Here is a 248,030-nt window from a genome sequence, read left to right on the forward strand (position 1 = left end):
CGAGACCCATTTCTGTTAAAATCCTATATAATTTGTATAAGCAAAAGCTGAGACACAACCCGCATGGGGATGCCACCAATGGGGCCACGGCTGAACGGCCCCTTCGTTCTTCCGCACGAAGTACTACGCGGTCATGAGAAGGGAAGAAGGGCAGTGTCTGCACACGGCTCTGGAGTGATCGCAGAGATCTCTGTGAACGGAGCAAGACGGAGGAAAGCGTGAGATGTGCATTACTGTTTATCCAGGACCGGCCGGAAATGGAAACCAGCCAGCTATCTAGCAGCTGTCCATCTATGAGCTATTTGTCTATCAACTATCTATCATCTCTTAATCTGCTCCTATTTTAAAATTAAGCAGCGAGAGAATAATCCATAAGCATTTCTGAAGGATACCCATAGGGGATGGTGAGTGGCAGGGCGTGGGACGGACACACAACCCCATTGCGCGCATTCTCGTCTTAGAGACTGGACTTCGGAACCACACGCTTATGAAACCAAATTAACCTTTAAAAAGCAAAACGACATCAAATATGTCAAAAACGTATCAAAGTATATCAAAAGTAGTGTAAGGTGAACCCCGGGTATATCCATGTGGTGACCTGACCCACTGCTCCCAGTGGATTGACAAGGTGGAGATTAGAAAGTTCTTCCAGGGGCGAAAAAAAAAAAACAAACGTGACAAGGACAAAAGAACAACCTTGGACCTGTGGGCGTTATCACACCGGGACTGGTACGTGTGTTGAGGGAAGAAGCAAACGTGACGCCCAAATTCTGTCATCGCCTGTGTCACGGCGGATGGAGATCTTCGGTGTGAGAGGTTTGGGGGTCAGGAGCCCTGAATTTGCAAGGGAAATGTCAGCACAGGATAATAAGCAAAATTAATGAACACTGATTTCATCGGGGGGGGGTGTTTCTCTGGACAGCACTGTTTCTCCTCCTCAGCACCGCCTGCCGACGAATTTCAGATAAACGGGAAACTCCCGTGTCTACCAAAATGAGGTGCGCCGTGTTTATGGCAGTGAACCTTCCAAGAACAAAAGGGGAATGAGATTATCCAGAGTTCACTTCCCCCTTCTCCCCACCTGCTCAGGGACTCCTACCCGTCGGCAACGGTGAGACTTTCGTATTTTATTTTTCACTATTAATTTCAGAGGTCAGAGGAACACATTCACTTTTCTACAGTAATCTGTCACTTACAGGTCAGGAAACAACAGCGGGCCCAAGTTACACGTGCCGCGACGCAAAATGGGCTCCTCTGAAACCATGGTTGGCATGCTTTCCGGAACCGATTCCCGTTCTGACTCCTGACCCAAAGGTCTGGACGGCACGGGTGGTAAAACCACACCCAGCCTGGCCGAGACGGGTCCCGAGACGGGTCCCGAGACGTTCCCACCTGCCCTCTCACGTAAGCGTGCGGGTTCTACAGCTGGAGGGGACTCGGATGAAAACGACTTTAGTTATGTGATCTTCAAATTATTTCCAAACCCAGCCCGGCTTTAGGACGACTGGTTTCCTGCGTGCTTTAAAGCTTTAACAGATGGCACATTATTTAAATGCTCATTTTCAATTTGTTGAGAGAAAAGGCAACGCTGATTTTTCGAGAATGTGGCTCAAATGTAAAGCCTATCTAGTGGGAAGCAGGAAGAGATCCCGGGAACGGCTTTTGAATACACGAAAAAATGACTAACTTTTACAAAACTTTATCTGTAGATGGCTTCCCTCCTAAGGTCAGACGGACTTTTCTTTACCCCGTGCATATGCATGAGTGCATGTGTATACACGTGTATGCGTGCACGTGTGTGCACCTGTATGCATGTGTGTATGCAAGTGTGTGCATGTGTGCGCATATGAGAGTGTGTGCATGTTGTGTAGGAGTGTGTGCGCGTGTGTGTGTGCATATGAGTGTGTGCATGTATGCGCATGCACGCACCTGAGCCAGACTCTCCCCATCGGGTGCACAGACCCCCAGCCCAGAACACAGGCGGGAGAATCCCCACACCCACCGCCCACCACACCTAAGCCCCGAATGTTCTACACGGCATCTGGGGGCGGCCTGGGGAGTGATTGCGGAACTCATGGGTCCGCTGGCTTACCTGTCCCCAAAGAAGCTTCAGGACTGCCAGGGATTTGGGGAGCGCCTCCAGCGCGAGAGGAAGGAAACGATCGGGGAAGTGGAAAATGGAAGACGCAGACAATGCGGAGGTGAGGCTGGAGGGACGGGGGTTCCGAGTACAACAGACGTGTGACCTCGGAGGAGGGGCTGTCCCACCTGTGAGGTTAGAACAGAGCGGTGGGAAGACAGAGGACTCGAAAACCAGAAAGAACTTTTATTATTTTTAAGTTTATTTATTTATTTTGAGAGAGAGAGTGTGTGTGTGTGTGAGCCGGGGAGGGGCAGAGAGAAAGAGAGAGAGAAAGAGAGAGAGAGCACGCACGAGGCGTGCAGAAGCATGGGGGAGGGAGAGAGAGGGAATCCCAAGCAGGCTCCGCTCTGCCAGCACAGGGCCCAACACGGGGCTCGAACTCGCAAACCGTGAGATCATGGCCCGAGCTGAAACCAAGAGTCAGACACCCAGCCGAGTCCCCAGAAAGAACTTTCGGAAATTGATACGCGACAGTGAAAACTAAAAAACACGTTTAAAGCCAAGAGATTAGAATCCAGAGATGCAAGAGGCAAAGAGGTAGGACGTGGAAGGAAATGCAGAGATCCACAGAAGTCCAGCATCAACTAAGAGGAGCTCCCGGGGTGGGAGGTGGGGAGAACAGATGGGGGGCAGGAGAGGAGCTCCAGAAAGGCGGGGAGAGCAGATGGGGGGCAGGAATTATCAGGGCAGAGCACTAGGCGTTTCCCGGCTGACGGTGGCAGGAGGGACCGAGCCCTCTGGGACCCGCGGTGTGCAGACCGTGTCCACAAAGGGAGAGTCGGTAAGAGGAAGTAGAGAACACAAGGCAGCGCGGCGCCCCTCCCCCCCACGCCCTCACTTCCCACCCGCCCTGGGGCACCCACCTTCAGGCCCCCCCATGATGTGCTCTCATCCCCCCTGGGCAAACACGTAGCCGTGGCCCTCAACTGCAGGGGACATGGGTGTATGTGTCACCTAAAGACACTGACGAACAGTCGCGGGAGCACAGCCTTCCTGATCTCCCACTGAGGCTGGCACACACGTGGTCATACGCACACGTGTTTATATACACACACACCCCACAAATGCATGCCCACACGTACATGCGTATACATACATGTGTGTGCACGTGTAACACATATACATACACACACGTGCGTGTATATATAAAATAATTGCCTTTAAAAAAATTAATAAGACTATTTTCAGAGCGGTTTTAGATTTGGGGTTTTATGTTTTAGAAAAATCACACAGAAAGCACAGAATTCCCATGCACCCTCTCTCCCTGCGTCCGTAATCCTACGCCCCCCGGTTTCCTGTCTTATTGGCCTCTTGCATTAGTGTGATACTTTGTTATGACTGATCAAGCAATGTCAGCAAATGATTGTTAACTACTAATTTTAGTTAACATCTGAATTAGCTAACTATTTTAACTATGCACGTGACTTTTTAAAAGGCTCTCATTTTCCATACTTTTAGAACAATGTTTTAAAAACTTCCACTTTCTGCGGAGAGATTTTTTTTTTTTCCTGCAACGAAGCCGAATTTTCCTGCAACTTCCGTGCAAGTGTGGGAAAGGGCAGAGGCGTGCACGGGAGAGGGAGCCCTGGTAAACACCGCCAGGGCGGACGCCTGGGGAGCTGGGCGGGGAGGTGGCCCGGGAGCTAGGACGCGGCCCCGAGGGAGAGGCCCAGGACACGAGCCCGGTCCTCAGGCCCTCCTCGGAGATTCTTGGGACTCTGTTGCATAAAACACCACCTATGTACCTTCCTGCAAGACAGGAAGAAGCTTCTCACTACAGTTAAGTACGTGACACGTCCCGGGTGGACGTTTTTCATCCTCGCCGCTGGTGTTTCCTGCTTTCCGGTGACCCTGTCCTCTGACCTGCCCTTGATCACAGAAACCGCAACTGCAGGGCCATTCATCTCAGAGAGGAGCCACACAAACCACGTGGCACGGTGGGCAACGTGCTCGGATGACTGAGGAGAAAGAAATCCGTAGAACCACGAAAACAGCCCAGTTCTTATAATTCCAGATTTCGACTCCTGGATTTGCAAGCAACCCCCGTGAAATGTGTATTACTTATTAACGAGTGTACTTCAGCGTCGAAGGTTTGTAGAGTAACGGCCACTGTCTTGAAGAAACGTAGATACATACCGTTTCCGGTTGACTGCAGCAACTTACAGACTACTTGTGGCATATTTGAAGGCAGTCGTCGTAAATATTTTCACCTATAGTCCAACGGGGCTTGTCTTTCCAGGACTGTCTCTTCAGCAGCACGCAGGGGTGAGTGCAGTGGCCCCTCGGGCATGGGTTCCTGCCGCGGGGGAGTAAGGGAAGCAGAATTGGAGGGGCTCTCTGGGCGGGTCACGGCCAAAGGGAGAACGGACACCCACACAGCAGACGGGCACAAAAAAGTTGCAAACGGCCACTGGGCAGACGTAGGAATTGAAAGAGAGAAAGAGTAACTACTGTGTAAACCATACATTGGTTTTTTTAAGTTTATTTATTTATTTTGAGAGAGACAGAGAGAGGGAGAGAAGAGAGGGGCATATAGAGAAGGAGAGAGAATCCCACGCAGGCTCCGTGCCATCAGTGGGGAGCCCGACACGGGGCCGGAACCCACGAACCGTGAGGTCATGGCCTGAGCCAAAATCAAGAGTTGGACACTCAACCGACTGAGCCACCCGGGCGCCCCAACCATACGTTTTTCAATGCCACACTGTTGAACGCCAGATCACAGGTCACGTGCCAAGGATGGAAAGCACCACAAAGCCCCCCGTTACAGGGAAATTCAGGACCTCTCCAGAGTGGACCTACTCTCGTCGGATAGTGACGGGTCTTACTGTACGGAAGTCTAAAAATCTCCACAAAGTCATCCGTGCTTCTAGGAAAAGTACAAAGAACCCTGTCTTACTTGCGTTCGGTCCCGGATCCTCGGAATTCCTTCGCCGGCCAAGTCTTTGCTGCAAGACTCACGTAAAGATGCTCTAAAATTGATCCTGAACTCACCACTAAAGTATAATTTAATAAAAGATTCTAGAAGGATATAACTCATATTTTCCCCCCCAAATCTACATGAGACAGAAGTGTCAGTGAGGCCCATTTTCTAGCACAGATAGAAATAATTTAAGTAACGTTTCAGGGGCTCCTGGCTGGCTCAATTGGTGGGCGGTTCGACTCTTGATCTCGGGGTCATGCGTTTTAGCCCCATGCTGTGCGTGGAGACTAGTTAAATAAGTAAATAAACTCTAAAAAATAACCATAATAATAACTAAGCCAACAAATTTAGACTAGCATAAAAAAACAAATTACAATACAAAATTACAATTAAAAATTTGCTTGAATATAAAATTGCAATTAAGGGGCGCCTGGGTGGCTCAGTCACCCAGGTTGAGCGTCCGACTCTCGATTTCTGCTCAGGTCATGGTCCCAGGGTCTTGAGTTCGAGCCCCGCGTCAGGCTCCATGCTGAGCATAGAGCCTGCTTAAGATTCTCTCTCTCCCTCTGCCCCTCTCCCCCACTCAACGCTCTCTCTCTCTCTCTCTCTCTCTCTAAAACAATAACAGAAAAAACTGCAATAAGAAATCAGCAAATCTAAATATTTCAGAAGACATTTCTACCTATACTCTAATTTACTCATGCTTAACACTCATTTGCAAAAGACAAACTAAATGTGTATTTAAAAATCTATTCTAGGGGCGCCTGGGGGCTCAGTTGGTTAAGCATCTGACTTCGGCTCAGGTCATGATCTCATGGCTCGTGAGTTCAAGCCCCACGTCAGGCTCTGTGCTGACAGCTCAGAGCCTGGAGCCTGCTTCGGATTCTGTCTCCGTCTCTCTCTCTGCCCCTCCCCCACTCACACTCCGTCTTTTTCTCAAAAATAAATAAACATTTAAAGCAAAAATTTTTTAAATCTATTCTAAAATGCTAACCGAGGGACACCTGGCTGGCTCAGTCCATGTAGCATGGGACGCTTGATCTCTGGGTCATGAGTTCAAGCCCCACATTGGGCCTAAAGATTACATAAATAAAATGAAATGAAATGAAATGAAATGAAATGAAATGAAATAAATAAAATAAAATTAAATGAAATAAAATAAAGTAAAATGAAATAAAATAAAATAAAATTTGAAAAAAATGCTAACCAAATATCTTGGAACTTGAGTTGAATTTGTGAACGTGTGTGTGTGCTTTGAGAGAATGTATGAAAGAAAATATTTTATTTCCACTGACATGTCCCATGAGAAAAGCTTCTGTGAACAGGACCTCGAATTTGGAAAGCATCATGAGACCAACAGCAGATTTTATCATGGGTCACGTGAGCCCAGCCATCCACTGCCTGGTCTTAAAACATGCTGACGTGCACGCTTCCCATTCGCAGGTGGAGTCATCAAGGACCTTCTGGCCCGTTCGAATTCATCAGAGATGCTCAGGACCTAAGCGAACGAGGCAGGGGTCTCCAGCTCCCCCACGTCAGTGTAAAATTAGGGAGGTTCTAAGAGGAAGGAAGCTAAGTTCTTCCTTAGCTGCTCTACCTGGACAGCCCAGGGTCGCCCTGGTTCCTTACACAGTTTGAGGCTACCCCAAAGTTGTCAAGCCGAAAAAAAAAGCCTGTGTCACCCCAAGTTGTCAGGTGTGAAGAAAAATACCTTTGAAGGCACTTTAGATTTTTGGTAAACGGCTCTCTTTAACCTTACATCCAGGAACAGTTCTGCGGTAACATGAAGATATCAAGGAACCTCTAAGCGAGGACGAAGCTATTCGTTGGATGGGTATCCAAAACGAGACGCATTTGACTGCTGGACAAAATAAAAACGAAGCAAAAAAGACTGGTTGCTTTAAATGAATGCAGACGATAACTATAATAAAATATGCCGTTCTCTTTGAACCATTCTAAGCCTTTCTAAGACCTCCAATTTCTGAGTTCTGTTCTGTCAACCCCCATCTTACCAGTAAGTCATGCACTTTCTAGGCCTTTCTGAAGAAGACTTCAAATCGAAATATAATTAACGTGAAAAAGAACTCCTACCAAACCTTCATGCAGTGTTTCCCCAGTGGCAGCTGTGGGTGTAGGGGGGGTGGGGGTGGGGGGAGCCGGGCTGTGAGCGTGAATGTGGCCCGTGGGGGAGAGGGCAGCAGCCCCCCTCCCCAGCCCTTCCGACACTGGTGCTCGCCCTGTAGTCTGACACTTCCCTGTAGAACAATGACTCGTGATGCTGATGTCACCGTCTTGCCAGCTCAGCTCTGGAAGAAGTTACCCAAGGCCCCACTGCACGGCCACGATTAATTAGGAACGACTGCCAATGTGCCCAGAACAGCTGTGCGTCCTGTATACACAGTCACCCCTTGCCTTCAGATTCAAAAGGAAGTACCAATTTAAAGCATAGCACTGTGGTTCAGAAACCTTCAAAACCGCATACTTTGAACGTCCTAATTAAATCCGGACCACGGGGAAAAAAAAAAAATATATATATATATATATTTTGCAGGGGTATTTCATTGGTCAACTAGAAAAAAAAAAGCAATTGACTTACGGTGTTCTGGAAACTATTGTTTCTCGAGATCAAAAACTTAACCATTTTGGAGAACATTCCTGGACAAGAAGGACAAGCCAGAACGTTTTCCTGAGGGTGTGTTCCCCACCCTGTGGGCATGTGTTGTGGATAATAAAAAGGGCTCCTTCAACTGGGTGATGATATCCTGGCTGTGATTAAGGTACCATTACTCTTTGTAAGGCGTTCTAAAAAGTGAAAGAAAGATTATGTGCTTAAGCAACATTTACAGCCTTTGTCTAGTGGAGCCTTCCGTGTACGTCATACGCCAAGGTCAAAGGGAAGACAAGTCTAAAGCGTCTGTGCAATAGAGCGCGACATAAGCTACAGAAGCCGGAGAGCTTCATTTCCCATCCGGTCCCGATGGGACAGTAATGAACTTGAATATCTTTACAAGCTTGCTACCTGAAGTTTGTGAAACACACTCAGATTCGATGTAACCACGATGCTTTGGATGCTGCATTGGCCAAACGTTTAAATATCCCCGGAAAACTGATCGCCAAAGAAACGCAAAGTTGTTTGGAGTAACGTGCCGGCATAGAAGATAAAACCGCACAAATGCACAGTGAGGAACCGTTTCTTTGCAAGAGCGAGAGACGGTGTTCAGGCTGCATAAAAACGAGCTTATTCTTCATGTATGTTAAAAAATAGAACCTATGATGAGCAACGGGTAGTCTCCCCTCAGCTTTGCCATTACATCTGGTATTAAGGCGCGGGCAAGGACTCGTCTGAGCGATGTTCTTTGTACAGATGCTTCAGGGGACGTCCTGCACCAAACTCATGCCCCCACAGTGGTTCACGCACGTCCAGTCTCCCTTTGTCAGATCGCAGGGAGCTGGTGCAGACTCATTCTTATTTTGTCACTCCCGGGAAAAGTGAGGATTTTAAAAACATCACCTCGGGGATGACCCGTGAGCTTTATTGCCAAAGACAGGACAACAGTCAATAAATTCTAGAGACTCTCTGTGCACTTGTCACGTTTAACGTAAGTGAAACGATTCAGAGTCTCTAAGTCACCGGACTTTCCACAACACGCCCAGCCCTTAATTAGAGCAAGACCCTTAATTAGAATAAGCAGAATAACCATTTAGAGTCTACAGTCAACATTTGGAACCCCTGAAGGTTCGGAGGAGAGTCAGAGCAGAGAACACATTTGGGGAAAATGCATCAGGACGAGGGCTGGTTAAGGAGTCAGTTGGTGGGTTTACAAAGTGGGAGGTTAGGAGCCACGGGCTATAATTCAGCTCCCCTTGACCTTTAGCACGGACAGAACAAGAAGAAACACCTCGAAGTACCCGGCGTGAGGATGCTTTGGGACGGGAGCACTCACACGATGGTGCGACATTGTGAAATCTTCCCCTTGCTTCATTAATAAAATAAATCACGTCCCGGGTAGTTTAGCCACATTTCTGTTCTCGGTTTCAAATAATGGTGCCAGATTGCAGCTAAGGGCTGTAAAACCTGAGCTGGTCCCAAGGTGAAGAAAAAGACGCCCAGCTCAGCCCTGAGTCACTGGAGCTGTCCACCCAATAGAAGTTCTCACAGCAATTTACTTTGTAAACTAGAGGTGGGGGCAAGCCCTAGAGAGTCAGAAGTCTGGCTGTGGCTGGTGAAGAATCAGTTGAAATATTTAGGCTTTGACTTCACTCGGAGGCAGGGGTGACGTGGGAGGTTAATTATAGCCACAGTGAGCCAGCTCGCTTATGGGAGCCATGTATGACCAACAGAAGCCAGGAAAGTCATTTAATTTTTTTTGTTGTAGCCTTTTAAATTAAAAGAGAGGGGAAAAAATCGGTCTCTAGTTAAAAAAAAAAAAAAGTCTCTGTATTATTAGGTGTCCTATGCAGATGCTGGTTATTTCAGGAACGTTCTGATCAGTCCCGGTGGGATACTCTTAATCAGGAGCCGAAGAATGTCAGCCTAGTGGGGGCTGTCTACAAAACATTGTTCTTTTAAAAGGAATTATCTGGCGCAAGTAGGGGGCTAGCCGCTTCTCAAAATACAAGGTCTCCGAAAGTACTGACATCGTTCTAAATACGAGGGAAGAAACCCAGTGCCACAAATCAGACATTACAGACACATTAAGAAAACGTTCTAATGATGTTTTACTGGCAAGGAGGTATATTTTCGTTGAGAAACCCCACATCTCATGAGATGACCGCCATCTCAGAACGTCATGGGAGGGGGAGGGGGGAATTAACTGAGCTAATAATGTTAATAGAGTCCCTGCTCAGGGGCACCTGGGTGGCTCAGTCGGTTAAGTGTCCCACTTCAACTCAGGTCACGATCTCGCGGTCCGTGAGTTCGAGCCCTGCATCAGGCTCTGGGCTGATGGCTCAGAGCCTGGAGCCTGCTTCAGATTCTGTGTCTCCCTCTCTCTCTGCCCCTCCCCCGTTCATGCCCTGTCTCTCTCTGTCTCAAAAATAAATAAACGTTAAAAAAAAATTAAAAAAAAAAAAGAGTCCTTGCCCAAACAGGAGTCAGTACAATAGGCTGTTACTTTTCTTGTCCTAAACTGATATGCTGGATGTTTAAATACAATTCATTTCATATTTTTACTGATGCTTACAAGATGTACATAAACCCTAAAAATCTAGTGACACACATTTCACCTCTCTGTTTGTAAAGGAGTAGAAAAATCAGCGCCTAGCCTTCCAAAGAGACAACAGAAAGACACCAAGAGACTAAGAACATGAGGTATGGGTATTTTTTTTTCACTGTGGTATTTATTGGAAACTTCTATTATTCTTTCATTTTCCCCATCAAGAGTCTCCAATAGCCCGTTCCAGGGAGGATACTAGAAAGCTGTAGAGCAGTGATTGGGGTGTGGGAGGCAGTCCAGAGAATATAATGTTTTGAAACCAAATAGGGTACGGTAATATTTCTCCAGTTGGTATATTTGAACACTGATATGTACCTCAGGGTTTTCAGAAATGTACTGCAACTTGAGGTGCCTCGGCGGCTCGTTGGTTAAGTGTCCAATTTCAGCTCGGCTCGTGATCTCGCGGTTCATGAGTTCAAGTCCCGCATCAGGCTCTGTGCTGACAGCTCGAGGCCTGGAGCCTGCTTTGGATTCTGTCTCCATCGCTCTGCCCCTCCCTGCTCATGCTCTGTCTCTCTCTTTCTCTGTCAAATATAAAATAAAGCCCAAAAAATTATTTAAAAAATGTACTGCGACTTTAGGCGTAAGACTTACTTGATTGTGTCACATAAATTTCTTTTCCGTTTGCATTTCCGTTAAGTGGTCATTTAACATAATGAAGATTTCTTGTCCCCTGGTGTCTTCCTGCTGCCTGAAGGGCTTCCTTTAGGATTGCTGTCGTGCCGTGGTGCCTAGTTCTTGCAGCCTCTCTGTGTTTGAAAAAGTCTTTCTTCAGCCACCTTTTTTTTAGGAAGATACTTTTGCTGGGTATAGAATTTATGTTGACTGTTTCCTTCAATACTTCAAGGATGCGTCTTCCCAGCTGCTGGCTGGCGCCATGTGGATGAGTTGTCTGTCAACATTGTCTTTGTTCCCCTGTATGCCTTGTGTCTTTTTCCCCTGGATGCTCTTAGCTCCTTTTCCTTGCCACTGTTTTTAAGCAATCTGGTTATCATATGCCTTGATGTGGTTTTCTTCATAGTCTTGTGCTTGGGACTCATTGAACTTCTTGAATATGTAGGTTTATCGTTTTCCTCCAAGCTGGAAGAATTAGGATCATGATTTCTTCAGATATCTTTTCAGTCTCTCCTCTTCCCCCTCTGAGGACTCTTCAAGGACTCGAATACCACATACATAAGGCTGCTTGAAGTTGTCCCACAGCTCACTGATGCTTTGTTCAGTTTTTCCTCTCAGGTGCCTTTTCTGCACATTTCATTTCAGATAGATTTTATTGCTGTAAATTCACTGATGCTTTCTTCTGCTGAATCTGGCCTTCTGTTAATACTATCCAATGTATTTTTCATGTCATCACTGAAGCTTCACCTGTAGGACTTCAATTAGATCTGTTTTAAAAAACACACCTTCCATGGGGTGCCTGGGTGGCTCGGTCGGTTGAGCATCTGACTCTGGATTTCGGCTCAGGTCAGGATCCCAACATTGTGGGATCCAGCCCCATGTGCTATCCCAATCCAGCTTGGATTCTCTCTCTCCCTCAACCCCTCTCCCCCTGCTCCTGCTCTAAAATAAATTTTAAAGATGAAAAAAAACCACCCAAAACCTCACATCTTCTGTGCCTCTAACACGATCAGACTCCCTCTGGCTTTTTGAACATACGGAAAACAGTTAAATTCACTCTTTTAATGCCCCTGTCTAGTAATTCTATCATTTCTGAGCTGGGTTTTATTAGTTAACTTTGCTTCTCATTGCGGGTCATGTTTTCCTGATTCTTCAAGGCCTGGTAACTTTTGATCAGCTGCCCTCATGAATGTTACACTGCTGGTGGCTGGATATTTTTGTGTTCCTATAAAACAGGCTTCAGCTTTGTTCTGGGAGTCAGTCAAGGATCTTGGAAACAGTTGATCCTTTCATGTTTTATTTTTAAGCTTTGTTAGATGGGACCAGGGCTGAGCTTAGGGCTGACTTCCCATGACATTGACACACAATGTTTCTGAGAACTCTGCGCCACGTTCCCCAAATAATGAGGTTTCTCATTCTACGTGGTGGTAGATGCTGTGCTGTCAGTGCTCAGCTAAAGATGCACAAGGGAGGCTCTGCTGGTCCCTGGAGGTTTCTCTCTGTACAGCTCCCGGACCCACAGGTCCACCTCATCAATTCAGAGACAGCTGTCCTCTGCCTGGGCCCCAGGCTGCACACGGGGCAACAGCTAGACTTGCCTTGCTGGTTTTTGGTCCCTCGGGACCACTGTCCTTCACTCTGGTGCCAAGGCTTCAGTACCCTTGTGTCATGTGCTTCCTTGGCTTTCTTATTTCCATATTGGAGGGTAAACCCATCCCTAGCCCCCCTTGGCCAGAAGCAGGAGTGTCAGATCAGAGAATTGCAGGTGTGACACTCTCCAGGGTTCTTCTTTCCCTTTGCCATGACAACCAGCGACACAGGGGATTGGGGGGGGGGCGGGGTGTCCTCTGGTGCCAGAGGAAGGAGCCTGCAGGACCCACACAGCTTTAGCAGCAAGGAGATTCGCTGTTTTAGCCGCTAAGACTTTAGGTTTGTTACTACAGCAGAAAACAGCCCATTCTGACCACATGGGGTTTCCTAAGTGTTACACGAGACAGAGTCTCATCATCTATGAGAACATCGTACTTGAAGAGAACATACAGAAGCGCTCGGTCCACAGCAAAGAGACCACACAAACCACACGTTAGACGACACTGGCCAGGGACAACTGTGACTCCACGGCTGTGATTAATCCTGATTGTGCACCAGGCTTCACTGTGCTGGGTGCACTCAGGGGAAATGGACAGAATGATGAAGAAAACAGCACAGCCCCTCCTTCTGGAGCTCACCGAATAGCGACAAAGAAGCTCCCTAGTGAATATCCGATGTCATTACCGACTGATGAGTGCTGTGCCGAAAGCATGCAGCTTGCTACCAGCGTGGGGAATGCTAGCTTCTGGAGGATTCGGGAAGGCTTCTTTGAGGAAGTGACATTTGAGCCACGATCTGAAGCACACGCAGGCATGAACCAGGTGCAGAGAACCCCCGGAGGGGAGAGGCTGGACCGAGGCAGGACAGGCCCCTGCAGGCCTCGAGCCACAGAAAGGATCCGGTTGGGGGCGCCAGGGTGTCTCAGTCAGTTAGGCGTCTGACTCCGGCTCAGGTCATGATCTCACAGTTCGTAGGTTCGAGCCCCACAACGGGCTCTGTGCTGACAGCTCGGAGGCTGGAGCCTGCTTCAGATTGTCTCCCCCTCTCTCTGCCTCTCCCCTGCTCATGCTCTGTGTCTCTCTCTCTCAAAAATAAATAAACATTAAAAAAAATTAGGGGTGCCTGGGTGGCTCAGTTAAGTGTCCGACTTTGGCTCGGGTCATGATCTTGCGGTTCGTGGGTTCAAGCCCCACGTCAGGCTCTGTGCTCTTGTGCGGATAGCTCAGAACCCAGGGCCTGCTTTGGATTCTGTCTCTGCCCCTCTCCCAGTTGCGCTCTTTCTCAGAAATAAACATTAAAAATAATTAAAAAAAAAAAAAAAAAAGGATCAGGTTGTGTCCAGACAGCACTTAGAACCGCTGGAGGACCCTGGACTTGGTGCACGGATGACACAATGGAAAAGCACCCTTACAAGGGCCATTGAGGTGGCGTGGAGAATGGACTCCTGGGAACGGGGGTGGGGTGGAGGGGCTGGGCGGCCCCTAGAGGGTTGTCAGCTGGAGAGCTGGAGTGGGGAACAGTCTCAGATATGGCGAATCCTGACAGGTCCCTAACCGCTCAGATGTAAACGTGGGACGCAGGGACACGTCCAGGTTGGCTCTGGCAGATTCAATGGACAGGGCTGTCAGCTGTGAGTGGGCACGGTGGGAGAAGGCCAGCTTTGGGGCTGGGGGGGGGGTCACAAACCCCACGGGTTGGACGAGCTGGGACATCCAGGTGGATAAGCTGGGGCGCTTTGTTTCAGCAAAGGATGCAGCCAGCAACCACCCCCCCCCACCTCCCACCCCTGCCAGCATCGTGTGGGATAAGCAGTCAGCCTCGCTGATCTAGACAGTCCCCCCCCCCTTCCCCCACTATGCTGTGGCTCCGTTTTGTGGCTCACACTCAGGAGAGGAGGGGAGCTGGGGGCTTCCGGCCAAGTTCTGGACTGTCACGCAAGTGGGGAGGTACCAGCCCTCGGGAGGGGAGCACCCCATCGTGCAACAGGCAGTATTCGGCAGGCCCCTCCTCTCTCTTCCCCGGCTAGCGTGCTGGGCTGGGCTCCCTGTAAAGACACACGCTGGGTCTATGTCCCACCGATGGGACCCCTTCCCCCGTGGGGCTCCCTCCTCACGGAAGGAGAAACCCCGTCAATGGGGAAGGAGCAGGCTGCTTGGTTCGAAGGCAGCACGATGTGGACCTCCGTGCTCTGGCGGGGGTTGTCTGCAAAGGTCACCTGCCCGCACCCGGGGACCGTGGGGAGCAGGGCTGGTCCCGGCTCTTCGTCCGAGCCGCCTAGGGCCACTTCTGGATTATTCTGCCCACGGCACCACCGCACGTACAAGCATTCATCCCTGTCATTCCAGAACCGGGATCCCTTTGGTGTCGGTGCCCTCGAGTCCCCCCTTTCTGTGGGAATTTGTTTTCAGGGCGCGTGGAGGGACTATTCACAGATCGATGCTGTTGGTTTCCAGCACATCATGTGGCCGTTAGCAGAGCAAATCGCTTCTCAGTGTCCCCACGTCACAAAGCAGCACAGGAGCGGTGATGAGCCAGATGGGTCTGCCCAGCAACGAACCCGCCTCCGCTGAAGTGTGCCGAAAGGCTGCCTTTGTGTGGAAGAGAACCGTGTAGGTCCGGCCCCTACAGGAAGGTCAAGTGAACCAACTCTATTCACTGGCAGAATTAGCTGCTACCGGAAACGACCTAAAATTGGACAACAGTATCTAAGACAGGCTCTCGTAGTTCAATCCCTAAGGACTGGATGGGACTTAAGGTGTTTTATAACTTTAAAATGACGATCCTAACAGACGGGAACATATAATTTAATGTTTGACCAATGAAATAAGGGACCGTTCCGGGCCACCTGTCCAAAGAAAAGCCTTAAGTTTTCCCCTCTCTGGCTACTTCTCTTTTTCACATCCATCTTCTCCCGATCTAAGCTTTGCCAAAGATACGACACACACCTTCTTCGCTGTTTTTCAGATCCCCGTGAAAGCTTCTGATACACCTCAGTGTCTCCGACAATGTGTCAAATGGCCTAGACATCAAGTGGGTTTGGGGCTGGACAGGAATCAAGACGCGGTCGACGGCAGGAACTACGACTATTCTCCAAAGACGCCGTGGGTGGGGGGCCGCCCGGAACGGGTGGTCGGAGAGGAGGGCCAGCGATGGAAAAACACAGGTCACCGCACCTTTTATTTGTTATTATACAAACCGATGGGACACGACAATTACTCGACTCCTCAAAACAGTCTTCGTGCCTTTCAAAATCCAACGGGAAGTCGCGGAGGCCACCTGGCCCTGAGAAGCCTCGAGCTTCGCGCATTCGGATGATGCCGTGGCTGGAAAGGCCGCGTAAGGTCTGTGACCCTCCCTCCCGCACCCGGGATTCTCCGAGGCGATTTCCTGTCGGACCGAGTGAGGTGGCACCTGGCGCAGGGGGCACGTCCACGGAAGTGCCGTTCCGGGGGCCCAGACTCTTCCTCGCCACAGAGCACGCAATTCACGGGGAGCGGCGGCGGCCTGGGATCCAGCTCTGCGAGAGTCACGCCGTGAACGTGGCACAGGACCCCACACCCTTACAAATCCACGGGTCCAAGGTAAGTTCTCGCGACTGCTTAATCTAGGACACCCAGCACGGACTCACGGAGCTGGGCGGCCACAACGGCCTGATCTAATGTCCTCCCATGAACACAGCTGCGCACCTGGCGTCAGTTAAAACATGAAATACTTCCCGTCAGTAAACAGCGATGCACGCGCAGAACAATCTATGGTCGGGGACTCTTTTGGTTGAGTGGTTTTTGTTTTGTTTTGTTTTTCTGCTCCCCAGCTCTTGCAAACGCAAATTCACAGCAACTGTTTTAAGACAACACGAACCTATCTGGCCTCAGGTAGTGACCCTAGTAAGACTAAAAGTGAGTAAGACCAAGCGTGTCTACAGGAAACTCAGGAGTGGCGCTGATTTTTATCTGGAGTTCTAACTGATTATCACACAGGGGATCGTCCCACATCTGTGTGTGTAAATGAACAACGAGCGGGCACCGGGGCCACGTGGCCCACACTGGGATCTTGCGGAGCATCTGATGCGTCCTTACTCGAGGCACAAAAACAACGTCTTTTAAAAAAATAAAACTGTGATTTAAAAGGCCTTTATTTCATAGGGAAGCGGAACAGGAGATCAAGGCTAAAAGAGGTTTCATCCTGTTTGTATTTTCACTTGGTCAAAAAAAAAAAAAAACTGTCAGTGATTTTTTTTTTTTCTTTTTTTTTTTAAATACATTAGGAACCTCGGTTCTCTTGATGACCCCATGGGACCCGGACCGCTTACATTTGGAGGATGAGGACAGGATTTGAGAAAATATATCACTCCTAGCCCAAGTTCGTTTGATGGAATTATTGTGTATAAAGCAGTTAATTATATACATAAATAACATAAAAATAATTATCATAAATTAAAGAGTCAAATAATCTCCCACTATTAATTCAACTGCAGGCAGGAGACGGGAGTGTGACCGAGCTGTGTCCACGGTGCGGACTCTGGGGACGCTCTTACGTGCCGCGTGGGTGACGGGAGGTCCTTAGTTCTGAAGACAGGTATTGCACGATACGAATTCGAGCCCCGTCCTCAAGATCTCACGACTCGGAATCAAGGGAAATGCTGAGGACGCTGCATTTTGCAGAAGGAGTGGCCCTCGGCCTCCCTGGCGGCCCTAGACACCTCCCGCCTCACGGGTCCACTACCGACGTGTCACTCGTTCTTCCAGGTGGTCTCCCAAATGACACGAGATGCGTGACAAAGAGCGATCAAGGCCGCAGCAAGGCAGACGTATCATTTCATTTTGGACAGCATTAAGAAGTCTCAGGAGGCTACAACCTGCGCCTCTGGTTCCCCGGCTGAGCAGCGGGCTCGCGTGAGCCTGGCCCACCACCTCTGACACACCGGGGACGCGGCGTGTGACAGCGTGTGCGCCGGGGACGCGGGGATGGCGCTTACTCGGCACGTGCGAGCACGAAGGCCATTAACGCTCCTACTGACGAACGGACCGCCTCTGCTCTCACGACCGCCCGGCAGCAAAGGGCCGTATCTGTGTGCTTCAGAAAAACCTACACTTTTCCACCGTAAAGAGCCAAACCTCCTGCAATATTTTTATCGGAAGTTGGTCCTGAAGCAGATCAACCTTTGGACTGAAGTTGCCACAGAAAGAAAACGTGACTTTCCTCCCTGCTCTTCGGTGGCTCTGGCTAAGCCTCAGCCGTAAAAAACATGTTTGGGTGGCGGCGGATCCCGACACGGCTCTGCGGGAGCCACCAGAGGGGACGGCACGGGGCCGACTCGTCCCACCCAGTGGGGTGTCCCCTGTGTTCGGGCACCGGCGCAGAACTGGACGTGGACCGACACTCCTACAGTGCAAACGACTTTAGCGTGTCAAAATCAAGAACGACGTGGCCACGACGGCGTCCCGGATAAGTAATATGTGCTTGAGATAAAGTTAAAAAAAAAACACGAAAGCTGAGACTAAAAGAGAATCCACGCGTTATGTTACAAAGAGGCCTTCCGGGCCCGAGTCAGTGACCTCCGGGGACCCCTCACCCATCGTAAGGCCAGAGGGGGGTCGTCCGCAGCCACGGAACACCTCCTCACGGGTCTTCGGCCCAAAGTTGCGTGCATCGAGTTGGACTCAACTCAGATCTCCAAGAAGAAAACAAACGTTACTTTAACTTCTATCTGCTCGTTCGCCAGAAACAGCCGGAAGGGAGGAGAAAATGGCGTTTCCTTGCAGCCGGTGGCCCCGTGGGAACCCGTTCTCTGTGCTGACGCAGCGAGTGAGGCCCGAAAGGACACCAGCGGGCCACTCCGCTCCTCGTAACGTATCACTCACCTCTTGGCCCCTGCTCGCCTCGCTGGCCCGGACCCCGTGTCCACCAACCAAGTTCTGTTAGGGGAGGCGGGTGACACGCGGCCTTGCCGGGCACAGGCTGAGCCACTCACACATGCTGCCACCTGCCAGGAGTCACCCCCTAGGCACGCTATCAGATGGCAGTGCTAGCCGGGGAGGGGGGAGAGGGGTCTGGAGACAATTCCGCAAAGCTGAGTCAACCTCACTTACACCTCGAGGACGATGTTTTTCTCTCGGTTTGGTATCCAGCAGACAAATCTCAAAAATAAGCAAGAGCACCTGTGGGCAGGGCTCCTCGTGAGTTCTTGGCGCTTTGACTCAGTAGCTGTACATGTGCTGCTGGGGCTCGGCCGGCACCTGGGGCTGGGGCGCGGGCGGCTGGGGCGCGGGCGGCTGGGGCGCGGGCAGGACGTCCGTCTGGGGCACCGCCCGCCACGTGAGCGGGTGCTGGTCGCTGAGCTGGTTCCCCAGGGGCGTGATGGAGTTGACCAGGGTAGTCAGGTTGATGAAGTGCGCCACGGACTGCGGGTTCGAAGCTTCCGGCTGCGGGTGGATCTGGATGTCGTTCTGGCGGTTGTGCAACATGGCAGAGCCGCTCACGGTGTCAAAGGTCACGGTCAGGATCGAGTTGTCCAGCTGTAGCTGGCGCTCCGGGGTGGTCAGGTGCCCGACAGCCACGGGCTGGAGGTTGGTAAACTGAGTCCCGGCTGCAGTGGTGATGGGGGTCACGGTGATGTTGGTCAAGCCGACGGAGCTCGATGGAGTGGTCACGTTTGGGTCCCCCAGCGTCACTACCACCTGCAAGAGTCACGCACGACACAAAGGCATCAGTAGCGTCTGCAAAACGGACAACCGCCAAACTTTATGTCGCGCTTTAGACGGGAGCCATCTCAGCACGTGGGGTGACCCCACATCCGGCCCAGACGAAGAGGAAACACCGGGCGGTGGAAGATTAAACCGAGTTAATCTTGTCCCAGAAAAAGAATTCTAGTGACAAAGGGCAGTAAGACACAGACACAAACGATGTCCCAGGCTGGAGAAGATCGGGGCGAAGAGGTAACGAAAAAGACAGACGTGCGCCCCGCCTCTCCCATTCTCTCCAGCCCCGCGCCTGGCTGCTGGTTAACGGAAATGCCAACCCCGAAGCACCGTACAGATGTGCGGCCCAGGAGCGCACCAGTTCAAGAGAAAGGACAGGAATGAGCTGCCAAAGAAACTCAAGAAACGTTGTGCGACTGCGATTAGTATCCAAGACTGAGGACCAGCACACGTTGATGACAGATTTGGGAGCCAGATTTGGGAGAACCAAAGTGCTGATGTTGAGCAAACTGGAGACGCCCACGGACAGCAGCACACAGGCCAGCCCCGAGCATCCCTCCCGGAGCTGGGGGGTCCCTGCATCCCTCCCCCGGGGCTGGGGGGTCCCTGCATCCCTCCCCCGGGGCTGGGGGGGTCCCTGCATCCCTCCCCCGGGGCTGGGGGGTCCCTGCATCCCTCCCCCGGGGCTGGGGGGTCCCTGCATCCCTCCCCCGGGGCTGGGGGGTCCCTGCATCCCTCCCCCGGGGCTGGGGGTCCCTGCATCCCTCCCGGGGCTGGGGGGTCCCTGCATCCCTCCCCCGGGGCTGGGGGGTCCCTGCATCCCTCCCCCGGGGCTGGGGGGTCCCTGCATCCCTCCCCCGGGGCTGGGGGGTCCCTGCATCCCTCCCCCGGGGCTGGGGGGTCCCTGCATCCCTCCCCCGGGGCTGGGGGGTCCCTGCATCCCTCCCCCGGGGCTGGGGGGTCCCTGCATCCCTCCCCCGGGGCTGGGGGGTCCCTGCATCCCTCCCCCGGGGCTGGGGGGTCCCTGCATCCCTCCCCCGGGGCTGGGGGGTCCCTGCATCCCTCCCGGGGCTGGGGGTCCCTGCACCCCTCCCGGGGCTGGGGGTCGGCCCACTTCCGTGACGAAGGAACACACGGAGGCCACTTCTAACCTCCGAGAAACAACCCGATCCCCAACCAGGTGGGGCTGGCTGTCCCTCGCGCACTCTACGGTCACACCACTGTTCACGACGACAGGCGCGACGTCTGGCTCTGAGCTGGGACTCGCGCAGCCGGCACGAGCTCCCGGGATTAAGGCCACGTGGGCCGCGGGCCACCCAGGGGCCGCCCCCGAGTCAGGCGTGCGCGCAGGAACACGTGCGGCACGCGGCGGAAAGGGGGCCACCTGCTGGATGCTCTGCACCGCAGAGTCGGTCTCGTCACCCACGCCGGACAGCACGGGCTCCTTCTCCGAGTACTCGCTGAAGGCGGCCTCCTCGGGCACCGGGGCGCCGGCCGCCTCCGCCTCCGGCTTCTGCTTCCTCTTGTGGGCCCTCCTGGCAGCTTTCGCGTGCTTGCCCTCGGCCAGCTCCTCCTGCTCCAGACTCAGCTCGGGCTGCGGGGACAGAAGGCTCATCAACGTCAGGGTCACGGGGGCGTGTCCCCAGAGTGGCCACGGGGCTCCCAGCACCGTCCCGGCCACCTCCCCAGGCCACCACGCTGCTGCAGGGAACAGTGACCGCGGTGTGCCTGCTCCTTTGCGCCTCCAGGGGTCGGGGCGTGTTCCTGCCGGGTTCACTTTCTTTTCAGTGAAGAAAATCACACAGAAGTCGTACTTCTAAGGGCCGCATCTCGCGCTGGCACGCGGACCAGCGTTTCGGCCTGGTGAGCTCGGCCCGAGGCTGCAATGCCTCTCGTGTCCACAATTCCACCCCCAGGCTGAAGCGAATGCACGAGACAAACGATCCTGGATCGTCAGGATGGCTCTGACCCCAAGAACTTTACGGTCACCTCCTCTGGGGACAGCAATGGTGGCCAGCCATAATGGCGACCCCAGAGAGGTGCCCTGCGCACTTCTCTGGGCCCGTCCAGGGCGCGCTGCCGCACTGTGGCCGACCTCCTGAACCCGGCTGACGCCACGACTGAGCTCAGCATCGCAGAGGCCACCGGGCAGCGGTGGCCGGCAAGGCTCTCCAGACTAGTCCCCGACCACGCCTCCTGGGCCCCTGATGCCATCCCAGGTGACAGGATCCCACCCAGTGACAGACCCAGAGGAAGCCTGCCAGGGCCAGGCCATCGTGGGGCTGCCCTCACAGGGGCTGGACGCGGGTCGTGGGCCCCTGGTGCACCCCAGGCCTTCCCCTGCTCACTCACGACGGCCCAGGACCTGAGCACTGTGCTCAAAGCACCGTTTCCAGTACAGGGATGTGAACGTGATTTTAAAGGAATCAGGAGCATGGCATATTCCCTTTACAAGAAAAAACCATTTTTATGAAGACATTGGCTAAAAGTTCATCTAATAAAGTTATTTTGGTTACCATAATCTAATTACGCTAAGCCTTTATGGAAACCGTGATAGTTAATTTTATGCGTCACGGAGGCTGGGCTAGGGCACCTGGGTGTTTGGTTGCCCAGCAAAGGTGCTGTGAAGGTGTTTTTTAGAGGAGCTTGACATTAAATCAGTGGACTCCCAGTAAAGCAGATGACCCCCTATGGTACGGGTGGGCCTCACCCAATCAGTCGAAGGCCTTAAGAGGAAAATCTGAGGTCCCTGGGGAAGAGGGACCTGTCCCTGGAGGAGCCATCAGACTCCAGCTACAGCGTGAACTCTTACCTGGGTCTCAGCCCGCCCACCCGCCCTGCAGATTTAGGACTTACCAGCTTCCACGATCACATAAGCCAATTCCTTAAAATAAACCTAACTTTGTCTCTACACCCACACCCCCTACCGCTTCTCCAGGGAGCTTGAAGATTACTGTCTATTCTCTAAAATGAGACACCTCAGTATTGAAAACGACTGAAGTTCTGGAAACGTTACAGAAACTAGGAGACGTTCCAAAAGGCCTTGGGAGAGAGAACCTACTAGAAAACGAGAGATGCCGGTGAAAGGAAGGGACTTGGGGGCCCTGCCCAAAGGCCCCTCGCAGCACCCGTCTGGGCCCCTCCGCCCCACCCTGCGGGCCTGCTCAGTGCGCACCTGGACAATGCCAATGGAGGAGGCATCGATGGTGGTGGTCTCCGGGAGGTGGTCCAGATCATCGATCCTCACGGCCAGGACCTGCGAGCGAGCACGGGTGGTGAGCCAGGGGACGCCGCGCCGGCAGCCGATTCGGTCATTCTGACCCAGCCCGGCTCGGCGCCGTCTGGCCCCGGCCCTTCCTTCCCTCACCCCCGTCTCCCCGCGTTTCAAGTTTCTGTGATGCTCTTACACATGGGGTGGGGGGAGAGGGGTGCACCTCTTTTCTGCCTTTTTTTTTTTTGCCTCACACTATATGCCTCCCGTAGATAGATTTTCTGTGACTCCTCTGTTAGTTCATACGATAAGCAGGGCAGGATCGGATACAAACAGCAAACCTGTCCCATGAAGAATCACCAAAAATGAAACGGTTCTACTTGAAACGCTACTTTTCAACTGGACACAGGTACGGGAACTTACTCTCGTCAATTCGGTGGTGAGGTGACCCCTCGCCCCCGCCTTCCCTCCATGAGTCACACTGCGGACCCTCACGCTGTCACGCGCTCCCCTGGGGGCCACCAGCCCTCCCATGGCTCAGGGGTGTCCTGCCCCTGATTCTCACCCACAAGCCAGTTCACGTGCTGCTGTGCCGATTAAGGGAATTAAATCCTAAGTGGGACAGTGCAGCGTGAGTGCAGAGAGAAGGGGCCCCCAGGAAGGCACGGTACAGGTGAGCCCTAAGAAAAGGGAACGCGCGTGGAAAGCCTACGTGAGATCGGGGGGGAAACCGTAGGTCTGTCTGCGAGGGTTCTTCACCCGGACAGCTTTGCAAGCGCCTTTACGCTTTTGCCCAACTAAAGCAGGCGGAGAATCGTGGACTAGACGCGGTAGGTGCGGCTTCCGTCTCCGTCACCAGCCGCCTCCCTGCTGACACACACACCCTCGTACAGCCTGGTGTCAGCGGCAGCACAAACAGCCACAGCAGAGCTCGCCCGGGCGTCCCCAGGACCCCGCCACGTTCTCCGCCGCCTGGGGTCACCTCCTCCGCGTGCTGTGCTTCCCGCGGCGGCTCTACCTCTCGTCCACCTCCTGCTCTTCCCTCGGTCTCCCACCCTAGACGGCCAAGTCCAGGAGGGGGAGACACATCCTGCCCGGCTGGCTTCCCGGGGCTCACCAGCAGCGGCTCACGCGTGTGTGACCGACACAGAACGAAACACAGGAATGGCCCACGGAGACCAGGCCGAAGCCTCGGGGAACAGAAGAGGTGGGAACAGAAGGGCCACCACGGCACTCTCGCTGCCCTTGGACGGTCGGTCTCCCCTCCCGGGACGCTCGTTTTGCTCAGGGCGGGTGTGTTCAGGCAGGCTACACAGAACACTGCCCCCCTCTGAGAAGCAGGCACAAGAAGGCGACCTTGCACAGCGATCAGTTAAGTAGGAAGCGATCTTTAGCCCCGGCAAAAGGACTCGCTGGACAGAAGCGCTCGCCGAGCACCCCCCTGTTAACCAAGGCCTCTCTCTGCACCCAGCGACCCATGTCACCCACCCGGTCCGTGAAAACCGACCTGCACGCTCTTCGTGAACCCCCGTAACTACAGACGCTCCCGCGACAGAGCACAGGCTCCAGACTCATCGTGTGCCGCTGGGGAGGGTGCAGCGCCCACCCCGGGCCCCGAGACCTGGACGTCACTGTGGCCGACAGGGGTCGGCCGAGGGGACGCTGACACTCGGGCTCCCGCACCCGGCTGCTCTGCAAGGTGAAAACCCTGGCTGGCTGTTCGCGAAGAGGGAATTAAGAGGAGCTCAGCTGGGGGAGTCCCAACTACACAGGCTCAGCTCAGAACGGCTCCGGGCACGCGGGGGGGGGGGGGGGGGCGACACAGGGCTCCAGAAGGAAAAGAAACACCCACCGTCCCCACATTATGGCAGACAGTGCTTTTATGATGGCAAAAGTAATCCCTGTTCGTTAAAAGAAATTCTTACAGATGGAGAAAATATGAAAACAAGAAATTACCCACAACTTCAACACCAGGAGACCACAGGGCAACACGGTCTTCTCTTCTTTCTGTGCTGACCACTTATTTTATTTTTTTTTAATTTATTTTATTTGAGAGAAAGAGAGTGAGAGAGAGCACGGTCGGGGAGGGGCAGAGAGAGGGAGAGAGAATCCCAAGCAGGCTCGTGCCGTCAGCGTGGAGCCCGACGAGGGGCTTGATCCCACGAACAGTGAGATCGTGACCTGATTGAAACCAAGAGTCAGACGCTTAACCGACTGAGCCACCCAGGCGCCCTGATCAACCTATTTTGCACAGGTGAGCACCATGTACCCACAAATAGCACATAGGACACGCGGGACGCATAGCGCGTATACACGTACATCATGCACCCGCTGCAGCCACCTTCTTTACGACGGCCGTTTACAACTGTATCTAGAATTCTCTGTGAAACGTGTTCACAGAGCCAAGCACATTGCTACACTGTCATGAGTTTAACCACATTTCTCCTGCTGGAAACCAAGAGGTCCAAGCCATCATTTACAAAGCACTGGGACAATACCGTCCTGCCGTGTCCCAGGAGGACATCCACTGGCCAGAGTGCTGGACGCGTGCCAGCCAGCACGGTCATTTTTAATCTAGAATTCTCCTGCTAATCCAACACACGGCGGATAGCAGCTTCAGCTAACGTTTGCATTTCCGGGATTTGGCGGGGTGGAACGTTCCTTTCTGGGTTTGAACCTTATAGATTTCCTTTCTGCGCGTGTGCTCATTCTTATGTCTTCTCGTTGAATGGCTATCAGCTTTAATATCGGCGACTTACACCTGCTAGTGACAGGAATATCTTGCACGTATTTCCAGTCTGCCCTCTGCTTACCCTTTTGGACCACGGAAGTTCTAACTGGTACGCTGTTCAGAGAGTCAAATCTACAGATGTTTTTGCTTGTGACTTTTCCCGCTGATTTTACACTTGGCAAGTCTTCCCCCGAAGTGATCTGATGTCTGTTTACCTGCATTTCTTTTCTAGTTTTGTTTTTCAGTTAATTCTCAACAAGATGCTAGCAAATTGAATCCAACAGTACATTAAAAGAATTATTCACCATGACCAAGTGGGATTTACTCCTGGGCTGTAGGGGTGGTTCGATATTTGCAAATCAGCCAACATGACAGGCCACGGTTGATAAAACCATATGATCTGTAAGAACTGTATGATCCTCTCAATAGATGCAGAGAAAGCATCTTTTCTTGATAAAAACCCTCAAGAAAGTAGTGACAGATGAAATATACCTCAACATCATAAAGGCCATATAGAAAAGACCCACAGCTAATACCCTTAATGGGGAAAAATTGAGAGTCTTTCCCCTACGATCAGGAACGAGACAAGGATGTCTGCTCTCACCATTAACTATTTAACGCGGTACTGGAAGTCCTAGCCTCAGCAATCAGACCACAAAAAGAAATAAAAGGCGTCCAAATTGGCAATGAAGAAATCAAACTTTCACTACTTGCACACAACATAATACTCTATGGAGAAAACCCAAAAGACTCTACCAAAAAATTGCTAGAACACATAAATTCAGCAAAGCAGCAGCATATAAAATCAATACACAGAAATCCGTTGCATTTCAATACACCAATAACAAAGCAGCAGAAAAAGAAATCAAGGAATCGATCCCACTTACGGTTGTACCCAAAACAATAAGATACCTAGGAATAAGTCAAACCAAAGAGATAAAAGATCTCTACTCTGAAAACCGTAGAAAGCTTATGAAAGAAATTGAAGAAGACACAAAAAAAAAAAATGGAAAAAGGTTCCACGCTCCTGGACAGGAAGAACAAATATTGTTAAAATGTCAATACTATATGAAGCAATCTCTACATTTAATGCAATCCCTATCAAAATACCACCAGAATTTTTTCACAGGGCTAGAACAAACAGTCCTAAAATTTGCATGGAACCACAAAAGACCCGGAATAGCCAAAGCAATCCTGAAAAAGAAAACCAAGGCTGGGGGCGTCACCATTCTGGACTTCAAGCTGTAATCATCAAGACAGTATGGTACCGGCACAAAAAACAGATATGTAGATCAATGCAAGAGAATAGAGAACCCAGAAATGAACCCACAACTATATGGTCAACTAACGTTGGACAAAGCAGAAAAGAATATCGAATGGAAAAAAGACAGGCTCTTCAGCAAAAGGTGCTGGGAGAACTGGACAGCGACATGCAGAACAATGAACCTGGACCACTTTCTTACACCAGACACAAAAATAAACTCAAAATGGATGAAAGACCTAAATGTGAGACAGGAAACCATCAAAATCCTAGAGAAGAAAACAGGTAGCAACCTCGCTGACCTCGGCCAGAGCAACTTCTTACTAGACATGTCCCTGGAGGCAAGGGAAACAAAAGCAAAAATGAACTACTGGGACCTCATCAAGACGAAAAGCTTTTGCACAAAGAAGGAAACAGTCAACGCCACTAAAAGGCAACCGACAGAAGGGGAGAGGATATTTGCTAACGATGTTACCCATTAAAGGGTTAGTATCCAAAATCTATGAAGAACTTCTCAAACTCAACACCCAAAAAACAAAAGACCCAGTTAAGAAACGGACAGAAGACGCTTTCCCAAAGACGTCCAGATGGCCAACAGACACATGAAAAGATGCTCGACATCACCACCTCACACCTACCAGAATGGCTAAAATTAACAGCTCAGGAAACAACAGGTTTTGGTGAAGATGCAGAGAAAGGGGAACCTTCGTGCACTGTTGGTGGGAATGCAAACTGGTACAGTCACTGTGGAAAACACCATGGAGGTTCCTCAAAAAGTTAAAACTAGAACTTCCCTATGGCCCAGTAATTCCACCATAGGTATTTACGCAAAGGGTACGAAAATACAGATTTAGGGGTGCACGTGCACCCCAATGTTTACAGCAGCACTGCCAACAGTAGCCAAACTATGGAAAGAAACGCAACGTCCACCAACTGATGAATGGATAAGAAAGATGCGGTACGTATATACAACGTCGTATAACTCAGCCACCAAAAGGGATGAAAACTTGCCATTTGCCACGACGTGGATGGAGCCAGAATGTATTACGCTAAGTGAAAGAAGTCAGAGAAAGACACAGACTGTATGATTTCACTCATATGTGGAATTTAACAAAACAGATGACCATACGGGAAGAGGGCGGGAAAACAGAGAGGGAAACACCTCTAAGAGAGTATGACAGAGAACAAGCTGAGGGTTGATGGAAGGAAGGGGGTGGGGGATGGGACTTAGGAGGGCACTGGTCGTGCTGAGCACTGGGTGTCGTACGTAAGGGAGGAATCGTTAATTCTGCTCCTAAAAACACTATTATGCTGTATGCTAACTAGAATTTAAATAAAAATCTGAAAAAAAAACTTAGGTGAATTATGGAAATGCCCCAGATCTTCCTTTGGAACAAGCGCCCAGGCCATCCAGGGTGTGCTTGCCCCTCTACAACTGCTCCCTCCAGTCAGCACCCTGCTCGGCCCCCACGCCATGTGGAGACTCCCCGTTCTGCACTCTGGATTAGCCGCTCTGGAGGGAGGAACAGAGGAAGGGAATCAGCGTCGTGCTCCTGTCCTGCTGGAATTCCAACGAGAACATACTCTATAACCTTACGCCGGGGCGCCTGGGTGACCCAGGCGTTTGAACATCCGACTCTGGATTTCAGCTCAAGTCACGATCTCACGGTTGTCGTGGGACCGAGACCCATGCTGCGCTCTGTGCTGACAGCTCGGAGCCTGCTTGGGATTCTCTTTCCCTCTCTTTCTGCCCTTCCCCCGCCTGCTATCTCTCAAAATAAATAAACAAACACACTTTAAAAATCTAGAATGTTAGCAAAAAATATGTTTGAGGCTATTCATTCATTCACTGCTTCCCAGGTGCAGGGGCTGCAAGTCAGAGGGGAAGGTAAGACCCAGGCCCTGCCTTAAGAACTGTGGGTCTACGGAGGGAGACGGGTCTGTGAGTCAGCACCGGGGGGGTCTCAGCACTGGTGGGCAGTGCGCACCAGACAGACGGGCAGAGTAGTGGGGGGGGGGGGTCTCTGAGCAGGGGCAACATGCACCAGAGAGGGGGCGGGGAGAAGGAAGCACGGGAGTGGGGTCTGGGGGGGGGGGGTCTCTGAGCAGGGGCAGAAGAGAGGAGATAGAGGGGCGGGGTGGGGGGTCTCTGAGCAGGGGCAACATGCACCAGACAGGGGGCGGGGAGAAGGAAGCACGGGGGTGGGGTCTGGGGAGGGTCTCTGAGCACCAGACAGAGGGGCAGGGGGCAGGGCGAAGTCAGCACTATGGGGTCTCCGAGTAGGTTCTGCATACAACAGACAGAGGGGTGGGGGGCGGGGAGAAGGAAGCGTGGGGGTGGAGGGGGTCTCGGAGCAGGGGCAGGGCACACCGGACAGGGGGGCGAGGAGAAGGAAGCACAGGGGTGGGGGGTCTCCGAGCAGGGGCAGCGCGCACCCTCCGGGTGGGCGGGCGGGGAGAAGGACGCGCGGCCCGCCCCCGGCTCACCTCTGGGTGCTTGCGCCGCATGTGTCTGCTCATGGACGCCCTGGTGGACACCTTGGTCCCGCACAGCTGGCAGCTCTGCGCCTCCACCTTGTCGTGGGTGAGCTGCACGTGCTTCTGCAGCATGTACTCGGTGACGTACTTCTTGTCGCACACGGAACACGTCCACTGCTTGCCCACTTCTCGCGCACGCGGGGAGGAGACAAGCCCAAGGTCGTGAGTGGGGTCGTGCCACGGCCCCCAGGGCGGGCGAGGGGGGTGCCTCGCGCCCTGCACGTGCTGCCGGGGTCACCTGCCGGGCGAGGCAGGGGACGGGCGGGCCGGCGGCCTCTCCGTCGCGGCGCACGGCGGCGCGACGCTGCTCCCACATCTGAGAGTCCGACAGTGGGTGCGTGGGAGTGCTGGAGGGCTGATTTTTAAGGGGCAGGGGCCGCCTGCGGAGGCAGCACACCGAATCGTCTGCACACGCCGGCCCCCGCCGCCCCGCTTACCCGTGTGGATGAGCTTGTGGGTCTCCATCGTGTTCCTCTCGCTGAAGGTCTTCCCGCACAGCTCGCACATGAAATCTTTGATCCCTGCGGAAGAGGGCGCGCTAACATCGGGGGGTGGGGGGGCTCAACTCCACTCCCCGCCCGAGGGTCCCCGTGGGTGCCCAGGACGCGGGGGGGGGGGGGAGGGAAACTGCAGGAGACCCCAGAGCAAACGCTGACCCCACGATAAAGCCGGGGCAGCTCAGCGAGCGCCTCCCTCCTTGGGGGGTGGCGTCGCCGCCCGGCTGGGACCCGCGGGACCGCCGTCCACCCCCAACGGGCGGAGCCCACACGGTGGGCCGTGCTGGGCATCAGCTCCCGGTGAGGGAGGCCAGACACCGCACCGCAGAAGCTTCCCAGGGCCCCACCCCCGCCGTCCCCCGCCCCGGGAGCTCAGTCTGCGGGGATCGGCCTGGCGAGCACGGGTAGAGCCCTCAGACCGCGGCACCCGACGCGGACAAGAAGGTGGACCCTCAGCACTTCTCCTAAACGGGGTTTTCCCCGGAAACGGAAACAAGGAAAGCGATTTTAGAGACCCGATTGCTCGGTCCTGGGGGTCTGTGCCGAGTCCCTGCGTGTGCGGGGCCCCGAGCTCGCTGAGGGGCAGGCAGGCACAGAGGCAACTATGTCCTGGTGGCCAATGTGCCTGCGGAGCGAGACAGAACCCAAGGAGGCGCGTGGCCCAGTCCCCGGCAGTGACACAGCTCCCCAGAAAAGGCACAGAGAGTCTCCGATGGGCTCCCCGGGGAAACGAGGGCCCCCGTAATCTCCCAGGGACGCAGGGCCAGTGGCCAGGTGGTGGCCTGGACCGCTGTGGGGGCAGTGAGCGAGGGGGGCACGTGGGTGGGCGGGGCTGGACAGTGCGGGCCTCAAAACCCAGGTGAGGGAGGACACGGGCACACGGAGAGGTTTCCCTGGAAGTTTCATGCACAGACGCACCTGGTCCCCTGGGGGACCTCTGAGCTCCCACGCCCCCTGGTTCTCACACAGCGTTTATCCACACGTAACGTTTTGTAATGAAGGAACTCATGCCTGTTGCTACAGAGGCTGTTTCTTCCCGGTCCTATCACAGACCTCTACGTAAATTAATATCGCTTTTAACGGGCGCCCTGTCCTCTGTGGACGCACAGACACGGAGGCGCTCCGGGGCCTCCCGCCCCAGACGAAACCGTGGCCAGCGGGCCCTTGTCCGATCACGTCTCAGGCCCACGCTCGGGCAGGGAAACGGCCGGCGCGAGGCAAGAACGCTAAGGATCGGCAGGTGGCACCGAGACCCGGTGGCGAGCCGTGCAGGGACCCGGGCTCCCGTGTGTTGGGGACGGGGACGCGCCGGCCGGGCGCCTGGAGGAGGGGACGGCCTCTGACACCTGAGGCCGCCTGCCCACGGCTCCGAGGACGGCACTCGCAGAACCGAGAAGCCGCGCTCGCTGGGAGCCGCAGATCGGGGGATACGACGCGTCCCACCGGGCCCACCGGAGCGCAGGCGCTCCGCGGACTCACCCGTGTGCCGCTTGTAGTGCTTCAGCATGTTGACCTTCTGCGCGAACTTGCGGTGGCACTCCTTGCACTCGTACTCCTTGATGCCCTTGTGCAGCTTCATGTGGTGGCGCAGCGCGTGCTTGGTCTTCATGCCTGCCGGCGGGGGAGGGGGGAGGCAGGGGGGACACTCACACTCAGCCAGCCCGCCTCTCCCGCCTCCAGAGCTGCCCTGCACCTGCCCTGTGTTCCCCAGGACCCTGCGCTGCCACAGCGCCCGCACCGGGGACCCTCCACCACTGTGCCCGCACCCGGGACCCTTCCCTGCCGTAGCGCCCCTGCTGGGGACCCTCCACCGCTGTGCCCGCACCCCTGCCGTGCCCCGCACATGGGACTCTCCATGACAGCATTTGCACCACACCCTGGACCGTCCACTGTGCCTGGGACCTGGGCCCTCCACTGCAGCGTCCGCACCCGGGACCCTTCACAGTGCCTGTACCCCCACCCTGGGCCAAGACACCCGTCCCAGTGCCCACACCACACCCCACAGCTAGACCCCCCCCAATGCCCATGCCCAACCTGCAATAGTTTCCACTCCTCCCCGTGCCCAGAGCCCCTCACAGTGCTTGTGCCCTACCCAGTGCCAAGATCCCTTCCCCCTCCCCCCCCCCACCCCGCCACGGTGCCTACACCACAGCCTAGACCTTCCACACTGCCTGGGATCTGGGTCCTCGGGCAGGCACAGGTCTTGGTGAGCGTGCAACAAGAGAAGAGGTCGGGACTTGGGGGGTAAATCTCCCCAAGGACCCCCTCCACCAGTGCAGATGGGCAGTTATGCCCTCAGAGGTCCAGACACGTCTGGACACCTCATGTGATCAGGGGCCTGCCCAGACCTGAGGGTCGGTGCTCAAAGCAACCACTGTGACACAACGGAGTCACCCGCTGAGAGCCGTGCAAGCCCGCCACAGAGTTCCTGTTGGTCCTGAGGACGCTAATGTTAACCGAGATGAGAATTCAGTTTTCTGGACATTAGAACTGTGTGGTATACGCACGGACTTTCGGTCTACCTTTAATTAAGTGTAACGAAGCCAGTCTTGGCTAAAGGAGATGAGATAAAGTACAACCTAACTTGGGCGTCGAAAAGGGACGACCCTGGTAGAGGGTGTGAGTGAGTGGTGGGGGGGTCCTGGAACAGGGTGTGAACCAGCAGCACAGGGGGAGGAGGGTCCTGGAACAGGGTGTGAACCAGCAGCAGGTGGGGGTCCTAGTACACGGTGTGAATCAGTGGGGGGGGGGGTTCCTGGCACAGGGTGTGCATCAGAAGTGGGGGTCTTGGTTCAGTGGACAGTCTGAACGAAAAGGCCGGGGCCACAGAAGCCGTGGGCAAAAACCACTGCAGAGCAGGTGGGTGGGGGCTCACAAGCGCAAGGCCGATGCGTCCAGTCCTGCTGGCTGCAGACCTAACCGGTCAAGGGGCCCTGGACAGGCCACGGCTGTCACTGCCACACAGAACAGGACCTGGAGGGACTACGGGGTGGGGCAGAGTCCGACCACCGCCGGCACTGCCCTCGGTGACGGCAGTGAAGCGACGGCCGCGTCTGGCCACGGTCCCCGCCGGGTCACCTGGGAAACCCCGTCCTGGCGAGTGCGGAGGGGAGGCTCAGCCGGCTCTGGCTACTGGACCCCAGGCCTCCACAAACCCTACGCGGGCGCGAACCCAGCCTGGCCGGGCTGGGCCTGCACAAACATGGGCCTGCCTCCACGCCAGACCCGCACGAACCCGGGCCCGGCTGAGCTGTGAGACGCCTCGAGAGCCGGCCTGTCTGAGCCAGCAGAGGGAGCCGGAGTCTCGCAAGTGCCGGTCCGCCAGAAAAGGCTTCTGAGGCGACAGGAAGCGCAAACGCGTGAGCCTAGCACTGACTTCGGAAGAGCGTTTGCCCCTCGATAAGCGGGTTTCAGTTTCTCAGTCGAAACCATCACACGCGCTCACAGTGAAAAGCTCCAGGCGACAAGAGGTTAGCCCCGAGGACGCGGCCCAGCAGCCCTGCCAGGTCACCCCGGCCCCCGGGACACCGCTGAACCCATTCTGGCCACGCGGAACAGACCCTCTGCCGCGCGGTCACTTCTGTCGGCGCCACGTGAACCCGCCCCGCACAGCGCGGACAGCGCAAACCCACCATCACGTTGCTTTCAGCCGTGAACACGACTCGCGGCCCGTTAACATGCCTGCCACGCCGGCACCTGCCACGGGACCAGCTCCACTGCAGGCGCGAGACTGAGCAGTGAGCCAAGCCACGCCCCGGCCACACAGGGAGAGGGCCACGTGGGAAGGGACGAAGAAAAGCAGGATAAAGCGGGGACAGGGGGAGAGGGAACAGAAGGGGCTCGGGTGCCGGCTCATCACGGGGGACGTCGGGGGGATCCTCTCAGAGGACGGGGCTGAAAAAGTGATCTGGAGGAAGTGGGGGAGGGGCCAGGAGCTGCATGGGGGAACAGCATTCCCGGATGGAGGGAACAGTGAGTGCAAAAGCCCTGAGGCCAATGTAAACAGTCCCTCAGTGTCTCAAGCTGTTCTCGGTCACAACAGTGCTGCAGCAGAAGCTCGTCTTTATGCTGCAAACAGATCTTTGTGCTTTTCGTTAACAAGAAACTTTTCTAGCGGCAGCTAACAGTGTCCAACGGCCCACCCTGTGTAGCAATTTACACGCCCCCCCCCCCCGAAGTCTACTGCCTCCTTCCCTTCGCCAGTGCTGGCCGCTCCCCAGGCTGTGACGGGCACAACAGCACCTTGGCTCTGACCCTTGAGGGGGCCACCACCGAGATGAACGGAAGAGAACCAGTCCCTCCTGGCTTGCCCCACACCTGCGCCTCCCTCCTCCCCACCCCCCCCCCCACCGCAGCTAAAATGAACAGATCCTAAGTCACAAAGTAACTGCGTGTCATAGGCACAGAAGGAGAGTCACGACAAAGCTCTCCCCCCTGCCCCCACCGCCATTCCGACCTCCCACCGCGGCCTCGCGAAAGTACTCAGAATTCAAGAAGAAATCACAAAACTAAACATTAACCACACTTCTAATATGAGTATGTATGACACATGGCAAGATGTGGCTCTGACCTCACTGTCCTCCCTGGGCACCTGTCCCTCCCCCGCCAGGCCCTCCAAGGGACCCAGGCGTGGCTTCTCCCTGCCCCCTGGAGGGAACCACTCTAGCAGCTACACCTCTGACCCTCCCCGTCTCTCTCCTGCTCCACACTGTCCCCTCCAGCCAGGGGACAGGTGGCAGTAAGTGGGGGAAGGGCTGGGAAAGCTTCAACATCACTAAGACGGGCACAGAAACTTCTAGAATGTTCCTACAAAACAGAGACAGAGGTTCTCTTGAAGAGCGTAATGGGTCCGAGGCAGAAGCAACAACTTTACCTCGTGTGCCAGTTTGTGTTACCGTCAGAAAAGTAAAATTAGGTGCCTGCCTTGCTTTTGCAATGAAGGAGGCTGCGTGCTGCCCTTGCACAAGGTGACTTTGGAGGACAAACAAGAACTTGTCACCTCCAGGGAGACAGATGGGGGGGGAGGGCGCAGGCAGGAGAAGGGGAAATGATCACGTCTTGCTTTCTCTGAAGTTCATTCTTTCTAAGCTTTTACACGTAATCTTATTTCAAGTGTGCTTAACGGGTTATCCGGTGAGGGGAATTATGAGACATCTGTGTTTTCTTCGTACTTTTCTGTTTAACTTAAAAAACAAATAAAGGAGGGGCACGCGGGTGGGTCAGTTACATGACTGGCTTTTGATTTGGGCTCAGATCATGATTTCAGAGTTTGTGGGTTCCAGCCCCTACATCGGGCTCTGTGCTGACAGCCAGCGTCCTGCTGGGGCGCTCTCCCCTCCCTCTTTCTCTGCCCCTCCCCTGCTCATGCTCCCTCACTTTCTCAAACCAAGTAAACAAAATAAATAATGAATAAATAAGAACCCAATAAAGGAAAAAAAAACCTTTATAGAATACAAAATGCTTAAAAGAGGTAAAGGCAAAGCCAAGAGCCTGATGTGCCCGGGTCTGAACGGGGCCGAGGTGACGCTGTCCGCTGCAGACAGCGCCTTCGCCGCGGCCCCAGAGGCTCTTGTGTTTTGGAACAGAAACGGGCTAAAAATTTGCCATGTCCTGGGATGACCTACCCCCCCCCCCCATTTTACTTACAGAAGGGAGATCTTTTGCTCATAGGTTTATTATTCCAGTAATTTCACCCGAAAGCCGGGGACCCAGGCTCACTGGTCACAGCCAACCCGTCCCACGTGGAAGGTTCGGCTCAGCCGCAGGGAGGGGCCACGCACTTGGCCGCACGCGAGGAGCGCACGGCGGGTCTTCCGGTTTCTCAGCCCCCGGCTGCTCGCTCGCCCCTCTTTTCAGGTGGCTCACTTGTGCCTCGAGTCCATCGCGGATGCCCTGCGCTGCCTGTGTCCCGGCCCGGCGACGCCGCGCCCCCCGCCCCCGCCGGCGCCCGCGTACCTTTCCCGCACTCGGCGCACAGGTACTCGCGGATGTTGTCGTGCACGCGCATGTGCTCCTTCAACATGTCCTTCCGCGCGAAGGACTTCCCGCACTGCTCGCAGGCGTGGCTCTTCACCCCTGCACGACAAGCGCACCAGCGCTTCAGCACCCGTGGACCCTCCCAGCCGCGTCCCCCGCCACGAAGGCGGCGACGGAGAAGCGCGGTGCGACACAGCTCGCGGTGCGACACAGCTCACGGCCTCCACGGAACCTCCGCTCTGGCTCCTCGGCCGCGAGAGGGGCCCCAGGGGCCGCCGGGGCCACAGGGCAGGGGCCCGCGCTGGGGACGGAAGCGGTGGTGAGGACGCAGGGACAGGAGAGGCCAGAGAGAGAGCGCGCGGAGGCGGGGGGTGGTGGGGCGGCGAGACTGCCAGAGCAGGGAGCGTGGGGACAGGCCCTCCAAGCGGGGCGCCACGACACCCCGGTCCGTCCCGGTCCCGCGGCAGCGCGCTACCTGTGTGGATGAGCTTGTGCCGCTCCAAGTTCCCGATGCTGTTGAAGATGCGCCCGCAGATCTCGCACGGGTGGATGTACCTGCGAGGAGACGCGAGCCTCAGGGCGGGCGGCAACAGCAGAGCGCTTGCCCCGAGCCCCTTCCTCACGCAGGGGTCGCAGAAAACAGGCTAGTGGAGGCCGCCGGACACGAACACTGCAGCCTCCAATACGGGCTGAACCGTGCGCCCCTCAAAGTCCACAGGCTGGAGTCCTGACTCCGGGCCTTCAAAAGGTGACAGCATTTGGAAACAGGGTCTTCACAGAGGAGTGAAACATCAGGTCACCAGGGTGGCCCCACTCCAGTATGGCTGATGTCCTCGCCGGAAGGAGGAACTGGGACACAGACGCGCACGGGGGAGGACCACGTGAGCACACGGCCAGGGCCGCGGATAGGAGCCGAGCCGGGAAGCCCCGGCCTCCAGGGGAAGCAGCCCTGCCCACCCCTGAACTCAGACCTCCCGGCTCCAGGCCTGACATCGCACGTTCCCACCGTGCAGGCTGCCCAGCCGCCCCGTTACCGCAGCCCAAGCTGGCTACGGCGGCCTCCACACAGGGCGGCCGCTGGCTCGCCCCGGCACACGGCACTGACCATGGCTACGGCATCCAGGGAACCTAATCACGGTGGGGAAACGGGGTTACCGGCGGTTCCGTAGGCAGGCCGAGAACCACACTATCCGTCTGTGGTGCGGTCGACTTGCGCTGCGGGGCCAGGAGGGCGAGGGAGGCGGGACCCCCCACGTGCGGGATAAAGGAGGTAAGCGTGCTTCCCTCAAGACCCAGCCACAGGGCTCCCGGGGGGGGGGTGGGGGGGGGACAGACCCGCCCGCCGAGCACCTGCCTCCCCGCAGGGAACGCGCCCCCTCTGGCATCGTGCCAGGCCCTGGAAGCCCAGCCCCAGGAGGCCTCACTTCTGCACGTTGGGGTCCGGCAGGTTCTCCCGGTGGATGACCATGTGGGCGTGGTAGGTGGCCTTCAGGGCGAAGCGGCGGTTGCAGATGCTGCAGCCGTAGCCCTTCTCCTTGTGCACCTCCATGATGTGCTTCAGGTACTCCTTCCCGCGGCCGAAGGTGAGCTGCCGACAGGTGCACCGTTCACGCCCGCGCACGGCCTCCCGCCCTCCAGCTGACGATGGCACCGCTGGGCGCCGAGGCCCCGGTGACGGCCCGCCGCCCGGGCCGGACAGAGGGGACTCCCAAGGGCGGGGCCGGCGCCAGGAAACTGCAGAGCGGGGGGAGCGGGGGAGGCGGGCGCCAGCTGCCCCCCGCTGCAGACCGGCCTGCCCCTGCACCCTCTCCTGCTCCCCACCCACCCCACCTCCCGGACGGCCGCATGGCCGGGTGACTGACGCAGGCACAGCCGCACGGGAACCCATACTAGGTAGGGAGCGAACTGCGTCTCCGCGGAGCAGCGAAGCCTAACGCGGGGACCACCGCGCATGCCGCGAGCGGATCACCAGCCGCTGCACGGCCTCCAGAGATGGGTTCCCCACCCCAACCCGGGTCCCCGCGCGGCCGCACACACACCAGCCACGAGACGGCTCTGAAACTGCGGTCCGTGTGAAGAGGGAGAGCCACCACCCACCATCTCTCTGCCGGAATTGCCTCCTTCCCGCCAGCTTGGGCACGAAGGCCCGTGGCGAGTACCTGGCACCGCTTGCAGCTGTACTTGTGAGGCTCGGAGTCCGCGCTGGCGTCCGAATTGTCATCGTTCTCCTCCGAGGAGATGCCGATCTTGCCGATAAACTCCTCCCTCTGGTGGTCGTCCATCAGCGCAATGTCCTGGAAAACGCAGTCGCGAGGTCCGGCTTCCCGCACGGGCACAGAAGCGCTGACGGGTCCCTCGCCCCCCAGCAGTGCCGGGCCGGCCCACGTGGAGAAGGCAGTGGGTCCCACCCGGGGCCGCCTGCCGTGTCCCCTGCGGCCCCCTCGGGCCCGCGCACACCCCCGCTCAGTGCGCAGCGAGCTGGCGGCCGGGCGTGGGGTGCCTGCGTGGGGCTGGGCTCCCCGTCTTAGCTGCTCGCCCCAAGGCTGCGGCGGACCTGGGCTCCATGCTCCCGGGCGCGGCCCATTTCCTGCCAGAGGCCGCCAGGGGTGCGCAGCACTGGCCAGCTTTCGTTTTTCAGCAAAACTTAGGATTCTGGGAAGGGTGGACAGGCTTCCTTCGGAAAGTTCGCTGTCGCGTCTAGGAGGTTTTCACGGGGGCCTAGGCTCTATTTCTTACTCAAGTTCAATTCCCGCTTTTCCATTAACACACACACAGCAACACCGTCTGAAGGAGCTGTGGGAGGAGAAGCACCTGACCAGAGCCACGCAGCCACAGGCGCGCACCCGGGCCGGGCCCGTCACCTGCGCTGGGCCTGACTGAATCCTCAGGAAGCCATGTTTTCATGGCAGGAGAGAAGTGGACGCGGAGGAGGCGGCAGACTAGCATCCCAGGTCCCAGTGAAGCCTAAGTGCCCCTCACCCCTCCGACTAAAGCTCCCGGACGCTCCTGGGTCCGTCCTCCCACCCCAGCTCAGTCCACGTGGCCCAGCACCTGCCCTGGGGATCCCCTCACACTCATGCTCGCCCCCCGCCTTTGACTCACACCTTCTCAGCGAAACCCCAACCCGTGCCCGAGGCCGGGACTGCCAGGAAACAGGTCCTGTGCTGCAGGCAGGCGGACAGACGGCTCCAAGAGCCCGACGAGGGCTCACCGTCCTCACCGGACTTGAGCACCACCTACCATTTCCTCGTTTGCCTCCTGGGTCGGCACTTCTGCCCTTAAAGACGACCCCGTCCTCGCTGCCCACCCCGCCGACCCACTCCCTGGGAAACACCTAGAACGGAGGGACTGCTTGTGAGCCCTGCCCCGTCCTCGCTGCCCCCCCCCACCCCCTCCCTGGGAAACATCTAGAACGGAGGGACTGCTTGTGAGCCCTGCCCCGTCCTCGCTGCCCCCCCCACCCCCTCCCTGGGAAACACCTAGAACGGAGGGACTGCTTGTGAGCCCTGCCCCGTCCTCACTGCCCCCCCCCACCCCCTCCCTGGGAAACACCTAGAACGGAGGGACTGCTTGTGAGCCCTGCCCCGTCCTCGCTGCCCCCCCCCACCCCCTCCCTGGGAAACACCTAGAACGGAGGGACTGCTTGTGAGCCCTGCCCCGTCCTCACTGCCCCCCCACCCCCTTCCCAGGAAACACCTAGAACGGAGGGACTGCTTGTGAGCCCTGCCCCGTCCTCGCTGCCCCTCCCACCCCCTCCCTGGGAAACACCTAGAACGGAGGGACTGCTTGTGAGCCCTGCCCCGTCCTCGCTGCCCCCCCCACCCCCTCCCTGGGAAACACCTAGAACGGAGGGACTGCTTGTGAGCCCTGCCCCGTCCTCACTGCCCCTCCCACCCCCTCCCTGGGAAACACCTAGAACGGAGGGACTGCTTGTAAGCCCTGCCCCGTCCTCGCTGCCCCCCCCACCCCCTTCCCAGGAAACACCTAGAACGGAGGGACTGCTTGTGAGCCCTGCCCCGTCCTCGCTGCCCCCCCCCCACCCCCTCCCTGGGAAACACCTAGAACGGAGGGACTGCTTGTGAGCCCTGCCCCGTCCTCACTGCCCCCCCACCCCCTTCCCAGGAAACACCTAGAACGGAGGGACTGCTTGTGAGCCCTGCCCCGTCCTCGCTGCCCACCCCCCCGACCCACTCCCTGGGAAACACCTAGAACGGAGGGACTGCTTGTGAGCCCTGCCCCGTCCTCGCTGCCCCCCCCACCCCCTTCCCAGGAAACACCTAGAACGGAGGGACTGCTTGTGAGCCCTGCCCCGTCCTCGCTGCCCCTCCCACCCCCTCCCTGGGAAACACCTAGAACGGAGGGACTGCTTGTGAGCCCTGCAGATGGGGCTCCGGATGGATGCAGCAAAGGGTCACAGACGCCCAGCTGAAGAGAGGCAGTGGGGCCAAGCTGACCACGAGGGCCCGCCACGCGTCCACGTGAGCCACCCAGGAGAGGGTGGTGCTGGCACCTTGAAGTGGACGTGGATGTGGTCCCTGAGCACGTCCACGCGGAAGAACTTGCGGCCGCAGATCTCGCAGGTGTACTTCTTGTCGCCGTGGGTCAGCAGGTGCTTGTTCATGTTGCTTCTGCAGGAGAACACCTGCGGGCGGAGGAGCGGGGCCTGACCAGCCACACCAGGCACGAGGACGCGGTACGTGTCCCCGGTACCCTTCCCAGGTGCTAGAGTCACGAGCGGACAGGAGCGAACGGTCGTCCAAGTACGAGCCCACATTACCCCGGAGACCTAACCGTCCTCTGGTCTCCACTACCAGCGGGATTCTGCTCAACTTTACTAGCTCACTTAACTACAGCACTAGGATGGGGCCTGGGAAGAAGCCAGTAAACACAGAAAGAGCCTCAGTTTTCTGAAACTTGGCATCAGAGAAGAATTCCATCCTCTGTGCACCGGGTGTCAGCACAAGTCACGTCCACTGCCCACGTCCACGGCTGTTTCCAGCTGTGATGGGGGTGGAGACACAGGTACTGCCCTCTCCTCGGCCGCTGGGGCCGGGCTGGGATGCGGGGGCCCCGCGGCCTCCGTCACGTTAGCTCAGGGGACAAACCAGCAGCAGAAGCCACCTGCGGGGCCCCGCTGGCCTGAGAGTCTCCGTCTGGACGGCCAGTCCTGGGGGCCACGTAAACCCAGAGCTCAGGTGTCCTGAGCCCTTCTGACCCCACCCACTCCAGGAGGAGAACACGAGAGGTGAGTGAAGGGAAGCGATTCACAAGGAACAGGAGGCTACTATTTTCATGGTGACCCGGGCCAGCCACCCCGTGACCACACCCGGGGTGCTGGGTGGGAAGCTGACTCAACAGGAGGGGAAGATAGGCTCCTGGGGAGGGGCAGGGGCAGTGGGTCAAGGCAGACAGGGGTGAAAACAAGAAGTCGTCAGAAGCAGCAAAGAAGCCAGTGTTAGAAATATCTGAGCCTCACCTTGCCACACACGGGGCATCCCGAGGGCTCCTTCTTGTAGCGGACTAGGTTCTCGCCGCCGGCGTCCAGGTCCTCCCTCTTTACCCGCCGCACTCCTGCAATGCCCGCCCACCCAAGCAGGAGAGTGAGTACACACGGCGCGTGCGTGCCGGGCACCTGCCACTAGGCCAGTGTGGCCGCCTGGGCGGTGGGGGCAGGGTCAGCGGCACCAGCGAGCGCGTGAGTGGCGCCCAGCACAGGACGCGGCCGCGCTAACCACGGCTCCTCCCGGCTCCAGGGAAGGAACGGCTGCGTGTGCCCATGGGAACCAGGGACGCGGTTCGTGCATCTGAAGCGTTGGGAAACACAAGGGCAGCGTGGGTTTGGAGTTCTACAGTGTGGAAGGGCGAGCCGGTGCTGACACCAAAGAAAGGGCTTTCCCTCCATTCAAAGGCTCAAGGCAGAGGTCGCATCCTTAGGCGTGACATTTTTTCTTAAAAAGACACCAATATTCATCCTTGCAAGTTAAATCGGTTGATCAGGGAGAGGACACCTAATGACGATAAGCTCCTTGGGGTTTTAAGACGTAACTGTTCGTAACTGGGATCACCACAGCTTTTTAGAAGTTTGCACGAAACAGGTAATCTTTGAGTAAAAGACAGAAGTTCGCTCTCATCGTTTCTTTCTACACAGCTGACCCCTTCTGGAACCTTCCCGCATCCCATGGTGTGAATGCAGAGGTGAACTTAAGAACACCCAGCAAGCTGGACATGAATACATCATTCTCCAGAAGGCTCCCAGTGGCATAAAACGCATCAGATCTGAAGCAGTGGTTTGGACGATGAGCCAACGGAAAAGGAAAAACCGTGAATGCGTTAGTTCGTTCCTGCGGAAAACGATCTGACTGGTGCGTCAGTTGTAAAATGCGGTAGAATCAAGCCCGGGCACCTGTCTGTCAGGGAACGCTGAGGGCGGCGTTGACGGTGACGGGCTTTACCGGGAGGGTCTGCCTCAGCCACCCACCAGCCTACAGGGTCGGGCAGGAAGCCTATCTCTGCTGCACAGGTGAGGAAACTGAGGCCCAGTGGCTTGCCCAGGGCCATCCACTCACTAAGTGGGCACCGGGTTTGGCTGGAGAGGCCCAAGGGCACCACCCACGGGTCCCAGAGGGAAAGAGATCTCCTGAAGCCACAGGAACGACAGCCAGGTCAAAAAGTGGAGTGCGAAAATTATATAGAATGTGCCTCGTCTTATTTCGAAGAGGCATAATGACGGGAGTACGCACATCTTTGTGCGGAACAGTTCCAGTTCCGTGAGACTCCGCTTTCTTTTTCGGCAAGCCTGTACCTCATCCGCAATTCTTTTCAGACTTTCTCATAAAGGTGCTCTGGTCAGTGTCACTTACTGAGGGCTGGTCAGCAAGAGACAAGGGGCTTCTAGAGGAAAAGCCAGGATTATCACAACTAGAAAGCCAATTTAAAGAGGGTCTGTCTGGGGCGCCTGGGTGGCTCAGTCGGTTGAGCGTCGGACTTCGGCTCAGGTCATGATCTTACAGTTTGTGAGTTCAAGCCCCGTGTCAGGCTCTGTGCTGACAGCTCAGAGCCTGGAGCCTGCCTCGGATTCTGTGTCTCCCTCTCTCTCTGACCCTCCCCTGTTCATGCTGTCTCAAAAACAAATAAACATTTTTAAAAAAAATTAAGGAGGGTCTGCCTGAGCCGGCTCTGACACCAAGTCTGGGTGTCACCCGCAGCCCGGGTGCGTCCCCGCGACTGCTGTCTGCGCCTTCCCACTCGGGGATCCTGTCTGCGCGGCTCCGAGCCTGCCCTGTGGGGCCACCCCACTCCTCACTTCCATCGTCTCTCACTCCCCGTCCCACCCTGGAACCAACCCCCCTGCCATCCGTCTTCCTCTTGTACCTGGCTTCCCGTGAACCCACCACATTGGAGCAGTCCCCCGGCTCCCCTGCTACAAACAGCCTGGGCCATCTGGGGCCCGCAGGGAGGATGAGGAATGAGGGAGAAACTACTATGGCCCCAGCCAGCAGCATCTGCCCAGAACATTCTGCTCCGTGCACAAGACTGGAAGCACACCCCATACACAATTTCATATGCTGTTTTTTCCTGTCATAGTGAAAGCAGTAAATGCTTTATTAGGTGCAGAGTATTCAATCCTATAAAAAATCCATTTTTTGGGGCGCCTGGGTGGCTCAGTCTGTTAAGCATCCGACTTTGGCTCAGGTCATGATCTCACGGTTCGTGAGTTCGAGCCCCACGTCGGGCTCTGTGCTGACAGCTCGGAGCCTGGAGCCTGCTTCCGATTCTGTGTCTCTCTCTCTCTCTCTCTCTGTGCCCCTCCCCTGCTCATGCTCTGTCTCTCTCAAAAATAAGTAATTAAAAACAAAAAAACCCAGTTATTTTTTTTTTTTAGACTCCTTCCCCATCGCAGAACATTTAGGATGTTTCCAAGAGTTCCCACGGACACACAGCACTGTTAAGGCCCCGAGGTACCTCTCTGTGCCTGGGGATGAGGACCTGACGGTGGGCGGGGCCAAACCGCGCAGGGGAGGCGCCCGCCCCACCCCATCCCAGGAGCTCGCACCCAGAGCAGGCAGGCTCACCTTCCAGGTGCCTCCGCTGGTGGTCGAGCATGACGTCCTTGCGGTAGAACATTTTGTTGCAGACCTCACAAGCAAACTTCTTGTCCCCGTGCTTCTTCTTGTGCTTGGAGAGGTTACTGTTGGTGGAGAAGAATCTGAAACACATCTCACATTGGAACGTCTTGTCATCTGTCCAGAGAGCAAGCAGACACACGGCAACTTTTAGGCAAATGACACCGACTGCAGGATCGGCATCCCGGCCGTGAGAATGGCAAGGAGGCCCCGGTGACAGGCAGAGGAGCACGAGGGCCACACGGCCACGCAAAGCCATCGTCTGCGCTGCGGGAGCCCAGGGCTGAACCAGCTGCTCCTCGCCGGGGAAGACAGACACCAGCTCCTCTCTGTCACCGCCACCACACCCACAGGCCCCCTCCCCTCCCCAACCACCTGCCTCCGGTCATCCGGGTGTGATTCTGCAGTAGAGAGGGCTGGCCCGCCACTGGCTTGGCCCTCACCCTCCACCCACCTCGACTGCAGCCCCCACCCCCGACCTGCATCCTTCCCGCCCCAACGCTGAGCCCCCACCTGCTCCTCTGCAGCCCACCTGTCACCTGCCCTTCTCTGCCACCTTCCCACCCCCCCACACACAAATGCCCGATTTCCGCCACCGCTCGCAGGCCTGTCTTGTTCTAGATGCCTCTTTAGCAGGCACCCCCCCCCACTCCCCACCCCACCCCCACACCACTTCTGGGCTGGGACTAAGCAGCACAGCTGAGCCTCCCTCCCAGGCAGGTGGCCCGAGTCCTGGGGTCTGAGAGCCGCAGAAGGCGCAGCACTGTCCCCGGGGGTCAGCTTTCTCTGTCACAAGTGCCACCCGGTGCCTGCACTCCTAACTGTTCTCGACGGCTCAGCTGACCGGGACCAGGCTGCCACAGTGCAGGTGGCTTTTCCTGCCGGGGCACACACAGGTCACCAGTGCAGGAGTCCAGACGGGCACCTGGTCCCAACGGCCACTTTCTGCCACCAAGTCTGCATTTATGTTTCAACAAAATGCAGCAACTAAGAGCAAATGCCTGCTACTTGGGACCTGGTGCACCGGGACACGGGATGGTGGGTTTCTGGGACAGCTGCGCTGCACGGGGTGGGGCACTTGGATGTGAACCCACACTGTTCTCTAAGTCTACACGTCCATAAGCTTCTCCCCATTCGTAGAACTCCTTGGTTTAACGGTCTATGGAAGACACATTTTCCTAACTTGGATGATGGAGAAGAGTGGACGGTATGCAAATGACCTATGACACAAATGAGCTAGTCTCCAAGTTGTTCTTTGTTTTCTTTTTAAAAATTTTTTTAATGTTTATTTTTGAGAGAGACAGAGCGAGTGAGCAAGCAGGGGAGGGGCAGAAAGAGAGGGAGACACAGAATCCGAAGCAGGCTCCAGGCCCCCGACGCAGGGCTCGAACCCACGAACCGCGAGATCATGACCTGAGCCGAAGTGGGACGCTTAACCGACTGAGCCACCTGGGGCCCTGTTATTCTTTGGTTTCCATCGGAAACTTCTAACTTTGGAGATTAGAGAGAAGATGCACCTTAATTCACTGCTGCGGTTAGTTCTATATAATGAAAAGAAAAAAACGCCTGGTTTAACAGGCCCTTTATCTGACATGTACCGATAGCTGTTCTGACTCCTTTTATTACTTTGTTTCATTTGTCAGATAAAAAGAGGCCAACTTGTCCCCCTGTCTTGAGGCTACCCCACCAGACACCGGAGGGCATGGGGACATCGCTCCGCACTCCTGCAGAGCCGCAGGTGGCCACATGGGGTGCCATCCTGACTCTGGCCACGAACGCAGCTTAGGCTCCTGACAGGCACTGCATCCGTCGAAAAAGCTTGGGGTGGGGGTGCCCCAGATTTGAGGGCACTCCTGGGGTGCACAGCTCAGAATGCATGTGCGCCTGGAAGCTTCCGGGGCCACCACTTCATGCCGTGGACGGTGCGGAGCAGGTGGAGCTCAGGAAAAACGAGACTCGCGTGCCCTCGGAAAAGCCCCGTCACAGGAGCAGGTGGCCACACGGGGCGCCGTGGACAAACAAGCCAGGGCTCCAGGCCCGAGCACAGGACGGGACCCAGCAGATGCCTGGGAGCAGGAGCTGCCCCGTGGGACAGGCGGTGGAGGCTTACCTAAAGCTGCTTAAAGGGTCTGAGATGGGACCTGAGAACCAGCCCACAGGTACAAGGGGTGCACGGAGGGGCCAACAGGAAAGGGGTTCGGAACCAAAGGCCAAGGTAGCAGGTGTCTGAGCCGCCTGCTGCTGGGCACCCCTTCTTGGCTGTGCTGGGACGCCCCATCAGCCCCCTTCTCGGCTGTGCTGCGACTCGCCCGTCACCCCCCTTCTGGGCTGTGCTGGGACGCCCCCTGTCAGCCCCCTTCTTGGCTGTGCTGGGACTCGCCCGTCACCCCCCTTCTCAGCTGTGCTGGGACGCCCCGCTGTCTGTCACCCCCGCTGTCACCCACCCAGTGCTCTGTCTACTCCCTTCTGGTGGGAGCCTGAGCTCAGCCAGGGCCTGAGACGCGCGCCCAGGCCCACAGAGGCCCCCCCGCCTCGAGGCCTGGGCAAGCGTGCGACACACACGAGTGAGTGAGGGAGTCCTGCGCTTTCAGGACCCGCGGACAGAACGGGCTCGGAGCAGAACAGGGCAATGCACGGCGGCACCACGGTCCCGGAGGCCGGCAGCCTCGGCGGGTAACGGAGGGTGGCCAGCGGAGGGAGGGCCTTCCAGCCAGTGAGGCGGAGCCCCCGTCCTGACGCTGTCGCCGCCCCCCCCACGCCTCCAGGAATGTCTCACGCGGTCCGGGAGCACCCCGCGCCTCTCGGCCCACCTCCCACCTTTCTCAGGACAGCCTGGGGGTGGGGGTGGGGGAGGGGGCAGGCACAGCCTCTCCCGGAGGCCAAGAGGCCGTTTCCACCGAGGCTCCTTCAGAATCAGTAACGACCGCCTAGAGGGGCGGCGAACGGAGGGAGGGGCCGCAAGTGCACCGTCTGGTTCCTAAGCGCCCGGCTTCCGTCCAGCCGGTGAGAAGCGCTGCGAGGGGGCGCCCGCTCACCTGTCCTGCAGTTGTGGAACTCGAGGGCGCTCTCGATGCGGAACGTCTTCTCGCAGGTGCCGCAGCGGTACCTGTACTCACTGTCCACCTGGCGACAGGGGAGCGCTGTTGAGGGGCAGGGGCAGGGAGCAGCTCCACCTGAGGACGCGCCCCCGACCTGCCTCTCGCCACGTCCCGGTGGGTAAGGTCTCCGTCCCCGCCCTGGTCTACTTTGCCGTCCTGTCTCTGTCGTAAGCCTGCTCTATGTCACCCTCCTGGTCCCCATTCCTGTCCTGCTCTATGTCATTGCCCTGGTCTACGTCACCGTCCTGCTCTACGTCCCTGCCCACTACTCTCCTACAAGATTTAGGAACACGAGCAAGCTCTTATCCTCACCGTCCAATTGCCCTGGAAGAATCCCCGTTCGGGTACCGCAGGGCGAACGCCAGCCCAGGGGCCCCTCCCTGCTCCTCCCGCCCCCCCCCCCACCCCGCTGCCCCTCCTTCCCCTCCCCGGGGACCCCGTCTCCCTTCCCAGCAGCCCGTCCTGCCGATCGCCCGCTGCACCTCCACAACCAGCACGAGAGCCCGGGCCCCACGCACCTCGTTCCTGCTGTGCTTGTAGGACACGTGCTGCTTCAGACTCTCCTTGCGGCTGAACAACTTGGCACATTCCTCACATTTAAACAGCTTGTCACCTAGGAGCCAACCGACGAAACGCTACTTCACGGCTCCGGGCATTACCGGGGCTGCGCCCGCACCCCCCCCCCCCCAACCGGGTCCACGGCCACCTCTCCCCCGGCCCGGGCGTCCCGCGGGGACTCACCGTGCGAGCGCACGTGCCTGCTCAGGTTGCTGCTGTTCTGGAAGATCTTGCTGCAGACGCCGCACTGGTAGACCCGCCTGTGCTCCCCCAGCTGCCTGACGAGCTTCCTGCGGATGCCGTGCCGGCTCGACAGGATGAGACTCCTCTTGAGGGTGATGGCGGCGCTCGGATGATGCGGGAACCTGCCAGGTCAGACAGACGCCTGGTGAGACAGGGGGCACACTGCGTCGTTGGGGAGGAAGCGCGAGGTCACCGCCATCTCGGGAAGGGCTCTTCCAAACCTTCCTAGCTCGCCGCGAGGGAGGAGGGAAGGCACTCGGGCACCACCCCGGCGTCAGGGGAATCTGCACGGGAGACACCGCTTGATCATCCAGCATGGCCACGCTCCTGACTGCATTTTCACTCTGGCCACCAGGAAGCTCTCAGATGATGCCCCGGGAAGATCCCCGTTTCTCTCGCCTGGCCTGGCCTCTGCTCTGTTCTGTACTTTCTCTGACCCTGACTTTTAAAAATTTCTTGTCCCTTTTAAACGTCTTTCTGACGGCAAGCCACAGAAGTCCTCTGGGCAGTCAGACACGGTAGGTTAACGAACAGGTGGCCCCGTTTCCGACAGCACGCCGGCCCCGGTCTGCACGGGCTCCGGGATCAAACGGGGCCAGGCACATCGTGAGAACGTTAAGAGGCACTCCAAAAAAGCCCGAAAAGAAATCAGCATCAGCTTATTCCACGTCAGAGCAAAGATTTATCCAGGAATGACAACTAGAATACAAAATATTTTCCTTGTTCACGAAAAGAAAAGAAGAGAAGAGAAGAGAAGAGAAGAGAAGAGAAGAGAAAAAAAAGAAAAGAAAAAAGAAGAGAAGAGAAAAGAAAAGAAAAGAGAAGAGAAGAGAAGAGAAAAGAAAAAAGAAAAGAAAAGAAAAAAGAAAAGAAGAGAAGAGAAAAGAAAAGAAAAAAAAAAGAAAAGAAAAGAAAAAAGAAAAGAAGAGAAGAGAAGAGAAAAAAAAGAAAAGAAAAGAAAAAAGAAAAGAAGAGAAGAGAAGAGAAGAGAAAAGAAAAGAAAAAAGAAAAGAGAAGAGAAAAGAAAAAAAGAAAAAAGAAAAGAAAAGAAAAAAGAAAAGAAGAGAAGAGAAAAGAAAAGAAGAGAAAAGAGAAAAGAAAAGAAAAGAAAAGAAAAGAAAAGAAACGAAACGAAACAAGGTGTTACATGTACAGAAACTTCTGTGACAGCAGCACTGTTCCCAACAGCCGAACGGTGGGAGGAGCCCAGGTGCCCACTGATGGAGGAATCTGTCTATGGGATGGGATGGAAGGACAATCTGACACCTGCTGGATGAGCCTCGAGCACGGCATGTGGAGCGCCACGGGCCCGTCACAAAAGGGCCGGCATCGCATGCCAGCGCCCAGGCTGGGACCTCACACAAGGTACGTCCGTCTTCACGGAGATAGGGACGGGAGGGGGTGCCGGGGTGGGGGGAGAGGGACATGGGGAGTTAGCGTTCCATGAGGACAGAGTTTCTGTCCGGGAGGATGGAAAGTTCCAGAGACGGACGCGGCTGGAGGCTGCACAGAGCACGGGTGCACTTAATGGCACCGAACTGTGCACTCAGGAGAGGTTCAGATGGTCAACCGTCCGCGACGTACAGCTCACCACACACACACACACAACCGCTTTTAACTGTCTTCACAGCGGACATGGCATCACGCTCCCGAGTTCTGGCAGGATCCTGCCGTTCCCCAAGGACACCCGTTTCTTTCCCCCAGGAGGGGCGCCTCCCCGCCCCGGGAGCACCTCAGCAGGACTCACTTTGGCACTGAAGCGGCGTCACCGGTGGTGGTGGCCAGCTTCCCCAGAACCAGCTCCATGATCCGCTCGTCCGGTGCCGCCGTCGCTGGCTCATCCGGAGGGACCTCGGTGACGATCTCCGCCACTTGCTCTGCGTGAAGGGGACGCGACAGCCGTGTCATCGCCGGGGCGGGGGACGGGACACGGCCAAACCAGGAAAACGCACCCGAGCGGACCGCAGCCAGGCCCACGTCGTAGACACGCGTTGCGAGACGCACGCAGGAGGAAGAAAGGAAAGAAGACTAGCAACGTGGCGGGATCCACGTAGTTACCGGTTTCGAAAGAGCAAAACGTTACTCTCAGCTCGAAACTGAAGTTATAATTTGTGATCTTTTCTAAAAGCAGAGCGGTTAGGCCACGATCTCAGTCCCTTTCACACCAACCCCAAACAAAACATCATGATACCTAACGGGATCTTTCAACTTACTTAGTCCTAACGGAGATTCGGAAACATTGACTTTTAAAACCAGACCGGCCACCCTGAGTATGTTCAAAAGCGGACCATCGTGTTCTACGAGGGCCAAAGGCCAAATGATTACGGTAACAGGTGTCCTGGCCCGAACCTCCGGACAATGAACGACGGGAAGGTAACACAGTGGCTTCTGCCACTTTACCTGCTACACGTCTTCCTAACGCAACTAATAATGAGGGAAAGAACCACTTAGAGCTCTCAGCTCCCCTCTCGTCTTCTCCACCTGTTTAGGGAGAGACAGAGACACTGCGCAGGGGAAGTCGAAGCCGCCTGCCCATCTCTCAGTTCCGACCGGAACACGGACCGAGAGCTGGCTGCAGAAGACGGTGAGCCCGTATTGGGTGAAGGCTGCTCTCTGAATTCTTTTTCATTCTGGGAAAGAAGCAGCGTTTCCTTTCATTCTCAGGAAAGAAAACCAGGGCTCTACCAGACAGCAAAGGAAAGCTCTCAGCGGTCGGCACGAAGGCAGCGAGGGGACCCAGCCCCAGCGTCACAGCTCGTCCTTACGTGTGAGACCCCCCCAGGGGTCTGCTGGCACCAGGCCGTGCTGGCAGAGGTCATGAGAGGACCGAGGGGGCACAGGCCCTGCGCACCCCAGAGAGTGGGTCAGAGTCCCTCCAAACCCAACCGGGGATACCATCACAGAGAACGGGAGCAGGCCTCAGGCCCAGGCGACAGGGGAGTGGACGGCCGGGCTTTCACACAGTGAACCCACGCCAGAAACCCAGCGTGGGTGGGTCTCACTCCACACGTCGCACGTAAGACGCTGGGCACAGAAAGAGGGATTCACGTGAAATCCCAGGACGGACAAGGCTAAGTCACGCAGACAAGGAAGAAAGTCTGGGAGATGGTAAGGTTCTCTGTCCTGATGGGGCACTCGTGACACAGGCGGGCCCCTTGTCAACATTCACAACCTGCACACTTTGCAGTGGTTAACATGTTTATACAGGAATTGTGCTCTAAAAGAACTGATTTAGAGGGAAAGGGAAAGGCCAGGTTCCCCTCTGTGTGCCTTGTGTATCCTAAGTTTTCCCACCTGCTGGTTCCCCCTCCCAGGGCCACCCCCGCCTGCTGGCTCCCCCTCCCAGGGCCACCCCCGCCTGCTGGCTCCCCTCCCAGGGCCACCCCCGCCTGCTGGCTCCCCCTCCCAGGGCCACCCCCGCCTGCTGGCTCCCCTTCCTAGGCCCAGCCCTCACCTGCTGGCTCTTTGCCTTCTATAATGTCTAGTGGCTGCTCAGGTTTTGATGCTTTGGGTTTTCTCCCTCTTCGAGGCTTTTTCTTCTGCTCTTTGGTGGCACTGACACTCTTGGGCACTGCAGGAGGCTCCCCCCGGGGCACGTCTGCTTCCTTCTCGGGAGCGGCTTCGTGCTGGCCGGCCGGGGGAAGGCTTTTGGCTTGTTCCAGGTGACCCAGCAGATGCTCTGCGGGAGAGGGGAGCACATGCACGCGGACACTGAGGCAGCCGGTGGTGTGCCCACTTCCCCCCCCCCCCACCCCGTTCTGTCTGTCTGGTTTTAACTTCATTTGCTGACCGTGTGTCCTCTTATAGGCAAATTAACTATTTCCACTGCTCTTGCAAATAAAAGCATTTTCACTGCGCCAAACATGACTACTATTTAAAAAGCAAATTAGGTGGTAAAAAGAGGGCCAGTTCAGCACGCGCCCACGCACACGGCTTTATGAAACACACAGGCATGCGAGCACACGCCCGTGCAAGCAAGTGCTGTGCAAGGGTGCACCGACGTGGTAACGTGGCTGCCTCTGGACGGTGACATTCCAGGCAGGGCTGTTCCCTTTCCTCTTTACACTCACTTACGTTCTTTAACTTACATGGTGAATTCGTGATACAATTACTCAAAAACGCGGCCTCTGAAGGGAAATAATTCCACGCGTGACAAACTAAATGGTCTTTAAAAACCCTTTTGCTCTCCTCTCAACTGAGGAAAGCCCCCCGAGACCTCCCAAGAAGAGAGAACGACGAAACCACAGGGAACAGGCAGGCAGGGGTGGCTACGGAGCTCAAGAACAGACAGGGCCTAACCACGGAGGTAAGCACGGCGCAGGCCGGCCGGACGGCGGGGCAGCAGCAGGGAGGGGGAGGGGCGGCCCACCAGGCACAAGGGGGCGGACGGCCCAGGGGCCGAGGGTGCCTGGGCCCACGGCTGGGCCAGGGGCGATTCCCCCCGCTGTGATCTCAACGGGCTCAGCACAGGCCTCCGGCGCAAAGCGGTCGTCACTTCCCTGTGCCGTATTTAGGGCCACTTGTGCCGGGGGAGTGCCCCCAAGGAGCTGGGTCGTGGGAGGGAAAGAAAATTAAAAAGCAAACACAGCAAGTAACGTGACGCGTGCTACAGGAAGGGCCTGGCACCTGGGCCACGCGGCGGAACTAGGTGGCCATGAGCCCACCTGGCTGGGGACACCTGGAAAGCCTGGATGACACACAGACCCCAAGTGACCCCAGGCGCGCAGCGGGGAGGTCGAGGATAAGTGTCACAGCAGGTGCGGAGGAGGCCCCGCGGGGAGGGCCTGGGGGGCTGACGCGTGTGGCTCTGGGCACGCGGCTGGGGTCCACGCGGCCGCTCACATCCGGCCGGCCGCGCGTCGCCACGTGTGCACAGGGACGGCGTGGACGTGCCAGCACAGGGGTCGCCCCACCCCGGGGCGCGCGCGCCGGGCTTACCGTTCAGGAGCTGCAGCTCCAGGAAGGTGGAAGAACACACCTTGCACGCCCACTGGCTGGGCTCCCGCTCCGCCGTGGCGCCGCCTCCGGGGCTGCCTGCAGCTTCGAGAGAGCAGGGGCAAGGGTGACCCACAGCAGCTCGCGCCCCCAGGGCCCAGGGCCGCGGGGGACGGGCCTGTCCGCACACCCCCCTCCACCACGGCTCGGCGCGTTCGGCGTTCCAGCTGCCGTTCCCGGAGCCCCGCGTGCGTGGACGCCTTCGGTCCCCACGGGGGTGCCCATTTCACGGGGGAGGAAACCGAGCACAGAGAGGGGGGGCCGGAGCGGCCCGACGAGGGATCCGTCACGGGTCACAGACACGGGACCTCCTCCGAGAAGCCAGACCGGTGGGACCACACGCATCCCTTACAAGACCGAGGGGGTAAAAAAAAAAAAAAAAAAAAACGCACCCTGCAGATTAAACGGAACTCCTCAACCTCTTCCTGGCTCCCACGAGAGACGGCAGAGCCCGAAACAGGCCGTCACTGTGGCCCCGGCCCGTGTGGCCGCACCTCCCACTGGAGGTGGGCCAACACAACTTTCTGTGATGACACCAGGGCTCTGAAATCACGGCGCGTCTGGGGTGCCGGCCACGTGTGGCTACTGCCCCCGTGGATTCGAGTGTTTAGTTTTGTTTACTTTGCACTAGAATTTCAACGGCTACTACCCAGGGCAGGTGGCCACCGAGCAGCCCCCGTGGTCCCTCTTCCTCACACGCCAAAGAAATCTGGGGATGGTTCACGGCACAGGGGAGGCCCTGCCTGTGAAGAGGGGAACTGGGGCCTCCTTTTAAAAACATTACTGACGCTCCCGTGGGACCTCAAAGAAGGGGATGCTCTAAGCGAGCCTCCGTTCGTGGTGCCATCGGGCAGCCGCCGGGGCTGGTCTGGGGCCGCGAGCCCTCGCCACCGGCGCCACTCGGCCACTGCACCGCACGACCTATCGCGTCACCCCAAGGGCCACGCGTGCAGCAAACTCCTGGGTTCTTGGAAAAAATCACCCAGAGCTGCCATTGCACGTGCATTCGGCCCCAGGACAACGCACGCCGCTCTCCGTAGCAAAAATGTGCAACAAGCTTCCAAAGAAGAACGAAAGCGAAAGACCGCAGCAGGCCACTGCTACAACCGCTGGTGTGTATTCTGCGCGTCCTCCTAAAGTAACAAGGAGGGAAAATGTCGCACTGAAACGGCCCGAGCTCCCCAGGGCGGATGCTGGGGCAGCAGGGTGGGGATGGGCCAGCCAGCCCCCTCTGTTCTCCCTCTTGCCTGTGAGTCCCCCGAGTGAAGACGGGCAGGACGAGACCGCGAATGAACGGGCGCCAGAGCTGAATTCCCGCTCCTTGCTCACCCTCCCAAACACACGTGGCTCTACGGAGGCGAAGGAGACGCGGGTATGTGGTGGCTTCAGGAAGGGATGCCGAAGGGTCAGCTGGAAGGGCACCCGGAGTCGAGGCCTTTTCTTCTGGTCCCAGTGAGCCGCCATCCCCAGTGGGACGGTCCCCACCCCCGTGATGGGGATTCAAATGAACCTGACACGAGAACATGCCTGGCTGATAGTCAACAGGACGAACTAGGAGAACGAGTCACGGCCGCTGTCCCCTCGTCTGGGGAAGAACTCGGTTTCCAAAAACTCTCCCTAAAAGATCACAATTTTTAAGAACAAAACTCAGCCAACAATCAAGAAGGCAGCTCTCGATTGCCCGTCCCTTAAATATCCAACAAAAAAGCATCGAGGCAACAGTGACACCTCACGGCCACAAATACCACGAATATGCCACAGACGAGCGATAGAGAAAACGCCTGAGAGGGGCTGGGCGGGGGGCGCCTGGGGCCTCGGTCCGTTAGGTGTCCCACTCTCGATCTCGGCTCAGGTCATGCTCTCTCGGTTCATGGGTTCAAGCCCTGCGTCCAGCTCTGTGCTGGGCATAGAGCTTGCGTGGGATTCTCTCTCTCTCTTTCTGTCTCTCTCTCGGTCCCTCTCCTGCACTCTCTCTCTCTCAAAATAAATAAACATTTTTTAAAAAAGACAAGGGGCGTCTGGGTGGCTCAGTCAGTTAGGCGTCTGACTTTGGCTCAGGTCATGATCTTGTGGTTCGTGAGTTCGAGCCCGTGTCAGGCTCACTGCTGTCAGTGCAGAGCCTGCTTCGGATCCTCTCTCTCCCTCTTTCTGCCCCTCTTCCGCGCTCGCTCTCTCTCTCTCAAAATAAACATTAAAAAGAGGAGACAGGGGGCTCCTGGGTGGCTCAGTTTGTTGAGCGTCCAGCTTCAGCTCGGGTCCTGATCTCACTCGCGGTTCATGAGTTCAATGCCCGCGTTGGGGACTCACTGCCACCAGCCTGTGGGCGCGGAGCCCGCTTTGGATCCTCTGTCCCCCGCTCTCTGCCCCTCCCCTATTTGTGTCCTCCCCGAAATGAACAAACATTTAAAAAAAGAAGAAGAAGGCCTGGTGAGTTACAAGCCCACAGGGCAACGAAAGCAAGCGACAGAACGCCACGCACAGTAGGACCTCGCCTGTGTGAGAACGCAGGGCCTTTCTGAGGAGCAGAAGACACGGACAGGGGCAGGGGCAGGGTCATCCTGCTGGTGGCCAGGGCCCCAGCGCAGAGCCGCAGGGGTGATAAGGATGCTCTCTATCTCAACGGTGGCACGGCTCACACAACTGCACGCCTCTGTCGAAACGCTGAGCTGCGCACCGAAAACTGCTGTTTGAATGTAGGTAAACCATACGTGAGCCATGCTGATTTTTCTCACGTACCATAAGATGACAGCAAAAATGCCAGGGTCATTAAAATGGTGACTTGAAAGTTCCCCAAATGTGATTAAGCGTGTTTATACTCGACCTTGTTCATTACAAGAGCAGTTCTGAAAAATCTGCTGACAACATCCGGTGACGAGAGCCGACCTGAGCCCCTCGCGCCCACCCATTTACACCCACATGCTTCCCGGGCCTCCGTCAACGGTCCCCAGGCCCAGTTGGTGCACAGAAAAGAAATCAACCGTACTGCGAGCTCAAGAAAAAATGAGAAAAGGGGGCGCCTGGGTGGCTCAGTCGGTTAAGCGTCCGACTTCCGCTCAGGTCATGATCTCGCGGTCCGTGAGTGTGAGCCCCGCGTCGGGCTCTGGGCTGACGGCTCAGAGCCTGGAGCCTGCTTCCGATTCTGTGTCTCCCCCTCTCTCTCTCTGCCCCTCCCCCGTTCATGCTCTGTCTCTGTCTCAAAAATAAATAAACATTAAAAAAAAAAGAAAAGAAAAAATGAGAAAAGAAAATTTACTACCAGGAAGAAAAAATAGTAAAAGTTGGTTTGTTTGTTTTTTAAAAAGAGTGTGTCTGCTCCTCCGACTTTGCTGTGTTTGGACCACGGCTGTGCCATCTACAAAACTGGCTGATTTCTACAACAAAGATACATTTTGAAGCAAATCTGAAAGAGACAGAATGAAACCGGTGTGTCTTAGCAGTTCTGATGCTCACAGAGAAAGATTCTGAATAACTTCTGGGCAGACAGCTCCTCGTGCCCTGGCCCCCAGCACGATTCTTCTAGAACATACCATGGTCCCTCAGGCCCATTCACCTTGCGTGGCTCCACTGCCACTGGCCCCAAGGTACAGTGATGGCCACAAAAGGCCCTTTCCCTCCCCTGCACTGCAGTGGTCTCAAGGGTGTGCAGACCAGAAGCCTCTGTGGTGGGAGGAGAGGTTAAGCCCTCTCCCTACCTGTCGGACCTGGCCAATCAGAATCACGCAGAGGCCAGCTTCCTGTACGTTCCAGGCCCCTCTCCACAGGTCTCGGCACCCACACTAGAGTCTGAGAATCGGGCAGTGGTGGGCTCCCAACATATGGCTTCAACCAGGTGAGGCGTCCAGAACTCGCACCCGAGACCGCCCGGGGCCCCAGGCACTCAGGGCGGGCAGCGCCGGACCAGGGTTCTAGAAGCTCCGTTGTGCCAGGAGGGGTTCCTGGGGAAGGGGCTGGTGGGAGGCCTGAGTGGTGGCCCTGTCACCGACCGACCACAGGCACCACGCACAACAGCAGACGTTACGCGTCCTCTGGGGAGCTCCCAGCACTGCCTGAGTGAAGTCGTCGTCCAACAGGTGTAAGAAATAAGGACCCCAACTAACCAACCCCTTAACAGCGGTCAAGAACTTTCAGGACATTTCTAGGAAATACCTGCTTGTCATTCCTCCCAAAACGAAGACTGAAAGACCATCAAAGGTATTTCTGGAATTTCCGAGTGCCTGAGTTGGTTATCTGCTTGCCCGAATCAAATACTCCTTTAGGGGGACCGTGCCCGCCACTGATGCTGACATGATTACAGTCGTGTCCCGGGCTCTCAGAAGGAACGCACGGAGGACGACCACAGTCAACTCAGGATTCCCCAGGGAGGGCGGCTGGGACAAAACGAGGAGGGAGCTGTCTGGTTGGGCTCATTTCATTCAACTGCACCTTCTCAATGTCAGCTCCAGATGAGAGACTTCTCCCGCGGGGAAAAGCAAACGGCACTGCAACTCCGGCAGGAGGGCAGCCACCTTGCTCTGACTTTGACCTGGAGACTCGTGAGGGGTGAGACATCAGGCAGGACAGGACTGACAAGGTCAGCCTCTGGTACAACAAACCCCGATGTGCGGGCTTGGCTGGCCCAGGGGCACAAGGCCGTAAGGAAACCTGAACACGAGAAAACCAGACCGGGAAGACCCCGGTCACCTTGCACAGCACCGACGGGCCCGGCCACGTCGTGCCCGGAAGCGAAGCCCAGCCCGGCCGGGCACCTCAGTCCTCCCTGGGGCCAGGCCAGGCACCCGGCTGGTTCCAGCAAATCCTAGCGGACGGCTTAGGAGCAGCTGGGTGAAAAGCTGTGGGTGTCTCCAAGTTCCTCCTGCCCCCTTCACTATCGACAGAACACCCCGTAAATATCTCTGTGAAGGCGACAAGCCTCTTACTGCCGACGGAGCCAGAGTGCAGGCCATCTGGCCGAGTGGCCCCCACAGACTGTCCCCGAGGACGTCCTCAGTGGCTCCCACTCCACCACCCCCAGCCCGTGGTGGGTGGAAGGGTGGCCCTCCAAAATTCACATGCTCCCGCAGGCTTTGGATAGGGGCTCTGCAGGTGCAATTAAGGGCAGATGAGGTCACCCTGGAGCAGGGCAGACCCTAAGCCCAGCGAGCGGTGTCCCTATAAGAGAGAACACAGAGGCACGGGGGAGAGAGGTCCATGTGAGGACACAGGCAGGGACCAGGGTGATGCATCGACGAGCCGAGGAACGCCAAGGGCCGCTAGCAGCACCAGAAGCCGGGAGAAGCCTCTAGAAGGATCCAGTCTTGCCAACACCTGCTCCTGGACTTCAGGCTCCAGGGCTGAGAGGCGACCCATTTCTGCTGCTTACGGTCTGCGGTGCCTGGTGTGGGCAGTCGTCCGGACTCGTCTCCTCACAGGCTGCTGGCACAGGGACGGCCAGAATGGCTCCACCGGGGGGAGGGGGGGAACCTCAACCACACGGCACAGACCAGAACCTCACTTAGGTGAAGACTCTTACTCTACAGAGCTGCTTCGTGTCACGACGGGCTCGTGATCAGGAAACCATTTTGTCAGAATCCTGTGCTGTGGGGGGTCAGAAGCAAAGAGGGTTGTTTCTCCCCCCCAGCAAGTAACTGTGGCAACAACGGGCGCGTCCGCCCTTGGAGGCTCAGGTGAGGCTATGATCCGCTGAGCTCACAGGCCAAACGTGCCGCACTGGCGGTGGCCTCGCGTGGTCTCAGGCTGCACTGCGAGGACTCACTATTGGGCAGGACAGACGGAAGTTCCATGGGCCGCCTTCACGAAGTGGTGGTACCCCCTACCCTGGGTCAGCAGGGTACACACTTTGGGAATGCCGGATTTGGGCAAATCACACACATGACCTTCGCTAGGTCCCTCCTGGAACACACGGGCGCGTACTCGCACACGGACACACACACGTGAGCACACACCCCAAGGAGGAGGCTGCCGCGAGGAGGCCAGCACCGGCCCCGGAACCAGATCCGGGTCTGAATCCTGACTCCACCTCCCACAGTGCAGCTCAAGGCAGGTTCCCTAACCTCTCTGTGCTGCGTTCCGCTGCCCCAAACAGAGACAGTCGCCCCAGCTAGCAGGACGGTGGGGATGATCTCCGCCCCTCGTGCCCTAGCGCCCAGATCTCCCAGGGAGGACGTTCCACCCGCCGGTGTCCGGCTGAGGGGCAGGCCCAGACATCTGACAAGCAGAACAGGAGCCCCAACCGCGTGGGGTCAAGAGCAGCCCCCTCTGTTCCCCACACGCTGCCCGCACGGCTCCCCCTCGACCACAAGGTGCCTGTGGGCAGCCAGGGGCCCGGGTCCCGACAGCGAGGCCTGGCGGGAGGCGGACGCGGGACGGGGGGACGGGGGGGGCGGGGCACGTACCATGGGCGCCGGAGCAGGCCTGCTTCAGCATGGGCTTGTCCATCTTCTTGGCGTAAAAGGCCGCGTACCACACGCGCAGCTCAGCGCCGGGGGGGATGTCCCTGGAGGTGGTGAAGTAGACATCGTCGCCGTGCTGGTAGGCGGTCAGGTTCTGGTGCTCGGGCCCCGCCGCCGGTCGCACCAGCATCATCCAGTTGCAGTCATCCTCGCTGGACGTGTCGAAGCACACGGGGTGCCCGTCCTTCTGGAACACCTGAGGGTGGGCACGGCCGCCAAGGGGCCGGGAAAGGAACTGGTTATCCGCCCGTCTGCATGTCAGCGTGCGTGGGTGCGTGTGTGTGCGTGTGTGTGTGTGTGTGTGTGCGCGTGTGGGTGCGTGTGTGTGCGCGTGTGGGCGTGTGTGTGCGTGTGTGGGTGCGTGTGCGCGCGTGTGCGTGTGCGCGTGTGGGTGCGTGTGCGCGTGTGGGTGCGTGTGTGCGCGCGTGCGTGTGCGTGTGGGTGCGTGTGCGTGTGTGCGCGTGTGTGTGCGTGTGTGTGCGTGTGCGTGTGGGGAGGCGGGAGTGTGCTGGGCAGCCAATCCCGACAGTGCTGCACCGAGGCCAGATCGGGCTCCGCACAGAACCTGCTTTTGGGAGTCACCGGGGACCTGAGAACCATAAACGGCCAGGTGGGAACTGGGACACGCCGGGGCTACTCAAGGTCCAGGAGCAGCGGCTGGACACCCAAGTTCTAATCGGTTTCCAAGGGGCCATAACGACGTAGGAGTCGTATTCCCAGTCCAGGTGGCATCGGGATGATGGAGCTCTCGTCCTTGACCGAATATCATCAGGGCACCTGAGATCTACTCCTGGCCCAGACATCACTGGGACACCTGAGCACTCCACCTGCTCTGGGTGACACGCAGGCTCTGCACCTGGTCCCGGGGTCATCCGGACACCGGAAATCTGCATGTGGCCCAGTTGGAAAGGGGAATGCGTACGTCCTGGGTGGGCACCAGGACACCTGAGTTCCTCCCCGGCTCTGTTACAAGCGTGTCCGGTAACGTCCGTCAGTCCTATAAGCTGCACCCGCACCTGTAACAGCACAGATACTGGTGGATGGGAACAGGGGGAGAGACTCAAACATTCCGAGGCTCCAAGTAACCACACGTGGAGAAAAGGGTCTTGCTTCCGTCTTTTCTGATGCAACCACTGCCTCCTTGCTGTAGGAACCTCTCTCTCCCTCTCCTGGGCTTTTCCTGTGGGCGCTCCCCACTGCTAACGGGGTGAAGGCCCCCTGCGAGGACGGAGCCCTCGGAAGCAGAGGGGGCCACCAGGTGCCTGGAACCCCTGGCTGGTGTGGGGTAGGCTCTCGGGGAGCCTCCACCCGCCCCACACCCCCGGCCGCACCCGTGCTCGATGCTGATGCGGCAGTGGAAACAACTCGATGTCAGACAGACCTCGACAACCGGGTCACTGAAAGAAGCCAAAGCAAGCACAGAGGACTTTTCCTAAGGGGCCTCAGCCCGACCACATGCCCACAGCGACTGTGTGCGTCCATGAGCCCCGGGTCCGGAGAAGGACACAGTCAGTGCTCTCCGGGGCCTGTCCTCAGGCTTCTCACGTAACCACCTTGCTTTCTTTCCTTTGGTTTGCAAACAAATCAAACAGCTTTCCGTGCTCTCCATTCTGCTGCAATCTGCCCAGTGAGCTCAACTCTTCCAAGAACTGCCTAGAACCTGAGGCCATCTGTCTCCTGTGTGTCCTGAGACCCACGTCCCAGTGACGGGCCTCCAGCAGGAGTCTGCCGCTGCGGGCAATCGCGAAGGACCGGCACCCTGGTCCTCACTGTTGGTGCCACAGACGCTTCTGGAGGCACATGCCAGGGGCGGGGACAGAACAAGGGTCCCGTGGCCTCGTGACCGTCCACCTGTCTTCCTTCAAGAGGTCTAAGTCCTCCCTGCAACTTGCAGCCAGTCTGTTTTTCCCAATTTCACAGAAAAGCTGCCTTTTCTCAGTCTGATGGGCTTTTTAGAGCTGCCAAACTTTGCTCCAGTGTCTTATCGCTGCCTGAACAGAACCCCCTCCCTTCGAAAGCGCTGTGCAAAGTGCCACTCGAGGTGTGCAGGTGTGGAAGTGCCTGGGCTGCCCAGGCCCTGCCAGGGACCTCCCGACGGCCGCGAGGCAGCCCAGGTCGTGAGGGAAGGAAGGGCAGTGTTCGGGCTCTACTCTCGCACACATTTCAAACGACGCTCTCTTCGACGTTTGGCAAGGTTGGAAATTACAAAAGGCTAGCTTAACTCTGATGCTTTGAGGACGTAAAAACAAACTAAAATAGGGACGCCTGGGTGGCTCAGTTGGTTAAGCGTCCGCCTTCAGCTCAGGTGACGATCTATCTCACGGTTCATGGGTTTGAGCCCCGCGTTGGGCTCTGTGCTGACAGTGGCATGGAGCCTGCTGGGCCTTCTCCCTCCCTCTCTCCCCGCCCCTTCTCCCCTTCAAAAACAAACCTTTGAAAACGAAACAAACTAGCGTGAAAAGAGAAAACGGTGTCTTGGAAGTAAGCGGGACGATGATCTTTAAAGCTGTCTGAAGACACTTCCCGATCCCTGAACTCGCGGATCCCCCGACGCGGCCAGCAGGTGCCGCCCGCTCCCAGCCCCCACCGGCCCCGGCCTTACCTTCAGCGGAAACGCAGATTCCTTCTCCCACTTGGCAACTCTCCTCGACTCAAATGGACCAAACTGCGTTCGCTTGACGAGCTGAGTTACAGCAAACACTCCCTCAGCCCCGTCCTCTAGTCGCCGGATCTCCAGGTTGGAGGGAAGGGATGATCTGGAAATGGAACAGGAGGCCCTCAGTCCCAGAGCGCTGCCGGCTGAGGACAGCCACTCGCACCGGGGACAGGCGGTCAAGAGGGCCCAAAGCTCACTCTTGCTGGAATACCGTCCTCAAGGCTGATAAAGAGCCTACCATGGACAGAGGCGGGGAAGGCCGCCCCACTCTTTAAAAGCCTAAGCCATTGGAGAGCAACCCCAGAGCCCTGGCAAGACCCACCCAGAGCACACATGGGGCGGGGGTGGGGGGTGGGGCATTCACTAAGGGAGGTGTTTGAAATCCCCACCCGAGAGACAAGCCACTACGACTACGGCACCAGTTGGGCTGTGATGGGCCAACGGAGATGAAGGGCACCAGCTCTCGCTGCCCGCGCCCCCCCCCCCACCACAGCCCGACGGCAGGGCGGGGGAGCTCCATGCTGAGACACCACAAGAAAAGGAAAAGTGCCACAGCATTCCGAGGACCAGAAAAGCGTTTCCATTGGGTTGAACGGGCCAGTGGCACTGAGGATGTTTTCGCCTAAACTGAGAGTGTCAAGAATGGGGTGCGGGAAGAGGAAGGCCTGTGGGCTGGGACCCCAGCACAAGCCAAGGCCTGGGTAAGCCCGACTCCCATCCAGGAGCGGGCCAGACACCAGGGCGCTTGGAGAGCAGCCCCCTCGCAGGACCACGCAGAAGGCCGGGCTGCAGGGCAGGAGGCCCCCACAGAGGACACCCACTGTGGGACCGGTAGTTGCTGCCACAGTTTCACGGGCAACAGGCAACGAGTGCAAGTTTTCGGGGAGAGCCGGCAGGGTCCCCGCTTCAGGCAAAACTAGTCCTCTGTTTTGAGAAGCCAAGTCACAGTGAGAAAAAGTAAATAAAGATGCCAGGAAAACCAGTTGGGAAGCTTCTAGAAACAGCAGCGAGATAATAATGGCACCTCCGTGTGCCAGGCACCGTACCTACAATCCCGACCACACGTCTGCAGCGGGTACCGTTACTCTGTCCACTCTGCAGATGAGGCCACCGAGGTACGGAAAAGAGAAGGCCTCGTCCCAGTTCAACCAGCTGCAGACCCGGGCTGTGAACGGGCGGTCCCTCAGAGCCCTTGCTCCGGCCCCCCCGGGCGACACGGCCCCCACGCGGAAACGTGGAACAGCCGAGCCACTGGGCCTCCTCCCTCCACCTGCAGCGTTCTTCCAGAAGCGCTGATGGCTTCGCCTTGTTACCTGCCCTCACCGCCCGGGCCCCACCGCAGCCCACCCTGCCCACGGCGGGCATCGGCAGATGGCAGACCGAGATTCGGGCCGCGGGGAAACCTGCAGCCTCGGCCCGCGGGCTCTTCCCCGGCCACCACGCTGTGTCTCGGCCAGCTTGGCCCCTGGGAGCACGGAACTAGAACAAGACATTCCCTCGGAAGCCTTCGAAACACGCCTGGGTGGGTGAACAGGTGGAGGGGCGCGGTGAGTGGTGCCGGGGCTGGGGGGGCGGGGAAGCTCCAGGCCCTCTCCGGGGGCCTCACCCTGCACATCTCTTCATCTGGCTGTTCACTCATCCCGCTTATCACATCCTTTAATAACCCGGAAACGGTAAGGGTTTCCCAGAGTTCTGTGCGCCACGCTAACGATGTAGAAGCCTCCGAGGAGGAGGCCGCTGGAGCCTCCGGTCTGCAGCGTGGTTGTCACAAGGACAGAGGACAGCCTGGGGCTCGCGGCTGGCGTCTGGAGAGGGGGGGCGGGGCGGCCCTGTGGGGCTGAGCCCTGAGCCTGGGGGGCCCCCTGCTGTCTCCTCCCAGCAGGTGTCAGAGCTGAACCCCCGCTGGTGCCCGAGAACTGCCTGGTCCTGTGCGGGGACCCCCACGCAGGACTTGGGTCCGGGAACCCTCCAAGAGCTCTCCTTTCTGCAGATGCAGAGACGGCATTCAGACAACCCTGACAGGAAGCGCTGTAAAAACAGCCCGAGGTAGCACTCACCTTGCCCTGCTTAACACAAAGGAGTCTTTGACCATGACCACGGGGCCCAGCTCAGGACATTCGGAGTCGTGGTACTGGCTACAGTCCTCACACCCTGCAACAGACACTGAGTGTCAGGGGGACAGGGAGCCGACAGGGGACACCTGGGGGACATCGCAGGCCCCCTGCCCGAGGGGGGCAACTTACAGCGCTTCGCCCCCCCCCCCCATGTGAACACGGTGCAAACTCAGGATGTGGCCCCCAAGGAAAAGGCCTTGCTCTGTGGCACATTTCAAAGTGTGCGGTCACCTCTCTGGTGACAAAGAACAAGATCTACCAAGGAGGGAGAATAAGTGAAAATTCACCAACGTAACCTGCTTACTAGAAACCTCACGTGTCACGAATCCGTGGCTTCCTTTTCTGAATCAAGTGCCGCCCCCCGCAAAGTGCCCTTGGCCCAAAGTTCTGAGAAAGATGATCCTTTTAAAACCACACACCCCTGCGGGGGCGTTTCCCACGCAATCAACTGTGTTCCATAAAGCGAGCAAAGTCATGTCCACTCAAACAGCGGCAGCTTTTCTGTACTGTGGAAACGAAACGTGGACGTGGCTTTGTCCAGACGGCCCACTGCAACCACGGACAGGCCACGGACTACTTACAGATGAACATGATCTCCTCACTCCCGTCTTCGGCCATTTCTGACACCTGTCGGGGAAACAAAGGCCAGGTTGTTAACGATGAGCTTTTTTGCCAAAGCAAGTTTTGAAGACCAACCCTGTCAAAGGTTCCTCGAACTTGTGCGCGGACCTTACGTTGGGCTTTAAAGGCACCAAGCAGCGAGATCCCCTCTACTGTAATGAGGCTGGGGGCTTTGAGAGGTTTCCTCCCCTAAAATAATGTTTTTTAATACAAGCGATTGATTGTAATGGCCTCTAGATTAGGAAGTCTTTCTGAACTCGGACTTTCCATCTTTTTTATATTAGCCACTGGTTTCCATTTGTAAAGTACAAGGATCACCATTTTTAAGAGCTGGTTTCACACTGTCACCTCCATTTCTCTTTCCTCCTTCACTGGACTGTGAATTCCTCAAGGGCAGTCAAGTCTAGTACAACCTCTGTCTTCCTTCAGCCGCTAACGGGTGCCTGACAGCCAGGCACACCCATGAGCAACACACAGCACAGAGGACGAGAATGTTCCAGACTTCCAGCAGACCAGTCACTTCTTCTGTCTTCTGTTAGGCGTGTGAGGTCAGGCAGCGGAGGCGAGGCCCCCCACTTATTTGAGGGATGATCTGGACACGTTAATTCTAGGGCCCAGATCCTCTGACCTATAAAATGGAAATAAAAGTGTTCCCCACATTGAAAGACCTGCACTCTGGAAACCACAAACCGTGGATGAGAGAAACTGGAGAGGTCACAAATGGGAAGACCTTCCTCACGAGCCACAAGAACAAACACTGTCGAAACGTCTACACAGCCCGAAGCAGTCGGGCATTCCTATGCAATCCTGTCAAAATACCACCAGCATTTTTCACCGAGCTAGAGCAAACAATCGTAAACTGTGTAGGGAACCACAAACCCCCACCCCCCCCCCCAACAGCCAGAGCAACCTTGAAAAAGGAAAAGTAAGCTGCAGGTACCATAATCCCAGATTTCAAGACATACTACGGAGCTGTGGTGATCAGAACCGTATGGCGATGGCACAAAAGGAGACATGCACAGATCAACGGACCGGAAGAGAAGGCCCACAAATAAACCCACAATTATAGGGTCAACTAATCTTCAACAAAGCAGGAGAGAATATCCAATGGGAAAAAGACAGTCTCTTCAAGAAAGGGCACTGGGCAACCTGGACAGCAACATGCAAAAGAATGAAACTGGACGACCTTCCCACACCACACACAAAAATGAACTCAAAATGGATGAGAGACCTGAAGCCATAAACGTCTAGAAAAGAGCACAGGCCGTAATGTCGCTGACACTGGCCACAGCAACACTTTTCTAGATGTGTCTCCTGAGGCAAGGGAAACAAAAGCAAAAAGAAACCCCTGGGACTACATCAAAATAAAAAGCTTCTACGACGGCAAAGGAAACAGGCAACAAAACTAAAAGGCGACCTACAGAACGGGAGAAGATATCCAGTAACAGGTTAGTGTCCAAAATATATAAAGAACTGACATAACTCAACACTCAAAAAACCAAATAATCCAGTTAAAAAATGCACAGATTATATAAACAGATACGTCTCCAAAGATATGTCTCCAGATGGCCAACAGACCCATAAAAAGATGCTCGAAATCACTCATCAGGGACATGCAAATCAAAACCACAGTGGGCTGTCGCCTCACACCTGTCAGAAGGGCTAAAGTAAAAAACGCAGGAAACAACAAGTGTTGGTGAGGATGTGGAGAAAAAGGAACCCTCGTGCACTGCTGGCGGGAATGCAAACTGGTCTCCAGAACAGTCTGGAAGTGCCTCAAAAAATTAAAAATAGAATTACCATATGATCCAGTAATTCCACTACTGGGTATTTATCCAAAGAATATGAAAATACTAACTTGAAGGAATACGCATCCCTATGTTAACTGCGGGATTATTTATAATAATCAAGGCACAGAAGAAACCCAAATGTCCATCGGCTGATGTGGTGTTTGTGTATACGTGCATATATATTTATATGCATATACGTACATACATAGATATATACATATGCAATGGAATATTAGCCATAAAAAGAATGAAATGTTGCTATGTGCAATGACATGGGTGGACCTAGAGAGTATATATAACGCTAAGTGAAACAAGTCAGAGAAAAACAAATGCCGTTTGATTTTACTCGTACATGGAATTTAAGAAACAAAACGAACAAAGAAAAAAAGACAAACCAAAGCACAGATTCCTAATGACAGAGGACAAACTGATGGTCAGCGCGGGGGGGGGGGGGGGCGGGTGGTGGTGGTGACAAACGGGATGGGGATTGAGGGTACGCTTAGATGCCTAGCACTGAGTAACGGATAGAACTGTGGAATCACTATACTCTACAGCTGAAACTAATACAACACTGTATGTTAACTATACTGGAATGAAAATAAAATTTTTTTTTTCAATGTTTCAATCAGAGTTCAAGGAAAACATCTCTGTTTTAAAAACTGTTTATGGGGGAGGGGAAGGGGGGAAAAAGGGAGGGAGGCAAACCATAAGAGACTTAAAAACTGAGAATAAACTGAGGGTTGATGGGGGGTGGGAGGGAGGGGAGGGTGGGTGATGGGCAGGGAGGAGGGCACCTGTTGGGATGAGCACTGGGTGTTGTACGGAAACCAATTTGACAATAAATTCCGTACTTATTTTTTTTAAATAAATTTCGTATTAAAAAATGTTTATTTATTTATTTAGAGGGGGGTAGGCAGGGAAAGAGGGAGAGAGAGGATCCCAAGCAGGCTCTGCGCCATCAGCAGAGAGCCTGACGTGGGGCTTGGACCCACGAACCGTGTGATCATGACCTGAGCCGACATTAGGAGTCGGATGCTCAAATGACTGAGCCAGCCAGACGCCCCTAAAATAAATGTGTTCTAAAAGAAATGCACACCTCGTGCAGTTTTGGGGGGAGCAAAAAGTACGATACCCCCAGCACGCACCACACACACAAATTCCTCTCCTCTCCCGCTTCCTCCAACCCCCATTAAGCCAACCCAGCACACCCTTCCTGCGCCCCCACCTCTTGTGCGGGCCCCTCTGTGCTGCTAGGTTCCCTCTTGGGAAAGCGTGCCTCCCGGATGCCCATTTCACGTGGCCTCTGCCCCATTTCTATCCCCAGCAGCTTGAAGAATGAAAATGCAACACCCACATGGGAACTCACATTCACCAAACACACGTTTACTTGAGCTGAGACGAGAATTTCAAACTTCACTGTAGAAGAGTGAGTCAGCGACGAGGAAACAAGGCAGGGACACGGGATTTCCAACTTGCCTTTAAAGGGCCAAGGATTGGGGCGCCTGGGTGGCGCAGTCGGTTGAGCGTCCGACTTCAGCCAGGTCACGATCTCGCGGTCTGGGAGTTCGAGCCCCGCGTCAGGCTCTGGGCTGATGGCTCAGAGCCTGGAGCCTGTTTCCGATTCTGTGTCTCCCTCTCTCTCTGCTCCTCCCCCGTTCATGCTCTGTCTCTCTCTGTCCCAAAAATAAATAAACGTTGAAAAAAAAAAATTTAAAAAAAAAAAAAAAAAATAAAGGGCCAAGGATCAATACCCAGGGCGTTTATTTTTTCCAAATCTGTATTTTCTCCTCCCGGGAGCACCCATTTAAGGGAAAAAAAGGTGTCTCCCATGGCCCTGGCAAGTGTAACTCAGGGCTTCCTGGCTGACGGGTACCGTGGGTGTGGTCGGGGGCCGATCTGGAACGGGGGCGGCAGCTGGTCACCGAGCAGAAGGGGAAGAGGGACGAAGAGGCAGAGGAAACGCGTGGAAATCTGCCTTAACGAGTTCCTGGAGCGCCCCTAGGAGCCTCACAGCCCGTCTGCCTGCAGGCTCTGTCACAACCCGAGAAGGTCCCGCAAAGGCAAGGGCAGGCTCTGAAGAAGCTGCTCGAAGCTGCAGGATCGCGGCAGGCAGAACACGGGGTCCCCACAGAACGTGTCAGAATCGGGGCGCCCAGGCCAGGGTGCCTCCCTCGGGCTAGGTCCACCGAGCCCCGGGGGGCTGCCTGTCCCCTGGCAGCACCCCTCTCTGTTCTGCTCCCCTCAAGGGAGGCGAAGCAGACTGTCTCCTGTCCAGAGTGTCCCCAAAGAAGCGGCCCCTCCAAGCACACCTGCTGGGAGAGAAACCCAGCCGACTCGGTTTTAGCAACAGCCGCAGGGAGAAAATGAGAGCGGGCAGGAAACAACGGGAGGTTTTAGCTTTTTATTACACTGGGTCTTCGTACACCCAAATGTTCGAGGCCCTGGAAAGAACATCCTTGATGAGTAGCATCTGATTCCTGAAACACAGCCTCTAAAATGGTTCCTTAAAGCCAAGAGAATAGGTCACGGCCACCCTGGACAGCAAGTCAGGCCTGAAGCAAGGGGGCCCCTTGCAGCCTGCGCTCTCTTCCCAAAACCCCCTCAGTGCTCGGAACGTTCCTTTGTACCTTGTCCCAGCCAAGCCCAATCTCCGGACGTCCACGGCATGTGAGAAACCCCAGACCGAGGATTTGTAGATAGCGTTTCAGGGAAAATGACCAAAGACGCTAAGTGTGAGATCTGGCCACTGTAACCACCAATCCTGGGAAAACGGACCTCACGTCACTGATTCTCCAAGTGTGGTCCCCTGGACCGGCAAACCGCAGCACTGGCAGCAGCTGGGAATTTCTGAGAAACGCAAATCCTCGGGGCCCATCCCCAGACCTGCTGAAGCAGACCGTCGGGGACGGGTCCTCGCACGCCGTGCACACGAACCTCCAGGTTATTCTGACGCACCTCAAGTCTGAGCGCCTCAAATCTCTCTAGCACATACACGACCCCTACTGCATGAACCGACGGACCACGGCTGCGGTCACCGGGAGACCACAGTAATAGCAGCAGGAAACCAAATTTATCACGAACGTCAGTTGGGCTCAGACCAGGATTACCTGCATGTAAGGGGCGGGGCCGGGGGGGGGTAGGTGATCTCGGACCAATGTTCTCTGTGGTAACTGGAGTTCACAGGCGGGCCCCAGTGATGCCGGCTGTTAAAAGCAGCCTTGAATGCAGAGAAAGAGGATCTCTTTTGCATTGTTGGTGGGAACGCAAGCTGGTGCAGCCACTCTGGGAAACAGTACGGAGGTGCTTCAAAAAACCAAAAATAGAACCACCTTACGACCCAGCAATGGCACTACTAGGCATTTATCCCCAGGATACAGGTGTGCTGTTTCGAAGGGACACATGCACCCCCATGTTTATAGCAGTGCTATTGACAATAGCCAAAGTATGGAAAGAGCCCAAATGTCCATCAATGGATGAATGGATAAAGGAGATGCGGTATATATATACAATGGTGTATTACTCAGCAATCAAAAAGAAGGAAATCTTGCCATTTGCAACGATGTGGATGGAACTGGAGGGTATTATGCTAAATGAAATTAGTCAAAAAAAGACAAATATCATAGGACTTCACTCATATGAGGACTTTAAGAGACAAAACAGACGAACATAAGGAAAGGGAAGCAAAAACAATATAAAAACAGGGAGGGGGACAAAACAGAAGAGACTCTTAAATATGGAGAACAAACAGAAGGTTACTGGAGGGGGTGTGAGAGGGGGGATGGGCTAGATGGGGGAGGGGCATTAAGGAATCTACTCCACGGGGCGCCTGGGTGGCTCAGTCGGTTGAGTGTCCGACTGCGGTTCAGGTCATGATCTCGCGGTCCGTGGGTTCGAGTCCCGTGTCGGGCTCTGTGCTGACAGCTCGGAGCCTGAAGCCTGTTTCGGATTCTGTGTCTCCCTCTCTCTCTGACCCTCCCCTGTCCATGCTGTCTCTGTCTGTCTCAAAAATAAGTAAACGTTAAAAAAAAAAAATTTAAAAAAAAAAAAAAAAAGGAATCTACTCCTGAAATCATTGTTGCACTATATGCTGGCTAACGTGGATGTAAACTTAAAAAAATAAAAAATTTAAAAAACAATCTAAAAAGAAAAAAGAAAGCAGCCTTGAGGAAGAAGACTCAAGTTAGGACCCGGCATACCCCCGTCTCAAGCTGAATCCTAAGCTACAGTAAAGAGAATGCTGGTACTGGGGAAGGGACAGACCCACAAGCCAACGGAAATCGAGAAACACACCCGCACAAATGTGTCCAACTGGTTTTTGACGAACCCGTAAAAGCAATTCACGAAGGAAGGACAGCCTTCCCAGCAAGTGCGCGTGGCGGTGGGGGAGGCAATGAACTTCACTGTCACACCTTACACAAGAATTAAGTCATAATGGGTCCCAGACTGAACACATAGAGTTGTAAATGTTTTAGAAAAACACGGGAGGAAATCGTTGAGATCTAGGGTAGGCAGTTTTTAGACTTGTCACCAAAAGAGTAGTCTATAAAAAGAGAACTAATTGGACTGTATCAAATTTGAAGTTCTGCTCTAGAAAAGACAGTGCGAAGAGGGTAACAAGACCAGCTAAAGACTGAGCGGCAGCGTCACAAACCCCACGTCCCTACCCGGGACGCGCAAAGTACTCTCAAAACCCAACGGTAAGATGCGAGCCATCCAATCAGTAAATGGGCAACAGACAGGAAAAGACACTTGACCGAAGAACACGTATAAACCACAAACGAGCACAGGAAGAGATGCCCAACCCCGTGCCAGGGACACGCGGGTCAACACGTCACCAAGAGGGGCGGAAATGCTGCAGGACGAGGGAAGCCTGGGCGCCCTGTGCGGCTGGCGGGGGCGGGGAAAGCCTTCCGCCCGTGACCCAGCCCGTGGGCTCCTGTCCCAGAGAAATGAAGAGTCCCCGCCCCCCCGCCCCGCCACAAACCCTGCACACGACCGTCCACAGCACAGACTGGAAGTGAGCCCCGTGGCCCTCAGCAGGGGACCGATCTGTGGTCCACCCACACCCTACACCCATCTGCCCCGAAAAGGACTCAAGTACGGACACGCACAACAGGTGCTGGAGGGCTCTCCAGAACGGCGCTGGGGGGGGGGACACGCCAATCCCAAAAGGTCACGTGCTGCGTGACCTCGTTTATTTAACCTCCCTGAGATGACGAAATACACAGATGGGGACCAGAGTGGTGGCCGGTGGGTGGAGGGACAGCGGTGGGGGAGGGGGCTGGAAGGGGACGGCAGGGGGACCCTGGGGGAATGGAGGGCCGGTACCCACGCAGTGAGACCGGCACCACCCTGGACGTGACCCCGCACTGAGTTCCACAAGGGGTCACCGCTGGGGATCTGGGTAAAGGGCAGACTTTCTCACGACTGCATGGGAACCTACAATTATCACAAAAGTTCAGTTAGAAAACGACAGGAAGGGAGGGGCGCCTGGGTGGCTCAGCCGGTTGAGCAGCTAGCTCTTGATTTTAGCTCAGGTCATGGTCCCAAGGTCGTGGGATCGAGCCCCGGGCCGGGCTCCGCGCTGAGCCCGGAGTCTGCTTAAGAGTCTCTCTCTTCCCCTCCGCCCCTCCCCTCACTTGACTGGCTGCCTGGGACGCGGCCAAACACAGTCCTCTCTCGCCCTCCCTGAGCTGCTCTGCCCGGGGATTTTCCTACAGACCATCCACGTCTTGGCTCTCCAGGGTCCCAGCCCCCCACCCCTTCTCACCTCTCCTCTGGCAAGACCCCTCCCCAGGCAGCCGCACCCACTTCCGGGGCCCACGTGAATACCACGTGCGTGTGGGTAACTCCTGGGAGACCCGCGCGGATTTCCAGCTGCCCCCCCCCAACATCTTCACGTGGAGGCCACGAGCAGCCGAATGTGCTGGAAATGAGCCTGGCACCATTCCTGGCTTCCGTGCCCAACGTGGCCCTCCTGTACCGCCCGAATCTCAGAACATGGTTGTCGGACACCTGGTCTCACCATCCCCCACCCCCGCGGTCCCCCTGCCCCAGGGCCAATGGTTCAGGGACCCCACCTGCAGCCTCCACCCCCTCCCTTGGCCACGTCCTACCTTCTCCCTCGTGGAGGGCACAAGGGCCTCCGGAAGGCCCTTCCTGCTCCTTCCTGGCCAGCAAAACCATTGTCCACACTGCAGAGGGGGACTCTAGAACTTGAACCCGGTCATGTAACTTGCCAGCCTGAAAGCCGATGGCTTCCCACCGCCCCCGGGACAAAACCCAAGCCCAGCAGCCTCCTCTGCCCACCTCGCCCTCGTTGACCCTCTCGGGCCACAGTGGCCTCCATTTAGTTCCCAGAAACACCAAGCTGCTTGCTGCCTCCAGGCCTCCCGCATGCTGTTCCCTGTGCCTGGGGACAGCTTAGCTTAACGGGCACGTCTTTGGGGAGGGTTTTCCTGGTCCACCTGTCCAGATTGGGCCTTGTGACACTTTCTAAAAAAAAAGCACCCTGCAATTTTCCTTCACCACACTTTTGACCACTGAGATCACCTGGGTTATTTATCTGCTGGCAAGAGCCACCAGCCTCACTCAGCCCCACACAGGCCCGGCACGGGGTGGGATGACAACCGCTACCAGAATCGGCCGCTTCTCCGGGGCGTCCCCGTGCCCCCCGCCCCCAGCTGTGGACCCAGGTCCCCTCCTGGGGCGTGGCCTGCCTCTTCGTTTGCGTCCTCTGAGCCACCCGCCCAGCACAGGCCCTGCCCTTCCAAGATGGAGCCCAGGCTCCCCTTCCAGACACCTTCCTCCCCGTCAACCACTCTCCCGAAATCCCGAAATGAAGTTGGCCCTGCCTTCGAAACCATCACGTGAAGCTGTCACAAATCAGGGACGATGTCTGGGTATCTTTTTTAAACTCGATTTACCCGCTCCCTTTTCTTATGTACCATGTACACCATTCGCCTCGAGACCAGCAGAGCCTCGAGAGCTTCTGGCCGGGTTCCTCGGTGCCTCTCGGTAGTTAAGAGTTGTTTGGAAAGGGTCAAATGCTTCGTTTGTAAGACTTGTGCCAGGAAGCTCGGAAGTCTGGGGAGAGCAGCGATGAGAGGTGGAAGAGATTCCCCACCTTCCAATCAAAAGTGACTCTAAGTGCTCACCTCACTTGCTCAGTATTGACAGAGCACCTGCTCCGACGCCCCCCTCGGCCAGGACTCCGGGCCCACCCGCTCCGTCTTGCCCCCGCGCAGCCCAGGCCCAGAGAGGTCCTCCTCTGGGGGAGGCCCCCAGGGCTGGCCTGTCTCTGCTCTCACAGGGCTCCCGCCCTCCCTCCCTCGGACTCTGAGCCGATTGAAGGGTTTCCAGCTTCTAAGGGGCGCCTGGGGGGGGGGGCTCAGTCGGCTGAGCGTCCGACTTTGGCTCAGGTCACGATCTCAGTTTGTGGGTTCGAGCCCCGTGTCTGGCTCTGTGCTGACAGCTGGGAGCCCGGAGCCTGCTTCTAATTCTGTGTCTCCCTCTCTCTCTGACCCTCCCCTGCTCATGCTCTGTCTGTCTAGCACTCAAAAATAAATGAACATTTGGGGAGCCTGGGTGGCTCAGTCGGTTAAGCGTCCAACTTCAGCTCAGGTCACGATCTCGCGGTCCGTGAGTTCGAGCCCCGCGTCGGGCTCTGGGGCTGACGGCTCAGAGCCTGGAGCCTGCTTCTAATTCTGTGTCTCCCTCTCTCTCTGACCCTCCCCTGCTCATGCTCTGTCTGTCTAGCACTCAAAAATAAATGAACATTTGGGGAGCCTGGGTGGCTCAGTCGGTTAAGCGTCCAACTTCAGCTCAGGTCACGATCTCGCGGTCCGTGAGTTTGAGCCCCGCGTCAGGCTCTGGGGCTGACGGCTCAGAGCCTGGAGCCTGCTTCTAATTCTGTGTCTCCCTCTCTCTCTGCTCCTCCCCTGATCTCTCTCTCCCTATCTCTCTCTCAAAAATAAATAAACATTTAAAAAAAATTTTTTTTTTTTTTTAATGATGGGTTTCCAGCTTCTTGAAAGACAGTTTAAACAGATAATCTGTGATGGTGTAGAAATCTTGCAAACCGATAATGCTGTCACAGGACACGGCAGCTTCTCAGGCAAGTGGCTAGTGCCTGTGAGGACATTTCATCAGCTCAAACAAGGCGATGTCCCTCTCTCGCCCAGGTACTCCAGGGCACCCGCGATGTAAAGGCCTGCTCTATCTGGGGCTAGTGGAACAGGTACGAGCCCTCTCCCCCTCCTCAAAATATACAGGACAGGGGCACCCCGGAGCCTGCCGGAAGGAAGCCTGGAAGGGCCGGTGTGCAGGATGCAGACCTGGCCAAACATACACACCCTCACCCTTCACTTCCGGAGACAGTGCTCGGCCCCCGGGGAAACCCTACACGCTGGCTTCTCACTACCAACGGGGGAAGGTCCGAACGGCGTGCACCAGCTTGCCCCGTGGTTTCCAGGCGGGTCTACCCCACCGTTCTGTACAGAACTCGTCTGGGTGACTTGTGCTCTTCTGCCCAGAGCCGCACACACACACAGTCGTGGGGGGCCCGGTTGGCCTGTGCTCCGAATCTGGCCTCGGGATCAGAACTGGCCCGTCTGTTCCTGACGCCAAGAGGGATTGCCTCACCTCCTTGAGCCGGACCAGGCTGGGCCCCTGGAATGCAGCCGGGAAGGAAGAGAAATCTGCAGGCGCCCAGTCTCCTAACACTGTGAGATAAGATAAGAGAAACAAAAAAACCCAGCCGGCTCAGGACTGCACTTAGGCAACTTAAGGACTAAGCACAGATCAGGCACAGGCAGCAGCATCGATGGGCCTGGAGGGAACACGTGGTTGGGAGCCTCACCTGAGGGGAGGGCGCTCCACCCAGGACCCTCGAGTGGGGACCCCAGCCCACTGCGGGCTTCCCCAGCCGGGAGGCTGGATGTCGTGAGCACCTGATCTGAGGTATGAACCCTTCTCTGCTCTTCTCTGTACTTCTCCCCTCTTGTGTTCGCTACAGCTGTTTAATTCCGCACATCCCTTTCCCTTCTAATTACTAAAGTTTTCCTCCGCGGAACCAAGTGCTGCGATCGTGAACTACTGTCATTCGGGACACCCGCCAGGGCCCATCCCAAGGCCACAAATGTGTACGGGGCCCACGCACAGCGGCAGGACAGCACCTAGCCAGCCACGTTTCTCTGACGACAGTCGCGGCTCGGCCACCGCGCCACAGCCGGGCTGCGGCCCCCGGTGGGAAGGGGACCGGTTCCACAGCTGCCAACACGCATCACCCAGGACTCTGGGATGCGGAGAAGACGTCCCCCCGCCACCCTCAGCTCGGGTCCCGAGCTGGCACAGACCACACGATTCAGGTTTCCTCTGGGAAACAGGTCCGTGCGGAGGGTCCCGCAGGTGGGAAGAAAACGGAGCAGAGCTTCTGCGTAACCTCAGGACACGTGAGCAGGCTCTCTTTAAAAAGACTCCTTATGATACGCGTTTCACTCTTCTGGGTCCCTCATACAGGGGGGCTCGCACAGTATTTGTCATTTTGTGTCTGGCTCACGTCACGTGGCATGAGGTCAAGGCTCCCCCCCAACCCAGCAGGTGTCAGGTGACCCCTTTGGGGCTGAACGCCCTTCCCTGCACGCACAGGCTGCATTTTGCTCGCCCATTCATCCGCCCGTGGACACGTGGTGTGGTCCCACCCCTCGGCCACCACGGAAGACGCTGCCGTGAATGTGGGCCCGCCAGCATCTCCTCGAGGCCCTGCTTTCCATTCTTCTGGGCGCAGACCCGGAAGCGGAGCCGCTGGATGGCAGGGGAAGTCTGCTCGATGCCCCGAGGGGCCGCCAGCCGGGGGCTGCCAGAGCGGAACGGTGCCCGAGGCTGCCGACTGCTCTACACCCTCCCAGCACCCGCTCTGCTAGTCAGAGTCGCCATCCCCGCGGACACGAGGCGGAAAAAGATGATCTTTTACTGTGCCCTGCAGAAGCACTGATGTAGAAAAAGCAACCGGCGGTGAAGCGTCGCAAGATGAAAACATCACAATCTTCAAACGCACGCAGCTAAAAATAACTCAAAGGAAGAGAGGTGTTTTCAGGGAGGTTGTTGACGTAAGCGTGCAATGGAGATGCCCTCTGGTTTGCTGGCTTGGCAGGGCCCTCCCTGTGACTCCTGGGACCATTCAGGCGACAGGGAGACGGGTACGGGAGCCAGGGGACGGCGTCCTGGGAGCCCCTTATGCTCGGGGACAACTTGCCGGAGTCATTTCAGTGTCCAGGGCAGCGCCCCCCGGGGGTAAAGAGTGAGGCGCACACAGTACCCTGGGGGCTGTTTGTGTTACGTTTTGAAATTCAATTCCAGAAACACAGGAAATTTCAAAAAGAACACAGAGGGACCCCGATTACCCTTGACTCCGCTTTCCCCAACGGCCGTATCTTACGTCACCGCGGATGACATCACAACTCTCACGTGACCACAGCACGTCATCAACCCCAGGAAGGGTTTCGCGTGCGCGAGAAGCTCGATTCGTCACAGGGGCACATCCGTGCCGCCACCCTCACAATCAAGACGCGGGAGGCCCGTTCCGTCAGACAGAAGACTTCGCAGGCGCGTACCCCGCCCCCCACAGTCACACCCCCTCTGCCCCGGCATCCCTCACCCCTGCCAGGCGCGAATCCGTTCTCCACCTCTGTAATGTTGTCACTTGAAGGGCGTAGTACAGATGGGAGTCCTACGTGACGCGACCGTTGGCGACTGGCCTTTGTCTTCACTCAGCGAAGTGCCCTCGAGGTCCATCCGGGCTGTCACGCGGATCAAGGGCATCCCTTTTTCACGGCTGCGCAATTCTCCGTGGGTGTGTGACACAGCTGGCTCAACCGCCCACTCTCCGGGTTCCCCCCACTCGGGGCTGTTACAAATCAGGCCGCTTTGAAGAATGGTGCGCAGGTTTTCTGTGGACACGAGCCGTGGCTTCTCCAGGATGAACGCCCCGGAGAGCAATGAGCCAGACTGGGTCGCCTACGGGGTGGATGCGTTGTCTGCTAAGAAGCTGCCACGGGGGCCCCGTTTCTCCGCACCCTCACCCGCGCGTGGGGCCGTCACCACGCTCATTTTAGCCGCTCTCAGCGCCGTTAAGCTGGCATCTCACCACGGTTTCAACCTGCACGTCCCCGCTGGCTAACGAGAGCGACGCCTCCTCACGGACCAGGGTGCCGTCTGTAAAGCCTCAGTAAGGCGTCCCCTCACATCCTCCGCCCGTTTTCTCGGGCCCTCTGGCTTGGCTGGTTGGTTTGTTTCTATTGTTGTGTTCTGAAGCTTCCCGGACGTCCGGATCCCGTCAGATGCACGGCTCGCGGCCCGTTCTCCCTCCCTACAGACTGCTTTTCACCCTCCCAACGGGGCGTCCGCAGAATGAAGGTTTTCAAGTGGGCCAAGAGCCACTTACTAACTCTGCCTTCTATGGATTATGCTTTGGGGTCACGTTGGACACCCGTGCGCCAAGCCCCCGGCCCCCAGATGTCCTCCTAGGTTCTTAGGAAAGTCTTACAGCCTTACGCGTTAAAGTGCATTATGCAACTTGAGTTAGTTTTTGCATCAGATGTGAGGTCAAGGTTCGTTCTGCCTTCAGACGAGCATCTGAGTCAGCACCACGGAGCTGCTCCGCACCTGTGCCCCAAACCGGCGGCCCTACGTGCGTGGGTCTGCGTCTAGGTTCTCTCTGCTGTCCCCACCGCCCTCTGCGTCCGTCCCTCGGCCACCACCGCACTCGGTGGACCGCGGTCATAACCACAGTCTGGAGCAAGTCTTACAACAGGGGAGGGCGTTTCCTCTCACGCAACTGTTCTTGAAAATTATTTAAGCCGTTCTCATTTCCTTTACTTTCTCTATACATTCTACAACAACCTTGCCTTCATCTACACGAAATCTTGCTGGGATTCATACGTGTAATTGTGGTAACGCTGTAGTTCACAGAATCTACCCAAAACATTACCGTTTCAATATGTAATTAATATAAGATTAATGAATGAATTTTTTTCACGCTAAGTCTTAGAAAGCCCGTGTGTGACTTACACGTATGTATCCGACCCGCACTTGGACCAGCCATGTCAAGTGCTCAGCCCTGGTCGAGAGGCCCAGGGGATTTTAAGCAAGAAGGACATTTTCCCACTGGGCGCACGACCCGTGAAAATATTAAAAGCAAGAAGGGAAAAGTCGCGAACAGGAAAAAGCAGACAAGTAATCGCTAGACAAACACATGCTGCGGAACGGTCCTGAAAGATGGTCTGGGGGTGGGGGTGGGGGTGGGGGTGGGGGTGGGCAGGGGAGTAGTGGGTGGGTAGAGAGGAACTTCGTGGTTAATAAATCTGTGAGACAATGCAGAGTCCCACTCTGGAGTCCTGAAACACAACGGCACATTAAAGGCCCTGAGAAGTCCTGCAATAAGAATGTGCTGGAATGTGTTTACCCCGCAGCCTCTGAACTTATTTGGGCAAGAACACTTCTACACACACTGTTTTGCACGCTAGAGAACCTCACAGAGCACAGACCGGGTGCGTCAGTACGAGGGGAGGGCCTGGTCCTGCCGTGGGGCACAGGCACCAGGGACCAGGCTGTGAGCCTGGCTCTGCCCGCACTGGATGTTAGACACCTCGTGTTCGTTATCTCCCCTCTTTGGGCCTCGGTTTCCTCATTTGCACAAGGAGTCCCCTTCCGGCCTGCACAGGTACGATCCGAAAATTCTAGCTCATCATTAGAATTCCATAAAACAGTGGCTTTCTGGCACTTTCCACAGCACAGTCCTCCCCCCCCCCCCCCGCCGCTGCCCCAGCCCCAACTATGCTTTTGCTCGGTATATACGTTCCAGAAGCAAGCCTTCAAGTGCCAGAGAGAAGCAGGAGGATGCAGCAATCACGCCTCACTGCTTAGTTCACGCTCTGGAACTTGGCACGGACAATTCTGGAAACTGGTTATAACCTCCGGTTCTCTCCCATCTTCTTCCCCACCGTCCGTGACCCTTTGCTCCGGCCCAACTCGGTGATTTCCCCAGGCCCTAGGAGCTTTCATTTCTGCACCTTCCCTGAGTCTCCCTCCCCCGCACTCCCACCAGCCGCACTGCTCACCTCCTCTCTGCCTCCTCCGGTGCCTCCCCCCTCCCCCTCCTCCCTGCCTGTGCTCCCTCTGCCCCAGCATCACGTCTACAGCCCCCGGCTGTCGCTGTTAATGCCCACGCCCTCTCGCCCTGCCTCAGTGAGCACACCATGGGGACCCAGGATGAGTGTGACAGACCACCACCCGGCCGGGCCCGGGGCTCATGGCCATCCGGGGAACATCTCATCGCTCACAGACGGACTTCCAGGAGCCACTCGATCTGCCCCGCTGGCTCCCCCTCCGGCACCTGCAGGCTGACAGTGGTCCGCGGGAGCAGACGCGGGGAGTCCAGCGCCCGTCTGCACATCTTGAAAAGGGACGGACACAGAACACGGGCCTCTGCTGCGGCCACGGGTGACCAGGTCAGTGGGCTCCCAACTTCAGGAGGGGAGCAGCTCCCCGACAGGTACGTGCTTCCAGACGTGGGCCACGGGCCGTGGGGGCAGGAGGGCACGCGAGCGGCATGGCACAGACCCACACGAGCCACAGCGTGAGAACCCACCCGGCCCAGCTCCAGCCACCTCCCAGGGCGGAGTGGAAGGATCTCTCCCGCCTGCCCCTCTCTCCTTCCCTCATCTAAGGTAACTTTTCCCCTACGAGAGGGAACAGCTACACACACACACACACACACACACACACACACACACACACACACAAACTTTTCCCCTACGAGAGGGAACAGCTACACACACACACACACACACACACACACACACACACACACAAACTTTTCCCCTATGAGAGGGAACAGCTACACACACACACACACACACACACACACACACACACAAACTTTTCCCCTATGAGAGGGAACAGCTACACACACACACACACACACACACACACACACACACACACAAACTTTTCCCCTACGAGAGGGAACAGCTACACACACACACACACACACACACACACACACACACACACACAGCGTGTGGAAGCCAGAAGGCAGCCCCTGCCCGTCCCTGCATCCCGTCGCTAGGTCACTCCTTCCACGGGGGGCCACACTGTCCTGGGGTTTCCTTGGGGTGCATGGGAGGGACGTCTTTTGTGGAGATGTGCCCTCTTTGCAGATGCCTCCTCTTGCGTCTCAGACAACAGACGACGGTTTGCCGGGACCCGGCCGTGTTCACTCCACGCAGGGAAGGTAGGACTCCACCGTCCCTCAGCGTCCGTCACGGCTGGGACGGCTGACACCTTCTTGGCCGGGCCACCTCTGCACGTGACTCGCTGCCCCCAGAAGCTTTCAGAATTTCTGTCTTACGCCACCGACCTTCACGGGGGCCCTGGCGCCCTTGCGCTTGGGCCCTCCAGCCTCTGGATTTTCTTCTGTCACTTCTTTTATAACTTCTTCTGTTTTCTCTTCCTGAGCCCCTGAGTTTCATCGAAGCCAACATCGACACTTCCGATGCTCACGTGTGCTTTTTAAGAGGATTTCTGAGCAAAGAGGGAAGACAGACGTCTGCACTCTGCCCCCCTAAAAATGGGAACTGAGGTAATATCGACTTTCTCGCGCGGATCAGAGCTCCGACGGACAGCCCTCACACGGAGACATGGGAGGGTGAGGCCTGCTTCTTAATCGTGGGCCTCGTGGGACACTCTCGAACTGGGCCCCTTGGGAGCGCTGGTGATGAGAAGAACTTCGTGCATTCTCAGGGGAAGGAGGGGAGCTCCGTGGAGAGCAAAGCGGCACAGAACCAAGTCCCGGGAAGCCCGGCGTGCCGGGGAAAGGGGGCCCCGGGGGACGTGTGGACATTGAGAACACAGAATCCACGGACAGGACTGCCGCAGCCTGGTCAGAACGAGGGTTGTGTCAACCTCTGCCCTGACGTCGTGCCAACGTTTTGCACCTGGTTTTGGCCACGATCGAAGGCAAACTTGCCATAACTAACGAGCACATGTATTTTTAAGCCACCAAAAGCCAAAGGCCTTCGGTTACGCAACACCCGGACCACTCCTCCTCTAAGACAGACTCTGCCCTGCAGGCACGGTCTCCCCTCCCCACAGACGAGCGGGAAGGGACAGTCCTGCCACATCACCCCGAGCGTTATCCCCGCAAGAATCATGATGTAAGGACGGCCGACTCACAGAGGGTTTGCCTCCAGCGACATCAAGGGCATCAATGCCGGTGCCCTGAACCTGCACGACATCCGCGCTCGCGGCCGTAACTGGGGACACGGGTCATGCTGCGGGTCGAGAACAAGCCAGACGGAGCCAGGAAGACGTGGCACAAATGAGGCAGAGATCGGCATCATCCCAGAGAGACCCAAGTCTCAGCCTTACGCAAGCTCGCGGAAATCTGACCCTGCAGGCCCAGGAAGGCGCAGGGGAGGGTCCACAGCGGGGTTCCTTTGGGCTTTATCAGGGTGAGGGGCCCCAGCAGGGCCCCCACCGTGACCCCAGCCGCCCCCGCTGTGCTTCTGCAGGGCTGCTTCACGGCCAGCTGCCCGCCACGGCGACCCCTTCTCGTTGCCCGTCCTGGAAACTCTTCCCTCCGTCTGTCAAACTCCCACCCGATCTTTCAGGCCTCCCCCTAACGGCCCCTCCCCCCCGACTCTGTCCAGCCCCACACGGGCACGCCGCACCCACTTCTCCCTGGGAGGCCCCAGGCCACCCCCACCTTCCTCACTGCACACCTCTCTCTGCGAAAGTTTACAGCCCTGCAACGTTCCCGCCGGCCTCAATCTCAGCTCACCCTCAAACGCAAACGGTCCCCCGTGACCTCTAAGGCCCCACTTCTCTTTCTACTGCAAAGCTCCCGGGAAGGACTCTGTCGGCTTCCTCGACTACCGTTCCCTCTTGAACGGGAGGATTCGCTCCCAGGGCTCCACCAAAGCCCTCCCACCAGCCCTGTCCTCGCCTTCCAGCTTGCTGAGCCCAGCCCTCCGTCAACGAGGCACCAGGCGGCAGCCGTCACACCCTCCCTCTGGAACCTACTTCGCGTCTCTCGGGGCGCCTTCCCAAGTCCCTTTCCCTTCCCGTCCCCTGTCCAAAGCCGTCTCCGTAGGGTGACCCGGGCTGCCCCCTGGTTCCCTCTCCCTCTGGACCCAGCCCCTGCCCCCACGTCTCCTCCCGGGCCCGTGTCCCCGGTCCGTTCCTCGGCCCCGACCCCACCGACCGCTTTGCTGACAACCCGGCACTTAAGCTCACACCGCTCGTCCCTAGTTTTAACAGCTGCAAGGACAGGATTTCCAGCATTTTATAAATATTGGCTTCTTAAAATAAAACCGTTAGGTCACTCCTCTAAGCACGTCTGCTGGAATCGAAGCGCGACAGCGTGATCTCCACGGCCATCCGTGTTCCACGCACGCGAACCAGCTCTCCCTGTCATAGTCCACGGCCCTTTTGCGTCTGTGACCACCGCTCCCCTCGCTGCGAGCGGGACGGGACAGCCACGGTTACGGACTCGCGCTCGGCAGGACTCCACGGGGCCACCTGCAGGTGTGCACGTGAACTCAGGCACGCAGGTCCAACCAGGCCCGCTCTTCTAGGCCCGCAGGCTGTGATCGCGTCTTCCGGGTCGGGCCGGGGCTGCGCGAATTGGAACCCCACCGACGCCGACAAAATGACAGCACGTGTTCTGACGAACAGTCATCTGGCAAAGAAGCCACGTCTGGTGAGGCGCACAGGCCTTTTCCCCAGTGGGCTGGCCCGCCACGGACAAGTGTGCAGATCCGCTCCCACTCCAGTTCTCTAAGTGTGAGTGCGGGAGCCCCGTTCCACAGGCGTGTGGCCGGCAAGGGAGAGCTCTGTTAGAGCAGCGCCTCCCGCGGCCACCATCCGGCCACCGTGAGTGCCACAGGCTCCGTCCGCGTAAGGACGCCTTCCACGTGCTGCAAGCCTGAGGTCTCTGACCCGCAGCGAGGCCACTCCCCCGACACCCCCCCCCCCATCTGTAGGGATCTCTCCCGGGCTGCGAGGGGTAGGACCGCTCTCCAGGATGCCGGTGCGTCAGGAAGGTGAGGACCCGGACCCTCCCCCGGCCCCCAGCCAGGGTCTCTCCCACCCCAGACGGAGAGGGGCAGTTGGAAGATGCCGCTGTCTCCTCCTCCTCCCGGGGCCCCCACACACCGGTCACCCGCACCTCGGTAATCGGCACCTCCTGTCACCTGCCACGCACTTCCCGACCGAACCTGCAGCGGGGCCTCCTGGCTCTAGAAATATACTTTGTCCTACTTCCTCATTTCCCTCCCGCCTCCACCCTGTTGTAATGGAATCCTGTCAGGCCTGGATTCCCCACGTGGCCGCCACAGACACAGATCTTGTCCCACCCCTGCCGAAGCCCTCTGTGGCATCCGTCTGGCACTCGGGATAAACGGAGCGGCGGACAGCCCGGGCTTTCTCCCCCCCCCCCAACACTGCCTCTCCCCCCTGGGCACGCACAGCTGGCTCCACACCGGGCCCTTTACGTGTGCCACTCATCTGCCCCCGACACGCTCACCCCCGACCTCCACGAGCACCTCACGGCACTGGTCTCAGCCCCAACGCCCCCTGCCCAGACTCCCTGAGCGTGCCCCCCCCCCACCACAGCCTCCCCCTGCTTCCTCTCCCCTACACCCTCCAACCCCAACCGCTGCCCACCTCACTGAGTGTTACTATTCGTTGTCAACACCTTCCTCCGCCCTCCGCAGCGTGGGGCGCAAGAGGCGGGGCCTTCTGGCTTGTCCAACACAACAGGCCCTGGCTGAATAAATCTGTGTCGAACGAACAGCCAAGGAGCTGAGGACACATCATGAGCTGTTTCAGGGGAGCCGGGCACGGATCACCCACACCGCACAAACGTGAAAAGCACACCGCCAAGTGCACCTGAGTCACTGCTTCACAGACTTAACCTCTGAGACCACGTGTATCAGAAACATTCCTTCAATCTCCCTTAAACGTCTGCAAAACGGGAGGCGCGTTCCCGTCCTGGCGCTCTCCCCAGAGAACGACAGCAAAAGAATGGTGATTAGAAGGGTATCTGAAGCAAACTGAGTTCTTTCTCAACTATAATTACTCCCAGAAAAGGGAATCAGCCTTGCAATTGGGGTTGACTGATTGGCTGATTGATCTTCTGGTTAAAAACATAATAAAGGTCCTTTCTGCTTCCAAAAGAGAATATAACATTATATTCTTTGTTGGCAACTTTTTTGCCAATGTAGGAATCAAAGAAATCAACAGGGGAAAAAAACTCTGTACAAAGGAAGGACTTCGCCGTTTTTCCCTTTCAAAATCCAAACTTTGCAGCTCTATTTCTGAGCCGTTCACCGCAAGGCAGTGATGTCAAGGAAATCGGAAGCCGTGTGGAGCCGTGAAAATATGGAAAACGTGCAGGTCTGAAACAAAATATCTGGTGTGCTGTGTCGGGGAGGGGCGCCTCCCCCCTCACAACACTGCCTACCTCTCCCCACTCTCTGGGAGAGTTCTTGCTGTTCCCTGTTAGGGTTCATCACAAAACCAGGGGCTCCCTTACTTTTCATCCCCAAAAATACCTTCGGGAACCAAGCTGAGTTCTCCGAATTTACCTGGTGAATCCGGATTTTAGGGAAGTGGCTTAAGCAAACGTGGTGTTGTGTTAGTGGCTTTAATCACGCAGACGGGTCCATGTGTCACTGATGTCACACTCCTACCATTTTAACGTACCCTTGGGGACGGTGGGGGCAATTTCTGAGCATTTGGGGGAGAAACCCCATCCCCTACGTGAAGAACTTAATAAAGGTAAGCCCGTTACTCTATCAGGCCTTTGGATTTTCCACAGCGAGTTTACTCCTGTCTTCTCTAACCTGACCCTCGCCGCGCACACCTGTCCCTCGCGCGGGAGGCCACATGGCCAGCGCCTCCACCTGTCCGCGCTGGGTCGAGCCGGGCCGGGCCTCACCTGTGCGGCCGGCGAGCCCCTCCCGGGCTCGGCCACCCACCCCGCGTCACCTGTCCACGGACTTCCACTCCCTTCCCTCGGCCACCCAAGGGCTTACGGAAACGGGGAGAGGGGGGAGCGGGGTGCCCTCGGGGGGGGCCTAGGGAACCCCATCGCCCGGACTCCGGGGTCTGCGCTCCTAACCTCCGGGGCGGGGGTCCGGAACCCTCCCCGAGCGCCCCCCGGGGGACCGGGCGCCAGGACGGGGGGTCCGGGGTGGGGGGTGGGGGCGGTGACATCACGCCGGGCCGTCGGCGGCGGCGAGGGCGCCCGGGGGCGGGGACCGCGGGCCGGGGCCGGGGGCGGAGGAGCCCCCGCGCCGCACCCACGGGCGAGCGCGGCCCCGCGCCCCGCGCCCCGCACCCCGCGCCGGCCGGGCCGTGGGCGGCGGGCGGCGGGCTGCGGGCCCGGAGCGCGCGGGCCGCGGGGCGGCGGGGCGGGCGGGCGGCGCGCAGGGCGATCCCGGAGCGGCTCCGGGAAATCCAGCCGGGTTTTGACTCCGATCGCCCACGGAGCCCGCAGCCGGCGAATGTAACAAAGAACAAGCGGCATGGCGGCTGGACCGGGGCGGGCGGCGGGCGGGCGGGGCCGGGGCGGCGGGCCGGGCGCGGGGCGCGGGGCGCGGGGCGCGGGCCGGGCCGGGCCGGGGCGGCGCGCGGGGGCGGCGGCGGGCGCGGGGCCCCGGGCTTTACCTGCCTGTGGAATGTGCAGAGCGGGCTCGGATCCGGACTCCGGGTTGCGATCCGCTCCGGAAACTGCGCAGCACCGGAAGCCGGGGGGCGGCGGCGGGGCATTGTGGGAGTTGTAGTTCGCGCGGGCGCCGGCGGCGCGGACGGGGGGCCGACGGAGAGCGGGCGGCGTGCGCGGGCAGCGGCGGGGCGCGGGCGGCGCGGACCCGGGGCAGCGAGCAGGTCGCGGGCGGTGTGGACGGGGAGTGGGAAAGCGGGCCGCGCGAACCGGGGGTTGTGGACCCGGGAGCGGACGGCGGGGGCTGGGCAGCAGGTCGTAAGCTGTGTGGACCGGGAGTGGGAGAGCGGATGATGTGGATTGGAGAGCAGCGAGGCGTGGATGGTGATGCGGGGGGCAAGGGCGGCGTGGACGGAGAGCGGCAGGGAGCAGGCAGTGTAGACCGGGCTTGGGAGAGTGGGTGGTGTGGCTCCCGGAGCGGGCGATGTGGATCGGGTAGTGGGAAAGCGGGCGGTGTGGAAAGGAGAGTGGCGAGGCGCCAGTGGTGATAGAGGAAAAGGGCGGCGTGGACGGAGAGCGGCAGGGGGCAGGCGGCTTAAACCCGGAGTGGGAGAGTGGGTGGCGTGGCGCCGGGAGCGGGCGGTGTGGATGGCGAGGCGGAGGGCAGGGGCGGCGTGGATCCGGACCGGCCTGGGAGAAGCGGGGCTGGCTCTGCTGCCCCTTCCCGGGAGGCGTGGCTGGTGTGACCCTGGCAGCGACGCATGACCATTGCAAATATCGATTCCACCCCTGTGCTGCACAAACCCACAGCCCACAGCTCCCGGGGCCCCTGTAAGTCTCTTCTGGTGGCTGCTGGAGCCATAATTTCTTTTGGGGGCGGGGAGACTTGGAAGAAAGGGTCGAATTTTTCTTTAAAACCTGTCTGAGATTTGCTGCCAGGTGGTAGTTCTGAAAAGAGCCAATAGTGTGCCCCAGTCCTCTTGGTCCACTCAGGGAGCCCGCCCCGGAGCGCTTACAGTGCCCCAACGAGCTGGGGAAGTACCAGGAGGGAGCGTCTGGACCCCGCAGGGTGGGCTCTTGAAATACACACCTTGACCCGTGTGATGCTGGAAGGTTTGGGAATACCACCACCCTGGCCAGGGCAACTGAGGCCAGACTGCTCCCTGACTCTCCCCACCCTGGGGGCTGGGTGGCCTGCTGACTGACCTCCATCAAAAGTGCATGCGGGCGGGCGGGCACCTGGGTAGATCAGTCGGTTAAGCCTCCGACTCTTGATTTGGGCTCAGGTCATGCCCCCCAGGGTGGTGAGATCCAGCCACACTTTGAGCTCTGTGCTGGGCTTGGAGTCTGCTTAAGATTCTCTCTCGCTCTCCTTTTGTCCCTCTCCCCCACTTGCCGGCTCGCTTGCTCTCTCTCTCAAAACAAAACCCCAAAACGTGTGGCCACAGAATGTTAGAAGGGACTAGAGGAGTCTTTTAGTCTCCGGAGCAGAGCAGTAAAACTGTCTTCTTCATTTCTGCCTGGCAGAAAGTTCCACTGATAAAGTGCAAGAAGGGACAAGCAGATGGAAAAATGATTTGAAACTGACATCAGACAGGACTCATTTGCCTCCTACACGGGAAGCTCCTAGGAATCAACAGGAAAAAGGTAAAGAACCCAATAGAAAAACGGACAGTTCCCAGTAGAGGAAATACAACGGCTCAGGGCACCTGGGCGGCTCAGTGGTTAAGCCTCCAATGTCAGCTCAGGTCGTGACGTCTCGGTCGTGGGTTCCAGCCCCGCGTCGGGCGCTGTGCTGAAAATTCGGAGCCTGGAGCCTGCTTCAGATTCTGTGTATGTGTGTGTGTGTCTCTCTCAAAAACAAACAAACATTTAAAAAGTTAAAAAAAAAAAAAAAAGCAAGCAAGCAGGCATAGTGGCTCTTAAGCAAAGCTCTTCAACTCTACTGCTACAGGAGAAAAAGCAAAGTGGCAGCACAATCGTTTTCACCTGTTACATTAGCAGATTTGGCTTTTTGTAAAGCTTAATAGCATTATTTTGAAGAGAGTGTATAAAATGAGCTGTCTCGTCCTTTCCTGGTGGGAGAATAATTTGGTATAACCCCCATGGGGGCCCTTGGTTAATATGGAAATTCTAAATGCATAGAGCCTACGGCACGGCAGTCCCACGAGCAGAAATGTGTCCTCAGCTAGACTCACTTGTATGAATGGGTATGTGTGCAAGCTTGGTGATAAGTGAGGGCCCATCGAAACGGCGTGGCAGGAGGGTAGAAGGCTGAGCGGCAGCCCAGGGAGCAAGCTGAGTGTGGCCCGCGTGCCCCGAGCTTCTGTCTCCGCCCTCCCTGACAATCTGCAGTGGCTTCCTGATGGCTTGTACCGTGGGGCTGAACCTCAGCCTGCCACACCTTTCTTGATCATCACCTCCACACCCTTCCCCTGCTCACACCCGCCCCAGCTGTGGAATCCCAACCTCGCTCCAGCCCTCTGTTCCTCAGTCACATCTTCAGGGTCTTTTGTACATATTCCCTCTACCTTGGAATGCTCTCTGGGGACTTTCCGCCGCCGTCTATCTCTTCGGCATTCGGGTCTCTGTTCGGTCCCCGAGAGCCGTAGACTGACCCCTGCAGCCTGCAGCTAACGCACACCCCTCCCCTCCCCCCGCCCCTCTAGTGAGCTCACAGTTCTCGAATGCCCAGGTGGCTGGCCGCCGAGGCCTCTGCACATCAAACACTGATAGGACAGCAGAGCGGAAACCTGTACAAGCAGAAGACCTGACCCCGTCTAAAGCCATTTCTCGTGTCAGTTTGTGCAGCACAGGGGTGGAATCGATATTTGCAATGGTCATCGCATCTTCAAAAGAATTCCCAACGGGTTCAGTATATTCCTTCCGTGAAAGGTGGAAGGAATAAAGCTGCCTTTTAAGGTAGATTTATATCCAAGTTTATTTTAGTGTTTATTTACTTGGGGTGGAGGGGCAGAGAAAGGGGAGCAGAACGCAGAATCCGAAGCAGGCTCCAGGCTCTGAGCTGTCAGCACAAGAGCCCGACGCGGGGCTCGAACCCAGGAACCGCGAGATCCTGACCTGAGCTGAAGCCCGACGCTTAACTGACTGAGCTGCCCAGGTGCCCCTATATCCAGAATTTTAAAGTGTTTTTTTAAAAAAACTTAAAAAAAAACAACAACATTGTTTCTGAAAGTGTCAAATTTTATTATTTTTTAAAACGTCTATTTATTTTGAGAGAGAGAGAGTGAGTGAGCAGGGAAAGGGGGAGGGAGAAGATCCCAAGCAGGCTCCGTGCCACCAGCTCAGAGCCTGACATGTGGCTCCAACTCCCAAAACCATGAGATCACAACCTGAGCCAAAATCAAGAGTCAGACACTTAACCAACTGAGCCACCCAAGCATCCCTCAAATTTTACTCTTAAGAACAAAACAGTGCGGAAGCCTTGCCTTAAAAAAAAAAAAAAAAAAAAAAAGAGAAGAAAAACCACGTGTGGAGATGTTCCTTGGGCAGCTTGTGGCCTCTGACTCTGGATAGCGGTATTGCATCAGCGTCCTGTTCCCCAAGCACGACAGCTACTGGGTGTGTGATGTGGAGACGCCGTCCTTCTTGGAAAATGCAGTCTGAAGAAGTCGGGGCGGAACACGATGTCTCCAGCACTCGATCAGTTGATCGCTAGCTGATAGGTAGGTAGGTAAAGCAAGTATGCAAAGTCGGTGAATCTAGTTGAAGGCTATGTGGGTTATTCTGTAGGTGTGAAATTCTGCAAGATAAGTCGGGGGAATTAAAAATAAGTAAGCAATAGAGTTTCCGTTACCCTGAGTGGATTTTCCTAGGGCATAATCACCATGCCCTGTTGTCACTCCTCCCACCGTCCCCCCCCCCCCCACCCCTGCCCCGGGCTGATGGTCTCAGCCCAGACACTGGCTGCCTCCCACGTCGACTAACTAACATGGCTCATCAGCCCTGGTTTTTTGTTAGTTGACTCCCTTCATACTAGACTTCATAAAAATAAATATCCTAAGTCACTTCTCTACACTACCTCTAGCTTTTCAGTCCGGCTAAGTGTGGCTCTCCAGAGAAAGACAGCAATCTAATCAGCAAGTGACTTAATTCTCACTGTGTGCAAAGCATCGGATGTCACTTGATGGTTTTCTCGCCCATCGCAGGGAGCTGAAAGTTTAGAAAAAGCGACATCAGTCCTTGGTCTCTGCTTTTGACACAAGGTAGCAGGGACTCTCCAGCCAGACAGCCTGGGCTCACGTTCTGTTTTCTGCCACTTACCCACTGTGGAATCTTGGGCAAGTTACTTAACCTGTCTGTGCCTCGGTTTCCTAATCTGTAAAGCTGAGGTAGGTCATAACTCACGGGGTTGTCTCAAAGAGTGTTAAGAGTCACTAACCAGCTCTGGCACATAGTAAGTGCTCAGTCAATACACTTACCACCATTGTGATTCCGAGTCTCCGTCCCGCGTCCGCGTAACATACCACGCAGCCCAAGGCACCCCAGCATCCAACTTGATAAACGCTGATATCAGCGGTTGAATGCTTGGCACACGCGGGACACGACGGGACGGTTCGCAGCGTGGAGGGGTGGTGCGGAGCCGGGGTGGGCTGCGCTGCGCGCGTGGAAGTTGGTGCCTCTGGGGCGCCGTGGGAAGGGGTCCGGCCTGGCAGCGTTCCCTTCAGCGCGGGCACCGTGCGAGGCCATCCGTCCTGGTATCCAGGCCTCTGTGGTGAGCAGCTTGCCTTTTCTTGTTTTATGAACCATTTGCTGATGCGTATGTCGGGCACTCAGTACTCGTAGGCGACCAAGGTCACAACGGCATGGTTTTGTCATAGCCGTGCCCTCCTTGGCGGGCTCTGTCCCCTGACCCTGCGCCCGGATGAGGGGGGCAGGATGGGCGTAAGCAAACCTGCCAGATGTGCTTATGTGGGGCTGGCTGCTGACCCTGGTCCTTGCCCCCTAGGTGTGCTGTCCTGAGCCCTGGGGATACGCCCAGGAGCCAGCGTAGGAGGCCGTGATCCGGGGTCAAGTGACAGGCCCTTGGAAGAGGTGCCCCGTGCTCTGCGTCATCCTTGGTGGCGGAAGCTGCTTCGCGGAGCAGGTGGGGTTTGTGTTCGGTTAGGTCATTAGAGCAGGGAGGGGTGCGTGCTGGGGACGAGGGGTGCACATTCACAGCCTACAGGTGGTTGACGTGGATTAATGTGGGCAGTGTGGACGGGATTGGTAAGAATACAGCGTGTGCCTCAAGGTGACCTGGTAAATCAGGGCAAGGCTGGCCTTCCAGCAAGCGCATCTGGTCCAGCGTCAGCACAGAAAGGGCCGTGGTCTCAGACCCCCGGACGCCTCCATCCCCAACAAGACACGTGGCCACCACCTCGCCACGAGCAGAGCTGAGAATCCGAATCCGAGCCCCGGGACGGCTGGGGCTCTGCACAGGTAGACTGTCCCCCTCGACGGCAGAGGTATCAATCGTCTGGGCCCCCACTCCGTACCCAGGAGGGCCACCCTGAGAAAAGGTCGGGGTCTGTGCACCGGTTTCCCAAATGCCGCAGCACCCGGGCACAGTGGGGAAGCAGCCCAGATGCCTGCAGGGTTCGTGTGGGATCCGTCCATCTGTCTGTGCCCGGCTCCGGCCCCCGCCCCACCCGGTAACCACCACGGGCCCCAAGCCAGTGTGACGCCATCCGTACTCTGAGCCCCACGCAGGAGCCTGCCCCACACTCTCCCGGATGGGCCTCCGCTGGGGCAGCGAGGACCACAGGAGCCGAGGGATGTATGCGAGACTGCGCCCAGAAGGCTGCGGGGCGTCCTGCAGGGTCACCTCATGCCAGCTTCCGCCCCTGGAGGACCCAGGCCGAGCCGACCCTGACGGGTAGCACCCACAACTGGCCAAGAGCAAAGCAAGGGGCGGCAGCGACGAGCGAAGGGCCCACGTCTTCTTTCACGCGGCCGACCGCGACGGGCGTGCACACAGACGGCCGAGCACCCGACGGAACGTGACCCGGGGCGCAGCAAACACAACTCGGTGTTAGTGTTCCATGTGCACGTTTATTTCTCTCAAAGACCGTTCGTGTTCCAGCCACACCTTCCGCGGTTTGGTGCAGGACAGTGACGTGTTTTTATTTTTTTTTTTAATTTTTATTTTTTTAATGTTTATTTTTGAGACAGAGAGACAGAGCATGAACGGGGGAGGGTCAGAGAGAGGGAGACACAGAATCTGAAGCAGGTCCAGGCTCTGAGCTGTCAGCACAGAGCCTGACGCGGGGCTCAAACTTACGGACCGCGAGATCATGACCTGAGCCGAAGTCGGCCGCTTAACCGACTGAGCCACCCAGGTGCCCCAGTGACGTGTTTTTAAAGTGCTACTGCGGAATACGATCGCCGTCGGGCAGAACCATCACCACGCTCGATCATCAAGCCAGACCCGGCCACGTGCCTGGAAAACCATGCGTTTTCTTGTTTTAAAAGAAAAATCTAGCTTTGATGGGACACTGGGGTGAAACACCACAAGCCTAAATCACAAACGGTACGTTCCCGACCAGCTGGGAGCGGGGTGGACTGGGCAGGGGGGCGCGTTCCGGACGCCTCCTCACGCATCCAACGGGAGTGCTGAAGAAAGGGACCCGGAGGGAACCTGAGTGCTCTGCAGGAAGTGGCAGTGTGAGTGTGCCCGTGCCACATGCTTTGGTAATCAGGCCTGAGCAGGTTTGGGACAGTGGAGACGGGGGCCTGGCATCCGGGTCTACACCAGCGCGAGACCCGTTTCCCACCCGGCAGAAACGTTCTGACTTGCAGCGACTGCCGGCTTGTGCCGCGAGGCTTCGAGACTGTGACGTGCGAGACTATTATGCGGAAACCCTCCCCCCCGCCCCAGCTGGTGGCAGCGACAGAAGTTAATCTGTCCCTTTCTGCTCCAGAAGAGAATGTGCCAGGCCTCTCCGGCAAAACCCATCAGAAATCTAGACAGGCAGCGACTGGCCAGGTAGCCACCAGCAGGAATCAAGGGCTGGTCTCCAACTTAAACTGGAGGGTCGGTTTATGTAAAGTGCTCTGTCCAAACCTCCTTCTTCACAGCAGGTTTTCAGCCGGGACAGTGAGATCGCTGCTTCTGTTCTCGCTGCGCTAATCATACGCGCGCGAGGCTTCCCTGCGTGCCTCTGCAAAGGTCACGGGCACAGCCCCAAACCGGCAGTGCCAGAACCAACGTGAGCACCCCGTTCCTGACGTACAGGTGCCCCACTCAGACCTTAGCGTCCAGAAGAAACCGCTTTGGACACGCCAGTCTGCAAAACAGCCCGGAGGCCAACAAAAAAGTCCTCCAGCCGCTAACGCACAAGGGAAGGGAGGAAGGCCTTACAAACTCGTATGTGTAGTCCTCGGTGTGTGACCTTAATCGGTGTTTAAGTTCAGTGTTCGCGTTCGCATGAATCCCTACGCGGGAAAGCGCAGGCCTGGATAAGCAGCCACGGAAGAAGCGTCCACAGGACCCGTTTTCCCACCGCCCGACCCTCACGCACGCTCCCGCCCCCTATTTTCTCTTAAACTCCCTGCTAAGTCCCTGTCCTCTGTGACTTCAGGAAGGGCCCTCGTCTGGAGAAGACGTGAGTGCGTCTTGAGGAGGGGCTTCTGGGCCTTGATCAAGTATACGGGGCTCTTGTGTGCCGGACGGACACACGGACACACGGATCTCCTGGACGCCACGCTCCCCCTTTTGTGTGACGGTCCCGCTTCACACACGGGACAGAAGCAGCCCGCCTGTCACTTGCCCGCGACCCGGGAGGGGCTTCAAGTCACCAGGAAGTGGAAAACGCAGAGCCCTTAAAAGTTAAAACGGTGAACAAAATCCTCGTGGGGTCAGTCAGGAATGGGACATTTTCTTGTTTTGAGCGAGAAAGCTCCCGTGTAAAGCTCGGAGACCATCGCGTGGCATGGAGTTGATCTGAACTGCAAAATCAGACAGAAAACCGAGGACCGGAACATCGTCTTTAAAAACAGCATATGGTGAAGAAAGCCATTTTACAGTCACTTGATTAATTCCTGGGACACGGAAAAAAATGTTTAAATATGTATTTTTAAGTAAAATTCTTAACGTAGTCTTCTAATCTCTCTCCCTCGAGAAAAAGGGGGGGAAAGTTCTATAATTTTGGTTTTCGAAGAGGTTTCTGTGTGTCAGTAGCTCTCTTACGCCTGAAATACCAGCGTCAGGAGAAACAAAAATGTTTGTAGGAAGGAGTCCCCCCAATTTCCTATCTGTGACAGAAGTCAAGGCTCCATAAATGGCCTTTTAAATCTTATTGGAACAAAGTGAATCTTACTGAACCATCAAAGCCTTCCACACAGATGACCACGGCCCTAACAAGCTCGTCCCCGCGAAGCATGCATTCCGGAGGCACCAGCCAGCGTGCAGGCCCGTGGACAGACGCACGCGCGAGGAACGTGGTCTGAAGGGCACACGGGGATACGGACACCGCGGGCCACGCTGATCTTTTCTTCCCACTGGAAATCAAAGCAGGCGTGCGTCCCCTCCAACACGCGTCAAGCACTGTTCACAGAATTCTGGAGAGCTCCCGGAAGCATGCGAGGCAAGTTTGGCCCATTTGTTACTATTCAACTTAACTTCCATCCCTAAGCCTCGCACCTGAGACCTAGAATGATTTTTCTCTTTTGTCCCGGAAGTACTTTGTTTCAGCTATTGGCAACATTTGGCAAACTAACCTTGGACTAAAGAAAAAAAAAAACCCGGTGTGGGCGGTCACCGTGCTCCGTAAGCGGTCACTTACTGCCCCGACTTCATTCCAGAGGCCCCTCCCTGCACTCCCGTGTGGCAGGTACCCCAGCAGGGCAGTGGGAAAAAAAGCCAGGAGTTGACGGCCCCATGGGAATCCTGAGCGCTTCTGAAACCACAGAGGAGACTGGCAAGACCACGTGGGAACTCACAGGCCTCCCATTTGCGAAGGAAACACAAGAGTGCACAGGAGAGACCTAGTGTTTGCATACTTTTCAAGTTATATGGCCAATATCAAAGGCAACTATGCTCCTACCTTTGTCACAGTGTCTCCATCACCACCACGATGTCTCTACTGACCCCCAATCCCGCCTCCGTCCCACCTGTCCGCACTCGGGGCCAGCCGCACTGTGTCACTCTGAGCAGCCAGTCGGGACAGGTGACCCATCCGTCCCAGTCACAGTGACAGCACAGAGGGGCACCTCCTCTTTGCGACGCGGTCCGGGCACGGACCCAAGATAACACGCGTCGGAGCACAGAGTGGGTGAGGCGGAGTCCCCCTCACCGGCCCCGTCACCGTCCATTATGGGAGGTTCTCCAGTCCGTTACGCAAGTCTCCTAACGTTTGACTTCAGCCCTTTGACCCGAGCGCAGCCCTTTGGCATCTGACTTGGGGGGTTTTCTCTGGGGAAAGCCTCCTGGCTGGAGAGCGGATCTTCGTCCCCCTTTACAGGATGGCAGGACGACCCGGCCGGACGGGGCGGCCGGCTGACAGCTTGCAGCTCTCTCGCTGCGTCCCGGGGGTGCTTAGGGGGGCGCGCGTCTTCCCGCGTCCTGGTGGGGGAGGCCGCCGGCCGCGGGGTCCGCCGGGGCCCCGTTCATGGCGTTCTTGCTTCTGTGCCTGGAGAGGAGCTTCTTGTTGAGGATCCTGGTGAGCGTCGCCCCCTTCCTCCGGGCCCCCTCCGGCTGCTGCAGGAACACGAGGTCGTTGTGCGACTGGCTCATGCCAGGGTCCTTCTGTTGGTGTCGCCGGCGGAAGAACAGCTTGGCGCCCTTCCTTAAAATCCCTCCTGGAAGAGGAAAGCAGAGGGGGGCGGTCAGGTGGGCTGAGGAGGAAACGCCGGGGCCACTAATCCGAGTGGAAAAGACAAGCAAGGAGGTTCGAACGGCTCTAATGAGCAGTTTCTTCCGTGTGCTGTCACTATCCACACGGGAGGGAAACGGCCGGAATCTGGCCCGGACCACACGTCAGAGTTTTCAGGATGAAAAGACTTGGAGGGGCGCCCGGGCGGCTCAGTCGGTAAAGCGTCTGACTCTGGATTCCGGCTCAGGTCATGATCTCACAGATTGTGAGTTCGAGCCCTGCGCTGGGCTCTGTGCCGACAGCACGGAGCCGGCTTGGGATCCTCTCTCCCTCTCCCTCTCCCTCTCTCTCTCTCTGTCTGCCCCTCCCCTGCAGCTCTGAGCTGTCCCTACCTCGGGTCCCCTGGCCACTCACTCTCCTGCATCAGGAAGGGTGTAAATGGTGAAGAAGTGCTATGTGCCCCCGAAAAGAGGGTCCCGCTATTAAAACACAAAAACGGTCTCTGAGAACAAGGGTATCCGCTGTCTTAGGAGAGTTAAGATCTCTTCTTTCAGGGAGTAAGATGTTGTTTCACTGCAGACCCCACCGTGCGTGCCTCGGGCTGTCGTGAAATGTCTGTTTCGGGCTTGTTTCTGACTCCCAAGACCTCAACTTTGTGCGGCTCGACCTGCCTGCGGGATGTCAGCTAGCGGAACACGGAATACAAAAACGGCAACGGCAAGGACTCTTCAAAGACCCAGGGCGAGCTCGCGTAGCAACGGGGCCCGGAACCCACTACACGAACTCCCTCCAGCATGCTGCTGCCCGGGGCCCCCCCAGCAGGGTCCGGGAGCCTTTCGGGCCAGCCTGTGGCGCTCCTCGCGTGTGTGTGTGTAGGCGTGGAGGGCTTCTGGAGGAGGAGCCTCGTGGCTCTTTGGCAGTCGACTATTTTCCTGACAGAGCCCGTGGATGCTTCGGTAGCCGTGACATAGACCAAAGCCACCGGTGTCTGTCCAGAGGGGACGAAGGGCGCCTGCTGGCTCTCCCACGTGAAATGCGTGTGGACGGCGGTGGAGTCTGGCCCCGCCCTGTCTGTGGACACAGCAGCACGCCCGTGACTTTAAGGGATCTTAATTGGATCTGGGGCCAAGGGAGAACTTGCCCTTGGCTCTGTCCAGGCTCAGCCGCAGAACAAGGCTCGAGAGCCCCAAGGTATAGGCTGAATGTCATCTGATCGGAGCTGCCGGAAAGATCTTTTGGTTTTTTTCCATTTTCTCTTTGGATATAGTCAAATGGCCTATTGGGAAGAATCATGGGGACGTTTCTACAACTGTCTAACGCAGAGAGGCTGCGTGGGGGGGGGTTTCCCGGACCGCGGGAAGGGGAGTACAGACGCGTGAACGGCTTCACTCCTGCCGCGAGCCTGAGGTCCCGCATCTGGGGACCACAAAGGTCCGTTCCCATAGCTGTTCAAGTCCTCCTAAGAATGCAGCGTATCGCGAGAAGTCACCAGTTAGGGCGCGTTATTGCACCAACCGCGGCCACCAACCGGACTGGACTTTGGCCAGCGGGGGGCATTACACTGGTACCTGCTGATTAATTACCCCGGCATGGTGACAGGCTCCAGCCGGAGGGTCGCAGGGGCCGAGGAAGTGTTTCTGACACGGGGACCTGCTTTAGGTTAAGCGTGGGGCCCCTGAAGGGCATATTCATGTGGGCTCTCACCTGGAACGGAGGAGGGGAAGGCGGGATCCGTTCTGTTAACTTAGAGTGCTCTGACCCCACAGCCCCCGGTCTCCCCAGGGGAATGGAAGCCCGAGGGGGGCAGGCTGGCCCCATCCCCGGGTCAGCTGGAGGCCAGCAGTAACAGGTGCTGTCCTGGAGGGCCCCGTCTCCTAAGCCCGTCCTAGGTGTCCCCGCACTGGAATTTGGTCTGGGGTCTGGAGCCAGGGTCTGAGGTGTGAGCAGGGGTGCCGTTATGGGTGGGGTCGCGTCCCTCCAAAATTCCCGCGTTGGGGTCCTAATCCCCAGCACCTCAGAATGTGGCCTTATCTTACAGACGGGGTCCTTACAGAGGTGATTAATCCACAGGGCGTCAGGGCAGGTACTACACCAGCGTGGCCGTGCCCCTACAGAAAGAAGAGATGCGGACAGGCACGCCCACGGGGAGCGTGCCAGGTGGAGAGAGGGATGGGGTGACGCTTCGATAAGCCAAGGAAGGCCAGAGACACTGCCAAACCCCAGAGGCCTGGCGAGAGCATCCTGGCCCACAGGAGCCACCAGCCCTGCCCACGCCTCGACCTGGGGCTTCTGGCCTCCAGAGCTGGGGGGACTGTCCACTGCTGAGCGCAAGGCTGTGTGGATCACAAGAGGCCAGCCCGCCCTGCGGGGCACAGCGTCTGGTTCTCGAGAAGCGTGGGTTTGCACCAGATTCCGAGGGAAACCTGAGCGCGGGGAGAGGCAAGAGGTAGGTGTTCAGATTCCCTCAAAAGGGAATCGGCACGTCGTCAAGCAACCCCTTTAAGTCGTTTCAATGAAATCGCACTTGAAATAACTGAAATTCGAATTCTTGCCATATCACGATGGCATATCAAGGACCCCCAACCTGTGAATAAAACTGGAAAAGCAAAAAGATCTGTGTGCCGTAGTCACTTTGAACGGTCCTGCCGGCCGTGGTCTGTCCCACAAGCGAAGCTCTGCTCCCGTGCGTCCCACAGATGGGGCCCGTCGCGGGGTGTTTTCTGTCCTTCCGGGCCCCAGGCAAGCTCTCAGAACAGGGCTGCTGTTTTGTTAAATAGGACTGTTCCAAATCAATACCAGAACCGATGATGTCCTGGGTCCCCTGGTAAAGTCGCTTGGGGCACTCACCAAACCTGTGTCTTCTCTAACTTGATAGGACTTGTCACGGCTTTATGGGGACAATACCTCCTGCTTGGATGGAAGGGTCATGTGAAAGGAGGGACTGAGGTTTGCAGATCTATAGGCTGGAGCCCCGCTTCTGTCTCCCAGAGACCTCTGAGAGAGATCTCCTCCCCAGCGGTGACGTACTCTGCCCCACTAAGTGGGCCCCAGTGCAGAAAGCCTGTGTTCTCACACCCGGCTCCTCTGTGCTCCTAAGGACGGTGTCTGAGCTGGCCGGGGGGGGGGGGGGGGGGGAGGGTCACACCGCCCAGCAGTGGCCAGCAGGTGTTTGGTAGAGGGCGCATCCGTGGCGGTCACCAGGGGGGCCTCCAGAGACTGAGATAAGTCTCAGCTCCCAGAGGCGTCACAGAGCACAGCCCTGCGCTCCAACGCGGGCGTGGACAGGCTTTCCGGAACCACATAGATCCCGAGAGGCGTGCTGGTAGCGTGTGTCGGGCAGGACGTTTTACGGACACACGGCCGTCTCCAGATCCACGGTTTAACTCCTCAAACGTGCGGAGTAGCCAGAGTCAGCGGAGATCATCTCCTCTGCATTTCCAAATAAAAATGCCAAAGTCTGTTGAGCCTTGAGCACACATCACAGTTACCCTCGGGGTAAATAATGACGGAGGAACAAGGCCACACGTGTGGCACTGACTCCCGCACTCCGCGGTGGCGCGAGGGGCACCGGACTCTCCCGTCAGCTGAGAAGTCACGCCGTCTGGAGCTCCCTCACCTCACCATGGCCGTGCGGCTGTGTCTTCTGTGTCAAGGTGGCCAGCGTGCCCAGGGATTCAGTCAGACCCTCATCTGTTAGGTGAATGCACTCGGCAGATGTGGGGGTAACACCTGCATTCAGCTATCCCGGACTAAAGCACATTACCCCGGATGATGTGGACGGGCCTCCTCCAATCAACTGAATGCCTTAGGAGCCAACCCCGAAGGGCTCTGGGAGAAGAAGGGATGGTCCCCTGCCCGCCGGCCCCGCCCACAGATTTCAGACTGTCAGAGCCCATAATCGCGTGAGCCAGTTCCTTGAAATGTAGAACTGATTGGTGCCGTTCCTCTAGAGAACTCTGGCTAAGACAGTAACTAAAAGTTTGGTATGTGACGCTTGCCTCTGGGCCCCCAGAACCCGTCCCCTTTGCTGATGGGGAAGCTCACAGTGCCCAGGCCAGAGGAACTGGAGAAGTCTGGATTTCATAAGCCCCTTTTTTCCAGATTAGCTCAGCCACACCAGCAGTCAGGAGGCAAAACTCAGACCTCACCCACACCTTAAAAGATCCCTTAAGGACAAAATCTGGAGAGAAGATGTGCAATGTGAAACGAATAGCCAAACGCTTAAAGGGGGGCAGAGAGGAGAAAAATCTTTCCCTGGTTCTAACAAGGTTAAAAAAAAAAAAATCACAAAAACACTGAAAAGTACATAGGAAGAAATTTGAAAATGATTATTCTAAATTATAGCTTTCCTAGAGCAAATGTTTGCAAATCTATGCTTGTCTGTCTGCACAGACCCTAACAGACACAAATAGCTCCGTGAAGAATCCATCTCAAAATCTCATACGTAGGAAAGCAATGACCAAAAGCCACCTTACACATTGTAGTTTGCTGCCCCAAGAACAGCTTCTGAGTTCGAGCTAAACCCCACATAGTCTGTTTATAAGCGACTGCTTGTTAGAACCAGAGCTCCGCTAAGGGAAGGGGCGTATGCAAATCACAGCGAGCGAGGCTGCGTGCCCCCCATCTAGGGGCACAGCGCCCGCGCCCCACCCGCGTAAAGTGCTGTACCAACCCAACCAGGCCACTTCTACGGAGGCAACTGCGAACACACACTGGAGAGGGACAGGAAAATAAAAAGGAAGGGAAGGGAAGGGGGAGGGGGTCAGCCTCCTGCTGTTACAAAATATGCTACTCTCGTGGCGAAACCGCACCTAATTTAAAAATACGTATATAAGACAAAAGTCACTTACTGTGTAGGCAATCAATTCTGGTTGGCATAGCGATCCTCTTAAGTTAGAGGGAATGAGCGCGAGGTGACGAGAAGGAAGAGGTCAGAGGTCAAAAGAAAAGTGCGCGGGAGCAAAACAAGAATGACAGACAGTGAGTTCCAAAGCGCCGTGCCCCACGTGCGGGTGAAGTGACTGGGAAGGACGTCTGGCAAGAGTCTGGGGGCTTGGATTGCTTTTTTTTTCTTTTTTTACTTTTTAATACTTATTTGTCAAAGTCTCCATCGATACTTTGGTTCTTACTCATGGGGGAATACACACGGCGTAACCTTTGCCATCTTGACCGTCTCTAAACACGCGGCCACGTTAAGTAAATTCACATCGTGCAGCACGGCCACATCGACACCGTTAAGCTAGAAACAAGCCCACGCGTGGGGATAAACTGGCTCACAAGATGGACATTTCCAACCCGCGGGGTTCCGGAACTCTAAATATGCTGGCAGGTCTTGGAAATCTGTGCAAACCCACACAGGTGGTTCTTGGGCCAGAAACTAACCTTCAGTTATTTGATGTAGAAACGAGAGGAAACCCCACAGAGCCACTCCCTGGATCCCCAGTGTTGAAAACCGGTGCAACACAAAAGCTATTTGGCATCCGTTAACACATAACTGTCCAACGTCTCACGGAGGTGCTGTGTCCAAGTCGCTGGCACTTAGGTCCCCAAGAGTGCCCTTCTTGAGGGGTGCCATCAACCTGGCCAGCGGCGGGCAAGGAGAAGGGCGGCCATGGAAGGGATCCCATGGGAAAGAACCTTCTGGAGGGAAAAGCAGAGGAAGGAGGAAGCGACGGGTGAGGGTAGGGTGGTCTCTGAATGGACTCGGGGTCGGCGAGGCGCGGCTGCCGGGGTTGACGCGGGAGGGCAGGAGGGCAGGCTGGGAGGTTGGGGCTCCGTGAGAACAGGCAGCAGACTGCTGGCCACCGGGAGAAGGAAGGGAGAGGAAGGGGCGCCCCACCCTGCACCCCCTTTGCTACCCCACCCAGCGCTCGCGGCCTTCCTCCGGTCCAGGGGGGCTCCCTCGGGCCGTGCTGGCCCCAAGGGCAGGCCAGAGGGGTGTGTATGCGCCTGGCAGACCGACAGCCCGGAACCTGGGCTGCGCCTTCTGAACAGGAGCGAGGGAGCCGCCAGAGGGCAACGCACAGGTCACCCAGGCTCAGCGCAGGGGGCACTTAGCGGCCCGGGGTCCGATCTTCATCCCGTGGCTTAGAAATCCTGTCCTCCTTCCCTCTTTCCTTCTCCTGGCTTCCAGCCGCTCCCCACGTGTGCCCACCCTGCTTCGGCAAGCAGGGGCCTCATGGGGACGCACGAGAAGCAGACGGGAGGGAGTGGGTGGGGATGAACGCAGAGGCCTCCAGCCGGGTTCTCAGCCCCGACAGCACGGACACAGGGCCACGCACCGCCACGAGGCGGCCCATCCTGCACCCCACGGGGCTCCGAGCTGCACCCCGCCCGCTGCCTGCAGCACCCCACTCCCAGCTGTCTCGGGACGCTTGCCGGTGTCCCCTGAGTGGGGGGCACAACCGCCGGGTCTGAGAACCACCGGTCCCGGCAGCAAGAACGGGGTGGGGGGGCGGGGGCAGTGGGAGACAGCCACGGAGCAGCTCACCGGGGTCCCCGACCTCAGGAGTGACTGGGACGTCTGCGTTCTCAGCGGGGCAGGACTTGGCGCTGAGGTGCACCCACGACTCCCAGCTCGGATCGGGCACCTGCTCCCATCCTGTCTCTGCACCGGGGGCCCCTTACCACTGCCTGGGGGGTGGGCCACCCTCGTGCGCCGAGGAGAAGCTGAGTGCAGGAGGCGTGACGCCTCCCGTGGAGAACGGACCTCAAGCCCCCAGACTGCGTTCGCTCAGAAGGAACCTTTACGTCACCATCGTGCCGAAGCGCTAAGTACAACTGAGCACACTGAAGACATGTACAAGTTAAAGCCCCGATTTAGGGCTAATGGAAAACAACGGATTATTCTAATGATGTGATTCCTCGGCCCTACACACACGTTAAGTTGATGGTCGTCAACTTAAAACTGACCCCAGTTTCTGGGGTATTCCTCTCGCCCTGGGCCCTAGCAGGTCCGAGTGCTGGGGTCTGCCCTGGTTTTAGCGAAGGGAAGAGATTGAGACACAATGAACAGGTGCGCATCTGCACAGCCGAGGGAAGCCGGGTCTCTGGAAGCTACGTGTGGCGTCTCTCTGGCCCCACTGTGGGATATGACCCCCTCTAAATGCTCTAGATAGTTCTACTGGGCGGGGGTGGGGGGCAGAGAGAGAGGAAGGGGGCCTCTAGGCATGACCACCAGCTGTTCCCCCCAACCCCCCCATGCGGAGAGATGGAAGGATTCTCAATGTGGCCCCTGCCCAGAGGCTTAATCGGGCCCCAACCTCCTGCACGGGGGTGCTCGCTGGGGTGGGGTGCTGAGGAGGGGGTGGGTTTGCGGGTGATGGGAACCGAAAGTCAGCTCAGAAACCGGCAGGAGAGATCGGCCGTCGGGTGGGGCGGGCGGCGGGGGGGCGGGGAGGGGTGGGCGCAGGTACCTTTATGCTTCTTGGCAGCATCCGGCTCTGAGACGCTCAGGGAGCTCTCCGACAGCTCGTCCCCATCGGGGTCCAGCGGGGCCTGGCTGTCCCACGCCGGGGCCTGTGACTCCTGGTCCAAGTCCCAGGAGCCTAGCTCGCGCTCCTGGGGCTCCGGGGCCAGCGGGGCCGGGGCCGGGGCCTCTTCCTCCTGCGGGGCAGAGACGGCGGCCGCCCCCGGAAGGGACGGGGGGTCCTCCTGGGGGGTGCCGTCCACGGAGGCCGCGTAGTCCGGCATGAGGGCGGCGGCATTGTCCTGAGATAGCGAGGTCTGTCCCGGGACAAGAGAGAAAAGCCAGCATGAGGGACGACGGCAAGGACACACGGAAGGAGGGCCGGCACGGAAAAGCCCGGAAACCTCTGTCCAAACATGCTGGGGGTGATCCCAAAGAGTCAGAAGTCGCCCGCGGCTTGTCTTCCAAGGGGGCGGCAACTGGGTTTCCAAGGGACTGGAGTGCGGTGACTATGGGTCTCCGCTCACAGCAGAGGGTCGGGGCCCCTGGTGCCAGGGGCCCTTCACACGTGGAGGGGCATCGAGGAAGCAGACACCCTTCTCCAGCCTGCGGGAGGGAGAGCACCTCCTTCTAGGGGGCGGACAGCACGCTGGAGGGGGGGGGGTCACGGGACGTGGGCCACAGATTCTGTCTTTTCACACTTATCCTACAGGATTTTGTTTTCTGCCGGCAGAAGTTGCTCAGCATACATGTCGTAGCCTGAGAATCCGGGGTGCTCCTCTCAGCCGCGGGGCTGGGTGGCTGCAGGGCGGGAAGGTGGTTGCGAGGGGCCTGGGGCGGGCCGCCGTCGGATGCCCACACCCCGCCGGCTTGCGGCGTGCCCACTGGCTCAAGATGGGACAACCTGAGCGTCCGTAAAAAATCGTAACTGCAGGGGGTTGGATATGTTAAACGTGCAGACCCTTGGGCTCCTAAAGAGCCACCGAAAGCATAGAAGACATGGTCAGGAGACCCCGTGGGTCCCTCACATCCGGCCCGGACTCAGGAGAACGCAGCCTTTGGGCCTTGGCCCTTCTGGGGACGCCGTCGCCCCCTGCTGGCTGAGGCCGGAAGTGCACTCAGGAAGCCCAGAGAGGCCCCCACCTGGGGCCTGGGGCCTCGGGGGCCGCGTCAAGGCTGCCCGGCAGGCGTGGCAGCTGGTACGTGAGCACCAGCCACCGAGGCCCCGAGTACAATGGCAACACTGGTGACGCACCTCTGGCACCTGCCACGACCCACTGCAGCACGACTTCTAGACCCGCCACACTCATGGCCTCCAAGCTCCCCCCTCCGTGTTCAGAATGTCGTCCTCCTCGTCCCCCATGACTTCCTGGTCTCCCAAACGCCCCTCCGTGGCACACGTTTTCCTGGCCCATCTGAGATGTCAAACACGAGTACGGGGCTGTAGCGTGGCTCCCTGTCCCGAGGGGCTGGCCCCTCTGTCACCCAGCAGGGCAGGAGAAGGGAGGGAGTGGAGACCGGGGTATGTTTTAGACAATCTGCGCGTCTCTCTGGCTGCAAAAGGCACAAACGCTCGCTGCGAAAAAACTTCAATGGTTTGGAGGCGTGCGACGTGGGAAGTGGACGCTCCCCGTCATCGACCAGCGACAGGGCGGAGGCTCGGTCCCAAAGGGGCCCCCCGGCCAGAGACCTTCGAGCTGCCTCATCAACGGGACAAGCTGCATCCACACGATGCCGTGAACGACGCACTCGCCGGGTCAGAAAGAGAACCTGCCATTTGCAGGCCCGGAACTTTCCGGACGTCGTCAAGAGCTCAGGCTACCTTCCCCAAGGAGGAAGCCAGCCCGCCGACAGACGCCATCTGCCCCCCCCGCCCCCCGCCAGCGCATGGCCGCACCTTGGAGATCCCTGATATGATGATGGTGCTTTTCTTCCGCGGAGACTTGACCCTCAGCTTCGAAGACTCGCTGAGCTGGCGGATGGCGACTTCTGCCACGGGGTCCGAGCCATTCAGAACCAGGAGCTCTGCGGGAGGGAAGGCAGCACTGAGCATGTGCACACACGCCCCCTGGAGACTGCCAGGCCTGACGGAAATGGTCCCCAGGCAGAGGTCGGCAGATACCTTCAGGAAGGGGCCGGAGCCTAAATGGTTTCAGGTTTGTGGGCCGGCGGGTCACCGGGTCCCGGCCACTCACCGCTGCCTCTGTAGGGTGAGAGCATCCAGAGCCCTGCCAGGCTGGGCTCTGAGGCATTTATGAGCAGAACCAGGGCCAGATTTGGCTCACAGACCACCCTCGGTCCACGGCTGCTTCTGGAAGGTTCCACGTACTCACTGACGCACGCTTACTCAGATCCCTGCGTTTTCTTACACGCCAGTCATACCTCCGCAGGGTTGACGAGAAACAAGCAGGTAGACTGACAAACAAAAACACCTCTAACCCTGTGGAAGATTTGAACTCCGGAAGGCAATGAGGCTGCCCCTTTTCCCTCCCGAGGGACTCGGCACCTAGCATTCGCGTGAGCCAGTTGGCCAAGGCAGCTCCGTCCCGTGGTTCCCACCAACCCCACCGCCGGCCGTTGTCTGTGGGATGCTTAGCACCTGGCAGGTGCGGTACAAAGGGCTCCGTGCACATTGTCTCGTACAGCCATCCCGCAAACCCCAAGAGCCAGGTGCCTTTTTGATCCCCACTGGAGACACGGGGGACCGTCAGGGAGCCAGGGAGGCGGCAGAACCGAGAGGCTCAGCAGGTCTCGGGCGCAAAGCCGGCACGCGTAACCTGACTGAAGTGGCTCCCGTGACGCCAGAGTCAAACAACGAGGCCATTAAAGGGGCAGGAACGTGTTCACAGGAACACCTGCCACCTCGGTTTCGGCTGTGGCCCGAGGACAATTCCAGAGGAAGAAGCAAAGGGCCAATGAGGCCAAGAGCGGCCTGGCCACGGACCCACAGTGAGAAGGGAGAGGGTGACAAGAAGGGGTGGGGCGAGGATCCCCCCCCCACCCCACCCCAGGAGAGAGCTTCACTGTCCCGCCCAACACCCCACGCCAAGCCCGGAGGTTCTGAGCTGTCCTCCGAAGTCCCATCAAAGTGCCAGGGGCGCCCGAGAAAGTTACTAGGGCACCTGCGGCACAGGGAGCTGACCTCGGGGCCGGCCCCACGGCCCATGCACCAGATGGGGAGCCCACCATGGAAACGTCAGCCCAGGCTCCTTTAAAAAGGGATCCCCGTGCAGGTGAAGGTGTCCCCGCGGTCACTGGAGCACACTGCCAGGGGCAGGGAAGGGGGCGTCAGGAGCGGCCAGCACGGCAGGGACACTGCGTGCGTCTAGGAAGCTGCATTGGGGGAACCCAGCGGTTTGCAGAGAACCGCGGAAACAGGGACGGGGCTGAGGGAAAACGAAGAGCTCCCTGCCCCTGTCCCCTCCTCCCTGTCCCCTCCTTGACCTCGGCAAGATCAGACACAGGACTCAGGGAATGGGGACAGGTGCCCACCTGCCCCTTCTCTGATGGCAGGTCACACCCGAGCCAAGGGAGAAAGCCTCATCCCCAGAGTTAGATCGCGCTTTGATCTAGGGAGACGGTGAAACCCACCTCTCCAAAGATGCCGATTACCTGAAAGTGACCATAAAAATGGGAAATTTGCAGGCAGGGGTCTGGGGGAAACCACTCCTAACAAACAGCTTTTCGGGGACAGCGGGAGACAAAAACAAAGCCGCCTTTAGGCTTTCGCCCCTGCGCCCTGCTTATTTTATGGTGTTCACAGCACTGGCCCACGGGGCAACAGAAAAATAATGCTCGAAAGTTTTATAAACTGGGTTTTTACGTTTATTTTGTTAAAGCACCTGCTACAACTAAATGCCACTCCTGGTCTCTGGCTGGCTTCCCTTTCCGCTTTCTCCTAGTTTTTCTCCTTTTACTGGAAAGAGCTCCTCCCAAACTCTGAAAAGGAAATGCTGACCTCGGGGCAGATGCGAAAGGCGTGAGGGAAGAGGCCAGGAGGAAGGAAAAGGCGGTGAGCACGCCCGTTACCTGTGTCCGAAGAAGAGAACGTCTTACTGACAGGGGCGCCGTGACAGGAGACGGCTTGGACAGAGATGTCCTTCTCAATGACCTTCACCTTGACAGGTGTCTTCAGGGGAGACTCTGCCAGAGGAACATCCTGGTCATAAGAGGGCCCCCAAAGCCGTCTGAACCTACAGTTTCCGGAAAGTGAAATCACATCTCTCGCGCCAACGCCGTCCGGGCGGTTGGAAACGGCCAGGGCAAACCTTCAGATCGTTGCACGATCTCATTCTTTTTTGGGGGGGTGGGGGGGGTGGGGGGGGGTGGGGGGGCTGGGGAGGGAGACCCCAGGTTTCAGTACAATTTCAGAAATTAAGCCAGAATTTCACATTCTGTTTTGTATTCACGAACGGGGCCAGGCAACCTATTCTGGGAAGATAACACATCTGTGCGAACAGACGTACAGCCCGAATAAAAGTTAGTGACCCAAGTATACAGAAGTTGTCCCTACGGCGGAGGCTGCGGGGACCGGTACAGCACCCAGCTGGACCTAAAATGATGGCACATCAGGCCTGCGAAGAAACGGCCTCGGTGGCTCAGCCGGTTAAGCATCCGACTCTCGGTTTCGGCTCAGGCCGTGATCTCACGGTTCGTGAGTTCAAGCCCCGTGTCGGGCTCTGAGCTGACAGCATGGAGCCTGCTTTTTTTTTAATTTGTAATGTTTATTTATTCTATTTTTGAGACAAAGAGAGGGAGAGACAGAGTGCGAGCAGGGGAGGGGCAGAGAGAGAGGGAGACACGGAATCCGAAGCGGGCTCCAGGCTCCGAGCTGTTGGCACAGAGCCTGCTTGGGACTCTCTCCCCCTCTCTCTCTGCCTCTCGCCCGCTCACATGCATGCACGCTCTCTCTCTCTCTCTCTCAAAAAATAAATGGATAAACTTAAAGACAAAAAAGCTAAGCAGAAGCCCTGCCGGTTCCCGCTCCTTCTGTGCCACGAGAGTGTCTTAACCTCGCTCCCTGCGGCACCCTGCTGGCCAGGGGGCCACGGCGCCCGGGGGGCAGCGTGACTCCAGGCCGGGGGCCTACTCTTCATTCTCACCCGAGCTCAGCGGGGACGCCCTCCCCGTGTCGACCCGCGGCTTGGTTTTCACGGCAGTGACAGTAGTGACCACGGTCCCACAGGGCATCACCATGCGGTCTTTTTCCACCTTCGCAGCAGGAGCGGGCGGAGCGGTCTGCCAGGGTTTCGCTTCGCCGGGCTCTACGTAAGAGAACTGCAGAGAAAGCTGGTTACGCGCTCCATACGGCACCCGGCCCGGCGCCTGGACGGGGGCGGGGGCCTGCCTTCCTCTGCCATAACCTCTGCCTTCTTCGATGAACGTCACCTAGTCTCGGAACCGTCTGACGACTGACCCGGGGTTCCCACAATGGACAGAAGGCGGTAAGACCCACGCTCAAACCCACCCACTCGCCATGCAACGACGCAACAGAGGCTGGAGAACCCAATGCAACCAAGTGGCCCTTTCCGGGGCCGGCCCACGTGACACGGCGTCGTGGACCGCTCCCCACGTGGCAGGCGACTCGACGCGACCGTGGGCGGGACGTGGCCCGTCCGAGTCTGGAAACGCACAGCGCGCAACGGGCTCTCGGGAGAGCGTCCTGCTTCGGGCAAGAGGGAGCCTGACGGGTGAAGACGTTCCTTATCTCAAGTGAGTCTCGAGCGGCTCAAGCCGGAGCGCGGCCACGGCGGGCAATGTCGTCGTACCTCTGCGGTGACCGAACCCAGCACCGAGCTGCCGAAGGAGGGGCCGCTGGTCAGCGTAAAGCTCTGTGGCCCCGCAGGCTGCTTCTTGAATAAATCTAAGGGAATGGTCGTCACCGCCGACAGAGCTAGGGAAACAGGACACAAGTAAGGAACACCGTGGGCGTGCCTCCACGGGGTGCCACGGAAGCCACCACACCCAGGACGAGTCCCCGAGGCGTCGCTCCAGACCACCGCAGGTGGAAAAGCCTGTGCGGGAGTCGAGAGTGACAGCCCTGAGGGCCAAGGGGCCCGACCTGCAAGGCTGGGATGCAGACCCACCGATGTAGAACCAGGAAGCCGAGAGCTGGGCAGCGGCCGTCAGGAGAACATCCTCATTCTCAGGAAGGACACGCCAAGGAGAGGGGGGTGAAGGGCCTGCATGTGCGTGTGTGTGCGCGTGCAGAAACAGCGTGTGCAAAACCGAGAGCCGCCACCCAGCGCGAGCACAGGTAACAGAGGCAATGGGGCAACGTGTCAAAAGCGTGTGGATGTGAGTAAAGGTTATATGGTTGTTCTTCGTTCTGTTTTGTGTTTTTCACACGGAATTCCGTAGACCCCGCGAGGCTGGACAGGACTGAACCGCCAGCAGAGCAAACGAGCCGTGCGTCAGGGGTGGGTTCGGAGGGGCTTCTCCGCAGGCGAACACCTGCCCAGTCTGGGGTCAAACCACACGCCTGCCCTTGGCACGTCGGGAGCGCCTCACTGCCTCCCCCCAAGACAACAGAATCCGGGAAGTGGGCTCCGAATTCTTGCTCATACATAGAAGCTTAAATTGCTTTTTCCTGGGTCTTGGTAACTTTAGGAGACATCCAAACGGCCCGGGTTTGTGGCAGGAGAAGCCAGGAGAGGGTCCCCCTCTCCGAGTTTGGTAAGTCTAAGGGCATCTTTAGAAACCTGATAAATATTGATACTCCTGACTCAAGCACATGCACTCACACCGGTCCGAGCTCACTGTCGTGATTTCTACCTTTAATTGTCGCTTTCTCATCTCTAAAGCATGTGCCCAGTACAAGCAGCTGTGGCTTATTTTACAAGGAAGAGCAGGTTGAAATCCACAGAGACAGAGAGTAGAATGGCGGGGGAGGGCGCCAGGGGCTGGGGGGAGGAGGGGACAGGGAGTTGTCTCAGGGGGACAGAGTCTCGGCTTGGGAAGATGGAGAAGTTCTGGAGACGGACAGCGGTGAGGGTTGCACACAGTGGGCATGTACTTAATAGCACTGAATGTTACCCTCAGAAATGGTTAAGATGGTCATTTGCATGTCACAAGCGTTTTACCACAAGTTGAAACAAGACAAAACGGGTCAATTAAGGCTAAGAAGATTGAGAAGTGCATCTCTAAACCAAGAATTACTGAATAAAAAATTTTAGATATTTGTTTTAAAAGAGAGAGAGAGAGAAAGAAAGAAAGGTAAAAACCAGCTGAGTATATTCTCTTCCAAAATGTATGACCTTGGGGGCCCCAGGTGGCTCTGTCGGTTAAGCGTCCGACTTCGGCTCAGGTCATGATCTCACGGTTCATGGGTTCGAGCCCCGCGTCGGGCTCTGTGCTGACAGCTCGGAGCCCGGAGCCTGCTTCGGATTCTGTGTCTCCCTCTCTCTCTGCCCCTCCCCTGCTCATGCTCTGTCTCTCTCTCTCTCTCAAAAAAATAAACATTTAAAAAAATGTATGACCTTGTCAAAAACTGAAATGGACTTTCGAGCCAACATCGCCTTCGGAACTCCAGCATGCTCTGTGGGGTCTCCCGCCCGCGCCTCCCAGCTTCTCCGGGTCCCCGTCAAGGCAGCTGGACCAACCCCCCCGGAGAGCAGGGCCTCCATCTACCTGCTCGACACCCACCTCCTGATGACTGTTCTTCCTCTGAAATCTCCAAGTACAGCTCCTTCGACTTGGCATTCAACTCGCTGCAGGAAAGACAAAGAATTTTTAAACAAGCTCCATTAACTTTTTGAAACGGTGTCTTTTTTTCTGGCTGTACAAAGAGATACAAATCACCATCAGTATAAAGATTATCTGCAACCTGACTATCCCCAAACGGTTGCCGTTCATATTTGGTTGCTGGTCTCCCAGAATTCTCCGCGACTTCCTGGCTGATGACAGAAACGTTGTACACAGCCGCTCTCTGATACGGGGGCCGCTGGCCACAGATGGCCACCGAGAGCTCAAGGTAAGGCCAGGGCAAACGGAGGGCCTGAACTTAACTTTGTTTAAGTTTCACTAGTTGAAATTTCAAGAGCGACATGTAGTGAGTCGTTGCTGTATCAGAAAGTGTAGCTATATGGGCACCCGGTGGCTGAGTTGGTTGAGCATGCAACTCTTGCTTTCGGCTCAAGTCATGATCTCACGGTTCGTGGGATCGAGCCCCGAGTCGGGCTCTGTGCTGACAGTGCGGAGCCCACGTGGGATCCTCTCCCTCCGCCGCTCGCACGTGCGAGCTCTCCCTTCCTCCCCAAATAAACATGTTTTTAAAAAGTGTAGCTATGGGGGCGCCTGGGTGGCTCAGTCGGTCAAGTGTCCGACTTCTGCTCAGGTCATGATCTCGCGGTCCGTGAGTTCGAGTTCCACGTCGGGCTCTGTGCTGACAGCTCAGAGCCTGGAGCCTGTTTCAGATTCTGTGTCTCCCTCTCTCTCTGACCCTCCCCCGTTCGTGCTGTGTCTCTGTCTCAAAAATAAATAAACGTTAAAAAAAAAAAAAAAAAGTGTACTATGTAATGATCTAAAGACAAAACATAGAACATGATAGACCTCTCTCTTTCTTTTTTTTTTTCAATTAAGATACGAGACGTCTTTCCACGTCAGACACTACGGAACAACGTCATTTTTACTAGATATCCAGTGCTTCACTATGTGGCCTTTTATTTTGTCCGTTCCTTAATAACCAACCCTTAATAATTGTTGGTTGTGGTCAACGTTCCGTAATTATAAACAAGCGAGGAGAAACATCCTTATCCATACATCTTTGTAAACACTGTGCGATTATTTCCTTAGGGAAACTGTAGATCCCAGCCAAAAGGTATGTGCGTTTAAGAGATTTTCTCTCCCTCTCTCTTTTTTTTTTTAATTTATTTTTAACAGAGAGAGACAGAGCATGAGCAGGGGAGGGGCAGAGAGAGGGAGACACAGAATCCGAAGCAGGCTCCAGGCTCCGAGCCGTCAGCACAGAGCCCGACGCGGGGCTCGAACTCACGGACCGCGAGATCGTGACCTGAGCTGAAGTCGGACGCTCAACCGGCTGAGCCACCCAGGCGCCCCACCTCCCTCTCTCTTTTTTATAATACGCCTGGAGGACTTCCAGAATGGCTATTCCAATCCACACTTGCACTGGCTGTTCTCACTCCCCTACTCTCTACCACCCTGTAAGGTGAAAAAATTCTCTCTTTTGTCTACACACTTGTATTGAACTACTTGTGAGAGTGAACATCTTTTCAAAAGTTTCTAGCTACCTATCGTTCTTGCTTTCATATTTCCAGCTCATTTTTCCCCCGTTTTCCAAGGGAGCGCTCCTATTTTCATTAATGATTTATAAAAGCTCTTTGTATCATACGTGGGACGTCTGCGGTCAGTACTTTTTCCTAATGGTTCATCGTGCAAGCATCAGAAAGCAATTGACTTCTGCAGAGTTAGCCTCTTGACTGGAATATTATTTATACCGGTTTCCTGATATTCTTTCTATCCTGTATCTATTGTTATTTCTAATAGTTTTAACTGATTTTCGCAAGTAGTCTAGACATGTAGCCGTATCCCCTCCAGGTAACGACTCGTGTTGTCTCTTCCTTTCCAATCCTTGAACATTATCTCCTTTCCTCATCTCGCTGTACTACCCATACTTTTCGAACCAAAACAGTGGGTATGAGCCCAGCTGGTCTGGCTGTATCATTCTTAATGTGCCGCGGGGGTGCTGCTCGACAAGACCTTGCTTGGGTTTCCTACACCGTTTCTTAGAATTTCCCTTTGTCTGCTCCCTGCCAGCCTCTGGTATCGGCCCGAAGTTTCCTCCATCCTGCTCCAGATGGCGTGTGTATTTCTTTTTTTTTTTCTTTTTCTTTTTTTTAATTTTTTAATGTTTATTTATTTTGGAGACAGAGAGAGACAGAGCATGAACGGGGGAGGGGCAGAGAGAGAGGGAGACACAGAATCCGAAACAGGCTCCAGGCTCTGAGCTGTCAGCCCAGAGCCCGACGCGGGGCTCGAACTCACGGACCGTGAGATCGTGACCTGAGCCGAAGTCGGACGCTTAACTGACTGAGCCACCCAGGCGCCCCAAAGCGTGTGTATTTCTAAAGAAAGGGGAGCCCGACCACAGTGCTCTCTGGTCACAGCAGGACGTGGGCAAGGAGGAAACCCACGCCCAGAGCCGCCTTCAGAAAGAAATCCACATTCAACCTAAAACTACCTCGGATGTTGGATACACATTTAAGCGAAATTTATTTTTTAGTTTTAGTTTTTGGCGTGAACGTTGCTGCAAACCGACTGCCGGGTTGGGCAGTCTTGGACAGGTGTGGCTGTACAAACCCCAGCCCAAGATAGCCAGGCTGTACGCACAAGGTGAATTCTTCTTCCCAGGTGAGGTCCGTAGCGTTTTTCGCGAGGGCACTGAACTTCTGAACGGGATCATTCAGCCGAACTACACACTGTGGGTTCACGTAGCCTGTAATCGAACAAAGGGGCATTTTTATTTTTTTAACCGCATTACACGTATACACATTTTGCATATAACAGGCGGAATTAAATGCCTGAGCTCTTGGCTTACCCACTTCTGGGGGGACAGTTCTTTGTTTCCTTTGCCATTAGCAAACTCTCGAAGCACCTCATTGGAGGCTTAAGATTTTCTATCCCCAACTTGGTTATCTATTGACCTTGGACAGACCCCAAGTGCCCCTGCTCCCTGCCCTGGGCGGGAGGCGGGGGGACACTCCCCAGGGGCAACATCACTACAGAAGATGCGGCCCCCACTTTTGGACAAGACTAACTGCTTGCAGAAGGCAAGTCCTCTGGAACGACCCCCGAGTGGGGGGGGGTACCCCACAGGGAAGCCATGTCCCTACTTACAAGGGGTGCCTTTTTACACCTGACTCGGCTCAGTCAGACTCCTGTCTGGGGATCACTGATCCCCGTAACGGGACATTTCACTGGTGAACAGTTGTCGTCCCACGGCATGAAGGTGTGGACACACGGCGTAGTCAGTCATCACCGGAACGCACGGACGCTTTGCCACATACCCCACGGTGCCAGGTGTTCTATCATATTATCTTACGAATCTTCACAATCACCGTGGAGGGGAGACACGGACCCAGATGTGCACCTGCTGGCAGAAGCGAGGAACGGGGACCCCAGCCCTGGCCGACTGAGTCCAGAGAGAGATGCCCCTCGGCGGCTGAACACTGCAGCCCCAGACGGCAACATCCAAGTGCTTTTACCCGAACAATCACCTAGGACGAGCTTGGCACAGACTCTCGTTTGTTAAATGCGGGCAGTCTGTGCTTTGGGGACCGGAAGGAAGTCCCTGCAGATAAACAACCCTCAGTGTGCTCGGACAATAAAGAGGAATTCATTCCTGGTCTCAGCAAACTCGGATCACAGTGGAAAGATGTGTCCTGTCCCAGACTGCTGTGCCTGTGGGGGCTCAGCAAACGTTCGGGAGCAGCTAAAAAGAATAATCTGTTTGGGGCGTCTGGGCGGCTCAGTCAGTTAAGCGTCTTGACTCCTGATCTCAGCTCAGGTCACGATCTCACGGTTTGTGAGCTCGAGCCCCACGTCGGGCTCTGTGCTGACAGTGTGGAGCCTGCTTGGGATTCTCTCTCTCGTCCCCGCTCTCTGCCCCTTCCCTGCGTGCACTCCCTCTCTCGAAATAAGTAAACTTAAAAAAAAAAAACCAGAATGGTCTGCGATACTTTTCACTCCGATAACAGCCCCTCCCAGCAGCGAAGCGTCCCCGATGGGCCAAAGCCCTTCTGACGCTCCCTAAACTGCCCCCGTGGCACCTCGGCTTCTAGAAAAGGAGAAGGTGCCTATCGCCTATCAGTCAGGGATGCTTAACATGGGTTTACACGTTCAATAGTTCAAAAAAAAAAAAAAAAAAGCATGTGCCTTCCAGACTCAAGAGAAGGACAAGGTGACACACTACACACGACCGCATTCCTTTCTGCCCTCAGCCTTCACGTATGAAAGCCGGGACCGTTTTTTAACTGCCCCTCTTTGCCGTTATGCTTCTCAGGGGCTCTTCTGCTCAAAGGCGGGGGTCACGCCGCAGACCCAACTGGAGGGTGCCACGGCGAAACCACAAATCACCCTGCGGGGCGGTCCCTTCTGGAACCAGCGGGGCTCCCTGCGCCACCTGCCTGAAGCACCAGGATCGCGCAGCAGCGAGGCCCGGATGTTATTCACCGACAGCTTGAGTTCGTGGGCCCTTGGAGGTTTGGGAGGGCAGGATTCCTGAGGGCTGGGTGCAGTGTGCTGCAGGTTCTGTGAACAGAAGCACACAGGACAGTGACCCGCGGGGAAGAAGGGGCGGCCGCCCAACACCTCGACACCTGTCACCGGGGGCGGGGGGCGTCTTCAGGACCGTCTGCACGGGGCGCCTGACCCTGGGGTCTGCTCTGCGACGATTTTTCCCTTCTCGTGGGAAGGGAGGGTCCCAATCAACCGAAACCTCTTCCCTTGCGAGGGAGCCTTTCATGCCCAAATAAAGCAGGTGCGGGGGCGCCCGGGTGGCTCGGCCGGTTCAGCATCCGACTCACGGTTCCTGAGATCGAGCCCCACGTCAGGCTCTGGGCTGATGGCACGGAGCCTGCTTGGGATTCCGTCTCTCCTCTCTGTCCCTCCCTCACTCGTGCTCTCTCCCGCTCTCAAAAATAAATAAATAAACTTCTAAAAAAGTTTGTGAACCAGGACCCTGCTGATTGTGACCTGTAAGAAGCAGTCACAAAAGTCCTTAGAATCCAAGTCCATGAGCACTGGGGCCAGAGCAATCACAGGGCTGGGATGGGGGTAAAATATTTCAATTACATATGCATGACGGTTAATTTTATGTGTCAACTTGACGGGGCCACGGGACACGCAAGTATCTGCTCATTGTCCTGGGTGTTGCTATGAGGGTATTTTTGCACGAGGTTAACATTTCAATCAAAAGACCAGGTAAAGAAGGATGCTCTCCCTAATGTGGGTGGGCCTCGTCCAATCAGTTGAAGGCCTGAACACAACAAAGGCCGACCTTCCCTGGAAAAGAGGAGGTTCCTCCAGCCTGACTGCTTTAAGCCAGGATATCAGTTTTTTTCCTGCCTTTAGACTTGAATGGAAACATTAGTTCTTCGTGTCTGCTGGCCTTCAGACGGGAAGTGCCCCCGGGGTTCTCCTGGGTCTCCGGCTCGCTGACTCACCCTGCAGATCCTGGGACTGTCGGCCTCTGTGATCACGTGAGCCCATTCCTTACAATAAGTTTTTGTGCATGTGAACAAATGTACATTTATATAAATACACAACTGGCTCATGCAGTCACGGAGGGTATCAGATAAAGCCTCCTTGCTTCGAGGGCATGTTCTCATTGCTGATTGGGTTTCCCAGGTCCCATAGTCCTGGAAGGATGAGACCCGAGACCACAGGCTCTGAGGGGACAGCCAACACAGAAGAAGCAGAGGGTCACGGCCAATTAGGGCTGGACCGTGTGGAGAGGCCCAGACACCTGTTCCTTCCATCCCACGGGGCTTTGGAACCCTGTGCCCTGAACTCGAAGCTCGTCCCTGACACGGTCAAGATCACCAGCAAGCAGCCGTCCACTCTGGCTCTCCCACGGGGGGTGGAGGGACAAGGGGAGCGCGTGCAGATTCTCCAGGAGGGGGACCCTGGTCCCAAAGGGTCGGGAAGCTCCGCCCTCCGTGGACTGACTTACCTGAACTTCCCTCACATCCACAGGCTTGGTCCTCAGAACCACCGACGGCGAGGCAGAACCAACCAGGTGCTTCAAGATATCCTTGAGGGTTTCAGACACTGCTTTCGTCTCAGCCGCCCGCTCCTGCCGGAAGAAGACAAGCCACCCAATCATTTCATAACCGTCGCCGTGCAGCCGGACGGGCAGGTGACTGCTCTCCTCACCGCATCCCCGAGGCAAAGCCCGCTGGGTGCGGCCTGGGCTCCCGGGAGGTCAGATTAGGACAGGTGACGTCTGGGAGACGGGGTCCTCCGATCTCACAGATCATCAGGCCCCTTATTTCTAAAGACGGCAAAAGTAAAGACACGTGGGATACAGAAACGTGCTGCTATTTCTGCGTAAACCCTTTCCGACAGATATGTTTTTTCTGTCTCGCGTGACATTTTTTTTTTTTTTTTAAGTTAAAAAGTATTCAAGTAAGTGAAAAGGCCCGAGGAGAAAGACAAGCTTGTAGAGGAACAAAACTGGATGATTTGTGTTACCAGGGGTCAGCTCCATAGAGCTGTAATAATTCCCACCCAACAGAAACGTGTTCCTGCGTTCCAGAATGCACACAGCACCACTGTTCATAAAGCCCCAAACTGGAAACTCCCTAAGTATCCGTCAGTCGCTAAATAGATACGTGAACTGTGGGGCAGTCACGCGCAGGGAGTGCCACACCAGCCCTCTGGTGTCCCTTGTCACCTCTGGGGTAAATGCCCTCGCTGCGGGGCTCCAGCTACCCCCACCTGCTCAGGGGACAGGACGTTTGCAGGAAAGACCTCCCCCAGGACCACAGACCCATGGAAAACCTCTGACTTGCAGGGTTGGAGGGATCTCAGGGATCGGTCTGCAGACGGCCGGCCAGGTCCCGCTCTGGCCAACTTAGTCCCAACGTGCCCATTAGTGAACATCTACTCTCTGCTAGAGACTCTAATAAGTATCAAAACAGCAAATACCCACGTCACTCTTAGGATAAGTCAGACTCGATCCTAGGAGCTTCTAGGTACTAGCTCATTTAATCTTCGCGACCACCTTGACTATCATTGTTCCCACTCGAGCGACGAGGACACTAACGCACAGAGAAGTGAATTACCACGCGTAGGGTCACCCGGCGCATGAGCGGCAGAGCCGAGAGCCCAACCCAGGCGTTAAGGCTCCGCGGCCTGTACTTAACATGTCGTCCCTTCCCTTCAACACGTCCTCCATAACACCGATTTTCTTCAAGTGAGGTGAAATCCGCAGGACATAAAATTCACCATTTTAAAGCAGACATTCCGGTAGCTTTGGGACGCTCTGCTGTGAGCATTGGGACGCTCAGTGCTGTGCAACCACCCTCACTCTGTCACCCCTACCCTGATCTCTCGCTCCCCGCGGCCACTTCCCCTCCAACCAACTGCCCCTGCCGGCCACTGCTCTGCCTTCCACGTCTACGGTTTGCCCACTGCGACAGCTCGTAAACACGTGTTTTCGTGTCGGCTTGCCTCGCTCTGCTTGACCTTTTCGAGGTTCCTCCATGTGGCAGCAGGTGTCAGAACCTCATTCCTTGTTTGCGGCTGAAAAAATACTCCATCGTGCGGATGGACGGACCTCGTTCTGCTCACGTACTTGAGTCTTTTTTTAACCCCGCCCCCAATTTCTCGTCGCTTCACAGAGGGGGAAATGGGGTGCTCAGATGCCAGAGTTCATGCCCAGATGAGCAGCTGGGTCGGGCCGGCGTCAGATTCATCCAACGCCCTGCCGCGGCCGCCCCGTTCTCTGGGACGAGGGGAGAAGCCTGCCCAGGGAGGCGCTGGTCCGAGCCTCTGCTCCCCAGATCGGGCGCTCGCGACCTGCGAGCACGTTCACACACACCGACGCGGGGGGGCGGGGATCGTAAAAACTCACGGACTGACCTCCACCGGTGCTTTGGGCTGGACGGTGACGGCCGTTTCTGGAGTGCTGACGAAGGACCACTTGATCTGGATGTCGTCTCTCTTGTCCTTCATGTGGAGCTCCAGCTACGAAGAAACACGGTTGTTGGGGAGCTGCCCTTCCCACCAAAACCCCAAGCGCATCCGTGCGCGCGTAGGTCTGTGTGTGTGTGCACGCGTGTGCGCGAGTTCATTTACGTTCTTAGACACCCGCCTGGCCTCCCCTTGCCTTCTCAAAACGGTAAGGAAAACTCTAGCACCGCCCCCCCCCCCCGGACCTCCCTGCAGCCCGGCCCCATCCCCGCCAGTGCCTTCCTCGGCCTCAACCTGCCACTCAGGGCCCTCAGCGCTGGCGGCTGAGGGCCACATGTCCCTCAACTCTGTAGTCTATCACATGAATAATTCCCTGGGCCCTGCATTTCTCCTCGGCAGTGTCACCAAGGCGCGAAGGAGAGGGAGGAACGGAAGGAAGCCAGAGCTCAGCCCAACCCCACTCCCGTGCACCCCTCACGGGCTGTGCACCTCCTCTCTTGCCTGGGCCAACACCCACCCTCTAACCGGACTCTGAGCCCTGGCAGCCATCCGTCGAACCCGCCCCATCTGTGGCGGCAGAATACTGCCCCCCCCGTAGAGATGTCCTCGCGAAGATTCTCGTGACCCGTGACTACATGGCCTGATATGGCAAAAGGGGGCTTCGCGGGAGAGACTAGGGTAAGGGCTACCCCAGCGAGCCCCGGGGAATCAGGTGAGCCCTTAGAGACGGGAGAGGAAGGCAGGAGAGCAGGCCAGCGAGGGGCCTTCACGACGGAGGGAGGATGCCAAGAGCTCGGGAATGAGGGGGCCCGTCCAAGCTGCCAACAGCCTCTAGCTGACCTCTGGCGAGGACACAGGCTCTCGGCCCTCCGGCCCTAAGGACCCGAATCACGCCGACAGCCCAGTGAGCAAGGAAACGGGTCCCCCCAGAGCTTCCAGACCGACGGGCCTCCGGAACGGGGACGTGGGACGCTGGTGGCATGCTAAGCTAAGCCTGTGGGGACTTGCTTCAGGGCTGCGAGGCCAACGCAGGCCCCCCGATGCACTTGTAACGGCCACAACAGAGCGCCCGGAGTATCTCCCGCCTTGGTCGTTAATAACCCAGCCACCTCCAGCAGCCCCCTGTGCTCCGAAGGGGAATCCACAGAGTGGATTCAAAGTGCGTTAAGAGATCAAAGATACAACTGTGCTCCTTGTGCCTGAGCTGCACGAAATGGCACGTGAACCATCTCGGAAAACGCCATTTCCTCGCCGGAGGTGGATGGGTCTGGCAGGACTCCGTCTGTTCCGGAACAGGCGGTGAACGTCGGGTAAGCGCGTCCCAGACGTTGGAGGTGTTTTCCAGTTACACTGTCCAAAATCTCGGGGGCGAGCGAGAGGGCATTAGCCTCTGACGAGTGCGTGTTGTGACGCTCACCCCCCCTCACCTCTCAGAAAGGAAGTGTTGGCGGCTGGGGCTGGGGGCGAGCAGGGGCTGGATCTCAGAAAAAGGCCATTTAGGTAGCCAGAAAATCTGGTTTGCCCTGGGTATGCAAAACCACGTCTGTGTAGGAAAAGCATGTGGAGCAGTGTCCTCCCTTGTGGCTGGGGGCGCTGGATGACTTGGGCTCATTCCCCACTTAGGCAGCCAAGCACAAGGACAGAGGAAAGGAAACCCACGGTTGCATCAGCAGGGACCCCTAGAACAGACCCAGAAATTTACAGTGCTCACACGCTGGCCGAATGGGGCGCCCGTGGACCCCCGCTTCGCGGGAGAGACACACAGTTACTGACGCTTTGGGCACCCGGAGCTTGACCAATAAGCCTCTTATAATTACTATACATGTCTCTACGTAACTTCTATACGTATCATCATTAACATTATGCAAAATATACACCAGCACACCTCACAGACACTGCAGGTTCGGTCCAGACCACGACAGAGCAGGTGTCACGAGAAAGCAAGTGAAATGAATTTGCCTGGCTTCCCCCCCCCCGGCGCATAAAAGTTACGCCAACACTCTCAGCGTGCAACAGCGTCACGTCTAACAGGTGACGGCGTACGTGCATTGACTTAATCAAAACATACTGTATTGCTAAAAATTGGTAACCATCATCTGAGCTCTCAGTGAGCTGTAATCACTGATCACAGATCCCCGTGAGAAACAGATTAAGGACAAAGTAGGACGTGTTACAGAATCACCCAACTGTGATGGAGGAACACGCAGAGGCCACCGCAAACCTTCGGTTGGTAAACGTGGTATCTATGAAGCGCAATAAAACGAGGGAGGCCTGTACGAGTCTGTAATTATCATAATAACAAGCCTGTAATCAGAAAAACTACAGGAACACTCATCTTTTAACTTGTAAAACATACTAAGAGTTCTTTTAAAGATCTTTCTCTTTTTTTTTTAAGTTTATTTATTTATTTTTGAAAGACAGAGTGCACGCATGGGAGGGGCAGAGAGACAGAAGGGGAGAGAAGATCCCAAGCAGGCTCCGTGCGGTCAGCGCAGAGCCCTACGCGGGGTCCTAGCTCACAAAGCACAAGATCGTGACCGGAGCCGAAATCAAGGGTCGGGACACTTAACCAACTGAGCCATTTTAAAGTTGAGTTTTCCATGGGGCGCCTGGGTGGTTCAGGGGGTCAAGCGTCCGACTTCGGCTCAGGTCACGATCTCGCGGTTTGTGGGTTCGAGCCCCGCGTCGGGCTCTGTGCTGACGGCTCGGAGCCTGGAGCCTGCTTCGGATTCTGGGTCTCCCCCCTCTCTGCCCCTCCCCTGCTCACTCTCTCTCGCAAACATAAACATTAATAAACAAACAAATAAATAAAGCAGACTCTTTCCGAAAGAGTCCGGCACTGGGTCCTGAAGCAGCACAGCTGTCCTCCACCTCAGATGCCACTTGCCTTGTCCTACCTGCCAACGACATCCCGGATTTGTGGACATGCCTTGAGAAATATCACATCTCCCAATTTCGGTGAATGGGCAACCTCTGAATTCATCGTGTGTGTGTGTGTGTGTGTGTGTGTACGTGTGCACATGTCTGTGTGTAGATGTGTGCGTGCACATGTACATGCGTATGTGTGCGTGTATCTTTGCACACATGTATTGTGCACGCGTGTGCACACATGTGCGCATGCCTGTGTGTACATGTGCGTGCACATACGTACGTGTGCGCGTGCCGTACATGTATGTGCACGTATGGATGTGTGCGCGCATGTCTGTGTGTAGATGTGTGTGCATGTATGTGTGTGTGCATCTGCACACGTCTTTGTGCATGCATGTATGTGTGCACATATGTGCGTGCATGTGTGTATGTGCATACGTGTGGGCATGACTGTGTGCGTGCACATGTGTGTGCACATCGTACATGTGTGTGCGCATATATGCGTGTGTGCTACGTGTGCACATATCTGTGTGTACGTGTGTGCGTGCATGTGCACGTCTTTGTGCATACACGTATGCATGTCATACGTGTGCGTGCATGTGTATGTGTGTGTGCACGTGTCTTTATGCATATGTGTATGTGTGCATGTATGTGCGTGCATGTGCACACGCGTGCACGTGTCATACGTGTGTGCGTGTGTGCGCATATACACAACACGCACGCTTTATTTCCTGCAGGTACAATATAGTACAGAAGGTCTGGAAACTATGAAATGAATGATTAATAAAATCAGGGAATCACAGCCCCACAGTCACGCTTACGCTTACCCCACAGGTTTACGAGCACTGTCTCCCCACGACTCACTCGATCTACCCACGCTTACCTGTAAATGAACTGGGGACAGCTTGACACCGTACAGCTGGCGCCCCGTGTCTCCCGGGGATGCGGGCCCCGCACTGACCAGGAACTGCATGGCCTCGCCCACCACGTGACAGGACACCACCTGGTGGAGGGACAAGGTATGACAGGAGAATTCGTTCCGTGTACCTCTTTTAGTTCATCGACTACAATACTCAGGACGTTCCAAGTTAGCAAGGACGAGAATTTAGAGTTCCAGACTTGGATAAATACCCAGATTCACATATTTTCTATTACTTAGTTTGAAAACTGGGAACAGTGTTGCAAGTCTTTTCTTCCTGATGCGTTTCTCCAGAGCTAACACTCTGTTTCGCCCAGCAGTTGTTATATTCTTTCCCCACAAGAAGTTTTCCCTTGACACTGTTCCATTTCTCCCCACCAGCCGATTTAAAATTCCCCAGATATTTCCACGTGCCTATGGAGTAAAAGCCGTTAGCCGTCTCCGCTCACTAAAAACGAGCCTCAAAACAACACAAGTGATAGATGTTGCAAGCACAACATTTAAAAATATACCCAGGACACAAGAAGCTGTTTCCATCTGAATAATTTTCAACCTATTATGGTTTTCAAAGACGCGGGGATAATTCAAAGGACATATAAAATATTAAACGCTTAGGAAATTATATGGTTCAACAAAAATAGAATCATAGAGTGAGTTCGCTGAAGGACCTACACGACAAAGACAAGTAATCACACCAGGAATAAGCCAGACCGTATCCCCGATAAAAATCACAAAGCATTTCAGAGAGAGCTGTTACCGAACAGAGAAATATCAAGTTTCTGCCACAGATTCCCGCCACGGGAGAGGATCTTCTAGAATGGAGGGTCACCCCCACCCTGGAAGACTGCCGAGCAAGCCCCTGGGGATGACTGGGACCCATCAGGAGGCCGGGCGTAAGGCAGGAGGTTACCCCCCACATTCCCAAGGGAACACCGCAGGCTGTCACTTGGGAAGGAGAAGAAAATTCTTTAACTCTCTGGTGGATTTATCAGAATCTAAAATAAAATACCAAGCGGAAAGATTATCAAAACAGTTACTCTGTCAGGCCGCTGTTTCACAAAGTTCAGGCTGGGTCATCTGCCCCCTTCCTCTTTCCCAACCCCAGCTAGCTCCTCCCTCCCCAACCCATTGCCCGCCCGCCCTTGGCCAGGGCCTCTCCACCCCGGCTCGTCTGCTCCTCCCGCAAAGACCCGACCTGGACGCTAACCCCACCCCCCCACCCCCCAGGACAGGGTCCATTTCCAGCATCCACCGCGGAAGGCCTCGATGGCACAGAATGACAAAACCTCGCCTTTTCTCAATACTGCAGGCAACCCATGGCACCCACTCCGGTGGGTCGCTCTCGGAAGCCCGGTCTACACGGAGGAGTTTACGTATCCCCAGCCTGTTTTTGCCTCTCCCGAGTTCACAAAAGGTTGGAACGAAAAAATGTTTGTGCAAGAAATGTCGTCTATTCATTTCAAAAATAAATGCTCTGTAAACAATCCCTTCTGGAGGAACATAGCTTCGTGCCAGAGGAGTTACGTGCACGGATGACATGACACGGAGAACATTCACTGTCCTTTGTCACAACAGCCCGGGCCTCTACGCGGCTTCGAGCAAAACACCGCGGGGTGAGAGCTTGACTCCTGTTACGTGTTTGGAACCGTCTCCACTAAGCTCACTGGAATGTTACCAATAAAACCCCATGGCTTCGGGCGCCTGAGTGGCTCAGTTGGTGGAGGATGTGATTCTTGATCCCAGGGTTGTGAGTTCAAGCCCCACACTGGATATAGAGATTGCCTAAAATAAAAAAAAATTTAGGGCCACCTGGGTGACTCAGTTGGTGGAGCGTCCGACTTCGGCTCAGGTCATGATCTCGCGGTCTGTGGGTTCGAGCCCCGCGTCGAGCTCTGTGCTGACAACTCAGAGCCCGGAGCCTGCTTCGGATTCTGTGTCTCCCCCTCTCCGCCCCTCCCCTGCTCGCATTCTATCTCTCTCTCTCTCTCTCTCTCTCTCTCAAAAATTAAAAAAAAAAAAAAGAACAAATAAATCAACAAGCAGATTTAAATTTAAAAAGACTTTAAAACTTCTCGAATACAAGGCTCCAACGGTCCCAATTACTATTCAAGTCACATCAAGAAAGTAAGTGCGATATTATAAACATGGGGTATCTGTAGGTCCCAAATGTCTTTGACCCAGACCAAGTGCAGTCTTGCCAGACCTATGGGTTCCGACCCCCTAAATAAAACCTGTCACACAGACAGGTGTCCCTGCCGCATTACAGGTGGAAAAGCTAACGAAAGCAACAGTCTGAACCTGCCTCAACACTTCAGCATGGCCCAACAAAACGCGACTGGAGCTGGGGCTGCTGGGAGCCCAGCTGGAGGGACAATGAGCAGGGCCAAACCCTCGTCCGGGCCAGCCTCTGCCCCTGCCACCCTGGGAATAATAATGCCCCATTTGTCAAATGGACAAGAACAAAATGGAAAGGCTTTCACAATAAGTAATCTTCTTTGAGTGCATTAAGGTGTTATCCACAATGGAGATTAAATTCTCTCAACCCCGGCGAATGGTGGCGAGCCTTCACCACCGCACAGGGGACCCCTTCCGGAGCAGCAGAAGGCAGGGTCGCCTGACCCGAGGTTCCAGAGACCCTTCCACCCGGTCAGCTTCCCAAGGGGCCAGAACGTCCAGGGTTGACATCCGCCTAAATAAGGACGAACAGGTGGAGACCCTGATCTTAACCCGCAGTCTCCCCACCCCCAAGCACACCCACGTTTACGAGGATCCCTTCGGAAGTTTCACAGTCCTCGGTGCTCGGGCTGCTCGCTGAGGTAGTCTGATATTGATGGTGGACTTACAAAGTTGAGTAGAAACTGGGGGCGCCTGGGTGGCTCAGTCAGCTAAGCGTCCGACTTTGGCTCAGGTCACGATCTCACCGTGAGTGGGTTCGAGCCCCTTGTCAGGCTCTGTGCTGACGGCTCGGAGCCTGGAGCCTGCTTCGGATCCTGTGTCTCCCTCTCTCTCTGCCCCTCCCCTGCTCGTGCTCTGTCTCTCTCTCTCCCTGTCAAAAATAAACATTAAAAAAAATTTTTTTAAATAACTAAACATTAAAAAAAAATATTTTAAGTTAGGGAGAAACAGTATCTAGTATCTGCGATGGGACCAAGCACTTCTCCGAGAACAGACATGAGCCTCCAGCCCCAGACCAGGACTCCACGAAGCCCTGATCTGGGAGCACAGGGAGGGGCTCCCTTGGACGCAGCCAGCCACCAGCCCACCTGCTTTATGCCTGAGACATTTTTTCAAAGGCAGGAGACAACTCCTCGATTACATAAACCATTTCAAAATCGCACCAACGAAGAGCTGCAGCGTGTCCCCCAGATAAACCCCCCTCTTCTGCAGGAGAGAGCGTTTATGGGGGATGGACTTCACGTAGTGAGGGTCCCAAAGGTAAAGGCCTGGTCCACTCCCATAGATCGAGGGAGAAGCCTGGGAGGGATGCATCAGGGGAACGTGAGGGCGAGCTCACATCACCGTAATCTGTTTGGACAGAACAGACTGGGCGGGGGGGGGGGGGGGGGGGAAGGGGGGGGGCTTCATTCACTTTCCTGTGCGCTCTCTCTCCAGCTTCAAGACCACGAGCTCCAACAGTCGCACGCCTCTGCAAATAGGTTCTTATCTTGAAACCGTATTCCTTTGTTTAGACTCGGGGCCAAAGGATCCCAGGCCTAGGCACCCCTGAGTTTTGCTAACGCTTGCCAGAGAAAGGCCTGTAATAGCGTCACATCTCAGGGCACTCTTTCCCCGTTCCTTTCCAATTAAGCTTCCTGTATAGCTGCCTCAGCTCCTTCTTCTCTGAGAACACTCCAGAGAACTGGAAATAATGTAATTACTTCTGTCCCCACAAGAACCGGGAACACAGCCGTGAAAACGCAACGGAAGGGCTGATGTCACTGGATCTTTCTCGCTGTGATCACGCTTTACAACAGCCTGAGGAAAGAGCTGCAAAATGAAATGCACGTAAAGCCCCTTCACCAATCGCTCGGAGCTCCCAACGCTGCTCTCCAGACTCCCCTCTGTAAATATTCTTTACGACGGCACCAGGCTGACGCGAACAATTATTTCGACCCTGGGGTAGAGACTCAATTTAAAAAGTAAAGTCCATGAGGGGCGCCTGGATGGCTCAGTTGGTTCAACGTCCGACTCGTGCTTTTGGCTCAGGTCGTGATCTCGCGGTTCATGAGATGGAGCCCCGGGTCGGGCCCTGTGCTGACGACGCGGAGCCTGCTTGGGACTCTGTCTCCCCCATCGCTGCCCTTCCCCCCACCTCAAAATACAGAAATCCACTTTAAAAAACAAAACAAAACCGAGCAAAACCCATTAGAGGTCAATATCATCAGAATATCTACGAAGTTAATCCTGTTCACCCGGGGGAAAGACGAAAGACGCTGGAAACAAGATGGCAACCCAACCCGTGGAATGCTGGGCCCATGTCCCAGTGGATCGTACTGATGGGCGTGCCCCGGGCCACACGGGCTCCGACACCCTACCCCAGGAGTACTCCCATGCCTCCTCTCGTTGGGGGACACTTTCCGATGAACGACAAGGCTTTGCAGGAAGGATACACCCCCAGGAAGTACTGTTACTACGTAACGCGGTAACCGTGGGCATTCCTTAGCTTAAAACTCTGTCCGGGAACGTGCCATTCTCTTTCATCACCCCCGTGTATTACGTGACACGTACAGGACACTCCCTTTAGAACGAAGGCAGGAGGCGGGCACCTGGGGGGCTCAGGAGGCTAAGCGTCCGACTCTCGGTTTCGGCTCAGGTCATGATCTCACCGGTTCGTGAGATCGAGCCCCGCATCAGGCCCTGCGCCGACAGTGTGGAGCCTGCTTGGGATTCTCTCTCCCTCTCTCTCTCTCCGCCTCTCCCCCACTCGTGCACGGGCTCTCTCTCTCTCTCAGAATAAATAAATCTTCTAAACAAACAAACAAATAAAATGAAGGCCGGAGGGAATCGGGTCTTTTCTCAGCTGGCTGCCGTGCTCCCTGTCTACAGCAGCCCTGCTGTCACGCCTACCCTGAACGCTGCTTCCCAGAACTCCAACACGCCAACAAAGCTGCAGCTGGTCTGCGGGTCCTTTACCCGGAACCCCTGGGCTGGCCCAGCCCGGAACTCGGTACGCGCGAACCCACGCAGGTGCAGCTCCCAGGAGGCACGGCTCCCCGTTTCCAGGGTGGCGTCCACACTGGGTCTCAGAGGGTGGGGCCTCCGCTGAGGAATCTCCATGCCTGCCTTTGGAAAGACGTCGGTTCAAAACAATTTCACAACCTGCCAGCGTTGTTGCGTGCATACGAGGCTAATGGGGAACCTGGAACTTCAAGTCACACGAAGCAAAATAATAATAATAATAATAATAATAATAATAATAATAATCAACCAGGCTTCTTGCAGCCAGGGAGAGAACCACGGACAACCCGGACCGTGCCACCCTTGCAAACCGAGGGGCCCGCTGAGGTCTGGGAAGAGCACAGGGGACCCCGGATGCTCTCAGAGTAGGTCTCAGTACACACACCGGTGACAGCCTCAGGTAGAAAGCACGGGCACGCACAGTGCACGACACACACCCCGGGCCGGCTGTGGGTTCCCCGACACGCAACGCGGAACAAGATTCTGGGGGAGAGTCCGCGCGGTTGTCTCAGTTCTGTTTGTTCTGTTTTCCAGAAGCAGAGGTGAGTTCTTGCCCTTCCCTCTCGCCCCCCCTTCGCCACCGTCTCTTTCGCGGCCGGGTGGGGGCGGGAGCAGGCGGGAAAGGACGGCAAGGATGTGCAGTCCCAGCAGGGACGATGGCGCACCGTGCTCCAGCCTGCTTCTGGAGGCTGACTGGGCTTCAACTCTAGCCTCTACTACTTCGTAGCTCAGAGTCAAGTTGGCCAAGTGATTGAGCCTCTCTGCGCCTCGGTTTCCTCCTCTGGACAACGGGCGTGATTCTTGTTCCGGCAGAGAAGTATGGTGAACACGAAGAGGCCAGGCCGGTGGCCCCGATAGCATCGGGGGCCAGGGCACAGGCTGGCCCTCGCTCGTCCCACAACCCTGCCGGGGAAGGACGCGTCCTTCGCCGACCCTACCTGCCTACGGCTCAGAGCGAGAAGGAAGCGCCCAAACGAGCCCAGATCCAGCCGGTGTCTCCCGGGCTTCTGAGCTGGGCTTTCCTCCACGCTGGGTGGGTTATTACGTCGATTCTCAACTGTAACCTACAGATGATCATTATACCATTAGAAGCCTCTATTTATTTATATACCATAAGAAGCCTCTATTTATTTACAGATGGCGCTGCAGACACGGATAATTAAGGCTTTCCACAGGACACCTGGCCTCACACCAAGAAAGCCAACGTGGCTCACAGCCTCCCAAGACGGCTTCCAGCACCAAGCGTGACCCTTGTTCTCAGCCGCAAGCCTTCCGAGCGGTTGTGTCCAAGGAGATACGCCACGCTCCCGACAGGAAATGCACGGCTCCGTCACTGGGTACCTGTCACGGCACGACTCTCAAAGCCTGACTCACACTGGAGGAGTGGCCACACGGCCCTCTTCCCTCCACGGAACCCGGCGCGGCATTTCTAAATCCACGGACACGCCGTGAAAGGGCTAGTGGGACGTCTCGCGGGGGAAGAACTCGCTCTCGGGCCACGTGCGCTGGAGAAACAAAGGCTCTCCTTTTCTGGGTCAAACGTTCTGCAGCAAAACTCTCCCAGGATGTGTGCAGAAAGAGAACGTAGGTAGAAACTCGTCGCTCTTGTGTAAGAGGGTAATTACAGTCTGGGAGAAATAAATATATTCAGTGCGTGTTGGGACTGGAAGAGAAGGCAGAGAGAGTCCCGGGAGAAAAGTTCAAAGGTGATGCCCACGGGGAACGCCTGGGTCCTGCCTCCCGCCGGGGCCAGCCGAGCCCACACGCAGGGAGCCACAGCGACAGGGATGTGACAGAAAGATGTCCCGCCAGGCGAGCACAGGCTCCCTGCAAGGACAGAATTCCTGCAGGAAACTCCACCACTCAAAACCCCCGCAGGGCTTGGTGCTTGGGATAAACGTCTGGTCTTTGTCCCCGGCTCCCGGCTCCCAAAACCACTGCAGTCTCCCAAACGATGGCGGTGTTTTGTGCGTGCCATGGAGATGACTGGTGGCGGGAGGCCCATGCGTCGCTGCGGGACGGCGGCTGGTTCCCAGCAACGCCAGCCACGATCAGGGGGTTGGAACCTTCGGCCCCACTCCTGGCCTCCAGGGAGTTCAACCGTGATTTGCTAGTGATTTACTCAATCCCGCCCGAGTCATGAAACCTGCAGAAAAACTCCAAACGGTGGGATTTGGACAGCTCTGGGTCCGCCCACACGACAGGGTGCTAGGAGGGTGGTGTGCCCGGAGAGGGGCCCCTTGCCCAGCCCTTGCCCCGTGCATCTGTCCCCTCTGGCTGGTCTCTCCCCGTGATGTGAACACTAGGAAGTAAGCTGGTTTCCCGGATGCCGTGAGTTGTGGCAGCAAATCATCAAACCCGAGGAGGAGTGGGAATCCCCGACTTTATGGCCCGGACTGGAGACTGGCATCTGAAAAGGGGGTAGTCGTGTGCGGCTGCGCCCTTCCCCTGGGGCCCCGTGTGGAATCCGGCTCAGAATGGAACCAAGCTACGAACACCCAGTTGGTTGTTGCGGGTTGGAAAAAGCCCACACCCCTGGCGTCCGGGCGCTGCAGGCGTGCGGCGCACCTGCTGAGCCGAGGCCGGCCAGGGTGAGCGTTCGGCACCCATCACGGGCTGTGCAAGACGACTCACACCTCCCTAAGCTGAGCGACACCTCACTCTCGGCGTGGGACGAGGCGGTGGGGCATTTGCTGATGAGCAAGACATCTGCCAAGGCGATTAGTTTGGGGTCTCCAGGGGTTGCAGGAAAAAGTCCAGCACCGGGCACCCTGAGAGCGGGGCAGGCCGGGTTCGGTTCCTTGGTGGCCCGCAGGGACTCAGGGCCAAACACGAGTCGGGAAGGTGCTCACAAAGGGAGACCGGAGTCCCCATTCGCATCTAGACCACCAGAGATGTGACTACACGCTCGGCCCGCTTGGTCCAGCCTGGACGTGTCCTTGTCATTAACTCAGGTGCCATCCCACAGGTCCCTCATCAGGGCTGGGTCGGGGAGATGGGAAAGATACAGGCCGATCACACAGGGCGAGCTCAGGAAGGGGAGGGTGACACCCGCGAAACCACACGTCTGTATTTCTTTCTAACCTTTGTTGGTGGGTCCCAAGTGCCGTCACAGCTTCCTCCTTCTCAAGAACCGCGCGGGGCACGGAAGATACGTAGCGAAGCTGACAGAGGCTTCGGTACATGTGAACATGTTGGGGGTTGGGGGGCGGGCAGATCCTAAGAGGAGGAGGACCCCATTGCTGTGAGCGTCCTGCCCGATGCAGCGGTCCAAGAACACAAGGTTCGAGGTCCCAGAGGGCGAGGGGACAGGCTCTGGCGTGTTCCCACCTCCCCTGGCACACAGGTGTCAAGAGACCTCCCTCCAAGGTCACAGCACAACAGAGACTCTGATGAACCTGCCTTCGTGACTTCAAACGCACCGTGGTCAGCCAGAAGGCTCGTCCGCCCGTCCGTCCGTCCATGAACGGGGAAGGCGGCGCGCAGGACCCTCGAACTGGGGGGTTTCCTACACCCAACCTCCCAGGGGCCAGGCAGATGCCAACAGGGCGCCCCCCCCCACTGGTCTGGGGGGGGTCTGGGGGCCTGACACCCGACTGGCCGGCCAGCTGGCCCGAGGACAGCACCACCCGTAGCCTTGACAAGGCAATGACAGACTCCCATTTCCTCATCTGGCCACGAACACGTGGAAGTCAAAAGCTCTAAAGAAACTCGTAAGACGAAACAAGATCCTGTATGTGCGTAAGACCCTTCAGAGAGTTCACTTGGGGCGGGGGGCAGCGGCCCCTTCCCGGGGGGAGCAGAGGAAGAGGGCTACGTGCAGGGGACAAGAGGACAGGTGTCTATATTTTTTCAACCTTTTTTTTTTTTTTTAAAAAGAGAGAGACGGAGGGCAAGCAGGGGAGGGGCAGAGAGAGGGGGAGACACAGAATCCGGAACAGGCTCCAGGCTCCGAGCCGTCAGCACAGAGCCCCACGCGGGGCTCGAACTCACGGACCGCGAGATCGTGACCCGAGCTGAAGTCGGACGCTTAGCCGACGGAGCCACCCAGGCGCCCATACACTGTTCCCAACGTTTTCGTGAGCGTGCGCCATTTCTGTCGCTGCATTAAAATAAACATGGCTTCACCATCCGCTTCCTGAGGTTGCTTTTCTAGCACTAAACGTGAAGACCTTCGAAAATGCTCGATCGCTAGGTCCACCTGTCGGTTCCCTCCTCTGCACCTCCGGGCCAGCCCTGAACTCTTCCTCCCCGACTGGGACAGCGTCACATAGCACCAAGCAGAAACTGCCACCACGAAGGGCTTCGGTCCCTATCGGCCAATGACAGGGAGGGGGCTCCCGGAGTGAACTGGCCTCAGCCCCCCAGTGTCATAAAAGCACCGGGCGCCTGCTTGCCCAGCCCCTTCAGCCCTCACGGGCCATGCTGGTCTCAGCACCCCGGCATCGTTACCACCAGCCTCCTCCTGTAACCCCAATATCTTCCAGAGACTTCCCCACCGTCGTTACAGGGAGAACGTCGCACGAGACTCCAGCACCGGCAAGGGGGAGGGGGGCGGAGAGCCCTCCTGGGCCGCCAGGACGCAGCAGGCAGGGAACGGCGCTCTGGTGGCCAATCCTGGAACCCTTGGTCAAGGTGCAGCGGGCACGCCTACAACCCTGCAGCTCACCTGCTCGTGAGCCGTCCCCCTGCTGGCGCCTGAGGACTCGGGACAGTGACCCTGCCAAGCGCCACGCGGGTTTGCTGTGCTTGTGGAAGACAGAACACAACTCGCTTATCCACCGACAGAAGATGAACACGTAGGCTGTGGTCCAGCCAGAAGCCTGAGCTGCAAAGAGAAGCAACCAGGCGCGCCCGGGGGGGGGGGGGGGGGGAGGGCTCAGGCGGTGGAGCGTCCGACTTCGGCTCAGGTCACGGTCTCACAGTTTGTGGGCTCGAGCCCCGCGTCGGGCTCTGCGCGGACAGCCTGCTTGGGATTTTCTCTCTCTCTCCCCCTCCCCCGCTTGCTCTCTCTGTCTCTAAACAAACCAACCAACAAACCAACAGAAAAGGAACCCGCGCGGCAAACAACGCTCTACAGCGGGGACGGGGAGCAGAATCCAAGGGGCAGGGCTCGGGGTCCGGCGATGCTCTCCTTCTCCAGCCACCTGGGCTCACGCAGCTGCCCCCCACTGTCTGCTAAATGGCGCGTGTGCAACTTGGCAGGAAAAGGTAGACAGACACAGGGGCGTAACCCTTGCATGTAAGAGAAAACGTCTGAGGACTTTTTGCAGATACTTGCCATGAAAACACAAAATTTCTGTTTTCACCATTCACAGGATTCGACCCGGCTAAGAAGTAATTTTAACCTGTGAACGATCACGGGCTGGAAGATGAACTCTCCGTAGCATCGAAACGGCTCAAATCTATGCCACCTGTATATACGCACACGCATAAATATATGCATTTTGTTGAGATGTAATTCACAGGTCGTTTAACTTGCCCGTCACCCCATAAAGACACGCTGCGCCCGTGGGCAGGCAGGATCCGTTGCCCCCCACCCCGCGCCCGGCGACCCTGAGTCCACGTCCCGTCTCCCTGGATTGGTCCATCCGGGACACGCGACATAAGCGCCGTCACACGAGAAGCGGCTTCTTCACTCGACACCGTGTGTTCGAGGCCCGGGCATGCGGCATGCGTCCGTCTCTCCTTTTTTAAGGCCAAAGCACATCCCGTTGTGCTGATCGACCATAGCTTACGAATCCGTTCATCACAGGATAGACCGGAATTTTTTTTTTTTTTTTTAGGTTTTTAAGGTGCCCACGTTTTCAATAATCCTCAGACCCAATAACCTCCCCCCGACCCCCGCCACCTAGGCTTTACATTTGCTCCCTCGGCAGGTAAGGGTCCACGGCAGGCGCCCACGCCCCAGCTCACCTTCTCCTGGGCTGACCTGGCCACGCTGGAGACCCGGTGCACCTCCAGCCCCAGGGGCTGCCACAGCGGGTCCTCCTCGAAGGACAGGAGCAGCGGGCCCTGGAACAGAGGGAGAAGCACAGTGAGGCCCTCCTTAAAACCGGCACACCGGCGAGAAAGCTCTGCAAATCTGGGAACGTCATCTGACTCCTGTCACTCAAATGTGTGCTTCTAAACAGCAGCAGGGGTCACGGAGAGCACACGCCCCCGAGAACCTGCTCACGACGCGGTGTGCCCGGGCCGGGCTTTGGTTCCCAGAGCGGGATGGCAAACAACCCAGGGAGGTGGCCCTAACGACGGCAAAGGGAACCCTGAACACCCGTGTTTACACGGGCAGGAGAGAAGCCCGGCTCCCGGGGCAGCGTGCTTGGGGTGACCCCGCAGGTCCAGCACCATATCTGGCCAAGCACGGCAAGTTCAAGGGCTCCGTCCTCTTCTCCTGGCAGAGGCCAGCCTTCTCTCTGGTCTCAGAGGACCGCCTCTCCCCGTCCACGTGGTTGCCCGCGTTGTGACTTCAGGTGCGGCCCCTTCCCCTCTCCCAGGGCCCGGCCACCTCTCGCCGGAACTTGAGATCCCTTGGCTCAGAATGAACCAGCCTGGCTGCTGTGCTCAAGGAGCGGGTTCCTGAGCCCCTGCTGCCCAGAGCTTTGGAGCCGCCGGGCTCCTGCCCCCCAAGGTCTCCTGGTTCAACTCTGCCCTCAGCTCTGTGCACCTTACCGTACCCCGTGAGTAAACCCTTCTGCGGCTTATCAGCCTAGGTCCATTTTGGTTTTTGCAATTAAAAATCTCCAAATGAGGGGTGCCTGGGTAGCTCGGTGGGCTAAGCGTCCGACTCCTGATTTCAGCTCAGGTCATGATCTCACAGTTTGGGAGTTCCAGCCCCACATCCGGCTCTGTGCTGGTAACACGGAGCCTGCTTAGAATTCTTTCTCTCCCCGTCTCTCTACCCGCCCCCCCTTCCCAGCCCAAGCTCACGCTCTCTCTCAAAATAAATGAACTTAAAAAAAAATTTTTTTTTTATTTAAAAAAAATTTTTTTTTTAACGTTTTTATTTATTTTTGAGACAGAGAGAGACAGAGCATGAACGGGGGAGGGGCAGAGAGAGGGGGAGACACAGAATCGGAAGCAGGCTCCAGGCTCTGAGCCATCAGCCCAGAGCCTGACGCGGGGCTCGAACTCACGGACCGCGAGATTGTGACCTGAGCTGAAGTCGGACGCTCAACCGACTGAGCCACCCAGGCGCCCCAAAAAAAAAATTTTTTTTTTAATCTCCAAATGAGACATAGGCAATTAAATTAATATGTCCACAAGGCAGTAACACTGATGTTTTATAAAATAATAAATCAGGGCTGGGATAGTCAACCAAGTCTTGGCCTTTTCAATTTCTTATGTTTTTAAGTTTATTTATTTATTTTGAGTGGGGGGACAGACAGAGGGAATGAGAGAGAGAGAGCGAGAGAGAGACAGAGAAACCCAACCAGGTTCCATGCTGTCAGAGTGTGGGGCTCAAACCCACGAACCATGAGATCATGACCTGAGCCAAAATGCACCAAAGCTCTCCTGGCAAGCACAGTGCCATCGAGCAAGTGATGGAGTTCTCCCGGGGCTGTTTCTTAACAATTCCCGAGGACCAAGAGTGACACTGAAAGACACAGGACGTTCTCGTTAACATGCTTCTAACCTCGCCCTGCTTTTAGTGACATCTACCTCACCCCCTAAAAGTCATCCGGGGAGAATCCAGTCTACTTCTCAAGAGAGATGCAGTCACGGCCCGGGCCCCTCTGCAGACACTCCCCATGGCCGGAGGTTGTGTCCCGTGTGTGCCCTGCTGGCCAGCGGCAGGTGCCCGCCGCGAGCTCGCTGAGCGCACAGAACCGCTGGCTCAGGGAGCTGACTGATAGAGATTCAACATCATCACCTGCTGCCCCCAGATCAGTGGATGCAGGTTGTCCTCTCCCACCTCCGGCACCTTTGGGACCGAAACCCTGAGAAGGTTCCGCTGGGAGATTCGACGTCAAGCGGCGGTCTCGCAAAGGAAGTACGGTATTTGTGTTCAAATAAGGACCCGGGGATTCCTTTTCCCTCCCACGCTGCCTGAGGCTCGGGTTCCGGAAGCCCAGCGAGCACGCGGAATCGCTCACACCCTGTCCGTTGCAGAGTCTACAGGGCAAGACTTCACGCCCGCACGGAGAAGCAACACACAGGCATCGGCAGGAGCGCGCTGAGGAAGGAAAACCAGGAGGAGGACCACCCAGCGTGAACACATGTTGCAGAACCTCCGCGATTCAAACTGTGTGGTGCAGGTGCATGAACACGCAGACGGTCCAGGGGACTAGAACAGCCCGTCCAGAATACACCCAAATGCACAGACACACTTCGTATACGTCGAACGTGGCATTCCAAATCACTGGGTAAAAAATGAATTTTAAAAATCAGGAGCGGGGGGTGTCTGGGTGGTTTAGTTGGTGAAGCATCTGACTCTTGCTTTTGGCTCAGATCACGATCTCACAGCTCCGAGTCGGGCTCTGTGCTGATGGTGGGAAGCCTGCTTGGGATTTTCTCTCTCTCCCCCCCCACCCCTCCCCTGCTCTCTCTCTCTCTCTCTCTTAAATAAATGAACTCTTGGGGCATCTGGGTGGCTCAGTCGGTTGGGCAGCTGATTTCGGCTCAGGTCACCATCTCACAGCTCATGAGTTCAAGCCCCGCGTCGGGCTCTGTGCTGACAGCTCGGAGCCTGGAGCCTGCTTCGGATTCTGTGTCTCCCTCTCTCTCTGCCCCTCCCTTGCTCACCCTCTGTGTCTCTCTCTCAAAAATAAATAAACATTAAAAAAATTTAAAAAAAAATAAATGAACTCTAAAAAAAGTCAGGATGTGGGAGAAATCCCAGATGGAACACAAATACCAACAAACAAACCTACCCCTATTACAAATGAACGCCATAACTCCCACCCCCAAAGGGGTGGGAAGACACACATCTCGCCTAAGAAACTTTGGATGACAACAGCCTGACTGCAGCAGGCATAACCTCGTCAGTAGGTGTGTTTCTCGTGGGCGCTAACCTTAGCAATGCTGAAACGACTTTGTGCGAGTCCTAGAACTGACCCAGTAAGTAAATATGTTACAGACAGGAAGGGCCAGATGCCTCAGTCTTGGAGACGGAAGGTACAATTAAGGAAAGAAGGAGGCTGAACTCTGCGCTGTCGGGCTGCAATCCGAGCCATCAGTGTGAAGTCATGCTCTCTCAGAGGCGGACAGAAAGGTCCAGAATGGCCGACATGTGCAAACACACACTTATTTCCGAGCTCTGTGCACTGAAAGGGTGTGGAAGGAATGAGACCCCAGCAGTAATGAGCACACACGATGCCCAGATCTTGGTTTCTAAACACCTCCCCAAGGAAAGGCATCAGCACTGCTGGCAGAAGTGACTGAACCCAGGGCTGGAAGAGGGGAAAATAAAAAGCTGGGACTGAACCCAGGGCTGGAAGAGGGGAAAATAAAAAGCTGGAGAGGAGTCTAGAATAAACGTCTTGTGGAGTCACGAAGAAAGGAAGTGCTAAATCAATACACGTTCGGTATCGGGATGGAAGAACACAAGAGGCTACCAAGAAATATCCACGAGCCGCACAAGTGCCGATCATCGAGTGGATACGGACAAGGAGGAGACGGGTAGCTCTTTCTTGCAGTAGAACTGCAATGAACAAACGCAGGAGAGAAGGAAACGGAGAACCATCAGCCACAAACTGTACGGAAGCAAATGTTGCAGACCAGGTACACCCTGGATGCCAAAATCAGTGAGCTGAAGTTTGACAAGTGCCAGATTCACATCGTCTCAAAGTAGCTCCCGGAAGTATCTGTTCACCACAAAGGTGAGGACAGGACAGGAGACAAGGTATAGAGCAGAAAACCCGACAGAAACCATCCTAACCACGGGACCGAGGCCAACGTCCCAGCAGTAAGTACTCTGACATCACAAAGCCCACGATACAGGACACTAATAGGGGCACATGACTCCTGTGGTTTCACAGCCCAATCCTGTAAAAACACCAAGCCGAGGGCCGTGGGGCAACACGACAATCCATCCTCTTCAGAGTCCTCAAGGTCACGCAAGACAATGAAAGCCTGGGGAACGATTATAGACTCGGGGAGACTGGGCGAGACCGCGGTTCAGTGCCCGCCGTGGGACCTGCGTGGGACCCCGGAACGATGAAAGGGTACTGGCAGTCTGGGTGAAATTCGAGGAAGGTCTTCAGCTAAAGGCTTTGTGCGGATGTCAATTCCTCCTAAGTGGCACTGCTTGTATCAGGGCACTAGGAATTCTGGTAACATTGTGCCGGTGTTAATTTCTTGGTTCCGATGCTATGTTCTGGTTATGTAAGGCTGGGCGAGGAAATGTATGGAACTCTGTTATTTTTGTAACTCTATCTAAAAGCAGTAAAAAGTTGTTTTGTTTTCTTTTTAAAGGCTTTGCAAGGAAACTGCCCACCTTTACTGACCCTTCTTCCTACCTGCCCCACACGGGGCCCATCTCACCCGCGGTGGACTGTTTTCCAGGTTGAACCCCAAACTGTCCTCTTCTACCGGGGAAGCACAGAGAGGTCAGGCTTGCCCAAGGTCACACAGCCCCAGAGCTGCCTTCTGGCCTCAACAGGGCACACACTGCTGTTCCAAGCCGTTCGAGAAGTCCCCTCCCTCCTCAGCAACCCACGGCCGGGCCGGTGGGAATGGAAGTTAGCTTTGGCCGCGTTCAAGTTGACGTACGCACGACACCCACTCTTCCTTCCCCCGAATTCCTGTCTCTTTAGGAGAACGGGTGAGCGCAAAGCCCAGCGGGAACTGGAGCCTCCTCCCGGGTTGCGGATTGACAATTTGCAAAGTCATCAGTGAGCCTCGTTTACTGTTGATTCTTTAGAAGCGAAAAACAAAGCACATGAAACAGCTTGTTTTGCCCAGGCTTGGCCGGCTCCCAGGGAGGGAAGGCCTGTGTCCAGACGAGGTGATGCACGTGCCCCCCCCCTCCCCGGTTCCTCCTCCTCCAGGGACAGGTTCCTACCGGGGCCTGACATTCCCCCCCCCAGACTGCCACCTGCTCCAGGCCAGCCTTGTGCCGGGTGCAGAGGCGGCCGTGCCCGGAGGGTCAGGGGTCTGGCCGGCCGGGCTCACCGTCCAGGGAGCGGACCAGGGCACAAGTGACCGCGAGGTGCAGGGAGCAGGGCAGGTGGCTGGGCTGGGGCTAGGGCAGCATCCTCACAGAACGGGAGGCCCGGGGGCCTCTGCGCTGCGACCTGGAAGGTTAATGAAGTGTTCCGGACAAAAGGAATGGCCCGTGGGAAGGCCCCACAAGGACAGAACCCTGAATGTTTGAGCAACAGAAAGACAATCGGTTCAGGGTGGGACAGATCCACGGCCCTGACCCAAAGTCACCTTCACGTTCTTACCGACTGACCTCCTATATTGTGGCCGGGCGCGCCGGTCACGGAGTTTGGATTTTTTGTGAGCGCCGCTCAAAGCTCGCGGCGAGAAACTGTGAAGTCTTGTCGCTTTGTTTACTTTTTCAAATGTCAAGGCTCATACACAAGTCAGAGCTATTAATAACAAGGTTCAAGTTCACACGGCGTCTTTTTTTTTTTTTTTTTTTTTTTTTTTAAAGACCACAAATTGTCCCGCAGTGCTGGTCCTCTGCATTGAGAACATTCCTCCGAAAAAATCCCCAGGCAAATGACTCAAGAGACAAATAGCTTGGGTGACCCTCCTAACTCAGGGCCTCAGCCAAGCTGGGCAGCCCCCTTCCATCCAAGTCCAGAAGCACCGGCCACGGAACACAGCCCTCGCTCTGGGCCCACCCCCGACCCCCCACCCTCCCCCCGTGTGGCCCGGCAGCGTCTGCCCCGAGAGGGACACCCTGCCCCGGCTGCCCGTCCACCAGCACCCTGGCTTCCAGGGCCTCCTGGCTGGGTGCTGGGGACACACAGCGCCGGCGGGGCCGCTGACGCTCACCACAAACCGCTTTGTAAACATTCAGGTAAGTGCAGGGGGGCCGGAGGGAGAGCGCCAGCTGTTGCCTTGGGATGCTGGGGTATTAGTTCCCAGGCCGGCGACTGAGCCAGCTCTGGTGGCTTTCTGTTCTCCGCGACTCAACCGCCACCAGCTGGATGGGAATCCCGTGTTTGCAGCACCAGGGGGGACGTGTGGCTGGGTGGGGGGGGGCCCTGATTGCCTGGTGGCCGGCTGAGGGACAGGGGTGTCTCTGCAGGCCCCTCACTGGCGAGAAGCTACCTGGGGAGCTGGGGACGACCACAGTATATGCTGCCTGCGTTTGGCCAACCTACCGGGTCTGAACTGTGGGGCGGGGGAGGGGCAACCCGTCTGTGCTCCCCAAGCCCCCGGCACCACCCCACCAGCTGGCCCAGCGGCGAGGCTTTCCTCTTGTGGCTCCCCGAGTCACCATCCCGCCTAATTTACAAACGCCTCTGGAGCGAGAGCCGGAATCCCAGGGGCCCGTCTGACACGAGCGGCCTGCATTGCCACAGTCACTGGTCATCCGGGGTCAAAGGAGAGGCCGCAAGTCACTGATCCGTCCTCGGACGCCAGAGATGCCCATTGTTAGGACGCTAGGTCAAACAACCGCGCCCTTTCACCCTTTCCGGCCGTGCCTCAATCACGGGAACGTGTGGGTCTCAAAGGGAAACCTGCCGTGCACGGCGAGCGTGACTCCAGCCACGGGCACAGCACAGGGACACCCGCCCGGGGGCTAGGTGAGCCCGGCCTCTCCAGCACATGGAAGGGGCTCTGCTACAGAGTTTAGGGTTCCCTCCAGAGTTAAAATTCAAAGCTGGAGCAGAGAGTTTACGTGGGGAAGGGCCACTGTCTCCGGTGACAGACAATTCCACCTGCATGGAAGATGCCAGCCAGTGTGTCCTCAACCCCCCCAGTGACGGGCTGAGAAGGGGCGTCCCAGGCCAGGGCAGGGGCAGGAGGGCGCCGCTAAGCTGCTGCTCTGGGGCGGAGAGCAGGCTCCCGGTGTCAACCCTAATCGGGGATTAGCGGGAACAGAGCCGGAGGAGGACGACAAGGGAAACTCCCGCGGGGCTGGCCGGCCACCAGGGTCGGGACAACCACTCACGCCACACCAGCACCTGCTCTACCAGGCCGCCAGTCAGCGCGGGGACAGCGGTGGGCCTGGACAGGGCAGGGTACGACGACTCACTTACCCAGATCCTGTCTGCAAAACGTGCCATCTGAGATCAAATCAAGCAACGCTTCCAGGCATCAGGGCGGGCGGAGAAACACCAGGCACCCACAGCCAATCCGCACCTGACACCACGATGGCGACGAACCTGCGTCCTCACAAAGCCATCAGAGCAGATCTGCCCGTTTTCAGCTTGACCCTGGTGCATTACTGCCACTTCCGGGCAGACACCGGGGAAACACTGATGTCTAAGACCCTGCAGGGGTGGCCAGCAGCAGGTAGAGAACAGAGAACACACAGGCCAAACCTCTGTCCCCGAACACAGAGCGCGGCCCGCTCCCACACAAAAAATGCGGGTGACCTGGGCAACACCTTCAGCTATTTCTTCGGTGTTCTCGGCTTTACCTGGCCGACCAAAGACCAATTCCAGACCAGAGCGTTCCTCCTTTCTTCCTCAACGCTCCAGGCACATGGGTAATCTGGAAGCATCCCATCTAAGGCAACCCTATTTTTTTTAGGCCAATCAAGAAATGTCAGGACCTGAAGAGACACGACTGAAGCAGGGCCATCCCACATCTGCAGGACGCAAGGGTCATGCCTCTGCGCCGGAAGCTGTCGGGAGACCCACGGTTAGACGTGAGGGGCGCCGCAGATCACGCGGCCCAGGCTTGCTCGAATTTGACAGAGACCTGGGAAGGGGCTCCCACCTGTTCACACCACCAGCCCAAAGTATGCGCGGCCACGGAACCCAGGCCCACGACGCCAGGTCACCCGCGGGGGTCAAAGAGAGCGGCCTCTTGGGGAAACGAATCCGTGTTTGCGCACATGCGTGAGGTCACATGGCTTTAAGTCCCCCACAAGAGGTGGGGTGGTTCCAGAGTCTCTGGCTGGCTCAATCAGGAAAGCTCGTGACTCTCGATCTCAGGGTTGTGAGTTCAAGCCTGGGTGTGGAGATAACTTGAGAGAGAGAGCGAGAGACGGGGAGAGGTGAGGGGGTGCCCCGAGTAGGAGATGTCCAGCTCTGGGCAGCTGGGGCACAGATTCTAGGCATCAAGACAGACGGCAGTCAGCTGACCTTGAGCTGTTTTTTTTTTTTTTTTTTTTCATCTAAAAGGTACAGTTTGTTTTTTCAACAGCTCAGAACACGGTCTTTTGAGTCGATGAATTTATATTCATTTACACTCAAAGACTCTTCGTTTTTTAAATCTCTGGCTGGGCACGTCAAGGCCAGGGGGAAAGACCAGCCAGAGGGGCCCCTAGGGACTATTCTGGAGGGTGAGGCATGCAGACATGAAACATTCGCTCTCCTTAAAGCGAATGGCCACAGGCTTCTCCCCTGAGCTGCACAGGCAGGTGAAGGAGGGGGACCGCCGAGGGTGACGAGCAAAGACTGGGGGGTACCTCCCCAAACACACCAGGCCTCGATCCCTCTGTGGAACGCCTAGAAAGAGTGCACGCCGGGGGCTTGTCATCAAGATGTCTCAAGCGTAAAAGTAAGTCACCACATCATCAGCCACGGAAGAAACGCACCGCAGGAGAACGCAGGAGCAGTTACGTGATAAGTCCCTGAGCTGTGAGGGCGGAGGCAGCTGGCTCCCAATCCCAGCTCGGCCACCCACAGGCCGTGTGACCTTGGGCGGGTCGCCGAGCCTGTCTAGGCCTCAGTTTCCCCACCTGTACAACGTTGACAACGCCTCTGTGCCAGGTGCCGTGAGGATCCAAAGAGCAGATCGAGGTACCGAAAGCCCCCCGAACAATGTCCCGCAAGTGGCTGGCACTCAGCAAACGGCCACCACCTCCATGGGTCAAGGAACGCAGGCCTTTGGGAAATACATTCTTGGGGAAAAATGCACTTCTATACAAGGGATCGTATTGGGGTCACGGTTACTCATCCATCAGGTGCAAAAGCAGTAAGTGTCCCGCTGGTACCGGAATCCACCTGGGACCCCAGAAGGGGCAGGGGAGCCAGGAGGGCAGTGGGCGCCTCCCACAAGTCCCTCCCGGGGCGCCCGGGGTCTGGCACACGTGATGTGTGGGGGGCAAGATCCAGCCGCTTTGTCTTGGTCCCCCATCACGGGTCCTTCGCTCTCCGGTCTGCCTCCTAACTTTCCAGAGCGCTCTGCCGCGGGGGAGGCTCACTTGCATCAGGCCGGGGCTGTGGCGAGGCTCCAGGGCAGAGCGCTGCCGCGACCGCCCGCACCCGGCCACCAGCCCCGCGGCCACCAGCCGCCCTCGCAGACAACTCACCCCTTTCCGTTCGGCCTCATCGTTCAGGGCGGTCACCCAGGCGGCCTGCCACTGGTTCCTCCAGCTGTTCAGCGTCAGGATCCAGGCGAGCAGCGCGTCCGACTCGGGGCGCCGGCCCTCGCCAGGCTCGGCAGCCCGCCGCGGGGGCCGGGGTCGCGCCCTGGCCAGCGCCCACTGCGCCAGGTACAGGCCCACCGTGCCCAGGGCCACGACGAAGAGCGACACCAAGAGCAGCCACTGGACCTCACCGAGCCACCAGCCCAGGCGGGACATGGTGATGGCGCATACCCGGCGCGCCTGGCCCCAACTTCCCAGGGCAGCCCCCCCCGGCAGGGGTGCAGGGCCGGCGGGCGGCGAGCCTAGGACATGAGCGCGCGGCCGGCGGGGCTCGCGGGGGGCGTGGAGGGGGGCGCGGCGGGGCCGGGGGTGCGCGGCCGGCGGCGCGGGCCCGGAGGCCGGGCGGCCGCGCGGGGCGAGCAGGAGGCGATGTGCGGCCGCGGCCCGGGACTGCGCCCCGGCCCCGCACACCTGGGAAATGGGGACGCGGCGCCCGGCGTTCCCGACCGGCGCGTCTGGGCAGGTCCCGGGCCGCGGCCGGCGAGCTTCCTCCTCCGCGCGCCGCCCCGGGCGTCCCGCCCGCGGCCCAGCAGTGGCCGGAGGAGGCTCGGGCCGGGGCGGGGCCTGCGGGGCCGGGACCGCCCCTGCGCCCGGGCCGTCCCGACCGCGTCCCCCCCAACCCCCCGCGTCCCGCCCCACCCTCGGCCCCTTAAAGGCCCCGCGGCCCGGCGCCCCGGTCGGGCCCCGCCCAGCCACGTGCGCGCGCCGCTCGGCCCTCAGGCGACCGTCGCGGGCCGTGGCGGGGGCGGGAGGGGCGGGGGGGGGGGGGCGGGGGCCGGCCTCCCCCCGCGCGGACTTGGCCCCGGCGTGGCGCCGCGACAGCTCGGTGCGCGGGGCTTTCCAGCTGGGTGGACCCCAGGGCCGCCGCGGGGCCGGCCGGCTTGGCTTCCGTGCGCGTGTGTGTGCGCGCCTGTGCGCGTGGAAGGGTGGTTTCTAGGATCACCATCTGGCCAGCGGCAAGACACTGTCTGGCTTTAACGGACTCGGAAAGTCCCCGGAAATCCACGACTAATCCCTGAAGTCTGGAGGGCCTGGAGCCTGGCCTCACGGGCTGCGTGCTCCTGCCCCAGAAGGTCTCAGAAAAAAAATGCCCCAACTTCGTGTGGGTGTGTCGTTGCGCGTCGTGCGCGTGTGTGTCGTGTGTGTGTGTGTGTGTGTGTGTGTGTGTGTGCGCGCGCGCGCGCGCGGCATGCCCCCTGCGCCCCTCACCTGGGAGACTTGGCCCCCATTCGTAGGAAATGCCGCAAAACACTAGCCCCAGATTCTCCAAGGCCGAAGGAAAGGCCTAAATCACAAAGTGGTGAATCGCAGGTATTTTCTGCAGCTGGTGGAGGCGGATTTGACCTTGAACTGGGTTGGCCAGACCCAAGGGCTTAGCCGTCGCTCACCTAGCCAGGGTCAGCCTGGTTGCTAACATCACTGGGGATTCTGGCTCTGGGGTTGCAGGGGAGGGGTCCTCCCTGCTTCCCCCTCAGCCCCTCCCTGCCCCTGCGCTGGGAAAGTAAAGCCTTAGAAGCTGGCTCAGAGGGGAGTTTGCTAAGGAGACAGGCTAGTTTGGCAGGTCTGGGATTGGGGCCTAGATCTGGTCCGCAGGAGAGTGGCATTTTTGATATTTACTATGCAAGAGCCCTGGGAACAGTAGAGCAAAGAGAACCCCGGATGATGTGCTAGATCTGTGCGGGACACCAGGTGTTAAAGACAGGAGTGAGGTGCCTGGCTGGAGGCAGGGGGGTCAGCACAAGGGCATATGAACAAGTGTGTGTGTGCGTGCGCACGCCTGTGTGCATGCAAAGGCCCTGAGGCAGAGAGGGCAAGGGGGTGTGAGAGTTGGAGGCAGTCGGGAGGTGGGCGGAAGCTGGAACTGGAGCCCCCCGGTTATGGGTGGTGGATTGTGCCTGGAAAAGAAGTGGCAAGCTGTCTTAATGAAGCACAGAGCGGGGGAAAAAAAGTGGAATTTTACAAATGTCACTGCCAGCAGAAGGTGGAGGGAGGTGCGGTCGGAAGGAAGCCGGAGGGGGCAGACAGGCCAGCTAGAAGGTGACCCCAAGCATCCAAGAGAAGGGTTTAAACGAGGCCTAGTGCGTGGCCGGGAGGGAACAGGCCCTTACAGGAGATTATTGCTTGCGTAGAGGCTCCAGGCCAGGAGAGACGAGGGTGAGTTTGAGGTTGTGGGCTGGGAGTAGCAGAAGGATAAAGGCGTTTACACCCCGGGGGCCTTTCTTTGAGAAAGAGGAAGGGATTGGGAGGCAGCTGGTCCAGGAGCCCTTGTGGGAAGCAGAACAGGAAGCTGGCAGGGAGTGCCCGGTGAGCTGGGGGCAGGGGGCGGGGAGCGAGCCCTTACCTGGCAGGTCTGATATTAGAAAGAGGAAGCAGAATGATCCTAGGAGCTTTCCACAAGCTACCTGGCCATGAAGCATTCCCCTGGGGGGAATGGGGGGCGGGGGGAAGAATGCTCCTTCTTTAAGAAATCTCTCCTTATTTGGAGGAAACACCGAATTATGTTCTGACCTGTAGCCAGATCCGTGCAATTGAATAATTCGGGTACTGCTGCCCCCTTACCAGCATATCAGGGATAACCAGATACCTGGGGCTCCGCGTCTCCCTGTGCTGGCTGGCTGTGGCCTTGTCCCCGGTTACCAGACGGCCAGTCCGGTGTGACTGGTGGAACCAGTCTCTTTCCTACTCGCCCACTGGCTCACTTAGAGGCTTGAAACAAACTGTAAACTAACAACCAGCCCTTGGTTTGGAATTTGTCACCCGGCTGTCAGTTTTTACAAAGGGAATGTAAACAGGTAGATGCTGACTGACTTCGGTGTAGAAGAGGATTGAGGGGAAATGAGGGGTGGGACGTGGGACGGGCGACCGGGAAAATGCAGGTGGCCAAACCATGCGACAGGAACAGAAACATCTCGGAAACCTGGGAGCATGCCAGGCTCCTTCCGCCTCTGCTCCCTGCCACTGTCCCCCTGCGCCCGGGCCCGTTCATCCCCTGCGTGGAGGACCTGGCCATCAGCACCCCGGCTGGCGATACCCCCCGCTCTCAGCACAGTCCCGTCTCCGCCACCCCGAATCCCTTTAGCCCAAGGAGCCGGGACGCTGCTCTCTGCCCAGAAAGGTCTCTCCTCGCCACCAAACCTTCCAAGATGTGGTGGGCTCCAGCAAGTTCCCGGAGCTGGTGTTAACCCCGCCTGAAAGAGAGCCAGGCTGCTTTGAATGGAGCCTCTGTGAGTGGCTGGGGTGGGGGCGGGGGGCCTCAGGGCGGGGCTGGGGCCCTTGGGTCCCGGCCACCCTTCCCGAGCCAGGCTCTCATACTGCCGCCCCGGGGCGACCGTCTTCACGTGAACCTACAGGACCCACCAGAGACAGCAGCCTACCTGGAACTCTCTAGAAGGCATCACTGTGACCCTCGGACCAGGTGGTCCCACGGTGGCAGGGAGGCAACAGTAAAAGCTGGGTTTTCAAAGTCTACTGCAGAATGTTCTGCTGCTTGTGAGACACACCACAGGCTGTGGCAGAAAAGGCTCCATTGGTCCCTTTTTTTTTGTTTCACGTAAAGAACATTTCCAAAATGTAGACACACATGGCCTGCTGGGTGATCCCCATCCAGTCCCTCATTTGGGGGGACTCTGTGCTTCCCAGGAGGGAAGTATTTTGACGTCTTTTCCCGCCAAACCAGGAGGTTCCGCGATGATGTTACATTTTAAAAAATTAATAAGTGTCATATGTGTTTCCTATCTATAAACAAAGTTACACATGTTAACATTTCAAGTTGTTCGTTGCCTTTGAGCCACCTGTCCTTATGGATTTTTGAAAGTGCTTAACCCAAAAAATCAGGATGTATAGACTTATTCCCAAGTATACTTAATCCCAAGTAGTTACGCTAAGTTTGCAGAAGGGGAAAGGAGGAGGTCCTGGGAGTTGTAGTTTGTCTGTAACTTGGTTGAGAAGTTCCTTCTTCAGTTTGCACGGTTGTGATCACCTCTTGAATCATCGCGTGTGCTCGGACGGCCGCAGCTGGGGCCGTGGGCGACCCCGAACCGAGTTTAAACTTGGACAGACGACCCCGCATTACAAACGTGCAGTTTCCTCCAGGGGCGCTGCACGGAAGACATTCCCAGAATTCCCTCTCGGCAAAATGCCTTCGAGATTTGGCTCCAGGGGCCTCGGCAGTGGGGTCTGAGGGGACATCTGACCGTCTCCTTGGCTACGTTCACAGGGCCCCGGTCATTTCCACAATCCGGAGGCTCGGGGTGTCTCAGGCTGGCTTCCAGTCTTGCCGTGGTGGCTACGGGGCACCTGTGAACCCTGTCAAAGGTGGCCCACCACCAGGTGCCTCAGTGGGTTAAGGGTCTCTTGATTTTGACTCAGGTCATGATCTCACCGTTCACGAGTTCGAGCCCTGCGTCGGGCTCTGTGCTGACGCTCTCTGTGCTGTGCTCTCTCTCTCTCTCTCTCAAAATAAATATATAGACATTGAAGGTGGCTCACCACCAGAGTCAGGCTCTGTGCCAGACAAGGCTTCCCTCTCTGTTTGACCTTGACTTCTCCTTCCTCCCCGTTCATAGGACTGGCTGACGAGCTTCATCCTGGCGCATGACCCCTTCTCTGGGGGGAGGGCAACGGTCCTGGCAGGTGCACTAACTCCCGCAGCACAGCACGGAAGGGCTGGGAGCCGCCCCCCGGCGGGAGTGACTGCCACAGAATCGGCCCGGCCTCGCTGCACGACCCCGTGGTGGGGGTCCCTTCGATGCCCCGCGTGTGGCCGGGCGGCTGGTGGACAGACGCCGTAGCTGGCGCTCGGCTGGACGGGCTCACTTCGTTTTCAGGGCAACGCGCAGAAGATAGCATCATCCTGTTTTCGGACTGAGGAAGCTGAGCTCAGAGCGGCTGAGTCACTTACCCAAGGCCACACAGTGAGAAAGGGGCAGAGCCAGAGTCTGACCCTAGGGAGTATCCGCCCCAGAGCCTGTGCTCTTTCCCTCAGCATGCTACGAAAAGAGGAAAACGTTAGAGGCTGGAAAGGAAGGGGTCCCGTTTCTCGAGTGCTTGGGCGCAGACCCGTCCAAAGAAGATGAATTGCCTTTTGTGCTCTGAAGTCCGGGGGGCACGGACTCTTTCAAAACCAGAGGGGAAGGAAGTTCATCGAGGGTTCATTCGAGGGACTCACAGGGAGCTTCTGCTCTGGCCCGGGCCCTTCCTGGGGAAGACAGATTCCTGTCACAGAGCCTGCTGGAGTGGCCGGGGAACCAGATCACCGTCCCGCAGATGCCCACCAAGGAGGGTCCGAGGGGCCATCCCCCCACCAGCAGGGCCTTCCGGGCCCCCCACCTCCCACCCTGAGGGTGAGCTGTCAACAGGATGTGCCCTCAAATCCCAGCCTGGCGATGGACCCGTCAAAGAGCCTGAGTCATGCCGCCCTGCAGGGAGGCGGGGTGGGGAGGGCTCGGGGCCAGAGGCAGGGCTTGGCCGCCTACTGTGGGCCAGCCGGCCTGCCAAGAGCCTGCCCTGGGCCACCCTGACGAATGCGGTCCCTGCAATTCTGCGCCCACGCCGGGTGGATGCAGGAATGTGACCCAGATGGCAGGCCGCATCACTGCCAGGTGGCCCAGTTAAGCCTCCTGCACGATTGCCCAACGGCAAGGTGACAGGGCAGCTGTGCGTGCACGCGAGGCCGGGACCTAACTTAGGCACCAGAGGTTCAACCTTGCATTTTTAAAAACTCTCTGGTATGCTGAAAAGGTCCCTCTGAGGAGGCAGTCACCTGAACTGTGTGTCCTTCCTCACTCACCCCGTTGGAGAGTCAGATACATCTGCCGTATAGACGTCGGGTTCCTAGGGGCTCCTCAGGTGGCAGTGGGAGCCTGGCGAGAGGACAGGCTGGAAGAGAGAGAGGAAGGCACTGGGGACAGAGACCACCCCCCCCCCCGCCCCTTGTTGGGACTTTGCTGTGGCCTGGTCTGCATCAGAGGCCCCGACAGAGTGTGGTCGCCATGGGGCCCTCCTGCTGGGGTCAGCCCCCTGGGCCACACCAACGAATGCGTGTTGGCTGCTCCTAGCTTCTCAGAACCTGCCCCATCCACCCCTGCAATCCCCCTGGTGTTGCCGTTCCCAGTGCTGACTCGGGAACGACACCGGCTTGATCCAGGGGATGGCTCAGCTAGAGAAGGGCACGCTCAGAGCCGGTCAGCCGGGCCCCACAGGCCGGAGGAAGGGCTCAGCCACCCGATGTGGGACTGCGGAAGTCTCCTCCTGCAAATGTAATTAATGTCTTAATTAATTACATTTAATTAATTAAATGGGGGGCATAAGGATAGAGTCAACTAAATATCTGGAGAGGTGGGGTGGCTCAGTCGGTTAAGCATCCGACTTTGGCTCGGGTCATGATCTCACGGTTCGTGGGTTCGAGCACCGCGTCGGGCTCTGTGCTGACAGCTCGGAGCCCGGACCCCGCTTCGGATTCTGTGTCTCCCTCTCTCTCTGCCCCTCCCCCACTCGTGCTCTCTCTCTCTCTCTCTCTCTGTCTCTCAAAAATAAATAAATGTTAAAAAAATTTTTTTAAATATCTGGAGGGGTATTTCACCTCTTTGAGAGTTAAAGGACACCACCATCAAAGCACTTTTTTTGTTGTTTTTTAAAAGTACTTTTAAATGTTTATTAGTTTTTGAGAGAGAGAGAGAGAGAGTGTGTATGCACAAGCAGGTAAGGGGCAGAGAGAGACAGAGGGGGAGACACAGAATCAGAAGCAGGCTCCAGGCTCCCAGCACAGAGCCCGACGTGGGGCTCGAACCCATGACCAGTGAGATCATGACCTGAGCCAAAGTCGGATGCTTAACCGACTGAGCCACCCAAGTGCCTCTAAAGGGCCTTTCAAACATCCCAGGAGCACCTGTTCACCTACAAAGTCATTCACGTGCTCATCACAAACGACTACTGGTTCAGCGTGGGCACAACCAATCCAGCGATTACAGGGGGCAAGCGTGAATGCCTTCCATCTGCGTGCACTTTACAGTAATTCCTGTAATAAGCAACCCACCGGGGACAAGGTGGCCCGAGGGTGGCGGAGACAGACCTGGCATCCGCACGTTCCCTGCCACGATCCTACGCCGCGCAGCACGTGGGCACAAGCCTGCAGAGTCAGAGAGCAAGTCTTCGCCCGGATTTGTCGCCGTGTCTCATTTTTCAGTGATTCTGATGGAGTCATCGTCACCCCCACCCAGTGCGAGGTGTAACTGTACCCGTGCACCCCTGGGGTCACCACACCCATTCTCTCGGCGCCTGGTTTCCCGGGGTGGGGGGGTACCAGCTCCGTCTCGGGGACCCCATCCTTGTCGCTGAGCTGGGAGGGGGAGGAGCCACCAGGGCAGGGGGATGCCACCTGCGGGCCCCAGAGTCCCTTCCGGCTCTGCCTCCCCGTCCTGTCCAATCCGACCTTCCCTAGGTTGAGGGGGCCACAGACATGAAGCCAGGAACTCCGTGGAGGGAAGCAGCCCAGCCTGAGTCCTCGGGGCTCTTCCCCAGGTGACAGAAAGAAGGTGGCTGCTGGGTCCCGGGGTGGGGGGCGGTGACAGCAAAAGGTCCCCCTTTAGCCCTCCCCTTTCTGTGCGTTCAAGCACCCAAGGATCCTTTCTGGACACGTTCCTGATTATCCACACGGGTATCGTCTGAACTGCATGCTTCTGTGTCCGTGAAGATGGGGGACGAACCCCGCCCCCACACCCGTCTGGCCCACATGCCGCGGGGGTCACGCCAGCAGCCTTGCTAACGCGCACTCGATCTTCGATCTTCGCTGGAGAACAGCAGCAGGTGCAAGGCCTCCCCGAGGGAACCGGAGTTAGCGCAGGATGGTTTCCAGGGGCTCACGTCCCATTGTTCCCAGGCAGGACAGAGCGGTGCAGGCTAGCTGGTCTTTGTCACCGAGGAGCGGGACGTTCGAAGCCAGGGGCCAGCAGATGAAACACCAAGCGGGTGGAAATGAGACCCCCACATTGAACAGACCCCTTCGAAAGGCACTAGAGAAGGGAATGTTCCAGGGGTAAAGGGGGGTGTCAAGGAAGCTGGTCCTCACTGACGCCGGCTGCACGACCTCAGCAAGTCCAGGCCAATATTTGTACGAAGGGGGGTAGCAGGCTGGGAACACCCAGGGCTCCCGCAGAGGTCCCCCTGCAGGGCGACAGCATTCACGGTTACCCCGGAGGCCCCTTGGCCACACTGCTTCGTGGGACACGGATGCCAGGCTGCCCAATCTCCAGGGGAAGCCGGCAGATGAAGCCACCTAGGGTCTTGTCAAAAACCACAGCCCCCGGGGCGCCTGGGTGGCGCAGTCGGTTAAGCGTCCGACTTCAGCCAGGTCACGATCTCGCGGTCCGTGAGTTCGAGCCCCGCGTCGGGCTCTGGGCTGATGGCTCGGAGCCTGGAGCCTGTTTCCGATTCTGTGTCTCCCTCTCTCTCTGCCCCTCCCCCGTTCATGCTCTGTCTCTCTCTGTCCCAAAAATAAATAAAACGTTAAAAAAAAAAATTTTTTTAAAAAAAACCACAGCCCCCGAGTGGTGTCACTTTGGCCGGGTGACTTTACACGTAACCTAACTGTGGGTCGAGCCTCCTGCAGAAATGTAGTCTCAGCCTGGGAGTCAGGAATTTTCTGGTGGGCACAGATGGGACGACCGGTCTCCTGGACCTTCTCCATTGCCCCCACCCCAGGAAGAGGAGGGGATCTGCGGGATCAACCCCCACCCACCCAGGGAAGGTGACCCGGCCTGAAACAACCCTTCCTTTCTTTTGCTAATAACTTCCTTGTCCCACCCTCCTTCCTACAAAAACCTTCCATTTTGTTGGGACTCGAGCCCCCCTGTACTCACTGGATGGGGCGCTACCCCATTCATGAGTGGCTTAATAAAGCCCGTCAGATCTTCAAATTACTCGCTTGAATTTTTTTTTTATTAAAAATTTTTTTTTCAACGTTTATTTATTTTTGGGACAGAGAGAGACAGAGCATGAACGGGGGAGGGGCAGAGAGAGAGGGAGACACAGAATCGGAAGCAGGCTCCAGGCTCCGAGCCGTCAGCGCAGAGCCCGACGCGGGGCTCGAACTCACGGACCGCGAGATCGTGACCTGAGCTGAAGTCGGATGCTTAACCGACTGAGCCACCCAGGCGCCCCTCGCTTGAATTTTTTTAACAGTCTTAGCCAATACAACTGAGTTCAGACAAATCAATAAGTAAAAATAAAGGGAATTAAAGGGAATTCAAAACGTGCAATTTTTGGATTTAGCCCGCAACATGCCATGACACGGTCCAATTGGACAGGACTGCCCCTGGTAGGGGCCCGAAGTCCAGAAAGTTCTGGAACTCCCCGAGAGCCCCCTGGTTATTACGGACACCGCTAGGGCTAACACATGGGTGGTGCATACTGCTCACAATCCCTCCTGAGCTGGGAGCAGCCTTCGTAAAGAAGAAAAAAGGCCACCCTGCAGCTCAGCGTCCTTCTTGACGATTCTCTAAGGCCTCGGTCCCATCAGAGGGGCCTTTGGAAATCGTCTGGCATTTAGTCCAAGCGGTTGTAGAGGGCCGGTTGGCATTACTTGCTGCAGTAACAAAACCGTGCATATTCATTAAAAAACATCATGGCTCCTCTGTGATGAGGTCTTTTTGGGCTGACAGTGGGGTTCGTGGGGTCCGGAGCCAACGGCCGAGAAAGGATTCTTGAAGTTGTCTTTGGCGCAAAAAGGTCGTCTTTTTTTTTTTTTTTTTAAATTTTTTTTTTCAACGTTTATTTATTTTTGGGACAGAGAGAGACAGAGCATGAACGGGGGAGGGGCAGAGAGAGAGGGAGACACAGAATCGGAAACAGGCTCCAGGCTCCGAGCCGTCAGCCCAGAGCCCGACGCGGGGCTCGAACTCACGGACCGCGAGATTGTGACCTGGCTGAAGTCGGACGCTTAACTGACTGCGCCACCCAGGCGCCCCAAAAAGGTCGTCTTATTGAAGCCCTGGGACAGGACCCAAGGCAGGAAGAGCTGCCCCGGGAGCAGGAGCGGAGACTGGTTTTATACTATGGGGTTGGGGGAGGTAAAGGCCAGAGGAAGTTTCCAGTGAGATTTTCCTATGCTAAAAAGAAGACTTCCAGGACCCTGGAGGCCTAGCTATTGTCAAACTAGGGTTGTTTGCACTCTAGCAAAGCATTAGCAGTGAGACAGTAGAGAGTTCCAGGAGAGAGCTTTTACTCTGCCGGCCTCTAGTAGTTGTCAATGGGCTGCAGGTTAGAAGGAAATTTAATTTGATCTGCCATTTCCTTCTGCCTTTGTTTCCCACGTCACATGGAGGGGTGATGTTGGGGCTCCAGGAAACGGAGTCTATAGGTTTCTGGAGATTAGCTATTGATAAGATTGCCTTTTTCTGGTGATTTACTAAGATATTTGTAAATAGATGGAGACTCAGGCCGGGTAGGACTGTGATCTCTATCAGTTAACCATTTGTTTCTCCCCTTTCCTTTGTTCTCAGGCAGCCAGGAATGCCTGAGGAATGTCACACGTGTCCCACGGTGGAGGGAGGGGGTTGGGGTGGGGGGTTCGGCCTGTCAGCGTGCTTTAAGCTCCCTCATCACTCTGCAGTGGAAAATAAGACATATCTGGGGACGCCTGGTGGCTCAGTTTGTTAAGTGTCCGACTTCAGCTCAAGTCATGGATCTCACGGTTTGTGGGTTTGACCCCCGCGTCGGGCTCTGCTGACAGCTGGGAGCCTGGAGCCTGCTTAGGATTCTGTATCTTTCTCTCACTCTCTCTGCCTCTACCCCGCTCGCACTCTGTCTCTCGAAAATAAGGAGACATTTTATTTTATTTTATTTTATTTTATTTTATTTTATTTTTTTTTTTTTTTTTCAACGCTTATTTATTTTTGGGACAGAGAGAGACAGAGCATGAACGGGGGAGGGGCAGAGAGAGAGGGAGACACAGAATCGGAAACAGGCTCCAGGCTCCGAGCCATCAGCCCAGAGCCCGACCCGGGGCTCGAACTCCCGGACCGCGAGATCGTGACCTGGCTGAAGTCGGACGCTTAACCGACTGCGCCACCCAGGCGCCCCAAGGAGACATTTTAAAAGAAAAAAAAAGACATGTCCAGGCCAGGCCTCACCCAGGCCTCCAACGGGCAGGCTCCAGATGCTGGGGCTGTGTGTGCCCGGCCGTTGGTTCAAATGCGCTTATCCACCTGGCTCGGGGAGAAAATGGTCTTTAAAAAACAACTGTTTTGTCTTAAAATACATTTGATCTAGGAAGTTAACACAAAACTGAAGGAACGGGAAAAAGACGGTCGACATGAAGTTCAGTTGGTGCCAGAGATGAGTCTAGTGCGGGAGGGGCAGGCGGGGGGTGGGGCTGTCCTGCTCTGTGTGGGCCGTGACCCTGAGCCCTCCGCCTCCCCCCACCGCCCACCAGCCAGCAGCGCATGGAGGAGGGGGGGGCGCTCCCGGTCCCTGGGGCATCGCAGGCTGGGGACAAAGCAGACACAGAACGTGTCTCCTCTCTGTCTCTCTCCCCATCTCCATGAGGGTGTCCTCTGGGAGGTCCGGAAACCGGTGGAGGTGAGTGACCCAGATGCCCTCTCCTCACCAAAGCTCCTCCCCCTTCCCAGACAGTGTGGAGTCAGCGACATAGATGGCTTCCTGCCTGGGGCATCGCAGGCTGGGGACAAAGCAGACACAGAACGTTGTCTCCTCTCTGTCTCTCTCCCCATCTCCATGAGGGTGTCCTCTGGGAGGTCCGGAAACCGGTGGAGGTGAGTGACCCAGATGCCCTCTCCTCACCAAAGCTCCTCCCCCTTCCCAGACAGTGTGGAGTCAGCGACATAGATGGCTTCCTGCCTGCGGCGGGCTTGTGACTCACGCACAAGTCTAGGGAGAGGTGGGGAGAGCCAGCCTGCCAACACCGCAGGTGACAAATGAGAGTACCTGATGACTGTCACCACAAGACGGGGAAGGGGGAGCCAGGGAGGACAGGAGGTGCCAGATGAGCTGGGGAGGCGTCCTCTCCTACATCCTGGAGCTCTGGGCACAGCCACCAGACTGCAAGATTCCGCCGACAGGAAACGTCCAGAAGGGGCAAGTCCCCGGAGGCCAAAAGCGGATTCCTGGTTGCCGGCGGCTGAGCGGAGAAGGGGGTGAAGACAGTGTCCTGGAACTAGATGGTGGTGATGGTCGTGCCACACTTTGAGGGTACTCAAGGGTTAAGGGGCGCCTGGGTGGCTCCGTCAGTTACGTGGTGACTCCTGATTTTGGCTCAGGCCGTGATCTCTCCGGTCATGAGTTCGAGCCCCATGTTGGGCTCTGCGCTGACAGCGTGGAGCCTGCTTGGGATTCTCTCTCTCCTTCTCTGCCCCTCCCCCACTCACACTGTCTAAATAAATAAGGAAAAACATTAAAAATGGTTAAAATGGTCACATTTATGTTATGTGCATTTTACCACAGTTTTTTTTTTTTAAATTTTTTTTCAACGTTTTTTATTTATTTTTGGGACAGAGAGAGAGACAGAGCATGAACGGGGGAGGGGCAGAGAGAGAGGGAGACACAGAATCGGAAACAGGCTCCAGGCTCCGAGCCATCAGCCCAGAGCCCGACGCGGGGCTCGAACTCCCGGACCGCGAGATCGTGACCTGGCTGAAGTCGGACGCTTAACCGACTGCGCCACCCAGGCGCCCCTTACCACAGTTTTTAAAAGGGAGTCAGCTGATTGATTCAACAAACACTAGGAGGGGCGCCTGGGTGGCTCGGTCGGTTGAGCATCCAACTTCGGCTCAGGTCATGATCTCGCGGTTTATGAGTTCAAGCCCCACGTCGGGCTCTGTGCTGACAGCTCGGAGCCTGGAGCCTGCTTCGGATTCTGGGTCTCCCTCTCTCTCTGCCCCTCCCCTGCTCATGCTCTGTCTCTCTCTCTCTCTGTCAAAAATAAATAAACACTAAAAAAAATAAATTTAACAAACACCGGGAAGAGGTCCCCTGAGTTCACATTAATGGTACAGCTTCTGCTCTTAATAAGGCCCAATATAAAGATGATTCACTTGAAGAACATTCCTGGTTTTTTGAAAACCATGGAAGACTTTGGTATTTGACAAGGAGCCTTCTGGTATGTGTGTAATACCCCCCACACATGCATTCATACACACACACACACACACACACACACATGCATTCATACACACACATACATATACACACACATACAAACACACACACATACATTCACACATACACGTACACACATATACGCATATACACACCAACACAGACACATACAGACACACATAACACAAATACACACATACACGCACTCTCCGCTGGGTCAGCTCCCAGGTGAACCTATTACGCGACCGGGTCAGGCGTCCACAGGCTGCTTCCTGCTGCCTCTGGGCTCAGAATGAAATCAAGCTGCCCCATCTCACAGGTTTGTTCCCCACTGGTTTCAGATCGGTCCTTGGGTTTTCCATCATTCTGGTTGATATTTCATTTACTTTGGTAACATCCTTGTAAGAGGGGACTACATCAAAGGGTTTGCCTATAGACCAAAGCGTTTTTGTTATCGTGAAAAATAAAATCAGATCAGCGCAGATGTTTGCTGGTAAAGGGGGTGCCCGGGGCCCTTCTCACTTGGCACTCGGTGTCCTAGAGTCTCAGGAGTCACGCTGTGCTGACGACTCTCTTGTCGCCCGGGGAGAGGAAGGGGGGCATCGGGCACTGGCCGGGGCTACGAGGGCCGTGCTATGACAGCCACCTCCAAAAGAAGACGCCTGCGACTATTTTTAATTGTAAGGTTTCATTTCATAGGTTCATATTTCCAGCTTTTTAGGAGGGAAAAAGCCAGTGTTGGCTCTCTTTTCTCTTTTCCCAGCGGCGTCTGGTCATTTTCCGGCCTACTGCATTCCTGTTCTCTCCGCTGCCATCCAAGCCGTCACCCCAGCGTGGTCCTCCACCCCAGCACGCGCCGAAATGCGCCTCCTCACACACGGCCGCCGGCACACAAGTTCCAGAATTTCGGCCCGTTCTAACTTCCTACCCAACGCACGGAGTAGTTTCACAGAGTCCTTTCTCTGTCCTGCTCCCCACTAAGTGTCTCTTCCTTTTTAATTCTGGCCTTGCTCGTCATCTCTTCGATATCCTTCCGCCTTTAATTTTATGTGCAGATTTGATCAGTGTTAGTGTGACTTCCGGGCCTTGGTTCAAGAAATGGGTGTCAAGCCCTGGGTGAGGCGCGGGAGGGAGGGTGCAGCGGGGTCAGCCAGGAACGGCCCAGGGCCTCCTGGGTCTTGGTTCTCGAGGCTGGCTCAGCAAATGCTGGTGGGGCTTGGAGCTCCGTGCTCTGTGTACATAGTCCCTGCTCTGGGCGGCACCTCCTGTCCTTGTGACCTACATCTCCCCTCAGCCCTGCTCTGGCACCAGCTGTGGCCAGGGAGAGGCCGGCCGCCCTGTGCCCCAGTGGCACCAAGGATCTGTGCCCTGGCTTCTCTGTCACCTCCACAGGGACTGGCACAACCTTCTGGAACACAGGCAAGTCTTGAGACGCCAGAACGTGAAGGTGCGCTCGGTGAGAAGACGAAGGCAAATTCCTGCTCCCTGGTGTCCTCAGCCACGGGTCTAGAACCAGAGATGTTCACGGGCCGTTCACGGGTTTTAGGGAACTGGCTGGCTTTGAGTCTTTGCTGCTTGCTCAGTTTTTCGCGAACCACCTGCTTAATGATCCCGTGTAAAACGTGGTCAGGGATCAATGTCTGCATTCCCGGATTACTTTAGGATCTCGGAGGGAGGGGGACCCCGGAAAATAGCACTCTCTTGCTCACACGGTTGCCGAATCCGCTGGGGGTGGAGTAACGAGCAAGCCGGGGTGTCACCACGGGCCCCTGGGAGCGGAGTGGACGACTGGGCCGGAGGCCCGTCGGTCGGGATGGCGTGTTAATGCTGAGCCCCCCGATCGGGTAGATCCAGGCACCAGAACACAGGCAGGGCTGAGCGGGGAGGGGGTTGTCTCCTGCAGGCGGGTTCTTCCTAATCGTGCTGTCTGTTGCTCCGATTTGCCCGCCAGAGAGCCACACGCCCTTCCCGGGAGGCCAGGGCTCGCAGAAACGGGCCTGGGACGGACAGCCGCTTGCCCACTGCGCGCCTGTGTCCGCTCACTCAGCCCGGGGACAGTGATCCTGTGGTCACAGCCACAAGGTCTTTGTGCCCGAAGCGCTGACCCGGATGGATCCGAAGGCGGTCCTGCCCTGCTGCTCCAACACTCCCCAACCAGTCCCACTGTTCCCACTTTGTTCCACGAGGGGAGGAGAAGCAAAGCCAGATAGAGATGGGGCCCCCAGGGCGGAGGGGAGGGCCGCTCCCCTGAGCCGTTCCATCTGGGGCCCCAGAAGTCTCTTCTGTCCCCAGCTGCCTGGAGGGCCTGGGGCTCTGCTGAGCCTTCCTGGAGAGGAGAGTGGGTCTCTGGGGTCCTCACCCCGTCATCACCCTCTGCTTCTCCGGGGCAGGGGTGGCCGCGCCCACGGAGCTCGCCGGCCCTGAGCCCCCGCCACCAGCTCCGACTGTGCTCCTGCCTTTGGCTGACCTCTCTTCCTCTCTTTGCAATATTATATATTTTTAAGTAGCTTCCGAAACCCCTTAAGCCAGCTCTGTCATTTGCAGAAAAGCAGCGAATTCTACACCACTTCTCATCATCCGAAGAGGCGACTGGGGACTTAACCCGTGTTTTTCGAGTCTGCCTGAGAATCAGGGGGTGCTGGCGAAAATCGCAGGCGCCCAGGCTCTCCTGGAGGCCCATCTGGCTGATGCTTGGGGTGCGGCCCCGGGTCGGACCCCAGCCTCGCCTGGCAGGGAGGCTGTTCTAACAAGAACAAGATCGCAGAATCCTGGGCCCCGCCCAGACCTCGGAAAGCGGGGCTGCAGTTTCACACGGTGCCCGCGTGACTTGCACTCACGTTAAAGTGTGCGAGGCGCTGCTCTCAATCAGCTAGCTGTTCGCGACCTTGGTGGCATCGTAGAATTGACTGGAATCGGGGCTCACCCCCAGAAATTCTGCGGTGGGGCCTCTGGCTTGTAGGTGTTGTGTTTACTGTTTGAACATCCACTGAGGTATGATGTAAAGTGCATGAATCACGTGTTCAGGTCAGTGTGTTTCCACCAGTGGACCACACCCATGGAACCCCGATCAAGAATCTAAAGGTGACCCACAGACTCCCTGGGTCACTACCCCTCACCCCCTCCAAAGATAGCCAGATAATGATTTCGTCTCCTTCTTCTTTTTTAATGTTTATGTATTTATTTTGAGAGACAGACAGAGAGGGAGAGACAGAATTCCAAGCAGGGTCCACGCTGTCAGCGCAGAGCCCGATGTGTGGGGCTCAATCCCACGAACCGTGAGATCATGACCTGAGCTGAAGTCAAGAGGCGGACGCTTAACTGACCGAGCCGCCCAGGTGCCCCTCAGATAATGGCTTCTAACAGCGTAGCTTTGGCTGGCTTCTTTACGTAAGCGGGCCGTACGGCCCGTGTGCACGGGGGTTGCCGTGTCCTCGTGGCTGCCGACGCCCTCTGCGTGAGCACACCCCTGTCTCCGTCCTACTGCTCGCGGGGGTCCCGTTGCTTCCCCTTTGGGACTATGTGTTTCTCCACAGTCCCTGTGATTTTAACACAGAGCCGGGTCTCAGAGCCACTGGCCCCTCGTGGTCCCCAGATGCCGCTGCCACACCTGTCAGAGAGCAGCGGGCCCCTTTGCGACGACAGAGCCTTCCCCGTTCCCATGGGCAGCACCTTCGGGGCCCACGGGGTCACTGCTGTCAGCTGTCCTTTCTTGTAATCTCCGCGTCTGGCTGCCTAAGGATGACACGTGGTCATTTCTAGAAGCCTCTGTGCCCTCCCAGGACATCAGGAGCTCTGATAAACTTTAACGTCCAACCTTATTTTCTTTCAGCAAAGCGCTCCGGTGAACAACGGCGTGGCCTTAACACCCACGAGTCTTCAAACACGGCAGGTGGAAAGACTACCGTGTGACTTCTGCCCTGCCTTCCTGCTCCAGGCAGGTGGACGGCTCAGGATGGAGGTTGGGCCCCAGGGCTAAGGACAGGAGTGCGACAAGGGGTCACTTGCCCGGGCTCCAGATACTCAGTGGTGAACACGGATACAATTTTAACGCGATTATTTTAAAAATCTAAATTAATGCAAAAAACTTCTTGAGGAACAAAATATCAACATTTATTTATCTTTTAATGTTTAGTTTTAAGAGAGAGAGAGAGAGAGAAAGAAAGCAGGGGAGGGGCAGACAGAGAGGAAGACACAGAATCCGAAACAGGCTCCAGGCTCTGAGCTGTCGGCACAGAGCTGGACGCGAGATCATGACCTGAGCCGAAGCCGGACGCTCAACCGACTGAGCCACCCAGGAGCCCCTATAACATTATTTTAAATTTAAGTTTTTACTAACACTGTAAACAGACTTCGTTGTAATCATCATCAGTACGTTCAAGATCTACCTCTTTGCTTATCTTATTTTCAATTCAGATAACTGCTGTGTCTAGCAATTTCTTTTGACCAAGTGATGATCCCAAATGATTTAAGAAATTAGTATAAAATAAATTATGAGATTAATATTAAATATTATTTCAGTATTAAATAACATTGAACGTCAAATATTTTAACAACATTGAAATTACCTAAATTGTCACCGGATCAAGGGAAAGCACGACATGTGGCAATTCTCTCATTAACATGAAATATCATTGTTATCAGGGGTGCCCGGGTGGCTCAGTTGGTTAAGTGTCAACCGACTCTCCATCTCGAGGTTGTGAGTTCAAGCCCCGCGTTGGGCTCTGCCGTAGGCGTGAAGCCTACTTAAAGAAAATATCATTGCTATCAAATATTAAAAGTAAACAGTATGAAACATTTAGTGTTTTCATAACATTAAGTTCCTTGAGAATTGTCACTTCGCTGCCTGGGGTCTGGCGTCTTGAGGACTGTGGGCTCATATATTTTGTCTGGTGTTTTAGGTGGGAAGGCAAACCGGGTCCCTCGTCGGCAGAAGTAGCATCTGGTGGGATCCGCTTCCCGGTTCACAGACCCGTCTTTGTGCCGCGTCCTCACGTGGCGGGAACGGCGAGGGCGCTCTCTGGGGTCTCTTGCTCGAGGTCCCTGATCCCCTTCACGAGGGCTCTGCCCTCGCGACCTACTACTCACCTTCCACAGTCTCCACCTCCAAACACATCACATTAGGGATTAGATCTCGACATAAGATTTGGGGGAGGACACAACACTCAGTCCGTTCATTGGGTTGTTTTATTTCAAATCATCTCTGTTTCTCTTCTAGAAGTTTCCAGTTGTTTCTTTTCTCAAGTCTGCCTGTTCACTGCTGATAACGTTGAGTTATTTCTCATCGTACCCTTTCACTTTTTTTTCTTTCCGTGTTTCATAAATACGCGCCGTGTGCCTGGCAGCTGTTAACGCCTGCTGCTCTCGGTGCTCTGACTCTGGTTGTTTCTGCCACCCTCGCGCATCGGCTCTGTGTCCTTACGTGTCCACTGTGACCTCGGGGCTGGGGCTGTTAGACTCATGCACGCCTCCACTTGGGGTGATTTCATACAGAGAGGACTGTTGTCTGACTCAGGTGTGCTTTTTAAATTTATTCAGTATTTATTTATTTATTTTATTTTATTTTTCAAACATTTTCATTTATTTTTGAGAGAGACAGAGAGAGACAGAGCACGAGCAGGGTAGGGGCAGAGAGAGAGGGAGACACAGAATCGGAAGCAGGCTCTAGGCTCCGAGCCGTCAGCCCAGAGCCTGACGCGGGGCTTGAACTCACGGACCGCGAGATCGTGACCTGGTTGAAGTCGGACGCTTAACCGACTGCGCCACCCAGGCGCCCCATTTTCATTTATTTTTGAGAGAGACAGAGAGAGACAGAGCATGAGCGGGGGAGGGGCAGAGAGAGAGGGAGACACAGAATCGGACACAGGCTCCAGGCTCTGAGCGGTCAGCACAGAGCCCGACGCGGGGCTCGAACTCACAAACTGCGAGTTCGTGACCTGAGCCGAAACCAAGAGTCGGACGCTCCACCGTCCGAGCCTGATTCAGTTGTGAGCCAGAGGTGGCAGGAACTTGAAATCATGTGTTGGGGTCCCCCAGGCCACACACCTCAGGCTTGGTGATTTGCTGGGACTCACAGGACTTGGGACATAGTCATTCTCGTGGGTATGATTCATTGCAGTGTAAGGACACAAAGCAAAATCGGTCCGGAGAAAAGGTGCATGAGCTGGAACCTGGAGGAAGCCAGGATCAGGCTTCCAGGAGCCCGTCCAGCGGAGTCGCGCCAGGGTGTGCTAAGTTCCTTCAGCAACAATTGGTGACAACACACGTGCGTTACTGTTTGCCAGGGCAGCTCACTGGAGACTGGGTGCCCGTGTTTCTATTGGGGGCTGGTCACGTAAGCACCTGCTGCCTAGCAGGCAGCGAAATTCCAGACTCCCACACAGAGACAAGGTGTTCAGCACAAACCCCATCATCTGTACAAACAGTTTAGGCGCGGGGAGCTACATTAGGGAAGAGTGAGGACTCGCCCCAAATCCACGTTCCCAGACACCGGCCAAGGGCCAACCTTGCAAACTTTGTTGATTTTTTTTTTTGAGTCTTTTAAATTTAATTACATTAATTTATTTATTTTGAGAGAGAGAGAGAGAGAGAGAGAGCAAGCAGGGGAGGGGCAGAGAGAGAGGGAGACAGAGAATCCCAGGAAGGCTCTGCATTATCAGCAGAGAGCCTGATGTGGGGCTCAAACCCACCAACGGTGAGATCATGGCCTGAGCCGAAATCAAGAACACGTTTCCGCACACTCCATCAGGCCCCTGCCCCACAGGGTCAGGCTCTCCCCCCTCCTCACTGTCCCAGAGCCTACTGTTCCTGGACAGTGATGCCAGGACGTATACCCTCGGGCAACCTGACTCCTGTCCAGCTTTCGAGTTTTGTGTGCTTCTCAGGGGTGGGCTGGGAAGGGGACTTGGAAAACACCCCTACTTCTTGTGGGTCTGGCAATTCGTTAGAAAGCGAACCTTCTTGAGAATCCAGTGCCTCCCAAGTGGGAAACTCCTTAGAGCACCTAATTCATCATGTATCAGAAATGAAAGTACCTTATTTTTAAAACAATTTTTTAAAATATTCATTTGAGAGAGAGAGAATGAGCGCATGAGTGGGAGAAAGACAGAGAGAGAGGGAGAAAGGGAGAGAGAATCCAAAGCAGGCTCTGTGCTGCCAGCATAGGAACCATGAGATCATGACATGAGCCAAAACCAAGAGTCAGACACTCAACTGACTGAGCCACCCAGATGCCCCTTTATATATATATATATATATATATATATATATATATATATATATATATATTTTTTTTTTTTTTTTTAAATCCCAATAAGAATTCCTAATTTTGGTTATCAGTTTAAAAATAAACATAAATGTTGGGAGGTTGCCATGCACTGAATAATGTTCCCACAGAAACCCAAGCTTCCATTGGCCTACCTGGGGACCTGCTTCTGGCTGCCTGGCACAGTGTGGCCTCCCTTGTTCCTTTAACGAGGGCCGACTTGTCCATTAGGCACAGTGTTTAGGGCTTATGGTACTTTCAGGGAACCACAAAAGTGTTTTTTAGGGACCACAAAAAGGAAAAAGTTTCCAAGTTGTATGAATTATAAGACTCTTCCTGAGCTCTGGTAACTTTCAACCATAACTCTTTGGACCAATCAAAATCAGTTTCCATGGAATGAGCTTCACCCCCTGCATTGTGTAAAGCCTTTCCTTAGCAGCAGGCCACAGTCGTTTCCAACCACTCAGTCTGACAAATTGGGAAAAGTTCCCTGGATGTTTCTAGAATTATGTGGGCAGACAGGGGCTAGAAGTAGAGCGCAGCCCTTCTTAGAGAGCCAACAACACTTGGTATACATTTTTTTATTTTCAGTGAAAGGGCCAGTAGGGTATTTTGTACTTTTTCCTTTTCCTTTACTGAGAAATCAGACAAAAATAACAACAAACATTTCATACTATTCCATAATCTATCTTTGGTCTTTGAATTTGTGAACAGAAACTGGTTCTTAATAATCTCAACTTGGAGATCCAACTTTAATGCCTGTGAAAATCTCCTTTTCATCACTGAGATCATTAGGACCAAACCTCTGCTTTCCTACACACAAACTTTCTATTTCTAGTGGTACAAATTAAGATTTCATCCTGACTTTCCAATGTCATTATCTCATGGTACTGAGGTGAACATAGGCTTCTGGGGACCTGACTAAGGGTGAGTTGAGGAGGGGATAAATTTAGTTTTCATTTAGTGAGATCTGTATGTGATTTTTTTGGGTCAATTTTGAGAAAATCTCAATTGAGTTCCTTTATGCTTGGACTTTGGAAAAATTTCCCACAGGCAAGATTTTGGAGTACAGGCATGGACATCAAGAGCTAGATGCTTTAGGACACATTAGCAAACCTATTGATTTTAAACTAATAAGCTTCAGTTCTACTTCTGACCAAAATGGAGGAACAGTGGCTGGATTTACCATCCTCCACGAAACAACTAAATTCCAGACACAATATGTGAAAGAACGGTTTCGAAAACGTTGCACATCAGACGACAAAGAACAGTGACCACTGAGAGATGAGAAAGAAATGAGGTAAACTAGCAGTCCCCACACTGAGCTGGAGCTGGGAGTCCAGGAAAGACAGTGGCCAGGGCTTCAAGAGTAGGGTACCAGGGAGGAGACAGCTGCACGGAGAGAGGCCTCTTGACTCCTTAGTCAGGTACCAATCAATACATGCGTGTGAAGGAACTTCCTGAGGCTGGGGAGAGGATCCCCTGAAAGGATTGCAGGGAACCATCCCTAGAGCTCACACAGTGCTTAAAATAATTTATGGGACGTTGGGTAGAAGGAGTATGCTTCCCTCGGTAGTGGAGCAAAGTTAGCCCTATATCAAATGCTGCTCCAATCCCACTTAACACAGTTTAAAAGCAAAATCTAAAAGGATAGAACTGTTTCTAAGTAACCTAATTATATCCCCTAAACAAAGCGCTAGAACATTTATAGGAATACAAAAATACCCAGCACTCAACAAGTTAAAATTCACAATGTCTGCTATCCAACAAAAATTACCAGATATGCCAAGAAGCAAGAAAATGTTACCCAGAATCAGGAGGAAAAGAAATAAATTGAAGCCAACCCAGAAATAGAACAGATGATAGAATTAGTATATAAGGACATTTTAAAAAGTTGTTATAACTGTATTCCATATGTTCAAGAAGTTGGAGGAAAGATGGAACCCAGTAAGTATAGACACAGAAGATATAAATAAGACCCAAATCAAACTTCTAGAGATGAAAACTACATCAGCTGGTCAATTGCAGATTAGACTTTGCAGGAAAAAAATTAGTGAATTAGAAGTATAGCAATGGAAAATACCCAAAATGAAACACAGCGGGGGGGGGGGGGGGCGGAGAGGAGAAAAATTCAGTAGAGCAACAGTGATTTATGAGATGATTTCAAGTGGCCTAATAAATGTGTGATTGGAGTCCTGAAAGGAGAGGAAAGAGAGGGTAGGAAAGAAAGAAATAAAATTGAAAAAATAATGGTTGAAAAAATTCCAAATCTGATAAAAGCTATGAATTCAAACATCTAAGAAATTAAATGAACCCAGGTGTATATGGGTACACACACACTCCATAAAAATTACACCATAGTACATCATAATCAGATTGTATAAAATTGGTAATAAGGAGAAAAACATTTCTTTAAAGTTTATTTATTTTGAGAGAGAGCAACAGAGCATGTGAGTTGAGGGGCACAGGCAAAGAGAGAATCCCAAGGGGGGCTCAAGCGCACAAACCATGAGATCATGACCTGAGCTGAAATCAAGAGTCAGATGCTTGATCAACTGAACCATCCAGGAGCCCCAAGGAGAAAAATTCTACAACAGCCAGAGTAAAAATGATACCTTCTGTATAAGGGGAAAAAGACAAGGACTGAAGATTTATTGTTGGAAACAATTCAAGTTGAAACAGTGAAGCAACATCTTTAAAGTACTAAAAGAAAGAATTATCCATCTAGAATTCTATACCTAGCAAAACTATCTCTCAGGATTGGCAACATAAAGACTATAGCATACATAAGCAGAAAAAATTCAGCAGCAGTAGATCTACACTACAGGAAATACTGATGTTAATGTCCTTCAGGCAGAGGACAATGATACCATATGGAAATTTGGATCTGCAGGTGAAATGAAGAACACCAGAAATGGAAATTTACATGGGTAAATATAAATACTTTGTTTCTTATTAATTGAATTTCTTTAAAATGTAGTTGATTATTTAAAGTGAAAACAATAGGGGCGCCTGGGTGGCTCGGTCGGTTAAGCGTCTGACTTGAGCCTGGAGCCTGTTTCAGATGCTGTGTCTCCCTCTTTCTCTGACCCTCCCCTGTTCATGCTCTCTCTCTCTCTGTCTCAAAAATAAATGAATGTTAAAAAAAAATAAAAAAAAAATAAAGTGAAAACAATAAAAATGCATTGTGGGTCTTATGCCATACACAGAAGTGAACATCTGACAATCATAGCACAAACACCAGGAAGGGAGAAAAGGAAGCACATGCCATCCATTCTTATGTCATATGTAAGGTGGCAGGATATTCCTTGAGCATAGACCATGAAAAGGCAAAGATGTATACTATAAACTGCAACATAACCACTAAAATAATAAAACAAAGTTATAGCTAATAAGCCAACCAAAGAGAGAAATGGAATCACAAAAAAAAAAAAACCCAGTTAATTGAAAATAAGAAAGAGAAAGAGAAAACAGGGAACACATAATGGATAGACAGAAAATGGATAATAAGATGTTAAATGGAAATGGAAATGATCTCAATACTCTGATTAAAAGGCAGAGAATGTCAAGGGCGCCTGGGTGGCTCAGTCAGTTAAGTATCCAACTCTTGGTTTCAGCTCAGGTCATGATCTCATGGTTTGTGAGTTCAAGCCCCATATTGGTCTCTGCACTGACAGCTCAGAGCCTGCTTGGGATTCTCTCTCTCTCCCTCTCTCTTTGCTCCTTCCCCACTTGCACTGTCTCTGTGTCTCTCAAAATAAATAAACTTAAAAAAAAAAAAAAGAGAGAATGTCAGATTGGATTAAAAAATCAGTGCCCAAATTCATGCTGCCTGCAAGAAACATACAACTATAATAACACAAATAGGTGAAACAATGGAAAAAATATACCATGCTAAAACTTGTCAAGAGAGAGCTGGAGTAGTTATATTAATACAAAGTAGGTTTCATGGTAGATAAAGAAGTTCATTTATAAATAATGGGTCAGCTAATCACTCCTGTACAGTATGCAGTTAATATCAGGTATTCAACCACAGAAACACAAATGGGTAGAACTGAAAGGAGAAGAGAGACAAATAGACAATTACAGTCCTTCCTCTCTCCCTCCCTGTCTTCTTTCCTTTCTCCCTTTGTTAAAAAGCCATTAGGTAAATCCTGTGAGGTTGGTAGTCAGCCTGCATGTGGAAGGCAGGTCCCAGGGGCTGGAGGTTGGCTACACACAGGGAGACCGAGGCCATGGGAACTTGGTTTTTCACCATCAGAGAAGGAAGGTATAAACGTACAAAGAGGGAGTCATGGAATGAACCATCTGGTGTTGGATTAGAATTGAAGCTATTGGTGATTTGCACATATCCAGATAGGTCTAGAAGATTCAGAGATAAATCCAGATGTCAGTGTGTGTGTGTGTGTGTGTGTGTGTGTGTTCCCTTTAAGCCTGCCTACTGAAGGACCCGGCACATCCACACCTTGCATCAATGAGCACACTTAATGCCCAGATCCTGGTCTCCAAACAAGAGTCTTTACTAAAAGGAACCAGAATCTTTAGAGAAATGCCTGATTTGGGGGGTCTGGAAGGGAAAGGACAGGGTGAGTCTGGAACACCTTGTTGAGTGAGAAGCAAGAAAGTACTCAAAGAACGAGGGGGACATGTCACAGGTCAGGGGAGCCAGTCTGAAGCTCCCACTGGCTTTGAACATTGAAACTTAGAGAATGATGGCGACTGACTATAACCCATTGAACAGACTAGGAATCCCTGAGTCCACAACACAAAAGCAATGAGCATATTAGTGGGCATAACAGCCATTTTTTCTTGCAGTAGAGAGCCCACAGATAAATGAAGAAGGCATGAAGGTATGAGAAAATCTCCATTTGGCAACAACTATAGATAAGTAATTCAGGGGGCGCCTGGGTGGCTCAGTCGGTTGAGCGTCTGACCTCGGCTCGGGTCATGATCTCGTGGTCTGTGAGTTTGAGCCCCGCATCGGGCTCTGTGCTGAAAGCTCAGAGCCCGGAGCCTGTTTCAGATTCTGAGTCTCCCCCTCTCTCTCTCTGCTCCTCCCCCACTCATGCTCTGTCTCTCTCTCTGTCAAAAATAAACAAACATAAAAAAAAATTAAGAAAAGTAATTCAGGCAAAAAAAGCCAATGGATGCTAAAATTAGTGGGTAAAATTGAGACGAAAAATGGGATTCTACATAGCCTGAAAATATCTCTCCACAAAATAGTTATCAAAGGGGGAAAGCATGGAGGAGAAATGGTACAATGAACACCACCAGTGTCAGGGCAGACAGGCACTGCCCGCCACGCACGGTTTGAAAAGGAAAGAACACGGCCTCTGCGATGTTCTGGTACAAAAAAAAAAAAAAATGTAACTGGGGTCCGATCAGGAGGGGATGCCAAACTCCATTTAAGGGGTGCTCTCCAAGATGGCTGGTCCATAATCGTTAAAAATGGCCAAGGCCATGAAAGTCAAAGAGACACCGAGACACGTTCCAGACTGAAGAAGACAAGAGGCCTGGGCTACGTGAGCTTGGGGAAGGGAAAGTCAAACCCAATGGAGGAGGAAAGCGAGCTTGGTACTGTTTTACACGTACCTCCACACACACGTGCGCAGGCAACAGGAACTCAGCGGAGGGGCGCCTGAGTGGTTTGGTCGGTTAAGTGTCTGACTTCAGCTCAGGTCACGAGCTCACGGTTCATGAGTTCAAGCCCTGCATCAGGCTCTGCTCTGACAGTACAGAGTCTGGGATTCTCTTCTCTTCCCAACCCCCCCCCCCTCAAAATACATAAATAAATACACTTAAAAACAAATAAAAAAAGAACTCAGTGTAGTTACTACTACATGCTGGTAGTAGCTAGGAATTAGCTATCACTCTTCTGAGGTTGACGGAGTAGATTGGACAACCCACCACCACACTAGGGTGCCTAATGGGCACTGGGGCAGGGCCAGGGACGCTCATACAGCCCACCAGACACCCAAAACAATGCGAGCAGCACAAGGGTGCGCGGCATGTACAAAGAAAGGGCAAGGGACTCATCGATCTGAGGCCAGCCCTCTGAACACCTCCGCTCTTCCTCGGGCTTACTGAGAACTGCGTAAAAATTAAATGTGCTCTGGGTCTCTGAGCGGCTGACTCAGAATATGGGGGACATGTGCACAGAGACTCAGCGGGCTGTTCTAATACTGCCTGAGAATAAACGGACTGGCCGTGTCTAGCCTCTGACAAGATTTCTTTGCTGGACTTATCAAACACTTAACGTGCCCTCCCCTTGGCCAGCCCTAGAAACGCAAAGACGAGAAACAGCCCTGCCCTGGAACGTACGGGGAAAACAGAAAAGTGGCGAGGTGATGAGAGTGTTTGGCTCTTCAGGGTTTGATGGCAACACTTAGGCGCCTTCTTTGGGCAGGGGTGAGGAGCAGGTGGAGAGGGCTCAGGAAGCGCGCCCTGGAAATGCCAACACCAGTAAGTGGGATCTAAGACATTCCGCCGGGCAAGATGCAGGTGTGCTAATGTGGTGTCAGAGGACCGACCGAGGGACCTACCTCGGAGGACGGGGTCGAGGGTTGATCACAGGACCCCCAAACTCATGCTGCAGCAGGACTGCACCAGACTGTAATTATTTTAATTTTTTTAATGTTTTATTATTTATTTTTAAGAGAGAGAGATAGCCAGACAGAGTGCGAGCAGGGGAGGGGCAGAGAGAGAGGGAGGCATAGAATCCCAAGCAGGCTCCAGGCTCCGAGCTGTCGGCACAGAGCCCCATGTGGGGCTTGAACTCATAAGCTGTGAGATCACGACTTGAGCAGAAGTCAGATGTTAACCGACTGAGCCACCCAAGCACCCCCAGGCACTTTTTTAAAGTGCCCCTGTGACAGCACGGGGAGACTCTCTCTCCAGACATACGCCTTGTAGGAGCCTTTCTGGTCACTCACCCGTCAGAGCTCACAGAGCCCACGTCCTTACCAGAGCCAAGGCTGGGCCTCTCGTGGGGGGAAAGCATGACATGTTGGAAACGTGGTTTTGTCACCACAGGCATTTACCGTACTGAGTGTGTGCTAAGACCGAGGAGGACGCCACAGGGCTGCAACAGTCCTAGACCAGAAAGGCCTGTCATCACTGCGAAGAATAGGGCACAGTAAACCCTTTAAACAAAAGAGTATCTGGTGGCCAACTGAGCAGCACAGCTAAAGCAGATCGGGACAAAGAGGTTATATACTGTTCCTTTAGGTGCAGCGTGACCACGAAACTGTTGGCCAGGGGCCCCCAAGACGGGGCTAGGGGCTCCGGGGAGGAAGAGGGCTCGGGGCAAGCTGGGTGCGAGCCTGGCTACCACTGCGGACAGGCTCCTTCCCTTCCCGCAGTCAGCCTGGCGACCACGACTCATACCCCCTGATGGGGAAAGCTAGTGACATAAGAAGGCAATCTATCTTGGCATCACGGAAGGGCCTCGTTGAGGATGGCAGACGATGCCACAACCTGGAAGCCCTGAAAATTACTGCTGACACGTCAACCTGGAGTAAACGTGCTGTCCGTGCATTTTACCCCGTCGGCATTTCAAAAACCAACGTGAACAGCAGACGAAAAGGTAGATAGGCAAAAACTGCTGCTTATGTGGTTTAACGGTGCCGTATTTGGGGCGCCCCAGGAACTGCAGCTTCACTGCCAACCCCGTTCCACAAGCAGCCTGGACGCGCTGGGGAAACCAGAGCTCTCACAGCCCTTGGCGGCCCCTCCTGCTACTCACACAGAACGGCTTCGTCTTTACTTTCAGAAATGGATACGCTGCTGATCAAGGTCGTCAACGCCCAAAATATACCAGAGAGACCACGACTCCAAACAAAATACAGTACAAATTTATTGACTCCAATCATTCTTAGTCAAGATTTAAGCAAAGGAAACAGACGATGGAATTGGATACAGAAAAAGCAATGGATTAACATTAGATAGAAATCCTATTTTACCATGAATTTTGAGTTCCAAAAAGCTCATTCTTAAATAAAATTGAACAATGATTTAGTCTGCTAAGGCATCTGACAACAAAATACACGCAATTTGTTTATAACCACATTTGCTTAATAATAAGCATTTATTCAATGGAAAATGTTGAAGTACTGGATTAATGTCAATAAAAAATTATCACCTTTTGAAAATTAACATTAACCGAGGAGAAACTTTGTGGACAATTTGAGAACAGCACTAATAAATGATGAGGGAGTACTCAGTTATTTTCAAGATTTACAGTCAAATACTTTGGTTCCCAAATGATGGTCTCTGAAAGGAATTTAAGAAACCTGACATTCACCCATGTTTCCTCCTCCAGCAGGTAAGCACGGCTGCTCAGGGTCCCCCAGGCGCGCGGAAGAAGTGCTCGCTAGAGCACACGCAGAGAAGCACCTAGCAAGCCCGTGACAAATTATGGAGACATAAAACTTCTTAAAGTGCTAAAGCCACAAAAGAAAACCCTATGTTTTAAACTTAAAAAAAAAAAAAAATAATAAAGCCAGTGTTAAAGAACTTACTGTACTAGCATTATTTAAATAATGCTTTTCACACTCATTACAAAAAAACATCAATGAGAATTCAGAAATTGACAAAACGGACTTGTAGGGTTCCAATATGAATTAGTGCAATTTATAAAGAAACCTGTTCTACATGAACTCTATTTTTGTAGTAAGAAAATTCAAATACCTTTACTTCCTAAGGTTCTGGATTCTGGTCATGTACACGCACACACACGCACACACACAGGCGCACAGAGGGAACGAAGGCCAACTTTAGACCAGTGAGTTCTTGTCTGTCCCTCACCCGCAAGGACCGCTGGCCCGTAGAGGAAGATACCCCCTGCCTCCAGGAAAGGGCATCTTCTTCTGGTCCCCCAGCTTCTACCCTCATCAACACCAATGGCTGCTGTGTGTAGATACAATCGCCACTGGTTAGTAAGAGCTGGAGTATATTATTTATTTGTTTTTAAACATTTACTCATTTTTGAGAGACAGAGTGTGAGCGGGGGAGGGGCAGAGAGAGAGGGAGACAGAATCCGAAGCAGGCTCCGGGCTCTGAGCTGTCAGCACAGAGCCCCATGCGGGGCTCAAACTCACGTAAGTAACCGTGAGATCGTGACCTCAGCTGAAGTCAGACGCTCACCTGACTGAGCCACCCAGGCGCCCTTGGAGTCTATTTTTAAAAAGGCTGTGAACGATCCACTCCAAAACAGAAAACCAAGAACCACACACATGTCCCCACAAATGCAAAATGACCTCACGGTTGAACACTTAGTTGTGTATTTTGATAAAAATAACGAACGCACACTAGCCATAACTGGTTTTAAAGGTGAATATTCTATTAGGTTGAAATATTAACTACAAAAAACACACACCATTTGTAACCTCCACTGCTTGCTTTGATAAAGAGGTGTTTCAGGCGGCCCCTCCCGCCCTCTCCCACATGAAGAAAATGGTTCAACACAGCAAGTTCTCAGATTAACAAAGAATATATTAAAACATCTTACATTCTTTCCACAACTGCATAAAAAAAAAGGCATCCTGAATACTTACAAGGAATAATGAGCTTTCTACATTTTCAAAAATTAATTCTAATCAGAAAAAACATTTTCAACACTTTTATGAGCTGGAGATGTAACAAGGAAAGACCCTCTGGTCTCACACCAAGTATCCGCCTGCTGTCTGAGGTCGACATTCTTAAATGAAGCGATTCACCTGTCTGTCGTTACTCTGCTTCCTAACATTGAAAATAGTCACGTGAGAGGAAGCGTAGTTTACTTTCTGACCACCAAAATAAACTCTTTCTGCCTGACGCTTTGAAGGTACAGTATAAAAAGTAATAGAAAAACCAGAACTGCATTAGAAATGTTTTTGGTTCAAAATTTTATTTGAAATCTTATGCTCCTTGCCTAGACAAAAATGGGAACTAACAAGACAAAACACTGGCAATTTTCAAAGTCCAACAGATACGCTGAGCGTGTATTTAGATCAAAAATATTTTTTACTGATTAACATTATCAAAAAATCTTCAAAAATGTAGCATAGAGGTTCAAGTCCTGGGATATTGAATTTACAATGCCAAGATGATGTGTGCCGTGGAACTGTCACACGTACTCTTAACAGCCAGAAGCAGGGACTACTCTGAGGGAAACTGTCCTCTGAAGAAGTGACAGCTACCAAGGTGCTCCGAATAAGAAACGGCACATTACAAGGGGGACTCATTCAGTGAACAACAATCCATCCTGATGTTTCGCGTAAAATCCTAGGCTTTAGTTTTATCTTTCAAATGCATAGGTTTCTTCCAGAAAATATAAAGATGCCAATCGTCGGTAGCTGTGACTTCATTTTATTTGCCTTTCTCCATCAAATTTAACTAAGAACAAAAATAGGAAGCGACCACTCAAAAATACTTTGGGACTTAGGACAGTTTTCAAATGGAAAAGGAAACAGAAAGGCAAAATTTCATCCGCAATTTCTCTCATCTACAAAGTCCACTACTGTTGTATAAAAATGCTTGTGTATGGATAAAAAGTTAGGCGTGTCTTCCCTCCCGCTGGTCCGGAACGTGGGTGACGAGACCGAGGCCAGAAACCTTCTCTGTGGCAGCGGGATACAGGGAAACACTCAGCAGATTGTTTCTCAGCCACAGTCTCTTTTTTATTTGAAAGAACAGCTTGCAAAAAAAATGAATAAACTTGGGAGACTTCATCCATAGCACTACCTGACAAGGATCTCTTTTGTAATTTCAATAGTATTTCCACTTGTACGTACCTAAGTACCTGCGAGTGAGACAGTTTTCCCTTTAGAAACACCCACTGAACTCGGGTGGCCCCTCCCAAAAGCCTTTTAATTGCAACTCATACAAAATAGGAAAAAAGAAGAAGAAGAAAAAAAAAAAAAGGCAGCCCAAATCCTGTGGGCCTTATTAGGTAGCGGAAACTCATTTTGGACCCTTGATCGCGCTTTCACACAGATCCCTGAGACACTAAAAGCAGTGACTCAGAGCAGAATGATTGCACTGAGGACGTTTGACCACAATAAACTCCAACAAATTCTAACAGAAATCCTCAGGAGACAGAGGCAGGAAACCGAACGCTGTAAATACCGCCGTCGAGGGCGCCTGGAGACCGCGGTGTGGGGTTTCCCCGGCTCCCCAGCTCCGGAAGTCGATGCCAACTCCGGGCTCAGGGCCGCTGTGCCGCACGGACCCCGGGGCCTGGGATCCACGAGCGAAAATGTGAGTCCCGACCCGATCTGTTACACCAACGAGGTTAAACTCAACATCAGTGAGCGCCTCGTGCCACCTTTGTTTCCTGTCCCAAACGCGCTCGGATTTTCCCTCTGTGGCAGCGGTAAGTCAGAGGACGCCAGATGCTTCGTGTGCCCCGCGTGGTCAGAACGGAAAGCCGGGATGTGCACACGCAGCCCGGAGCGCCAGCTCTGACCACAACGCCTAGCGCCACTGAAGTTTCTGTAAACTTAGAGACCTTCTAGAAATCCTGTTTTCATTTCCTAAGTCTCCCGTCCTTAATTATATTAAGTAACCCAAGAGCAAGTTTTGTTACTTTATAAAAATCTAAGTATTACTATTGCTGATTTAAATTCCTCACAACTTTCATACAAAAGAATGTCTACGTGACCACAAAATACCAAATATTTATTGTTATCAAGTGTCAGGATAACTTATTACAGTTGAGGCTTATCATTGTTTTATTGCTAAAGTATCCTAAGATCTAAGTCAACACTGCAGACTACTCTCCCCTTCCTCCTGATACACTGAGGACTCCAGAACATGGCTGAGGCTTAAGCAGAACTTAGGTGTCCGCTATAATCGAAAGAAATACTTAAGTAGTATTTCACGGGCTGCAAATCAGTAAAAAACCAAAACAACCTCCAGTAAAAGAGTATACTGACACCGTGGAATGAGGAACCATGCAAACAACCGGGATCGATCAAAATTTCAACATCGATGAAGTCCAGTCGTCGCGTGACCGTAAGGTCCAGAGCACGACGTAGTTTAGTTTTTCTAAGCTGAGTAAGGACTTTGCTAATTAATATCGATTTCCCTCGAGCTTCTATTCAAGCGCAACAATTTCCAACCTTTATTATTCCTTCTCTTCAAAAAATATTTTGTATCTCATGCGCGGCTCACAGTTTGGGTTGAAACCTGGGGACCGCCTCCCCTTCCGTAAGGGGCCGAAGGGGCCGGCCCTTCAGTTGTGGCTTTGTTCGTGACTCCAAAGACTGAAGGCAGTCTTGAATGTCCTGTGGCACAGTTTACACATGAACTGCCTTTTAAATGTGATTGCCGAGAGGGGCGGGGCGTGGTAGAACAGCGTGTCGGATTCCTGGGGCACAAAGAGTTTCTCGGCGGCCGGCGCGGGGTTCTCGGCCACGCCCGTCGGGCTGTCGGGCTCCAGGGGCTGGATCTTGGGCAGCGGCGGGGGCGGGGGCAGCGGGGGCGGGGACGGCGAGTTTGTGGGGACGGGGCAGGCTTCCGGGTCCTTGTGCGCCGGCTCCTCGGCGGCCTGGGACATGTGGGACTGGAAGTGGCTCCAGAGGCGGAAGTTGGTGCGGAAGGCTTTGTTGCAAACGTGGCAGATGAAGGGCTTCACGGAGCACAGCAGCTCCTGGTGCCGCTCCAGCTGCTTGTGCGCCGTGAACGTCTTGCCGCACTTCTCGCACGGCCACAGGCTGCTGTCCTTGCTGGGGCCCGCGTCCTTGGCGGCCGCGCGGGCCTCGGGCGCCTCCTCCTCGGCCTCCTCGGCGGGCTCCTCCTTGACGTGGATTTTCAGCTGCTTCGAAAGGCTGAGGTCCTCGGGGAGGCAGGAAGAGTCCTCGGAGTCGAAGTTCACCTGCTCGGAACAGTCGCTGAACGCGGCGTCGTCCTTGGCGGCCACCGCGTGGTTGGCTTTCGGAGGCTCGGCCTGGGCCTGGGGCCTGGAGGCGGCGGTCGCGTCGCCGTTGTGGTCCAGGCCGGGCAGGGAGAAGTGCTCGGCCGGCGCCATCGTGTTCTGGTTGTGGACCTCGACCTGGTGCCGCCAGATGCTGAAGGAGGACTTGAAGGTACGCATACACTCGAGGCACGTCAGCTTCTTGTACTCGCACTTGCCCTCGTGCTCCCGCTTGAGCTCGGGCGAGAAAAACCTAAGGCTGCAGTAGGGGCAAACGGTTGCGTTTCGGCACAGCCGCTCGTGGCTTCCTTGCTCTAGAAGAGAAGAGAGCTTAGCATTACAGAGGCGGCACTGGTAAACCTCCTTGTTCTCTACCGGGCTCTCCAGAGAAACATGCTCCCTGGGCTTAGCAGCTCTAGTGACGCCAACGGGCTTTTCTCCCGGGTGCATCTTTACGTGCTGCTTGAACTGCGAGAGAAAGCGATAGGCCTTTCCGCAGTAGGTGCAAACGTACGCTCCTTTGGCTCGGGACCGCAAGTTCCTCTTGATGGCTTGGGCCTGGGAGCTAGTCTGCGCCTGAAAAGCGGGCTTGCTGCGCCTCAGCTTAAAGATCAGGGCCTTCTTAATCTCTCGCTCTCTCACTATGTCAATGAGCTTTCTCTGGAACTTCTCGTCCAGCACGGCGTGTGAGCTAGAGGCCGGCGACGGGTTCCTCACCACGCCGTGCTGGGTCTGGCAGTGCGTCCACACTTTGAAGTTCGTGTGAAAGCGCTTGTGGCAGATGTCGCAAGCATAGGGCTTCTCTGGGTTGTGGTACATGTTAATGTGCCGGTGAAGGCCTGCTGTGGATCTAAAGATCTTAAGGCAATGTTTGCATTTAAACTTTTTGTTTGGTCTCGTTCCCTCCAACTCACCAAATTCCTCTTTATTCAAGTCAGAGTCTGGAAAGTCGGCATCGGGGAGAGGAGGGCTCGAGCCCTCCTCCAAGTTCTGTTCGGACACCGGAGACCCGTGCTCGCCCTCCTTTACCTTCTTAAACGGCAGTCTTCGGTCCGCCTGGAACCTCCTTTTGGCCGGGAGTCTGCTCATGTCTCTTTGGTCGTCTTCGGTCTTCAGGGAGAGGTCTCTCGTGACGGACGACGCGGCCGCCGGGTCTCCCACGGTGACTCGGATGATGTCGGAGGGGTCCGACAGCGGGCTGCGGGGCTCCGTCTTGACGCGCACCTCGGCCACGGCAGGCTCGCCCTCCCTGTCCGTGGACTGAGAGGCGCTGAAGGACCTGAGGCGGTGCGGCTGGGGCGCCGGAGTCCGCTCGTCGAGGGCTGACGCGTCGTCGCACTCTTTCACGGGCGGCTTTTGAGACAGAGCACAGAACACGTTGGCGGGCACCTCCCCGGACGCTGCCGAGGGCCCCTGGGAAGACTTCAGGTCTATGGTGGGCGAGTAGACGGGAACCTGGCTGTCCATGGACAGCGAGCGCCTGAGCAGACTCTTCACCAGCGGGCCGCTTCTGTCGATGCCTTGCTTTCCGGAACCAGGGCCGCCGGACGGGACCACCAACCCCAGCTTCGAATAGTACAGCAGGTTCCTGTCTTCGCCCGGGCCGCCTCCTTTGCCGGTTTCCTTCAGCACGTAGGGGGTCTCCGACGCGCTTCGAAGAGACAGGACGGGCGGCCGTGGTCTCTTCAAGGCCAGCTCTATGGCTTTTCCTTTGGGCAGCTGGCCGCTCAGACACGGTTTCTCGTCCGTCCCCTCTCTGTCCTGCAGCGGCTTGCCAGGCGGCACCGCGTTGCTCTTCGCTAAGCTGCTTCTGTGAGGGTCGTCCACAGAGCCGGGACGCTCGAGGGACTTCGCGCAGCCCACAGGGCCATCTCTGGGCCAAGTCTTTTCGGCTACTGGCGACGCGTGAGGCGCTTCCGCTGGCTTTGGGACGTGGGGCTTCCCGGTGCCGGTCTTGACCGCGAGGCCGGGGGAAGGCCGCGAGGTGTGGCTCAGGTCGGGCTGATTCTGACCGACAGTTTTGCCTTGTGCTTCGTTTCGGCTTTGACACACGATGACACTTCTCTTCTGAGAACTGCTTTCGTCCTCTTCTATGAATATCTTCTTCCTGTTGGGACACGTTGGAAAGGGTGCCTGAGGTGTTTTCGAGACGATGTTCGTCAGAAAGGAAATCCCGAGGCTGTAGCCCAGCTCTTGGACGGCGGCGAGACTGCTTTTCTCGACAAATAAGGACGAAGAATAAATGTAGTTCAAAACATTATCAAAAGCATCGGGTTCACAAAAATCAAGTTGAAATACGGTTTGGGCCTCGTTCTCCTTATTCGTGAACAGACTCTGAAAATATTCGCTGCTGGCAGCCAAGACATTTTTATGAGCTCGAAACTTCTGGTCCCCGACGATCAGCAGCACGTCACACAGCTGCCCTTTGAGGCGCTCCTCGTTGAGCGCACTGAGGAGGGAGATGGCGTGGGCCGGGTTGATGTAATGCAGCAACCCCTCCATCGCGTGGGCTTATCTGAAAGACAAAGCGCAGAATCATCATGAAACACGTGCCGAAAAGCTCCCCCCGAGACGGAAAGCTCCTCGAGGGCAGGGAACGCTAGCTGTCTTTTCCTAGGGGCCGACACTGAGCAGACCGCAAGCAGACCAAAGCTCTCCCTTAAATGCCACAGGAAACAGAAGCGAACCGGCCTCGTGGCTCCCGGAGACCAGCGATCGCTGAAGCGGAGCAGTTTTGGGACCGAAGACCGTACCACCGTCGGAAGGCTGCTGGAACTCGGCAGCTACGCAGAAAGGCACCACTTGAAATTAAAAGTCTGTTACCTAGGGTTCTTCATCCGATGCTTCGTTCTATCCCTTTTACCTCAGAGAGTAAGTATGAAGTTATCAGGACTCCCGAGCCCGTAATTCGGGAAACAAAGACAGTCTTGCTTTTGGGCATACTTATACACGACGTAAACTGTTACAACTGGGTCGCAAAGGGGTGGCCTTACCAGACCTTTAAAAATGGGCAAGAATCGGGGCGCCTGGGGGGCTCAGTCGGTTGAGCGTCTGACTTCGGCTCAGGTCATGATCTCACGGTTTGTGGGTTTGAGTCCCGCGTCAGGCTCTGTGCTGACAGCTCCCTCTCTCCGCACCTCTCCCCCCCTCTCTGTGTCTCCCTCTCTCTCCGCACCTAACCCACTTGCATTCTGTCTCTCTCTCAAAAATAAACAAACATTAAAAAAATTTTTTTTTGGGGCGCCTGGGTGGCGCAGTCGGTTAGGCGTCCGACTTCAGCCAGGTCACGATCTCGCGGTCCGTGAGTTCGAGCCCCGCGTCAGGCTCTGGGCTGATGGCTCAGAGCCTGAGGCCTGCTTCCGATTCTGTGTCTCCCCCTCTCTCTGCCCCTCCCCCGTTCATGCTCTGTCTCTCTGTGTCTTAAAAATAAATAAACGTTGGAAAAAAAAATTAAAAAAAAAAAAATTTTTTTTTTAAAATGGGCAAGAATCTGGGGCGTCTGGGGGGCTCAGCTGGTTAAGCATCCGACTCTCGATTTCAGCTCAGGTCACGATCCCAGGGTCATGGGATCGGGCCCCACGTCTGGCTCCTTGCCGAGTGTGGAGCCTGCGTAAGATTCCCCCTCTTTCTCCACCCGCCCCTCCCTCATGCGTATGCACGCTCACGCACTCTAAAAAAATTTTAAAAGGCAAGAATCTGTAAAGAGGTAAAAAAGTCACTTACTGATCACTACCGTATCAGTGCTTAACAATGGTTAGAAATGTCAAACAACAGAAGAGCTTGGGTTCTGTCTTATGTTAAACACCCTACCGTCTCCCGAATACAATTTTCTTATCAAATCACATTTTCGACAGCAGCACAGAGGAAACTCTGGCCTGATCTAAACTTCATTATTACTAATTATAAGTTAAAAGGTCTGGATTCAGATCTCTCTGCAACTCTCTAACAACCTAAAGGTGAGACGAGAAAAGGCCTAGCAGCTGGGCGCATGTTCGGGCAGAGACACGGGGTGAGAGGCCACCTCCTTCCTGGCGGTCGGCTAGCCCCTCTGAGCACCAGGTCCTTCACGTGAAACATGGGGGACTGTGCCCTTCTTTAGGGCTGTTGCAAAGGTTACATGAGCTAGCATCTCATACACGGTAACCATTTAATTCAGTGTCAAAGAAAAGGGCCCATATTTGCACCACCCATGCTATCGATGAAGGGAAAACCATTTCATATGCAGACAACGCAATCAAAGCTGACCCTTCACTTGGGCTTCTGTCACTGTAACACCTCTGTGGTTTGACTGCAGTGTCTTCTGTAAAACAGTTATGATTTACAGATGCTGGCGAGGATGTGGAGAAAGGGGAACCCTCCTGCACAACTGGTGGGAATGCAAACCGGTGCAGCCGCTCTGGAAACAGTGTGGAGGTTCCCCAAAAAATTAAAAATAGAACTACCTTATGACCCAGCAGTTGCACTGCTAGGAATTTACCCAAGGGATACAGGAGTGCTGATGCACAGGGGCACATGTACCCCAATGTTTACCGCAGCACTTTCAACAACAGCCAAATTATGGAAAGAGCCCAAATGTCCATCGTCTGCCGAATGGATAAAGAAGATGTGGTTTATACATACAATGGAATACTACTTGGCAACGAGGAAGAATGAAATCCTGCCGTTTGCAACAATGTGGACGGAACTGGAAGGAATTATGCTGAGTGAAATAAGTCAGTCGGAGAAAGATATCCTATGTTTTCACTGACATGTGGAGCTTGAGAAACTTAACAGAAGAGCATGGGGGAAGGGAAGGGGAAAAAAAATAGTTACAAACAGAGAGGGAGGGAGGGAAACTATGAGACTCTTAAATACAGAGAACAAACTGAGGGTTGATGGGGGCTGGGAGAGGGGAAAATGGGTGATGGACACTGAGGAGGGCACTTTCGGGGATGAGCACTGGGTGTTGCATGTAAGCCGATCTGACAATAAATTATATTCATAAAGATAAATAAATAAATAAATAAAATAGTATGATTTGGGGCACCTGGGTGGCTCAGTAGGTTAAGCGTCCAACTTCGGCTCAGGTCACGATCTCACGGTTCGTGAGTTTGAACTCTACGTCGGGCTCTGTGCTGACAGCTCGGAGCCTGGAGCCTGCTTCGGATTCTGTGTCTCCCTCTCTCTCTGGCCCTCCCTCACTCGTGCTCTGTCTCCCTCTCTCTCAAAAATAAATGAACATTAAAAAAAATTTAAAAAAATAGTTAATGCATTTATTTTTGAATGGATTCAGAGTAACTCGGATTGTTTGTGACCGTTTCATCATTCTGCAGGGGGCAGGTTGTAAATGTACCAAACCTGGCACGCAGCACACTGGCAAGTTCTCCTCTGGTTTCAAAGGATCAGCCTCTGCTGGTCAACCAGCATGGGGGCTCCTCAGAAGAGCCCACAAAGAGTTTGCTGGGCCCCCAACCTGGACTCCGTGAACACGGCATACAACTGCTTTACCACTGTTCTGACTCCTTATGGTGCTGGCTCAATATAAGGGACTCAGAGACGTGCCTGCTTCCAGAGATGGTGCCTGGTAAGCAGCTTGTCCCCAAACACATGCTTTGGCCAGAGTGTACGGAGTTCCCGTTCATTGCTGCCTTCCAACGTTCTGTATCAACGGCAAATTTTAATTCCTCTATCTGTGACTGCTTGATAGAGACATCTCCCTTCCTCTTTTCTGTTAGCCATTTTAATTTCTTCCCTAATCCTACTGTCGTGTCTTAACATCATGCATTTATTTACACAGACCCTTGTCATCTTTCACAAAGGTCAGCAGAAAAAGAAAGAAACTTGTAATGCCACACTTACCGACTCAGCTATGCAACGAACACGGTCTTTAGCGCTAATAGTTTTTGAGAAACCTAGCTCAGAAAAGCAACAGACGCAGCATTAAAAGCATGGATAAGTATGTTTCAAAAGCGTTTCTTAAACTCAATTTAGTGGTTTGAAACCAGCAATTAAAAACAGATAAAACGACGGGGACAGAGTAGAAAATGTCCGTGTGGCTCAAACACAGCAAGGCTGCGATCTCCTGACACCTGTGTTTGTCTCACGTGCTCACATCCAGAGACGTAAGCATGTGCGATGTGCTCCTTCCCGCGAGTCCGGGCCGAGACAGGGCTCCGGGCTGGTCAGTCTCTGGGGCTCAGTTTCCCCCACTGCAAAATAAGGATAACAGCGGCTGCCACACCACGCAGTCGTGCGGATTAAAGGAGAAAACGGTGCTGCCATTTACGGAGCACCTACAGCACACTGCAAACTGCCAGAGCTCCACAAATCAGTCATTCACTCACTCGACAAAATGTCACTTGAGAAGGTCTGAAGGAGGCAAGGAGCCATGGCAGTCACCGAGGGAAGGGCAGCGCGAGCGGCACGGGGCGCAAGAGGCCGCAGGGCTGGAGCAGGGAGCCGCCGACTGCAGGGCTGAGCGAACCGCAGGCAAACTGAGCTTTCTGCCAGAAGTGAAACAGAGAGCCGCTCCAAGATTCTGGGCAGAAAAACGACAATGACTTGAGTTACGTTTCAAAAGGATCCCTCCGGCTACATTGTCGAGAAGAGAGCACGGAAGACAGGAAAGGTAGAAGCTGGGAGGCCAGCTGGGAGCCTGCAGCAAGGAGGCAGGGGACAGGTGACGGCAGCCTGGACCAGCTGGCAGCCTGCAGCGGTGACCCAGGGGAGACAGGACGGTGGGGGAGCAGGCTGGGAGCAGGGGAGCCAAGGCAGTTAGTTACCAGGACGTCTAATGGATTGACTGTAGAGGGTAAGAAGGCGAGGAATTAAAGAAAGCTCCACGAATCCTACCAGAACAGCTGGAAGGGTGTCCTTACCGGAGATGAAGTTTGATAGAAAAATTGGCTCAGGCTTTTTCAGGAATTCAGTCTGATTTTCCAAACGTGAGCACACACCTGTTGCCGAGTGTGCCTTCTACGGGCGCCCCTTCTCGCTCCTCGTTCCCTACGACCTCCTGTGCTTCCTGGGATCACTTCCCAAGCAAACATCCACTCTGCATTCCCGTCTCACGGTCTGCTCGTGGGGGAATCCAAACTTAGACACCCAGGGATGAAACCACAGGCACAGGCTGAAGGGCTGGGTGAGGACGAAACCACGGGAGACTTCCATGTTCCTGGCCGTGCGGCAACTGCGACCCCACACCGTCCGTCCCCCACCACTGCATGCCACAAACGACGCTGTTCAAAAAAGTGTCCTTCTTTTGCTTTTCTCAAATGATCGTGATCGCTGTTTTTGTTCCAAGTCCCTACTTCTAATCCCTTGAACCACGGGCTCCTATACTCTTTGAGCGAAAACGTTCGGGAATTAGGAAAAGAATAAGTCACTCAGAGTGAGGCCTTAAGAGAAAGAGTCGCTGTCCCCGTAAACTGCTTAAACCATTCATTTGGCTACAGCCGCATTTAGAGCCCCCCACGAGACCACCGGCTCGGAAAGTGGCCAGGCACGCGCAGTCCTGGCACGCAGTGCGGGACGCAGCCGCGGCATCTCCTGTCCCACTGCCCAGAGCGCTAATGGACACCCGCGAGTGGCTCGGATTCGTGTGCCTGCTCTGCCACACATGGCGTCCACACGGCGTCAACATGTTTACGCCTTAACTGTGTACCTACAGCAACCCTGGGACGTGGGTACTCGGTTATTTTAGAGACGAGGAAACAGGCCCAGAGGGGCAGTAGCTTGGTCCAGGTCACGCGCACAATAAACAGCCGAGCAGGACTCACACCAGGTGACCTGGCTCCGGGGGCCACGCTCTTTAACCCCTACGGCGCTCCTGTCGCTAGTTTCCTCCCTTAATTCCCATGCTAACATCTGAGCTGGGCACTGTGCAAACCCCCGTCCTATACAAACGAGGACACGGAGGCACTGAGAAGTCACGCACTGTACCTAAGGTGACTCAGTGAGAAGCAGGGCCAGCTGGGAGTCGGGTCCCAGAGCCTGGACTCCGTCATCACATTACCCGCTTCTCCTAGCCCGGTGCGTGTCCAGGATGTACTGGGCCCGGCTAGACGCGGAGGACGGAGGCCTGAGACGCGTGGTCCCGTCTGAAAGACTTGTGTGGGACCAGGACAGGTCAGTCCGTCACCACGCATCAGCGTGCTGAGCACCACGCAGGACAGGGGCGGCGGTCCGGACGCGGTGCAGGTGCAGCCGAGAGGGAGGGCAGGGAAGGCATTCTACAGAAGGAGCAGGAGTCAGAAACCTGGGAGGAGTCAGGCAGGATGCATGAAGGGCATTTCAAGGACAGCAGACAGAGCGCGTGGCTGGAGCACAGGCTGCCCGCAGGGAAGGCGGGTGATGGGGCTGCAGAGGGGAAGGAGGCACGAGGGCCCCGAGGGCTAAACGAAGACCAGTCAAGATCCTAAGAGGAGCCGGATCCCTTCTGTCCTGTCCAGCGGCCCGGGACAAAGCCTTGAGATGTGTGCAGCGCGGGCCCCTCACCTGCCGGCTGAAGACCTTGCTTTTACCTTTGTAATTACTGAAACTCAAGATCGATGGGCCCTTTCCCGGTCTAGCTGCAAACAATTAACAATTTGGAGTTTTGTGTTTTAAGGACAGTACGTATATTCATTTACACCCTGTTTAACAACGTGACTGAAAATATAAAATGCTCCATTGGGAATGCAGGCAAAAGGGGTGTGGAAATCACAGCTGCTGAATTTCCTGAGATAACCCAGCCAGACCCTTTGTGGCTGGTGGGTGTGCGGACTGAATGTCCAAACCCCTTTGCTTTTTCAGCTCTTCAGCCCTCGTAAGGCCAGCTTTGCTGCTGAACGGACTGCCTCCTCCACAAATCTGCGGGCTCATCAGACTCCAACCTCTCACGTACGTTTTAATTATGAATGACCAGGACCTCGGACTCACTGAAGACAGCGCATCACAAATCTGAAAGCTCTTACATGCAAATGCACACTGCCACCGCGTCCACCCCCACGCCCTTCCCATGGCTTATCTCCACCTGACTCATCGGTGAAGAGTTCCTGCTATCACTTTAGTCATAGTGAAAACCTGGCGCTCTTGAAAGGAAAGTGGGTGAAATGTGGACGAAAAGAGCCGTTTATGATGGACGGAAAGAGCTGAGTGGAAATCCCCCAAGGAAAACCAGATTCTGAAATAGGGCTGGCTCGCTTACCACTTGGATCCTCGCACACAAAAATCTTCCCAAACTCTGCCTGAACCGTTCCTATTTCATGCGGTTTCCTGCAATTTCAAAATGAGAATCTTTATGCTTAACAATTCATGGAAGTCCCAGCTCCTGGAAAAGACGTTCGAATCAGTTGGTCTCCAGTCCTGGCTCTGCCACTGATCAGGTATATAACCTGGTAAAGGTCACTTGACCTTCCTGAGTAGTAGCTTCCTTAACCTGTGAAGTGGGGCTAACCCTGCTTACCACGTGGGAGTTTTCTGATCAACAGAAGACACACTATGTTCGCAAGCTCCCGCTGTATGTAGTGCTTCTACACGGCAAGCAGGCATTTTACTTCCTTTGTCTCTTCCCTTCCTGAATGTATGTGGTCCCGAGTGTTATAAAGAGCCGCTGGCCTGTTGTCCAATAGCTCACGTTCCCACGGGAGGACAGAGACATACAAAATTAAACAGGGTGAGGGATGCAAACAGTGCTACAAGAACACCGATTTCAGGAAGCACTTAATTTGGCCGGGAGGTGGGAGGGTGGGTGGGCGCACAGTGGGGACATCAGAGAAGACCTGGGACTCACCGCTCGACTATCGGAACGGCAAAGGTTCCGTTCTTCCCGTTTTTACTACAGATACTTTTCAGAAACACACATCTGATTGCGTCAGGGCTTTAAACCCCTTATGGGGCGGGGAATCCAAGTTCCAACTCCCCAGCATGGCTACAAAGCACTCTGCAACTGAACTGCAGAAAATGATTTCATACCAATACCTCAGATTCCCTAGGTACTAAATGCCACGAGAAGCGGGGATTCGTATCTTAATAGAAATTGATTCAATGCAAATAATTTCCTCTTTATACCAATGTTAGTGGAAGGAATTAAGATTGTTAAGGGGATGGAGGGAAGGTAGATGATTTTGGAAGACAGCATCCTTGTGACGTGGACAGAAGACAGCAAAGCACAACAAAGCCCTGGCATAATGGGCACCAGGAGGTGAATGAGGGGCCCAGGAAGGGAGAGGGGAAGGGACCAAGATAGCCCACTGATGTTCACGTTTTGGAGACTAAAACTCAGGCTGGTGTCAGAGCTAAGATATATTACGAATCAAATTCCCTGCTGGACCAGCCCATAAGAGCCTCGGTACCAGTTCTATAGGAAAAGGTCTGTTTACATCCACGCCTGAACCGAACTCTGGGCGCACGGTCCCTCGGAGCGTTGGGGACCGCTTCCACAGTCCCAACCATTACAGCAGAGAAGAGAAGAAATGCACGTGACACAAAGCAAACAGTCAGAAGAGCAAAGTGTCTACGCTTGACTCTGGAACACGAGCACACACATACCACGCAGCCCCGAACCTTCGCCGCTGGATTTGGGCCTGACTCCCCACGAGATTTTATTACTCGAAGGAGACCAGAAGTGCTCTCAGTTGGCTGTTATCACTCCCTCGGTGACAAGACAGGTGTCAGAAATCCTCCAGAGCGCCTCAGATTGCAGAGCCAGCCTTACTTAATCCGACCCTTCCCGGGCAGGAGTGCCGCTCCCTTGGGGCCCCCGTCACCCTGTCTTCAGTCTCCCGGGGAGGGGCTGGCTCCGGCTGAGCATGTGCTCCCTTCCGCGAGCAGCCTGCCTGCTTCTGCTTGGGCCTCCTGCTGGAAGAGGCCCGGCCCTGGGTTTGGCTTTGAAGACCACCCCCCCCCGCCGCCCGCCCCCCCTCGCCCCAGTGAGTGAGTGTGCTGTGCTGCTCTGTCCCAGCTCACGGGTAGGCACGCAAGCCAAGCAGATCAGAAACTTTCTGTCTGGAATACGGGCCTGCGAAAACCAATAAAGGCAGCAAATGAGTGGAGAGTAAGATTTAGCGCAGCAGTGACCTAAAAATGCAGTGTGCCAGTGCCCACTATGCCCATTCCAGCCAGTTACCTTCGTTTCCGTACTTCCTGGCCCAATTCTTTAGCTTTTTCTTAAACCTCTGGAGCAATCCTGCATCTTTACAATAAATTCCTTGTTCTACTCAAGCTAGCCTGTCAGTTTCTGTTCTTATTCTTAAAGGACCCGAACTGATACATTTCCAAGTGTTACTCACTCTTCCTGCCGCACTCTCCAAGTCCATCCTTTACAACCCCGCTGCTGCACGGAGCTTCCTAAAACGAAGCTTCAAGCATCCATCAGGCATACACGTAGCTACTGCTACTACTGATTTATTTACTGAGCTCTTAGTATGTGCAAGGCGTGTTTAGACATGCCCGAAATATGGGCGCACGAAACAGATGAGGCCTCCGAATTCTAGTGGGGTAAATCAGATAATGAGCAAGGAAACAAATGAAAAAGGTAACTTCAGATTACGCTATAATGTTAGTAAACAGGGGGCCATACCTGGGTGGAGAAACGGGGTTTGGAGAGGGAGTCTAAGAAATGCCTCGTGTGACATTTTAGCTGAGACCTACAAGTTGGGTGAAAATACGTAATGACAAAAACAATGGTTATCTGTGAAAACACAGACATTTAAAAACACAGACTCTATAGCTCTGTAAATCTGGTTTCAAACCACTTTTTACATTTTCTTTCCCTTCATTATTCCCGTGTGACAACTTCCTGCTTCAGATGCTGTGTCTCTGAGACAGAACCCGTGTGTCCTGCTTCCTCCACTACCAGATCTGAAATGTCCAAGGCACCCCGTGGAACCTTCCCCCGCATGCGACTCAGCTGAACATTAATCATCTTTCAAAGCTCAGCTCAAGTCCAATCACTCCATTAAGCCTTTGTCATGGGCCGGACTGTGTCCCCCTCTCTGTGCCCCATCACACACTCAAGTCCTAACCCTCAGAACCTCCAAATGCAAGCAGATGTGGAGATAGTCTTTTTTTTTTTTAATTCTGAGAGAGACAGCACAAGCAGGGGAGGTGGGGGAGGGAGTGAGGGGGGAGAGGAAGGGAGGGGGGAGAGGGAGGGAGAAGAGGGGAGGGAATCCCAAGCAGGTTCTGAACTGCCAGCACAGAGACCCATGCGGGGCTTGAACTCAGGAAATTGTGAGATCGTGACCTGAGCAGAAATCAAGACTCAGATGCTTAGACGACTGAGCCACCCAGGTGCCCCTGGAGACAGAGTCTTTAAAGGGCTCATCAAGTTTTAGTAAGGACGTTAAGGTGGACCCTAATCCAATCTGACTGGTATCCCTCCAAGGGGAGAGGAGGACAGGAGCACGTGAAGGCAGAGAGAACATGGCCCTCTACACACCAAGGAGAAAGGCCTCAGGAGAAACCAACCCTGCCCAAACCTTGATCTTGGACTTCTAGGCTCCAGAACTGTGAGGAAATAAATTGCTACTAAGCCCCCCAGTCTGTGGTACTTTGTTTGGCAGCCTTAGCTAAGGAATATACGTTCCTTGACCACTTCGGTTTATGAGCAAATACCTTTCAACTCCTGCATTACAGTCGCACCATTTACATAACGTTTACTTGGTTTGTCTCCCCAACAGAACGGTAAGCTTATGGAAGGACTAAAAACCTATTTAATAGATCCTGATACCCTTCACAATGGCCAACATAACTCCTTGCACAGTAATATTTGTTGATTTTTCTGTACTCTGACAATCCAACTACAGGCAGGAGTGGAAACTGTGCCTTGTATTTGTTTTCCTAAAGTAAAGCCGGTCCCATCACAGCCTTTTAGAATGCTATATAGATTTTCCCGTTGCTTCCTAGATAAAATCCAAACTCCACAGACTGGCATACAAGCTTGTTCATGTTCTGGCCATACTTTTTCTTTCCACCTCCCTCTGGACACTCCTTACCACCCCCCCTACAAACCTGTGCACCCAATTTTCACCACCTGACACACCTTTCCAAGTTCCCTTGGCCAGCCTTCCCAGAGAGATTGAGCTCAAATGTCACGGTCTTGGGGCGCCTGGGTGGCGCAGTCGGTTAAGCGTCGGACTTCAGCCAGGTCACGATCTCTCGGTCCGTGAGTTCGAGCCCCGCGTCGGGCTCTGGGCTGATGGCTCAGAGCCTGGAGCCTGTTTCCGATTCTGTGTCTCCCTCTCTCTCTGCCCCTCCCCTGTTCATGCTCTGTCTCTCTCTATCCCAAAAATAAATAAACGTTGAAAAAAAAAATTTAAAAAATAAAAAAAAAAAATGTCACGGTCTCTACAAAGCTCCGGGTGCTGTGCCCGTAGCCCGTGGCCCAGTCCTACCTGAACTGCCACAATACTCCATCCACATCTTCTGTGGTTAACACAACTATTTGGAATGATCTGTGTATCCCTAACGCTCAGCACAGGCCTGGCAAGCATCTCCCGGGTAAAGAGAGAAATCCATCCGTACACTCCAGGTTCAAGTCCCGCACCCGCTCACCTTCACTGCTCCAGCATCTGCTAGAGCTTAGCACGTTGGCAGCCCTGCTTCTCGCATGAGCTCTCGGGGCTTGAAGGCCCCCTGGACGAGGACGGCCAAACCCGCATCTCTGCTCAGACCTGCCCTTGGGCCCACGGGGCTCACTGAACACTTACTTCCATCACAGCACAACCCACGTGCCCGGGGCAGTCCTCACGCCCCCCCCCCCCCCCGCCCCTACCCCACATCTGCTTGTCCTCACACGTTCCTTATTTGGTTAGGTATGCTGACAACCACCAGGTCTCCCAAACCGGAAACCTCTCTCCTCTGCAGCCCATCACCGGGACCTGGCAAACCTCGCCGGTGAACAGCTCTAGAATCAGCTTTGGGGACCACGAGAATTGTCCCTTCAGTCATCCCCTGCTCACCCAGAGACTCCCTGGTTACACACCCCCTGCCATAAACACTGTTAAGGTTCCTGAAGGACTGGGGTTCTATCCTTTCCACTGTTCACCGCACACAACGAAGTGCATGCCACCTTCAAGAGCGTTGAATGAAATGAATGAAACATGACGTTACTTTCACGCAGACCAGTGCCCCCACGTCCACTTTCTTTCTGTTCTTTCACATCTAGGAATACTTAAATTAAACAGTAATGACAATTAGACGTTAGAGGTGGAAGAGGTTATTTACTCCAAGCATCCGAGGGGAGAAGAGCTGCCAATGGAAAATCCAAAACGGATCAACCCGTTTGTCTTTTTAAACGAGGTGCACAGACCACAATGCAGGCCCCTTACTGATGACTCGGGGTCATCATCATGGCAATCGCTGGACTATGTTGTAATACAGTGAGGCCCTCAGATGCCAGAGGGGAGCTCCTGCACTACAAGACCCCAGGAGGCTGTACTACGCGGGGGGGTCTGATTAACCTCTGCCCTCATCGACCCCCGTCTGGCAATCCCGAGGGAGAACCAGTCTCTGAAAACACCCCACCTCCAAACGTGCCGCTCAAGTGGCATTCTCCAGAACCACGCAGCCCTGTGAAGGGCTCGTGCCGAGGGGCTCCCCCACGCTCCAGGCGTCTACAGGGCGCTACTGAACTTGGTCGACCTAAGCGGTCCGGGCGAGAACACACGAAAAGATCACGGGGATTCCCGCCGGCGGAGGTCTCTGGGCCGGGCTCTCCAGAACCGCTGGTCCCAGCCCACCCCCCTCCTCCCCACCGCCTCCGGCCGCAGATTTCGGCCGGGGCCTGTCTCGAGTGGGAAACCACCCGCAACGGAGCAGAAACAGGTCCCCCAGGGGCTCTGGAGGGAAACGAGGGCGCTCCGGGGTCCACGCGTCCGGCAGAGGGCCGGCCGAGGAGGCGGGCTGGGGCGGGGCCAGCAAAGTCCACCCGGGCCACTGGCTGGTTTCGCCTGCGGTCGCCGGGAGGGACCCAGGGGCTACGGGGCGCTGGCCACGGCAGGTGCGGGGGTCCCACTGCCCCCAGCTCCCGCGCACACTCGCGCCCCCCGCCCGTCCCCACGCCTGCACGGGACTGCGAGCACGTGCCCTCAGCCCGGAAGGCGTCCCAACCGCTCCGCGCAGGTGCGCGCGCCAGGGCCGGGCACGTCCGGCCCAGGGGGCACCTGGCCGGGCGAGGGAAGACCAGCCGGGGATGGAGCGTGCGCAGTGGCGAGGGCGAGGCCAAGTGCGGGCAAGGAGCATGCGCAGTGTGAAGGCACAATGGGCTACGTGGGAGCCTGGGGCATGCTCGGTGAGAGCCCGGACCCGGCGCACGCGCAGAAGCGCTCGGAACCCGCAACCCGCTGGTGGAGAGAAAAAAGAGGAGAGAAATCACCTCAGAGTTACGTCAGGAAAGGCCGCGTTTTGCGAGGAGGCTGTGGCCTCCCGCGGGGCCCCGCAGTTCTTCTAGGGCGAGGGGCGTGACAGTTACTCACCGGTCTCCAGCCCCGAGGCAGACGCCGGGCCCCTTTCCGCTCACACTCGGCTCGCGCGCGCCGCAGCCGCCGCTGCCGCTGTGATTCCATCCATCTTGAATTTGACGTCATCCCACACCAGGGATGAGGTCATCGCAGGCAGCGCTCGTCACGTGCGCGGCGCTGTGATTGGGCGGCTGGCCCCGGGGGGCGGGGCGAGGGAGGTGCGCCGCGCCGGGGGCGGGCGAGGGCGGGCCTGACGGGAGCGCCGCGGGCGTCCGCGTCCTTCCGCGCCCCGCGCGCGCCTTCCGCCTGGCGTTCCGCGTCCGCCCGCGCCCTTCGAGCGCCTGCTCCGCGCCGGCCCCGCGGCTTCCCCGGCTCGGGGCGCCGTTCCGCTGCGGGCCGCTCTGAGGCTGCGGAGGGAGCGGGAGGCGACTCGCCGCGGTCGTTCGCCTCTTTCGGCCCGCGCGGCGCCGCGGCGCCGCCGCACGACCCTCGGGGGCCGGTCCTCAGGCCGGGGACGCTCGGCGCGCGGCGTCTCCGTCGGGGCTTCCGCCGCGTCCGCGCTCGGCGGCCTGCGCGGAGGTGCGCGGGGTGCGGGGTTTGCAGAGCTGACCTTGATCGCCCACCTGTGCCCCAGCCGCCGCCCGTGCTGCGCTGCAGGGACCGCCCGGGAGTGAGCGGGGGACGGGGCTCCCGGTCGGTCCTGAGCTAGCGGAGGAGGATGCTGCCCTGGTCGCCAGCTTCACGTGGCTTCTGCTTGTCATTGCGTGGCCACAGACCGCCTGCAGCCCCAGTCGGTATTAAGTGATCGCTCTGCACCTAACTCCGTTCCTCCCACGTCAGTGCCCATGTCAATTCGTTTTCTTGCACGAATGTTGTAATTGGGAAGCTCACTTCACTCGCAATCTGGACCAGAAATTTGTTACGACAATTGCCCAACTCTAAACACTAGCTCTAAAGAAATGTTCTGTTAGACAAGCTCAAGATCAGTCTGGTGTATTCCCCAAAGCCAGAGGGGAGGAGATTGCAAGGTGGGGGAAGGTTGCCTTCTAAAGCGGTAATGTTAGGACAGACTTAAATTCTGGAATTTAAGTCCTGGTTAATACCAGGGCACCTGGGTGGCTTATTAAGCCTCCGACTTTCGGCTCAGGTCATGATCTCATGGTTCATGAGTTTGAGTCCTGTGGTAGGTTCTGTGCTGATAGCTCAGAGTCTAGATCCTGCTTGGGATTCTGTGTGTCTCTCTCTCCCTGCCCCTCCCCTGCTAGCACCCTATCTCTCTCTCTCTCACTCTCTCACTCAAACATAAACATTAAAATAATATTTTTATGTTTTTTTTTTATTTTTTTAAATGTTTGTTTTAGAGACAGCACAAGTGGGGGAGGGGCAGAGAGAGCTGGAGACAAAATCTGCAGCAGGCTCCAGGCTCCGAGCTGTCAGCACAGAGCCTGATGCCGGCCTGGAACCCAGAACCATGAGATCATGACCTGAGCTGAAGTCGGACACTCAACCGACTGAGCCATCCAGGCGCCCCTAAAATAATATTTTTAAATAAAAAAAAATTATGGTTAATACTTTTAAAATGTCTGTTAATCTTTTAATGTAATTTTTTATTAAAAAATTTCTAATATTTATTTTTGAGAGAGAGACAAGAGTGTGAGCAGCGGAGGGGCAGAGAGGGAGACACAGAATCCAAAGCAGGCTCCAGGCTCCGTGCTGTCAGCCCAGAGCCAGACTCGGGGCTTGAACCCACAAACAGATCATGACCTGAGCTGAAGTCAGATGCTTAATGACAGAGCCACTCAGGCACCCCTGTAATTTTTTATTTTCAATCTTTAGTTTTTTTAAGATTTTATTTTTAAGTAATCTCTACACCCAACTAGAATTTACAACCCGGAGAGCAAGAGTTACACGCTCAATTGACTAAGCCAGCCAGGCACCCCTAATTTCATTTTTTAAGCTTGAGTTGATGCACATGACCCTGGCTGAAATCATTTATGAAATGTTTGAGGAGCATGTGTAACAAATAATCTTGCCTTATTGTGATAAAAATTAAAAATTTGTTCCCTTGTAACAGCTTTATTGCCAGTTATCTTAGTTTTCACTAGTTTTAAGAGGATGCCCTGTCTCAAAGAATGTTGCACCTGAAAATTTTCTCCTACAGCTATTTCAAACCTTTAAGAAGTGTCTGTATTTTGAACTGAATGGGTAGCAAAGAGTGGTTTTGGACTTAAAAGAAGGCAGAATACAACAGCGATTGTAGGGCTTTCAAAGGGTCTTGAGTTTTAGGGTCCCCTGGGATTAGTGTGAGCGAGCACACGTAGCTCCCCCCGTTTGGCGGTGAGAAAACCAACACCGTGCTAGGTAGCAAGAGCCAGAGCTAGAAGCCAAGTTCTTCGGTTACTGTTCTATTCCAAATACCGAAAGCGACCTCCCTCAGATTACCTTCCACTCTAGCTGCCTCGGGAGGACACGTTTTGGTGCCTGCACCCTAAGCCGTGTGGTCAGGCTCTTGCCCTCACTGCTTCACTGACCCCGGGCTTGACGGACACGTCCAGCAGAAACCTCAGTCTGTCAGTTGACCTCCTAGGTTTGTGGCCCTGAACCTGACCCCGTGGTTAACGCTCACCCTCTGTCGACTCGTCACGTCTGTCCCTGGGACAATTAACCCAGGTGCCTGAGCCGGGAAGTGGGGCACCGTGTCCTCTCTTTCCTCAGGTCCAGGGTGCCGCCTATCACCAGATCTGATCCGTCCACCTCCTGAACATTTCTCTGATCACATAATGGCCTCCCACCCCCAATCACTTCTAGATGGCTCTCCCAGCTTCCAGATTTCTCCCTTTTAATCCACCCTCGATTTGCAATCCAAGCGATGTTTTTAAACAACAAAAGGTATTGCGCCACTCCCTTAAATTTTTGATGGCCCTCAACTACTCGGAGGCTAACTTTCAAACTCCGTAACGTGACCCACCGGAGCGACGACCTGGCCCTCCTATAATCCCATCTCCCCCTCCCCACCCCCCACCCCCACCTCTAAACAAATCAGTCCCTGTCTCTCGCCTCTGGGCATCTTGTGTGTGTGTGTCATCTCCCCCTTCCACACCACCCCCAGGCACCTCTAACCTTGAGCTTTTCATCCCGTTGGCTCAGATTACTTCCCACTCCCTCCCCCGCCCGGGATTCCACCACCTCCGCCCTCACCTCCTCAGCCTCCCTCTGGGTCTGGGGCTCCCTCTGGTGCTCCCACAGCACCTGTGTATATTCTAGTGGCTCTGCCTGCTGGGACCCTCTTAGCCCCCAGTGGGCCTCTTCACCTCTGCCTGTCCAGAGCCTAGCACTGGCCTATAGTCGGAGCCCAACGTGTGTGTGTGTGTGTGTGTGTGTGTGTGTGTGTATACACACAACTAAAATATGGATATATATGTATAACTAAAACATATATATCAACTAAAATATATATCAACTAAAATAGATATCAACTAAAATATTTATAACTAAAATATATATAACTAAAAATATGTAACTAAAATATATGTATAACTAATATATACAACTAAAATACATGTTTGACTATATAACTAAAATATATATAACTAAAATATATGTCTAAACTAAAATATAAACTAAAATATATATCAACTAAAATATATATCAACTAAAATATATACAACTATATGTAACTAAAAATATATATATAACTAAAATATATGTATAACTAATATAACTAAAATATGTGTATGACTAATATATATAACTAAAATATATATAACTAAAATATGCATATAACTAAAAATATATAACAAATATATATATATAACTAAAATATGTGTATAACTAATATATACATAACTAAAATCTATCCGTAACTAAAATATATAGGTAACTAATATATATGTATATGACCGGGCTCCTATCAGACATCACCGTCCGGAGAGGCCACAGCTACCAGCCATGACAGAGTCCTGCCAGTCTGTCTCACGGGCGCCCCTTTGGTCTGTCCTCACCTGCCCTCTTGCCGTGCTCCTGGCCGATCGTCGTAGGCGCTGCACCAGCGTCCTCAGGTTTGCGCCCTCCCTCCCCAGGCCAGTCCAGGTGAGTCACATTTATGTCTCTAAACGCAGATCGGATGGGTGCAGCCTCGGTGTGGGCATGGCCTACCACGTGGCACACGGGTGGCTTCTGTATGTTCCTCCACTTGGCGACTGCTCAGCCACACACGGCTGGCTCACGTACTGGCAGGGATTCCCTTTTCTTTCTCCAGCTGCTGGCAGATCCCTGTCTGTCCTTCAAGAGCCACCCCCCTGCCTCTGTGCTTCAGCCGCGCCGCTGGAACATCTATCTATTCTGTTTGTGGCCTGCGGGCAGGCCGTGGGCTCCCCTGATGCCAAAACCGTGTCTGTTAACCCGCGTATTCTCAAAGTTTGGGGCCTGTGTCCTGGGCCGTCTGCTTCCCACGGCCAGGTTTCCCTTAGAAACTGTGTTACGATGGGGGCGCCTGGGTGGCTCAGTCGGTGAAGCATCCGACTTCGGCTCAGGTCACGATGTCACGGTTTGTGGGTTCCAGCTCCGCATCGGGCTCTGTGCTGTCAGCTCGGAGCCTGGAGCCCGCTTCGGATTCTGTGTCTCCTTCTCTCTCTGCCCCTCCCCTGCTCATGCTCTGTCTGTCTAGCACTCAAAAATAAATGAACATTTTGGGCGCCTGGGTGGCTCAGTCGGTTGAGCGTCCAACTTCAGCTCAGGTCACGATCTCGCAGTCCGTGAGTTCGAGCCCCGCGTCGGGCTCTGGGCTGACGGCTCAGAGCCTGGAGCCCGCTTCGGATTCTGTGTCTCCTTCTCTCTCTGCCCCTCCCCCGCTCATGCTCTGTCTCTCTCTCTCAAAAATAAGTAAACATTAAAAAAATGTTTTTTAAAAGCATTAAGCCTCTACACATTTGGAAGTGGGAAGTTTCAATCGGCCCCAATTCTCTTAACCATCTGTTGCATTTTGGGCATGCATCTAGAGGTCCAAATCTGCCCAAACTGTAGTTTAAAAAATTAGGTTGGAGGGGCGCCTGGCTGGCTCGGTTGGAAGAGCATAGGAGTCTTGGTCTCAGGGTCATGGGTTCAAGCCCCACGTTGGGTGTGGAGATTACTTAAATAAATAAATAAATAAATACACTTCAAAGAAAAATTAGGTTGGGGTAGAGGGTGACGTATTCATTTCCTATTGTTGCCGTAACAAATTACCACAATCTTGGTGGCTTAAAGCAGCAGACATTTATTGTTTCACGGTGCTGGAGGCCAGAAGTCCCAAATCTGTATGGCTGGGCTGAAATCATACGCTCTCTCTGGAGGGTCTAGGGGAGAACCCTTGCCTCACCTCTTCCAGCTTCTGGTGGCTACTGGTGCTCCTCGACTGGGGCCACGTCCCTTCACCCTCTATGGTCACGTTGCCTTCCGCGTGTGTCACCCGTCTTGATTCCCTCTTACAGGGCCACTTGCAATGGCATCTAGGGCCCATTGGGGTAATCAAGAATTCTCTCCGTGTCTCGGGGTCTTTAACTTGATCACGTCTGCAGAGACCCCTTTTCCAGAGAAGCTTGAATTGCAGGCTTCAGGGATGAGGACCTGAACTGGTATCTCTGGAGGCTGCCGTTCAATCTGCTACAGGGGAGGGGTCCCGGATACCTGCTGGCAACAGGGGAAGTTCTTTGAAAAGCCCATGACCGAGAAAGAAGAACCAAAGGGAACGTGGCTGGGAAGTGGTAAAGTATCAGGATGCCGCATACACCATGCTTTATGACGGCCCCTGCCCAGCGGACGCTACGTCCAAGCCTCAAGTAGGCCCAGAACTGGAGCGGGCCATAGCCGTCTTGTCGACGGGGTGGAAATTGGGCCAGGTTAAGTATCACTCCCATCGGGTGCTCACAGTGGAGGAGCCTAGTCTTTAAACATTATCACGAAGGGGGCAGGGACGCTGAGCCGAAATTCCTCCCCGACCCGAAGCATCAGTCTGCCGTGTGCTCGTCTTTTCTCAGAAGGGTCCGCTTGCCTCCTCGCCTCTCTCCTCACCACGCCGGTCCTTGAAGACCTGAGACACCTCAAGGTCCTCCAGGTGCGCAGACAACTGTTCCGGCTAGGAAGTGGATTGCATCCACACAGTTTCAAGCAGCCCTTTGCCTTAGGCAGGATTGGGGAAGGACGAGTGAGTGCGCGTGCACATAACAGCAGTAGTAATTCTGGATATTGGATTATGAACTGCATACAATAAGGAAACGGATTTGCGTGGGGTTTCTTTCTTTTTCTTTTTCTTTTTTTTTTTTTCAACGTTTATTTATTTTTGGGACAGAGAGAGACAGAGCATGAACGGGGGAGGGGCAGAGAGAGAGGGAGACACAGAATTGGAAGCAGGCTCCAGGCTCTGAGCCATCAGCCCAGAGCCTGACGCGGGGCTCGAACTCACGGACCGCGAGATCGTGACCTGGCTGAAGTCGGACGCTTAACCGACTGCGCCACCCAGGCGCCCCTCTTTTTCTTTTTTTAAGTTTCTTTATTTGTTTTGAGAGAGAGAGAGAGAGCGCGCGCATGAGCGAGAGAGGGGCAGAGTGAAAGGGAGAAGCAGTGTCCCAAGCAGGCTCTGCACCATCAGCACAGAGCCCGATGTGGGGCTCAAACTCACAAACCATGAGATCGTGACCCGAGCCGAAATCAGGAGTCGGACGCTTGACTGAACCACCCAGGCGCCCCCAGAAGGGATTTTCTTTTGTGCCTTTCTGTAAGTGGCCGTCATGAAAGCTGGTGAGGAATACAGGTCCCTTAAAATCTGCACCATGGGATTCTTTGGGTGAATAAAAATGGATCTACATCCCCAAAGCGTCACACTGGGGTGAAGAATGACAGCTTTTGTTGAACAAGTGTCTGCCCTCCGCTGTGATCTGACCTGCACAGCCACCCTGCTCTCCAGGGATGATAAAGCCGTCCACACCAGGAAATCGAGGCTCATAGGGCCAGGAGGTGCAGGAGGGGGTTTGGAATCACGTCCGACAGCTCTGAAAATGTTCCAGATGTTTAGGGTAGAACTCCTTAGCTGTTCGGCCGTTTATCTTCTTTTTCTCCTAATGGGAAGGGGTGAATCAGGAGCACAGAGCTTGTGTTAGATGATTTGGGAGGGGAGAAAGGGGTGTGCAGATGGGGAATAATCTGGCGGGCAGCAGGAGGCGGAGGGATTCATACCCCATGGCCTGTGTTCGGTGAGCGACTTATTCCATAAACAGTGAGGTATGTGGGGTGTGGATCAGATCTGAATCTTGGACGGCTTCCTTTTCTCCCACCCTGCCTCCAACATTCTGATGTCTGTGCCTGCCATGGCCCAGGCATTAGGACTGCAAAGATGAACACTCGATGGTCCCTGCCCTCAAGGAACTGTCATCCTCTCTGGGGAAAGAGACGGGAACCAAGTGGTGAATGCTACGAGACTCGTGTGTGCTCAGGACGGTGAGGGAAGGCGGTTCCGCCTCTCCTGGGGACCCAGATGTCGGATGGGCCTGATGATGGAGGCAGCTCACCTCCATAGGCCCACGGCTCTTAGGAGGCCTCCTAAGAGCCACGAAGATGAACTTGGAAGCAAGCAGTAACCGCCTTGCCCTACAAGAGCCACACAGCAAGAGGACCCAGCTTTACCCCTGACGTTGACTGTGCTGATTCCGGGACAGGCAAGAGGGAGCTGACCGTCATTCTGGATTTGTAGGTGGAGACGCCGCCTTGGGAGAGCAAACAATGAGCTCACCAAAGGGTGTTATAGGCTGGGCCGCCCTTCCCACACAGCAGCTTCTTCTGTGTGTCTGTAAGCACACTGGCATCGTTTCCCACCACGACATTTCAAGACAGCCGGGCACATTTGTCCAACGTGACATCAAGCTTCACGAGGTTCTGTGCATGTCGTGAATAGGCGGCTAAAACGTGGACTCCATCTATCTGACCCTGAAGCTATTCTTAAAAGAGTAGAGATGAGGGGCGCCTGGGTGGCTCAGTTAGTTGAGTGTCTGACTTCAGCTCAGGTCATGACCTCATGGTTCGTAGGTTCGAGCCCGAGTCGGGCTCTGTGCTGACCGCTCGGAGCCTGGAACCTGCTCCGGATTCTGTGTCTCCTTCTCTGCCCCTCCCCTGCTGGTGCTCTCTCTCTCTCTCAAAACATATACAAATGTTAAAAGAAAAAAAAAAAGAGTAGAGATATGATTGACCTTTTTTTTGTCTTTTGTTTTTTAAATCTTGGAGACTTTAGAGATTCATCCCTTCTCTTTGGGTAAGAGTCAGCCTTATTGACCCTGGTTCAGAACATGAGTCACTCTACTGGAAAAGAAATATGAACGTGCATTTAAACTTGATTGGAAAAGTACTTACTGTACTAAGTCATCTCCGAGATTCATTTGGATGCTTGGCGTGTTCTGTGCTAGAAACTTGACACCTGTCAACATCTTAATAAATATTTCCCCCCAAATTTATGTTAAAATATCGAGATTAGAACTAGACTTGGTAAAACGTTACAGAACTAGAGGTTTACTTACGAAGCACTCTGGTAAAAACTGGGTCAAGCATTTTAATCTGTCAGCTCCATTAGAAAGCAGTCCCCCCTCCCCTCTTAAATGTGACTCAGTTGATTTGGGACACCGCCTGGTCCCCTGATATCTGTGAAATTACTACTTCTAAACATAGATGTCCTGTTCTTTGTAAGCTTTCTTTCTTTCTAAGGTAGGCAAATTATTGTCAGCGTTCTAACACTTTGAAAATGGATGGGTGGTGATGATCAGTGACCAAGAACCATCATGATGTCATCTGAAGTGTGGCCAAGACTGCATATTTAACCCATTTGACATATCATTGGCTATAATAAGCCTATGCTTTTCGAACATTGCTTGAGACTATTCCCAAGAGTTTTGACTTACGAAAATCAACTAAATTTAGAAAATAAGACATTTGGAGTATGTGATAGGGAGGCAAAGGTGAAAAATTGTTTGGCTGTCCCTCGGAAATCTGATTTCCTTTTCAGATGTAGTTCTCTCCCCTTGTGACCAGTAGGCTGGAGTGATTGGTTTCATCACGATGGCAAGGCTATCAGGGTGATATTATAGTGCCACTGTATTGTCAGCAAGGTAATAGTTATTCTGAAACTCACTGGTGTGCTCTTTCTCCTGGGATTGAAGTTAGCTCATCAGAATTCTGTATTAAAGGGAAGCAGGTGGGGCTCCTGGGTGGCTCAGTCAGTTGAATGTCTGACTTTTGATTTCAGCTCAGGTCGTGATCTCTCGGTTCGGGGGATCGAGCCCCACGTCAGGCTCTGCACTGCTGACGTAGAGCCTGCTTGGGATTCTCTCTCCCCCTCTTTCTCTCTCTCTGCCCTTCTCACACTCATGCACACCCTCTAAGTAAGTAAGTAAGTAAGTAAGTAAGTAAATAAATAAATAAATAAATAAACATAAAAAAAAAAAAAGGTGTGCCTGTCCCAAGGCTGGCTCCAGTCAGTCATAAAGAAAAGTCAATCGTAATTATAAAGTAGCTTCAAGATTCCAAACTCAGTGGCATTTCACCATGTGGTTAAACTTGGCTTCTTACACGACCGACAGAGCAGAACAGAAGACAAGCCACACAACAAACAAGATAACAGAGGGTGAGAGGGTGTAGGAAGTTAACGAACCCAACGCGAAATCAGCCTGTGGGCGAACAGTTGAGATAAGGCCTCCGTGGGGTCTGGGTCGCAGCTCGGAGCTCACTGTTTATTATGTCCAAACAGCGGAGGGTCTCTGTTCCTGTTGGAGATGAACCGGGCAGAGTCTTTGGCCACAGCTGCCTTTCTGAGGTGGTCAGACACAGAGGGGTCACGTCCGAGGAGTCTGACAGTTTGCTGCAAAAACCCTCTCTTTTTAAAGGGGTGTCATCAGCCTTGGGCCCCTGCAGGCCTCCCCTGCTCCTGCCGGTTATCAGTTCCGGGGTGTCTCCAGCCGGTGCTGGTCTTGCTACCGTACCCCGAACTGCTTGCGTCATTGCTTGACCCAGGCCCCTGCTTGACGTGACTGACTCCATTTTGCTCTCTACAGGTACCCTCACTGCTTCCCCTGTCTTTTACTGGTCAGTAGGTGAGCGGCCTACCTTAAGCTCAGGCACCAGACAAAAAAGCTAAGTGGCCCCCAAGACAACAACGTTTTAGGAAAAACCTATTGCTTCAGTATAAACTAGCCTTCAGGATAGCATTGCTCAGCTAATGTTTTAAACAGGCCCAAAGATGTACAACAACGTAAAGAGACAGTAAAACTTGTGCCCGTGACCCGTCATCAAATGGAAGAACAGAAAGCCACAGAGCAAAGCTGAGCTTTTTGCTGGAGAATGTTAATTGAAACCAAAACGCCTTCAAGTCTGAGGGCTGATATTAATCATACAGTAGAGGAAGAAGCTTCCCTCAATGACTGAGAAACCATGGTTTAATTCTGAAGTTCGGAAAGATACACAGAGAAAGTTCCACGAGGGACAGGGAGTGTGAGGGCAAACTTGAGCCGTGGTGGTTCTGCTGGCCACGACTGGTGTGGCTGAGCCACAGCCACAAATACACACGTGGTGCTTATTTTCGATTTGATTTTTGATTCATTCTTATAAAGGTGGGCGCCGGGAGGCAGACGATTCGAAGCTGAGAGCAGGGGGGCGGGGACCAGTGCCAGCTTTTCAACTTAGTGACTGGGTGACCTCGGCCAAGTCACATCACCTCCGAAACCTGCCGCTTCCTCCTCCCCCCTCCCTCACGGTCGCCTCGGGAATTTCCACCTCCTGAGCTCCTGCAGGTCAGGTGTGAATAGCAAGTGAGATAAAGGTCAAGTGCTTAGCGCCACGGGGCATATGATAGGGATTCAACAAGACTTAGAGGTTATAGCTATTTCCACTCCTTGCTCAAATAACTGCGTGGCAAATTGAAAGCCGTTCCAGAGAAACATAATCGGGTCTGGAGTAAGTGCAGCCAGGAGTGGTCCTGGAGCGGCCGGCCTCGGGGACTTACCGAGATGCACGGGATGACACGCCATCAGTCTGGGAAGATGCTGTCTGGGACGAGACTGAGTCTGAGCCGAGAAAATCATCCCGCAGATGGAAAGAAAAGGTTATAAAGTTAAGACAGAGTCCCTCCTGTGATGTGACCCACGTGATGATACACTGATAGAAATAACTTGCTCAAAACTCTCCTATGTTCCCATTTGAAACTAATTATGGCGGTATGAAAGCCAGGGACCGTGAACACTGGTGCAAACAGAAAGATGCGAAGCAATTCCGCGCACATTTATAATAGTTTAAAAATAGAATGTTGGCAAAGGTTGCTAATTAAAGAGCTACTAAATTTGGGCAAGATGGAAAGTTGAAAAACGTGTTCTGAGCAAAGCTGTGTTAGGGAGCCGGTTGCAGGATCGACGGAACAGGAGGTTGGCGGCGAGGGCGCGGGGCCAGCCGTGACAAGAGGCCAGCCGCCCGGCTGCCGGTGGCATCCCGGGGAAGGCCCAGCGGCAGGTTTTGTGGGTCAGCGGTGCCCGCAGGAAACACTCCTCTAAGGCATCACCCAGTGAACCCCGTCACTGGCTCACCAAACACCTCCACGTTATTTTTGGTAGTGAAAACCTTACCGAGTTGTAGGAATTATAAAATCGACCATGGGGGAAACACAGATTTGAAAACAAAGTTAATTCTAGATTAGCTTTCAAGAGTTTTGCAATACACTAATGACCCAAATGCTTTTTTGTTGTTGTTTCTTTGTTTTTTGTTTGGAGAGAGAGAGGGAGAGAGAGAATCCTAAGCAGGCTCTGTCTGCACTGTCAGCACAGAGCCGGATGTGGGGCTCGAACTCATGAACCGTGAGATCCTGACCCTAGCCGGGGAGCAGGGGTCCTAAGCAGACCAGCCTGGGTCACTCGTTGCTGACAAAACCCAGAGACAGTGAACGAAGAAAGGAAGTTATTTCAGGGGGGCCAGCATGCGGAAGACGGTGGACGAGGGTTTCAAAGACCGTCCCCAAAGTGTGGGAAATACTCCAGGTTTGGGTCAGGAAAAGTGAGGCAAAGGTAGTAGGTCCGTGCAGGTGGGTCAGGTCCGTCACTGTCTTGGGGTCAATCATGCTGGGTCTCCCCAGCTCCTGGTGCTTGTTGCCTGAGGGGGTAGTTGGGGCTCCCACCAGGGGACACTTCGCCCTCAGGGTCTTCTGCCTGAGCCCAGAGACCCACTAGAGAGAAGAATCCAACCAGAAAGTTTGAGGTCAGAATGGAAGCAACCAAGCCCCTTTTCAGCCTTTCTGGTCATTTCAGTGGAACAACCCCTGGGGCCCAGGACAGGCATCTCCTAAGGGTCGGGTGGGAGTGTTGGTTTCCACCCCCATCTCCACCCTGGGGGTGTGGACTCGCACATCTCTGTCACTCACTCACCTCATTTCTCAATTCCCAAACACCAGGCAGGTGGGGACCTGGCCTCAGGTCGGGGCTCTGCTAATATTTGTGGACTGAATGGGGTTCTCCTTTCAATCTTTCAACCCAGCAGACTCTGGGCTTCCTTCTGAGCCTCCTTCCCTTCCACCTGTTGTGGGAGGAAGACCTTTCTCTGCCCTTCAAGGTCCTTGTGGCTGGGCTGAGAGTCAAATTGACACGAGACACATGAGCAGGAGGAAATCAAATGGAGTTTGGTGCCTACGGGGAATCCACAAAGACGAGGACATTCCAGAGACAGTCAGGCAACAGGAGGCCAGTAGGACGTCCTGAGCCCGGGAAGGGGTGGGCTCTGGGGGTCCCGAAGGGGGAGGACGCTAGCAGGAAGGGGAGAGGAGGTGTTGGGAGACGGCGTCCGCCCCGCTGTGCAGACCAGGCCCTTAGGTGCAGAGGAGCGTCTGGGAGAGCTCGCTTCCTGCTCGGGCTCTGCCTTCCAGCGCGAATGTAGGCAGTTGTGGGCGAGGTGAGGAACGTTCCCGAATCTGCCGGGCTTCGATTGCTTTCAACTCAAAATAGTCTTCAGGTCAAAGTGGCCCTTCTTGGGGCTGCGTGCCCTGGGCCCCCGCACCCCCAGGCACTCAGAAGAACTATAGGTCTTGCCTGCCCCACCCCCAATGCCCTTTGATTAGCTAAGACCATGTGACTTGTTCTAGCTGCTGGGTTATGAGCAAAAGTGATGTTTGTCACCTCCTGCTTGGGCAACAACTTTATTCAGTAGTTCCACGAACATTTATTGTACATGTGCCAAGTGTAGGGGAACATTGTAAGGGGGGGGGAGCTGTGCTGGTGGGCCGTGTGCTGGGGGGACCAGTGCTGGGAGGACCTGTGCTGGGGGGGGACACTGTGCTGGGGGGGGACCTGTGCTGGGGGGACACTGTGCCCGGCGGGGGGAGGGCCCGGTGTTGCCGGGCAACCTGTCCCTGTGCCCCTGCCTCCCCATCCCCAAGCCGGGACTGGCTGGCACGTGAAGTCCAGCGCTGCCACCGGGCATGGCCCCGCTGGCCTCGGATCGCGATCTACCTTGCAGGAGCGCCGAAGAGCCGTCTGGGTGTGGGGTGGGTGGGAAGCAGAGGTGGGGAAGCACCCGGGAACCATCCGGAACAAGCAGCCCGGGGGTGGAACGTAGGCGGGGCGTGTGGAATTGTGGCAGTGGGTGTTGGTGACATCACTCCGACCTTAGCAGGACGTGCAGGGCTGGGCTGGTGCGGCCTCAGGGCCTACAGGCCGTGTAGCCTCCAGGTAGAGCTGACCTGCGGCCAGGTAGCTCGTGTCCCCTGTCCTCACCTCCTTCTTCCGGGAGCGCCCTCCTCATCCCTCAACACAGCCAGGGCGTCACCGCCTCTGGGGTCTCTGGGGAGCCCTCCTTGACCTCTGCGGACAGGGCTAGGGAGTTTTTCCTTGCTGTTCCTTTGGGATTCCCGTGCATTCCCGGCACAGCCCCTAGAGTCGGGTGCAATGACAGGTGACTTCTCACCCGTCGCACGCTTCGTCCTGCTCGCAGCCCCAGGGATTAGCCTCGCGCCTGCACACAGTGGGGCTTCATGCTGGCTGAGCGGGCAGGCGGGGCACGAAGAACAAGGAGGAGGGGTGGGACGTGGGGGTGGGGGGAAGACGGGCGGGGGCGGCATGGGTCCGAATTCCGCCTGGGAGGCCATCGCGACCTGCGGTGGCTGCGTGGTCAGAGACGTGGAGGGGACGGGGCGTTCGGCCACGGGTGCAGGGCAGCCGAGAGCGGGCGGGACTGGACAGAGCGGGGAGCTGTCGGGGCTGGGAGGCGCGAGAGGCTGGGCCGGGAGGAGGGAACGGCCGGGAGCGGTACCGTGAGCTCGGGACCGACGGTTCGTGGTCCCGCGTGGTGACTGACCCGTGCTCGGTGCTCTCACTGACCGGCCATCGGGGGAGTGAGCTGCCGTCTCTCCCTAGTCCTCACACTGTGCCGGGCGGCAGACTCACCAGGAATAACGCCTCCTGCAGAGACCAGTGCTGCCGAGAGGATGCTTCCGGAAGCAGAGGCTCAGATGTGGGCGCGGAGAAGCCGCACCCGGAGCAAGCACAGAGGCGCGCGGCTCGTTTCCCCGAGGTCCCGGCTCACCGGCCACCTCTGCTTCCGTTGCGCGTGCTTGCGGGTGGCTTTGTCGGGTGCCCCGGTGAGCGGACCCCAGCCTGGCCCTCGGGGAGCCCTGGGGAGACTGCTCTGCTTTCTGCTCACTGGCCCGTAGCACCCCCAAGGACGCAGCATTCCCAGGGACAGTTGAGCCCTTAGTGGGTTGAATTGTGTCCCCAAGTGTGTCGACTTCCTAACCCTCTGAACTTGGGAATGAGACCCGATTTGGAAATGGGGCCTTTGCAGATGTAATCAAGATGAGGCCATGCTGGAGTAGGGCGGGCCCTAAATCCAGGGACCGGTGTCCCTGTAAGGGGGAGAACACAGAGACACAGGGGACAGAAGGCCATGTAGCGACAGGGGTGAGACTGGAGTGAGGTGGCCCCGAGCCAAGGAAAGCCGAGGATTGCCAGCAGCTAGCAGAAGCTGAGAAAGACCCAGAGGATTCTTCTCGAGTCCTCAGAGGGAGCACGGTCCCGCGGCCACCTCGATTTTGGACTTCTGGCCTCCAGGACTGTGAGACGGGACATCTCTGTGGTTTTAAGCCACCTGATTTGTGGTCACTTTTTACAGTGGTCCCAGGACATTGATGCAGGCTGTATCACTCAGTGCTTAAGAAGAAGGTTCTGGTCCAAATTGAGTTCTATCTCGACCCCACCAGGGATGAGCTGTGTGTGTGGCCAGGAGTGACTCACTTAGCCTCTCTGTGCCTTGCTCTCCCCCTGGGTTGTTGAAGGGCCGAGTTCATGAGTCTGACGTATCAGACGGTGGACAGGTGCCAGCATGATGGAAGCACCCTAGGCGTACCAGTGATGGAAGGGGTCACGTTTCAGGATGGAAGTTTCCGCTGTGTTCAGCCCCAGTGCTTGCTCCTGGGGCACAGACTTGTTCTTGTCATTATGACACCTGTACTCACATCTGTAGGACCTCAGGGCAGGCGGCTTAGCCAGCAGCAGTTTACTTCCTCACAGTGTCCAGGCGAGAAAGCCCACAACCCAGCTGTCGGCGGGGCTGTGCTTCCTCTGAAGCCTCGAGGGGAGGGGCCTTCCCGCCTCTCCCAGCTCCCGGGGGGGCCAGCAACCCTTGGCTCGTGGCCGTCCCGCTCCAGTCTCTGCCCCCCTGGCGTCTCCCGGCCTCCCCTCCCCTGTGTCTGTGTCCTCTTGTCATAGGGACACCAGTCACTGGACTGGGGGCACATCCAACTCCAGCATGGCCCCGTCTTAGCTCGATCACGTCTGCAAAGACCCTGTTTCCAGATAAGGTCCCGTCCCCCGGGCATCTGGCTTCGGACTTCAATGTATGTTTTGGGGGAACGCAATCCAAGCTGTGACAAGGTCTCTTACGAAAACTTCTAAACGTTGCAGGGAGCCATTTTCGTTTCAGACACTTGGGATAACAGGTTTTTAAAACCTGTGTTTCAGAAAGGAGCACGGAGTAGCCACGGAAGCACGTGTTAGAATGGGTGCTGAGGGCCGGCCGCCTCGTGAGGTCCCGTGAGTCGCTCGGGAGAGTGAAAGGTTACAGCCGTGCGTGTGTGCGGAGGGACTCCCTTTATTTGACCTACAGGGATTCACTCACCCATCTGTTCCTTCAACAGATACTTGTGACGTTCTTTTGCATCCTGGGACCCGCGCAGGACCACGTAGGGGGTAAGGAGCCGGGCCTCACCCCAGCAGCACCTCCTAGGACTGCCGGTCACATCACACGATGGGGTGCTCTTTGCCCCGCGCTCGCCACACTTTTCACCTGGCGCTGGTCCAGCTCAGCTCTGGCGTGAACTTGTCCTGAGCTTTTTCCTCCTCAAAACCTCCCATCTTTTGCTGCACATCAGGGTGGCTTCCCACCCCCTTGTCCCTGTACCCAGGAGGGGGCTGCACACGATCTGAGCTTCTGTTTACTTCGTGGAAGCAGCGGACCAGACCCCATGGTTATCGAGCCCTGGTCTGGGAGGACAGCACAGCCATTCTCACCATCGTTCTCTGGACACACTCACTGGTGCTGGTTACACAAGCTACCCATGCCCGCGGGTGACGCAGGTATCGATGAAATCCAGAGTCTTCGCGAAGGAAAAGTAGCCAAAGTCATGTGAATAATGCAGAGTTGAAGAATCAGCCGTTAATTAACCTGAGTTTCATCAGCCATTCAAAAATCTCAGATGAGTGCCAACAGGATGCGTGTGTGTGCCCGTGCACACACATACACATCTATGAATATTCGTATGCATTTACAAGGGAGAGAGAGAGAGAGAGAATTGTTTTAAGGAATTATCGTACGCAGTAATGGGGGCCGGCAAGTCCAGAAAGTTCAGGGTGGGCCGACAGGCTGGGGACCCAGGAAAGAGTTGCAGTTCCAGCCTCCATTTCGTCTTTTGGCAGAATTCCCTCTTCTTTGGGAGAAGTCAGTCTGTGTCTCTGAGGCCTTCAACTGATTGAACGAGGCCCACCCATGTCACGGAGAGCAACCCGCCCCACTCAACGTCCCCTGATTCATTGTTAATGTCATCTCAAACATGCCTTCATAGAAACATCTAGAATAACGTTTGACCCGAAGTGGGGTGCCATAGCCCAGCCAAGGTGATGATCACATACAAAATTTATATGTGATGATGTATCACGTGGAAAATTAACTATCGCATATGGCCAATCTAGTTTCCAATTTACTTTTATTTAAACAAATCAGTTTTTCTAAGCCTCCAAATTAAAACGGTGTGAAGGGGCGCCTGGGTGGCGCAGTCGGTTAAGCGTCCGACTTCAGCCAGGTCACGATCTCGCGGTCCGGGAGTTCGAGCCCCGCGTCGGGCTCTGGGCTGATGGCTCAGAGCCTGGAGCCTGTTTCCGATTCTGTGTCTCCCTCTCTCTCTGCCCCTCCCCCGTTCATGCTCTGTCTCTCTCTGTCCCAAAAATAAATAAACGTTGAAAAAAAAATTATAAAAAAAAAACAAAAACGGTGTGAAAATGAGAAAAAACAAGACCTCACCATGAGAACTAATGTGTGGGTTTCTCAGACTCGACACCTGGAGAGCCGGCCAGTGTGCAGGGGCTTGCTAGCCTTTGATGTGACAGTTGTAAATCTGTCAGAGGCACGCTTAAGTCTGCAGTCCCATTTATGTCAAATCATTGGGCATATCCATTATTCATGCCTTCTTCATTTGTCTTTGCCGTTTTCCTTTTTTCCCGGTGAGGATAAAAATAGAATGGAACTAATGATAACCCTGTAGTTCCTGAGCCCTGCAATGACCCAAAATGCCACGGTGTTAGTGACACCCAAGCACGAGACACGTCCGTCATTGAGCAGAATGCCCGTGGATCTGAAGCAGAAAGTGTCCGTGCTGTTGACCCTGGGGACTGGATCCTTCCTGGGTGTGGGGGGCTGTCCGTGTGTTTCTCAGACGCCGAACCAAAGACATGACCAGACATTGCCCCCCGTCCCCTGGCCGAAGGGTGGCAGGGTTGATCTGGCTGCAAAGCACTAGCTCAGAGCATCGGGCGTGGGCACCAGCTGCATGGGGGGCAGGGGGAGCCCGGGGTGACGACAGGCTGATGCTAGGAGGCCACACAGACAGTGCACGGGGAAAAGACAAGCACCTTGGCGTAGGGTAGCGGCCGTAGCCAATGCAGATGGGGGCTCAGGAGCTGTGAGGCACGTCGCTCTCATGCCAGGAGCCTACGTGTGGTCCCAGAGCCCCGCTGCGATCCGTTCTGGGTCCAGCTCTTCTCTTCCCATCCAGTGCCGAAGGGTGACCTGGCCGCACGGCCCCAGTTGCCCTCGTGGGTGCGAGAACTTGGTTAAGACAGACAAAATCCGGCCACCCTCAAGGGTCCAGCACCAGGCAGGCTTCAGATTCTGGGGGGCACTGCATGTGCCAGCTGCACGGCCACCACGCTTTGTCTCCCACTCAGGACAGCTTGCAAATATAGAATCGGAGAGGCCCTATATGGAACCTTCCCTACGGTGTGGATCCGAAGACAGCACGTACCTCCCATGTGACCAACGTGCTCCACGTACCGGGATCTCTCACGTGAGGAAGCTTCTCAGGGTGCCGCGTGTGCCCTACAGGAGCTCAGGGCCCTCCAAGGCGTCATTAGCGGTCCCGTGGAAGAAAATGATGGAGACCAGCACGTTGAGATGCCTCCCGGGTGCCCCCTCCCACGTCACGTTAGCAGCTGGGGCAAGAAAATGCAGAACCTCCATTTCTGAAAGTGTGCTGAGCCGACGCTTCACCAAACGAGAGACACGGACCCCAAATAAACACATGAAAAGATGCTCGACATCGTTAGTCATTAGGGAAAACGGACATTAAAACGATAACGAGATACCGCCACATTCCTGTTAGAACGGCTAACGTGAGAAGTACCAACGATATCAAAGGCCGGCAAGGGTGTGGAGCGCCTGGAAGGCTCATCCACAGCTGGCGGGAAGCGGTGCAGCCACGTGGCAAACAGGCGGCCGTTTCTCGTGCAGTCACACGGAGGCTTTCCTCTGCGACCCAGCAGCGCCCCTCCCGGCTCTTTACCCGAGACGGAAGAAAACCTCTAGCAGCTTTTTCACCCAAACCGGAGACGACCCACATGGTCAGCTGGCACTTGGATGAAGGAGGGTCACGTCCACGCACTGGAACACCGTTCGGCAAACGAACGGTGTCTGAGCTCGAAAGCATTACGCTAAGCGGAAGAAGCCAGGGGCTGAATGCTACCCACTGTGCGATGCTGCCCTTACGACATTCTGGAAAGGGCAAAACCGCAGGGACACAAATCAGGGGTGCTGAGGGTGGGCGGAGGTGACTGACAGGAAAAGGGCACGGAGGAGATCTTGAGGAGATGGCGTGCCCCGGGTCTCGATGGTGGTCATGGTAATGTGGCTCCCGCATTGCCGACAAGGGGGGGCTGCACACCTGAAAAGGATGCCGTTTTTTTGAGGCGTAATTGACGCGTCACCCTCTATTAGTTGAAGGTGTACAACATGATAATTTGGTTATAAACAGACATGCTTTTATTGTGAGATGAGAACGAATTCATCGTATGTTCATTTTATCTCAATAAATCCATCTTTTTTATTTTTAAACATTTTTCATTATTTAAAATTTTTAAATGTTTATTTTTAAGAGAGAGAGGGAGAGAGAGAGAGAGAGCGTGCACCACTGGGGGAGAGGCAGGGAGAGAGAGAGGATCCCAAGCAGGCTCCGCACTGTCAGGGCAGAGCCTGGCCCGGGGCTTGAACTCATGAACCGTGAGATCCTGACCTGAGTCAAAATCAAGAGTCAGACGCTTCACGGACCGAGCCACCCAGGTGCCCCTCTAAATAAATACATGTTCAAGAGAAAAAGAAACAATGCAAAAAACAAGCTCTTCTTCAAAAGGGGTTGAAAGCTTAAGTTCGCAGTCCTGAATCTCTGAAACCTCGCTGTGCTCCCCCCAGAAAGCTGAGAGGAGGGCAGAATTTCAGAGCGATCCTTTCTGGATCTTTTTAGTTCTGGGTTTTAGGCTTGGGGCATAACCCACAGGCTCTCTTTAATTTTTTTTTTTTTTTTTTTTTTTTAGTGTTTTATTTATTCTTGAGAGAGAGAGAAAGAGCACAAGCAGGGGCAGGGCAGAGAGAGAGGGAGACACAGAATCCAAAGCAGGCTCCAGGCTCCGAGCCGTCAGCGCAGAGCCCGACGCGGGGCTCAAACTCACGAACCGTGAGATCACGACCTGAGCCGAGAGATCATGACCTGAGCCGAAGTCGGACGCTTAACCGACTGAGCCACCCAGGCGCCCCTACAGGCTTTCTTTAAAACTAAGAGGTGACAAATCTTTTCATGCCTTTCCATCTTCCTTCACGCAAGGATCATTCTTAAGACTCTCTGCTGAACCTTTAGTACAGGACTCTTTCTTTTTCTATCCACAAAGACATTAGGAAACGGTATTTTTGGCGAGGCTTGCTTACGGAGACTTGTTTTCTCCGGAATATTTCTCTGAGCAGAAATGTGAATGGTGAGATCAGTCGCTGGTTCGGGAGAGTAGTTCTGAAGCGAAGAGTCAAAACTTGGACCGATGCTGCGATATTTATACCCCTTGAAACAAAACGTTACTTGGAATGCTACCTCCATCGGGAGGTCCCCCACGGGCCCCACCACGGAGCCCCCCGCGGTGGAGAGGGGGAGCAAGGTGGCTGTGATTGTGTGTGGGGGTGGGGTGGGGAGGGTGCTGTGCCTGCTGAGTCTCCCCGTGGGTTTGAGTCTTTGCCCACGCTCCTCGACACCGCCCAGCCCCAGCCACACGTGGGAAGAAAGGCCCATCGGAGTCACCCCTCCCCACCAGAGAGGTGCACCTGCTATGGTACTTGAGCCCCCACTGACGCACCCTCGGCACCCGGAGCCCACGGCTGACAGTGGGGCTCGCTCGGTGTTGCTCGTTCTGTGGGTCCGGACGAGGGCGTGACGCCGCGCATCCGCCATTATAAACGGTACAGATCAGGGGTGCCGGGCGGGGGGGGCTCAGTTGGTTAAGCGGCCAACTTCAGCTCAGGTCATGATCTCGAAGTTCCCGAGTTCGAGCCCCACGTCGGACTCTGTGCTCCCGCTCTCTCCGCCCCTCCCCTGCTCGTGCTCTGCCTCTCTCTCTCTCTCTCTCTCTCTCTCTCTCTCTCAAAAATAAATAAACATTTAAAAAAATGGCACAGACCAGCTTCACGGCCCGAAAACTCCCCTGTGCTCTGCCTGTTCATCTCGCTGGTCTCCCCAAACCCTAGCAACCACTCATCTTTTTACCGTCTCCATGGCTTTGCCCTTAGTTTCTCTTCTAAAATAGCGCTTTAGATGGAAGTCACTTGAACCTCGCAGGGAAGCTGGAAGTTACAGGAAGAGTACGAGGTTTCCCATGTGCCCGAGACCCCAGACCCCCTGCCCTGTCTGCTAGAACTTCTGCTACACTGCTCTGCGTGGGTCCACATATGGATCTGAATTACTCGAGAGTACACTGCATACGTCATGAGCCTTGCTCCCAAATACCTCAGTGCGTATCTCCTAAAAATCAGAATACGCCCTCACGTAAGCCCTGGCTCGGATTCTTGGTGGGGGATCAGTGGAAGGCTCCTACCCCATTGGAGGACATGCGTCTCTCCTTCTCCTTCCTGCTTCCTTCCTCTAGGAACCTCGTTCCATTCCCAACTGCCTCTTCCGGGGTCTGTTCCGGTTCCCTGTTCTGTGCCCCTGACTTCTCACAGTCGGACGGCTCTTCAGCCTGTAGCCCTGCGGAACTGCCCTGTACTGTTGTGCAGTCTGCATACTGCATAAAGGCTCCAGGTGAAGGGGGCTGCCTCGTTCTGCTCGTGGGCTAGATGCTCACGGAACTGCCTCTGCCCAGAGTGTTGGGTTTTCCTAATCCCTAGTAAGTCATCCTATGGGCCAGATGCGGTCAGTAACAAATTGTTCTAGAAGGTGGGAGTGATCCACAACGTCCAGTGCCGCAGAGTCAAGCAAGAGGCCAACTGGGGCGTCTGGTTCAGTCAGTAGAGCATGTGACTCTTGATCTCAGGGTTGTAAGTTCAAGCCCCACGTTGGGCGTGGCTCTGTCGGTTAAGCCTCCAACTTTGGCTCGGGTCATGATCTCGAAGTTTGTGGGTTCCGGCCCCGCGTCGGGCTCTGTGCTGACAGCTCAGAGCCTGGAGCTGCTTCCTCTTCTGTCTCCCTCTTCCTCTGCCCCTCCCCCGCTTGCACTCTGTCCCTCTCCCTCTCAAAAATTAATAAAACCATGAAAACAAACAAACAAATAAATAAAATCTTGAAAGGAAGGAAAGAAGGAAGGAAGGCCAGCTAAGAACTGAGCACTGCATGGAGGAATGGGGTTGTCACTGGTGACCTTGAGATTTGTTTTCGGGGACTGATGGGGGTGGCATCCTCATTAAAATTGGCTCAAGAATTCAAGGAAAGAAACTAGGACAGCAAGACTGTGTGCGTGCGCGTGCGCGTGTTTGGGGAACAGAGAAGGCAGTGGTATCCAGACGGTATGTGATGTGAGCGTCAAGCAGTTTGCATAGGGGAAAGAGCCTAACTGTTGGGTGATTATTTTTAATATTTTGACAACACATGAAAAAGCACTTTGCGCTGCGCTTGGCCCACGGAGAGGCTGAGTGAATGTGAGTTGCTATTGTTACAACCACACCAGCAGAAATGTTGGCAGCTCCTTCTTGCCTACACGCAGCAGAGATCAGAGGGGCATCCCCCCCCCTCCACCCCCAGGCTTCCCCTCTCTTGCTCATTAACAGCGGGTGGCACGGCTGGTGGCCAGCAGGGAATCTTTCCTTTGGCCCAAGGCCATGGCATGTGGCTTTTAGCCTGGAGGAGAGAAGCCTTTGTTCTTCAAGAGCCTCCGAGGTAGGGTTGAGGGAGCAGAGGTCTGAGCACCGGGGCCGTCTGAAGAGAATTCTAGTCCTGCTGAGTTAAGGACAGAAAGGGGTCTTCCCGGAAGACTAAGCCAGGGGGCCCCCCGAGGGACGTGGGCGCCCCCCTCCCCCAGTACCGCGTGGTGGTTTGAGTTGAGAGTTGAAACGTTTTGAGAAAATGCCCGTAGTCTGTAGAACTTGGACTTCTTCCATGCCCCCGCCTCCACACCCCCCTTCACTTACTGGGCCTGCGGGGTGACCATAAACTCTGGGCGCACAGGTGGTGTCGCTCATACGTCTCGCGGCTGAGGGTGTCCTTGGCGACACTCTCTGTTCTCAACCTCTGTTTCCAGACGTGACGGACGTCCTGTGCGCAAGGGTGTGTGGGGCATGACTCCTTGGGTTATTTTTGTCTCCTTATTCATTGTTAAACATCTTTTTACCATTTCAACTGTGCAGACTTAAATCCTTTTTCATATAATAATTGTCTGAGCTCAGACGAGCCAGTGGTGTTACTCATTGCTACCGAAACCCGGGAGGTATTTTTATTCTGTGCTCAGATTGGTTTCTGTGCCTCTTTCCAGGCCCTGTAAGCGCCTTAAGATTTCCATGGATCGGGGCAAGCTGTTCTTTAATCAGCCAGAAATTGCAGGACACGCGTGTTTCTTAGCCTCTTCCAAAGTGAGATAGATAGTGTTTGTTTGTGGTTTTTTTCCAAAGCGTATGAATTTATAAACATTTTAAGAAGCGGCAAGAAAAGAGTCCTCTCTCAATAATACTCTCCCTGTAGCTCACATTTTGCTGAATAACTGTCTGCACATGGCCGAGGAAGGCCGACGTGCTGTGAGCTGCACGTCTGGGCCTTTGCTGTGGGCGCGCCGGGGACAGGGCCCCAGTGGGACGCGCCAGCTGTGGGCCTCCTGGGTTCCAAGGGCACGGTTGTACCCCGCAAGGCTGGTTAGCCAATCAGGTCCTCTGGGTTCTCAAGAGCAAGTCAGAGGCCTTTGGAGATGGAGAGAGCTTGAGCCCTTCTAGGTTTGCTCAGGTTTCAGACGGGGAGCCCAGTGCCTGCGGGTCTGGACAGCGTCAGAGTCAGAGGTTAGGCCTTTGCCTCCAGGACTCTCTGCCCCAAGGATAGGAAAGGCTGGGGAGAGCGCTGCCTGCCTCCGGTCTTCTGGGCAAAGCCCTCTCTGCCCTGCGGTGAGGCCGTTGGTGACAGGTTTGAAGCAGGGACCTTCTCGTGGGAAGGTGATTCAGAGGGAGAGGTCACGAGGCCAGGTCTCGGGGCGTGGGCCAACCCCGTCCAGCACTTGGCTTCTCCCTCCTCCGCTCTGATGTCTTTGCAGACACTGGTCCTGGTGCCACCTGGCCCCAAGCATTTGGCATCAATGAAAGGTCCTACGGATGCTGGAAGCTTCAAGGTCAGGGCTACCTGCACAAAGTGAGTGCTGGTACACGCCTGGTCACCACTGACCAGTCAACGGATGGGGCCGTGGATGCAGAAAGTGAAAAGTGAAAAAGAAAGTCACACCCTGCGATGCTTCTCCCCACCTGCTCTGGCTTTTACCACCCCCCCTCATCTACCTTGGGGACAGTGCCATCATCACCAACTATGACTGACTCCCTCCCTAGGTTAGCCATGGAAGTAGAGGAAGAGAAATGCCACGACGGCCGCCTATAAAGACTTGCTTTTCGACAGGGGACTGAGTGCCCGTGTGAGACTGCTGGAACCCACCCGACACCCACCCTCCCCTTCCTTCTCAGTAACGGGAGTCTGATGGTACTCGGAGTGGCAAGGTACCAGTTAAAGGACTGCCCCTTCCAGACTCTTGACTCTCTTGTGATGTTCTGCCAAGAGATATCCGTGGAAATATGTTTCAGGAGTTCTGGGAAGTCTCCTTCAAAGGGAGGGGGAACTGCTCTCCATCCCCCTGCTTCTTTCTTTCCCTTGCCTGGAATGGGGGTGTCATGGCCGGAGCTCCGGCAGCCATCTTGTTTCAAGAGGGGACTTGGAGGAGAGCAGCAGAACGGAAAAAAAGAAGCATGGTGTTCTGATGACCTCATGAGGTTGCCGCATGTGCCCTGGAATGCTGGCTTTCAGACTTCTTCCATGGGCGAGAATCCAGCTTCTCTGTTGTCAGATCTTTACTATATTCGGTGGTACCTAATCCTAACCTTTTCTGTGGTTCGAGATAGGATGAAGACTTCTTAATACAGAGGCTAAAAAAAGTACATGAGTATACACTTGGTGACTGCAAACACCTTTTCTGCTAGCCCTGTGGGATCACAGAAGCATTGAATTATACGGGTTCGGTGAACTCAGATCAGTGGGGCACCCCTCCTTTCCCACATTCACGACATGACTTTTTCACGGTCCCTGAGGGAAAGGGAAGCCCTGGTGAGCAGCCTCAGTTGCCCCACAGAGGAGCCTTTGACACCCAGGCAGCCCTGCGTCCCGCCGGAGCAGTGAGAGAGCTGTTGCCAGGAACGAGAGGTAGCTTTTCCTTTCCTCGCGTTCTGGTTTCTTGGCCTTCTCTCCACTTTAATCCTTGTCGGCATTTCCACATATTTCTCTATAAAATGAGTAACTTTGGAAGTCAGTTGGAGTTTGGCGGTTTGGAGAAGCGAGTGGGGAGAAGGAGGAGAGGTGAGCAGGGCTCACACCACCCCTGCGGGTGGTCCAGGCGCTGACTCCCCACCCACCACCCCCCCCCCCGCCCCCAGCACGTGCAAGCCCCGGATGGGGTGCGGGGCCAAGGAGAGCCCAAAGGCATCCAGAGGGTTGGCTGTGCTGTTCCCCGTGGCGTCGCAGAGGCTCACTGTGTATAACAATGGAAAATCTGGGGGGGGGGGCTGGTGGGGGCTCTTGATTTCTGCTCAGGTCATGATCTCACGGTTTGTGAGTTCGAGCCCTGCATTGGGCTCTGGGCTGCTGGTGAGAAGTCTGCTTGGGATTCTCTCCCTGCCCCTCCCCCTCCTCCCCCCTCAAAAATAAATGCATCAACATTAAGAAAAAAAAAAAGAGGGGTGCCTGAGTAGCTCAGTTGGTTGAGTGTCCAACTTTGGCTCAGGTCATGATCTCACGGTTTGTGAGTTCGAGCCCCGCATTGGGCTCTGCCGAGAGCTCGAAGCCTGAAGCCTGCTTCGGATTCTGTCTCCTTCTCTCTCTGCCCCTCCCCACTTGTGCTCTGTCGCTCTGTCTCTCAAAAACAAATATGTGTTAAAACATTTTTTAAAAAAAGAAAAAAAAAGGAAAATGTGGCCCCGTTCCAAGTGGGAGGGGCCCCTTGGCTTCAAAGAAGGGCGGGGCCAGAGCCGTGAGCCCCGTGGGCACTCACTGAAGTGTTGTTGACTCACTTACGGTGTTCGTGGGCGAATTGGATGGCTTCTTTCAAAGTGCAGCCTGACCAGGCACAGCTGGGCTTTTCATCCTCAGAGAGGCTCTCCTTCCCAGTCTCTGGGGGTTAACACTCTTCCAGGGCTTCAGGGACCTGGAGGCCAAGTTGATCCAGAGTTTTCCAGGGGATGCTCTGGTCGGGCCATGCCCCAGGGGTGGGGATTTGAGAGGTGAGGTCCAGGGAGGTAGCCCCCGGCCTCAGGTTCTCCTCCGGGGACCCCTGTCTTGGTGGCGGGTGAGCCCTGGGGCTGCCTCTATGTCCAGCCATCCCATCCTGCCCGGAACCAATTAGACCCCACAGCTTGCCCAGCACGGATGCAGGGGAGAAGCTCTCTGCTCTTGGGCGTTCCCGGGGCCGGCATAACCTGACAGGTAGGTGCGGTGCCTTCGTGGGAGTGGCTCGCCCTGAACCTGCCTTCCTCTCCCCTGGAGGGCCGCTGGCGTGGGCCTCTGGCCTCGTCGTCCTTGCTTCCTCGTCCTCACCTGCCCTGCTTCAGGCTAACCACCCGGGCCTTCAGTTTGGGAGCTCATTTTAAAACACAGAGTCCTACAGAATGACCAGATGTCGCTGATTTGTGGAGTTCACACGTTTAAAAAAACGAGCGCACAGCCGGCCGGGAGCCTGCCGAGCGCCTCCAGAAGCGGCCCTGCCCAAGCCAGTGGGAGTGGAGGCCTCGGGGCCGCAGTTCTGGGCCTCGCCCTGGCAGTGATTAGAATCGCCCAGGAGCTTTCCCAAAACCTGATGCCCTGGCCTCGCCCAAGACTAGTCTTCCCCGTGGGCTGCGGCTCCTGGCGACCCCAGGGCCGGGGCCTCTGCTGGACGGCGGCACAGAGCACGGCTGGGGCAGGTGGGTATTGGGGAGCTGTCCCCCTGGCAGTTCCCGGCCCGCCCCTTCCAGCCGCCCAGCCTGTGAGCTGGGGTCTGCAGCCAGGAGCCCCAGGCCCATCCGGGGTCTGCAGTCATGAGTAAGCCTAGGTAAGTCCCTGTCTGATGAGCCAGGGTCCCCACCTGCGCCCCGGGGGACAGGGCCCCTCCCACAGGCAAGTCCTTGTCTGAGCCGGTCCTCGCCTGTGCCCCAGGCTTACAGGACAGCAGCCGGTGCACGTGGACGTGCAGACCACTTCCGTTGTGAGGCCTGCTGTGGCTTCTGGGTGAATAGCAGGTGCCCTCGGACGGTGGGGTCCCAAGGCCCCCTCCCCCTCTTATGTTCCAGTCTTTGCGTGGACCCCCTGGCTCCTGGCAGCACTGGTTGCTTGCAGGAGTGCCCCTTTCCTCTCTCGGGTCTCCGTCCCTGTGGCCGTGCTCCTTCCGGCAGGTGTGGCCACCTCCCAGCGCACGCCCAAGGCGCCTTGGCGGTTGTCTCTGGTGTCTGCTTTACCACCCCCGCTGACATTTCACATTCCCCGGCACTTAGATTTCCTTGCAAGGTCTTTCCCCGGTCTGCGCCCCTGTCCTGCTGCAGCGGCCAGCCCGTTTTAACTACCCTACTTTTCCACTGATTTCCTTCCAGACTGTTCCGCACTCCCCACTTGCGAATCTCCGGCCCACGTGACTTTGGTTTTTCTCCCTGTGTGGTTCCATCCGTGGGGCTAAAATACCCTTGTGGCTATGACCTGGTGGGTCACTTCATCGATGGTCCTCAAGACCCACTGCCCAAGGGTCTCTGGGGGGCCAGACGGACAAGTCCGTGCCACACACGTGCGTGTGTGTGTGTGTGTGCGTGCACGCCCGTGGACGTGTGTGCGTGTCTGTGTGTGCATGTGTGCGTGTTGCAGTCTGTACTTTGCACACCGCGAGCTGTTTCTCCCCTTTCACCTGCCAGCGCTCATTCCCAGTGGGCTGGGTAAGGCAGTTTTCGGCAAGACGAACACCGATCTCCCAGCAAGGGAGCAGAAGAAGTAATACATTGATTTCAGTGGATTTGGCCCAGGAAAAGAAAGCACAAGTGAGAATTTTACATTACTCTGCTCCAAGGGAGGGAAAGATTTGCTCCAAGAATCTTATAATGATAGTGTTTGGGTGTGGGCACTGCACCCGGGAGCATAAATCATGATGTTTTGATCGGGGCGGGGGGGGGGGGTTGCAAAACCAGTTCTCGAGTTTGCAGCCTTTAATACTCTGTCCTGCGGGCCCTCAGGGCCAGTGACACCGGGGGTCACGGTCAGGTCTCCTGAGAAGACTGGGTGGGTCTACAGGCGATCTGGACTGATGCCCAGGCCGTCGGTGGCGGGAACATACACTCCGACCATACACTAAGCAGGGCAATGCTGGCCACAGTTTCCAAGAGCTGCGAGCCTTGGGGTGCTCCATGGGGAGCTGGGGTGCTCCCTGCAGCTCCTGCCTAGGGAGACAGAGAAGGGGTCACCGATGGCACCGCCTGAGCACTGCGTCCATGTGGAAGGGACCCCATCCCTTTGTGAGAAAGCAGAACTCCGGAAGGAGGGGCTGTGGCGCTCTCGTCAACAGCCAAGAGGTAGAGACGGGTACGCGCCCCTCAACGCGTGAGCGGGAGACACAGTGTGGTCTCTCGTACTGTGGAATATCATTCAGCTGGAAAAGGAACGAACAGCGATACCTGCAGCGACACAGATGAGCCTTGAAAACATTCTGTTAAGTAAAAGAAGCCGGACGCAAAAGGCCCCCCATACTGTGAGATCCCGGCTAGACGAAACGTCCAGAATGGGCAAACCCACAGGGACAGAAAGTAGATTAGTGGTGGCCCAGGGCTGGGGGGCGGAGGGGGGGGTCATGGGGGAGACAGGGAGACAGGGGAGTGGATGGCGGAAGGCTGTCTCTGGGCGTGACGAAAATGTTCTGGAAACGGCCGTGGTGAGGGTTGCACAACTCTGCGGATGTGCTGGAAAGGATTGAACTTTACACTTCAAATGAGATCCCAGGCATGGGAATGGCTCAGGTGGATTGCCCAAGGCTGACCTGGGAGCCCTCCTGCTTCCTGGACCTGCCAGCTTGGCCCCCTCTTCGTGCCGCTGTTGTATTTCAGAACACGTCAGCCCTACTGGTTAGATTCTCGTGCTGTCCTGCGGTCCTGGGACAGTCCGTTGTGATGCCCTTTGGCAACAGCTCTTTCTGGCAGAACCGGGTGGATAAAGAGGCCCCGGATGATGGCGGGGGAGGAGGGGGAGGGGCAGGTCAAAGGTCTGCATGGAGCTACGGCCGGGTCCTTGCAACTGAATAAACCAGCAACAGGAGTGTAGACAGGCACAACATCTCAGCATCGAGGCTACTCAGGAGCGCGGATCCACATGCCAGCGGGTTTATCCCGAACTGACGTGCAGCTTGGCCGATCATGTCAACTCTTGGCATGAATCTCATTCTTTACGTTTGGAGCCACATATTCTGGACCTCAGAGCATGCAAACGGGTGTCATGGCTCTAAATGCTGGGAGGATTCTAGCCCCTTCCTCACACGGGATATTACTCCCATCACCATGATGTCTGGAGAGATGATGGCCCAGTGGGTTGAGACACCCTTCCAGAATGTTTTCTAGGTTGGAAAACGGAGGCTATGTGTTGGCTAAGCCACGAGCCATCTGTCAGTTCTATACAGCTCTCCGCCTGCTGTCCCCTTCCATGACTTTGGTATCAGGCTTCCCTGTCCTTGGGGCTGTGCTCTGGCTGTGATGACGGAGGCCCCTTGGATTTTCCTGCCAAGCCCGCTCTCAGGTCCCCAGTATTGGAGCTGAGGGACACTCCCCCTGCTTTCTCTGTTCCGCTCTCCCCAAAGAGGCCCACATCCTATTCCCTGGAGCCGGTGAATATGTTCCCTTACATGGCAAAAAGGCCTTTGCGTTATGTGATTAAGTTGAGGGTCTCCAGAGGGGAAGACTGTCCCAGATGATCCAGATGGGCCCTAAATGCGATCACGGGGGTCCTTGCAAGGAAAGAGGGAGGGAGGAGGGCGAGGGACTGTGCCGCGGGCCTTGAAGATGAAGGGGCCGCGAGCCAAGGACGCCAGGTGCCTCTAACTGCCGGAGAAGACAAAGAAACAGGTTGCCCCCGAGAGCTTCTGGAAGGAATGCGGCCCCACCCACGCTCTGATTTTAGCCTTCTGACCTCCAGAGCTTTGCGGTACTCGATGGGTGCTGTTTTAATCCACGAAGTTTGTGGTAACTGTTGTAGAAGCAACAGGAAACGGATGCCTGGTTTTACTACTGGCCAAGCAGGACGCGGGCAAGGCTGAACTGAAGGAGAGCCGTAGCAAATCCTAAGTTACCGGTTCCTGTGGACGCCGGCCTCCCCAGTAGGCGCCTGCCCCGGTCTGTTTTCCCCGGCTCGTTCTCTGCCCCTGTGTTCCAGCTTATCCAGGAGTCCCCAGTGCTCACCGAGGGGCCGGCCTTGCCAAACCCCGCCCAGTTTGGAGCTTGGGCCCGGTGACCTTGACCTGACCGCGTGAAGCCCGAGCTGGGGGTGGCCTCACCGCTTCCTCTGATGGGATTCTCACACGTGCAGTGACCCGTCCCGACCGCGACCCCCAAGCCCTGTCCTGAGACCCTGGGTTTCCCGCACGCCTTCCCAGGGCGCCGTGGCTCCGGCCCCCCGGCGGCCCACCTGGCCCTCTGGATTTCCTCCTCTGTTGCTTTCGGGCTCTGCCGTGACCTGTGGCTCTGGGTCCCTTCCTCCACATGCCTCAGTCTGTTTGGAGTTTGCTTATCAGTTGCATAAGGAGGCCTGCCGTCTCCTCAGCCAAGGCTCTGCTCTGTCATCGGTCCTAACCTGATGTCTGGGCAGAGCCACCCTCCCTGGTCTGTGGGTGACAGGACAAGAGCCAAACTCCCTGTCCAGCTGCCTGGAAGCCCCTCCAGCCAGCCCCGCGGGCTCCTGTCCCTTCTCGCTCGGAGCCCACACGTCGAAGAGCGTGTCTCACCCCTGCCGGTGGCTCTGAGTTCTCAGCTCCCGGGAGCACCCAGGTCCCACGAGAGCTGGACGAGGTCCCCCCAGCTCTGGGGGGGGGGTGTGGCAGACCGACCTCCTCAAATCCAACGCGTTCTTGTACCTTTCCCCAGATACTGTGTTGCCTACCGCTCGGTGCCAGGAGCTGGGGAGTCTGGGTATCTTGGCCTTCAGGGAGTTGGCGGTCTCATGGAGAAGACAGATGATCACCAAATGCGCAATTATACAGATCTCTGATTCTGCCGTGACCGGGGGTCTGATGAAAGAGTCAGGTTGTTTCAATGAGACGCCCAGCGCTGTCAGAGCCAGAGGAAGCGTCTGGGAGCAAGTGACGTTTAGGCTGAGAGTTGCGAGGGGAGTGGCGGCCAAAGGCTGTGTGTGCGTGACGGTGGATCCCAAGTGTGTTTGAAGGAGTGGCGTTCACTCACGCCTTCGTTTATTCACTTGGGAAATGCTTACAGAGCTCCCAGGCATCAGGCCCGCCACGTGCCGCGTGGACACGCTGGCGGTCGTGGCTCGTGTCCGGAGCGGAGGCACGGTATTGTGCGGGCCAGCGTGGCAGCGGGAACAGAGGCCCATCAGAAGAAGACTCGGGAGGCCACATTCCCAGGACTGGAGGCTGATGGAAAGTGCGGGATGAGGGCCTGGGGAGGGTCATGGTGACCCCTGTTTGGTGGGGCATGAGCCACCCGTGGATTGTGGGGTCCTCGAAGGAGAGCAGAGGGCGCAGGGAGGAGGCGAGTTGTAGGGGGCAGAGAAATGCGGTTCCTCCTTGGATGGTGCACACCTGTCCGTGCACGTGGCCCCAGAGGTGGGACGAGGGTTTGTGGGGTGCGGCAGGGGGAAGGCGAGCCTTTCTGGAGAACCCTGGTGGGGTCGTCGGGCAGCAGCAAAGTTCTTTAAACCCACACACAAATGCAGGGGACAGAAGCACGCATGCTCCTCCCTTGGCGGCTGTGGGTGCCCAGCCACATCCTGGGGCCCCTCCCCCCGAGGAGCCTGCCTGCTGGTGGTGGTGTGGGGGATGGGGGAACTCATGAACATACCAGCGGGGTCCTGCTCATGTCTGTGTGCTGACAAGGACGTTCTCTGGTCTCAGGTGTGAGCCTGTCCCGCCCACGGGATGGGCTGAGGACGGTGAGTTGGAGTGACCCCCAACCAGTGGGGACCGTGGTCGGTGGAGAAATGCCTCAGGCCCCTCTTGCCTGCTTGGGACAACTCTGCGGTGTGTCCTCTTTGGTCTCTCAGTGGGGCCCGGGAGGACGGACGTGCCATAAAAGTCCCTGTCTTCCCTCCTCTCCTGTGCTTCCAGGGACCATGACCCAAATCACCTGTTTGCATGCAGATCCTTGCCTTAGGGTCTGTTGTGAGGAAAGCCAACCTCAGGCATTCGTGAAAGTTCCCCTTGCACACGAGGGTCAGTTATGTCCACTGGGGAAATTGATAAGGGTGTGTTATGTCCACTTCACTGAAAAATTAATGAGGGCATGTGATTTTTTAAAATGGGAAATGTTAGGGGCGCCTGGGTGGCGCAGTCGGTTAAGCGTCCGACTTCAGCCAGGTCACGATCTCGCGGTCCGGGAGTTCGAGCCCCGCGTCAGGCTCTGGGCTGATGGCTCGGAGCCTGGAGCCTGTTTCCGATTCTGTGTCTCCCTCTCTCTCTGCCCCTCCCCTGTTCATGCTCTGTCTCTCTCTGTCCCAAAAATAAATAAAAAACGTTGAAAAAAAAATTTAAAAAAAAATGGGAAATGTTATCCTGGCAGTAATGCTGTGCGATGCATTTCATTCTGATATAAAGAGTCCAATTTATTCACCGTGGTCGTTGGATGATAACAACGCGTCTGGAGTTAGGTTTTGCGGACACTTAGAAACTTGTTCCTGAATGAATTTGCCCTCTGAAGTTGGTGCAAAGCTCCGTATGCCCATCCGGTGCTGATGGAGCTTGGGGGGAGGAGGGGGTCAACCCAGCCCGGATCTGTTTGAGCTGGGGTGACCTTCCCACACGTTCGATCACCGCGTGGAGAGGCCGTCGGCTCGGCTGAGCCTGCACCCAGAGGCAGCTCTCGTCTGGGGCGTGAACACGACCCTTCCCTCTGTTACGCCCCCGCTGGTCTCTCCCGCAGGGTGAGATCCGAAGCGGGTTCCAACTCGTAGGGAGCAGCTGCCGTGGGGAAAGCAGGTGCCTCCAAAGGCCCTCTACCCTGGAGCCCGAGGCTGGCAATCCACACGTGTTGGGCCCAAAACATTTCTAATCCGCAGCGGGAGTGAAGTAAGAAGGCGGGTGCTTTTGCTGCGGCCCCACTCAGAGCCAAGGGCGGGCAGAGCTCTAGTCTTAGCCTTCCTGTTGACGCTTCAGGTCGTGATGTAATTGCCGCCCGACGCAGAATCCACCGCAGGTAGCTGGACAGAACATCGTTGATCGCATTTTGCCTGAAGTGGCCATTGACTGATGGTGGCTGGTCTGGTAGGCAGCACGTGGGCGCCTGCTGGCCGCCCCGCTGCTCACCTTCCCTGGCGACGGGACAGCAGCTCACCCCTTGTGGGGTCCCAGGTGGGCGGGAGGGCGGCGGGAGAGGCAGGGGACAGCAGGTCGTGCAAGGCGACAGAGAATCCCAGATCATCCGTTTGTCCTTTTGTTAAGGGCTGATGGCCCCACCCCCCGATGCATATTATTTATTAATAAACAATAAAATTATTTCTGTATTTTAAGAGAGCGTGCTGCCGTCGCAGAGCCTGACGTGGGGCTCGAACCACGAGCCACGAGGTCACGACCTGAGCCGAAATCAAGAGTCGGACGCTTAACCAGACTGAGCCACCCAAGTGCCTCCGCTCAGGTGCTCTTAACCTGTGTGGTCCCCCGAGTCTGAAGAACAGGGTAGAAACCAGCTTGTGCTGGAGACTGTGTGCTGTGTGGTCTCTGCAGGACGCGAGCCACTGAGGGAGCGGCCTCAGAGGTGCTCTGATTTCCTGGCAACCGGCTTGGCTGCCACCAGGGTATCTCGTGACAACGTTATTAGTATTTCCGACAACACTGAGAACGAAAGTAATAACGAGAAGCACTCACGTTTTGTAAGGCCTCCTAACATCCGTGGTTCATGTGATGCCGGGAATGACTGGCTGGGTATCTTTGTCCTCGGTTTGCCCACGTTGCAGCTGAGGTCCGTGGATGTGAAGGTAGATGAGGAGGCTGGGCTCTGCCTCAAGTCCTGGTTCGGAGCCCACTTTGGCGACAGTGGCTCTTCCCCCTCGCACTGTGCGTGCAGGGAACAGTAGGCGTGGGAGCCGGCCCGGGGCTCCACCCCCCCCCCCCCGTCCTCGGCTGGTCCCCGAGAACCCAGCATCAGGTGGCCGACGTGCAGCCTTGGGGTCCCTCCGCCGTTTCATCAGAGGCTCGCACAAACCCCCAGCAGGGGACTTGCAGCCCGCCTTGTGCGCCCCGTTCCATTTGCCTTCCCAGGCAGCCCGCCTCACCTCAGGGGTCTTCTGGGCATCTTCCTCCAGCCTTGGCTGCCCCCCTGGGTGCCCCTGTGCTGTGGCTTCGACCCCCGGAACAGGTTTCTTTGGGAGCTGGCGTTCCCCAGCATTGGAGGTGTTCATAAGGAAGCTGGATCTCCCAGATTCTGCCATCACACAGATTCTGTGCACCTGCTGTGGTCGCAATGTTGGTGTGTCCAACCCCCAGCCCCATTCGTATGTTGAAATCTTAATGCCTGATGTGGTGGTGTGGGGGGCGGGGGCCTTTGGGAGATGATTAGGTCACAAGACCAGAGCCCCCAGAGCACCCTTGGGCCCTCTGCCACCTGAGGACCCCTCGAGAAGCGGCCACTATGAGCCAGGAAGCGGGCTCTCCCCAGGCACTGAATCTGCCGGCGCCTTGATCTTGGACTCCCGGCCTCCAGAACCGTGAGAAATGCGTGTCTGTTGTTTATAGCTCTCTGGTCTGCAGTGTTTTGTTAGAGCAGCTCGAACTAGACCAAGATAGTACCTGTTTATATCTTCAGCCTGGGGCCCCACTTGGTGGGAGGGACAAAGAAATTGACCTCGCGAGTTGATAAACCATGGCAAAAAATGGGGCTATTTCCCCCTCTCGAACTTTGAGGGCCTCTTCTTGGTTACAAGGCCTGGGATTTATGCAAATACACACAGGGCCAGCCTCTCTCTGCCCTCGTCTGCCTGAGCCACCTTCCCGGCTCAGCCCCACCCCTCTTCCTCTGTTCCGCTCTGTTCCCATCTCTGTCTCATCGGCGGGGGACCACCGGGGACGCCGGGGGGCTGGGGTCTGAGCCACGGGACCTTCTCCTGTCTACCTCGGGCCGTTTCCAGGTTTCACTGGGCCCTCTGAGGTCTTGGTCCTGCCTGTTTTGGGGTGTGTGTGGGTGCAAGGGGACCCTCAGGGGCTGGCCGGGCAGGGGCCGCGGGGGGGGCGCTACGGACGGAGTAAAGGAAACGCCCCAGGAAGCAGAACTTCCGTCTTAAATCCTCAGGCTTCCAGGCCAGCCGGACACACACCCACCACTGAAGTTCCCGTAGCTTCTCGAGAAGGAGAGGACCCTAAATGATGCGTCTGCAGACACAGGGCGACGTCGTGGAATTTCCCACCTTAAGACTTTTGAGACCATGCGGCCTAAGTATCCGTGCTTTGACCACCCTGCCCTCTCCAACCCCGGTGTCCACCTTGGGAAATTCCTCCTTCCTGCACGTCTGCTCCAGAACAGTGAAATCCCCGTGGTCCCCGAGGCCCGCTGACGGGTGCTGGCGTCTGTTGGGAAGCAGCGTGAGCCCCGGGGCCTGGCAGGAGCACGGCCCTGGAGAGGTGGCAGGGCTGGGAACGCAAAGCCAGCTTCGCTGGAGTTGAAAATGGAATCCACGTGCAGTCCGCTCTTCTCGGTAGTGGGGACTCGTGGCAGAGAGCAGGACACAGGTAAAATAATGATCTGTTTTGAATGCAGCCTTTACGCCCAGTGGCGCCACATTCCCGACGGTATCTGACCCGGGCGAGGATGGCCCTGTCTGTCCACCGGAACACGTCCAAGGGGACACGGTCAGAAGACGGAGGCGTGATGGGGGTGAGGGGGGGCGGGGAGGTTGTCAGTTCAGCTCGTGACATGGAGACAGGACAGGGCAAGCCGACTTGTAGGCGGACGGGGACAGTTCCCTGCAACTGTGACTCTTCCTCTCTCTCTGTGTCACCAAGTGCAAAGGAAAAGCCACCGGCCATTTCGGCAGATTCTGGGCAAAGGCCGGGGGTGGGGGTGGGGGGTGGAAATCATCGTCATGAGCATTTGTTTTTCAAACAATAAGGCAGGATTTGGGGATTGGCGGCTGACCATCCCGTGTTTATTTGAAGCGTGGTGGAATCTTGAATGCAGCATTTATCCAAAACCTGTCTCGGCGGAAAAAAAAAATATTTGGTTTACCGGGGGCCGTGCTGGGGGAGGGAGAATTCCAGGAAACCAAAACTGGGTTTCAACATCTCTAGTCCAAACAGTTGGGGAACCACTGGTTTCGGCGTCTGTCGGGGACTGCGTGACCTCACTGTGTTGGATGCGGTGTGACCACACAGCCGGATGCTTTGTTCCTTGGCGGAGGAATCCTCCCTATTTCTTTACCCGGAGGGAAGACACCCATTGCACATCTTAGAATTCAGAAGGTAGGGAAAGCAATTGTCGAGATGTAATACCAGACTTTAGGGAATTTATGGTGGCCGACTGGAATTTATTTGAAGACTCTGAATTCATCAGCATCGTGGCCTCTCTTTTCTGACCAGCGTGCCCTGTCTTGGAGACAGAGACGCCTCGCTGCCTGGCTCCAAAGCCCCGACGACGAAAGCCAGCCGTGAGGTCGCCGGCTGGCTGCTCCCAGGGGCAGATTTATAGCCCACGTGGGGACCGCTTAATTCAGATCTGTCACCCGGCTGCATGAGCACACTCACTGATCTCACGCTGATGTTTTCAGCGCACAGGGTGCTGGGTGAGGTCCAGGGAAATGGAGCCGTGAACGCCGTGGCCAGATAGCGGCCGCTCTAGGCTGGGGGTTCAGGAAAACGACCTCACTGGTTTTCTTTCCTCCTCGGTGACATTGGGGGGCATCGGCTGCTCTGACAACCTGCTTGAGGGCGTCCAACACACCTGTCAGCTACTTCTCGGATGCCCGATGTCCGAAGGGAGGCGGAGGGGTTTTGCGGAGGAATCTCGGCATTCAGACTTGCAATTGACCGTCTCCTTGCTCCCAGGCTGACGTCCTTGGTTAGCACTTCCATGGCCTCGCGTCCCCAGAGCAAGCGTGCCGTAAGCCCCTCGCTTCTCAAACACTCTGTGCACAGGAGACACCTGGAGACGCCTTGGAAAAACCCCAACGGTTCCAGAAGTCCGAGCGACCGACGAGCTCCCTGCGATGCCACGATTGCTGGTCCGGGGACCTCACTCTGAGCCGCCAGGCCCTAAACCCCTTGGACTCCAGGAGACTTCTAGAACTGGCTCCTGATACCGTTTCCTCGGTGACACAGTGCTATACCCACATTGGGTGCTGGGAGACACTTCTCTGTGCCCTGACAGGTCAGCATATAGACATAACCGTCCTGGCCCGGATGATCGTGGCGACGTAGGCAGGCCAGGTCTGAGGACCCAGAGGGGACCCCGTACGACCAGCCAAGAGGGTCCTTCGCTATGTGTAGGACAGAAATCAAATGCGACCTTATTGAAGATACAGAGAGAGAGAGAGAGAGAGAGAGAGAGAGAGAGCGCTCGAGCAGCTAGAAACAGATGGTCTGGGAGACTCCAGAAAGGAAGAGGAGAGAGAGTCTCCGCTTTGTTTGGGGTCTGGGGTTTTTACTGAGGATGTGGCCTGGTGTGTGTCCTCTTAGGCATCCAGGGACTGGTTAGAACAGGGACAGGAGTCCAGGTGTCCTTCATAAGTCACCTATTCCTCGGGGCCAGGGGTCTTGGCATAGAGATGTCTAATGCCTGTGGTCTGGAATGGGCATATGATGGCTTCGTCCGGTCCTTCTCGCCCGCCCTTCCTTACACGTCTCTTGCGTTAGAAGACTCTAAAGGAGTCATTAACTCCTCATCCCTCACGAGGAGGATGTACACGATTTGCCTTCTGAGGCACGTGTGAAATGGGGCTGCAGGTCCCAGAAGGATAGAAGGAGGAAAAGGTGACAAAAAATTGTTATGGAGTCCTCAGTTTCCCTATCTCAGTAGAACCCCGGATGGAGGGCGGGGTCCTATTTGGAAGGAGGGAAGGGAAGATCGACTGACCCGTCAGCTAGGAAGGCAGGATAGGGGACTGTGACATCCGGAGGCAGGAAGCCACAGAGGGGAAACTGAGACTCAGAAGGCAGAGTGAGGAGCTCTGTGCACAGAAGGTGGAGAACAGCAGGTTCCACCCAGGAAGGGGAGCTGCGTGGGGAGGACCAGGCCGAGAAGACCTTGCTTCCTTGGGGACCCCCGGGGGTCCCAGTCTGTCACCACTGTACCCAGGGGCTGGCGGCACACGGCAGATTCTCAGCCAAGGTGTCTTGAACAGATGCAGGGCAGCCGGAGCAGGAATGTGACACGAGCAGACCCGATCAGTGTGTGAAGCTCGGACCAGCTGGGCGGCGAGCAGGTGCCGGTCGTTAGAGGGGGACTTCGTGACTGGTTCTCCTCATGCCGGAGTTCTGCTCCCAAGCAGGGTGATCGTAGGACGCCTGGTGGAGAGAAGGCGTGTGGCGATTGGGCTCAGTGTCTGGGTCTCTGGGTGAGCAATCGTGATAGGGGGCTTGGTGCAGACGCTGGGGGCTATCGGCTGTGGAGCCCAGGGAACGTACCCCAGCTTTGGGGGGTTGGACGGTACTGGGCTTCGAACCAGGCGGCTGGCCCCTCCCGGGTGTGCGAGTCCAGATACGTGGTCGGAGCTGCTGCTGGGATGGCCCGGGGCACCTGCAGCCTCCCCTGGGGCCTTCATAAACTGGAGCACCATCGTGAGGACGGAGAAAGCTTGTATTGTGGGGTCTAATTCCAGCCTTCGGGAAAAGTGCAGAGAATAGCACAGAGAAATTCCTGCACCCTTCGAGTGAGTCAACAGTTGTTAGAACTTTGTCCTATTTGCTTGACATCTTTTCTCTCTGGCATAATCTCTCTCTACATAATCTCTACGTATATTTTTTCATATATGTTTCATCTTTGTATGTATCTTAGAGATGTGGAATAACCTTTGGCTCTTTACATGTCTGTTCATATATATACAGTGTAATCTATATACTATATACAGTATATCTATGTATATCCAGTATGCCTTTTCTTAGATGTTATATAATCTGTCTCTATATATTTCTCTCTATATTATACATATACAGTATAATCTCTATGCATATATCCATATATATATATATATATAGAGAGAGAGAGAGAGAGAGGGAGAGGGAAAGAGAGAGAATAATATATGTGTTTATCTTTCCGCGTGCATAATATGACCTCTGGGCTGAATGTTTCTGTCCTCCCCAGACTCCTATGTTGAAACCTGATGTCCCGTGTGATGGCATCTGGAGGTGGGGCTGTTGGGAGGTGAGCAGGTCAGAAGGATGGAGCCCCCCTGAGTGGGATTAGTGCCCTAATGAAAGGGATCTCACAGAGCTCTGTCGCCCCCTGTGGGGACACAGTAAGAGGGTGTCCCTGCTGTCTGTGGACCAGGAAGCAGGTTCTCACCAGGCCGACCTGCCGACCTGCCGTTACCTTAATCTGGTCTCCCAGCCTCCAAAACAGTGGGAGATACATTTCTATTGTTTGTTTGTTTTTTTAATGTTTATTTATTTGGAGAGGAAGAGAGAGAATCCCAAGCAGGCTCTGGGCTGTCAGTTCAGAGCCCGAAGTGGGGCCCGAGCCCATGACCATGAGATCCTGATCTGAGCCAAAATCCAGAGTTGGATGCTCAACGGACTGAGCCACCCAGGCACCCCTACATTTCTATTGTTTGTAAGCCAGTCTGTGGTACTCTGTTACGTCAGCCTGAATGGACCAAGACACTCTGTCTCTATATATGTATATATCTGTCTCCGTCTCTGTATATCTCTATGTGTGTGTGTATATATATATATACACACACATACATATGTGTATATGTCTCTGTATATCTCTATATATGTATGTATATGTATATATGTCTCTGTCTCTGTATATCTCTATGTGTGTATATGTATACATATGTCTCTGTCTCTGTATTTCTCTCTATATGTATATGTATATATATGTCTCTGTCTCTGTATATCTCTATATATGTATGTATATGTATATATGTTTCTGTCTCTGTATATACATTTGTATATGTATATATATGTCTCCGTATATCCCTCTGTATGTATATGTATATACGTGTCTCTTTATCTATATATCTCTATATATGTATATATATGTGCATATATGTCTCTGTCTCTGTATATCTCCATATATGTGTGTATATGTATATCTCTGTCTCTGTATATCTCTTTGTGTGTATATGTATATTTATGTCTCTGTCTCTGTATATCTCTCTATATGTATGTGTCTGTATATATATATATATATATATCTGTATATCTCTCTCTATATGTATATATATGTGTCTCTATCTCTGTGTATCTCTATGTATACGTTATATATGTCTCTGCATATCTCTCTATATGTATGTATATGTATATATGTCTCTGTCTCTGTATATCTCTATGTGTGTATATGTACATGTATATATATATATAATATATATATACACACATATGTGTATGTCTCTGTATATCTCTATATATGTATGTATATGTATATATCTGTCCCCGTCTCTGTATATCTCTCTCTCTCTGTGTATATGTATACATATGTCTCTGTCTCTGTATATCTCTCTCTATATGTATATGAATATATATGTCTCTGTCTCTGTATCTCTCTCTTTTTGTGTATATGTATATATATGTCTCTGTCTCTGTATATCTCTATATATGTATGTATATGTATATATGTTTCTGTCTGTATATACATTTGTATATGTATATATATGTCTCTGTGTATCTCTCTGTATGTATATGTATATATGTGTCTCTGTATCTATATATCTCTATATATGTATATATATGTGTATATATGTCTCTGTCTCTGTATATCTCCATATATGTGTGTATATGTATATCTCTGTCTCTGTATATCTCTTTGTGTGTATATGTATATAGATATATACATATGTATATATGTCTCTGTATATCTCTATGTGTATATATGTATATATATGTCTCTGTCTCTATATGTCTCTATATATGTATATTTATGTCTCTGTCTCTGTATATCTCTCTATATGCATGTGTCTGTATATATATATATATATATCTGTATATCTCTATATGTATATATATGTGTCTCTATCTCTGTGTATCTCTATGTATACGTTATATATGTCTCTGCATATCTCTCTATATGTATGTATATGTATATATGTCTCTGTCTCTGTATATCTCTATGTATGTATATATATATGTCTCTATCTCTGTGTATCTCTCTCTATATGTTTATGTTATATATGTCTCTGCATATCTCTCTATATGTATGCATACGTATATATGTCTCTGTCTCTGTATATCTCTCTGTATGTATATGTATATACGTGTCTCTTTATCTATATATCTCTATATATGTATATATATGTGCATATATGTCTCTGTCTCTGTATATCTCCATATATGTGTGTATATGTATATCTCTGTCTCTGTATATCTCTTTGTGTGTATATGTATATTTATGTCTCTGTCTCTGTATTTCTCTCTATATGTATGTGCCTGTATATATATATATATATCTGTATATCTCTCTCTATATGTATATATATGTGTCTCTATCTCTGTGTATCTCTATGTATATGTTATATATGTCTCTGCATATCTCTCTATATGTATGCATAGGTATATATGTCTCTGTCTCTGTATATCTCTATGTATGTATATGTATATATATATCTCTATCTCTGTGTATCTCTATATGTTTATGTTATATATGTCTCTGTATATCTCTCTATATGTATGTATATGTACATATGTCTCTGTCTCTGTATATCACTGTATATGTGTGTATATGTATATGTATGTTTCTGTCTCTGTATACATCTTCACATATATGTGTAATATGTCTGTTTAGTATCTGTTTTCATTCCCTTACATCACCATCGTACATTCATGAAAATTGGGAGACTTTACTGCAACCTAGTCTCTAATCCTCTGTCCATATTCAAATTTAACGCCCCTTTTAAAGCTAAATGTGGTTAATATTTAGCATGACTCCCTGACACAGTTGAGTTCCCACTTCAACCATCGATGAACTTGCTCAAATAAAAATGGTGGTGGGTAGTCACATGACCAGGAGGACATGAAGGGGCCAGGTTCTCTGTGGCCCTTCCCCCCGTGCATCAGTGCAGCTAGATGTTTGGTCCCTGGTCACTGCCCTCGGGAGTATCCTTCTCGGGACAAACACAGGAGGCTCTTTGCACGTGTCTCCCCCATTGAAAAGATCCGGAAGGTTTGAAAAGCTTGGAAGTAATTACTCGTCCAGAGATTACTTCCTTTGGGGAACAGAAGGACGCTTTTTGGGGGAAGATGTAGCCACTGTAAAAATAAAATACAGTAAAAATAAATGTAAAAATACAGTCCTACAAGTGAGCAGAACTTTCTTGTAGTTTCTAAAAGAATGCCCGTTATGGTTACCGTGTTTTCCAGTCCAGGATCCTTTCCAGGAACGTGGCATTCACTTGTCATGACCACAATGATATAGAGGGGGCATTCTTTTCACTTTCTTCGGTAAAGCATAAAACTAGAACCAGCCGCTGGCATGAACGTCTACAGACGTGGAGTCCCCGGCTCCTTTCCATCAGTCAGCAAACCAGACCCCGAACCACCTGACCTGGGCCAACGGCACATGGCTGGCTGGGAGCAGGGCTGCGAGGGGCTGTTTCCAGGTCTGCAGTGACCAAGCACTGCCACCCCTGACCCCAGCCTGCCCGGAGCCTGGTATTCCATAGCGCCCGGTTCTCTGCTCCTGAATCTGGTTTCAGACTCTGCTCGTGTGTTAAAAGGCAGAGTTCTGGCCATGCTCTTGGACTGTGAGTTTATTTATAAAATTTGCCCTAGCTGTGAAGGAAGGAAAGCCTCCCAGCTAAATTAAAGTCAGGTTTCGACTGGGTCAGCCTGTCTACCCACAACTGAATTCTTTGTCCAGAGTGATTCTGGTCACCCCAACCTCAGAGCCCTTTGTGGGGCTTCATCTCTGCGGACCAGTGTGGGGCGGATAGGGCCCGTGAGCCGACGATGGCCCGGCTACACTCTGGGCCCTGAGCCAGGACGGGATTTAGACCAGAGCCTCCTGCTTGACCTCAGGCTAAGAGCTCCCGTGTCGTGGTCCTCCGCCTCAGGATCACGAGCAAGATGGAGACGTGTTTTTAGCCTGCCTTTTATCTGAGAAAAAAAAAAAAATTTTTTTTTAGGGGCGCCTGGGTGACTCCGTCGGTTGAACATCCGACTTCGGCTCAGGTCATCATCTCATGGTCTGTGAGTTCGAGCCCCGCATCGGGCTCTGTGCTGATGGCTCAGAGCCTGGAGCCTGCTTCGGATTCTGTGCCTCCCTCTCTCTCTGCCCCTCCCCTGCTCGCACTCTATCTCTCTCTCTCAAAAATAAATAAACATTAAATAAATTGAAAAAAAAAACCCTTTTAAAATGCTTATTACACTTTTTACCTCCCAGTAAAATGCCCCAGGTGCTTTGTAGGTAACTAGGAGACACTAGCAAATTAAGTAAGCCTGGCTTGGGTCACCCACTCGATTTTTCGACGGGCGGCCTTACAGGTGGTCCCACTTCCTAAGTGTGCTTTGAGAGTGGTAATGAAAACAAACGTTCCCGCAGGACAAGAAGGACAAGAAGGCGAAGCTCACCGTGTGGAAGAAGTCAGCTGAGGTGACCCGGCTGGTGAGGGGACCGGAGCCAGGCTGTTTTGGAGGCCGCCTCGGAGGTCGCCGTCCCAGAGGTCACCTCCTCAGAGGCCAGCATGGTAGGACGTGGGGAAGACCTCTAGCCGGCATCCCTAGTTCCAATTTTCGACTTTCTCTCACACAAATCTGTGCTTCTTCCCCGTGACAGACTTTCAGACTCCTGGCATCGGCCACCACGCCTGCTTCCGTCCTCCCTGGGGGAGCCCTTCCCAAACGCGGGCTCCAGGCCTGCCCTGCCCACCCCTCCCGAGCACGTCCACATCCCACCGGCTTTTACCCGTTTGTATCGCCGTCAGCTAATGAGTGGTGGGTCCGCAGGGGGGATCCGAACTCTAGCTGGTGCCAGCCAGAGTGCAGTGGGCATCCAGGGTGGAGGGGGGACCGTGTGGCAGGCAGCGGAAGGTGGCCAGGGCCGCTGGCGTCGGGGGTGGGGGTGGGGGAGCGAGTGGTGAGGGGCAGTGGGGGTTGTGCGTCCGGGCAGGCAGGAGCACGCTGGGGAGTTCGGGATCAGGGGAGAGGACCCCCAAGAAAGGTCGAGTGAAACCCTAGTTCCTGCCTCACAGCCCTACCTGGGCATCCCGGCACCACCCTGGACGGCCCACGGGCACAGGTGAAACCACCCAGAATACCACCGGACAGGAAGTCCCATCACTCGGACTTCCTTCCTTCCTTCCTTCCTTCCTTCCTTCCTTCCTTCCTTCCTTCCTTCCTTCCTTCCTTTTTTAATGTTTATTTATTTTTGAGAGAGAGAGAGAGGCGGAGAGAAGAGGCTAGAGGATCCAAAGCGGGCTCAGGGCTGACAACAGAGAGCTCCATGGGGGGCTCGAACTCATGAACCACAAGATCATGACCTGAGCTCAAGTCACACGCTTAACCAACTGAGCCCCCCAGGTGCGCCCTCGCCACTCGGGACTTTCTGTGTGTGGGGAACCCAGGGTCGAGAGGCCAGATGCAGCCCTGCAAAGGCCTTGCCCCTCCTCGCCTCTCCCTTGTCTCTAGGGTTCCCCGGTGGGGGGGGGGGCGGGGAGGGGCAGGTGGTGGGAGGGTCTCCTTCTGGTTCCCCCCTCCGACCTTCTCCGCCAAGCTCCACGTGAGGCTATGACAGGTCTGCAGTCTCCAGGCCAGAGCTGGGCCCACCGAGGCCCTTCCTCCCTCCTTCCCTTCCTTCTTCCCCTCCATCCGTGCAAGAGAGAGCATTTCCAAGAGGATCAATCGAAGGATCCAAAGGCCATTTTATTGCTACTCTATAAACACTGAGAGAAGGAGGATTTCAAATTATTGTGCATCTCTGGGTCTCAGCTCTGGAAGGAAGGGCGGGAGGCTGTGGCCAAATCCCTTCGGTTGCCGGGTGGACCGGCAGGCCCCGTGTGATGGTGTCGCTGTGGCACGGCGGGGCCTCGCCTGGGATGGCCCTACCCCCCAGGCCACACCGCCCTTCTCTGACCGAGGCGTGCAGCGCGAGGCCAGAGGGACGGGCGCCGCCTTGCCCCAGCCTCTGCTCCGTTGTCAGCGTCCATCCTTCTTCTCAGTTCGGAAACCTTGGGGGCAAATCACTGAAATGATCTGTACTGGTTGTTTCTCACACCCGGAGGCACGATCTTTCCGGAACCAACAGATCTCGGCAGGAGAGGGATTCCCAGCGTTGTGGTTTGCCCGCGGGCGCGCACTTAACCAAATGTCTACGCGAAGACGTCTCCAGACCCAGAGTAAGCAGACCCGGGCAAGGATCCTGCCTGAGCCCCGTGCGACCCTTTCCTTTCCATTTGTCGCAGTGTCCTGTGGCTGCTGCAGGAAATCACCATAAAATCTGTCAGCCTGAAACAGCAGAAACGTATGGTCTCGTGGTTCTGGAGGCCAGAAGTCTGAAATCCAGGATGGGGCAGGGCTGTCTCTCTCTGAGGTCCTGGGGTGTGTGTGTGTGTGTGTGTGTGTGTGTGTGTGTGTGTGTGTCTGTCTCCTGCCCCTGCCCCTTCCCGCTGCTGGTGTCGGGGGCTGGCACTGGGGGTCTTTGGCTCGTAGACGCATCTGTTCAACCTCTGTGTGTTGGGGGGGGGTGGCATTGGACTCAGGGCTCGTCCCGATCCACGAGGGTCTCATTCTGGAGCCTTAACCTTAATCACATCTGCGAAGACCCTCTTTCCAGAAAGTCACGTTCTGAGCTTCTGAGTGGACCTGAATTTGGCGGGGGCGGGGGGATACTAGTCAACCCTCTGCATCTGCTATCCTGGGTTATCCCTTCCTTGTCAGGGCAGCCCCGACCTGTGCAAACCCTCTGCAGAGACACTTACACGAGGCCCACGCTGCGTGTAGCGTTTCTCCGCGACTCATGCCTCAGAGGTGCTGGAAACACAGTGCTATCTTTTCCTTCTGGGATGGAAAAATGTCGGCCACGGCCCGCCCCCACCCCTGCCAAGGGAGGCATTCCAAGCCGGTCTTTCCGTTTGGACTTTCTCATCGGCCTATCTTTTATTTATACAAGCCCCAAACCACGGAACGCTGCTTGGTAAACACTCAGTTATTTGCTCTGCCAATGCTGGGCTTGCAACCCCAGGCCCTCCCTTCCCCCCGAAAAGCCTCAGCAAAGTCACGGAGCGCCAGTGGACTTGCTTCGTGCATGTTCGAGGTTTGCCGAGAGACCGTTCCTCCTAACCCCGCTTCCAAAAACCCCGTAGCCTTCGGAAAATAGAAGAGGGCTTGGTCATCAGGAAGGAAGTACCCGGTTTTAAGAACCCGTCACCAAACCTTCAGGGTGACCGTGGCCACCTTACTCTCCTGCCCGTTGGAAGGCATCCCCCCGCCTCGGGCCTGAGTCTCCAGCGGAAGGTTCCACCCTGTCATGATGTTGTTGCTGTTGGTTTAAATGCCCGCCCGCGGCTTTCCAGCGGATATTTTTGCTTGCCAGAAAGAACCGCCTTGCGGGGCCGGCCCTGAGTCAGGTTCTCCCTGGGATGGCCCGTCCGCTCGCTTGGAAAACCAGAGCAGCCAGGATGATGAGGTCTGGGGTGCAGACTTCACCCTGTCCTGGGGCGCGGCACTCCGTCTGTCCTTGGTCAGTGATTGTACAGTGGTAGAAAGACGGGCAAGGTAGTGTGGAGGGAGCGGCCGCCCCTGGAAGAACCTGAGATACCTGACAATATTAGATTTCAGTAGATTTCTAAGACCGGTGCACCTCTGAGCATCAGTCTCTCTCATCTGGGAGTGACTTCCCCTTACTCTTGGATTCCCTCGCCGGGAAGCAGGTGCGGATAACTGCCGAGAGAGGAACTTTCCACTCTGTGATCTCCCAGGATGAGGCGAGGACGAAGGGGCCTGAGCCCTAGCCACCAGAGCAAAGCATTTTCCTGATGGCCCGCATGCCAGAGTGGTTGTGTTTGTCCTGGGGAGCATAGGCTGTCTGTGTATCTAGCATAAGTTGCTCCTGGAACATAGGGTAGGGAAGGCCACCTCCCTTTTGGTGACCCCCCTAATGTGCCTGACGGCTGACGCAAGGCCATTCAGCCGACACGCATTTATTGAGTACCTACTGTATGCTAGACAAGGGTCTGGGTACCAGGAAGAGGCAGTCCTGGCCATGATCCCTCCCATGGTGGTCCCCACCGTCTATCAGGGTAGATATCTTTAAAGAACACTCACGTGGGGCACCTGGGTGGCTCAGTTGGTTAAGCATCCGACTTCGGCTCAGGTCATGATGTCGCGGTTTCAGGGGTTCGAGCCCCGCGTCGGGCTCTGTGCTGACAGCTCGGAGCCTGGAGCCTGCTTCGGACTCTGTGTCTCCCTCTTGCTCTGCCCCTCCCCCACTCACGCTCTGTCTCTCTTTCTCAAAAATAAATATTTATTAAAAAGTTAAAAAAAAGAACCCCCCCCCCCATATAAAGTATAAAGGGGCCAACAACCCAGGGGGAGGGGGGAGGGGGCCGGGATGGGGGCGGGAAAGCGCAGACAAACTCAGTATTTGAGCTGGGGCCAGTTGGACCAGTATTTTATTTGTCTCCTCGTTGGCCCACCCCTGACCCGATGGCCCCGCTGTCCTCACAAGCGTTAGCCCCCCAGGCCCGGCCCTGTCGTGAATCCTGACCTCGGCCTCCCACCTCAGGCCGGCTTGGACCCCAGACCCGGGGCCTGGAGCTCGGCTCTATGCCTGTTAGTGTTCAGGTTGTGACGATCTGCTCGGGGCTCCCCCACCCCCACCCCACGACAGCCCTGGCCGTTTCCCTTCTAGGGGCAGCAGTGTCTGGGCCCAGGGCCAGCCCTGCCATTCCTGGTGGACCTCCCTGAGGCCGGCCACCCGAGCCCCGGCCCTGGTTCCCTGTCTGTGTCGTCCGGGTGCTCACGACTCACCCTGTCCTGGCGGCCGCACCGTCACCGGTTGCCTCCACCCTGACCAGCTGCTGCCCGACCCCCTGGCCCCGCCCGGGCTGAGCGTTCCCTGCCTGTACCCCTCGTGGGGACCGGCCAGCTCCCCTCTGGGTCCAGCACGGTTAGGCCCTTGCTGCCTAGCGGTCTGTCCCCAGGTGACCTGGGGGAAGGAGTCCGTTTGGCCCGCGGGTCCCCCCCCACAGACGGTGACTGGAGCTGACGTTGCACAGCCCTTTCCGTGTCCAAGGTCACCTCACGGTCACTCGCGTACTTAGCCTTCTTAAGGAGGGAGGGGGGACGCTGGCCTCGGTGACGCAGTGATGAGGGGTGGCCTACTGTCTGTTTGCAGACGAGGACGCAGCCCAAGGGCCTCCCAAACCTGCCAGCACGTGAGTGCAGGGTTAGGGTCGGAGCTGGATCGGGAGTTGGGCCCCCCCTTGCCGTGTTGTACCCCACTTCCCCGGGGCTGAAGCCGCCCGCTGCTGAGCCATGACCTCAGACGCAGAGACTGGAGGTGCGCGGGATTGTGGCCCTGGTGGGGCGCAGGGGTGGGGGTGGCGGGAGCCCCACCTCCTCTGGCGGGTTCACCCAGAGCCGGCCTTTTTTTCACGACAGCGCTCCAGATAAGGCATTCCAGGGCTTAACAGGCCTCGTTATCTGACCCAAATACCTCCTGAAATTAAAGACTACCTCTTCTGACCCGGCCCTGAGGGACACGGAGGCCCCGTCTCATGCCCCTGAGGGGTCAGCACCTTGCGCACAGGTGCAGGGGTGATGCCTACTCCAGGAGAGGCGCGGGCCTCCGATGCCACGCCACCCCGGGTGACGGCTGGAAGGACGGGGACTCCGGGTTGGGGCGGGGCCTCGCCCCGTGCCCTCTGAGCCTCAGGGACCGTCCCCCCCGACAGGTTCCTTACAGGAACCGAGGTCCTGGCCCACAGCCTTCGCGGGCCGTGTCCGCTCCCCGCAGGTCTCGGCGTTCATCCGTGGCGACATACCTACCGTGGTAAATGACTGCTTGGGAACCTGTTCAATGTCCGCCTTGGGCATCACACTTTCTGCCGGATCACTCCCGCCAGGAAAGCACCACAAACCAGGGCAAATGTGTTCTTTCCCAGTCTGGAGGCCGGAAGCCCGAACCCAGGCGTCACAGGGCCGCGATCGCTTCTGTGGGGCTAGGCTCTTCTCACGGCCATCCCCGCCTCTGTTGTCACACGGCCTTTCCCTCTACAAGGACACAGTCCAGTTGGACTTAGGTCCACCCTAAGCCAGCATAACCTCGTCTCAGCTCAGTTGCATCTGCAAAGGCCCCATTTCACAGGTACCCGGGTAGGCTTGACCGTTGCTTCCTGGGGGACGCGGCGTGACCCACAACCGACCGGAAGGCTTTCTGGGTCTGGGTCCTGAGCTCCCGGGGTGTCCCAGAAGGGCGTGGGGACGGCTGGGGCGTGAATGCGTGAACAGGTGAGGAGCTGACTCTGCAAACAGGTTGTCGGTGAAAAGACCCACCATCCAGGACATCCAGTGTTTCGTGCTGCCGATTTGCCTCTCGTGTCCTCTCCTTTCTTGTAGCTTTGATTGTTCTCATCCGCGAACTGTCTGTATCGACAGCACCCCCTCCCCCATCCTCACTTCCTGTTTCCGGCCTCTGGCTGAGCAGTGTCAGAAGCTGAAGCCGGCAGGGCTGGACGTGTCCGAGAGAGAAGGCATGTGTCTGCCCACGTAAGAAGCAGTGACCTCGCCCCGGCCCCACACGTGTCCCCAGCAGCTTCCGGTGTCCCCTGGGGCTGCTGGGGAACCAGGCCCCGAGCTGCTCACAGGGACAGGGGAGTGAGATGGACCCACGGAGGCTGGCAGAGTGCGCTCATGGTGCCTCTGAGGCTGGCTTTGGCGTTGACCTCGGGCACTTTCTCCCCCAGCCCAGAGGCTCTGAGCGCACCTCTGGCCACTTCTCACAGAACCAGCAAGACCGATGGCATTTGAGGGGCACAGACATCCAGGCCTCAACGTACACGAAAGGTTTTTCGGGACCGATTGTGCACAGAAAGAAATGCTGTCACACACAGCTGGCGGAGAGGCGGGGCGGGGGGGTGCTGGGGCCAGGTTGGGGCTTGAATGCCCCGATGCTGGCCCCTCTGGCACTTTCCCCCCAGGCCCTGCTCCCAAGCCGTGCTGAACCCAGGACCCTCCAGGCAGGATGAAGGCCTCGGGACAAAAACAGCACTCTCTGAAACCACTCACAGTAGATGGTACATGAATGAGAGGACGGGAGAGATTTTGTAAGCGAAAGTGGCGAGGTTTGCAGAGAAGCCTTGTGGGGCAGGCCCAGTGCCCGTGACCCCGTGGGGAGCTGCCCAGATGTGGCTGAGATAACAGATTCCTTCCAGAGGAGGGGAAAGGCGCCTTTCTGGTGGGGTGGAGTCGTTACAGACCCAGTAGATCAAAGGGAGGGATTTTTCCTGCTGTGGTCGGCGGGGAAGGAATTCGAGCTGGGCAGTCAACCACACCGGGAAGCACCTAGCGTCGTCGATCACCTTTGGAGATGTTTCCCGAAGGTTTCCCTGCAGCCCTGCAAAGGGCAGAAACCCCTGAGCCTGGAAGGGGTGGAAACCTGACCATGTTATTTTAGACTGACGGACACACTTCCTGCAGCGATGATGTGATTACCCACCCACAGATCCCATGCATGCCGTCTCTTCCCGTTCGCCCCCCAAATCTCTGCCGGAACTGGGGGGCCCACGGGGGCGGGGCAGTGGGGGCGGGGGGCGTGATGAAAGACATGGGCAGGGGCGGTTTCTCCTGGAGGCTCAGAGGGAGGGTCCTTCCTCGCTTCGTCCAGTCTCCAAGCGCTGCCACCGGCCTAGGCTTGCAGACCCCTCCCTTCGACCTCTGCTTCTGTCCGTCCACAGCCTCCCCCTCTGTGCGGCTCCCCTCCCCTGCTCTTATGAGGACACCCGGTCATCAGATTTAGGACCCACCCTGGATCCACGAGGACCTCATCCCGGGACCCTTCTGCTAATCGCGTCTGCAAAGACTCCACCTCCAAGTAGGTTTACATTCACAGGCACCGGGGGTTAGAACGTGGACATATCTTTTTATGCCCCCTCACCGAGGGCACCCCACTTTTATTTCCTTATTGGCAAACCGTCCAGGGTCTGGACTGGGTCACCGGCTGTCAACCTTGCTGCCCCTTGAAATTCCCCCAGGTGCCTTAAAGAAAGGGGTCCTCTCCCTCCCCCAGAGATGCTGGGCCCCTTCCCTGGGTGGGGAGGTGGGGGCTGGAATTTCTTAAAGAGCTTCCCAATAGTCGACACACCCGTTCTGGTTTTCACGGGGACGCCGCGGTGTTCGTAGCGAGAGTCCCGCGTCCCGAGAGATGCCTCGGTCCCAGGCAGGCCGGGCACCTGGGTGACACTGTCCTCAGGGCGGGCAGGGGTGAAAGCCACAGACTTGACCCGCCCCCTGGTGGGGCCCCCCTGCTTCTGAGAATCCTCCCCTCCGCCCCCAGGGGTGGCTTCGCCCCAAGTGGGAGGTGCGTGCGCACGAGGCCTCTCAGAGCCGTAATTAAAGCCGAAATCTTTCCGGAAGCAGGCTGGTGGGCCGCAGTGCGGACCACAGGCCACAGGACACCTGCTCCCCGGGCCGCCCGCCCTCTATCCGGCATCCCCGAGTTTCTGGGCGGCTCGTTCTTATTCTGCACCCGTCTTCCTTCCTTCAGACCCTTCCTCATGGAACATCTTTAGAGCACGGCCAAGGGCAGTGACCAGCCACAGCCTCACAATCAAGCTGGGCACCGCAGCGAGGTCGATCGTGGCCGAAGCCACAGTTTCCGGATCCCGCTCCCCCAGCACTGACCCCAAACCCCCAAGAGCACTCTGGAGGGTCGTCACAAGGGCAGTGAAGGCTGGCACTTCTCGCGGAGGGGGTCGCTCTGCTGGGATGCCCTCTGCACAAGCAGCGTCCTCACCTACCTCCCCTGTGTGCCTCCGTGGCACCGGAGCTCCGTGGGGCAGCCTTACTCCCTGGGCCACGGGGATCTTCCCGCCGTAAGGAGAGCATGGCTTCATTCAGGCTTGGACAGAAAGTGTGCATCCTCATCGACAGGACTGGGGGTCTGAGCAGCAGCATCTACGGGATCTGCAACGCTAAACACAAAAGGAAAACGTAAGGCAAGGATAAAAAATGCGTGTGTGTTTGCGTGTAGATGCCCGTGGGACGAGGAAGAACACGGCCACAGCGAAAACAAGGGAGGCCCTGAGAACTCTTCAGAAGGCTTTGGGGGCTGTCACGCGGTGGGTGGTGTCATTTTGTTGTCGGTTCTCCGGAGGGGTGGGTCCCGGGGAGGCCAGCTCCCCTGCCCTGTCCGGAGCGATTTTCTGGCCGAGCCGCCCCCACCGGAGGGTCCTCGGGTGTTTGCAAGGATGTCGTTGGGGTCCTCAAGCTCTCACCTGAGTCCCCCTGGCCGAGAAGGTACCTGCGTTTTCAAAAGGCCCCTCCTGGGGACACCATGCCCCCAGGAAACACCATTCTGGGTAACACAGCCTGGGTTGGATCCGAACCTCTGAACCCGACCTTCTTACAGCCTCACTGGGCTCCTCTCCAGCCCTTGACCCTGGAGGTAGCCCCGCCCAGCTCCCCTTAGAGCCGAAGGCGCCTCCCCCCACCCCCAGCGCGGTCCCCGCCAATTGGCAGGGAGCAGAGCAGACCCCACGCCACCCCTGCCCAGAGCCCCCAGTTCCCACAGGGACCTGACCCTGCAGCCGGGACCCCGGGGGGAGGTCCCACGGCGAGCCCCCACACCCGCAGGACGCCCTGCCACCTGTGTGTCCCCCCGCACTGTCGTCCCCCCAGCCCGAGGCCGGGTGAGGCAGGGAGGCACGTTCCACCAGATAGATGGCCGTTGTCAAGGCTGCGTGTTGAGCAGGATTCCGGAAAGGGGGCTGTGAGCAATGTCACCGCACGTGTCACCCCTGCCCTAGACCACTGTGGCGAGCCCCTCTCCCCGGGGCCGCTCACACCATCCCTTGGGACGAGATTGCCGCGTCCTAGGACAGCGCTGGGGGCACATACGTTTTGGCCCGCAGGGTAACGGCAGTGGTGATTTTGTGGTGGGGTCTGTCGTTCACAGGAGGAGGGACCTCAGAGCCTGAGATGAGAAGGTGCCGGTGAGGTCCGTTCACCCTCTTCCTGCAGCTGGAGAGGGCAGGCGGGGGGCCCAGCTCGGGCGCCGCTCACGTCCTTGGAGACACGTTCCAGGGACAGGAAGCACATCGGCATCCCGTGGGTGTGTGTGCCCGTGTATGAGCGAGCAGGCGTGTGTGTCGGCACGTGCGCGTGCACACACAAGCGCGAGAGCGTGCAAGCAGGGGGCACGTCTGCACCCGCTCACGTTAGAGTGTGAGTGTGCAAGCACCTGGGAGTATGTGCGCGCGCACAGGCAACAGGGTGAGCGTGCAAGCACCTGCACTGTACGCGCACACGCGAGTGCGAGCGAGTGTGCACGGATGTGCACGCGCGTGAGAGCACGTGAGTGTGAACGTGCCTGTCCACACACATGGATGTGTGCGTGCATGTGTGTGTGTGTGTGTGTGTGTGTGTGAACGAGTGTCACAGTGCACCAGCAACCCCCCTGAGATCCCTAGTTCTTGGGCACCGTGTTGGGCAAGATGCTGGGGTTTCCTCACAGGGGCCCCGCCTGGGGACAAGGGGCCTGGGGGCGGGGGCTCTTTGCCGGGTGGACACGTGACCAGACCCTTCTTGAAGTCATGGGCGTGACGTCCTGGAGAGACTCCCCTCTCCCCGCCACCTTACGGTGCGTGGTTATTTTCTCCTCAGAGCGTTTACATAGAAAAGAAGAACGTGGAAAAACCCTGCGGCCATCATGCAGGAAAACATGCATAAATAGTAGCTGGAAGGAAATACCTCACTGTGGATGAGGTGAAAAGGACGCCCATGGTTTTCTTTTTGTGCTTGTAAGAAAAGGAGGGTGAGGGAGGACCCAGCTCGAAACAGATGGTCACTTTTGAGAGTTTCTTAGGATCCCGTGAGTTTTGATATAAAGGGAAAGCACGTTGTGACAACGTTTCGTGGACAATTCCAAATCAGCACGAAGTGCTCAGCCGGAGAGATGTCTTGACCTCGCTCGGCTCTCTTGGGGCCTCCGGCTGGGCGTTCTCCCGGTTGGAACCCTGGCCAGACAGGGAGTGATGTGCGAAGAACTCGGGCTTCAGGATCGAATCTCCCGGTCACTGGCTGTGTGGCCTCTCTGACCCTCAGTTTCCGCATCTGTGCAATGGGAGCAAGGGATCCACTCCATAGAGTAGTAGTTCTGAACGTGCGAGAAAATAGCACACAGGACCACTTTCCAGTTTTAGAGTGTGAAGGTGTGACCGCACCTTCCTATTTTATAGACGCTCTCGTCCGTGACAGCGGTCACGGCTCTCAGAAATAGAAGAATATCGCAATACAGATTCATCTCACATGTTTAAACGTTCAGGCTTTTTCATTTACCGCTGCTGCTGATTAAATTCCGTCTTTTCTTGACTATTGCGTTATAGCTCCAAGACATATTCTTTTCGTATTGAAACTTTTTTTTTTTTTTTTTTTTTTAATCCCAGCGGTTTCTGAGTCTATCCTGACTCCCGGCTTTCTGCAGAGGGCACTGCCTTCCAAGACGCTCGCGCTGAGCCCCTGCGCTACCTGATCGTTTCTACCTCCTCTTTGTTGTTGTTGTCCTGGAATCTGTCCTGTAACCACTAACCGCGCCAACGCGGCCGTCCGTCATCCTAGCGGTTAACCTACTGAGGATAGGAGGTGTAGCAACGGTGCTGTGGGAGTTAGGCTGGAAGGTGCCTTTCTGGAAGGCCTGTGTTGTGGTGAGAGCGCCAGGGGAATAACACCTCTGAACCCTCCGGCCAAGACGGATCTCGGTTACCTTCCCTGAGAGTCTTCCCAGCGGAACTAGTGAGCTCTTGACCTGGCGCTAACGGGCTCCAGCTTCGGTGCCAACCAAGCAGCGAAAGACAGCCTGACGGACGACGAGGACAGCGTCACCCACGAGAAAGTACCTCGTGTGAAACTTACATGCCAAACGCACACACCGGGCGTGGCGGCCACCGAGATAAAACGTACGTGGGCTGAAGCCCCATCACCCGCTCCGTTTTTCACTCCTCTGGCTCCCCTGTTCACGGGAGCGAACAGAATTGTGTCCTCGTGGAGATGGCCTTGTGGGGACCGTTCTGACTTTACGCCGTGAGCTGCCGTACCGCCATCTTCGTGGCGAGCCCGCCGGGGTCCGTGTTGGTGCGTCTGGGTGCTCGGTGATGAGTCACGTTCCCGCTCTCCCGTGGTGGCCCACTTTGACGCTTTTCCCTTTTAGATGCTGACCGGGAACGGACGTCTCTGAGACTGCCGCTTCGCGGCCCTCAGATCACCCCTCAGGAAGAGGTCTCTGGGTTCCGGCCTATGAACATTTTTATGGCTTTGATTCGTATTGTCCAGCGGTGTGAAGGACGCTTTGCTGAATCTGATGTACCACTTTGATTTGGTGCTGTTTTCTCCTGCCAGTTTGCGACGATAAGGTAAGAGAATACCTCGTGCTTGATGGAGGGAGTCAGATCTGGGTCTGAAATGTGTTTTCTGCGTAACA

General features: G+C 55.3%; 3 protein-coding genes across 7 annotated transcripts; all 3 read right to left on the bottom strand.

Moving 5' to 3' along the window:
* Nucleotides 1–16,598: 16,598 nt before the first annotated feature.
* On the bottom strand, nt 16,599–85,837 carry PRDM15 (PR/SET domain 15). Of its 4 annotated transcripts, none has more exons than XM_047098978.1 (24): nt 85,778–85,837; nt 64,214–64,259; nt 63,576–63,669; nt 61,465–61,618; nt 58,806–59,058; nt 52,357–52,458; nt 50,873–51,097; nt 49,166–49,295; nt 47,359–47,540; nt 47,136–47,230; nt 46,555–46,642; nt 43,469–43,636; nt 40,873–40,967; nt 39,907–40,038; nt 37,556–37,690; nt 36,821–36,984; nt 35,872–35,951; nt 35,376–35,495; nt 30,900–31,031; nt 29,361–29,444; nt 28,873–29,048; nt 22,358–22,438; nt 20,567–20,776; nt 16,599–19,161 (listed from the first exon to the last, which is right to left on the bottom strand). In XM_047098978.1, the coding sequence occupies exons 2-24, from the start codon at nt 64,248–64,250 to the stop codon at nt 18,682–18,684; spliced, it is 3,417 nt and encodes a 1,138-aa protein (XP_046954934.1). In that variant the 5' UTR covers nt 64,251–64,259; nt 85,778–85,837; the 3' UTR covers nt 16,599–18,681. The 4 variants fall into 4 exon arrangements, with proteins under 4 accessions (XP_046954934.1, XP_046954936.1, XP_046954933.1 ...); XM_047098980.1 differs by lacking the exon at nt 85,778–85,837 and adding an exon at nt 64,756–64,901; XM_047098977.1 differs by lacking the exon at nt 85,778–85,837 and adding an exon at nt 64,602–64,741.
* Nucleotides 85,838–94,760: 8,923 nt separating this feature from the next.
* Nucleotides 94,761–143,335, bottom strand: C2CD2 (C2 calcium dependent domain containing 2). The gene is made up of 14 exons (XM_047099780.1): nt 143,003–143,335; nt 133,531–133,629; nt 122,401–122,520; nt 118,599–118,703; nt 116,686–116,808; nt 115,139–115,262; nt 113,343–113,448; nt 110,640–110,704; nt 108,764–108,888; nt 108,098–108,272; nt 107,025–107,138; nt 104,893–105,020; nt 103,003–103,312; nt 94,761–95,573 (listed from the first exon to the last, which is right to left on the bottom strand). Exons 1-14 carry the CDS (start codon nt 143,273–143,275, stop codon nt 95,311–95,313), a joined length of 2,130 nt encoding a protein of 709 aa, XP_046955736.1. The 5' UTR covers nt 143,276–143,335; the 3' UTR covers nt 94,761–95,310.
* A 29,303-nt stretch (nt 143,336–172,638) lies between these two features.
* ZBTB21 (zinc finger and BTB domain containing 21) lies at nt 172,639–191,907 on the bottom strand. Of its 2 annotated transcripts, XM_047099862.1 has the most exons (3): nt 191,823–191,907; nt 177,300–178,900; nt 172,639–176,699 (listed from the first exon to the last, which is right to left on the bottom strand). In XM_047099862.1, the coding sequence occupies exons 2-3, from the start codon at nt 178,885–178,887 to the stop codon at nt 175,705–175,707; spliced, it is 2,583 nt and encodes an 860-aa protein (XP_046955818.1). In that variant the 5' UTR covers nt 178,888–178,900; nt 191,823–191,907; the 3' UTR covers nt 172,639–175,704. The 2 variants fall into 2 exon arrangements, with proteins under 2 accessions (XP_046955818.1, XP_046955817.1); XM_047099861.1 differs by having other exon boundaries at nt 172,639–178,900.
* Nucleotides 191,908–248,030: the final 56,123 nt, after the last annotated feature.

The sequence above is a fragment of the Lynx rufus genome, unplaced genomic scaffold (genome assembly GCF_022079265.1).
Source record: "Lynx rufus isolate CCGP_SWC_20201006 ecotype Redwood Valley unplaced genomic scaffold, mLynRuf1.p SCAF_5, whole genome shotgun sequence".
Taxonomy (NCBI): Eukaryota; Metazoa; Chordata; class Mammalia; order Carnivora; family Felidae; genus Lynx; species Lynx rufus.

What these genes read in the sequence shown, in the direction of transcription:
- PRDM15 (XM_047098977.1), bottom strand. An exon ending in GGAGCTGCAGCTCCTGAACG is followed by an intron (nt 51,098 to 52,356) that starts GTAAGCCCGGCG and finishes CCTCTCCCGCAG; the next exon opens with AGCATCTGCTGGGTCACCTG. An exon ending in CCGGACCCCAACGTGCAGAA is followed by an intron (nt 35,952 to 36,820) that starts GTGAGGCCTCCT and finishes GTCTCCTCGCAG; the next exon opens with GTACATCCACCCGTGCGAGA.
- C2CD2 (XM_047099780.1), bottom strand. Translation starts at nt 143,275, where the DNA reads ATGTCCCGCCTGGGCTGGTGGCTCGGTGAGGTCCAGTGGCTGCTCTTG. An exon ending in AGCCCAAAGCACCGGTGGAG is followed by an intron (nt 116,809 to 118,598) that starts GTCAGTCCGTGA and finishes TTCTTCCGGCAG; the next exon opens with GAGCGGGCGGCTGAGACGAA. An exon ending in GTTCTCTTCTTCGGACACAG is followed by an intron (nt 105,021 to 107,024) that starts GTAACGGGCGTG and finishes TCCCTCCCGCAG; the next exon opens with AGCTCCTGGTTCTGAATGGC.
- ZBTB21 (XM_047099861.1), bottom strand. Translation starts at nt 178,887, where the DNA reads ATGGAGGGGTTGCTGCATTACATCAACCCGGCCCACGCCATCTCCCTC.